We start from the raw sequence: 239,266 nt of genomic DNA on the forward strand, positions 1-239,266 counted from the left end.
GTACCAATTTAGGCATGAAAGCCAGCTGGGTGACTTTGGACCAGACACAAAGATACTGTGAGTTCTAGTCCTGCCTTAGGCATGGGAAGCCAACTTTGGGTCTATCCCCAGGAGATTGAGAGTTCAAATCCTGCCTTAGGCATAAAAGCTAGCTGGGTGATTTTGGGCCAATCACCAGGAGACAGTGAGTTCTAATCCCACCCTAGCCATGAAAACTAACTGGGTGATCTTGGGTCAGACACTTTCAACCCAACCCACCTCACAGGGTTGTTGTTGTGGGGAAAATAGGAAAAGAAAGGCATATTAGGTATGTTCACCACCTTGAGTTATTTATAAAAATAATAATAGTGGATACAAAAAATATCTAATAAGTAAATAAATAAAATCGTAACTGGGGATACTGTAGATTCATCCCTGAAGCTTTTGGGTGCAAAGTATATATTTTAGCCCTTAGATAGATTTCTTCTTTGGGCAAAGCTATCCATTATATCCTTTCAGGATCACTTCCGTCAAAGCTCCTCACTGAATTATTGCTTCAGATACTCAGCGAAAAAATATCAATTCCAATCAGCAGAAGAGTATTCTTTGTTGTCAGTGTGGAATAACCTAATCATGATGGATTTACTCTGTATTTTTCAAGGCGAATGCTTACTGCAATCTGGCCTAGCTGATGATGTGATAAGAGGTTCCTTTTAACACATTTACCTAATTATTTGTTTTGCAAAACAGGTTTCCACATTATCCAGAGTAGGAGACATTGTTAACATCAGGAAGTTGGGAAAAATCAAATATACCTATGTCTGGCTCATAGGGGTGTACGTAAGTGGGGGGAACCCTGAAGATATATTCTGCATGTTTTGTAACAGTCTGCATCCGTAAATCTGTATTAACATGACTAGCTGGGGAATTCTGGGAGCTGAAGTCCTCACATCTTAATGTTGCTGTGGTTGAGAAGCGCTGAATTTGAGGATTGGTTTGTTCAAGGGATAAACCCAACTCTGCATTACAGATAGTTCAGTTTCAACCATAACATCATAATATAACATAACATAATACTTCAGCTTCAACTATAACAATACAAGAACACACAAGAGAGACAAACCCATGATTCACCGCACCAAACTTGATTGCAGGAAATACGACTTCAGCAACAGAGTGGTCAATGTGTGGAATACTCTATCTGATTCTGTGGTTTCTTCCCCAAACCCCAAAAACTTTAACCTTAGATTGTCTACCATTGACCTCACCCCTTTCTTAAGAGGTCTGTAGGGGTTGTGCATAAGCGCACCAACGTGCCTACCGTCCCTGTCCTATTGTTTCTTTTATTTTCTTATATGTATCCATGTATTAATAACTATGTTTATACTTATACCTATTATCTTGTAAGCGATTGACAAATCAAATGAATAAATAAATAAAAAATAGGGAAGAAATGTTCCAGATATGGAACATTCAGGGTTCTACTAGCACATTCTGTGTCTGGAATACAGAGTTTTGCCTAAACCATTACTTTGGGGAAAAGATTTAAGCTACTTCTCTTGTTCCACTATCAAGAATATACAACATATACAATACCAGTGAGACTGGAAACAGAGATGAAAAAGTTCTGAGCACTGGAAGTTTAAGCCTCTTATAGTCTCTGCTTGAATTCTAAGTTAGCTTACCTTAGTTGAGTTAGAATTTTAGCAAATGCTGGGAACCACACCCTGCTGGGTGAATTCGCGGGCGGGCCATAGTTAGGGGGCGTGGGTTAAAAAAATTTCAGTCGCGATGGCCTCCTGCAATCCTCTGCCAGCGAAAACAGCTCAGGGAGCCTGTGTGCGTGCAGCCTCCCTGGGCTCCATTTTTGCTGGCAGAAGCACTGTGGATTGGTCCTTCGCTGTTTCCAGGGTGGGCCTGTGGACCAGATGGAAGCACCCAGTGGTGGGATTCAATATTTTTTTACTACTGGTTCTGTGGGCGTGGCTTGGTGGGCGTGGCAGGGGAAGGATACTGTAAAATCTCCAGTCAAAGATGGTATTTGCTGGTTCTCCAAACTACTCAATATTTCTGCTACTGGTTCTCCTGCTGAATGCCACCTCTGGAAGCCCCCTGCAGGCCAGATGTAAGACCCCTGCAGGTGAGGTGTAAGCCCCCTGCAAACCAGATGTAAGCCCTCTGTGGACCAGACGTAAGCCCTCTGTGGACCAGATGTAAGCCCCCTGCAGACCAGATCTAAGTCTTCTGCGGGCCAGATATAAGCCCCCGGCAGGCCAGTTGTAAGCTGCCTGCAAACCAGATGTAAGCCCCCTGCAAACCAGATGTAAGCCCCCTGTGGACCAGATGTAAGCCCCCATGGGCCAGATGTAAGCCCCTTGCAGACCAGATATAAGCCGCCTGCAAGCCAGATGTAGGCCCCCTGCGGGCCTTGAGTTTGACACCCCTGGGCTGGACAAGCAGCCTGAGCTAAGATCATTTCCTTCCTTCCTTCCTTCTTCTGGAATGGTCTTCTTGGCTCCTTTCAGTGTGGTTGGGCTTGGCTCTGTTCTGCCCAGCTGCTGCCCTCACCCCACCCCACTTTCGACATCTTATCAGGCATTTTGGCTGCTGCAAACCGTAAAACATTCCCAAGTGGAAACTGGACTCTGTTACAGCCTGTTCTCAGCGGTTACCAAAGAGGTAATTGAGTACCGTTCTGTCCTTTCAAAAATCCAGCTCAGGCTGGAGAGGACTTGAGCGAGGGCTGCCTGAAATTATTTTAAAAGGAAGGAAGAAGGCCGTTGCAATCTCTACCAGCACAAGGCAGTTTGGATGTTTCGCTATGCAGGATGAAAATGTAGCTTCCAATGAGAGTACAATTCACTGTCTATAAATGGATGTTTCCTAATGCAATTATCTTGAAGAACCACGAAAAGACAAACAAGGCTGTGGTATCCATTGGTGCAAGTAGTCGCACCAGGGCTGCGATTACACAACCCATTAAACCTTGTTTTTCTCGGTCGCCGCCAAAGTTGGTGTCTTGTGCAAACCCAGCCAATTCTGGTTTTATTTAACAAACCACTCCTGATCTTAGAGATGACTGGATATGGTTTGCAAACATTCTGGAGGAAATGGCCAGTGCAGAACTCCAGCTCAGGTGACAATGTGTTCTTGGAGCCCTAATTTTGCCCAGGTGAGTTTCAGCTGCCATAAAACAGAGGCGATGAAGAGAAGGCAGCAGATAACCCAAACTTGTTAGAAGTCACTTGAAAGGGCAGGCAGCAGGGGTGAAATTCATCCACTTTGGCTCACCTCGGGAGAGGTGGTAGGGACCATTTGAATCCGTTAAAAATCGCCCCTGGTTGCTCCTGGTTGCTATTACTATTATACCAAGCCACACCCACAGAACCAATAGGGGAAAAAATTGAATTTCACTCCTAGCGGGCAAGTCAATTTTCCAACACAATTAAGCGCACAATAGATTCTTGCAAGGTCAAATAGATTTATGCAGGTCCAAAAAATTCAGTGTTTGTGTTTCCATAATATGCTGTGCCTCCAAAACAGAAACCATAGCTGGCCTAGTTCAGACAACACACCAAGATAATGGTTGGACTCTCACAAAACACAAAACTACTAAGTTCCTGTACTAATTTTCTTCTTTCTTTCAGCCAGGGGGGAGTGGTACCTTAAAAGCTAGAGGGTTTCCCCTTTTTTCCATAAGCTTTCAGGAAATAAAAACATTTTCATGTTATGTATGAAAATCTCATTGTGCATAGATTATCTTGAATTTTTCAAAAGGGTAAGAGAATGATAATAGCATTAAAAAATTGTTATAATTTCAGTAAAAAATACTAAATGCATATTAATTTCAGTTCAGCCTTGGTGGAAAACTTATGCCAGAGTGAATTCTAGTTTTGCCATTTTTATTCCTACTGGAAAAAAAAAATAACAGCACGAATGCTGCAATTAAAGATTTAGGCACAGATTTAGGAAGGCACCAGTCTGGGAAAGTTCAAAATACAGCTTAATTGCGCCCATTAGAAATGCAATGACCATTTACAACCCAAGTAATAGATAACACAGTAACTATGATGGAATGTAGTCTGGATTCCCACGGGGGAGGGGCTGCATTCCAGGAGGGCAAGGAGACAGGGAAACTTAAGATAGTTTGGTCTGGAATAGGTTGGTAAAATGAGGACCCAGATAGTTGGGGGCAATAGGCTGACTCTGTAAACGGCTTAGAGACGGCTGTAAAGCACTGTGAAGCGGTATAGAAGTCTAAGCGCTATGGCTATTGCTCCTCCCTGGCAATTCTTAGTATATAGAACAACTTGTCTCCAGAAGTTGTGAATGCTCCAACATTAGAAGTTTTTAAGAAGAGATTGGATAACCGTTTGTCTGAAGTGGTGTAGGGTTTCCTGCCTAAGCAGGGGGTTGGACTAGAAGACCTCCAAGGACCCTTCAAACTCTGTTATTCTGTTCTGTTCTGTTCTGTTCTATTCTATTCTATTCTATTCTATTTTATTCTAGTTCTAGTTCTAGTTCCTGTTTCATTTCTATTCTATTCTATTCTATTCTATTCTATTCTATTCTATTCTATTCCACTCCATTCCATTCCTGTTCTGTTCTATTTTATTCCACCCCATTCCTATTTCTATTCTATTATATTCCATTCCATTCCTATTTCTGTTCTGTTCTGTTCCATTCCATTCCATTCCTATTTCTATTCCATTCCATTCTACTCTATTCTATTCTACAGTGCTGAAAACATTATAATACTTAACTATAGAGTTGAAAGGGACCTTGGAGGTCCCTTGTGATGTAGAACAGAATACTAGGGTCACTTTCTGTCAGTCCTAGGAAGGAAGCAATGGGCAACCCCTTCTGGCTAACCTTGCCAATAAAGCTGCAAGGACTTGCCCAGGGAGCCATCGGGCATCCACACCGACTCGAAGGCATCCACTCTGCCCAAAGAAGATAACCAGCTATTTGTCTTTTTCTTGCAAGCATCTGTCCATAAGCATCCAGAGCTCTTGTAAATAAGGAACTGTGAAAGATGAATAAATGGACCAGAACCCATCAACTGGATGCAAGCCACATTCCTCAGGGGCAGATTAGATGCATGGTCTCTTTTTTGAAAAGCAAACACTGCAGAAATATATCCGTCCCCATTTTGTTTTGTTTTTTTACAAGGAATGTGGCGTGGTTTTGTCTTTCTTTCTTTCTTTCTTTCTTTCTTTCTTTCTTTCTTTCTTTCTTTCTTTCTTTCTTTCTTTCTTTCTTTCTTTCGCAGCACCTTCTGATGATTCTCTATTGCGCTTATAAGTCAGCATTTTTAGGAGCAAAGATGGAGAAAGCCCCGATTATGCTGCATTGATATGCATACAAATGAAATCCCAGGGCTGCGTGGGTGGAGAAAATATGTGCTTAGAGGCAGCAGTTTTCAGATATCTGGGGATCTGCAGGAAAGGATCTGTGATGTTTGTTGGTTGCATGGCCCCAGAAGCAAGCCGGATCTTTCCATAGTCCTCAGGGCTGGGGAAGCCCTGGTTATCTAATGCATGCCCTCTGGGTACACTGACTTAAAAGGCTCCAATTTCTCCCAATAGTAGCAGAGGAACGGAACTTCCTGCTACTACTCAGAATCCTCTGGAGAGCTTACCAATGCTGCATCGTCCTCAAAGCTGATAATTTTTCAGGCCTAAACAAATGTCACCTAACTACTAAAAGTCCTCCTTTGAAGAAGATGCCTTTCAGATCGGCTGCAATAGGTCACCGTAGGGGTGGAGACAAGAAGAGGGAACTGGTAAGATGCCCTCCAAGTCCTTGCCTCCAGGAGACGCCAAGTCATGAAGCAAGAGGACAAGGATGATGGGAATGCTCCTTTGTTGTTATGCGGGTATGATAACAGAATTCTGAAAGGCTGCCGGAGTTTGTCCCTACTCTATGATCCTTTACATTCTAACCACTGCGGTGGCACAGTGGTTAGAATGAGGTACTACAGCCCTATTTCTGCTGACTGCTGGCTGACTGCAATTTGGCAGTTCGAATCTCACCGGCTCAAGGTTGACTCGGCCTTCCATCCTTCCGAGGTGGGCAAAATGAGGACCCAGATTGTTGGGGGCCATAGGCTGACTCTGTAAACTGCTTTGCGAGGGCTGTAAAGCAGTATAAAGCAGTATATAAGTCTAAGTGCTATTGCTAAGTGCTATTACAGTAATCCTTATGACTGGTCACAGTGACTTTCAAAATTACAACAGGGCACCCTGGCAATACAACTGAATTGAATTTATTGTCATTATATGTATATACACAGTATACACACATAGCGAAATTCAGATAACACCCAGAGACCAGACCCAACAGGCACACACACATATGACAATCCCAAAACACACACCCACCCACCAAAATTCCCCGCCCCCTAAATTACAGACCAAGTAATACTGTCCAACTGCTCTCTGATGGTGGTCCTTAAGTTCATTGTTAAGTGCAATTATAGCTCTGGGATAGAAACTGTTCAGAAAACTTGTGGTCCGAGTTTTAATTGTTCTGTATCTTCTGCCAGAAGGCAACAGCTTCACAAAGATTGTAAGCAGGATGGGAAGAGTCTCTGAGAATGTTGTGCAACTTCCTCAAACAGTAAGGTGCGAAGATGTCGTCCAGGGCTGGTAGCTGACAACCTAGTTCCAAAATTACGATGGCCATTGTCCCTCCCTTCCACCCACATCCACCCTCCCGTGTTCACACACAACTGTGTTTTGGACACTCAACCGCCGGCCTGCATTTCTGGCTGTTCGCAGGTCCTACCATTAAATGGCATTTTAAGCTGTTTTTAACTGAAAACTGTCCTTCACTTCTGCTTTTCAACCCACAAAGAGCCATTGGTTTACTTAATGACTGTGCGTTCGAATCTATGCTCACTGAATTTGCTCCAGAACTGCCACAAAAAAAAAAAAAAAATGGGGGGAGGTGTCACATGGATGATCCACTTTATGACTGTCACAACTTTTCACCATGATGGCCAGGCTCCACTATAATCATATGCCGAGGGCTACCAGTATCTGAGAAGCATGCGCAGATATGAATAGGAGCACATAAATTACACACGTGGCCTCCGTGGCAGCGACTAGCGTGTCCCTTGAGAGCAGGCAGATTGTCCAGCTGGGGCTTGGGTATAATATCAACCCTGGACAAGAGCTGGAATTATAGGCTGGAAGAGCATGAATACGCTAAGAAGGGAGAGCGATTTCCAACAATGTTTTCCAACAGGCTGGGCCCAGGGGCAAAGCATCAGGCTGGGATATGGGGGAGTGGGGTGTCTCCTTAATTACCCCCAGAAACTTCCCTTTCCTCGGTCATTTCCGCTGCCTTGAAATCCACCCGTGACCTCTCCACTTTCGAAAACACCCAGGGCTCTTGCTAAGCTGCCCTGGGACAGACGGGATATTGTTTGGGAAGCTGGAGGACAAACAAAGAATCCTTTGAGCGATGTGAGAACAGCGGCATCACAAGGCGGGGCGGGAGGCTCGGCCTTTTGTTCCTCCAGCTCCCGAAGAGGCACCAGGAGCCAATGACAAAATCCAGAAACAACACTGAGGGTGGGGGGAGGAGGAGGAGGAGGAGGTGGCACGACGGCTTCACTAGGGCATTTCTTCCCACCTCTGTCCTTCCTCACTTGGGTGTGTTTTGGCTTGGAGATGCCATCTGAGAGCCGTTTTGTGTAGGTGGCACTGAAGTGAGAAAGAGAGAGAGAGAGAGAGAAGAGGGAGGGAGGGGTGGAGGAGAGAGAAAGAGAGAGGGAGAAGGAGAAGGAGGGGGAAAGAAAGAAAGAGAGAGAGGGGAAGGAGAGAGAGAGAGAGAAAAGAGAGAGAGAGAGAGAGAGAAAGAGGGAGGGGTGGGGAAGAGAGAAAGAGAGGGGGAGAGAAAGAGAGAAGAGAGAGAAAGAAAGAGGGAGAAGGAGGGGGAAAGAAAGAAAGAGAGAAAAGGAGGGAGGGGTGGGGGAGAGAGAGAAAGAGGGGAGAGAAAGAGAGAAGAGAGAAAGAAAGAGGGAGAAGGAGAAGGAGGGGAAAGAAAGAAAGAAAGAGAGAAAGGGAGGGAGAGAGAGAGAGAGAGAGAGAGAAAGAGGGGGTGGAGAAGGGAGAGGGGAGAGAAAGAGAGAGAGAGAGAAAGAAAGAGGGAGAAGGAGAAGGAGGGGAAAGAAAGAAAGAGAGAGAGAAAGAGAGGGGGTGAGGGAGAGAGAGAAAGAAAGAGAGAGAGAGAGAAACAGAGCTAGGAGCGATGGTAGCTTGGCAGCCCTGCAGAACTGGGAGCTTAAGAGAGCATTTCATTTCATGAGTTTGCGAAGGCCAGTCCTGGAGAATGGGATGATTCAGTCCACATTTTCTCAAGCGGTCGCAGCTGTAGCCGGGTGAGCCAGAGCAGAAGGGGCTCCGAGGGCACCCCTGGCAACCAGCCAAGCCAAGTGGCGCCTTAGCAGGGATGTCGGGGAGAGGTCAACAGGGTGACACGCTCCAGGAAGCAAACTCTAATTTCCTCGGGCTCAGAACTGAGGAAAGAGAGAAGAAGATGGTAGAAAAGGGAGAGGAAGGGATGAGAGAGAGGGAGAGGGAGGGAGAATTTACCAACGCTTTTTTTTGCTTGCTCAGTAGGATGAGCTAAGGAGGGAAGGAACAAAGCACTCAGTTTGGTCTTTGAAAGAACTCAAAGGTCATGTTGCCTTTGTGCCAAGAATTGCCACTTTGGAGGTAGTTGATTCTTGGGTGGGAGACCACCAGAAGACTCTAAACTGTAAGGTGGACTGCAGGAGGGAGGGAGGGAGGGAGGGAAGGAAGGAAGGAAGGGAAGGAAGGAAGAAAGGAAGGAAGGGAGGGATTTCATGACTTTAGCAACTTTAAAACATTGACTGGGGAATTCTGGGAGTTGCCCACACATCTTAAAGTTGTCAAAGTTAAGAAACATTGGCCTAAAACCAACAGCCAATCCTTCTGTACTATGGCTTAAAAATACTGCAGGGACCCATCCGGGTAGGTCGTCTAATGTCCCCCTGGCTGCCAATTTGTTTCCCATCAAATACCAAGTGCTGTTTATCATCCTATACAGCTGCCTATGACTTACAGAGAACTTTCCCCTCCACGTGAACCACCCGGCCCCAATTTCTTGAGTTCGTTTGTGGTGATTCACCTATGTTTGTTCCTGATTTATCTGGTGGCAATGGGAGGCCAATTCTTTCCAAGCTGAGAGGCCTCTTATCATGGTTGCTCCGAATTCTGCAACAAACCTGAATCTAATTTTGATCTGCTATCGTCATGGCTAAAAAATGTCAACAGTTGGCCACATGTGAAGTATAACAAATAAATTATTGTGGTGTTGTTCTTTTCATCCCAATTTCTCTTTTCGGTTGCCTCTATTTTACACTGCCTACTGCAGCATGGGGGGGGAATTAATGTCTTCCTCTTTTTGGGGGTGCAGGGAGAGGCCACACCAGATCTCATGAAAGGAGTGACTGGCGGCACGACAATGGGAGGTGTGCTCAGTCCCTTTTTCAGAGATCACCAACCAGCAGGTAATCTCCATCCAGAGGTAGCATTCAGCAGGTTCTGACCAGTTCTGGAGAACCGGTAGCAGAAATTTTGAGTAGTTCAGAGAACCAGCAAACACCACCTCTGACTGGAGATTTTACAGTATCCTTCCCCTGCCACGCCCACCAAGCCACGCCCACAGAACCGGTAGTAAAAAAAAAAAATGGAATCCCACCACTGGTGCAGTTTGATCTACTGTGTGTATTTTTGCTCCGACACACTAGTAATTTCATTACATTAAAAGCCGTGAAAAGCATGGAACGGTATTGAAAGGACAGAGGAAAGGACATTTTGTGTACTTTACAACTTTAATTATACATGCATTCAGATATTGAATAATCAAGACTGGGTCTAAATATGACTCCCTTGTCCTGGCATCACCCAGAACGTTTCCACCCCCTGAGTTATAACGTTCTCTATCCTTGAGTCAATCAAGACTATGCTCTCTGAACGGTGGGCCTCATATCTGTCATCTTCATCCATCCAGCCGTGTCCCCAGGAAAAGAAGCTAGCAGGGAATCCAGCAAGACGCTAAAGTGCTGGGGAATAGAAATAGAAAGACGATGGGCTACGGTTTTTATTGGCCAACTTGAAGTCCTGTAGAAAAAGATGTGGAAGCATCAGATACCCCATGTCTGCCCGAAGAACAGGGGTGTCAAACTCAAAGGCCTGGGGGCTGGATCCAGCCTGAGGGGTGCATAGATCGGGCCTGCAGGGTCGCCCTGGAAACAGCGAAGGACCAGTCCGCGGTGTCTCTGCCGGCAAAAACAGAGCTCGGGAGGGCCACGGGTGCCCTATGCGAGCTCCATTTTCGCTGGCAGAAGGTTGCAGGAGGCCGTCACAGCTGAAAATGGAGTTCGGGAGGCCGTTTTCGCTGGCCGAGCGCTCAGGCCATCACAGGCACCCCTGACACAAGTGACATCATGCTGGCCGTGTCCCCTAGCCACGCCCCCAGGTCAAAAAACAAAGCTTTGGTATGGCCCTCAATGAAATTCAGTTTGCACCCCTGCTGTAGATGGTTGGATTGTCTACTATTGACCTCACCCCTTTCCTAAGGGGGCCTGCATAAGGTCACCAATGTGCCTACCGCCCCTGTCCTACTGTTTTTTTCTCTTATAGGTATCCATTTGATGTATTGATAACTATGTTTATTACTTATACCTGTTACCTTATAATCGCTTGACAAAATAAATAAAATAAAAATAAACGAATAAATAAATAGTTTGAAATGATCCTCCCCCAGAGATGGGCTGCTGCCAGTTCGCACCGGTTCTGGTGGACCAGTAGCTAAGATTAGGCGCAGTTCGGCAAACCGGCAAATCCCATCACTGGCTGGCCCTGCCCCCGCCCATTTTTGGACTATTTTCAGGCTGTTTTCCAGGCCAAAAATGGCCTGAAAATGGCCTGAAAATGTCCCAAAGAACAGTCCAAAAACTGCCCCAAACCAGACTGGTTTTTAATCCATTTTCAGGCCAAAAACAGCCTTAAAATGGCCCCCAAAACAGCCTGAAAACAGCTGAAAAATGGGTGGGGCTAGCCAGTGGTGGGATTAGCCCCAACTGGCTGAATCGTTGAGGTGAGTGGCCAGCAGGTGGGGCTGGATCTGATGACTGACATCACCCAGCCAATCACATGACCAACCAGCCATGCCTACCCAGCCAGAGAACTGGTTGTTTTGAAGTCAAAATGCACTCAGGCAGGAAGTAACCTACCGTGATCTATCAGGTTGCTACTGTATTTCAAGAAAGGGCCAGCCGAGATGATGGCTGATGGAGGCTTCCTTCCTACAATCACAGAGCCCGGTGAATGGCAGTTCTGAAACAGGGAAAATAAAAATACCGTTATCTTGTTCAAGAGAACTGCGTACCAATGCCATACAAGTAGTCCTTGATTTACAGCAGTTCATTTGGTGACCGTTCAAATGGCCCTGGAAGGAGCGACCTATGACCATTTTTCACTCTTATGACCATTGTAAAATCCCCATGGTCATGTGATTTATTCAGATGAATGACAACTGGTTCATATTTATGATGGTTTCAGTGTCCCAGCTTCATGGGATTCCCTTGGGCGACCTTCTGACAAGCAAAGTCAACGGGAATTGCCAGATTCACTTAACAACTGTGTTCCTAGTTCAACAGCTTCAGTGATTTGTTTAACAAATGTGGCAAGAAAAGTCATAAAATGGGCCAAGACTCACATAGCAAATTTCTCACTTAGCAACATAAATGTTGGGCTCCATTGTGGTCGTAAATCGAGGACAACCTGTATAGGTTAGGTCTGCTGCCTCACTTTATGTTCCATGTGAACTAAGAAGGAGCTTGGCTAAGCTGTTTTCACAAATTATTTCCTTGGTCCAGGCTCGAGTTCCTCTAATATCTCACCACGGCCTTGGTGGCAGCCCTTCCTCCTGTGCTTCAGAGCCAGGGCATGGGGCAACTTGCTACAGCCAACTTGCTGTGGCCAACTCACCATGGCCAACTCACTATGGCCAACTCACCATGGTCAACTCACCATGGTCAACTCGCCATGGCCAACTCACCATGGCCAATTCACCATGGCCAACTCACCACAGCCAACTCACCATGGCCAACTCATCATGGTCAACTCACCATGGCCAATTCATTGCAGCCAACAAATTATGGTCAACATGTTGTGGCAAGTTGGTCATGGTGAGTTGGCCGTGTCATAGACCCAGCCAGGAAATGGAACAACTTGGACCATGCTCTATGCACTCTAGAAGAACTCTGGCTTGGCCCTACAACCTCATGTTTTGGGGTCAAATCAAGCTAAGAGCGATGGAGTGCATAGACTCTTTTGAGCCCACATTTCTTCATCACATCCCATAGCTCAGGGGGTGTGCAACCTTAAACACAAAGAGCCATTTGAACCCGTTTCCCACAGAAAAGAAAACACCAGAAGCCAATAATTTAGCAACCGGTGTGACTGGGTAGGCATGGCCAACTCAACGTCACTCACTTCCACCCAGTCACCTGTCAATATGGAGCAAGTCTCCATCCCCTCACCATCAGCCTTACCTTCTCAGGCCAGGCAAGGAGTGACAGGGAGGGGCCAGCCAGTGGTGGGATCAGCCAACAGGGAGCTGCAGCAGAAGGCTGAAAGAGCTGCATGTGGCTCCAGAGCCACAGCTTGCATACCCTGCCATAGCTGAAACCCCACTAGGAAAGCATTCACCCTAAATCACTGCACTTCTTAAATAAATCATGCGGCTGTTAAGGAACAGGCATAAGAAAGAATTAGATTCTTTCTCATTTTTCCCATTGCAAACCAACCAGGCTTTTCTCCTACAATGTCAAAGAGAAGACCTCATCTACCCATTTCTCCTCCCTCTCTCACCACGGTGCATTTGGCCATCCAGAAGTTGCAGAGGCGGATGCGACAGTGTAGGAAAACTTCTTCAGAATCCGCGATGAAGGTGAAAACATTGAAGGAGAAGCGGCCCAACAGAGATACTCCATCCTCTTCAACTCGGACAGTGTCATCTTGAGGGTTGGGACACCTGCAGAGGGAAAGGTTAGATCAGACAAGAGGTGGTATTCAGCAGGTTCTGACCAGTTCTGGAGAACCGGTAGCAGAAATTTTGAGTAGTTCAGAGAACCGGTAAATCCCACCTCTGACTGGCCCCGCCCCCATCTATTCTCTGCCTCCCAAGTCCCAACTGTTCGGCTGGGTCTCCTTTGGTTGCCCTGCAAAGGAGAACGGAGCTACAAAGCAGGTTAGTGGGGTGGGGAGGGAATGGGGATTTTGCAGTAATCTTCCCCTGCCACACCCACCAAGGCACGCCCACCAAGCCATGCCATGCCCATCACACCCACCATGGTGCAAAACTTTACTTAATAACGGTTTCACTCAGCAACTGAAATTTTGGGCTCAATTGTGGTCATAAGTCGAGGACTATATGCATAAATCAAGCCAAAAGCAGATTATTCTTAGTACTGCAACTTTGTTTGTCAGTTAGCTTCTGATGCCAGTAATTAGGAATCTTGTTATTACTATCTCAAAGGCAACCAATGCTGTATCTCCTCAATTTTCTGTATTTCTTCTCCCCCCTCCCCAAATCTTTGGGGTGACTTTGAATGGTTGACCCCATTAAGCAGAAGGATGAGAAACACCTGCTCTTTCAGATGTCACTAAATGACCTCCCATCCTTCACTACTGGGGATGCTAGTGGGGGAGACAAGAAGTCTTCTCCCTTCCAAACTCTGTTTCCTTTCAATTCCCATGAACAGCTTACTGGTTGGTGATGAGATCCCACTGAATGCTGGAGGAAGGATCTCTGTCCGGCGTGGCCCAACATGAGGACAAGGTGACCACAAATCGCGTAGGGTCAGCTCCCAAAATCTTGATGCCCACATAGGCCCTGTGGTTGACCATGAGCACAATAGGGCTTTGGGTAAACGGTTTGCTGTACTGGGGATCTTGGTACAAGGTCATGATGGCCTGGTAGTTGCCTTGGCCAGAGGAGACGGTCATGTTAATGATGCTACCAAAGGAATAAAACAGAAGAGAATTATAATGGTTTTTGACAAAGGTTTGGAGGAAGCATTAAGGGAACATCACAGGTTCTCAGAAATAGTTGTGTTGTAGGACAAGTGGACAACATCACTTGTGTTGTAGGACAATGCAAGTGATGGGAGAGAGGCAAGAAGAAAACGGTTAAGAAATAGCAGAATGGAGGTCTCGGTGGGACAGGGGTGGGCAACTATGGCCCTTTTATGAATTATGGACTTCAACTCCCAGAATTCCTGAGCAAGCCATGCTAGCTCAGGAATTTTGGGAGTTGAAGTCCACAAGTCATAAAGGGGCCATAGTTGCCCACCTCTGTGGTGGGACCTTTGGTTAGATCCTGTAGGGTTGGCTGAACATTCATATAACAATTCTAAAGCAATATTTCCATATATAAATTGTACAGGAATAAGGAGATCCTGGATCAAATTCTGAGTCTTGTTTTATGGATGCTTAAGGCTAAGCTAAATGTCTGGGCAAGAACTCAAAACACTAACTTTGCTTAAACTAAACTTCTCTGGTGAAGCACCAATGCTTCTCTCTAGCATGAAAGCACGACTTGAATTTGTTATGGACCAGGAGTATGCTGAAAATGTGGTTATTGATCTTAGGATACACGGAACAATTTATGGTCCTTGAGAAATAGACACTTCATACCACACTTAACCAGGTCAGTTATAAACCTAGTAATTACATTTGTATAACATACTAAGGCTTCACTGTGATTAGATCAGTATTTCTGGGCGACTTTAAGATGTGTGGATCTCAGCTCCCAGAATTCCTCAACTTGTCAAATCTTAAAGTTGTCAAAGTTGAGAAAACCTGGGTTTGACTTTTTGTTATTCATCTGTATCTCAGGCTGTTTGATTAGATTATGATTCAATTTCTTGAGTAACCTCCAAGTTAGCCAACCAAGTAATCAAGGAAGCAGGATCTGTGAATGCCACCAATGTATTTTTACATCAGTTGTAATGCATTTACAACCCATTGCATTACAGTACATGGGTTTTTAATCCTATGTACCGCCTAGAGATGCCATGCCTCACTGGTGGTTATATCCATATCATAAATAATTCTAAGCAATGAACGAGTGCTCTATTTTTTTCCCAGATTCCTAAAGAAAGGAATGGGTTATTTTTGAGGAAGATCTGCCACCCAGTGGTAGAGAAGGAAATACTAACCACAATATGGAACGATTTGGAGGTGTTATCTACTCAACGTGGACATGTTGACTTTTCACCTTACTGGTCTCATTGCTATCAAAAAAAAAAAAAAAATTCAATGCTGTGATCTGAAGAAGGGTGCATGGCTGGAGGCCACAGGATAGAAACTAGACAGGGTCATACAGACCACGTACCACTCAGGGTTCTCGAATGTGGGGTGTGGTAGGATGGGGGAAGGGGAGAGAAAAAAGATGTGGTAGGAAACAGCAAATAAAAAGATTCTTTTTTTGCAAATGGAAGACACCAGGAAAGTTGAATCAAAGGACACAAAAGTAAACGGTGTGGTAAGGTGTGGGGGGGCTTTAATAAGGGGAAGAATGCACGTATAACTGCTGCCCTGGGAAACTTGTCCAGCGTGAACTCACTCGTGGATGGGATAAATCACAGAGGCCATGGAGAGGTTGATGTTTAGGGGGAAAGCACAGGAGAAACGCAGGAAAAGAAACCGGTCTCGGCTGATCATCCCGCCATAGGTGTTCTCCAGATGACCCTGCACTACGTTGGTGTAGATAGCATGGGTAGAATTTACCTGGAAAGAGCAGGAGAAAAAAAAAATGGGAGGGGAAAAAAAACAGAGGACAAGGTCTTCTTATTGCAACCTTGTTGTCTAGGAATATGTTAATCAAGGAATAGGAAATTCATTTACAGGTAGACTTCAAGTGACCACCAATTAGGACTGGCATTGTTTATTGTTAAGTGATGTTGTTGTTGCACCTGATTTTACCGCCTTTTTTTTGGTCATGGTTGTTAAGCAAATGATGAACTCGTTAAGGAAATTTGACTTCTCCGTTGATTTTGGTTGTCAGAAGTCCCCTTAAAAGATAAAGGTTCCCCTCACACATTCGTGCTAGTGGTTTCCGGCTCTAAGGGGTGGTACTCATCTCCGTTTCAAAGCCGAAGAGCCAGCGCTGTCCAAAGACATCTCCGTGGTCATGTGGCCGGCATGACTAAACACCAAAAGCGCATGGAACGCTGTTACCTTCCCACCAAAGGGATCCCTATTTTTCTACTTGCATTTTTTTACATGTTTTCAAACTGCTAGGTTGGCAGAAGCTGGGACAAGTAACGGGAGCTCACTCCATGACGCAGCGCTAGGGATTCGAACCACTGAACTGCTGACCTTTCTGATCGACAAGCTCAGCATCTTAGCCACTGAGCCATCGCATCCCTTTGAAGTCCCTTAGAAGATCATTAATGGTGATCCCAGGACAGTACAAATGTCAAAAATTCATGCTGGTTGCCAAGCACCCAAATTCTAATCCCAGGACTGTGGGAATGCTGCCATGCTTGTGAATGCAAGGTTAAGACATAAGTCACTTTCTTTAGAACCCTTTTAACTTTGAACAGTCCATAATCAAATGGTCATAAATTGAGGACTACCTGTATTCTATTCATCTGGTTTGAATTTTGCAAAAGCCTTGTCTAGAAGTCTCCTTAACTGCCCTTCATCTTATCCTTTCGACAGCAGGCTCTTCCAACTAAAGACGCAACTATTTTGGTGCAAGCTCTCTGTTTCAGGTGCTTCCTGGGCTTCCTACCTCCATTTGGGTCCCACAGGTTTTCTGCACCGTGTCAAAGTAGAAGACAAGTCGGTCTCCAACTAAGGATCCCGTGCAACTGAGGTCAGCCAAGTGGAGTCTTTCAGCAGGGAATCCGTCGGTGAAAAGAAGGCAGCGGGAGAGAGCAACCATACTTCTGCTGTTCGTGCAGGTCAGCTGGTAATCTGTAGGAAGGAAGAATATAAAGTGATATTTGGCTTAACAGAATGGTAGAGTTGGAAGAGACCTTGGAGGTCCTCTGGTCCCAATTCTGAGGCACACCGTGAAGGACATAGAGAAGCAGAGGAAGGAAGGAAGGAAGGAAGGAAGGAAGGAAGGAAGGAAGGAAGGAAGGAAGGAAGGAAGGAAGGAAGGAAGGAAGGAAGGAAGGAAGGAAGGAAGGGAAGGAAGGAAGGAAGGAAGGAAGGAAAGGAAAGGAAAGGAAAGGAAAGGAAAGGAAAGGAAAGGAAAGGAGGAAAGGAAGGAAAGGAAAGGAAAGGAAGGGAAAGGAGGAAGGGGAGGGAGGGGAGGGAGGGAAGGAAGGAAGGAAGGAAGGAAGGAAGGAAGGAAGGAAGGAAGGAAGGAAGGAAGGAAGGAAGGAAGGAAGGAAGGAAGGAAGGAAGGAAGGGAGGGAGGGGACTTTAAAGGAAACCGTGGGTCAAAGTTGTGACTGTGAATGATTAAGCTTTTGAAAAGCTCAGCTGGAGCCACTGAGCCCAGACAGAAAGAGATGAGAGTACAGAGGCTGAAAATGAAAAGCTGAGCATTGGTTCATGCATAAATACATGTTTCCTCACTTGATGCCAGTTTAAAGGGAGATCAACTCGAGGGTTATCATGTGGATGCCAAAAACAGAAGTCTGGAAGAAAGGCCACTGCAACCAGAAGATCAAACTCCTGCCACTTTTTCACATGTGAAGCCTGTAAAAACGGAATGGCACTCCCATCCCATGATCCCAGTACCAATAAAAGAGAATATTTTAGCTCAGAGTTGACACGAGGGGTTCTTGGTGCTCTCTGAGCTTGGTTGTTTTCTTGTAGACCTTTTACTACCCAACTAGGTTACGTCATCAGTGTTGTCTTGACTTTTTGTGTGTGTGGGGGGAACACACTGCCCCCTGCAGGCTTCTCTGCTGCAGCAGCATTGAACAGGAAACAAATTCGTATTCGAAGACAAATGGCACAAAGGAGGAAAAAAAACCAGAAATCAGCTCAGGCATTTGCTTACCATAGTCGGCCCTCTCAGTGGGGCTGTAAGATTTGTGGCAGAAGCAGCCCCATTTCCCTCTCCTTTCCCCACACCATTCATCGTCTCCACAAGCCAAGTCAAGGCAGGGGTCAGTGGCAGCTGCAGAAGGAACAAGAGGTTTACTAGCAACAGGTTTGGTCCTCGGTCCTCGTGATTTTCCTCTCCCCTTCCTTGGATGAAGCAATGATGGCAGAGCATTTCAATAATCCCGGGGTTATTTGTTATAGGTCTCCAGAAGTTTCGTTAGGAATCAGATTTGTCAGTCTAAAGCAGCAGCCAGTGAAGACATGCGTCAGAGCGTTTGGCAGCATAACTACCCAGGAGCAACACACAGCACACAGAGCCTTAGACGCTAACAGTGGTTTAATATACAATAGGTCTATACAAATAATATACATGTGGTAGGCAAAATACATTTACAAGCGAGCTTTTCTTCTTCCTATAACACACAGAGAACTTCTGCACTGAACACTGGTCACAAGGAAAGAGAACCACACCCTCGAATGGCTGCCTTTACATACACACCTCTTAAGGGGAACTTTACACTCCAGCCTTAAAGGGAAATACCCATACTCTGTGGAACCACTCTCTTTACTTCAGCCAGACTTACATCAGCTTCACAGAATCCTGCAGGTACTCACATACTGGCCAGTTTCTAAACCTTAATACTTTAACAACATGGCCTATTGCTTTGAATATATCTGTGGGGGGGAGGGACTGGAAGTGGATTTATGGCATGGACACTGAATCATTTCCCTGCCCTAAACATTTCTCCTTGTGCTTAGTTTTCTTTCCTTTTTCCTTTTTTAAGCTTTCTTTTCCATTTCTTTTTCTTCCTTACTCTTTAATAAGATTATCTGAGGGACCGTCTTTTGCCGGTCACATCTACCCGATCCATCAGAAAGGGGAGGCAGGGGATGTTGCGGGTCCCACCCCTGAGGGAGATACACCTGGTGGGACCCAGAAAAAGGGCCTTCTCCGTGGTGGCTCCCTCTCTCTGGAATATCATTCCCCCAGAGATTAGAATGGCCCCCACTCTGGCATTCTTCCGGAAGGCACTGAAGGAGACCTGGTTCTGCCAGCGGGCCTGGGGAACCCACAGCAGAATGGAGCCCATCTAATGGTTCATGCGATCTGCTGTCGTCGGGGCAGGGGAGTGGGTGGGAATTGGGGGTGATTTTTTTCCCAGATTTTGTTCTATTGTACTTTATTAATTTATTTGATTCTTTCTGTTAGTTTTTATTTTTTTATTTTGTTTTAAATATGGTTTTACATTCTGTAAGCCATCTCGAGTCGCTGTGGGCAAATAGGCGGCAAAATAAATAAAACAAATAGATTAAATTAAATAAATAAATAAATAGTTTAGATGACCTTTTACCTCTTTTCACAACTTTGAATAAAATTATTCAAAAGAGATCTTCCCAAATTTGTTGGACAATAGAGAGAGATGGACACTCACGGCACTGGATGGAAGCCCTCCAGCTTGGCGTCTGAATTCCTTCAAGGAAGCACATTTCCTCATAAGCCGCAAGGCTGATGCACAGCATGTTGTTATGGCTCCCGTAGTGGCATAAATCATACAGGCAGGCCAAGTAAAACGGGGAAGGGTCCAAGTGCCAGGAGCACTTGGCAAAAGGCCCCGTTTGGCTGACCAAAATCCCGCAGAGCTTTCCGTATTCCTGCAGATTTTCATCACAGGGCTCCAGGGTGGAATTGTCATCCAAACACCTTCATAAAGTAGCAACAACAGCCAAGCAAGAGGCCTTGGTTTTGTTAAAAGCTCCACAGCAAAATTTAAACAAATACAAGAGGATACAACAAATAACAACTCTAGCAAATGCAGGAAACGAAGCAACAATGTTTTATCAAACATGTTGTTGATTCAGATGCCTTCCTTGGTGTTGCGTTATTAGCAGTGGCATAAAATGTATTCCTAGCTCTATAAACACATGAAAAAGTCGACATCACAATCTAATAATACACCTGTAATACCATCAAGCTCTGGCAGCCTTTCTTTTATACAGTACTAGCCATGCTTCACTACAAAACCATGTGATCAGGGGAGGAAAATAAGGGGAAAAATTGTACCTCTGCCTATCAGCATCCATCGGTATTCATCTGGCTAATGTCCTGTCAGTATGTGAGAGGGCTGAGACTTGAGGGCTGTTTGGAAACTGAAACATGGAAACTGAAACAGTATTTGCTGTGTGAGCAAGAAGGAGACAGCAAGGAGCCTGGGTCTGGCTTAGCTCAACTGTTCTGTACTGAAGTTGTTTGGTGCTGTGAAACTAAAATGGAAACCTCACTCCTCTGCTTGTGTTTTGTATTTGGAACAGATTTCTGTTCAGGTGGGGAGTGGGAGTAGAACTCCTTAGCATCAGAGTGTATTAATAATAATACATACGAAATACTAATGCTCTGATGGTCATTTCGAAAAATCCTTTCTTAGTGAGCACCTAAAAGCCAAGAGGAACATACGTGCCAAATTTCAGGTTTGTAGGCTTTACAGTTGTGGAGATGTTGTGATGAGACGTGAGTGCTTTTTCACTTTTATATATATATAGACTTGCATCTATTTTGGAATGCACAATGACTTTGATTTCATTGGACTCACAAGGGAGCAGTGAGGCTTAACATATCATCTTTGAAGCTTTTCTTACCCTGCTGGGCTGGTCTCTGTTTTCCAGGCATTGCCAAAATGCAAATCATTCTGGGCTCTGCTTCCATCGGGCAGCACCTTATCATCCTCTGAAACACCATTAAAATTCCCACACATTCCGCACAGCTTCCCCTGGTATTCTGGTCCCACTCTGATGAACAGAGTATGTTGGCCATTATAATGGATTTCTACATTTGCTGCTAATTTTACAATCACCATATTTTTTATCTTGGAAATGAAGCCCGTGAGTTCCAAGGTATGGGGCAGTTCCACCATTTCCTGGTTGACCTGAAAAAAGGAAAGTAGAATTAGGGAAGTGAGCTGAATAAGTTACATCTAAATCACGAATGCGGTCAACTGAATTTTTTTTATCCCTTTCCTATAATGGTGAAATTTGGGAGTCATTCCTTAAAGGTGATGTCAGCTTTGGAAGCCATATTGAGATCCGATGCTCCCACGCTGCCACAATAGAGCCTGAGAAAGTGGGAGGGAGGAATTCGTTGGAGTATATCTAGTTAGACAAAATAAAATTCTTTTGCTGGTTCAAGGTCACTGAGTGTGGCGCATAATGAAATGGGAATCTTACTTTAGGACGGATGGTGATTAGACCATGTGATGTGATGATGGCTAAGTGGGGGATGGATTTGTAGTTTTAAATTTTGCAAGGGAGCCCGAAACTTTCAGATTCAGGATTCCACAGATGTTCTAGTTACTATCCAAATAAAAGAACCTTTGAGAGAAGTCTGTCTTGGAGTTATTGGTTGGAATGGAGGGTTGCTGGAACGCTGACAGGTGAATGGTGGGAATTTTAGGAGATTGAAGGATTCATTCACAAAGCAGTGATAGCTGTATTTGGCTAACCGGAAGCAGTGATGATGATCAAGTCTGATTGTTTTAAAGGGGAATTAAATGAATTAGTGAAGAAAAAGGCCATTCACGGTCACAGGCCAGGCCCAGAATCAAAGACAACTTGGGAATCAATGTCACTTGCTACATACTACATAAGAAGGACAGCAACAGACTTCCAACAGACATCTAGTGGACATCAGAGAAGAATGCTGGACTAGATGGACCACTGACCTATTCTAGCAAGAACCGGAAGATATGGTGATCTAGGACTAGGATTCTAACATTAATTTGTGTAAACTCTGACTACTAACTGGATAAGTTACTCACCTACCTTATGAGTAGAACTTTCTTCATGAAAAGATAAATGTTAATAACTTGCAGAATTCCATCTCTTCAATGTTCTAAAATATCCCTGGAATGAGTCTTTGGCAGAACAGAAAGGCACAAAAGCAACTGTGATGTAGCAATCACATATGGCAATATTCCACATACCTCTACAATCAGACCAGTCTTTAGGACGATAAGGAAGCTGAGCATGCTGCTCTTCAACCAAATTTCCACTCGAGTTACAAAAGACACCAGAGAGTTTCCCCGATGTTGATTCTGGGCCACAACCCGGAAGAAGAACGGAGAGGAGGCATTGCAGAGCTTTGAGATCTCGTAGGCACAGGTGCCTTGGAAATGTGCCACCGACCCATCAAAAGTGAAGTAATGAGGGTCCCCAGTCACTGTGCAGGTTCCCCACGGAGAGTGACAGCCTAGTTTCCCATCCTTCAGGGTACATGTCTGTCCAGGATTACAACTGGCAGCAACGCAGCGGAAGTCAGAGGGGCCATAACAACTGCACTGCTCATGGCAACCAGGCAGCCAGACCCGGTCCCCAATCTGCGAAGAAATGTTAACAATGAAGTTCATAGAATCAAGATGAAGGGAGGTACTAGTACCACTCTACAAAGCCTTAGTAAGACCTCACCACAGTGTTCAGAGTGCTAGAGATGGTGTTTTCTTTAGGGACCCTGATAAATGGTTGTTTCTCCTTTGTTTTTCTTTCAAACTGACCAATTTGCCTGCTTTCCCCCCAACAATCAAGATCAAGGGAGGTACTAATACCATTCTATAAAGCCTTAGTAAGACCACACAACTACATCCAGTTTTGGTCACTACACTATAAAAAAGATGTTGAGATTCTAGAAAAAGTGCAGAGAAGAGCAACCAGGATGATTAGGGGACTGGAGGCTAAAACATGAAGAATGGTTGCAGGAACTGGGCATGGCTAGTCTAGTGAAGAGAAGGAGCAGGGGAGACATGATAGCAGTCTTCCAATATTTGAGGGGCTGCCACAGAGAAGAGGGGGTCAAACTATTTTCTAAAGCACCCAAAGGCCAGACAAGGAATAAAGGATGGAAACTGAACAAGGAGAGATTCAACCTGGAAATAAAAAGAAATTTTCTGACAATGAGAGCAATCAACCAATGGAACAGAAGTTGCCTTCAGAAATTGTGGGAGCTTTATCACTGGAGGCTTTCAAGAAGTCACTGGGCTACCGTCTATCAGAAATGGTGTAGGATCTCCTGCTTGGGTTGGGTTGGACAAGACAATCTACAAGGTCCCTTCCAACTCTGTTAATTTGTTAATGGATTATGACGTTCAAGCAACACCTATCAACACAACTCCTTGGTATCATGCAACATGCTCAGACCTGAGCTAAACTACACATTTTATTACCCCTCCAAAAATGTTCTCTAAAGAAATTCTAAAGATGATTTCACCCTTAACTATGAATAGTGGTTGCTCTTTGCCCTTGTTGAGTTAAAATGTGAAAGGTGGCTTTGATCTCCTTCACTCTAAATATTTGTTGGGGTTTCTGCCCTTGCTTACTGTATTACATTTGGCAAGGATAAAGTCTCCTTTCTTTAAAAAAAAATGCCTTTAGAAGAACATTTCTGCTCTCAGCAAGATGCATCTGGTTTAGCTATTTCCTCTGCCGGAAACATTTGACCAAATAAAATGAATGGTCTTTTGCCCTTGAAGCAGAAGTCTGATTTTTCCCAGAAGGGTTGGAAGCAAGCCTGATCCTTGATAAAGTATTCATGATACTTTAAGCACTATTTTTAATTCTGTTTATTATTATTGCTTTGATCTGAATTGCTCTGTTATTCTTCTGTACTTGCAGGTGCATGCTTGCTCGTAATTTATAATCCGAATAATACCCTGGCCTGATTTATAACATTTACTGCCTGTTCTAGAGTTCAAAATCCGTCTGCTAAAAACAGATATTATCACCCTTAAAACAGGATCACAAAAAGCTTCTAGTTCCCCTTGTGGACAGACCACTTAGTTTTCCTCTCCTCCATCAGCAAAGAGTAGAAAGAAGAGATGAACCAGAATTCAAGGAACTTGACAGGACAGTGTCCTAACCAAGTCAATAAGCCCAGCTCAGTGCCTGCCTTCAGCACCATGAATTTCTTGGACCTCCTTTCATACTTGTGGTTCTAGATACTGATAGAACATCAATGGGCAGGATAGCTATCGTGGCAATGGTGGGATTCAAAAATTTTTACTACCAGTTCTTTGGGCATGGCTTGGTGGGAGTGGTATGGCATGGTTTGGTGGGCGTGGTGTGGTTTGGTGAGCATGGCGGGGGAAGGTTACTGCAAAATCCCCATTCCCTCCCCATCCCACTAACCTGCTTTCCAGCTCCGTTCTCCTGTGCAGGGCAACCAAAGAAGACCCAGCCGATCAGCTGGGACTCAATGGGAGGCAGAGAAGAGATGGGGGTGGGGCCAGTCAGAGGCGGTATTTGCCAGTTCTCCGAACTACTCAAAATTTCTGCTACTGGTTCCCCAGAACTGGTCAGAACCTGCTGAATCCCACCTCTGTATCATGGTAGGTTATTTGAAGACCATCACTGGATGTTTAGATGGAGGTTATTAGCATTCTAGGCCAAAACTAAGGGAAGTTCAGGAGAGACATTATACCATGGTAGTCACTCAATATTATATGGTGTCACCTGGTTAGGAACTAGGATTTTACCTTATAATTCAGCCCATTGTATATGCAGCCACACTGTTGTTCTGGAATGCAACTCTCCCCGCTGCGCAAATACCCGTGGTCACAGAAGCATCCCTCAGAGCATGTGGGAAGGCAGTGAAGCTGGACCCAAACATGCGAGCAAACATCCTGGCAGGGAGGCCCACAGAGTTCATAGTGACTGTTGCTCTGGCAATCAAGGCCTGTTCAAGAAATGAGACACAGGATATCATTAAAAAATAGGAATTCCTCAAGGTTCCAGAAGGAGTAAGCACGATTTGGCAAAAAGTAATGGAGACCTTTGAGCTTATGGTATGCGGGCAAAATGTGTCTGTTTGATTGCAACCTTATTCCTGTTTCGAAAGCACCTTGAACTGTAGGCTTGAGTCTGCTAACAGATGGAGCATTTTGCACAACGTGTCCTAATGTGCCTGACACATGAATGTGTGTTTCCTGAGAAAACTCCTTTTAAAATAGAGTATAAACATCCTGTAACGTCTCATGTTTACCCAAGGCTTAGAAATTGATAGTGTTTTTGCAAACTTATCTTTCACAAAGAAATAGGAGAGTTTGAGCAAAGGAAAACAGATGCTTCTCTTCGGTGTCACCTTCCAGTAATTGTCTATTGAGGTTCTCAGTCATCCAGGTCCTGGTTGTCCCAAAGGTGCTTTTCCAAAAGGCAACTGGAATTTTTTTGTTTTTCCTTGAAGACATTTCACTTCTCATCTAGGAGGCTTTTTCCATTCTGATTGAATGGTCAGTCACCGTTCAGTCAGAACTGAAGAAGCTTCTTGGATGGGAAGCGAAACATCTTCATTTGGCACCACAGGTGGGATTCATTTTTTTTACTACCAGTTCTGTGGGCGTGGCTTGGTGGGCGTGGCAGGGGAAGGATACTGTAAAAACTCCTGTCAGAAGTGGGATTTGCCGGTTCTCTGAACTACTCAAAATTTCCACTACCGGTTCTCCAGAACTGGTCAGAACCTGCTGAACACCACCTCTGTATGGGACTCTTCCTGAAACAGTCCCTTGCTGAAAGTCACCCAAAGACTGCTGGCTGATCGTGATTTGAACCTTAATCCCCTCCATCTCAGCCTGAATCAGAGGTGGCATTCAGCAGGTTCTGACCAATTCTGGAGAACCTGTAGTGGAAATTTTGAGTAGTTCGGAGAACCGGCAAATACCACCCCTGACTGGAGATTTTCACAGTATCCTTCCCCTGCCATGCCTACCAAGCCACGCCCACAGAACCGGTAGTTAAAAAAATTGAATCCCACCACTGGCCTGAACAATGTACTGCAATGGCCTTTATGGGCAGTGAACTCTAAGCCTAGATTAATAAACACAATTATAGGGGGGCATAACATGTCATATTGAAGTAAATCAATCATATTATGGCATAATATGCTGTTCTGATTTACCCAAGGTAAGAGATTCTACAGCGTGCTGAATCCCAAGCACCCTAATTCTATTTTTAGTCTAATCTACCATGTTGTGTGAACTCAATGTAATACTTTTGAAAGACTTAGGATTTTGTGGTGCCATTGGACAACAATGCACGAACCCTTATAATTACATGGAATTACCGCTTAAGACAGGTAACAAACCTGACAACCTAATTACATGGCAAAGCACAGTAACTATGTAGGTAATTCAACAACCCTTTTATCAATCACAGGTTTGAAGCATTTAAAACTTTAGGTTGCTTTAACTTAAGAACTGCTGACCTTAAGTGGAGAAGGTCACAGGATGTTCAGAACAGACATATCGAAGTTCAAAGTAGAAATGCATATTCTCCACCTACCACAGAAGTCTCCCCTCCTCCAAGGTGAGATGGTGACATTGGCTCTCTGACAAGTTGCAACATATATCTGAATGGAGTGGCATAGGATGCCATGGTCTCCAGAAGAGGCATAAAGGTCAAAAATGCAGTCTGTGAAGAAGGACAGGGGGTCAACTTGGAGATGGCAAGAACCAAATGGCCCATCTGGATCCTGGATGATCCAGCACAGCGATTCAAACTGAGTGAGATGTTCTCCTTGTTCCAACACTGGGATAAAGGCAACTGATTCACCAGTATCAGCAAGATTAGTTTCTGATGTCCAGTTCAGGACAAAGTCCAGTATGTCCTCTGTAGACGAGCCATTTCTCATCATAAAGTCATCCTCCATGAGTTCATTGAAGTTCCCACATAGACCACAAGTCAGGCCCCGGTATTCAGGGGAAAGCTTAACAAAGAGATTGTGACCCGGGTCGTAATTTACTATTAAACCAAACTCTGTTTTTAAAACGGTATACAAGCCATGTTGATAAATGGTGATTCCTAAAGCCTGGATTTGAACGGGAAGGTTTACTATCCCTCCATCAATCTGTGTGAAAGACAAGAACAAAGACCATTGATTGCTACCCATAGAAAACTCAAGTAGTGCCACACACAAAAACAACAACATAAAATTAACTGGGGCTTCAGAATCTAATTAATCGGTGTCAGTCCTCCAAAGCATCTAAGAAAGAAGAGATTGTTGAAGAGAACCAACAGATGTGTTGTGTCAGAAGCCTGATGTTCAACTACACTGGAATTGCAATTCCTAGCATCTCCAAACTGAAGAATTTCCACTGGTTCAATTGACAGAGAACAAAACAATCACCTAGAATAGATGTTCATCTTACTTTATTTACCTTGAGTGTTCCTTGATGTTCTCTCTGCAGGTATACCTGAGTATTGTTCACTGATACAATAACCTCTGATAGTCCAGATAAAGGGCTGCTAAGCAGCTTCTCATGCTTCACCTCAACCCTGAAAGAAGGTAAAGACTTGGATGTTGGACACAGTTCCACCAAGACATGTTTGGAGATACTTTGGAAGTTATACTGCTGCCCATCGAAGGTGGTATAGTGGAGAAATTTAGAAACTCGACAGATGCCATCTGGCAATGCATGGCAGCCAAATACTCCCTTCCGAGTGCCACAGAATTGTTCAGGTCCGCAGAAGGACCCATTAGCTTCAAGGGCAGAGATGGAGCCATCACAGTAATACTTTCTTTGACAGTTTTCTCCTTCCAGGAAGAATGTTTCCCCTTTCAAGTAATACCGTCCGTTGTAGCTGCAGCCACACTGCTCCCACGGAACACAGTCCGTGCCACTCAGCACAAACCCCGCTTCACACTGGCATCCCTCTACACACATGCTCTGGAAGCAACTTGGAGGTCCAGCAGGTTGGGTGCAAGAAACAGGGCAGGGGGAGCCGCAAAGCTCGTAATAACTATTTGGTGGGCAGGTCAACTCTGAAAGACACATGCATGCCATTTAATCCAATCCCAAAGAAATTGTGCAAGAGAAAATAAGATAGATTTAATGCCTATGTAGAGATCCTGTGGTCTTCCAAAGATTGAATTCCCAATCCCGACAGTGTTAGTTTACATGGCTTATGATGAAAGGCGATAGGAATTGTCATTTAACAATGTCTGAAAGAACACACTGAAAAAGGAAAGAAAAATGTGCCAATTAAAAATGGAAGATTTTCTTCTTCTGTGTCTGGATCAAACTTTAGATTGCCACAATGAAGCCACCTTCTGGACTTTGTCATTGGCCAAAAATACCTCATTATCAGTACATGATGAAGAGCAACTGCCAGCCTAAGTATGGAGAGGGCCTAACACAAAAATGAGAATAGTTGAAATTATACTCAGTAAATTCAGTTATATTTAACTTAATTATATTCACTTACCGCACTCCGTAATTCCCCTCCAAGGCTGAATGCTGATGCCACGAACCTGACATTGCCAAGCATAGCTTTGGAGAGCTTTACACAGGGTCTTATGAGCCCCCTGATTTATGCAAAGGTCCGTTACACAGTTTTCAGTGTGGTTTTGAAAACTCACAAGGTTGCCACATTCTTTAAACGGCCCATCTCTGTCACTGATCATCCCACAGTAATTCTGAGACCTGAAGAGGGCTAGTTGAATTTCACTGCAGGTGGCTGAAACTTCCACCACTGCACAGAAAGAAGGGGAATCCGTTTTTTTCCAGCTGTTACCAAAAATGTTTCTATCGTGAACTACAGAGCCATTGGGAGTCCTGAAGTCCTGCTGATGGTTCTCACTGAAATCTCCACCCAGACCACAGAGGAAGCCAGAATAAGTCTCAGGAACAGAAATGGACACATAGTAAGACCAGTCGTAGGAGATGGAGAGACCAAACTCAGTTTGAATGATGAGGGACGATCCGCTGTAATGAGCATGGAGCTTCCCGGAAGCCAGGATGACAGGCAGATTCATCCAGAAACCATTGACCTAAGACAAAAAGGTGACACTAGGAATCCTCAAGAAGGAATGGATCGGTAGTCCCAGTGATGGTATGCTACTGATTCGGACCGGTTTGGACAAACGGGTAGTTTTTTTAAAAAGCCTCCAATCAGCTGAGAGGAGGAAAAAAGCCTCTGGTGATCAGCTGAGAGGATAAAACCCCAAAAAGCATATAGGAGGGTGGGAGGCTCACTCCTAGATTTTCATTTCTTCATCCTCTCGGCTGATTGGTTTGTTAGGGAAGCGCACATTACACGTGATCACCCACCAAACCAGTAGCAACTAAGGTAGGATCCCACGACTGGGCAATCCCCAATTTTTAATCTGAGAATGATTAATTTAAAGTAAAAAGGTAAAGATTCCCTTGAGTCAAGCTCTACTCAAAATGACCACACGGAAACATCTGTGTGGTTTTCATAGGAGAACAGGGTGGACGTGGTTTGGCATTGCCTCATTCTGGGAATTATACCAACGAATCAAGGTGGGACAATCTTGAGTTTCTTTCTCACCATTTCTTATTTTTCGGGGCTAAACTCAGAATTTACTTATAGAGGTAGTCCACGATGTATGGCCACAATTGCACCCAAAATTTATGTTGCTAAGTGAGACATTGGTTGAGAGAGGCTTGCCCATTTTACAATCTTTCTTGTCACAGTTGTTAAGTTACTAACGTGGCTCTTAAGTGTATCTGGCTACCCGATTGACTTTGTTTGCCAGAAGGTCACAAAAGAGATTCACATGACCCTGGGAGACGCCAACCGTCATAAATAAGAGTCAGTTGCCAAGCACCTGAATGTTGATCATGTGATCATCCATAGGGATGCTACAATGGTCATAGGTGTGAAAAACTGTCATAAGTCACTTTTGTCACTGCCGTTGTAACTTTGAACGGTCACTAAATGAACTATTGTAAGTTCAGGACTACCTATATAGCATATTTTCCTCTCAGTGCTCTGTTCAACAGTCTGCTTAGTCTGCCATCTGCTGCCACCTTCTGAGTCTTTCTTGAATTGCATGCCTTGGACATTGGTTTTCACACCAGAAATGCCCAATGATAAAATTCTTCACATATTGCTACTGAACTGTGGTGGTGCAGTGGTTAGAGTGCAGTACTGCAGGCTACTTCTGCTGACTGCTGACTGCCAGCAGTTCAATTCTCAGTGGCTCAAGGTTGACTCAGCCTTTCATCCTTCCGAGCTCAATAAAATGAAGATCCAGATTATTGGGGACAATACGCTGACTCTGTAAACCACTTAGAGAGGGCTGTAAAGCACTGTGAAGCGGTATATAAGTCAAAGTGCTATTGCTACTGCTACTGGGAATTTGTAGAAAGCCCTTCTTACCTGAACTTTGCCTTCCTGTCCTTCGTTTACAATGATGTGTTCCCCGTAGACATCCAGCGTAAGTTGCCTAGTCCAAGAGGCTGCAATGGAGTATCTGTGCCCATTTACTATGCGAATGGTGAAGGCAGGTAGCTTGCTGGGAGGGCCACAATATTGAGTGAGGATGTACGTGCATGCTCCTTGATAACTAAAGGCCGCCCCACTGAACATGATAACATGAAAGTAGCCAAATACCCACATAGTGCTGTATGACACAGGATAACAGTCCCAAATGCCATCCACGGTTTTGCATATCTCCTGAGGCCCACAGGTAAGCTCCTGGCACTCCAGAGGATGGCCAGGTTGTCTGCAAGAACACTTTTTGCTGCAAGCATCTGGCAGGACCATCTCTTCTCCCAGCTGATAGTCACGGCCGTTGTGCTGACAGCCACACTGTCCCAGGGGAATGCATGCACCATCATTCAGGACATGCCCCTCCCGACAGGTGCATCCAGGAATGCATGGATTGGGGCATTTGATGAGAGCTGTGTGGTTGGCACAAGTGAGCGGGCAAGCTGTGCCACAGAAATCGTAGTAAGCATTGGGTGGGCAGGTAATAGCTAAGAGACAAAGAGAACAAACGGTTAAAATGAGACGCAGACCTCATCCAGGTTTGGGAAGGCAGGAACTACCATCTGTCAGAAATGGTGTAGGGTCTCCTGCTTGGGTAGTGGGGTTGGACTAGATGACCTACAAGGTCTCTTCCAACTCTGTTTATCTGTAATCTGTAAGGTTAAAACAGCTCTGTAAATCTTTGCTGTGGAAAACCAACCCATGAATTGGGGATATGTCCATCCATCTCTGTTCATTCTGCAGATAGATAGATAGATAGATAGATAGATAGATAGATAGATAGATAGATAGATAGATAGATAGATAGATAGATGATAGATAGATAGATAGATAGATATACAGAGATAAAGGGGTGGGATTCTACCAGTTCGCACCTATTCGCTAGAAGCGGTTGTTAACATTCTAAGCAGTTCGAGAACTGGTTGTTAGAAGAAATTACTGGCCTAATCCTGTAAAAAAGGCAGGAAGGAAACATTCTGGTGTTGTTGCTAACAGAAACTGCCTCTCCGTTATTACATTCTTGGCAGGACTAGACTTCCTGTCTCAGGAACTCTGGAGGTTTTTTTTCCCCTCCTTTCCTGGTAATTTGCTTGTGTGGAATGACCATTCAAAGTTACAATTGCACTGAAACAAGTGACTTATGACCATTTTTCACACTTACGACTGTTGCAGCATCCCCACAGTCATGAGAGGCCAGGCAAGGAGATGCGTGCCTCGATGTGAGTGATATTGAGTTGGCCACGCCCAGCAAATAACATGACCACCAAGCCACGTCCACCTAGTCACATGACCACCAAACCACATCCACCAACTAAGCCATGCCCACACAACCAGTTGTTATAAAATTTGAATCCCACCCCTGGATAGATAGAAGATAGATAGATAGATAGATAGATAGATAGATAGATAGATAGATAGATAGATAGATAGATAGATAGATAGATAGATAGATAGATACCACTCACACATCATCACAAAATCTCCAGAACCGTAAAGGCTACAAACTTGAAATGTGGCACATATGTTCCTCTTGTCTTCTAGGTGCTCACTAAGAAAGGATTTTTCTAAATGACCATCAGAGCATTAGTATTTCATATATATTATTATTAACACACTCGGATGCTAAAGAGTTCTACTCTCCCTCCCCACCTGAAAAGAAATCTGTTCCAAATGCAAAACACAAGCAGAGGAGTTTCAGTTTTACTTTCACAACAGCAACCAGCTTTAGTACAGAACTGTTGAGCTAAGCCACACCCAGGCTCCTTGCTGTCTCCTTCTTGCTCACACAGCAAATGCTATTTCAGTTTGCAAACAGCCCTCAACTCTCTCACACACCGACAGGACGCCAGCCAGATGAATGGGATGGGATGCTGCAACGGTCATAAGTGTGAAAAAAAATGCTCCTAAGTCACTTTTTTCCGTGCTTTTGTAACTTAAAACAGTCATTAAATGAATGGTTTTAAGTTGAAGATTACCTATGATTCCTAGTAACCTCCAAAGGAAACACCAAATAGCCCGGCATTGCATCTCTGAAACTTTTCATACTTCAAAACTAAAAAAAAAAAAAAAGCAACAACATATTTTTCACACCAGGACATTTTGATGAGAGATCAAAAGGAAAAGGCCTCCTTGCTCACCACATCCAAGCTCTTCCTTCCAGCTAGGCACCTGCACCCCGAGAGTCTGGCACATCTCCTCATAGGTTTCTATAGCCGCGCACAGCATGTCATGTCCTTGTCCATACTGGCAAAGATCAAAAATGCAGGAATTGTAATATGGAGCAGGTTCCTCGTGCCAGTGGCACTCTGAGAAAGGCCCAGACTGATCTGTGAGGATTCCACACTTCGGCTCCCATTCTAGGTGATTTGTGCAGGGTGCAAAAGCACCTGTGTCATTAGTGCACCTGAAAGGCAAGAAAAATCCCTTTGCGTTATATGCAGACATTATATTATTGTGTGTTAATCGTAGGGCATCTTCTCTTTCATAGATAATATCTTTTTTTAATGCATTTTTCTTAAATGAGGTTTTTTTTTTTCAAACTTGGCAACTTGTAGTTTAGTTTAGTTTAGCGTCATTGTCATTAATCTCATACCACAAAATTAAATGCCATCTTCAGTGTACATTATAACTATAAAAAATAAAACACAAACACACATCCTTCCCATTCTATACAATTGAATTGAAAACCCCTGGTGTTGCCTTCGTATTGTACTATACAGAAGAATTCAATATTGTTACTGCTCTGGGATAGAAGCTGTTTTTCAGTGTATTTGTCCTTGTTTTTATTATCCTGTACCATCTGCCAGATGGTAATAGTTCAAAAAAAGGGGTGCCCAGGATGAGATGGATCTTTAAGAATGTTTTGAACTTTCTTAAGGCAGTAGAAGCTATAACGCTCTTCCAAAGAGATGCAGGAACTAAATTTGTATGCCTCATATTATTTTTGCCAAATAAAACATACAATTATTTTTAAAAAATAAACATAAAGAATAAAGAAATCAATTATAAATCAACTTACTTTGGGGGACTGATGTCGGACATCCAAGCATTTCCAAATTCAGCATCGTTTTTAGCTTTTTTCCCATCAGGCAAGACTTTGTCATCGTCACGATAGCCATTGAAATTCCCACACATCCCAGTCAGCTTCCCCCAATACTCAGGACCCACACGAACAAACAAAGCATGGCGGCCATTGTACTGGACCTCCAAACTGGGATGGGTTCTTATGGTTACCATCTGGCTTCTTTTTGTGATGTTAGCTAAGTGCTCTAGTTTTGCTGGCAAAGCAATTGGTATCCCATCCACCTAAAAATATAGTGGAAATCCAAATTAGGCATAAGTAATCAATTGTGTGAGGAGGAGGAGGAGAAGTGGCTGATGGCTTCAGCACAACATGAAGCCCACATGATCTCCATGATGCTGAGACTCCATTGTTTTAATTGTCCTTGTTTATATTTCCTAATCCCTCAGATCAGGATGTTCTTGGGAAAAACAAGGGAGCAGCACAGGTTCCTATTCTATACTGTAATAGCTATGATCATTTGCAAGCCAATTCATTTGAATTTGAAGACACTGGGTGAGAATAGACCCAGGGGATGGTCTGGAGTGGTGGGACCAGGGGTGGGCTGCTGAGGGGGTCTCTCAGGCTCAGGGGAGCCCCTAGCTAAGACTCTGTGGGGCTCGGAGAGGCCCCACCCCCAATAACCTCAAAAAGACAAGCAGCCTAGAATAATAAATGGACACCTTTTGGGCTTTTTTCCTTTCTAGGTGTTCAGCCAAGAGCATTTCACACCTCGTAAAAGTGTCAAGCTAGATAAAGCGCTTGTCGAGGGCTAATTCCCAAATAAGAAGAATCATGTAACTCACCAGAAACTCCACTAAGACTCCAAGATCCCTCTCACAGTCACTGCTATTAAGCCTGGTTTCACCCAGTCTTTTATTTAAGTATTAAATGGACGAAATAATAAACAACTTTTTGGTATGTTATCTTTTTTTAGGTAATTAGGGCAAAGAAGCAATGTTGAGTTGGCCACGCCCACCCAGTTACATGACCACCCAGCCATTCATTAGGGCAGAGAGCCCCTTGCTAAAAAAATTGAAGCCCACCCCTGAGAGACACATTGAATTCTTCTGATGACCTGGGAAAGAAACCCCCTGAAGTTGCTTTGAGCTCTCTTGAAGAAAAGATGAGATATATAAGGATAATAATAGATTAATTAGGCATAATAATTAGAGGTCAAATTAGAGTTAAAAATGGAATATATAGAACTGAATCTCATGTTTCCTGTATCTCAATATTATGAGAACATGCTTTGAAAAGCTCAGATTCAATCCCTAGTTAAGAACATCTGGTTCTTGGGAAAACTATCTATTCTAACATCAGAGTGATGTTCTTCCATCACAGTGGACAAAATCACTAGTTGGTTAACTAACTTATTTGGTTTCTCCACTCCCCCCCACAAGCATTGAAATTCTTGACAGATGCAGAATCATAGCAGCTAAGAATTGGAGGGACCTATACGTGCTGTTCCCACTCAGTTTGATGTAGAAAAGTACCACATCCCAACAAATGGGATTTCAGTGTTGTGATTCGCCGGTGCAGACAGCAGAGGTGAGGATGAAAGGGGACCCGTCAGGGAGTCTGGAGAGGACTTAGATGAGGATCCTGCTTCTGATGCAGGGATGTGGCCAGGACCATCTGGGAGTGGGGTGCTATCTTCGGAGCCTTCGGAGTCTGGCAGCAGCAAGGCAGAGGACCCAGGGGAGCCTGTTCCCAGTGCGCATGTGCACAGAGCTGCTAGAAGGCAAGAGCAGCTGAAGCAGAAGGGGAGACTCTGGAGTAAGGCTGGGAGGTGGTTGCCCCTCCCATAAGGGATAAAAGTCAGTCCTCAATGAGGAAAAGCTTTGCAGGAAGCAAAGCAGTTCAGTAATTTCTGAGTCCTTCTTGAAGCCCTGTACTCTGGTCGTTTTTTTCTGGGTTTTTGGATTGTCTTATGTTAGCCTTAATTGGACTTCTGTTTCTTGGCAGCATTCTACAGCACTGAAAAGCATGCTTTTATCTGGAGGAACTGTGTCTGATGAGTTTTGGCTGGGAATTCAAGTCATTCCCAGCATTACATTAAAATAGGTTTTACTTTTAAGTTTGACGAAGCCTGGGTTAGAACATTCAGCTTCTTCAAGAAGAAGACTTTCAATAAAGAGATAATTTCATTGTCAACCTTCTTTTATCACTAAAAATATCTGGATAAGGTTCAGTTAAAATCTAGTATTCTATCATCTCAAGAAATAACATATCTTTGCTCATATGTATGTACAACCTGCCAGATCTTATCTTACATTTCCAAACTAAACATTATCTCTTAAAAACCTTTGCTTTCTCAATGATGATTCTCAACATCATCACCCCATATTTTTCAAATGGCCATTGATTAGGTTGGTTTATTGTACACTTTTTTCCCCTCCTCCTTTTTTTTTGGGGGGGGTGCTTGGATCAAGAAATTGCCCTCACCTTCACATCTTTTCCTTTTTCCAAAACAATGTGAGAACTGAACTGTTTGAAGCTAAGCCAAATATCCACTCGGAAAATAAAAGATACTCGGGGATTCCGGAAATTCTTATTAGTAGCCACAACCCGGAAGGAGAAATCCAAGGAGGAGTTGGGTGTCTTTGAGATCTCATAAGCGCAACTGCCTTGGAAATGGGCTATAGCCCCATCAAATGTGAAGTAGTGAGGGTCTCCAGAAATGGTGCAAGTGGTCAGCTGATTTTTACAGCCCAGCTTTCCATCCTGAATTGCGCATTGCTGGCCAGGATTGCAACTGGCTGGGACGCAGTGAAAGGTCGACGAATTCTCACAGCTGCACCTTTTTGTGCAGTCAGAAAGCCAGAGGTGGTCTCCAACCTGAAAAGTAAACCAGTAATTAATTAATCAAGACAAGATTTGAACACTATGCCCCAATCTGTCCATCTTATTCAGATCAATTTCCTACCTCTGCAAAATAGGCTTTGTTTATCTACCTTACTAGACTTATTTCTACTATTCTTCTTGATATGTTTGACCTTAGAATGCTGCCCCTGCTACATCTTATTTTAGTCTATATGGTACCTCTTTTCATCACTGTTGGTAGCTGCTCATATTTCCAATTGTGAAAAAGATCTATGAGAAGAGAACTCTTTATTGGGAACCATTTCATGACATTTCAGGAGATTTAAGTACTTCAGATCTGCTCTTAAGTGATTTTAGTGTGTGTGTGTGTGTGTGTGTGTGTGTGTGTGTGTGTGTGTGAGTGTGTTCAAGATCTCCCTTCATTTTATCTCTATACCTCTATAATTTTATCTCTATAACTCTCCCTTCATTTTATCTCTATGAGCTCTGGTGGCGCAGTGGTTAGAGTGCAGTACTGCAGGCTATTTCTGCTGACTGCCAGCTGCCTGCAATTTGGCAGTTTGAATCTCACCAGGCTCAAGGTTGACTCAGCCTTCCATCCTTCTGAGGTGGGTAACATGAGGATCCAGATTGTTCGGGGCAACATGCTGACTCTGTAAACCGCTCAGAGAGGGCTGTAAAGTTGTATATAAGTCTAAGTGCTATTGTTATAACAGCCATCCTGTGAGGCAGGCTGGGCTGAAAGAGAGAGCATTGGTTTAAATCACTCACTAAACTTCTAAGGCTGATGAGGGATAAGAACTTGGGTCTCCCACTTTTACTCCAGCGCCTTCCGCACTACACCACATTGGCTTTGGGTTGAGAGAGAACGACTGGTCCAAAGTCATGAGTGAGCTCCAACTGTTGAAGCGAACTACAGGTAGTTCTCCACTTACAACCATTCGTTTATTGACCATTCAAAGATACGGTTAAAAAGTTACAATAGGAATGCGGTGGCTCAGTGGCTAAGACGCTGAGCTTGTCAATCAGAAAGATCAGCAGTTCAGTGGTTCGAATCCCTAGCGCTGCGTAACGGAGTGAGCTGCCATTACTTGTCCCAGCTTCTGCCAACCTAGCAGTTCGAAAGCATGTAAAAATACAAGTAGAAAAATAGGGACCACTTTGGAGGGAAGGGAACAGCATTCCATGCGCCTCCGGCGTACAGTCATGCCGGCCACATGACCATGGAGATGTCTTCTTTCACCGCACTGACCTTTGGCTTGACTTACATTATAATAATGGCCATTGTATTCACAGCCACAGCGTTCGTGCTGAATGCACTTGTTCCCGCTCCATAAGTATCCTGCATCACAGACACATCCTTCAGAGCACAGGGGGTTGCAGAGATGTGCAAATGTGGCACCAGCACAAAAACCCTCGCAGGGTGGCTGGCAGAGTTCATAATGACTGTTGTCTGGGCAATCTGGATCTTTAAAGAGAGACGGGGGTGGGGAGGAAACAGTAATTTTGCTGGTGATCCTATCCTATTTTGAAGTCTTGCAATACCAGGCATGATGATATTTGATGCATTTTTGTGGGTTTTATTTTAAACAACAATAATGTGGCCTTTATTTAGCTTTTCCTTCACACACACACAAAAAAAAACATATTCCCACCACTGCCCATAAGTCTCATAATGCTCTTTTCTAGAAAACATTCCAAATAACTCAGGTTAAATATATAAAAATGACCAAGTGAAATATTATATTTCCAAGTTTGTTGAGGAAGAAGTTTTTTCCTCAATATTCCCTTCATCCAATCAACCAGCCATTTTCATCCCTGGGATATCATAAAAGAAAGCTTCAAACTGGAACTTTTAAAAATGGCAGCACCCCACACCAAAGCTATGGATTCGATTTCCAAAGCTCCTGGGTAAATTGCTAATTAACTGTATTGTTTTTAATATATTTTACTTTAATTAATCCATTTTCTGGGTTCGCATGTTATCTTGAACCATAAGCCAACCAAACAGACTGGCTTCACATAACACACTAACAGACTAGCCAACATTTGCAGTAGCCAAACTTAGCATGTTATGGGAATGCCAAATTGCAGGCAGCCGGCAGTCAGCAGAAGTAGCCTGCAGTACTGCACTCTAACCACTGCACCACCGTGGCTCAATATTAAATATTAGATTATGCCCTAGAAGTGTTCATAAAAAAATATTGGACTTTGCTAATTGACTCACCACAAAAAGATCCAATTCTCCAAGGCTTGAGGGTGACATTGGCTCTCTGGCAGGCTGCTACGTAAGTCTGAATGGAAAGGCACAAGATCTCCGGATCCCAGGCAGATGCATAAACGTCCAAAATGCAGTTTGTTAAATAGGGTTTGGGACTGACCAGAGAATGGCAAGAAGAAAATGGCCCATCAGCATTCTGGATGATCCAGCACATGGATTTAGATCGGATGAGATGTTCCTTAACAAATAGAGGAGGCCCAAAGCTACCTGTGATCGCTGACGAACTCCAGAAGCTAGCAAGGTCCAAGGGGTGTTTTGATATGGATCTGATTTGCATGCTAGAATCGGCGTCATTGGCCCTCTTGAAATTCCCACACATCCCACATACTTGCTCTTGGTATCCAGAAGAAAGGGTTACGAAGAGGCTGTGTGCCAGGTCATAACTCACGGTTAAACCAAAGTCAGTTGTTACAACAACATAAAATCCATGTTGATAAACGGCAATCCTCTGGCTTTTCAAATGGGCAGGAAGTTGCTGAGCTATACCATTGATCTATGCAAAGGGGAAAAAAACAGGTGGCACAGTGATTAGAATGCAAGATAACTCTGTCCACTGTTAGGAGTTAGTTCCTCACCGGCTCAGGGTTGACTCAGCCTTCCATCCTTCTGAGGTTGATAAAATGAGGACCCAGATCATTGGGGGCAATACGCTGACTCTGTAAACCACTTAGAGAGGGCCGTAAAGAACTATGAAGCGGTATAGAAGTCTAAGTGTCATTGCTATTAGAAGTCATCTTTTTCTCACTTGCCATTTACCAATTATGATGCCTTCATCTGCTTCATGGTGAACACTCTCTAAATATTATTAACTTGCAGGAAATATGACCAGTGGTAAGATTCAAATTTTTTTACTACTGGTTCTGCGGGCGTGGCTTGGTGGCGTGGCTGGGGAAAGACACTGTAAAATCTCCAGTCAGAGGACATACTCAAAATTTCTGCTACCGATTCTCCAGAACTGGTCAGAACCTGCTGAATACCACCTCTGCTGGGTTGCTATCTCAGAGGCTACAAGAGGATGGCTTTAACATTCATCTTTTGTAAACATTTGTTCAGTTGGAATATAACAACAAATAGAAAACCTGCTTGAAATCACCCCACACTTTCAGATCGCAGATAAGTAAAATTGTCCTTACCAAGGCCCTCCCGTGGTGCCCTCTCTGCAGATATATCTGGGTGTTGTTCACTAGAACCAGTACCATCGATATCTCAGGAAAAAGTCTGTTAGGCATCTTCTCATTCTTCACCTCAACTCTGAAAGAAGGTAAAAGCTTGGACATTGGGCACAGTTCCACCAAGACGTACATAGAGGTGCCTTGGAAGCTGTACGGTTGCCCGTCAAAGGTGGTGTAGTGAAGAAATCCAGAAATTTGACAGGTGCCATCTGGCAACGCATGGCAGCCAAATACTCCCTTCTGAGTGCCACAGAATTGGCCAGGACCACAAAAGGAACCCTCCGTTTCAAGGGCAGAGATGGAGCCATCACAGTAATACTTTCTTTTGCAGTTTTCTCCTTCCAAGAAGAATGTTTCCCCTTTCAAGTAATACCGTCCGTTGTAGCTGCAGCCACACTGCTCCCACGGCACACAGTCCGTGCCACTCAGCACAAACCCTGCTTCACATTGGCATCCTTCTACACACCTACTCTGGAAGCAACTTGGAGGTCCAGCCGGTTGGGCGCAAGAGGCAGGGCAGGAAGAGCCACAAAATATGTAACGGCTGTTATCTGGGCAAGTCAACTCTAAACGCAAAAGATTGAATGATTTGTTTTAATACCAAAGACAGATTTTTGGAATTAATATAGTTGGGACAAAGGAGTAGGAACAGTAAAGAAAATTACTTTTGCAAGATCCAGTATGGGCCAATCACTGGGACCAGAACTGTGGTCTTCTGAGCTTTTGAACTTGTGCTGGAACTTCACTCTACTGGAATATGTGCTTTGGGCTATTCTATACATCATATGTATGTGGTGCCTTCCTATTTGTTGATTGGTGTATTTTCAGGCTTGAGCACAAGCCCAAAAGTTTGAAAGACTAAACCACTGATCCTGGCGACTGTCCCAATGTCAGCATGCTGAGTATTGCGTCCGTCAAAAGCAGAACGAGGCAGGTAGATTCCTCAAAGAACATGTTTATTGAATACATCATATCGGCACAGTTGGTGAAAACCAACTCATAAGTTCCTGCGGTTTTTCCCTAATTCAAAGAGTAAAAGTTCCCCCTCCCAGATGTCACCAGTCACATTGTCCAATGAAAGTAGCTGGCCGGCTGCTTGGTCACTCCTCTCCTCCTTCAACTGCCTCCTGTTGAGATGACCTTGGTTCCCACAGGAAAACTTTTTGTTTCGACTGTTAGCCAGTCTATCTACTTTCCCCCCTCCCTTCCCCCTCTCAGGGTTTGTGGCAACTATGAGGCAGCAAAAGATGGCTTCATCTAGGTTCGCTTCAAAGTTGACACCCAGATTGGATCTTGCAACATTATCCTGGGACATATATATTTGCTTTCATTCACGAAAAATATTTTTAATTTAAAACACACAGTTGTTATGTGACATTGTTACACATTTCCTTCCAAGTGTTTTGCTTGTTCATTAATTGTTACTAGTGCAGATTGACAGGAGTAAATATCTGACTCAAACACAAACAGATATAATCATTCAATCTTTCTTTCATTCATTCATTTAAAAACTATTTTACAGAAAGAGAAGCAAGATTTTCAGACAGTGGAATGCCATGTCCAACAGACACTATATTTTATCTGCACACCTGCAAAAAAATGTTCACTTCTGTTTTTAAAACCAGTCTTTCTACTGAATATCACTTACCACATCCAGTGATCTTTCTCCACGACTGAATCTTGATGTGCTTTGCTTGACATCTCTGAACATATGTAGATAGTACTTCACACAGAACCTTGTGGCTGCCCTGTGTTGTGCATAGGATCTTCACACAATGCTCTGCATAATGCTGAGCCTCCGTTTGGTCTTGGCAGTCTTGAAATGCCCCATTCATGTCACGAATGAGTCCACAATAAGCCAGAGATCTGTATTGGGCCAATTCAGTTTCACTGCAATTTGGTAAGGGCCCGACAGCTGCACAGTGGAATGGGGAGCCAGAATCTTTCCAGCTGTTGCCAAAAGTCTCTGGATCCTGAATCACCGAACCGCTGGGAGACCTGAAGTCATTGTGGTGATTCTGGTTGAAATCTCCACCAAGGCCACAGAGAGACCCTGAGTAAATTTCAGGAACTGAAACGGACATGTGGTGAGACCAATCATAGGAAACAGAGAGGCCCATTTCAGTCTCAATAGTGAGGAAGGTGGTAGTAGAATAAGCATAGAGTTTTCCCGTTGCAAGGGTGATGGGCAGATTCATTAGAAGGCCATTCACCTAAGACAAAGCCAGGGGAACAATGTCCTTGACAAATTCATAAATAGATTCATTTAATTAATCTATATACCAAGGGTGTCAAACTCGATTTCATTGAGGGCCGCATCGGGATTGTGTTTGACCTCTGGGGGGCGGGGGAGGCATGGCTGGGGTGGGTGTGGCCAATGCGATGTCACTTATGTGGAGGGCACCTGTGGTGGCCCAAGTGCTCTGCCAATGAAAACAGGCTCCCAAGCTCTGTTTTCGGCTGTGATGGTCTCCTGCAACCCTCTGCCAGTGAAAACAGAGTTTGGCTGCGTGCAGCCCTCCTGAGCTCTGTTTTTGCTGGCAGAGACAACGCAGGCCAGTCCTTCACTGTTTCCAGGGTGGTGCTGCAGCCCACATCTAAGCACCCCATGGGCTGGATCTGGCTCCCAGATCTTGAGTTTGACACCCCTGATCTATACACTCTCCATCTTCCAGTGACTAGATCAGGAGTCTTCAAACTTGACAGCTTTAAGACTTGTGGACTTCAACTCCCAGAATTCCTTCTCCAGTCATGTTAGCTCAGGAATTCTGGGAGTTGAAGTCCACAAGTCTTAAACTTGCCAAGTTTGAAGACCCTTGGACTAGATAGAACCGTGATGGTGAACCTATGGCACACATGCCGGAAGCGGCGCTCAGAGCCATTTCTGCCAGCACGCGAGCCATCGCCTGGAACTGATCCACTGCACATGTACAGTGGGGCTGGGAGGAGGGGTCGCATGTGCATTGTATTAAGGGTGCAGGCACACATGCAGGCACACACATGCACTTTTGGCCTGCGATGACGAAAAAAATTAGCCATCACTGAGATAGATGGATCTCTGGATAGAAAATTAGATAGACAAATGGACACTTCTTCTCCAGTAGATGTAACCTTAGGCTGAAAAGATTTTCAATTTCCAGCCAATTTCCTAATGTTGAATGCTATTCTCTTAAAGATCTGGGTGGATATTGAACAACAGGTAGATGTTATTCAACACATGACATTCTCATTCATGTTCAACTACTCTAGTCTGGGAAATAGCATCAACACTAGTAACTATCCTCTTGGGTTCAAGTCAAACTCTCCTCCCTGAACAAAAATATAAGTTAAATCATGTCTTGGGATCAGGGATGCCTATAATCAATTTCCCAATCTCCCATGGAACTCATTGTGTGACTAAGGGGCAGTCACACTCTCTTGACCCAATTTATTTCTCAGATTCTTAGGGCTGTTGTAGGGATGAATGGGAGAAAGATTCTTTTAACCTCAGAGATCTTTCTGCAAATGTAATTCTAATTTTAATCTTTCTTTCTACATTACCACTGTTGAAGGTAGATTCCCAGCCTCACTGAAAGAGAATCTTCTTGATTAACTTGTCAACAGGATTCACATTATATGTTTATCTTGATCAATGAATTAAGCCACTGTAGGGTTGAACCAAGGTTAGTATGCTGTTGAATGCACATCTCCTTAAGCTTTTTGTACAGAGTATAATGAGCTACAAGAATAACCTTGAGGAACAGGAGGAAGATCTGTAACCAAGACAATGGTTAGATAAAGGAACTTTGAGTCCAAGGCAGAAATGTAATTTGAGAAAATGTCTTAGATTTGACCCTCCCTGGTTTTCTTAAAGGGAGGGAGAAGGAAAAACTCATTCAGACTTTCAAGATTATGTTACTATAACCCTATAATAAAAGCAATATTACACTTCATAACTTTGGTTCCTAGTCTGATCTACCTCAAAAGGCTAACGTAGACTCACTATAAAGCAGTTTTTAGATCCTACAGACATTCCAATGGAAACTGGTTAGAATTTACAATACTCTTACCTTTATTAAACCATACTGCCCTTTTGCCATAATTATTTTCTCCCCATAGATTTCAAGTTCCAACTGCTTTATCCAGGATACCAAGATAGAGTCCTTATGCATATTTAATACTTGAATGTTGAAGCTCGGAAGCTTTCCTGGAGGACCACAGTATGAAACAAGGGTGTATTTGCAGGCCCCTTGAAAACTGAAAGGAACACCATCAAAAGTGATATAGTTTGAAGGGCCATATAGATGCATCAGGCCAAATCTCATTGGGTAACAACCTCGTACATCATCCACAATTTTGCACATTTCCTGAGCTTTGCAGGCATGTCCTTGACATTCCATTGGGTGAGCAGCTTGCATGCAGATGCATCTTTGGTTACAAGTGTCCCCCAGGATCACTTGTTCTCCCAGCTGGTAATAGCGGCCATTTAGGGCACAGCCACAGAGCTGTAGAGGTATGCAGACCCCAGCTTTCAGAACATAGCCTTCCCTGCAGACGCAGCCTGAGATGCAAGCTTTTTTGCAAAGGGCAGGGGCCTGGGGGTTGGCACACGTGGCAGGACAAGCTGGGCCACAAAAGTCATAATACTGGTTAACTGGACAGGTGATGCCTGAAAAGAAAAAGATCAAACAGGTTTGGGAATGCAAAACAATGTGCCCAAAATATTTCTCTAACGTACATATGGTAGAATCTCCAGCTAGACCGGAAGGTGGTGTTAAGAGGAGGTTGAGTTTAGAATCTTTTCACTGGAGAAAGTGTCACAATGACTTTCCCCCAGAATCCCTGAAGCCTTATCTGACTTTATTCCAGGGGAATATAGTCAGTCTGGTGAGATTCTTGTAACATAGGTGACTAACAATATAGTTTCTTGCTGAGACTAGTTCAACAATAAAGTATATTCAAACTTTATGCATATAAATTTACTGGTTGTGACTAATTCAGGTTGCTTGTGCCTGACAATAAATAAGCTATTGGGTAGTACAAACTTTATCATTATTTGTATGATAATTCGATATCGTACACCATATTGAATGATCAAATATGGTTATTTGCCTTCATTCATGATGATTATCATTTCCAAGGGCAGATGTTATATACTGATGTCACACCTTGACTTTCAAATACATCTACAGACATTTTCCTAATGGGAGCCACCCTTCTTATTTTGCTTACTGCATCCTGTTGCCTGCCGCCAGTCCATCACCTTCACCCCAGTAATGGTGCACATTTCATCGTAAGCTTCAATGGCCATACAGAACATGCGATTGCCCAATCCGTACTGGCATAAATCATAGACACAGGATTCATAATACAAGTCTGGGTTGTTGAGCCAGTGACATTCAGAGAAAGGCCCTGAGACGTTAATTAAGATTGCACACATTTGTTTGTACTTGTGTTGATTTGGGCAAGGAACAAGGTCTTTGGTGTTGTTTTTACAGCTGAAAAAGATAGACAAAGAACAGAGTCACAGGTCTGGGTTCCAAGTGCATAGCAAGCAAAACTCCAAGGCAGGTAAGATTCCTCAAAGAATACTTTTATTGGAATGAACATATTGGCACATATCTGGTGAAAACCGACTCTGAAGTCTCCTGTGGTTTTCACCTAATTAAAAGTAAACGTTTGGCACTTTCTCAAAACGATCAGTCACATGGTCCAATCATGGCATTCTCTGGTTGCCGGGTGACATCATTTCGCCTTCCTCTGACCAGGTGTGAGAATGTCCTTGGTTCCCAAGAGAAAATATTTTGTTTTGGCTACAGAATCCCAACTAAATCCTCCCTCCCTATCCCTTGGCTCCAGTGTGGCAACACTGAAGTGGTCAAAATGGCTTCAGTCAGGTCAGCTTCATGGTTGACAGCATCAATACTCATCACCCAAGAGACTAAGCTGTCCAGAAGAGGATTAGCTGATCTATTTGATTAAAATGTTTTAATGACTCTCTTTCTGAAACACTGTTTTTCTCAAATTCCATTGTCCTGATATCTTGGAATCAGTGGTGGGCTGAAAATTTTTTAACAACTGGCTCTCTGGCTGGGTAGGCATTCACACCCAGCCCCACTTCTCTGACATTTGCCTCAAAGGCAGAGGTAGGATTCAGCCAGTTGGAGCTAATTCCACCACTGGCTGGCCCTATCCCTGCGCATTTGGGGCCTGTTTTTGGCCATTTTCAGCCCGAAAAATGGCCTGAAAATGGCCCCAAAACATCCTGAAAACGGCCCCCAAAACAGGCCAAAAAACGAGCAGGGGCGGAGCCAGCCAGTGGTGGGATTTGCCGGTTTACTGAACTGCGCAGAATCTAAACTACTGGTTCAGTTGAACCGGTGCAAACCGGCAGCAGCCCAACTCTGCCTGGAACTCATTGGGACCATCAGAATTTCTGGGTCTCCCGATTCCAGGGTGCTCTAGCTTTTCAGATGGGGAGAGGAAGAGGCTCATCCTACCGTGCAGAGCTGGTGTTTGATATCCAAGCATTTCCAAACTGTGCATCATTCAGAGCTTTGTCTCCAGACGGTAAAAGTTTATCATCAGAAGCATCACCGTTGAAGTTGCCACACATGCCACACAGCTGATTCTGATACTCTGGACCCACCCGTAGGAACACACTACTTGCCCCGTTGAACTGGATTTCCACATTAGCTTTGGTTCTCACAGTCAACATATTCCTCACTCTCAAGATCCGAGCAATGGATCCTACATTGGCCGGTAGTTGGGTTCTTCTGCCATTAACCTTTCATAAAAGAAATACTATAAAAGTTTCTGCAGCACTAACTTAGACTAACTTTGTCACTTTGAATGAACACTAATCGGCATGCATTAAAATGAAATTTCGTTGAATGTAGCTCTCAAAGGGTCACCACCTCCAATATACACTAGATCAACATGACAAAATAAATACAAAATTATGCATATGCCCACATATATTATATGAAACAGAGAAACAACACAGTCTAGATCAGATGTATACATGTACATGGCAAAAAGAAAGAGTCCTGCAAGTTTACCAGATGGATGGCATGAGGTGCCTTGGGTGCCTTGGGAAGTAGCTTGACTCCTTCCTCTCTGTGGCAGCCCCTCAAATATTGGAACACTACTATCCTGTCTCCCCTGGTCCTTCTCTTCACTAGACAAGCCAGGCCCAGTTCCTGCAATTGTTCTTCATATGTTTTAGCCTCCAGTCCTCTAATCATCTTGGTTGCTCCTCTCTGTACTTTTTGTAGAATCTCAACCTCTTTTTTATAGTGTGGTGACTAAAACTCTATGCAGACCTCCAAGGTCCCCTTCCCTATGATTCTAGGGATCATTAGAAGACCTCCAAAATTCCTATGATTCCATGAGTCCATAGGTCAATGAGTCTATGTCACATAACCACTATACTCACATGGACAGCTTTGCCTCGCTCAAGGAACACATGGAAACTAGATTGGTGCATCTGAAACCAGATTTCCACCCGGTAAGCAAAGGAAACTCTGGGATTCTGGAAATGTCGGTTTTCAATGACAACTCGGAAGGAGAAATCCAGCGTGGAGTTGCAAGTGTGAGAGACCTCATAGTCACAGATACCCTGGAAGTGCACCAGTGCACCATCAAACGTGAAATAATGAGGATCGCCTGTGATGACGCAGGTGGTCAAGAGACTGTGGCAGCCATACAGTCCCCCCTTCAGTGTGCATTGTTGATCCGCCTTACATCTAGCTGGGAAACAACGGAAATTGCCATGGGGGTCACAACGGCATTTTTTTGCACAACCGGGCAGCCAGATATGCTCTCCAACCTGCATGGAGAACGTAGAGGTCAATATGGAAGATTCAATGAGAACAGAGTGGGTGTTTTTCAGTATTTTTTGTGTTGTTTAAAGACAGCAATAGCAATAGCACTTAGACTTATATACCACTTTAGAGTGTTTTACAGCCCTCTCTAAATGGTTTACAGAGTCAGCCTATTGCCCCCAACAATCCGGGTCCTCATTTTACCCACCTCAGAAGGATGGAAGGCTGAGTCAACCTTGAGCCTGGTGAGATTTGATCTGCAAAATTGCAGGCAGCCAGCAGGCAGCAGAAGTAGCTTGCAATACTGCACTCTAACCACTGCGCCACCGAGGCTCAGATCAGAACGATTCTCAATTAAACTATTGAGAAAATTAGAAGTTTGACAAGGCTATAAGTCATAATTTTAGCCAAAGGAATTGTGATGGCATTCTATCTTGTAAGATCTAACAGATAATTTCTTTGTTAATAACAGCCCAGGGAGCTATTACTCCTTACTCAGAAAAAGACGTATCTTGCTAATTGATAAATGACACATTTAGCTGTGGTGCGCATGATCGAATTAGCAAATGGTGAGAACAAAGGCAAGAAAATGATTGTTACAGAACCAGTTAATCTTATTGGACAAGCTGAAATAAACCTGTATTAGAATGGAATTCAATTCTTAAGAAGTGTTGACTATTAGGATAAAAAATAATCTTGACTTTTAGCTCAAATTAATGTTTTTTTAATGTTTATTTTTTTGTACAATGAATATAACTCATAATGCTAAAAGAAAAAAAAAAGAGATAAGAAAAGCAACATCACAAATTGTCATGGCTACCTTCCATTCATGTTGCTCTTTGCTAATGTTTATTGGATCTCCTCTGTTCAACTTTCCAGATCGTTCTTCAGGGTTTACTGAGAAGATGGCACCTGATTTATGGCATCTTCTCCTCAACTCCTTCACTCTCCTAATTTTCCCCAAAAGCTTTCTGCAAGCAAAGTATATGTTCCACCACATTACAAAGTGTTGGCTTTGATGGGGAATCCTACTTACTTTATAATAGCGTCCATTGTAGTTGCAACCACACTGTTCTAGCTGGACACACTTGCCGACACTCTGATAGTACCCATCATCGCAGAAACATCCTTCAGAGCAAAAAGTGCCTTGGACACCCTGAAGCCAACTGGCAGAACACTCTTTATCCACGGGGTTCCTGCAGAGCTCATAGTGACTATGTTCTGAGCACTGAAAATCTGTGGAGGGAAAGAATGGGATAATCTGAGAAACAGCCATTTCCAGCTATTGGTTGGGGGACCTATGAGTAGAAGTCCAGATCTGGTTAAAAAGGACAAGGAGACGGAGGGAGGGAAGAAGTAAGTGTACTCTAGAAAGAGTAGGAGAAAGGCCCATCCAATACTGGCTTTGGCTCTTCCTACAGTAACTTAGGATAAAGGAAGTTGTTATCTGAAGTCTCCAGGGCAATAAAATGTACAGGATCCTGAAATGGTGTTTATTTCTCTCGATTATTGGCCAAGAGGGGCAATGTCACTAGTTGCAATGCAACAACACCTGGAAAGCTGTAAACTGTCCACCCAAGCTCTAGATGACAACAGGAAGTGAACATTCCCAGAACACTGTGAGATGGGTCTGCTGCTGGATTCAGAAAACATGCTTATCTAATATGCTCCCCGCAGGGGAGCATAAATCTATATCTAGTCTTCCTATATCACAGGAGTCAGCAACCTGCGGCTCTGGAGCCGCATATGGCTCTTTCATTCCTCTGCTGCAGCTCCCTGTCACTGGAGTCACCGCCACAATTTTGAGAGGAGCTTCCGGTTGTGGGGGAGGAGGGAAACACAGCACGCTAGGAGGAGACTCTATGGTAAGGGGCGGGTTTTCCAGTAGGCTCCACAATTGATAGGGCTTTCTGTTAGGACAGGTAGAGGAAAAAGGATGCAGCACTAGGAGGAGACTCTATGGTAGGGGGAACCAGACTTCCGGTTGGCTCTAGAATCAAACAGGGGACTTCCGGTTAGGACCTTTGTGGCTCCCGGTGTTTTCAAATGGCTTTTTGAGTGTTGCTGACCCTTGCTATATCACATAGAGTAGTAAAAAAACAAGACGGAACGTAGGATAGAGGGATGAGATACATACAGCAGAAACTCTCGTTCCTCCAGGCAGAAATGTTTACATTTTCTCGTTGGCAGGCTGCTGCGTAGTTCTGAATGGAGTGGCAAAGGACACTGTGGTCTAATGCAGAGATGCAAAGGTCCAATATGCAATCATTCATGTAGGGCTCAGGAGTAACTTGAGAATGACAAGAAGCAAAGGGCCCCTGGGGATTTTGAATGATCCAGCATTTGTATTTTGCCTGGATGAGCTGTTGCTTCTCCAAACATTCTGGGTAAGAACCAGGAGGGAGATCCTTACAGTGATTCTCCGACTTCCAGCTGGCAGCAAAATGGAAGACATCCATTCCCAAAGAGCCATTTGGCATCGCAACGTCATCGTGGGTCACCCTGTTGAAATTCCCACAGAGCCCACAGGTTTGTCCCATGTATCGGGAAGGAAGGACAACAAAGAGGTTTTGCATCCGGTCGTAGCTCACAATCAGGTTGAATTTTGTTTTCAGAATGATAGACGCTCCCTGCTGGAAAATGACAGTCTCTCCTTGATTGAGGTTCACTGGGAGATTGACAGTTGCTCTGTCGATCTGATTTGAAGAAGCAAAGAAGGCTGGTTAATTTGGAGGTCCACCAAGAACAAACTACCCATCTATTTTTTAGTCATTCGAAGAAGCTTTAAAGCAGGGGTCTCCAACAGGGGTTGGATTCAAATTTTTAACAACCGGTTCTATGGGCGTGGCTTAGGTGGAGAGCGTGGCTTGGTGGTTATGTTATTGGCTGGGTGTGGCCAACTCAATATCACTCACATCGCATCTCCTCGCCTGGCCTCTCATGACTGTGGGGATGCTGCAACAGTCGTAAGTGTGAAACATGGTCATAAGTCATTTTTTCAGTGCCATTGTAGCTTTGAATGGAGGGAGGGAGGGAAGGAAGGAAGGAGGGAGGGGGGAGGAAGGAAGGAAGGAAGGAAGGAAGGAAGGAAGGAAGGAAGGAAGGAAGGAAGGAAGGAAGGAAGGAAGGAAGGAAGGAAGGAAGGAGGGAGGGAGGGAGGGAGGGAGGGAAGAAAGGAAGGAAGGAAGGAGATTATAATGAGAGTGAGTGAAGTCTCGGGGAAGTCCTGCCTTAGCAGTTGGTCACCATAGGTGCCCCTGACATGATTCCCATGTCACACCCACCATGGCCACACTTCCCTCCGCCACGCCTGCCAGCCCTCTGAGGTCAAGAGAGAGTGTAAAATTTAAGGTACAGGTGCCGGCTATCAGGAAAGAAAAAAGAGAGCATTTTTCCTTTTTTTTGCTGAAGGGAACGATCTTGTGGAATTTGTCATGGTGCCAGCTAGTGTTTTAGGTGGCTTTTTACAAAGTTTAAGTAAAGTCAACAGATCAGGTTGATCAAGAGCTTTCAGCTTATGGTGCTTAGATAGATCAACTTTATTCGGAGTGTGTGTTTCTCTGACTCATCAAACAACTACAGTACAAAGAAAGTTGCTTCTTAGATGTCCTACTTGTATGTTTCTTATATCAAAAACAAACACTGAACTAAAAAGACAAGATTGGGATAACCTCTCAAAAGCGAAAGAGGTTTTTCTCTCTAAACACATTTTCAATTTATTTTCTTATTTCTCTGAATTAGGGGACTAAAGAACTGAAAAAGCTTCCTGGATGAGAAGCAAAATGTTTTCAAGGAAAAAAAAACCAAAGGAAGTCCAGTTGCCTTTTAGAAGAAACACCTTTGGGACAACCATGACCTGGATGATTTGAGAATATCCGTAGACGTATCCAAAAGAGTTCTCTTCAACTTGGTGCTTTCTTGGCGCCCAACTTGGTGATATGTAGGGACTACAACTTGGACCACAGGGATTGGACCGGACCACAGGGATTGGGACCTAGCTGGATAAGGCTGTTCTTGCTCAAGAGCTTTACCTTGATGGTTCCCCAGAAATCTCTCTGCAGATGTATCTGATGGGCGTTCACTTGAACAAACACTTCTGAGGTCATGGGTAATGGCTGGTTGCTTAGCTTCTCATTCTTCACCTCGACTCTAAAGAAGGGCAGGTCTGCAGTGCCTCCACAAAGTTCCGCAAAGACATATTTGCACGTCCCCTGGAATTCAAACTGCTGCCCATCAAATGTGGTGTAGTGAAGATACCCTGACACCTGACAGAGACCATCTGAGAACTTGTGGCACCCATGAATGCCTCTCTGGGTGCCACAGAACTCTCCAGGGCCACAGGTGGAGTTGACACACTCCACAGCATGGCTGGTGCTGTTACAGTTGCAGAAGCTCCTGCAATCCTCTCCCTGCCAGAAACTTTCCCCAGCCAGGTAATATCGCCCATGGTAAGTGCAGCCACATCGAAGTTGGGCCACACATTCCACGCCGCTCCGCACAAACCCAGGGTTGCAGTGGCATCCTTCAACACAACCAGTCTGGCAGCTGGAAGGTGTGGCTAAGGAGGCACAAGAAGACGAGCAAGGAGGTCCGCAGAGGTCGTAAAAGCTATTAGCGGGACACAACAACTCTGGGGAGGGGGAAAAAATGCACACATATCAACATTTGAGAATGCCGAAGAATGCCTTTCGTATTGCTTTATCTAAGACAGTGGTGGCAAACCTTTTTGTTATGGTGTGCCGAAAGCACGTGCATGCTGGCACCCACAATGCAATGCGCCCAGGGGTGGGATTCAAATTTTTTAACAACAGGTTCTGTGGGCGTGGCTTAGTTGGTGGGCGTGGCTTGGTGGTCATGTTATTGTATGGGTGTGGCCAACTCAATATCACTCACATCGAGGCACGCATCTCCTCGCCTCTCATCACTGTGGGGATGCTGCAACAGTCGTAAGTGTGAAAAAGGGTCATAAGTTACTTTTTTCAGTGCCATTGTAACTTTGAATGGTCACTCCACACAAGCAAAGTACCAGCAAAAGAGGGAAAGAAAACTCCAGAGAAGTTCCAAAGACAGGAAGTCTAGTCCTGCCAAGAATGTAGCTAACAGAGAGGCAGTTTCTGTAAGCAACACCAGAATGTTTCCTTCCTGCCTTCCTTACAGGATTAGGCCAGTAATTTCTTCTAACAAGCGGTTCTCCGAACTGCTTAGAATATTAACAACTGGTTCTAGCGAATAGGTGCAAACTGGTAGAATCTGACTCCTGAATGCGCCCCAGCCCCCCACGCATGCGCATACAACATCCCCACCCCCTTACCTGCCCTGCGCATGTGCATGCCACCCAGCTAATTTCTGACCCATTTGAAGCCGTTTTCACAGTCCCCCGCACCCCATTTTTGCTCCCAGGAGGCTTTCCTGAGGCCCACTAGGCCAAAAATGGGGCACAGGATGGGGGTTTGCTGCGAAAGAAAAAAAAGACTTTTCAGCCCCAGTCACATGACTACCTGCCGCACTCATCTAGTCATGTCCACTTAGCCATGCCCACAGAACCAGTAGTAAAAAAAGTTGAATCCCACCACGGACTTAGAGAGGGCTGTAAAGCACGATAAAGCAGTATATAATTCTAAGTATTAGTGTTATCCTGGTTTTATTTGGATTATCAAGGTGGAAGTTGACAATTACTGTAGCACCAGGATTGTAAATATGCACCAGCTTACCACACCCAGTCATCTCCCTCCAGGGCTGAATGGCAATTCCACGGCTTTGGCATTGGTGAGCATATGCTCCCAGGGTTTTGCACAGGCTGCTGCCAGAGGTGACACACATGTCCTTCACACAGTTCTCAAAGTGGATTTGAACAGTAGCAGGGTCTCTGCATAGCTGAAATGGCCCACTTGGATCACGGATGATGCCACAGGAACGGAGAGGCCAATACTGAGATTCATCACATGAGGGTGGAAGCCCGACAACTGTACAGTGTAAAGGCGAAGTAGTTTCTCTCCAGCTGTTGCTGAAAGCGGTGGGACTGAAAAGAAGGCTGCCATTGGGGTTTTGGAAATCGTCCTTCTGATTCCCATTGAAGTTTCCACTCAGGCCACAAAGCAACCCAGAATAGTTCTTGGGGACAGACATTGATACGGAGTAGGACCAGTCGTAAGAGACGGAGAGACCAAAATCGGTCTGAACGTGGACGGAAAAACCGCGGTAGTAAACAGAGAGTTTTTCTGCTGGAAGAACATATGGCAGGTTGACCAGGAGGCCATTCACCTGAGATGGAAAGGAAGAGAAGGCAGCATGGTTTATCATTCACAATAAATCATAACTTTTCTGGTTCAAGGTTGACTCAGCCTTCCATCCTTACAAGGTCAGTAAAATAAGGACCCAGATTGTTGGGGACCATATGCAAATAATACTGGCATTTTAAACTTGCCGGAGAGTGCTGTAAAGCACCATCTATAAATCTACGTATTATTGCTATTGCTAATATGGCACTCTTTAAAATGGATTTGATTGAGACTTTCGTAATCACCAGAAATAATTGCAATTATAGTGAGAAAAGCTAAAAGTCATCAAACAGATGATGAGTGAATATACAATATGTATTTCATGGCTTTAGATTAAATTTAAATGAAGATAAACACAGGCTTTTGTCCTGGCCCTACAAACTTCGGGCATGTGGCCTCTATATGATGCAAGATTGGTTAAGCTGTTTTTGTTATTCCAGCTTCTATAGCTATTCTTGGATTTGGTCAAAGCTATTTTAGGAGTTTTTATAACTTCAATAAATATTTACTGATGTGGCTTCCCTTTTTGACGGTCTGCAGTTTTTTCAAGGAGACTTGGTTGTACATTTGTGGAGAAACCACAAAGAGTGAGAAGAAGATATTGAATAATAACCACAGCAAAAAAAAATACTCAGCCAAGGAATTGTGTTCTGCAGGCGCCTGTCAAAAGCAATACGCACTTTTGCTGTGTATGGTAAACACTTTTCAATTACTGTGATGCTGAACTAACCAAACGGTCGCTAGATGAGTGGTGTTTAAAGCAAGACCTTACTGTTGTGATTCGCCGGCAGCCTGTGCAGATGGCAGCAGAATTGGACAGTGGGGAAGAACGGGGACCAGTCCAGGAGTCTGGGGAGGATTGGGATGAAGGTCCTGCATCCGATGCAGAGGTAGGGCCAGGACCATCTGGGAGGGGGGTACTGACTCCAGAGCCTCCGGAGCCTGGCAGCAGTGAGGCAGAGGAACAAAGGGAGCCTGTTCCCAGTGCACATGTGTGCGCAGAGCTGCTAGAAGGCAAGAGCAGCTGAGACAAAAGGGGCGACTCGGGAGTAAGGCTGGGAGGTAATTGCCCCTCCCATAAGGGATAAAGGACAGGCAAAGATGACAAAACCTTTGCAGGAAACAAAGTCATTCGTTCTGTTCAGATTAATCCTTGAAGTTCTGTGTGGACTTTGTACTTTGGTTGGTTTTTTATAGTTCATCTGGCACTTCTGTTGTTGGCAGCACTTCACAGGAAAGAAAGGTGGGTGCTTATCTCGAGGGATTGTTTGAGACTCATTACCAGCTCGGAATGAACATAATTCCCAGCGTTGAAATAAAGCAGGAATTGTTTTAACTAAGCGTGTGCTTAATTATGGTCTCGGAAGCCTTGGTCAGAACACTTACCTGTATTTTGTCATATTGATCCGCCATCATAACAATCTTCTGCCCATAGGCCTCTACCTCTACCTGGTAGATCCATGATGCTGCCAAAGAGGTCCGATGTTCATTCTGCACTTTGACAGTAAAACTCGGTAACTTGTTCAAAGGGCCGCAGTATCTGCTCAAGGTGTACGTGCATGTCCCTTCATAATCAAATGCCACCCCGTCAAAGGTGACATAGTGGGGATCACCAAACACCCAGGAACTGCCAACTTCCTCAGCATGGCATCCCAAGACACCACCCACCACTCTGCAGGTTTCCTGAGCGCTGCACGCATGTTCTTGGCACTCCATGGGGTGGGAAGGCTGCCTGCAGAAGCATTTCTTGCTGCAAGAGTCTGTCAGGATCTCCTCATGGCTCACTTCGTAATACTGGTTGTTCAGTGTGCAGCCACAACCGCTCAGGGGCACACATGCACCTCCACTGAGAATGTAGCCTTTGTTGCAAGAGCAGCCCTCTCGGCAAGGCTTGGAGCAGAAAAGTGGAGCGGTGGAATCCAGACAGCTGGCCGGGCAAGCTGTAGAGCAGGCTTCATAGTGGCTGTTCTCTGGACAAGTGACTTCTGAGAGAGAAAGGAGACGTGAAAGAGGAGAAAAATCAAGTGAATGTTATTGTAGCAAACCAAATCCCAATACCTCCTCTATGAATCATGAACTATATCTTGCTGTTCATTCAGACACATGTTCAACCTCCATCTGTTCTCAGCCTCTTCCAACCTTATAGCAATACCACTTAGACTTATATACTGCTTTATAGTGTTTTACAGCTCTCTCTAAGCAGTTTACAGGGTCAACCTCTTACCCCAAACAATCTGGGACCTCATTTTACCCACCTCGGAAGGATGGAAGGCTGAGTCAAAACCTTGAGCCTAGTGAGAATCGAACTGCCAAATTTCAGGCATCCGGCAGTCAGCAGAATTAGCCTGCAGTACTGCACTCTAATCACTGCGCCACCGAGGCTCTGTGAGATGCATAGAAATGAGATGCCCATTGAATGTGTTGCATCTCATTTCCAAGATGCTATCACCCATCAGTGATAACAACAAATAGAATGGGGACCTCTAGAAGCTGAAGCCCATCATGTGTGGAGGACACCAAGTTGGAAAAGGTGGATTTAGCTCATGTCATTCACTCCAATGATGCTCTCTGCAGAGTTAGATGGGAAGATTGAAAGAACATGTTGTAATAAGAATTTGTGATAATTGATGGTTCACAGGCACAAATATTGGCACATACACACAGAAACGAATGTATTGTTTTTCTCACCCACCAAAAATCTACCAATCCCTTTTTTTGATGTGTCCTACACTAAAGTTATTAGGATAATACAAATCACCAGCTTCATTACTGAGAATATCAGTCATCAGAACATAGCAGCCAGGATGCATGTTTCTGCCATTTTATAGGTTAGAACAGAGTCTCCAAACTAGGGAACTTTAAGACTTGTGGACTTCAACTCCCAGAATTCCTCAGCCAGGAGATAAAGTCCATACATCTTAAATTTGCCAAGTTTGGAGACTCCTGGGTTAGAAGACAGCATTCTGTGCCCTAAAGCCCATTAGTTATATTTCTGATGGACCAGAGTGTACAAATTGCATTTCTCTCTACTGATTAGTCACTGCACCGTGACATTCATTATGATTCTCTTCAGGGATTGAGAGGTTGTTGGTTCATTTTACTCACCGCATTGCGTCTCTTCTCTCCATTGCCCAACTGTGATGTTGGCTGCTTGACAACGTTCAGCGTGAATATGGAGGAGATTACATAGCACAGTCCGGTTCCCTCCAGATGTACAGACATCATTAAGACAGACTTCCATAAAGCTGGATACAGGCACCATCTGTGCACAGTTAGCAAAAGGACCTGGGGATTTTTCTAAAATGCCACAGTATACTGAGCTGGAATAATTGGCCAATTTAGTCAGGGGGCAAGTTGGTGGCTGTTGGATGTCCCCACAATCGTCCTCAAAATTTTTGATCTGCCACCTTCTAGCAAATAGTGTCACTGATTCCACCAAGGATCCATTGTGGGTTGAGAAGTCATCTGATTGATTATTATTCAAAGATCCACAGAGACCACAAGTCGCATTTTGATATCTGTCAGGAACCCCAATCTCCACATGTTGATTCCCAGTGTAAGAAACGGATACTCCGAAGTCAGTATCTATCTTTATGGAGAAGCCACTCTTACGCATTTGGATCTTGCCGCCAAGAAGGATCACAGGAAGAAGTGTCTTTATCCCACCAATCTATGAAGGGGTTCCATACAAGAAAGTGGAATCAGAATTACTGCTTTCATCTTAGCTAAATTGGATTGATCTATATATCTGGTCACTAGGAGTCAAAACCAATTTGTTGGCATCTATTCAATCAATCAAACATATTGGATTTAAGGAAGTGCTGTGGCATTTGATGCCATCCAAGACCCAAATCTGCAGTGCAAAGCAACCTAAGCTACTATGTCCAAATATATTATTAAACAGACAAAACCACAACTAACCAGAGAGCCAGGGTTTTATAACCTAGAACTACATCGCCTACGATCTGATCTAACCTTAGTACACAAAATTGTCTGCTACAACATTCTACCTGTCAACGACTACTTCAACTTCAACCGCAATAACACACGGGCAAACAATAGATACAAACTCAAAGTAAACAGCTCCAAACTTGATTGCAGAAAATACAACTTCAGCAACAGAGTGGTCAATGCCTTGAACTCACTACCTGACTCTGTTGTTATATCCTCAAACCCCCAAAACTTTAACCTTAAACTGTCTACCGTGGACCTCATTCCATTCCTAAGAGGTCTGTAAGGGGGTGTGCATAAGCGCACCAGCATGTCTACCGTCCCTCTTCTAATGTTCCCATTTATTCGTACTCAATTATTATGTATATACTTATGTCAGTCTATACTTATATGTTTATATGTTATGTTCATACTTACACTTGTTTTTTTTCTCATACATGCTTGACAAATAAAATAAATAAAATATACGCAAAAGATCTCCAGCTGAAACCCTACTAACTCTATTTACAAGGGAGCTGCCTGCATCCCATCCATGCGACCCTGGGATCCTATCCAAGGGATGCAGGCAGTACTTGAAACCATGATCCCTCTGGTCCTCAAAAAAATATCTCTCCTAACAAGGAAATATTAGGCATAATACTAGAAAGTTATGATAAAGGGACTATATATTTAATGGTACATGTTTTGACAGCAGCAAGAATTGTATTTGCACAACATTGGAAAAACGAGAACACCCCATCAGATGAAAAGATAATTTAGAAAATATTGGATTGTGCAGAATGGATAGATTAACATTGAAAATAAAAAGTTTCAGAATATTATTTAAGGTGGAATAGGTTTTATGATTGGTTAGAGACAAGAGGTAGAAATTAGATGAAGAAAGACCATTGCTATATGTAAGGAAAATATGAATGTTGTTTATAACTATATGCTAATATAATTAATATGATTATAAACAAGTGAATATAGGGTAAATATGGTAGTAGTAGTAGTAGTAGTAGTAGTAATAATAATAATAATAATAATAATAATAATAATAATAATAATAATAATAATAATAATAAATTATTGTTATTGTGAAAATATTTACAGATCCCTCACATCCCGGACATAGTTTCAACTCCTTCCCTCAAAACGACGCTATAGAGCACTGCACACCAGAACAACTAGACACAAGGACAGTTTTTTCCCGAATGCCATCACTCCACTAAACAAATAATTCCCTCAACACTGTCCAACTATTACAAAGCCTGTACTACTATTACTGTTAATCTTCTCATCACTCCTTATCACTCATCCCCTCCCACTTGTGACTGTATGACTGTAACTTTGTCACATGAATCCTTACGGTTTATATTGACTGTTTCCTAGTATGATTTGATTGTTTATTGTACTCTATGATTATTATTTAGTGTTGTACCTGATCATTCTTGACTCTTGATGAATATATCTTTTCTTTTATGTGCACTGAGAGCATATGCATCAAAGACAAATTCCTTGTGTGTCTAATCACACTTGGCCAATAAAATAATTCTATCTATCCATCTATCTACAACTACTATCAGTATATTTGTTACTTTATTTATTTTTTATTTTGTAAAATGAATTGCCCGGACAACACACTTTATTCAAAATACTTATATATAAATTTTAAAAACTTGACAACAAACAAATAAAGTTTTCTCCACACAACTGATCCCTAGTGCCCAAAAGATTGGGGGCTGCTGATCTAGGGTTGAAAATTAAAATTTGTAGACTCTGAAAGTTGGGAAGGTCCAAATAAAATCATCCCTAAACAATGACTACCCATGTTCTGGACTGCCATCTGTCAGAAACAGTGTAGGGTCTCTTGCTTGGGCGGGGATGTTGGACTAGATGACCTACAAGGTCCCTTCCAACTCTGTTAATCTGCAAATCTCCTTAAAGGACACAACAGTGAAGGAAAATGACTTGAATCTGAAGAAGAAAGTAAGAGGAAATAGCAAACGAAGGGCAAAGAAGGTGGGGAAGAATTAAGCCATGTGCTGAATTGGGAACATTCAGATGACTTACCATGACATGCCCAGTTGAGTTGGTCATTAAAACAATGTCCTGCCCATAGACTATCATGCGCAAATATTCTATGTGCGGTGCATCTAAGGCTGATCCTTGTACCTTGGCTTCCAACTGGTAGTACGTCAGACTTTTGTTGTGCGAGGGTGCACATACCTGAGACAACACATAAGTGCAATCACCTTGAAAATGGTACAGTTGGCCATCAAAGGTGGTATAATGTTGTCCACCTAAGACCTGGCAGGATGCACTTTGGATAGGCTGGCACAAGTGGTACCAGGAAACTGGCTGGCAGGACTCATCTGCAGAGCAGCCCCCAGCCTGGCATAGCACTGTATGAGTGTCCAACATGCACTGGCACTTCTCTTCACAGGTTGATTCACTCCAGAAGATGGCATTGAGCGGTAAGAAGTTAGCTGTGAAGACAAAAGACGCATCACAAATATTTGGAAAGCCTTGGAAATTCATGCCTCTGATAGCTTATTATTTTGTGATGATGCCTGAGCAGTCTTTCGCTTTTATATATATAGATAGAGAGTAAAGATGGCAGTTTATCCATGGATCACAGTTTGAATTGGGAGGGCTGTAAACATGCTTATTCTAAGCATTCTGGTAATGTGCTTAGAGCTGTCCCAATGGCAGTTTAGGAAGACATGTGGTTCATATTTCAAAAGCCATGTCTTAATGTAATAAAGATTACTCCTCTTGGAGGAATTATATCATAAGGAGGTAGTCATGGCATATATACAGGGGGAGGTTAATACAATTGTGGTTACAATGAACTTAGATTAATATGCAAAGATATTCAGGGACCACAAGGGCCTATGTTTGAACATGTAGGAGATACACAGAACATAAATATTCATTCCATATTAAGTACTATGTAGTACTACTTGTACTACCTCAATATTAATTTTATTTGTATTTATGGTGATATGCCACTTTTATGCCTAAAGACTTGCTGAACATCTTACTAAATAAAAAATACATAAACAGATGTATATTCTACATCTAGTTCTTGGGCACTTTAATTTGATGGAAGGATTATGTACAGATAGTCATTAAAAGCAACCACCTGGCGCAAACAAGGGGACATTGTTGTTGACATCTGGTTAAATTTCTGAGAAGAACATGACTATCTATCATTGGAATAATGGATTTCTGGCTGAATCCTTTATGGGTTTTTTTTTTCTGATGATCTCACTGGGTAGCATTCAATGTACCTTTGTACACACAGCCATTGGGCACTGCAAAAACATCCACTTCAAATGCCCAGCGCCCGGGGTCCACGACATTGCTTGTTGAGCTGATGTTTATTATGCTTGGAGTCCAAGAACCAGGAATATTGAAGTAATTGTCGGCATCACCAGTATTAAATCCAGCCTGTAAGTAAGAAATAGGGAAAAGCATTACCAGAAAAAAGATGGGAGGTTATTTAGGCCAAGGAGGCGTCTGCTGGATTATAGATCTTGGCCTTCAATTCCCAAGATCCAAACTTTACGCTACTGGCCATAAAATAGGCATGCAAATAAACTGGGTGGGTGGAAAACTTTTCTATCATACTTGCCTCCAGGTGTTTATATGTAGAACAGAATAGAATACCTTTATTGTCATTGCATTCCACGAATACAAAGAAATTTGAAAGCTACTCCAGCACAGTGCCCCAAACACCACATCCCAATCACACTACAGAGTATTTAAAAATTAAAATAACAACAACAACAACAATAATAATAATAAATTAATGTATTTTGTTTGAAAGAAAATTGCATCCATGTAATTTCCTTGAGAACAATACGCCATGGCTTCCTGTTGCCTTCTTCCCAGGGTGATTTTTGGGTCCTCAGTCTAGTCCCCAGTCCCAATATTTTCTCATAATATCTATTGCATTTTCAACAAAGACCTTGGGTAAGGTCTTTGGGAAATCCTGGGGGTCCAGGCTGGGAAAAGCTGGGAAACATGTGTCTTTAGGAGAGACTTACCTGGGCAGGTGTGCCCTCTAAACCTGTGTGAGCATCTCCACCACTTGCTTGCCCTGATATCCACTGTATATCCTGGTAATTCAGCATCACAAAAGACATTTTACCATCAGACGTTAAAACAGCCTGAAATGTGTTCACCTGTAGAGAAATGATTACATTATATCAGAGGTCTCCAAACTTGGCAACTTTAAGACTTGTGGACTTCAACTCCCAGAATTCCTCCTCCAGTCATGTTAGCTCAGGAATTCTGGGAGTTGAAGTCCACAAGTCTTAAAGTTGCCAAGTTTGGGGAGCCCCTGCATTATATCATTTATTAATTGGTGCTTTCAAGTCAATCTCTTGGCCTGTGTTCATTGTTTCTGCAGTTCTCTTGAAAGCACTTCTTTTAAAAAAATGGTTTGCCATTGCTGCCTTCTTAGGGCTGAGAGGTGACCGGCTCAAAGTAAGCCAGCTGGCTTCATGCCTAACACAGAACTAGCACTCAAAATTTCCCACCTTCTTTTTGGGTGCCTTTAACCACTACACCCTACTCGCCCTTTCACATTAGAAATATATGCAATTAATTGTACATGCATGTTATGATTTGATGTTAATGCCTTGTTTTACTGCAACAGAGAGAGCCGGAAGTCAATGCTTCTTTTTTTTTCTTTCTTTCTTTTCTTATCCTTCCTCACTTCTCTTCTCCCTCTTCCTCCACACTGTTATCCCATTTACTTTTGTACTTTGCATCATATAATATTTTATCACTCAATTAAAAATGTTAAACCAGAAAAATGGCGTGCTCACTGCATTGTATTGAAATAGATGTTCTTGTGGCAGGAGGTGTCCAGCAAAACTTTTTTGGGGGTAGTGAAAGGGCCCTCATTCAAGGTCAGTTGAACCAGCCTACCTTGGTGGACAAGGATCCATAGAAAGCCACTTGGTCCCAGGTAGCCACAAAGGCCCAGGTAGCTGTGAAATTTTCATGTGGAAAGTAAGCGTTTATATCAGCGGTGACTCTCTGCAGCAGCCCCTGGTCTTGGCTCTGCCTGTAGTATACATCTCCTGTGATACGATTGTCCACATCCGCCCAAAAAGGAGCCACAAAGGTTCGGCCATCCATCAGAGGAAAAGGATCTGGGGTGAACTGACTGACAGGGTTGCCAAAGGACACTACCCCATTGTTGTTCACCTGGAGGGATGAAAGTAGAAGCCTGTGGTAGGCAGGGGTGGGCTTCAAAAATTTTTAGCAACAGGTTCTCTGCCTGGTTGCTGGGTGGGCGAGGCCATGGTGGGCGTGGCCTAGTCAGCCTCCTGCACCACAGCTGGGGGTGCTTTCTTGGAGCCTCCGGGAGGGAGAAAGCAGCCTCCCCAGGCTCCAGAGGCTCTCCGGCAGCCGGAAACGGGCCCATTTCCAGCCTTCCCAAACTTCCAGGAGGCCCATTTTTCGCCCTCCCTGAGCCTCCGCACGCACCCTGCATTTATCTGCACCCAAAACAGGCCAGGTGGGGACTCCTGGGGGGGGAGGGGCGGGGCCAGCCAGGAGTGGGATTTGGGTCTTCTCCAAACTGCACAGAAGCTTAGCTAGGGACTCTCCCGAATCCCTGTGAACCCCCAGAAGCCCGACCCCTGGTGATTGAAAAATCACCAGGGTTTTTTATTTTTTAATGCTTGGGTTAGTTTGTCCATTTCAGCGCATTGTAAAATTTTCTGAATAACCATAAAAATAAAGAATCCTCAACCTATTATAGCAATTGGAATCCTTTGTATATTTGGCTAAACCAAAGATAGATCACCTCTAAGAAAATTAAGGCCGAGGGCCTCCGAAGCAGAGATAAAGAAAAGCACCACCGACGATAGTATTGAAGAAGAAAGGACCTTACAGACAGTCACAAAAATATGGTTTTATTATAATTGTTTTCCCTACTCTTTCCCCCTTCCCTTACCTTTCCCTCTTTCCTCTCTCAAGCCTTCCTCTCTTTCCCTCTTGGCCTATGCCAAGACCTGTTTGTCTTTTTGTTGTATATAATTTGTAGCTGTGTTGTTGTTGTTTTTTAAAGTAAAATTAATAAAGTTTTTTCTAAAAAAAAAAAAAATCACCAGGGTTGAAAATTAGAGAAGAGTGGCTTTGTAGGAGAAATCTGGAGAATACTCACGTAAAGGGAATGATATTTCCGCCCATAAAAGAAGAAGAATTCAGAGATGGAGATCTCAGGAGATGCCCCGTCATCTGCCTTGGGGGTGCTTCTGTCCTGATACTGGGGACCATAAGGATAGAGCAGGGGGTCTGGAAAGGTCCCCAGAAAAGAGAAGAGGTTAAGGTAGTAAATAGAAGATCTAATAGGAAACGTTTACAATATCAGTACGAGTTGGTTCTCAGATTGATTTTTGAGCAACCATAACCTAAAAGACCAAGTGGGTTTGCCTATATGAGCCGTGGTGGCACAGTGATTAGAGTGCAGAACTGCAGGCTACTTCTGCTGACTGCCGGTTGACGGCAATTTGGCAGTTTGACTCTCACCAGGCTCAAGGTTGACTCAGCCTTCTATCCTTCCAAAGTGGGTAACATGAGAACCCCGATTGTTGGGGGTAATAAAGCTGATTCTGTAAACTGCTTAGAGCACTGTGAAGCAGTATATAAGTCTAAGTGCTATTGCTATATGAGGGGAGAAAAGCCAGCTTCCCTCCATTGGGAGCTGCCCGGAGTTGGCTATAACATGAGTGGCTATATAAATGTTTTTCCAATAAAAAATTTACTTTAAGGCTGGGGAAAAAAAAGTCAAAATGTTTCTGCTTTCATATACACTGAAATACCTAGGTTCTTAGTTCAAAATGAGTGTGCTTGCTGGAATTCTTATATGTTCAACTCTTTTTATTTTAACAAATCTTGTTAAAGAGAACTCTGTAAAAATCCTGCTTAGGAAGGAATCACATTCAGTTTGGGCGGCTGCCAAAAAGTTTGCTATCATCCCAATATCATGCCTATGGTTCTTTCTGGATTAATTTGGAAGAAGAATTTGTGCTATTGGGGATAACAGCCTTACTCAGCCAGATCCTTTTCCAGATGCTTTGCTGAGACTTTTAAGATTAATCCACATATCTGAGGAAAATAACTTCTTCAGGTTGTTTGCTTTTTGAAACACTCAATCAAACTGGCCCCGGCGGCTTTTTCCTTGGTGCATTCTGATCAAATTGTTTGTGATTGTGTCTTCTATTGGCTGGAATATTCTACAGTTTTTACCATATTATTCACGTACCTGTGTCAGGCACACTTCCCAAAGACAACACTTGAGATGCTTAAAGAGAGAAAAAAAGGCAAGTGAACAGAAGGAATTAAGGAAAGTTCAGCTGCACCAAAGTATAACTAGGAAATCTGTTACAGGGCAGAAGATATAGAAGATATCATTTGAAATTCTCACATTTCCCCTGACATCATTCTGGAAAACGGCAGGAAGTTTAAATCGTAGTTTTCTCATTGGATACTATATGTTGCTGCTCAGCAGTGAAGAAAAACCCATTCAGTCAGCAATTCCCCCTCTCTCTGTTGGGAAATCACTCCTGCCTTCTTATAAATTGCTGCTGGTCAGCTCTAATCCAAAAATGTCCCATCTCATCCATAATCAAATAGAATTAAATGTAATTAGTTGCAAATTTGCAGCACGAGGAGGGATACACAAGGAGTCTAGATGTTGTGTAAATGCTTCCAGCACAATCACAAAATGAGTTGCAGTTTTGGAGGCGAGGAAATAATAGGGACAATAAACTAAATCATGCTGTGAAATTTATTGTGCATATTAATGAATAAATGCATCTCAGAAGAACTTTAGGACAAACTCACCCAGGGCTAGGAACTTCATCAACCAGGGAAGGTATGATCTCATATTCCCAACTGTTGTTTTATTTCTTATATCAGAAATTATGCAGGAAACCTAAGAATGTATAAATTTATTTCTGGCTTAATGTTGTTCTTAATACATTTATTGTTCACTGTGGGGTTTATATCTGAATACCTAATCATAGAATGAGGAGGCATATAATTACTTCTAGCTAAGAGTCTATTTAATTAAAGCAAATATTTCTCCAACAGCTACCATTTTATATGTATATCTGTTCACCCCTTCCGCATCTTGCACAAGAAAAAAAGAACTCACATAATACACTATTCAGAAATATTCTTTTGCCTTTAAAATGCTACTATTTTACCTTTTTCGTATGAGTTATAGTTCATCTTCTCCTTCTGATAATCCTATTTTCATCAGAGTTTCTACAGCCTCTTCCCACCTTTTATTTCATATTTAAACAACAAAGTGTTAAAAACTCCTATAAACTAAACAGGGCGAGCTGGGGCTCCCATGGATTAGTTTATTCAACTTTTTCACCAACTCTTTCATTTTAACATTCTGCCGATTTACAATTGGGAAAGGCCACTTTCAGTCAGTGTCATTCTTGGTTTTATCCATCTAATAGTTAATTTCGCTTTGATTTGGTCCATCTAATAATTGCTTTCAAAGGAGACCTGGGGGGGGAAAAAATGATCCAGCAAACCTTACCTGGTGAACCTGGTGACAAAATGAGAATTTCAATCTGGATCTTTCTTCTTTTAGCTTGCATGCTAAACCATGATTCAAAGATCAGTGAAGTACTGCAGGGGAATAGAAATACTTGCAGAAAGGAAAACCAGAATGGGAGAAATTTTCCACCCATTTCATTCTGGGCCCAGCATAAAATTCTTACCCATCCGTCGTCTGCAGTGTAAGGGCTTGAATGGGCTCAGATCCCTGTTCTTCGTTGCACTCATTTTTCTCTACATCAGGAGGGGTTATATATGATTTCCCAGAAAGGGCAATTGAAAACTAATTCTGAACGCGTACATAGGAAAGAATAGGTTCATTTGTCAACCCAGCCATCATTAGAAACATTTTGACAAGGGTATAACGATTCTGTGTGGTTTTCACATTGTGGCTAAGCCTAACATCACAAACGGCAAATGAAAATAATGGATTTCATTAGCATCAGCAGTGCTGAGAGGTAGGCAGTAAATACAGGTATATATGATAGTTGCACTATCCTGGGATCGTGTGATCACCACCGTGTGATTTTCTCAGCCAGCTCACGACAAAGAAAGACAATGGGGGAATCTAGACTCGCTTAATGACCGTGTGATTCACTTAACAAGTACAGTGATTTGTGTAACAACTGTGGCCAAAAAAGGCTGTCAAATTGGGTACAACTAATAACTGCATCCTTGCTGTTAGCAATCTATGTTCTGATCCCAATTGCGGTCGTAAACTGAGGACTATCTCCATGAGACTTTCTATTCTCTAATAAGGGAAAATATTTGTAGCTCACTGAACGCGGTGGCTCAGTGGCTAAGACAGTCAGCTTGTCGATCAGAAAGGTTGGCAGTTTGGTGGTTCGAATCCCTAGCGCTGCGTAACAGAGAGAGCTCCCCAGCTTCTGCCAACCTAGCAGTTCGAAAGCATGTAAAAAAATGCAAGTAGAAAAATAGGGACCCCTTTGTGGGGAAGGTAACAGCATTCCATACACCTTCGGGTGTTTAGTCATGCCGGCCACATGACCACGGAAGATGTCTTTGGACAGCGCTGGCTCTTTGGCTTTGCAATGGAGATGAGCACCGCCCCCTAGAGCTGGAAATGACTAGCACGTATGTGTGAGGGGAACCTTTACCTTTACCTATTTGTAGCTCAGGGTTGAAATGGCAATGTTTATCTGCAGCTCAAGGTGAAAGGTTCTCCTGATCCAAATGGCCATTTGAATTACTAAAATCTAAGATCGCCCCCACTCACACAGACAGGCAAGACACCAGAATATAATAAACTGACAGTAAACAGCTTACTACCGGTATCACTGATGATGTGACCTAGTTAGGGTTATGAAACGTCTGCAAGAAAACAAGCAAGCTCAGAGAGCACCAAGGACCCCTCATTTCTATTCTCTTTCTATTCTGAAGATTGGTCAGATTAGGAGGCTTGCAAAATCTCTTCCATGGAACTAGCTGGAATCTAAGCCTGTTCTCCAACATGAAAGAACAAAGGATGGAATAGTCTTGTGAAGAACATAGCAGTGGCCAGAGATGATAATAGTACTACATGCAACAAGAGGGCCTGTTAACCTAACATAGGTTAGGATAGGAATTAACCAGGCTGAAATGTAACAAACTGATAACATGCTAATCCAGGGGCGGGCTGATGTGGGTTTGCAGGGGTTCGGGAGAGCCCCTAGCTAAGATTCTGTGCAGTTCAGGGAACCCCCAAATCCCACTCCTGACCGGCCCCACCCACCCCGCCCCTCCCCTCCCAGGAGTCCCCACCTGGCCAGTTTTGGATGCAGGTAAGTGCAAGGCCTGCGTGGAGGCTCAGGGAGGGAGAAGAACGGGCCTCCTGAAAGGTCGGGAAGGCCGGAAAAGTGGCTTCCAGAGAGCTTCCGGAGGGAGGCCATTTTCCCTCTCCCCAAGACTCAAGGAAAGCCTCCGGAGCCTGGGGAGGGGAAAAACACCTCCCCGGCTGTGGTGCAGGAGGCCAACTAGGCCACGCCCACCCAGCAACCGGGCAGAGAACCTGTTGATAAAAAAAATGTGAAGCCCACCCCCTGTGCTAATTTGAAAAATGTGATCTGGGTTAGGTAGTGACAGTATCAACATATTAACTGAATTCACGTTAATAATGAAGGAGAATATTTGTAGCTCACGGCTGAAATGAGGGACCCTTGGCGTTCTTTGTGCTTGCTTATTTTCTTGCAGATGTTTCATGACCCAAACTACCGTAGGGAACACCATCAGAGCTGGTAAGGAATGGGGTTTGCTGTCAGTTTATATTCTGGTGGCTTGTCTCTCTGTGTCGGCAGGCGGCCATCTTAGGGATTCTTTGGTTGGGCTGTTTACCAATGGCTCTTTGGCAGTTTCTTGATTGAGGGTATTGCTTACTTGATTGTTGGCCTGCTAGTTAAGTCATGTTGGGAGGCAAAAAAAGAGTCCAGTTAACCATTAACCAGTTATTAACTGTTCTGTGCTCCCTTAAGCGGATGTCCAATCTCTCTCCTGTAACATTGCCATTGTTTCCCCATGCTCTGGGGGCTGCAGAGCAGGCTAATCCTTATTATCCTGCCACTCTGAGAAAAGAAAGAAAAAGGATATTGTTTCCCCAGAGCTACCTCCTTGAGCAGACACAGTGACCTCTCCAGCTGTTCTGAAATTAGTGAAGGGTGCTAACTATGGAGAGCTAAACACAAGGGACCAAAGACTGACGAGACAGGTCAGATTTATGTAGATCCTGTTAGAGGCTGCAACCATGATTGTCCTGGACCATTTCAATGTGTTGAGCATTCCAGAATGGAAGCCTCTAAAATAAACAGAAATTATTCTCCAAAGGCAAGAAAGCTCCAAGAATAAAAGACTGTTTGTGTAAAATACCCAGATATGTTTTAAAAAAAAATTAAAAATACCCAGGAAATTTGAAGCACATTTTACAGTTTGCTGTCCTCTGCAGTTCAAACCATGAAATGTTTGTCTTTCCTTGCAAGGATATTGGTGAGCTACTACTGGGGGAAAATACACCTCTTATGAGACATAAGTGTTAGTTAAATTGATTTGGAGAACCCCATTTTCAATGGGGATTGTTAGGGAAATCTACATGAACACTCAAGAACTGTTCACAATCAAAACCAGTTTATTTTATTGATTACAAGTATGGAAATGTATACAATCTGAGTGTCTATGAAGATTCTCAGTCCTGCAGGTCATGGTTGTCCCAAGGGCGCTTTTTCAGGAGGCAACGGCCTTTCTTGTTTTTTTCTTTGAAGATGTTTCTCTTCCCCTCCAACTTCTTCATCTGTGGTTGGATGGTGGGGAATGGAAGGAAGGAATATAAATGCTGCCAATCCCCAACAACCAGTCAGAACTGAAGAAGCTTCTTGGATGAGAAGCAAAACATCTTCAAAGAAAAATAAAAACAAGAAAGTCCAGTTGCCTCCTGAAAAAGCACCTTTGGGATATGCAATCTGAGTGAACAAGATTAGGTAAGACTGAAGAGAGGCAATATATCCAAGAAAGTCCACTAATTAGGTCTTTATATGCAATGTATAAAGACCTAATAAGTGGACTTTCTTGGATGCTTCCTGGTATTGGAAGATACTGGCCTCAGCCAAAGATAAAAAGCGAAAGTTTCTTCATGAAAACAAAAGGTCAGTTGTACCCAGATGATCATATATAAACCATTGTGAATAATTAGTACAAGAAGATACAATTGTACATCACTGTGCCTTCTTTTAAGAAATCTACCCATGGATGCAAGCAAATCAGACTCCATTGTCAGTGAGCCTCTAAACTGGAGACCACATAGGGCAGGAGATAGTCTTCTAGGGAGTTTTCCCCAAGTGATGTTTCTACATGTAATGGACTGCAAATTCCAAGAATTCTAGCCAGCCAAGACACCAGGTTGGGTGAGATTTTTGAGAGTGATATATAAACCAAAATACATCAATTGAGGAAGTCTGCCTCACATATTAATATAAAAGAGCCATCAAGGGGTCTGTCAGTCCAACAGCATACATAGAAGATATTACTTTATATAAACAGGTAGAAAACCCCTTAGCGGATAGCCCTGAAGATGTTACCTAGTAGGGTAATGAAATATCTGCAGGCAAAAAAACATGCTCAGAAAGCACCATGGATTCCAGCATTCAAGCCTGAGCTACACATATTTTCATTCAGCTGGGGCAGGAGTTCTCTTTCTTGTCGTTCTCTCTTTGTTCATAAACTTTCTTTTGTCTCTAATCCAAAGTGGGACTCAAATGCGATCCATTTACTGTAATTGTATGTTTACCAAACCCCTTTTATGTTCTCATGGTCTTCCCAGAAGTTTGCCATTGGAAAATAAAGCATAAAGACTTCCTGTTTTCTTTTCCATCTGCCAATCCCTGTAGATTCTGAGTTTGTTCAGTTAATTTCATTATATATGCAGAATGAAACTCTTCTACTCTTCCATTGTTAAAATTCTCAGGAAAGGGAGGAGCAGAGAGAAAGTTGCGTGAAATCATTTGTACGATATGGACACAATGGACTATAAGCCAATGACCTAAAGCAAGTTTTCCCAGCCATCTTTCTACTCCCACACATCTGAAGGAGATAACTACCATCTGTGGGTAAGGAATGATGAAAACAATAATCCACACAATCAAGGAAGATCAGGTTGAGAAGTTTGGACAAAGAAGAAGAAGAAGAAGAAGAAGAAGAAGAAGAAGAAGAAGAAGAAGAAGAAGAAGAAGAAGAAGAAGAAGAAGAAGAAGAAGAAGAAGAAGAAGAAGAAGAAGAAGAAGAAGAAGAAGAAGAAGAAGAAGAAGAAGAAGAAGAAGAAGAGGAAGAAGAAGAAGAAGTAGTAGTAGTAGTAGTAGTAGTAGTAGTTTGGACAACAAAGCTCAAAAAATTAAAGAATGATAAAATAGTCTGGTGGGATACATTGTTATGAAAATGAATAGATGTGAAATCTACGCCAACCACAAGGCTAACCAAATTTCAAATTTGGGGTTCGGTGTTCAACTTTTGATAGGATTTTTATTATAACCCTTTAATCCAAGTGCATCCATTAAACTTGAAAGTCTTTAAAGCTGTGCATGTGATTTTATGTAGCAGGAGCTCTTCATTAATTATAAACGCCTTGGAAAGCTGGTCACAGGAGATGGATGGAAACTAATCAAGGAGAGAACCAACCTAGAACTAAGGAGACATTTCCTGACAGTTAGAACAATTAGTTCTCCAGAAGTTGTGGGTGTTCCAACACTGGAGGTTTTAAGAAGAGATCAAACAACCATTTGTTTGAAATGGTATAGGGTTTCTTGCTTAAGCCAGGGGTTGCTTAAGCAGGACTAGAAGACCTTCAAGATCCCTTCCAACTCTGCATTCTGTTCAATTCATCCACAGATGAGCAGTTGAAGGACCAGAAGGTCCCTGAAGAACTGAACAAAAGCAGCTTATCAAAAGCCTGAAAGAGCCACAATAGCTTCAGCAATTGGCAAGGAGCTTTCTGTCCCATTCGGCTCATTTGGCCAGGCCGAAGATATCAGTACGTTCGTTCCTTTTTTTTTTTCCCTCCACATTTTCCTTGATTCTTCTCCTTCTATTTAAAGCAGCAATTCACTGGAAAGGGAGGAGGCCAGCTCCATGCATTTCACTGCTGAATCACCAACCCACTAAGGTGGGAGTTTGTCTGCAAAAAAAGAAACAGAGACAAAGTAAAGGAAGCGTCTCCAGCCTTCCTCAACCTGATAGGCTTCAGATATTGTGACTTCTGATTTCCATCACTTCCAACCAACATGGGGATGTTATTCTAACACATTAAAAGAGCACAAGTTGATCTGGGTTTTTCATCTCATGGAATCCTGCTGATGAAAATAAACTAAAAGAAGAACTGGTCCGTGTGTCCATGTTCTACTTCTTTCCCCAATTATTCAGATCAGTGATGGAGAATCACTGTTGAAGCAATGGAGGTCAAATACTGGTTCATAAGGGAAGGTGTGAGTAATAATTCGATTGACCTACCATCTACCCTTGATTAGACTAGGGCTGTGGTAAACATAGTGTCAAACCCCAGATAGCTGTGTAAGCTGAAAATTATTTATCCAGCCTCAATCTTGTCTTTCACAAAATTTATTAAAGCAAAAGCAGTAATGATATTCAAGCAAGCGAATTAGTTTAAATTTGTAAATATATCTGTAAATGTCTATGGAGATTTTCAGTCATCCAGATCATGGTTGTCCCAAAGGTGTTTTTTTTTTTTTTGCAAAAGGCAACCAAATTTTGTTGTTCAAGATGTTTTGCTTCTCATCCAAGAAGCTTTTTCAGTTCAACTGAACTTATGAAGCTTCTTGGATGAGAAGGTAAAACTTCTTCAAGGAAAAACAAAGAAAGCCCAGTTGCCCTTTCAATAAAAGCATATTTGGGATATCTGTTTGTATTTAAGAAACTTTCTGACCGTTGTTCTCTCCACCTTATTGAAGAAGTGTCTTCTCTAATAAAGTGGTTTGGGGATTGGGTACATTAAATGTTCATTATATTATTACTATTTTAGGGCTTACAAGGTAGGTTTTGTGACTTCCTAGCTCAAACTAGAAGTTTTGTGTTTTGTGTTACTGATTTTCAACAATTGTTCCCCTAAAGTTTCATTGTTAGGACATAGAGAGGCTTCGAAAAGCCAAAAGGAAGGTTAGATTACCTTGGAATCCCACTTTGGGGGAGATGAAACAACCTCATTTAATGATTGCGGTGTGACAAAATACTTCATCTTGCAATTGAATTAATCCATTTTGCATGCACAGAAACAAATCCATCAAAATAGGCTGATTTTACACAATATTGAATGTGCCCCTGCCAATTAAACAAAACTTAGCATGTCGATTAAACATTTTGTGTGAACACAACCATGATTCCCACAGCAGCTTCTCTGGCGTATTCCCCCATTCAATTTACCTTCATGGTGTGGTGGATCCACCCATGGAAAGCATTCACCTTGGTGTAGACTCCAGGCTTATTGGCCAGGGCACAGCCTGTACCCCAGCTTACAATGCCGCACAGCCGCCAACGTAACACTTGTGAAATGCTGTCTTCACACATAAAAGGCCCACCGCTGTCTCCCTGTCATGAGAAAGAAACCTAGGTTAAAAGGAAAACCTGCAATTTATGTTATCATCCTTACTTCCTGTTCTGACCCAGCCAAATTCCCCGAGAGCAAAAACAAAGCTAAACTCAAAAACTGAAACATTCACGGCTTTATTCTACAAACAGCTCTTTGTAGTTACCAGATGGCTTGCAGCCAAGTAATCCAAGTGGCAAAACCTTCAAAGAAATCAAAGTCTGTTATCATGACCCTTTGAATGCTTTTTGCCTTCTGCAAAGACAAAAATTGCTTGCAACCAGGCTTATATTCCCTAGAGGGAGGGGCCATTACATTTGCCTCCTTACTTCTGAGTCATCTATGCAGCTTCAGCTGTTCCCTCCTAGGAAGCATCCTGCGTTCACATGCACTGAGCACAGGCTCCTCAGGAACCTCCTCATCACTGCTGCCAGCCCCCACCATCTCTGAAGGCAGCAGTCCATTCCCTGATGGTCCCAGCCCCTCCTCCAAGTCCTTGCCTTCCTCCACCATCTGCACCTGCTGCTGGCTAACCACAACACTTCCCTATTCACTGCGCTGCTATTCCAGAATTCAAAGCCCACAAGGGCTTGCTGTCTGGGGATAATGGGAGTTTTTAATTCAGCACACCTGAATGACATCAAGGAAAGCTATTACGGTGGACAGAAACAGGCTTCTAGATGCTCACTAAGAAAGGATTTTTCGAAATGACCATCAGAGCATTAGTATTTCGTTTATTATTATTAACAGGCTCTGATGCTAAGGAGTTCTACTTCCCTTCCCCACCTGAAAAAAAATCTGTTCCAAATGTAAAACATAAGCAGGGAAGAGGAGTTTCAGTTTCAGTTTCATAGCAGCAACCAGCTTTAGTACAGAACAGTTGAGCTAAGCCACACCCAGGCTCCTTGCTGTCTCCTTGCTCACACAGCAAATACTGTTTCAGTTTCCAAACAGTCCTCAACTCTTACACACACTGACAGGACTCTAGTCGGATGAATACCAATGGGTGCTGGTAGGAAGAGGCGCAATTTTTCCCCCTTATTTTCCTCCCCCAAAACTAAGCCCGGCCACAGGTAGCTCTGTAGCGAAGCATGGGTATTGAGCTAGTTGCTTTATATTTAAGAAGAAAAAGCTACATCCAGCTAAATAGTCCAATGATGAATCTAATGTCTACCTTTGCGTTCTCCATCTTGAAGTCTTTCAGATATATTTGGCTATATTTCCAATTGATACTGCCAATGTCTAGTGGGCACCAAGCTGAAGACGCTAACTTCTAGAGCAGTGTTCCTTAACCATGACAATTTTAAAATGGGAGGACTTTCATTCCCAGAATTCCCCAGCCAGCATGTCAAACTGACCCTACCTGGCAAGCATCTATACCTCCACCTGGAAAACCAGCGCAAAACATCCTGGGCTTTATCTGACTGCTGTAGTAATCAGGGCCATTGCAGATACTGGTGCTGACGATGGGTACACTGGCCTCTTGAAGATCTTCAGACTGGTGGCCTACAAAGAAGGAGGAATCAGAAGCTGCCTTTGTACAAGAGAGCCGGGCACTTCCCTCAGCTCAATACCGTTTTGCAGTGGTTGGCAAGTTCTCCCTCGATGCTATGCTTCCCCCAGGCCCCAACGTAAACATGGGTTCTTCGGCTACTTATCACCTTCTCCAGGAACTGTCTGAATACAACTCAGCAAGATGAGGCTCTTTATTGCAGAAAAGAATAAAGTCAGAGGTGGTATTCAGCCAGTTCTGACCGGTTCTGGAGAACTGGTAGCAGAAATTTTGAGTAGTTCGGAGAACCGGCAAATACCACCTCTGACTGGTCCCGCCCCCATCTATTCTCCGCCTCCCAAGTCCCAGCTGATTGGCTGGGTCTCCTTTAGTTGCCCTGCACAGGAGAATGGAGCTGGAAAGAAGGATAGTAGGGTGGGGAGGGAATGGGGATTATTGCAGTAAGCTTCCCCCAGGAGTGGGGAGGGAATGGAGATTTTACGGTATCCTTCCCCTGCCACACCCATCAAGACACGCCCACTGAAAATTGAATCCCACCACTGAATAAAGCCATATATAGACAGAAAAGACAGATCACTGCAGTACATAGAAATCGAACCCTTACATAGATCTACAGTTCTGGGTGTAAATTTGAGTCTTTTTTCCTTCGTTCAGGATCAGTAGATTGTTGCTCATTGCCTTAATAGCCTTGGGAAGGGCCTAATCTATAGCGCATAGTTGTTCTTTTTATTGTGGGAATGTGCTGGCATCTGCCTTACTCAGCTTACTGGGAACAGCTCAGGGATTGGGAGTCCTTTGCCCTGCCTGAATTATGAATTATGATGACAAGGGATGCCGACAATTTATGCAGTTCATCAACATCATTCTAGAGAGTCAGAGGTTCTCTAAGATAGGATTCTCGGATCGTTTAAACTTTGGACTTTGGATCCGAGATGTTCTATTAGCAACCCAAAATCTTTTCAAACTTTTTTTTTTTAATTAGATCTTACCAGGGGTGGGCTGCTGGGGGTTCGGAGGGATTCAGGAGAGCCCCTAGCTAAGGTTCTGCACAATTCAGAGAACCCCCAAATCCCACCCCTGGCTGGGCCCCGCCCACCCTGCCACTCCCCTCCCAGGAGTCCCCACATGGCCCATTTTGTATGCAGGTAAGTGCAAGGCCTGCGTGGAGGCTCAGGGTGGGTGAGAAACGGGCCTCCCAGAAGTTCAGGGAGACCGGAAATGCACCCGTTTCCTACTTCCAGAGAACCTCCGGAGCCTGGGGAGGCCGTTTTTGCCCTCCTGGAGGCTCAAGGAAAGCCTCTGGAGCCAGGGAGGGCAAAAGCGTCCCCCCACCTTGGTGCAGGAGGCTGACTAGGCCACGCCCACCATGGCCACACCCACCCAGCAACCGGGCAGAGAACCCTTTGCTAACGTTTTTGAAGCCCGCCCTTGGATCTTCCTGGAGCAAGGAAGAGGGACCTCTGGACTGAAAGCCAAACATTTGGAGAACAGAGTTATATGTCTTCATCTCCACAGAGAACCAGCACCCGTAACCCCTCAGCTTTGGTGAAGCCCCAATTAAAGTACGGATCTTCGGTCTTGCTTTTTCCTGAGCTACTTTGGCTGCAGCTTCAGAACAGAGACCGGCCCATTTCTTTTCCAATCCATTGAGGCCAATTTATGTGAGTTTAAATGTGCCCCACTGTTATTAAACCAAGCCTCTGCCGAATCCAGTACCCTCAAAGAGAAGCAAGATGCAAAAACTGGCATCCTATTGTGTGTTTTCCCTACAGAGGCATCAGTGCTTAAGTGTCAGCAGGAATGTAATGATCTATTGTAAAGGAACAGACATATAAATTCTGCAGCCTTTAGAAAGTGGTAGGGAAAACAGTAAAAGAAAACATTTATCTGCTAGCTTAATGGTAGTTGTTGTGAGGCTTACAATCATGAGAGAGATATAGGTATATGCAGGGCAATTAAGGTCAGCCTCTTGGCTTCTTACAAATAATCCCCTTATTTTGTGTGTCTTTTTCTTCCCTTTGGCCAGGCCTTCCTTCCTTCCTTCCTCCCTTCCTCCCTTCCTTCTTCCTCCCTTCCTTCCCTTCCTCCCTCCTCCCTCCCTTCCCTTCCTTCCTCCCTCCCTCCCTTCTTCCTTCCTTCCTTCCTCCCTTCCTCAAAAAGCAGAACTTTTCAATTGAGTGAGAACTCCAACCGTACAAACGCTACTGCCATCTCGTAGCAGCAAGAGGACCTTACCATAATATTGTGTGTTGCCCCATCCTGTCACCGTACAGATCTTGCCATCCACCAAAGTTTGCCCCAATGCTGGGAGACAGATGGGCTGAATAAATTCTGGAAGAAGAAAAAAGAACCTTAAAAAAACATTGCTATTATCTTGAGTAAGAGAGTCTTTCTTTCCCTGCCTCACGGCCATGAGTGGCAAGTTGCTTTCTGTGACTTTTCCGTGCCGAAAATTTCTCCTGATGTTTTTTTATTTTTTTAACCAGTTGGAAGAGAGAATTTATGAATCAAAGGAAAAGTGACTTTCAATGGAATTTTCACTAGAGGGCGCTGGCCTTCCACAACTGTAGGGAGAAGAATCTAAGCGGATTTTAAAGGTTGTTTTTTAAATCCCGCCTTTATTACTTTATAAACAAGGCGGCAAACATACCTAATACTACTTCCTCCTCTTTTCTTTCATACCAGTGTGAAGATGTTGTACACAAATAAAGGATGGGTGGATATCTTGAGCCACCCAACTCCTGCCCAGCAATATTCTCCACTGTCAGCCTTCCAAGTAATGCATCTTCCAAAAGCAGAAGGCAGGTAGATTCCTCAAAGAACAGGTAGATCCGGAGCAGGTAGATTCCTCAAAGAACATGTTTATTGGATACATCATATCAGGACAGCTAGTGAAAACCAACTCTGAAAGTTTTCCTGGGTTTATGACATAATTACAAGAGCAATTGTCCCATCTCTCCCCAAGTATCACAGGCCACATTGTCCAGTAAAGGTGAAAGGACATATTGACACAAATCAATCTAACCTTTGCTCTTGGCTTCTGTTAAAGAAGTTGCTTGTACTGTTTTGCTAAGGTTGGGAATCATTTGTTAGGAATTCATTCTGTGAAATAATTGTATCCTTTTCTATCTGGTTTCTCGCTTCTGCCATTTGCTTCAGAGCTAAGCACATCCTTGGAGACAGTTCTCAGGAATGTCCTGCTCCATAGATAAGTGGGTGGAGCTGCCTAGGAGCATGAACACACAAGGACAAGGGATACCCTGTAAGATAGCAGAGCATGGACAGAGCATGGACAAAGAATGCTCCACGGATTAGTGGGGGGAGGGCGGGTGGGCAAGACATTGCCCACATTGAAGAACAAACTTTTGTCTCTGATTGGCTAAACAAGTGTATAAGATCCTAGACAAACTTTGCCTAGGTGTGGCTATTCCTTACATGCATTTTGTCTGTATTTTTTGGATATAGTTTTGTCACCTTTACTCTGGCCATTAAAAAAAGCTGTTTCTTTTTGCAAGCCTTGTCTCGAGACTCACTCTCTTTGGCATCTCAGTGGCTCGGGGAAACTTCTGGGACTTTACAAAGGCCTTTGATCAAGGGTTCCTTGGTTACTCCTCTCCTCCAACTGTCATGTGTTGACTTTGGTTCCCACAAGATGACCTTGGTTCCCACAAGAAAGCTTTTTGTTTTGACTGCTAGCCAGTCTTATCTACTTCCTCCTCTCCACACACACACCCCAAAGTTTGTGGCAACTATGAGGCAGCAAAAGATGGCTTCAGACAGGTTCGTTTCAGAGTTGACACTCACCATTGAAGGAGAGTGGTGTGGCCAAGCGCAACAAGGCAATGTCATTGCTGTTCTCTTCACTATTGGGATCCACAAAGGGCATGTACCCACCATGGTAGACAATGCCGGCTATGTCCATCTGCAGCCCCCTTATGGATAGCTGAGATACGGCACCCATGAAGACCTGCCAGCGGTACAAGACACGATTCCTCCTGCAAGGCAGACCCAAAAGGAGAAGGTTGGACAGCAGGTGGGATCGGTGGGACTTTGGATTTATCACCTTTGGACTTTTGATCAAGTTAATTAAGGATCTAGCAGCTGCATTCACATCACAAGCTAAACTTGATTCATTGGAACCTTGGTTAGGGTTGTTCCAAAAGTACTTTTTCAGTAGGTAACTGGACTTTCTTGTTTTTTCTTTTGAAGACATTTAACTTCTTATCCAAGAAGCTTCTTCAGCTCTGATAGGATAGTGGGGAATGGTTCACAGCCAAATAAGCTTCTTGGATGAGAAGCAAAACATCTTCAAAAGAAAAAACAAAGTCCAGTTGCCTCCTGAAAAAGCACCTTTGGGACAACCATGACCTGGAGGACTGAGAATCTCTACAGACTTGGTCAAGGTTGATATTTTTTGATATGGCTTGTTAAATCCAGAAAATGACTTTAATGACCAAGCGCTCATCAACAGTTGACATACTTCTCTAGTGAGCACTCATAAACATCTGGTCAACTGTTAAGAACAATCAATATTACAAATGTGGATGTTATTCTATACACATATCTAGTCCGGGACTTACTCTGGAAAGCAGTGAGCTGCTGTAACTATCCATTCATTTGAGATGATGGAGCCGCCACAGAGATGTGTCCCATCGTAACGTAGGCTGACTTGCCAGGGCCATTTACCCACACTGGCATCTTGGCCACCTACAATCCGGTCTACGGATAACTTCCTACGTCCACAGTCTGCAAAGCATACAATAGTTTAATACCTGTTCTGATGCAACTTTGCATCCCACATACCTTCATGGTTAAGTTTACAATTTTTATTAGCTTATAATATAAAATACAAAAGCAAATACTAGGAAAGAAAAGGGAGGGAAAGGGGAAGAGAGAAGTATAGAAAAGAAGAGAAAAAAAGAAAAAAAAGGCATTAACTTCCAACTCCCACTGATATAGTAAGAATAAGACAGTAATATCAAATCTCAACTTTTTACTTTTCCATAATAATATAAAGTAGCCACTTCCGTAATGACAATCTATCCAATCAGTAAAACCCAAAATCAAAGGTTCATTTTTTTTCTATCCCAAGCATAAAGTCCAGAAGCGGTTTCCAAGTAAAAACAGAAATACTTATGTTGTTTTCTTTGATCAAAACAGTCGATTTAGCCATCTCAGCTAATTCTATCAACTTTTGTGCATCCCACATAACTTCATGAATGAAATCTTATTCATGAAGAACAAGGATATCACAATAACCGAGCTGAGTGCTTGTGATGAAACCAACGAGCATCGGAGGAGAATTTAGATTTGAGCAAATCAGAAGACAGGAAAACTGGACGTAGCATGTGAATAAGAGAAAGACCTGAGAAAGATTTGGAGAAAGGTTAAGGTGAGAAAGAAAGATCTGAATTGGAAGAGGATAGAGAAAGATGACTGAAGATACCCTTGAAATAGTTTGTGAGTTTCATACCTTGGCAAAGAGTTGCTAGGATCCGGCCTGTCAGACATTCACTGTGAGAAAGAGAAGAAAACTCAAGTATACAGAAGGTGAAGTAAAGAGGCATTATCAAGAAAAGTGTGAACTCCCAATTTTTGCAGCTTGAACTTTCGGTGGCATACAGAATAGCTCTAGTTTCTATTTCCTTGAATGATGACGGCACTGATTACATTCAGCTCTCAGGGATCTTTCATTATAGGCTTCACCAATTGGTCTCATGTGCAAAGATGAGACAATTTAGGAAAAGTAGCTAATGTACATCATGTTACTTCTAAGCAAATCCTGGACCTCTTTTCCCTCCTTATCTTTCCATTATTTTTTATTTTTCATTATATGTTTGTATTTCATGAGCCACGGTGGTGCAGTGGTTAGAGTGCAGTACTGCAGGCTATTTGTGCTGACTGCCAGCTGTCTGTAATTTGGCAGTTCAAATTTTACCGGGCTCAAGATTGATTCAGCCTTCCATCCTTCCAAGGTGGGTAAAATGAGGACCCAGATTGTTGGGGGCGATAGGTTGACTCTGTCAACTGCTTAGAGAGGGCTGTAAAGCACTGTGAAATGGTATATAAGCCTAAGTGCTATTGCTATTCCTTCCTTCCCTCCTTCCTTCCTTCCTTCCTTCCTTCCTCCTTCCTTCTTCCCTTCTTCCTTCCTTCCTTCCTTCCTCCTTCCTTCCTTCTCATCCATCCATCCATCCGTCCATCCATAGCAGCCCAAGGTTGACTCAGCCTTCCATCCTTTCAAGGTGGGTAAAATGAGGACCCAGATTGTTGGGGACAATAGGCTGACCACTAAGAGCGGGCTGTAAAGCACTGTGAAATGATATATAAGTCTAAGTGCTAGTGCTATATTTATATTTTGATAAATCAATACAATTTGTTACCTGGCAGGAGTTGCTATATTCAGACTGCTGACTTCCCGTCATTCTTACCCATTGGCCAGGATGGCTGGAAATAATAGATGTTACCAATAGATGCTACCATTCAAGGCTGGGAAGGCCTGTGGATTTAAGCGAAGGAAAAGTGGGAAGAAGGAAATGGTCCTTACCAGACAACAATGGCCTCTCTCAGCTTTTGCGCAAAAGGCAGGCGGGACTCATCCACGCAGAAGTAGCCTGACGTTCCATTGGCACCTGCACTGCCTGCATTCAAGACCGAATGGGAGAGAGATCTGGAACAGAGACAAATCCAGAGGTGGGATTCAGCAGGTGCTGACCAGTTCTGGAGAACTGGTAGCGGAAATTTTGAGTAGTTCAGAGAACCGGCAAGTATGGCCTCTGACTGGCCCCGCCCCCATCTATTCTCCGCCTCCCATTGAGACTCAGCTGATAGGCTGGGTCTTCTTTGGGTGCCCTGCACAGGAGAACAGAGCTGGAAAGCAGGTCAGTGGGGTGGGGAGGGAATGGGGATATTACAGTATTTTTCCCCTGCCATGCCCACCAAGCCACACCACACCTACCAAGCCACGCCCACAGAACTGATTGTAAAAAAAAATTGAATCCCGCCACTGCTATAGACCTTGTCATCACAGCCACGTTTTGGATGTACCTGACAAATCCCATCTCCTCACAACTAAGAGCTGCCACCTGGGCATCAGAGGAAGAAGAACACAGTAGCCTCCACTTCCCTTCAGTCTCATCATACACAGTTAGGCGCAAATCCTCGGAATTCACCTGAACTGAACAGAACAAAGGTAGTGATAAGACAGGACTATCCCAGCTCCTTTGTGCCCCCCCCCTCCCCAGGTACACTGGCTGATCCAGCAGTGGGATCCTATCTGTTCCACTACTGGTTTGGTGATCACACATGTGCGCACCTAACGTGCACGCAGCTTTCCACACATCAGCTGAGGCCTGCAGGACCAATCAGCTGCGAGGAGAAGAAGAGAAAAAACACAGGGGTGGGTAGGAGGGCCTGCACTTTTCTCTTCTTTCTCCTCAGGTGGTTTTTGTTTTTTTAACTACCAGTTCAGGTGAACCGGTACGAACCGGTAGCATACCACCACTGGGCTGATCTCATCTGTTGCTGAGCTACAGCTGCTTTTTAATCAGACTGTCTGGGAATTGGAGAAGCTGTAGTCCCAAAGTTCCTGAAGACATCAGGATGGAAAAGGTGAGGCCATGTCACAAACGGCGGAAGAGTTCCACAGCCCTTTGTCGCACACTCACCCGCATATAAGCTTTCCTTTTCACTCCCAAGCACAGACACCACTGCAGTGGGAGATAAGAAGGCTGATTAGAACATCGCTCAGCAGGAAGACAATGACAACAGAAGCAAAATCCATGTTCTACAGAAGTTAATGCTTGCTCTTCACAGCAGGGAAACCTTTCGAAATAGGGTGGGTGGACTGAGAGAGAGTGGCTGACTCAAAGTCACCCAGCTGGCTTTCATGCCTAAGGAGGGATTAGAACTCACAGTTTCCTAGTTGTTGAGCCAAAGTCAGCCAGCCAGCTTTTATGCCTAAGGCAGGACTAGAACTCAATGTCTCCTGGTGATTGGCCCAAAGCCACCCAGCTGGCTTTCATGCCTAAGGCAGGACTAGAACTCACAGTCTCCTGGTAATTGGCCCAAAGTCACCCAGCTAGCTTTCATGCCTAAGGCAGGACTAGAACTCACAGTCTCCTGGTAATTGGCCCAAAGCCACCCAGCTAGCTTTCATGCCTAAGGCTAGAACTCACAGTCTCCTAGTGATTGATCCAAAGTCACCCAACCAGCTTTCATGCCTAAGGCAGAACTAGAACTCTCAATCTCCTAGTGATTGACCCAAAGTCATCCAGCCAACCTTTGTGCCTACGGTAGGATTTGAACTCACAGTCTCCTAGTGACTGAGGCAAAGTCATCCAGCCAGCTTTCATGCCTAAGGTAGGACTAGAACTCACAATATGCTAGTGGTTGCTCCAAAGTCATCCAGTCAGCTTTCATGCTTAACTATCATTGTATGCAAGTTTTTTTCATTCGCTTGCATATCCTCATTCCTGCCAACCTGCAGCTGAAAATCACTGGTTTTCTTTTACATCACAACCGACCCCAATTTCTTGACTGGGACCCATCCAGAATTGGGTCTCAGATGGTGGGGAGGATATATAAGTGTTTTAAATAAGGAAACAAACCTCTCTCTGACCCACAAGGGATCTTACCTATTGCCCAAATCCCAACTCCGACTCCAGCCAAAAGCAGGAAGGTGCTGGCTCCCACTGCCATGACTTTAGGCAGAGTCCAACTGCATGTTTTAAGTTCTCCTGAAAGGTAGAAAGATCATCAGACAGCAAAGGTCAGAGCTGTCCCCATCAGGAAGAAGCAGGTGTGGAAAAACACCTCCCCAGATACCATTAATAACAGAGAGAGGGTTTCCTTCAAGTTAGGAAGAGAAAATGGAGAAACATGGCAATATTTCAGAATGACTTGGACTTGCCATTGTACATAACAGCAGCCTAGGATGTTTGTCACCAGAGGTGGTATTCAGCCAGTTCTGACAGGTTCTGGAGAACCGGTAGCGGAAATTTTGAGTAGTTCGGAGAACTAGTAAATACCACCACTGACTGGCCCTGCCACCATCTATTCTCTGCCTCCCGAGTCCCAGCTGATCGGCTGGGTCTTCTTTGGTTGCCCTGCATAGGAGAATGGAGCTGGAAAGCAGGCTAGTGGGATGGGGAGGGAATGAGATTTTGTAGTAACCTTCCCCTGGAGTGGGGTGGAAATGAAAATGTTACGGTATCCTTCCCCTGCCATGCCCACCAAGCCACACCTGCCAAGCCAAGCCAAGCCCGCCAAGCCATACCACACCCACCAAGCCACACCCACAGAACCGGTAGTAAAAAAATTGAATACCACCACTGTTTGTCAACATCCTAATACAAAGGCCATGAGGATGGATATATTGCAGTACCTTGATACTCATCGTTAATTGGTTCCAGCAGACACAATGAGTACCAGAACGATGAATACCTAACACATTTTTCTCATAAGGAATAATGTACTGAGTCACAAGGCAGCTGACACTGACATGCCGACTACCAAACAAACAATGAGTAAGGGACAACGTTTTCTAATCAAAATGCATTGAGTACCAAATTCGATGAGTTTCAAAGCAGTTGAGTACCGAGGTATCACTGCAGGGGTGGATTCTACCAGTTTGCACCTATTCGCTAGAACCGGTTGTTAACATTCTAAGCAGTTCAGAGAACTGGTTGTTAGAAGAAATTACTGGCCTAATCCTGTAAGGAAGGCAGGAAGGAAACATTCTGGTGTTGCTTACAGAAACTGCCTCTCCGTTAACCCTTATTACATTCTTGGCAGGACTAGACTTCCTGTCTCAGGAACTTCTCTGGAGTTTTCTTTCCCTCTTTTGCTGGTACTTTGCTTATGTGGAGTGACCATTCAAAGTTAAAATGGCACTGAAAAAAGTGACTTATGACTGTTTTTCACACTTTTGACTGTTGCAGCGTCCCCACAGTCATGAGAGGCCAGATGAGGAGATACATGCCTCGATGTGAGTGATATTGAGTTGGCCACACCCAGCCAATAACATGACCACCAAGCCATGTCCACCCAGTCACATGACCACCAAGCCACGCCCACCAACTAAGCCATGCCCACAGAACTGGTTGTTCCAAAATTTGAATCCCACCCCTGTACCACTATATATACCAAAGCAAACAAGCCGTAAGACAGGTGGATTTGTACATGTGAACCAGGTCTATGCTATACTATCACAATATTTAGTTTTCTGGATGGTCTTCAGAAACTCCACTTTTGAACCTAAAACTAAACCGAGAGGAAAGAAACCCTTATTATTATGATTAGATAAAAGAGAAGGTGCCAGAGGTCTCCCTTGGGAGCAAATAGCTTTGCACTTCTCCTAAATGCCTGAAGATGTTCGCCTTAAAGTCCTGCTCGAACATGAAAGAGCGATGGGAAGGTTGAGGATTCAGAGGAGGAAAGAAAGTCGTTGGGTTTTTCCTTCCCTTCTCTTTTTCTAGGGTTCAACTCACCATCTTTTTCAGCCATCTCAAAAAGAATTAACCATCAAAGCTGCTGTTTGGAAGTCCAGTTCTTCAGGCCCAGGAGCCTTTGGGTCCAGTCCCCAAGTCCTAAAACCAGAAAGGAAGAATGATACCCATCTCTTTTTCTACAGTAGAGCCAGGGGTGGCCTTCAAACATTTTAGCAATGGGTTCTCTGCCCGGCTGCTGGATCAGCATCGCAATGGTGGGCATGGCCTAGTCCAGAGGTCTCCAACCTTGGCAACTTTAAGACTTGTGGACTTCAACTCCCAGAATTCCTCCTCCAGTCATGTTAGTCAGGAATTCTGGGAGTTGAAGTCCACAAGTCTAAAAGTTGTCAAGGTTGGAGACCCCTAGCCTAGTCAGCCTCCTGCACCACGGTGGGGGGAACATTTTTGCCCTCTCCGGGCTCCGGAGGCTCTCTGAAAGCCAGAAACAGGCCCATTTCCGGCCTTCCTGAACTTCCGGGAGGCCCGTTTTTCACCCTCCCTCAGCACACACGCCCTGCACGTACCTGCATCCAAAACAGGCCACATGGTGACTCCTGAGAGGGGAGGGGAGGGCCAGCCAGGAGTGGGATTTGAGGGGGTTTCTGAACTGCCTAGAATCTTAGCTAGGGGTTCTCCCGAACCACTGCAAACCCCTGGCAGCCCCACCCCTGAATCAAGCTACAAGTCTCTTTTTCTTCAGCTAGAGTTGACCCGTATTCCTCTTAGAGCTTGCAAAATTCTACCTGGAATTTCCTACTAGCATTGAAGCATCGACGGTTATTTAGCTTCCCCTATTTAGTTACGTCATTATTGCTCAGTCACGAAGACATGTCTGACTCTTCATGACTCCATGGGACACAGCATGCTGGGTTCTCCTGTCCTCCACAGCCTCCCAGAGTTTGCCCAAATTCATGTTCATATTTAGTTATTTCATTGGGTGAATTTCTGAGGAAGAGAAATGTATAACTATTCCTCAAATCTGAAGTCTGGGCTGCTTTGAGATTCACTCACTCATTCACTCACAGATGATACATAGATAGAGAGAGAGAGAAAAAGAGAGAGAGAGAGAGAGAGAGAGAGAATAGAATAGAATAGAATATAATTCAATATTGGCCAAATGTGATTGGACACACAAGGAATTTGTCTTGGTGTAAATACTCTCAGTGCACATAGAATAAAAGATACATTTGTCAAGAGTCAAGAATCATAGGGTACAACACTGAATGATAGTCATAGGGTACAATAAGCAATCAAATCATAGTAGGAAACAGTATAAATCATAAGGATACAAGTGACAACATTACAATCATACAATCACAAGTCAGAGGAGATGGGTGATAAGGAGTGTGAGAAGATTAACAGTAATAGTAGTGCAGAATTTGTAAATAGTTGAACAGTGTTGAGGGAATTATTTGTTTAGCAGAGTGATGGCTTTTGGGAGAAAAAACTGTCCTTGTGTCTAGTTGTTCTGGTGTGCAGTGTTCATTCATTCATTCATTCATTCATTCATTCATTCCACAGAATAGTTTGGCCTTCCAGGTTTCCACTGAAGCCTAAACAACATCTGGCTGCTTCAGTGACTGTCAGAAGGCTGATCTGCTTGCGCAAGCATCAAAACCTTCTTCCATATCATTTTTGAAACATGTGCAGTCCTGATGCCTGGGTCTTGGACGCTAAAACTGACTTGCCTTGAGCATCCTAGATTAACCTAGCAAAACACATTATCGCTCTGTGGCTGAAGTAGCACCATTCAGGCACCAGAAGAAGCTGTCAGCAAGCCTGAAGGAATCTCCAGATTCGCAGACAAATTGACAGTGCTTAGTCTCATTCTCCCTCACACACGCACACACTATACATAACACCCCAAAGCAGCGGTTGAGGAAAGAACATGCTCAACTGTTAAGGGTGGGGGAGGACGGTGGAATTTGCCGGAAGATAGCTTGCCTCTCTGCAGCTCTGGATTAACCATTAAGCAAAATAAGCACAGACACCAAATAAAGGGGAAGGAGAGTTTATTTATTCTCTTTGCTACCAGGCCCTTAACTCTTCCACTGCCGTAATTGAGTTGAAACAAACTTTTTGATTAGTTGCACTTATCTGCGGGGTTTGACTTTAATCTGCATTGTTTAATGAGTGACTGAAGTTTCAAAGTGTGGTTTGCAAGCCTCAACAGATCCCATCTTTGTTTCCATGTCAAGGGGAACCGTTGTTGAGTTGTGTTAGGGCTTCAATCCAATTATGGGACTTTATGAATACTCCATATTGAAGCATGGCTACAAATCCCACTCTCAGGATGCACGTTTTCTCCCAACGTGTACAGGTAGTCTTCAAGTTACAACCGTACCCGAGTCTGCAATTTCCGTCGTAAGTCGTGACAATTGTTAAGCAGGCCATCACATGGCCATGCCTGCCGTGGTGGTGCAGTGGTTAGAGGGCAGTACTGCAGGGTACTTCTGCTGACTGCCGGCTGCCGTTCAGCAATTCAATTCTCATTGTTTCAAGGTTGACTCAGCCTTCCATCCTTCCAAGATCAGTAAAATGAGGACCCAGATTGTTGGGGGCAATAGGCTGATTCTATAAACTGCTTAAAGAGGGATGTAAAGCATTGTGAAGTGGTATATAAGTCTAAGTGCTAGTGCTAGTGCTAATGCTCAATGGTGGGATTCAATTTTTTTTACTACCGGTTCTGTGGGTGTGGCTTGATGGGCTGGCAGGGGAGGGTAACTGCAAGATCCCCATTCCCTCCCAAACCCACTAACCTGCTTTCCAGCTCCATTCTCCTGTGCAGGGCAACCAAAGAAGACTCAGCCAATCAGCTGGGACTCAACGGGAGGTGGAGAATAGATGGGGGTGGGGCCAGTCAGAAGTGATGTTTGCTGGTTCTCCGAACTGCTCAAACTTTCCATTACCGGTTCTCCAGAACTGGTCAGAACCTGCTGAATACCACCTCTGCTAGTGCTGCTTAACAACCATCATGACTTATGACTGAAATTACAGACTTGTTGTAAGTTGTAAGTTGAGGATTATCTGTACCTTACTGGAAGAAAATGTGCATCATGCAGATGGGATTTGTAGTCATGCTGCAATATGGAATGTTTGTAAATAATTGTTTTGTGGCACTTAAGAAATGCAGCGACCATAAAGCAAATACCCCAATCATTAAATGAACACATTCTAAATATAAGACATTACCGGTATGTATTTATTTGGATCCCACCTTTATTTTATTTTATAAATAACTCAAGGTGGTGAACGTATCCAACAAAGCTTCCTCCTCCTATTTTCGTCACAACAACCCTGTGAGGTGGGTTGGGCTGAGAGAGTGTAACTGACCCATGGTTATCCAGCTGGTCAAGGTGCGACTAGAACTCAACATAAATTCTTCCTCCATACAATTTAAGATGGCTCAATAAATAGTTAATTTATAAAAATTGTGTTATCGATCGCTTAGTTTGTCTAGTCATGCATTCCAATAGGGCAGAGTGTGGCTCTGCTAGCTTTTGATTAAAATAAGCAAATCAGGCTTCACAGTTTAGACAGCAAAGTTTGTGGTTGTTTATCATGTTGTGGATAATTCAATAAATCATAGCTCAACAACTTGGAGCTTCATCCGTGCGCAGATTCAGGAGGGAGCCTCTATTGCTACAGCATGTATCCTGTTGCACCTTATGTACCATTGTGAAAAACAAACTGCAGTATTGCCTCTGGCTCAATCCCACTCAGTTCCTCTTACCTGCTTTAACTTATTAAAGAAATATGCCAAAATTTTGGCACCTTTAGCTCAATCAAATGAGACACTTTACAAACAGAGATGCTACATTTTAAAGGCCACTTCAATTGCTCAGCCAGCAACAACTGGAAAAGTTAATTTTCCTCTCTACACTTTTATCCTAAAATATGTTCGTGGTTCTGTTTCAGGCAACACTTGCATAAAATCCTAAGACTGCTGAGTTTGCATTGGAGTTAACGGTGCAGTTTGTGTTGATGACTTAGCATTTTGTGGGATCTCACCCAGAGTTGGTATCCAGCAGGTTCTGACCAGTTCTGGAGAACCAGTAGCAGAAATTTTGAGCAGTTCAGAGAACTGGAAAATCCCACCTGTGACTGGCTCCATCCCCATTTATTCTCTGCCTCTCAAATCCCAGCTGATCAGCTGGGTCTTCTTTGGTTGCCAAGTACAGGAGAACAGAACTGGAAAGCAGGTTAGTGGGCTGGGGAGGGAAATGGGGATTTTGCAGTATCCTTCCCCTGCCATGCCCAACAAGCTATGGCACGTCCACCAAGCCATGCCCACAGAACCAGTAGTAAAAAAAAATTGAATCCTACCACTGATCCCAACCCCTTGGGTTTCTTTGTTCAGTGAATCTAGATTCCCCAAATCGAGCAACTGTTGTGAATCCACCCAGAATGCCAGGCACAGTCTAGTACTGTTTTACTGGGAAGAACATATCCAAAATGCAGACACATTATATGTGACAATCTCTTTCACAAAAGTATTCACAAGGAAAGAAGACATTAACCTTGGAAATGGAAAAATTCCACCCTCCACCACTACCTTAGCTATATTCGTAGAATACTCTGAGAGGAGTGTTTGCAGGGGTCAACGCATACACATTTGACGAAAAGGTGAAATTTAAAATACAATGAATCTTTTGTTGCTGTGGACTCAGATCATCTTTCTAAAAATGTTTGAGAATCCGCCTTGCCCTCGGGTATTTAAATTGCAAAATTATTGGGTTCAATGTCTGCAGAGTTTAAAGTACCACACAAATACACAAACCAATGGCACTAGTCCGATACGATATGGGGTCTCCTGTTTGAGCAGGGGTTGGACTAGAAGACCTCCAAGGTCCCTTCCAACTGAGCATTATTACGCTCAGAGAACCCAGCCAGTGTTTAAGCAAGTTGCATGAACCAAGTTATCCTATTAAACCACCGCATGGCTTATTTGTTTGGATATGGCATGATAAATGAATGCAACATTTATATTTTGGTCACCTGGGTTTCAGATTTAGGGTGCAATCAGAGGTGACCCAACCTCAGATAATCCTGCCAGGAACCATCTGCAGAATACGGGACACAGCAGAACCCATTCCTTCTGCGGTCAAATTTTGGCCATCACCAAGATAGGGCTACTAAATACATAGGGTCACTAGATGGTAGCAACCAGCTAGGGTTTTCTGTGGCTCTTTATGGCCACTTAGTGGCCCCATGAAGTATTACAACTCAGGGTGTCTGACTAAAGCAGGGGTTCCCAACCTGGGGTGCGAGACGATATTCCAGGGAGTGCGAGAAAAGTCCAGGTAAATAATAGGATATTGGCTATATGTTGGCATTTTTATTTATTATGCAATGGATTAACTTTGTTTTCATTTTAGAGTTAAGTATCATTATTTAGTGGCTGTCACATACATAGCTGAAAAGATTCAATCCTACCATATATTTTACATGTTCAGTAGTTCCTAAAGTCTAAATTTCAGGGGGTGTGAGGTTCGAGTGAAATTTCTTTAGGGGTGCGGGGTGAAAAAAAGGTTGGGAACCACTGGACTAAAGAATAGATAGGAATGGCTTATTATAGAATCCAAGGCAAAAGGTTTATTGAACTAATTAAACATGAATTAATTTAGAAAGAGCAATATTACATTTAATTATATATATTAAATATTACATACACTGGCAGAAGAATAATTTATTCCAGTGAGATTGCAGTGATATGGATAAATCGATGCCATGGAGTCTAACAGTTGCTTTATCTTCATGAAATAACTATGGATGCTAAGCAGGAGGTCAACTTTCTCTAAATTCTCCCCCTATTCAAACACCACAAAAAGAGACATTTTAACATTTAGATCAGGGTGTCAAACTCAAGGCCGGGGGTTGCTTAGATCTGGCCCGCGGAAACAGTGAGGGAGTGGCCCGCGGTGCCTCTGCCAGCGAAAATGGAGCTCGGGAGAGCTGCAGGTGGCTGTCCTGGCTACTTTATCCATGGTTCAATAATGCCAATTCGGGAAAAGGGTTAATTCAGAAACTTAATTCAGAAACTAAACAACTTTTCAAAGTGTTAGGAGCATCCTTGGTATGACTTTATTTCTGATCCTAAGGCAGGAGCGTAGAAAAAAGTCTTTGGCAACCTGCTCCCACAAATTAACTAATGAACTTTCTGGCTCTCTCTCTCTTTCTCTCTCTCACACACACACACACTAATTCAGAGAGAGAGAGAGGAGCCACTTTGGTTATCCCAGCAGGGCAACCAATTCTGCTCTCCAAAGAACCGGGAGAAGCGAGACTGGGCGACCTTGTACCCTCCTCACCTGCCTCTTCCACCGCCTCAACCTCCGCGGGGGACTCGCCTTCTTCCAGCCCAGGGAGGCGCGCTCTTCATCGCCGGGAAGGGAGGCGCTGCCGGCGGAGAGAGGCGCTTCTGCCCCGAGCCCACTGATCCTCCTGGGCAGACCGGCGACGAGGAGGAAGACCGGGAGATCGCAGCGGCCGCAACCGGGCAGGAACGGAGGAACGGAGAAGGGATCTCCGACGAAGGGGAGAAAGATAGAGGGCGGGGCTAGAGGAAGGTGGGCGGGGCTCCGTCTGTTTCCATATTCCGCCTCGAAAGGGAAGAAGAGTTGAGTGGAGGAAAGGCGACGTCGAGGTTGCGATTCCAAAGGGAGGCAGACAGACAGATAGAAGAAAGTTGGGCGGGGAGGGATAGAGAGAAGAAAAAAGAAACAGACAGACAGACAGAAGAAAAAGAGAGCGAGAGAAGAAATATAGAGAGGAAAGAAGAGAGAGAGAGAAGAAAGAGGAAAGAAGAGAGAGAGAGAGAGAGAAGAAAGAGGAAAGAAGAGAGAGGGAGAGAAGAAAGAGAGAGGAAAGAAGAGAGAGAGAAGAAAGAGAGGGAAGAAGAGAGAGAAGAGAGAGGAGAGAGGAAAGAAGAGAGAGAGAGGAAAGAAGAGAGAGAAAAGAAAGAGAGAAGAAAGAAGAGAGGGGGGGAAAGAGGGGGGAGAAGGAGAGGGAGGGAGAGAGAGATCCTGATTTTTCCTTGTCGGAGATGCGTTTTTGGTTTAAGGGTTCCTAAATTAGGGAGCCCGGGCGCATCTCAGCGGAGCAGCACCGAGCACCCCTTGTTGAGGATGCAAGCAAAGCCAAGGTCGGGTCTCCAAAGGCGTTGAGGCTTGACACCTTCCAGGTCCTTCGGTCTCCTGGCAGTGTGGGGAGAAGCCTGTCCGGTGGGCGAACCTTGGAGACCCAGGGAGTCCCGTTCTTTAGAGAGAGAGGGTGTCAGCGGGGCCGGGAAGGGTGGCTGTGGGATGCCAATGCTTTCGCGGTGGGGCCCCTTCCCCAGCCCAGCAGGCTCCTGCCGGGGATCTCCTCTTTCGAAGGCGGCCGCCCAGAAAGAGGGAAGGGCGCCTTTTTAGAAGGGCGTCGCTTGGCCAGGAAAGTGCCCGAGCAGCACCTTTCTTCCGCCACTTCTCCCCCACCCCCAGCCCCGCTGCTTTCTGAAAGAGACCATTGTCCGGGCCACCTGAGGACGCACCTGGGAGTTAAAAAAAACTACACCAGTGAAAGAGGAGGAGCTGACCGCAGCGCAAGGTCCCCCCCTATACACAGACAGGCAGGCAGGCAGACAGACAGAAGAAAGAGGGGGAGAAAAAAAGAGACAGATAGACAAGAAAAAGAGAGAGAAGAAAGAGAGGGGGAGAGAAAAAAGAGACAGACAGATAGAAAAAAAAGAAAGAGAGGAAAGAGAGGAAAGGAGAAAGAGAGATGGGAAGAAAAGAAAGGGACAAATAGACAGACAGAAGAAAAAGAGAGAAAAGAGAGAGAGGAAAGAAAAAGAGGGAGAGAGAGGAAAGAGAGAGGGAGGAAAGAGAGGAAAGAAAAAGAGGGAGAGATGGGAAGAAAAAAAGGGACAAATAGAAGAAAAAGAAAGAGAGAGAGGAAAGAGAGAGGAAAGAAAAAGAGGGAGAGATGGGAAGAAAAGAAAGGGACAAATAGACAGAAGAAAAAGAGAGAGAGAGGAAAGAGAGAGGAAAGAAAAAGAGAGAGAGAGGAAAGAGAGAGAGAGAGGAAAGAAAAAAGAAAGGGAGAAGAAAGAGGGGGAGGGGAAGAAAAAAAAAGAGAGAGAGACTTCCACTTATTTTTAAAGCCCCCTGAACAAGCTGCAGCCCCCTCCAAGCAGGTCATAATAAATTCAGGTTTCTCCCCAGCAGGCAAGGATCTGCTTTGAGTCTTCAGCTCCTGGAGACTTTAGGAATAAGCTCATGTACAGAAGTAGTTGGGTTGCCTTTCCCCAAGATAATGGGGTTTCTTGGAGGGGAGGGGGGGGCATTTTTGGTCTAGCCCACCCTCCTGGGATCTCTTGGTGGTGTGCCGTGCTGCTTAGCTCTGCCAGGATCTTCCCCAAACAGCAGCAGAACTACTTGACCACAAAACCAAATTGGATCTGGTTAAATAATAAAAGAGCCATTCATTCTCATGCAGATTGGAATCTAATAAATACAATGATTAATTATTCAGCTGCAGTTTGTGTTGAACTAAAAAAAGCACGCAGCTTTTCTGGAAATGATGCAAAAGTAAGAGTCAGAGTTTGCTTAATTAAAAAAAAACTCTCTGGAAGGGGGAAGGGAAGGAAAGGGAAGGAAGGAAAAGGGAAAGAGAAGGGGAAGGAAAAGAAAGAAGGGAAGGGAAGAGAAGGGGAAGGAAAAAGAGGAAGGGGAAGGAAAAGAAAGGAAAGGAAAGAGGGAAAGGGGAAGGGAAGGGAAGAGGGAAGGAAAAGAAAGGAAAGAGGGGAAGGGGAAGGGAAGGGAAGAGGGAAAGGGAAAGGGAAAGGAAAGGGAAGGAAAGGGAAGGAAAGGGAAGGAAAGGGAAGGAAAGGAAAGGAAAATTAGCTTGGACAGGACTGCAAACTATCCAAACTGTATTTTAGGGGGCCTCAGGAAGTAGGCTGACTCTCTCAAGTTAAGCTGTTTTGTAAATGATGTCATGGCACCGTAGCCGTGCCAGTTCACTTTCCACCGTGCCCTAAGCTCCCCAACCCATAGTAAGTTAAACACTAACCTAGCTTTGTCCTGCTTAAACCTGTCATGTGAACACCATCGAATGGTCATCCACATCCAGAAAATTGGATTAACCGAGTGGAACAGAGTTAAGGTACTCGGGGCGGGGGTGAGAACGTCGGGGGGCGGGGGGCGGGGGAAGCCCACCGATTTCTCTTGGGTCTGTGAGATTTTCCACACAGGAGAACCCAGAAGTGGGGGGATCTGGAAGAGGCAGGAGGCACCTAGCCAAAGTAAATAAACCATTTGTCACAGGGAAGCGGAAGGGTGTCCGTGGATCATTCACTCCTCGAAAAACAGGTGCAAGTTCAGGAAATGTGCTTCAGACGTAAAAGGGAAGAGACCTCTGAGGTCTGAATGCTCAGTTACTGATTACCTGGGCAACCAGCCTGGGTAGCTGTTGGAAGCTGACCTGGAGAGGGGGAGGGAATGGGGGAAAGCAAGCTCAAGCAGGGGTGGCCGAGAAAACAGCCGTTCTTAACCCCCTGAACTTGTCCCTTGCACAGAGTAAGGAAAACTGAGCCAAACGTAGAGTATCTCCCACCAGTTCTCAACCTACGCCCTGGAACAGGATCTTCACCAGGGAAAATAGGCCAGGAAATTGCTGGCTTTTGAGGGTTTGGGGTCCATTTAGCACTAGTTATTTGTTATTAATTGGGATATTCTTTTCTGTGCAAAGAAACAGAGAACTAGGGCAAAATAAAGCCTATTTTCTGGATTCAAAAAATTTCAGTTCCCAAATTAAGAATCAGAACAGAGCTGGAAGGGACTTTGGAGGTCTTCTAGTCCAGCCCCCTGCTCAAGGAGGAGAACCTAAACAATCTCAGACAAGTGACTGTCCAGTCTCTTTTTAAAAGCCTCCAGGGATGGAGCACCCACAATTTCTGGTGGCAAGCTGTTCCACTGGTTAATTGTCCTCACTGTTAGGAAGTTTCTCCTTAATTCTAGGTTGCTTCTCTCCTTGATTAATTTCCCTTGTTTCTTGTCCTGCCTTCTGGTGCTTTGGAGAATAATTTGACCCCCTCTTCTTTGGGGCAGCCCCTCAAATAATGGAACACTGCTCTCATGTCACCCCTAGTCCTTCTTTTCTCTAGACGAGCCAAGCCCAAATCCTGCAACCATTCTTCATATGTTTTAGTCTCCAGGCCTTTAATCGTCTTAGTTGCTCTTCTTTGCACCTTTTCCAAAGTCTCAACATCTTTTTTGTAACGTAGTGACCAAAACTCAATGCAATATTCCAGGTGTGATCTTACCAAGGCTTTATAAAATGATACTAATACTTCAAGTGGTTTTGATGCCTCTGTTTATTCAGCCAAGGATTGTATTAGCTTTTCTGGCTGTTATCAGTTCACGGGGCAAAACCAATCATACTGTACTCCGTGTTGGAGGCACGAACTGTTTTTGTGGTATTTGAACAGCATCCTTATTTTAATAATTTTGTGTGCCATCCAGAGTCACCTGTGTGACGTGAGTATCTATATGAGTGTAATAAACAAATAATCCCCACTGTTTTCTTGACGTTTGGAAGTTTCTTTTTAGCCGAGCCATTCTTCTGAGTCAGAAGGTTTAAAAATCCAGCATACTATTCATGGAATGAAACCAGAGTATTTGCCATCAGTTGAAAAGGCAAAGCTGAGTAGAACCTGGAATTGTACCTATGGGGAAGGCAGCTGAGAAGAGGGGATGCAAGCCAAAAGCAGCGTAAACACGGCATCCATTCTCAAGGTAAGTAAGTGGTTGGGTAACATTAGGACACAGTGACTCAGTGGCTAAGATGCTGAGCTTGTCGATCAGAAAGGACGGCAGTTCGGCGGTTCGAATCCCCAGCGCCGCGTAACGGGGTGAGCTCCCATTATTTGTCCAGCTTCTGCCAACCTAGCAGTTCGAAAGCAGGTTAAAAAATGCAAGTCAAGAAATAGGGACCCCTTTGGTGGGAAGATAACAGCGTTCTGTGCCCTTTCGGGTGTTTAGTCATGCCGGCCACGTGACCACAGAGACGTTTTCGGACAGCCAGCACTGGCTCTTCGGCTTTGTAACGGAGATGAGCACTGCCCCCTAGAGCCAGAAACGACTAGCACGTATGTGCGAGGGGAACCTTTAGATTTACTAACACTAGTGCACATCTGTAAAGTAACATGTGATTCACTGGGCCAAAGTAAAAAGAGGTTAATAATTGTTGAATCCTGGATGAACCGCCTATTGTCTTTTATATCTTACTAAATTGCTTCTTTTATTGGCTGTGACTGTAAGAAGCAGAGTTCACAAACCTCTGAAGGAATATGGATCCCCCCACCCTGGTTTTCCTATGATTGTGCCACACCAACTCTTCAGATGCACAGATCTCTTCTCCACCCTGGAGCATCCTGGTAGAAAATGCACCTCCTGGGGGCACAGCAGTGTGTATTATACGAAGAGTGTGAGTGCTTTATTTCCAATGGAGTGTGTGTGACGGCATGTTTTTTTCTTTCCTCCTCTGTGTACATAAAAAAAGAAAGGCTCCAGGTCTTAGACTTTGGAGGACACACCTGTCCTTTATGGGCACACCTGGTCATAATAGGAGAGGGCATCACTGTGGCATAATGAGAGATAAGCAAATAGTGGCCTTTCTGGGCCAGGTATCCAGAGCCACAGCCTCTCAAGGTGATGCTGTTTCTGTTAGTACTGAAGCCTCTGGCGGGGGTAAGTCTACTCCACCTTTTTGACTTGAGAAGAAGAGGAGATGTTTGGAAAAGCAAGGTTGGAGTTCCGACGAGCCCTTTTTATCAGGGCAGGGGAGATAGAGAGAACGGTTTTGGATTCCAGTAGTGTTGCTGGTGTGAATATATAGTAGACTTACAAATCTCCCTCCTTCCTCTTCTCCTTCTTCCTCCTCCTCTTCCCCTTCTTCCTTTCCTCTTCCTCCTCCTCTTCCTCTTCTTCGTCCTTTTCCATGGAGTGGGAACATGTTGGGTCATGAAACATCTACAAGAAAACAGCCAAAGCTCAGAGATCACCAAGAGCCCCATAGGCGTCCTCCTCCTCCATCCCATTTCCATTCTTCCTTTCCTCTTCATCTTCCTCCTCCTCCTCCTCCTCCTCCTCCTCCTCCTCCTCCTCCTCCTCCTCCTCCTCCTCCTCCTCCTCCTCCTCCTCCTCTTCCTCGTCCTTTTCCATGGAGTGGGAACATGTTGGGTATGAAACGTTTGCAAGAAAACCACCAAGCTCAGAGATCACCAAGGAAATCCACAGTCCTCTCCTTCTCTTCACAAACCCCACTCCCTTCTAGCACTAATGACATTCCCTAGTTGGGTCAGGAAACATCTGCAAGAAAACAGCCAAAGCTCAGAAATCACCAAGGACCCCATAGGCAGCCACCTTCTCATCCTCCTCCTCCTCCTCCTTTTCCATGGAGATGGAACATGTGTGCTGTGGCATAATAACATGCCATGATTTAATACCGAAGTGAGTTTTGGGTACACAATGATGTAAGAATGGTACTAACATGATAACACGTGTGTATGGGTATGGGTCACGTGTGGTTTTGGAAGTGGCATCATTTGCTACCAATCGCCCTGAGTGTGAACTGAATGTACATCCTAAAATTAAATTCTGTGGACTCGGACATTAATACATTTAAAGTTTGAAAAGTATCTAACTTAGCAGTCTTACCATTGTAATGATCTGAAGCGTTCACATTGTCTCGTTCCAGTGACCAGCTGCAACCTCAAAAGTCCAAACACATTCAGAGCTAATCATCATATCAACATAACTTGCAATAAAGAACTTTTATCAGATATTTTCTTTCTTACAGACCTACCCCTCTAGAAAATGGTAAGTGATGAATTGCTAAGTCAGGGAGGAAAAAAAAGAGAGAATTATATTTTATTTACAATTATAATTACACCCTACCTGGTGTATAATTAGGCAAGACTCCTCTTATTTTAATTCCACAACATCCCTGTGAGGTAGATTAGCCTAATTGCAAATGGCTGACTCCAAATCAACTATGGAATCCTAAGGTCAAATGGGGCCCTCAGTCTGGATCTTCACAGACCCACTTCAGTGCCTTCACCACCTCACCACACTCGCTCGCCTAGAAATCTCACTGGATCATAAGGTGGCTTTCTAATGTAGACTTAAGTCGTGCTGTTGGCTCAGCATATTTGGATCAAATCTCAATTTTTAATTTGGTCATAACTATTTTGGATGTTGTGCCGTTGCTTCTTCCCTTAAGTGTGACCCTGAAGGGGGACAGAAAGTCAAGCTGAGGTTCTTAGCTTGGGGGAAAGCTTGTGTGGAGAAGAAGGAAAGAAAGATTGAGAGAGAGAGAAAGAGAAAGAAAGAAAGAAAGAAAGAAAGAAAGAAAGAAAGAAAGAAAGAAAGAAAGAAAGAAAGAAAGAAAGAAAGAAAGAAAGAAAGATTGAGAGAAAGAAAGATTGAGAAAGAAAGAATGAGAGAGAGAGAGAGAAAAGAGGGAGGGAGAGTGGGAGGAAAGAAGAAAAGAAAGAAAGAAAGAAAGATTGAGAGAAAGAAAGATTAAGAGAAAGAAAGAAAGAAAGAAAAGAGGGAGGGAGGGTGGAAAGAAAGAAGGAAGGAAAGAAAGATTGAGAGGAAAGAAAGATTGAGAGAGAGAAAGATTAGAAAGAAAGATTGAGAGAAAGAAAGATTGAGAGAAAGAAAAATTGAGAGAGAGAAAGAAAGAAAAGAGGGAGGGAGAATGGAAGAAAACGAAGAAAGGAAGGAAGGAAGTTCAAAATAATTAAAATAACAGCTGTGACCCTGAAATCAAAGTATTAGACATGTCCAAAAAAAATGTGGTGGATCTGCCATCTTGCCTTTTTTGTTCCCCCTGCAGATGCTTCAGAAGAAGTAGGAGAAGAAGTTAGCTCTGCTTCTTGGTGGGGAAATGTTTCTTCTTCTTTTTCTTCTTCTTCCGTTCAGTTTCAGCTCTACAGAAACCACTCGATGCTCACCAGCGACAGCAGCGACACCTCCAGCTATGGCCTGAGCAACACCATGGAGAACTCCAAGAACATCCTCTACTCCACCGGCAGTCTGCCTCACACCTTGGATGACCTCCTGGCTGGCATGAAGGTCCCGCAGAAAGAAGCCCGCCAGCCTCTTCCCGCTCGCTCGAAGCGCAGCATCCAGAACGAAGGCGTCCTCATCAATTTGGATGTGAGCGACGGCGAGACCAGCATCTCCGACAGCGGGTCCGAGTCCCCCGTGTATGTGCAGTTGCCGCCAGAGCCCGTCATCCAGGAGCACACGGTCAGCACCATCAATGCCAAAGTGAGCCTCCTGCACAGGGACAGAACAAACTGCACCACTCGCATGTGGTGAAACCAGATTTCTCCTCATGGGCTTACTTCTCCTTGGTAGAAATCCCTCCTCCTCTGTTTGTTGAGCAAGCCACCCCCAGCTGGTTTCTCGGATACCCTCAAGCCAGTGGTGGGATTCAAATTGTTTTTACCAGCGGTTCTGTGGGTGTGGCTTGGTGGGTGTGGTAGGGTTGGTGGGCATGGCAGGGGAAGAATACTGCAAAATCCCCGTTCCCTCCCCACTCCACTAACCTGTTTTCCAGCTCCGTTCTCCTGTGCAGGGCAACCAAAGAAGACCCAACCGATCAGCTGTGGGCATGGCTTGGTGGGTGTGGCTTGGCTTGGTGGGCATGGTGTGGCTTGGTGGGCGTGGCAGGGGAAGGTTACTGCAAAGCCCCCGTTCCCTCCCCACCCCACTGACCTGCTTTGCAGCTCCATTCTCCTGTGCAGGGCAACCAAAGAAGCCCCAGCCAATCAGCTGGGACTCGGGAGGCAGAGAATAGATGGGGGCAGGGCCAGTCAGAGACGGTATTTGCTGGTTCTCCAAACTACTCAGAATTTCCGCTAGCGGTTCTCCAGAACTGGTCAGAACCTGCTGAATACCACCTCTGCATCAAACCCTAAGCCCAGGGGTGGGCTTCAAAAAGTTTAGCAACGGGTTCTCTGCCTGGTTCCTGGGTGGGCGTGGCCATGGTGGACATGGCCTAGTCAGCCTCCTGCACCACAGCCGGGTGGGGGTGTTTTTGCCCCCCCAGGCTCCGGAGGCTCTCTGGAAGCGGGCCCATTTCTGGCCTTCCTGAACTTCCAGGAGGCCAGTTTTTCGCCCTCCCCGAGTCTCTACATGGGCCCTGCACTTACCTGCATCCAAAACGGGCAGCATGGGGACTCTTGGGAGGGGAGGGACGGGTTGGGCGGGGCCAGCCAGGAGTGGGATTTGGGAGGTTTCCCAAACCCCTGCGAACCCCCAGCAGCCCCGCCCCTGCCTAAGCCCTAGTTTTAAAAGATGAGATATGGGATGAAGAAATTTTTAGTTGAACTGTTAGAAAAAGTGATAAGTTACCCAACTTGTTTGTACTTATTTTGATGAAGGGAGAAATCATTTCTTTCGTTCCCTTTGGTTGGTACATAATATCTCAGCAAGATGAAAATCATTTTCTATTCAAATTGTCTATGGAGATTCTTAGTCCTTCCGGTCATGGTTGTTCCAAAGATGGTTTTTCAGGAGGCAACTGGACTTTCTTGGGGTTTTTTTTTTCCTTTGAAGACATTTCACTTCTCATCCAAAAAGCTTCTTCAGCTCTGACTGAATGCAAATGTCTAGCTGTCTGCTAGAAATATAAATCCTTCTATTCTGAACCATCCAGTCAGACCTGAAGAAGCTTCTTGGATGAGAAGCGAAACGTCTTCAAAGAAAAAACAAAGTGATATGTTATTCAAATGGTTTGTACTTACTTTGATGAAGGGGGAAATCATTTTCTTTATGTTTCTTTTTTTCTTTATATTTTCTTTCCCTTCCCCCACCCACGTTTCTTCTTTCTGCACTTTTTATATTTGTATACATATATTTAGTTTTTTATTTTTGTGTTTTTAAGCTTCAATAAACTTTTTTTTAAAAAAGGCCTAAGCCATAGTTGTCAGATTGGGTGGATGGAGTGCTACAGTGCACTTAGCCATGGTGCCTTTTAACTGTGATTTGCTTCAAATAATAATTTAAGCCATAAATCATGATTGACAGTTAACAGTGTGCAGCAGGAACCAACGAATTGAACCCCGGGATAGCTTAGGATGAAGAGAAAATTCAGTTAGTCAAATTTATAATGAGGAAAGTCATGGGAACTTGCTTGTCCAGTTCTTGATTTTTGTTCTTCCATTTCTTTCACCCTTACTGAGGAGAAATAAGTGTATTTTCATTAGCAGTGTTCCAGTTTATTCCCCACCAGCAGAGGTGGTATTCAGCGGGTTCTGACCAGTTCTGGAGAACCGGTAACAGAAATTTTGAGTACTTCGGAGAACCTGCAAATACCATCTTTGACTGGCCCCGCCAAATCCATCTATTCTCTGCCTCCCGTGTCCCAGCTGATTGGCTGACTCTTCTTTGGTTGCCCTGCACAGGAGAACAGAGCTGGAAAGCAGGTTAGTGGGGTGGAGAGGGAATGGAGATTTTGCAGTATCCTTCCCCTGCCACACCCACCAAGTCACACTACGCCCACCAAGCCACGCCCACAGAAATGACAGTAAAAAAATTTGAATCCTACCACTGCCCACCAGCATAAAAGGAATGTGAACCCAACTTTTCAGGAAGCAATTAGATCCCTGCTTGTTGAGTTCCAGTACAAATTGTCAAGTTGTCTCTCCCATGCAGGTCTCTTGGGCCGGCCCACAAAACGGGGAGTTGATTTCCTTCTATGAGCTGCAGCTGCAGGAGGCTAAGCTAGAAGACCAAGGGAAAGATATCCATTGGTTTTGCTCACAGACAGAAGAGAACTTGGAAAACCTGACTCCTGGCACCGTGTACGTCATCCGTGTCAGAGCTCTCAACGTGGCAGGCACAGGGAAGTGGAGTCCACCTTACAGGGTACATACTGCTCTGGGGCTCGGTGTTCTGGTCCAGATCCCCAAAGACAACAAACCCTCTGATGTGAACTCAAAAGATTCCTTTATTAGGAATGCCAGCAGGCCCAGCAAAAAGTTTCCCTTGCAGGCTAAGACGTCAGTCCGGCAGGTAGACGAATAGTTGCCTGCCACATCTACTCAACTCCGCCCCCTGCCTTTTATCCCCAGAGCTAGGGTGGGGCTTCGCTAGCAGCAGTGGCTCTTTCTTCCCAGGGATCAGCCCTTGGATTTCCATTGCTCTCCTCTCCTCTGCCTTCTGTGCATCTGCGTGTCAGGCCCTGGTCTCAATTGTTCCTCCACTTCTTCATCAACCACTTCCAACTTGGGTGCTGTTGACTCTCCATCTGAGGGCTGATGGATGGCCCAGGCTCCGCCTCCCCCCCTCCGCTCCATTCCCTCTTCCCCCCTCAGAGCTCCGGGATTGCCCTGATGCTGAGCCTGACTCCCACGCTTCCTCCTCCACTTCTGATTTGGTTGCTGGAAGGGTTGGCTGGCGGCCGACAGGCCACAACGACTCGGTGAATATACTTGGCATAATGTTGGGTCTCCAAAAAGTCAGAAAAACACTCCTGAAAGCAAATCTGGTAGATAAACCTAACACTGTCTACTACTCAAATATGTTCCTCAAATACTTGGGACCCCAAAAATGTATTGATCGTATTTCTAACTTGCCCTCCTTATTAGAATGTCAAGACAGGGTATCCAATTATACTGTGAGATACATTAGGCTAAGGCATGAGTGATCCAAAGTCATCCAAATGGTTCAGGGCTTAACACGATATTTTGAATTATATTCAGTAATGGGGCTCACATAATACATTAAACCCGTGTATTTCAAGCCTGGGCACTTTTAAGAGGCGTGAACTTCAAGACTAGGGAATCCTGGGAGTTGAAGTCCGTACATCTTAAAGTGGCCAACGTTGAGAAGAAGTGTACTAAACCATGTGTGATTAACAATACCTTGCTGAATAACCCACTGATTTGATCCATGTGCTAGGCTAGGCCATGGGATTCAACCCCTAGTTATTGGAGTCAACCCACACCTGAAACATATTCAGTCAATGTGCAATGGGTTAAGGGGAAAATAGGCTGGGATGGATGCATGCACGCATGGGATTAGAGTTGCATGCTGCTGAATCCTCCAGATATACTCCGGATATCTTATAGAAATGGAAAATAGGCAACTTCCCAAGCATTCCCATTGCAATATATGAGCTCTTATACGTTTGACTTCTGTTCTTCCTAATTTAGTGAGAATACCACTTAAGCAAAATGGGCAGAATATTACAGTGAACCTTTAATGTTGATTCTTGCAGTTTTGCACAATGCAACCGATTGCAGGCATGCCCCTGGATCCTTCTCCTGTTACCATCACTGTGCGAAGGCATCGGAAATCCCAAAAGAAAACTATCTTTATTCCATCTCCCTAAGATTATCTGCACCAGGCAATAAAGGATGATACCTCCGACCTGCTCCAGGATCACCGTCCTTCTCCATCTCTCTGTATGTTACTTGGAGTCTTGGCAAATTTGCACACACAAATTACTGCCTAGATATTTTGAGCAAATTAGCTTTCCCCCTCTCCCCTTCACTGTACTTCTAGAAAGCAGAGAGTTCCACCAACTCTGCTGGTATCTTTTTTGTTGTTGATATTAATTACTTTTTACCATTAACATTATTAAGGTTAATGTCATTGCCCAGTGGATCACGGGTTACCCTCTTCCCTCTTTGGAAGAGCTTTATAGCTGCCGCTGCCTTAAGAAAGTTCAAAACATTCTCAAAGATCCATCTCATCCTGGGCACCCTTTGTTTGAACTATTACCACCTGACAGGTGGTACAGGACAATAAAAACAAGGACACATAGGCTGAAAAACAGCTTCTAGCCCAGGGAGGTAGCTCTGTTGAATTCTACTGTATAGTGCAATATGAATGCAATATCGGGGGTTTCAATTCAATGTATAGAATGTGAAGGATGTGTGTTTGTGTTTATTTTCACAGTCATAATATACACTGAAGATGGTATTTAATTTCATTGTACAAGGTACAATGACAATAAAGTAAACTAAAGTAAACTAAACCAAACCATGCAGGTGACCAGTTCATATCAATAGGAGAACTGAAGTGTGAAAGAGCAGACATGATAAACCAATTAGTATTTTTAGGCTTGCAATAAGTGTCTCTATTTCTTTAAAATTGTGGGGGAGGGATGGTTTTATATGGTGTGGCCAAATCCTCCTGGGACATGATTGAAAAAGCAGCATCAAATGACTTCAAACAACCACACGGGGATTAAGAAAATATGGTCAAAACATTAGGTCTCCAGCAAGGAGAATCAACAAATTATATTTTGACAAACAACAACGATGGAGAAAAGTACAAGAATTTTAAGGTTAGTTTCTGTTATGGGATGAAGGCTGACAGAGCATTTGCAGTGGGCTTCAAAAAAAATGTTAAAATGGTGCCAGTAGTTATGTGAACAAAGCCCTGCCCTGTCACATGAGTAAAAAAAGAGGCAGAGTTTCGAACATTTTTAACTATATTGTTTAATAAAATATATTTATTGTTATAGTATTGCCCTGTACTTTGAATTTAACCCAGCCTTTTATTTCAGGAGCCAAAGTGTTACTTGTTTCTGCCAATTACCTAATATTTATTTTTGATTTTCAAAAGGAAATATTTTGGAGCACAAAGTTAAGCTTTTGTAGACTACAGTCCTTTTTACGATGACAATTTCAACCTTCTCCACATTAAAATATCTGCAATTGTATTTTTCCAAATCTGTGAACAATGATTTTGAAGCGAATTTTTATTATTTCTTGTCAAATAGATCCCTATAGTAGATATTTGATCTTTTTAACAGCAATACTGAACCTCAATTTTGGTCCACGTATTTTTTTTTTTTTTCAATCACCAACTCCATTTTGATTTTTTAAATTCCTCATGGACTCTCCTGAACTCTGAACAGTGAACTCAAGTTTCCATTGGAAGATGTAGATGTACATTATAGATTGTAGAGAGATAAAGATTCATGTAAAGTCAGAAACAGAGAATGCATTTTGAGTCAAAGAAGCAAAAAAAAAATTAAAGTCTTTTAATTGGTGGAAGTTGTCTTTATTTTATTTTTTTAAATGCACAGTAACTATGCAATTCCCTCAGTTGTACCGCTAGTATGGCTGTCGCTCCAGTTTAGTCTGTGTTGTGCAAGTCTACTTAAGAGTTTGGAATGTGATCCAAAGAATAATAAGCTGGTTTTAATGGCTATGGACTGGAGGGCCTCATGAATGGGCAATTCACCTGCCCACAGGTGGGAGGCACTTAAGAAAAATGCCAAGGATGAGAGAAAACAATATGGCAGCTTGGAAACTTGGAGACGCAGGAAGGGGGAGAAAAGAAACAGAGGTTTCTTACACTTCAGAGCTACTTAGCACCCGGGAGGCATTTCCACAATTAGTAGGCCATGTAATTAAAACAGGTTACATAGAGTGCTTACTATTAACCAGCAGTGCCCTTCCTGTGGCCCGTCTCTTTCGGTCTAACATTATGTATTTGTCTAGCTGCTGAGAAATAGGTCCAATTAGCATTTGGCTAGGGAAATGCTAACCGACATCCCCAGGGGCTGGCTGGGATAGGTCACAAACTAACGCAAGGCTGAAAGTATGGAGAACAGGTTGTAAAGAATAAGGGTCTGCTACAAAGTGTGGTGACCAAATAATGGCCAAATAGGATAAGAGGAAGCCTTTCCTGACCAATAACGATAGACAAGGTTTTGGATCTGCAGTAACATATCTTGATTGTGGTTGGCTACCTTATATACCTGATTATCTGAAATGCTATTCTTATTTTATTTTATTTTTCTGCTCAGTACATCTGTGGAGATTCTCAAATCATCTAGATCATGGTTGTCCCAAACATGCATTTTCCAAAAGGCTTTTTTTCCTTTTGAAAATGTTTCTCTTCTCATCCAAGAAGCTTCTTCAGTTAAAGGAAATAAATTCTGCTAAAGAGGCTTCTTGGATGAGAAGAGAAATGTTTTCAAAGGAGGAAAAAAAAACAAGAAAGTCCAGTTGCTTTTTGGAAAAGGCATCTTTGGTTATACTTGGTATGGAAGCTTGATTTATTTTGAGAAGTTTTATGTACTGTATTTACAAACTTAATCTTGCCTATTCGCACATGGTGATTCAACCTGGCTTACAATATAAAGCCTCATATAAAAACAATAACACTAATAAAAGAGAGAATCATATAAAATTAATAAAATAATATAAAATAACTCCCCCATGCCAGCAACAACCCATCACATGACCCATTTATTGGGCTCTGTGGCTAAGACGCTGAGCTTGTCGATCAGAAAGGATGGCACTTCGGCGATTCGAATCCCTAGCACCACATGACAGAGTGAGCTCCCATTACTTGTCCCAGCTTCTGTCGACCTAGCAGTTCAAAAGCATGCAAAAATGCAAGTAGAAAAATAGGGACCCCTTTGGTGGGAAGATAACAGTGTTCTGTGCGCCTTTGGGTGTTTAGTCATGCCGGCCACATGACCACAGAGACGTTTTCGGACATCACTGGCTCTTCAGCTTTGTAACGGAGATGAACACTGCCCCCTAGAGCCGGGAGTGACTAGTACATATGTGCGAGGGGAACCTTTACCTTTACCTTTATATTAATGAAGCTGCCAAAAAAAAAAAAAAAAGGATCATCAACCACTACGGAGGATCTCCCTAGACCCAGGGATCCCGCCTTCTCCAAGCAAAGATTTATGAATAGGAGGTTGCAATCAGCGGAAGATTGACTTGACCTTGTTTGTTATATGCAAATGAGATCAGGTGCTCTGCTGTCTTGTTTTGTATATACTTTTTATAGCATTGAGCTGTATAAACAATTATCTTTCCACTCGGAAAAAATTTGCATGCTATGTTTAGCATGAATGATTATTTCTACATATTAAACTTTTCAGTTCTGTGTACTTGTTTTCTATGAGAATTACATCTGCTGCTACAGTGATATCTACCTTATTAGCTGTACATTTAAACGGTAATAATATGTGGATCACTGCATTCTATTGCTAAGGCACCTACAAATAGCAAAGATCTTCTGAAATAACAATGAACAATTCATCCCATTTTCTGCTTTTCTTGATCAGTTTGACTATGGGTAGGATTAGTGCTGATTTAGCCTGTAATTACCTCTAGTTCCTCAATAAGAACTAAAATTACATAAAAACATAACAATAAATATTTTTACTTTCATTCCCTTTGGTTGGTACATGTACCTCAGCATGATGAAAACCATTTTCTATGCACAATGTCTATGAAGATTCTCAGTCATCCAGGTCATGGCTGTCCCAAAGCTGCTTTTTCAGAAGGCAACTGGACTTTCCTTGTTTTTTCTTGGAAGACATTTCACTTCTCCTCCAAGAAGCTTCTTTAGCTCTGACTGGATGTTGGGGAATGGATGGATTTATATTCCTTGCAGACAGCTGGTCATTTGCATTCTTTTAGAGCAGGGATGTCCAACCTTGGCAACTTTAAGACTTGTGGACTTCAACTCCCAGAATTCCTCAGCCAGCAAAGCTGGCTGAGGAATTCTGGGAGTTGAAGTCCACAAGTCTTAAAGTTGCCAAGCTTGGACACCCCTGTTTTAGGTCATTGAGGCGACTTGGAGGTTTATCTGTGTTCTCACGGTCACCCAAGTAGCGCCAATGGGTGTAAGAGCTTTCTTGGCTGCAGGATGTTTTCTTCCCTGTGTCCCTTCCCTGTTGAAGACAGGCGCAGGCTGTTGAGGATGAGTCTGTGTTGTCTGCATCTCAAACTGAAGCGCACATGGTTCTTGTAGTATGCAATTTTTTTCTGGAAATCCGTTCATACTCCTGCACCATCCGAAGGGTGTTCATCAAAAAAGCGCAGCTAAAAGTCTATGGAGATTCTCAGTCATTCAGGTCATGGTCGTCCCAAAGGTGCTTTTTCAGGAGGCAACTACACAAGTGGCCTCAACAACCCGCTAAAAGAATGCAAATGACCAGCTGTCTGCAAGGAATATAAATCCTTCCATTCCTCACCATCCAGTCAGAGCTGAAGAAGCTTCTTGGATGAGAAATGAAACATTGTCAAAGAAAATACCAGAAAGTGTAGTTGCCTCCTGAAAAAGCACCTTTGGGATGTTTTCTAGGCAGTACAACCAATTTCTCCCTGGCTGAAGAATCACTTCAGCAGCCAAATAATTTTCAAAGAAAATTCCCGTCAGGTGGGTAATGCAGGCTGAAGCTAAAACAAAATTGATGGGAGTTGAATAAAGGAAATCAATGGCATTTCATATTGGCTGGTGAATTGCAATATAATCTGATTTATCTAGCATCAACATAGGGATTAAATTTAAGAGGGACCACTGGGATTTTTAAAAAAATCCAATGCAACCCTATCTTATACAAAAGTTCACCGATTATTGAATTACTATAGTTGATAATTGCTTTAGGATTTTCTTGCTATTTTAAAATTTCCTTTTATAGTTATATTCTATGCTGGTCTTTTATTGTGTTACTTGGATTGTACAATATCCAAAACCATTTTGTAACCAAATCATCCTCCAAAGAACAAAATCCAAAATAAACCCAGCTTAGTAAAGGGTGCACAAATGTAGCTAGAGTGTTATGCGAAGTTATTGATTGGGTTTATGAAATCATTTTATGGATTTTGAGGATAGAAATTTATGCTGTTTTTTTAAAAAAAGATATTGTTTTATAGCTTCATTTATGCTTTGAACATATATGCCACCAGATGGTGTCAGAAAACATTCTTCAAGATCTAAGATTTCTCTAATACTGTACATAACATTAGAGAAAAAATAGTACTATGTACATCAGTATTAAGTTAAGAGTAGACAAATAATTAATATGGCTGTAAATTTTAATTGTTTTTGCACAAGACATTTGTACCCAGATAACATTGTTTAGTGGAAGATGGATTGTTTATACTAAAATAAAATAAAGAATTTATAATAATAATTTTTAAAAAGATCTAAGATTTATTCTGTGTTTGTGCACTCTGGCTTTCTCTCTCTCTCTCTCTCTCTCTCTGAGAGGGATGGGGAGAGAAAGGGAGAGGGAGAAAAGGAGGGAGGAGAATTTGTGACTCCAGGAAACTGCCTGAAAAAATCCCTGCAGTTCTCTCTTTTTTCTATTGGTATGTGCCAAAGTTAAATGGGTGGTACGGTGGCCTAGAGGAGGCACCATCGCCTCACAATCAGGAGCCTGTGGTTCGATCCTAGGTAGAGGCAGATATTTCTCTCTCTGAACACACTGAGAAAATATCTGCTGAACAAAACTCTGCATTTGCAACAGGAAGGGCATCCGGCCAGTGAACACTCAGCTCAATTCAGTTGCCCAGACGCCACCCCGCAAGGGATTGTGGGGTTGTTAAAAGAGGATAATGGTGATGAAGTGGCAGAGTTAAATGATTTAAATAAAGGAGCAATTTTTCACTGTCAATTACGGTCGGGTGAATTTGCTTCTTTGTCAGGAAAGGCCCATCATCTCCACTCCTTCCAATGAAAATCTGCATCACCTTATCCCCTGCTTAGACCCATCCAGACGTTCTATAGTCACCCATCACACTTACGATAGGAATTACACCAGTGAGCCAGAGCGGGTGAAATTCAATCATCTTTATTTATGAACAAACCCTATTCTATTGTGATGGCAGCTGGTTCCTAGGACCAGCTCCAGAGGGAGGGGGGGGGTCTGAGCAGAGGGGAGGTCAGAATATTCTCCAAACAGCCAAAATGGCCTGGCAAGGTAATATAATGGATCCAGGAAGGGGAAATGTGGAGGAGGGCAACGGAGGTGATGGCATTGCTGTGACGGTTGGTCTGCACCAATTCCAAGGCCAAGCTCAGCCACCAAGGCCCAACGCAGGGCACCGTGACAACCCACCTCTCTAGGACAGAGGGAGAGAAGCAAAAGTCTCCTCCTCCATCTGATTTTTATTCCAAGGTGTCTCTCCTTTGCAAAGACCTTCCCCATCTTCCAGACAGCCAGCTTAGAAGGAAACCTTGGTAGAAAATTAGGTGAAGGGTGCCTTGGCTAGGAACGGGCCTTCGGGGTGGCGCAATTCACACATCCGTCCCCACCCTAGAGAGTTCACTCCGTAACAAGAGTTTAGGACAGTGTTTGCATCCGAGCATTCCCTCCACGGCTTAGGAACCATTAGGCAATTGTCTTCTACCCAGTCTCCACTCAACCCATGGCTGGCTGTGGCCACTGAGAAGTCCAGATCCATCTTGACACGCAGGAGAGATAGGTGGGATCCTCTCCTCAGACCCATCGAAAGTGCTGGTTGCGAAGTAACCGAAAGAATTCGAAGCGCGAGAAATGTGCAAAAACATCAGAAAGCGCAAGTGCTCCTAAAGGAAAGAGGCCTCTGGCCGGCCCCGGAGGGGAAGGGGGGGACAGAAGAGGCCACTGTGGGGAAGGACCTCAAGCTTTTTTGCATTACGTGAACAAGCCGCCATGCTGTGTTCTCCTCATGCTACTGGCGGGGGCGGGGGGGCAATGCCCACTCCAGAAAGGTGATAACCTGGGACTAAAAGAGCGAAACTCCTTTGCTAGGAGAAGCCCACCTTCCCCCCCACCCCCCCAAAGATAGGCATGACTGTCAATCTTGAGTGGCTGGCTTGGATAGAGAGTTCTGGTATTAAAAATAGCATGCTTTCATTAAGGAAAGGGGCCGTGCAGTTGAGGGGGAGGGGCTGCTTGGCTCCAGCTCACTTTTTCTTTGGGCTGCTGATCGCTCTTGCTGAGTCATTTTGCCTCTTCTCCACTCGTCGTCAAAGCCTCGTCCCTGGAAAATTGTGGATAACGCAGCGTTAGATCACCTTGACGGCAAAAGACAACCTGGTTGGAGGCCTGGCAGTCGGGAGTTTTACCACACTGGTGCCAGGGTTCACTACTTGAGACTTACAAGAAGAGATTGGACTGCCACTTGTCAGAAGTGGTGTAGGGTCTCCCGCTTGGGGAGGGGGGGGCGGATTGGACTAGATGACCTACAAGGTCCCTTCCAACTCTGATAATCTGTTATCTGTTATTATTAGTGGATTGCTTGCTAAAGGGGGGGGAGGGCAGCTGTTAAAATCTTCTATCCCCGGGGGGGTCAAACTCAGTTTCATTAAGGGCTGCATCAGGATTTGTGTTTGACTTCGAGGGAGCCAGGGGAGGCATGGCCAGCTGGACATCACTTGCCCAGGCTCCGTTTTCGGCCGCAACAGCCTCCCCGAGCTCAGTTTTCACTGGCAGAGGGCTGCAGGAGCCTGTCATGGCTGAAAATGGAGCCTGGGTGGGCTGCAAGCGGCCTCCCCAAGCTCAGTTTTCGCTGGCAGAGGGCTGCAGGAGGCCGTTGCAGCTGAAAACGGAGCCTGGGAGGACTGGTTCTTCACTGTGTCCAGGGCAGCTCTGCAGGCCGGATCCAGGCCTTGAGTTTGACACCCCTGTTCTATCGACTTCCCATCTGAAGGGGAGGGATATCACAAGCGTCAAATCCTCATAGAAATGACATGGAAAGGGTGGTTGATATAACGTCATTGACACTATGACATCATGGCACAAATGAATATCTCTGCTGCCTGTCCTAGCCTGGTGCATCTTCTCTGACCTGTTGCAATTTCATCTTCTGGAGAAGGAAGAGAGGAAAGTCAAACTTCACCTTCCTGCTGTTCAACCAGTGAGCCCTAAAAGCCCTTAAGGGTGATCCTCAACACGTCTGAAATGTCACCTCCACATGGTTATGGGACAGAAGGGGAAACTTACTAGGAATCGTTGATGTTGTAAGACAACCGTGTTAGTTGATGCCTTCCCAAAGAATCTGCTAGTTGGAGAAGGTGCTACCAGACTGTTGTTGTTTTTTTCCAGAATGATAAAAGTCTGTGTATTCGAATGAAATTTAACTGTACATCAAATCAGATTTAGTTGGGAGTTTTCTCCTGCTGTTTAATTTTGATGGGGGAAAACAGTAAGACAATTTGGGTCCATTCTCTCTTTCAGAAGTCAGCCAAACTCCTCTCCAACAATATCAACTGGTAGAAGGATGAGAAGTAAATGCAAAGATGGGAGTTGTATTTCCCTACTGCCTCACTGCTCCCATATCTAATTTGAGACAGAGATATCTTTGGCTCTTATTAGAGTCTGCAAAGCACCAGGCACCCTTGATACTATTATTAATAATATTAATAGGCACTACATCCTTGTTACAATATTAGGCTTTTGAGAAAAGCTTGAATGAATCCTAAATCACTAGCATTTCCCAAGTATTCTTCAGAAGAGAATACAAAGTACATAATAATATCATTATAAATCAATATTGTTGCAGCTCTTGATGCAATACCAGGGAAATTTACCAAATTTTAGAAATGTCAACGTTCCTGGATTTGAAATCTCCTATTTTGCAAGAGAACAGAGTACAATTTATGGCAATACCTTCATGATTCTTAAGATTCAATCCCCAGAATCAACACTCAGTTAGATTACAGGTAGTCCTTGACTTATGACCGTAATGGAGCCCAGAATTTCAGTCATAAGTTATTGTAGTTGTAAGTCAAGATAACACATGACCGGACTCTATCTTATGACCATTTTTAAGACAGCAGTCTTAACTTTGAGGGTGGATTGTAAATGGCTTTTTTAAAGTCCGTTGTAACTTTGAACAGTTGTACAGATGAGAACTGTCTGTATGATATTCATTTAGGCAATGGTGACGATAACGATCATACCTTATAAAAACCAGGAATCCCAGTGCCCATCAACGGCCTGGCCTGGGCTATTCAGCTACCTGCACCCCTGTGCAGTTTTCTTTACTTTCCGATGTGATGGCCAAGTATTCCGAGCTGTTAGGGGACAGAAAGACATGGTGAGTATACTTCAGAAAGGAGGTTGAGCTCGCCTTTCCCCACTCCTCCCTTACACAAGACAAACTCCAGTAACTGCTGGAGGTTCATCACAACCAAATGCTAAGCCAGCCTTCAGTATCTTTAAAAATATCTATCTATCTATCTATCTATCTATCTATCTATCCTTGATGTGCTTTGGTACCCCAATAAGATCAAGTGACTCATTTAGGAGGTCCAGAACACTCCCTCCTCACTGTGAGGGAGACAAACAAAGGTGGGATTCAGCAGGTTCTGTCCAGTTCTGGAGAACCAGTAGCGGACATTTTGAGTAGTTTGGAGAACTGCCAAATCCCACCTCTGACTGGCCCCTCCCCCATCTATTATCTGCCTCCTGAGTCCCAGCTGAAAAGCAGGTTAGTGGGTTGGGGAGGGAATGGAGATTTTGCAGAATCCTTCCCATGCCACGCCCACCAAGCCACACCACGCCCACCAAGCCACACCACGCCCACCAAGCCATGTCCACAGAACCTGTAGTAAAAATTTTGGAATCCCATCACAGGAGACAAAGCTAGTGACAAGCCAGTTCGTTGCATGATGTGATGGGAGAAGGATGAAACGAGGCGGAATCAGGGTTATAAAGCAGCAGTATAATTATAGAAGGATGAGTAATGGCTGCAAGGACACCTTGATTTACGGGAAGCTGAAGAGCCCAACCGAGAGGGAGAGGATGAAAAATGAGTGGGGCTTATGGTCAAAGCCAGGATTCATGGTCCATCAAGTCTTCCTCTGGAAGCCTGTAAGGCGCTTTGGCTCCCTTAATTTCCTTGTGAACATGCAGAAGCTGCTTGGTGACTCAGTGGTTTTAAGAAGTGTGAACTCCACACTTTTTCAAATGCTTGTGTGCGCAATCACAAGCCATGAAGGAAAGGTTCTGTCCTTGAAAAGGGCAAATCAATGAAATAAGCATGACGTAAAAAAAAGTATACACTTTGGCTTTGCCAACAATTTAGGAAAAAAAGCAAGTATACTCTCTCTCCCACTGGACACACATGGTCCAGAGATTTTCCTTTCTTGGGCATCATCATCTTTTAATGACCCCATAATCTCTTGCAGGGGGTAGAGCCTGGGCAACTGAATGGAGCTAGCTGAGTGTTTTAATGGCCAGATGCCCTTCCTGTCACCGATGCAGAGTATTGTTCAGCAGACGTATTCTCATTGGCCCAGAAAGAGAAATATCCGCCTCTACCTAGGATTGAACTCACGGCCTCCTGACTGTGAGGCGAGAGCTCCACCTCTGAGCTACCACACCACTCCATTTTCCTTTCTTATGTATATACCTACTTAATTATCCACTGTCCCATCTCAGCCCTACTCAGCGTAGTTTGATAAACAACTCAGAAAGCCTCTCTCTACTTAACTCAAAGATACAGTGAGGTGGAAAGCATATTCAACATTGCAAGATCCTGTGACGATATTCGTCATGATAACAACTACAATGACCTATATGGCATCAGTTTCTTGTTGGGCTGACGCAGAGTGCCGTAGAAGCTGACAGGAGTAATGTCTAATGTCAACATCAGCTTGGATATTTCTTTTAGTGCCACGTCTGGCATGTTCTGTTATGAGCTACTCATCAGTACCCAAAATATCCAATCGGTAGCATCTTCCCAGAGCCTTATGGGTTATTACAGGGCGCTTGGTAGCTAATAGCCACTCAACACAGTTAGATGTTACAACGTGGAAGGTCCATATTGTTCCCCCTTGCTTCTTTTCCTGCCCTAACCCATTCTCCTTACGCATTTTCTTGAGCAGCTGCCTCTGTCGCTGCAGCGATCTTCTTGTAGCAATAGATCATCTCCGCTACCAGCCAGATGGTCAGGACAACAATGAGGACGTACATCATGATTTCGGAGACAATAGATGCCATATCCCGATTGGCTATGGATGAAAGGGAAGACAGGGATAGGGCTGTGTGAAGTGCAGACAGACATCCAGGTTAACTAAACTCGATTACTTTTTGCTAGAATGGAAATGGAATACTGAGGAAACTGTGGTTCATGGACCACCCATGCAAAGGATGACCTGGTTTCATCTGGAAGTGAACCCACTTACAGTTGGGCTCTCCGGCAAACACCGAAAACTCAATGGGATTCTTTCCGGTCACCTTTCTCAGAGTTCTCTAGCCTGATTTAATTAGATGAACAGAATGGAGCTACAAGAATTCCAGCATCTCAATGATTTCCTCTACAGCAATAGCCCTCAACCTTTGGGGCACCAAGGGCCGGTTCTATGGAGAAAAGTTTTTCCGCTGACCAGAGGGGTGGTGGTTTTGCATTCCTGTTGTGGCCTACTGGCCTCCAGCCCCTCCAGCACCCAAATCAGAGAAGGAGGCGTGGGAGGGTCAGCATCAGGGCAACCCGGGAGGGAGCTTTGAGGGGAAAGAGGGAATGGAGCTTGCAGAGAGAGAGAGAGAGATACAGAGGCCATTCGTCAGCCCTCAGGTGGAGAGTCAACATCTCCCAGGTCTGGAGGTGGCTGATGAAGAAGAGGAGGAACATCCGGTGCCTGATGTACGGCTGCGCAGAAGGCAGAGGAGAGGAGAGCAGTGGAAATCTATGGGCCGATCCTGGGGAAGGAAGAGCCACCGTTGCCAACGAGGCTCCACTCTAGCTCTGGGGAATAAAAGCCAGGCGTGCAGAGATGAATAGGTGTGGCAGATAACTATTTATCATCTGGCGGGATGGACTTGTTAACCCGTGAGAGAAACTTTTTGCTGGGGCTGCTGGGATTCCTAATAAAGGAATATTTTGACTTCACATCAGAGGGTCTGTCGTGTTTGGGGCGCTGGGTCAGAACAGCTTCCTGCATCCCGTGGGTGGGGCTTCACTTGTTTGTGCGGTCTGGTTGCTGTCATGCTATGGCCCAGTGGCAGTCCACAGACTAGGGTTAAGTACCCCTGCTCTGAAGTGTGGGTTTTCTTTTCTTTTCTTTTTTTTAACAGCTTTCTATGGTCCACCCAGGAACTGGATCTTCTCAAGGACAATTGAGAAGTTTGCAATGGGCTGCCAAAATAACATTTATTTTCCCCAAACTGTTATACCTAGTCTATCTGTGGCTCTATTTCTTTTGATTCTGGCTATATCCATCCTTACTTCTGGTTATGCTCCTTGGTGGAACTTAGGCAAGAACCTACCCCTTCCTTCTGACGTCGCTCACATTGGATTTATTTTTGCCTGGAATTGTTGGATAAGTTGCTTGATAAACTGCCAGATTGGACACTGTAGAAAATAAGGTGGTTAAAAAAAAGATGCTCTGATTCCTAAGAAATCTGATGTTTGAACTCTCCAATGGTCTACAAAAGGGGTGTCAAACACAATGCCATTGTATGATCGGATACGGCTCGCGGGGCTGTCCTGGAAAATGTAAGAGGCCGGGATATGTGGCTTTGGCCCAGTCTACCCAATGTGAAGAGGAAACTGTTCTGACCTAGGCTTCCTTAGAAAGCATAAAACACAATTTTAGTCTCGGCAAAACCTCTTTTATTTCCACAGCTGTGAATTATGTACATTCACAGCCTGCAAGCCTTCACAAACAATCTTTCAGGGGAATGTTTGTAAACACCCACATTATCGCACTTGGAATGCTGCCAGACGCAGGGCAAGGCCAAACTTGCCAAACGCAGGGCAAGGCCAAACTTGACACAGAGTCAAACAGAACTTGAATTGACAGACGAACTAATTGCTTCCTGCAAAAGCTCACGTCCCGTTCGCTCCTCTTTCATGTCCTATGGGAGGGGCCAATCATCTTGGAGGTGTGGCCTTACTCCTGAGTCAACCCTGCTTTCTCAATTGTCCTCGTCTTCAGGTAGCCCTGTTCACGCGCAGGCTGGGAACCGGTTCCAGAAACTCTCCCGCCTCACTGCTGTCTGAGACTGAAGGCAGCTGATGACTACCATCCTGCCCTGACCCCATCTCTGCCTCTGATGCAGAGCCCTCATCCGAGCTCTCCCCAGCCTCCAAGACTAGCCCAGGTTCCTCCCCAACCTCCTCACTACTGTCCAACTCTGCTGCCAGCTCCTTCAGCCGCCGGCAGGCCACAACAGAAACATCGGGCCAAACATAAGTTGGCCACACCCACCCAGTTGGCCACACCACCCAGCCTCCCAAGGTCAACAACAGTCCTGACGCAGCCCTCAATGAAATTGAGTTTGACACCTCTGGTCTACAACATGCCAAGATACCTTTGCCTGCTCCACAATCTTTGAGCTCCAGCTTTGTGCTTACCTTTTTCGACCACATCAAGGTGGATGGTTTTGTTGACCATGATGTTGTAGGAGAAATCATTGGCATAATGGAGTGTGCGATTGACACTGCACATGTACTCCCCTTTGTGTTCAAAAGTCACGTTCAGGATGAAAATGGAGACATCCTGCAAATCTGCAATGATCTTGGTACCATTCCACTCCACTAGATCTTCAAAGCGAGGATCATATATAACGAGCTTATCATAGACATCATAGCGAAGAATCTGGAGAGAAGATGGGAGAGGACCCAGTCAGAACCAGAAGAAAAGAGTACTGCACACAGAAAAACTACAGCCCTTCGGTAATAATATGATGGTGATGAGCAGAAGTAACATATTGGTGAAATAGTTGTCAGGGTTCCAGAAAAACCCAACTCTAATTTTCAATAGCCATCTCTGGCAGTAGATTGAAGATTGGAGATTCTTCTAAGAGAACCACTTTGTGTCCTATATTAACTGGAAGAAAAAGACAGGGCTAGGGCTGTTATTAGGCAAACCAAAATAATGGACTCAGGTAGAAATGTTAAAATATTTACAGACCCCTCACATTCTTGACATAAACTGTTTCAACTCCTACCCTCAAAATGACCCTATAGAGCACTGCACCCCAGAACAACTAGACACAAGGACAGCTTTTCCTTGAACGCCATCACTCTGCTAAACAAATAATTCTCTCAACACTGTCCAACTATTTACTAAATCTGCATTACTATTACTACTAATCTTCCCATCCTTCCTTTCCCCCATCTCCTCCCACTTATGACTGTATGACTGTAACCTTGTTACTTGTATCCTAATGCAGGGGTAGGGAAACTTGGCTCTTTTATCACTTATGGACTTCAACTCCCAGAATTCCTGAGTGAGCCATAAACGGTTCCCCATCCCTGGACTACTGGTTTTTCAGTTGTGAGGGAAATCAATTTTTGACTTGAATGGGACTGTTTAGTATATTAAACCATATATTAAATATACTATTAAATATTATTAAATATAATATTAAATATATTAATATATTTAGTATATTAAACAGTCCCATTCAGGTCAAATTGATTTCCCAAGCTGAAAAAACAGGGCCAGGATAACTTTATGTCTCAGGAATTCTGGGAGTTGAAGTCCATAAGTGATAAAAGAGCCAAGTTTCCCTACCCCTGTGACCTAACGATTTATATTGGCTGTTTCCTAGTATGATTTGATTGCTTATTGTACCCTATAACTATTATTAAGTGTTGAACCTTATGACTCTTGACAAGTGTATCTTTTCTTTTATGTACACTGAGAGCATTTGCACCGACAAATTCCTTGTGTGTCCAATCACACTCAGCCAATAAAGAATATTCTATTCTATTCTATTCTATTCTATTCTATTCTATTCTATTCTATTCTATTCTATTCTATTCTATTCTATTCTATTCTATTCTATTCCTATTCCTATTCCTATTCCTATTCTATTTTCCCAGACAACTCTCCAACTGCTTCTTCTGAGTCCCAGAACGCTCCGCTCTTCTGGAAGACAACTTGCCTTAAATCTTCTGGACTACTTTGCTCCCTTCACAAGCAGTAAAGCAGGGGTTAAGACCTGTGGACTTCAACTCCTAGAATTCCTCAGCCAGCTAAGCTATAGGCTGGCTGAGGAATTCTGGGAATTGAAGTCCCCAAGTCTTAACTTTGCCAAGGCTGGAGACTTCTGCTGTAGAAGACTGTATCCAAGAGCTACTTTTAGTGGTCATTGTACTTAGTTCTGGATGTGAAACAGAAAAGGCTATTCTTTTGTTCTTGCATCATAAAACATCAATTTCTCTAGCAAGCCCATGGAGGAGGACAGATCCGTTCTAGGAGCCTCCAAATAGCAATTCCCCCATATCTGATATATAGGGTCTTATGGTGGCTTTTATCTTAGGCAGGCTGCGCTGCACCAATGGTATACCATTTACTATAAAGCTGAAGACTCCAGATGACTACATGATTGTACCCATGGAGTTTTCTGGCAACAACAGAAAAGTGACATGTCATTCCCTTCTCCTAGAATGCTTTTTTTAATCTTTCCAATCTGCTTTACATCCTAGAGGTCTCCCGTCCAAGAATAACCAGATCAAACCAGACATGCCTTTTAGGTGGCGAATGTCATGCAAACGGGGATCAGAGCAACTGGACTTCTAATACAGATTAAATCTATACAAATCATTTTTCCTATTTCTACATGGTAAGCAATAGCAATAGCACTTAGACTTATATACCGCTTCACAGTGCTTTTGCAGTCCTCTCTAAGAGGTTTATAAAGTCAGCCTTTTGCCCCCAACAATCTGGGTCCTCAGAAAGACAGAAGGCCAAGTCAACCTTGAGCCAGTCAGAATCGAACTGCCAAATTGCAGGCAGCCAGCAGTCAGCAGAAGTAGTCTGCAGTACTGCACTCTAACCACTGCACAGCAGTAAGGGTGACTCTCTACTTTGGGCCATAGTTAAAATGGTTCCATCTTGTCCTCGCTTGACAAAAGCAGAAAAAATATTCCTGGAAGAATATTATTCCAGGTAGTCCTTGATTTATAACCATTCGTTTAATGACCATTCAAACTTACAATGGCACTTATCACCTTTGCAGCATGATCCATATTTTGGCAGCAGGCAACTGATGTGTATTTACGATAGTTGAGGTGTGCTGGGATCATGTGATCGCCGTTTGTTACCTTTCCAGCCACCTCCCAACAAGCAAAAGTCAATGGGGAAAGCCAGACCCACTTAATGAGCTCATGGTTCATTTAACAACAGCGGTGATTCCCTCAAGAATGTGCCCGCCCCCCCCCCCTCAAAAAAGTTGTAAAACTGGATGCGACTCACTTAAAGCCAGCTTGCTTAGCAATGGAAATTCTGGCTTCCAATTGCAGTTCATGCATCGAGGTTCATGACTATCGGCAACGTTGCAAACCATGTGTAAAGTCATAATAAAGTCCCACAAAAGGTTAGCAGGGTTTGCCTTCAGGGAAGTGCCGACCGAATTGCAGATTTACCAAGGGTGAGATTAAAGAGCTGCAGGTTGGATTCAAGATTTCTGCTGTAGAACAGCAGAGAAAGGGATGGGTGAGAAATCTGTTTTCTTTCCGGGGATGGGCAGAGATGGAACTAGAGCTGTAGGAAATCAAGTCACCCTTTGCAAATAAGAAAGGCCAAACTGAGGACACAGCTGGAAAGCTATTTATCCAGTGCATTTGCAAGCTGCCAATCAAGAAATGCTGACTCAAGGGCAAATGGGTCATTTCCATGCAACTGTTCTGTCCCCACTGGACTCCTAGCCGAAATAAGGGATGTCTGGTTTGCCTTCTCATCAGAAGACCTGCACGTACAGGTGCTGCTGGAGTGATTAATCCTAAATCCTGGTTGCAAAAATATGCCCTGGAACAAAGTCGCACAAACACAGAGTACCTAAAAATCACATCCATTTCGCTACTCGGAAAAAATAAAATCCATACCATTAATAACTGGGCACTGGAAGAGGAAACGCGTGCTGCCACTATGTAGGAAATTAGAATATCTGTGTTCCCTATGTGAGCTCTTAAAAAGGGGACAGCTTTGGTCTGCAAAAGCTTCAGTGAATAATCAATTTATTGACTAAATCAGGGACTAACAACCTGCAACTCTATGGCGGAAGGCAGGTTTCGGCCTGATTTCAATATCCCTCTGCAAGTGAATCAATTCAGATCTCTGATCTTGTCCCAAAGCCTCCTAAATACAGAGGGAGAAAGAAAGCAGGAAGGAAGAAGGCATGGCAGAGGAAAGACCAAGGAACTCGGGGCTAATGTTTTCATTGTGATTTGGCTCCGCACCTTCTGCTGAAAAATACAACGGAACAGGCCACCCACAATTCATGGATTGTGATGCCCATTTGCATACGGATGACACAGAAGGGTGGGTATTGTTTGTCTTGCTCTCTTTTCCCCACCTCAGATTTGTTGTTAAATAACCCACATGTAAATTTACACACATGTAGAAATGCTGCGTTTACTACAGGTAATCCTCAGCTTACGACCACAGTTGGGACCAGAATTCCCACTGCTAAGCAAAGCAGTCATTAAATGAATTGTGCCCGGTTTATGATTTGTATTGCCATGTTTTTTTTAGCTGAATCCTGTGGTCATTAAGCAAGTCTGGCTTCCCCCCCATTGATTTTGCTCATCAGAAGCCAGCTGGGAAAATACTGGTTGCATTTATCTGTTGATTTAATAGGCCACACATCACACTGTTGAAGCAACTCTGGGCATCTTACAAAACAAAAAGATAATACAAAATGATTAAAATTAAGGGAGATTAAATAACCAAGAGCAGGGGGTTCTCCAACTTTGGCTACTTTAAGACCTGAGAACTTCCATTCTCAGAATTCTGCAGCCAACCATGCTGGCTGGGGGAATTCTGGGCACTGAAGTCCACGAATCTTAAAGTTGCCAAGTTGGAGACCCCTGACAAAGAGGACTCGGGACACGTGGTTGGGAATCTCCTCTGTATCCTATCACCAGCTCCAGCACAGAGCACATCTATCAGGGCTCCAGCCATCCATTAGAGCCAGGTTTTAAGACTCTTCTGGAAGGCTAGGAATGTGTGAGGGCCAACCTCATCTCTAGTGGGAGAATATTCCAGAAGGTGGGGGCCACAGCAAAAAAGGCTCACACCTTGACCATCTCGTTGGTGCCCTCTTCTTTGAAGAACCATTCAGTAAATGCTTCCGCATCTGTTTCACTGCGCTTCTTGCACGAAATGCAACGGATCTTGAAAGACTGGCCAACTACAGCCTCCGTTTCTGAATCCACCTCCACGCAGCCAGCTTGACACAAGGTCACTGAAAGAGGAGAAATCAGGAAAATTAGAATCCAGCGGTATCAAAATTCCCGTCTCCAGTTTTTATATCCTTTTTTTTTTATATTTTAAAATATTTAAGGGAACAAAACAAATGATTACAGTTGTCATAACATGTCACATTTATTACTTCATTGTTTAAATAATTAATGGAATATACAAAATTAGATTCCTTATATCATCTTAGGAAGTAACGTATAGTAAATCACCACAACACTCTCTAAACCTTAATACTTATATGCATATCTCACCCTTATTTGTCGTCGTTCCTAAAATAAATGTCCATGTTCTTGTAAACAAAAATAGAGAAAAAGAAAAAAAAAAGAATGAAAAGTGAGGAATAAATACTTTAAAAAAACCCAGAGTTGTTTTTAAATTCTTTCCCATTGCAATTTACTGATTACATCCAATATACTGATTACATCCAATTATATATATTTATAATGATAAATGTGCTAGTTTCCCCTTCAGACAGTGTAAATCTTTCGCCAAAACTTTTATTTTAGTTTATATGGGTGTCAATTTTTAATTCCAATCAAGGATCCTTTCTGCACAGGGAAGGATGCAGAATCTCAGATATTCTCCTGCATTTTGTCAATAAGAATAAGAATATATAGCAAAACAAAATTCAATGTAGAGAAATGTAAAGTCCCACACTTAGGTAAGAAAAACCCAAAGTATACCTATAGACTGGGTGAAACCAGGCTTAATAGCAGTAACTGTGAGAGGGATCTTGGAGACTTAAGTGAACAACCGATTAAATATGAGCTAAGGGTCTACGGCGGCAGCCAAAAAAGCCAATGCAATCCTAAATAGTATTAACAGAGGGATACAATCAAGATCAAGGGAGGTATTAATATCACTTTATAAAGCCTTAGTATGACCACACCTAGAGTACTGCATCCAGTTTTGGTCACCAGACTATAAAAAAGATGTTGAGACTCTAGAAAGAGTGCAGAGAAGAGCAATCAGGATGATTAGGGGACTAGAGGCTAAAACATACAATGAATTGGGCATGGCTAGTCTAGTGAAGAGAAGGACTAGGGGAGACATGATAGCAGTTTTCCAATATTTGAGGGGCTGCCACAGAGAGGAGGGTCAAGCTAGTTTCCAAAGTACCTGAAAGCCAGACAAGGAAAAATGGATGGAAACTGAACAAGGAGAGATTCAATCTGGACATAAGAAGTTTTCTGACAGTGGAAACAATCAACCAATGGAAAGCTTTCCTTCAGAAGTTGTAGGAACTTCATCACTGGAAACTTTCAAGAAGAGACTGGACTGCCACCTGTCAGAAATGGTATAGGGTGTCTTAGTTGGGGGGGTGGACTAGATGACCTACAAGTTCCTTTCCAACTCTGTACCTAATCTGTATTGCTCAATGTCAGCCCTTTCAGGGAGACCAGTCTCTCAACCTTAGCAACTAGAAGATGGATGGATTTCACCTCCCAGAATTCCCCAGCCATCCTGAAAGTCCTATAGGCCAATTTATTGTAAAGTTATAGTTAACAGAATCTTGCAAAATCTCGTGCTGGGGTTCCCTACAGGAGTCAAACTGAGGGAGCGGCCTGGGGCACCTGTGGATGGCTGAGTGGGAAGCAAAGACAATGCCTAGAGAGACCCCGGGGTGGGGGGAAGCAGGCCCAAGGCCTGCAGGGACCCTAGAGACAAGAAGTGGAGCAAGGAGTGCCTCAAGGGTATGAGGAAGGCCTTGGGAGGCTCAGGGCAGGTAAGGTTGCTTAACAACTGTATCAGGGAGAGCACAGGTAGGAGGAGGTCATTAAGCAAGGTGATGATCACGCAGGCACCTTGCTTAATTAACATTGTAACTCGTAACCATAATGGGCAGTTCCATTCCAGTCGCAAACTGAGGACTACCCATACTCACATTACATTCTTGGCCCCTTTTATCTGACTTTTCCCGCTGTCCCTCAAGGCCATTCGCTCTTTTCTCTACACGCCCAACCACTCTTTCTGCTTTCCCCCAAATCTTCTTCACCACTTCTTCACGATGTGTCTGGGTGTGTGTGTTTTTTTTTTACTTTGCTCACAGGTGACAATGGCCGTGGAGAACCCTAGCAAAGCTGGCACGGCCGGACAATTTGCAGACCTTGGCAGATGCCCTCTGATATTCGTCCTGATTCCTTACCCCCTGTACAGTTCACATCTTTCAAAGGCATTCCAAATTCACAAGGTGGATCGAACAAAATGGAGAAATCCATCCCTGTGGAATTTCTGCCTCGCTCATCTGCTGGAGCTATATAAGAACCTCCGCTGTATGAATTCTGGAAAGCGAAAACATCTTGACCTACTTTTTCCCATTATTCTTTTACCTGGCTGTGAACACCATAGCAGCATATGCAGAAAAAGTGCCATATGCTTTTTTATCACAAAGGATGGCTGTTTCTTCCCACTGAAGGGTGGCTAACCAAGTTTTGGGGATATGCTGCAATGTCCTCTCATTTAAAAAGTGAATCTGATGTAAGTTCAACTCTAACCATCCTTAGACTACAATTTGACACGATTTTGTTCCAAACCACTTTAAAAAAAAAACATTTAGAGTTTGCCCTTCGATTTTTTTTACCAAATTAGATGTCTAGATTTTGAGAGGCTGCCCTAAAGAGGAGGGGGTCAACTCATTCTCCAAAGCACCAGAGGGCAGGACAAGAAACAATGGATGGAGATTAATCAATGAAAGAAGCAATCTGGAGTTAAGGAGAAACTTCCTAACAATGAGGACAAATTAACCAGCAGAATAGCTTGCCTTCAGAAGTTGTGGGTACTTCATCACTAGAGGTTTTTAAGAAAAGACTGGGCAGTCCCTTGTCTGGAATGATATGGGGTCTCTCCTGCTTGAGCAGGGGTTGGACTAGAAGACCTCCAAGGTCCCTTCGAGCTGTATTCCGACTGACTAGAGTTTATTAACTTCCCAATAATTGTCATCTCTAGCTACTGATTTATATTTTGTTAACCAGACATTCTGAGTTTAAACCCTAATAGGGAGAGTTTGTTTTTCCCTCAAAAAGTGACAGAACATACAAAGCTCCAAAAATGCTTCTAACTATGTCAGTATTTCTACAGCCCTCCCTGGGTACCCAGACAAACAGGTAGCAGAACCACATGTTGAGGTATCTCCTTGCAAATCCCTTGCTTCAAATATTCATCATATCACAGGCTTCTGTGAGGGAGATCTTACTCAACTCTATCTCCCACCTAGAGAAAGGTGAACATGCTGATGACGGTGAACCTTTTAGAAATTTGGGATCTCCGCAAATATTTCAACCTGCCCATGTTGATCACAGAAATGGATCTGGAAGCAGAGAGGTGGAGAAATAATGTTTTGGCACACACTTTGTTTTGCTTTTTGAAAAAAAAAAAATCAAATGAATTTAAAAAAAGAAGAGAGTGTTGAATGCCTAAGGAAGAACTATCTCAAGAGGAAGCAAGAGCAGATAATGTAATCTGATGCATGTTTATTCTGAAGTAAACCTCCCAGAGTTCAGCGAGGCTCATTCCCATAGGTGCCAAAATTGTAATCAGATAAATTACTCCAGCTTCTGGAGAAGGACAGATTATCCATTGAAACAGGAAGAAGAAAGGGTGTTATCTAATGCTACAGTGATGTATATATAGTCCTGGGCTTACAGCAATTTGTTTGGAGACTGAAGTCACAACACCACTGAAAAAAACTGACTTGGCCGTCCTTGCACTTATGACTATTACAGTATCCCCACAGTCGTGTGATTAAAAATCTGAGTGCTTAGTACCCAACATGTATTTTACAAGAGTCGAAGTGTCCTGAGGACACATGATCATTATTTGTGATCTTCCCAGCCAGCTTCCGACCAGCAAAGTCAATGGAGGAAGCCGGATTTGCTTAACAACCATGTGATTAACCTAACAACTGCAATAACTGTACAACCATGTCAAAAGAGAAAGTAATATCAATAATACTGGATGAGCTGCAGTTGGCGCAGTGGTTAGAATGCAGTACAGCAGGCTACTTCTGATGACAGCCGACTGCCTGCAATTTGGCAGTTCAAATCTCACCGGGCTCAAGGTAGACTCAGCCTTCCATCCTTCTGAGGTCAGTAAAATGAGGACCCAGATTGTTGGGGCTGACTCTGTAAACCGCTTAGACAGGCTGTAAAGCACTGTGAAGCAGTGTATAAGTTTAAGTGCGATTGCTATTGCCCTTCCTTCCTTCCCTCCCTCCCAGTGGTTAGAATGTAGTATGCAGGCCAATTCAGCCGAATGTCAGTGGTTCGATTCTGAGTGGCTCAAGGTTGACTCAGCCTTCCATCCTTCCAAGGTGGGTAAAATGAGGACCCAGATTGTTGGGGGAAGGAGGCTGATTCTGTAAACCGCTTATAAAGGGCTGTAAAGCACTGTGAAGCAGTATATAAGTCTATTGCTATCAGGCATAACCCCTTTATCAACTGCTTTGCCTAACCATAGAAATTTGGGTCTCAAATTGTGCTTGCAAATTGAGGACCTACCTATAACTCATTGCTTAATTTGACAACAGACACCCACCAAACCGAGAACTTTGAACAGATAAATCTAAGCTCCTCCCCATTTCTGGTTCACGGAAGTTGCAAAGGTGACAGAGAAATATGACATTCGGGAGCCAGGGGAACATTTACCGCTATGGGAATTGCACAGGATTGTCAACTTGGGAGATTTTGAGATGCAATGTACCTTCCTAAGCACCATTTGGCCTCAACCCCACAAGCTGGCAAACAGTACTTGAGTGAGAGCTCTGCAAATTTAATGATTGGAAATGGGCTGAGCATTCATTTTAAGCAGCATCCAAAAACCAAACATTTCCACAAATGTGCAACTTACCTAATGATAATAACGCACTTTACAAGGATTTTTAAATGATTACGTTCCTTTCCCCCATCTCTAATAAGATACTAAATTCCTTATTAAGATGTTACTTCCTCTGTAATTTCAATATTTAACCAGTTAGAAGTTATTATTAGATTCTAGATCTTTAAAGCTGGAATTCCTGGGCATCTAGCAATAAGCCCCAACTGAACATTTATTTCTACACAAAGTTGTCCAATGACCAGAGTAGACAAGCTTTCGTAAATAAACTCACGTTATACATTCCTAGGATAAGAGATCCATTTGCTCTAAGCTGCTGGAAACATTCATAACAGATTAATTATTGTTAAAACCCATTACAGTATAGTCACACAGTACTGCCATCTAAGTAAAAGAGGTGGCCTCCAGCCACATTGGTTTGCACAACAGAAAACTGCATTTTCATCCAATGCACCCAAGAGCCATTACACCTGATGTAAATACGCACCTACAAATTTGGTTACTGTTTGGTTTTTTTTAGAGGATATCATTTGTATGTCATTTGCAAAGAGCCTCACACAACATAAAGCAAGGCCATTGATTTGTTCGGTAATGGAATTGCTTTGGAACTTCTAATTCCAAATGCTTTCAAGAAAATCAGCTGGAAGCAGGCCCAGAGCCAAACAGCTGCAGTGGAAACCTGGTTTTAGAATGGGAGCAGAAAGCAGTGTGTTGCATATTTGAACATATGCAAAGCATATTTATGAATCGCTAAGGAATTTTAGGTTGCCCCAATATTCTTGGAGTTAGAATAACTGGCTTTATATTAGGAGAGAAAACATTCTAGATCATGGGTGTCCAACCTTGGCAACTTGAAGTGTGGACTTCAACTCACAGAATTCCCTAAGCAGCCATAACTGGCTAGGGAATTCTGGGAGTTGAAATCCACAAGTCTTAAAGGCGCCAAGGTTCTAGAAAGAATTGATAGGGATTTCAGTCTTCAAAAAATACTTTGTTATGTCAATGAAAACAGAACACACAATATTCCAAGGTCAGGAAATACTGTCAGACAAGCAACCACAATTCTGTGCCTTCCGAGGAGACAACTTTGCATGGAGGCCAACACTAAAGAACATAAGAGCCTTACTAGGATTACTGTACATCTAATCTAGTAGCTTTTTTCTAAGAAATACCAGCAAGATATTCCAGGAAATCTCTACAAGCCCACCTTTATTGTCTCTCCATGGCACCCTGCATTTAAAGATAAATTGCCACCAGATGTGGAGGCTCCATTTATAGCAAAAACACTGCCTTTCAGAAAGAAAAGTTAACACCCAGGATTGCATGATTAGAGAGTCATTTTAGAGAAATGTTTAAAGCACTGGCCTAGAAACCAGGCGATCGTGAATTCTAGTTCCACCTTTGGCATGAAAGCCAGTTGGCTGGCCTTGGGTCAGTCCCGCTCTCTCAGCCCAACTCTCCTCACAGGTTTGTTGTTGTGGGGAAAATAAGAGGCTGAAGGAGTATTAAGTATGTTTTCTACCTTGAGTTGTTTATACAAAGTAAAAAAGCCAGGAAAAGAATCAAAGAAATAATTCATTATAAAGGTAAAGGTTTACCCTATCCAGTCATATCTGACTCTAGGAGGTGTGTTCATCTCAGTTTCTTAGCCAAGGCAGCCAGCATTGTCCAAAAACATTTCCATGGTCATGTGGATAGCATGTCTGTATGCTGAGGCGCACAGAATGCTGTTACCTTCCCACCTAAGTGATACCTCTACTGCATCTACTTGCATTTGCTTTCAAACTGTTAGGTGAGCAGGAGCTGCGGCAGGTAACTGGAGCTTACAGCGATTGATTATACAATCTTTAATTCTTGCTACATAAAATACAGCATATTTTGAAGACACAACACACTGTGCAAGGGGTGGAAGTTTTTATATCTGGTGCAGAGGTAAGCAAATTGCTTCATGTTGCCTTTCTGGCTTCATGCCATTTCCTCCTTTCCTCCCACTTCCCAACTCAGCTTCTAATTTAAAATGACATGTACTCAAGTTGAAGGACAGGCTCTCCCAAGTTACATCTACCCATCCCATTGGGGGTCCTGCAGGAGTGGCATGTTATGGGTCCCTTCTGTTAAGGAGTTCTATCGGGGGAGATTCAAGAGCATGGCCTTTTCTATTGTGGCCCCCCATCCTTTGGAACATCACCCCCCTCCCCAGTTAATTAGTCCTGATCCTATTGCCATTTAGGAAATCCCTCAAACCCAGTTTAAGAGACTTGGGGATCCCATGGCAACAGGGAACCTGTAAGATGGTTAGTGTGTGTAAGTCGCTGGTTCATTCTTACACAGTCTTATTTATATCTGTGTGTAAATAGGTGTTAATTATTGCTGTTTATTTGTTTTAGCTGGTCGTTTTATTGTACATGGTCGAGCATCGTATCTGTGAGTTGGGCAGCTATAAAAATATGATAGATGGATGATAAAAGGATAGATAATGGAGGATAGATGGAAGAGAGAGGATAAAGGATAGACAGATAGACGCATGTAATGAATTAGCTTAATGATATGGTATAATTCTGAAAGCTTAATTACTGTGAACTTGTCCACTTTCTTTGCTGCCAAGTTTCGCAGCCCAGGTTTTCAACAACCAAGTGTAAGGAATCTCACTTTTAATGAAACACATTCTGAATTTCTGTCAAAAACTCAACCACGCTTACAGAGGTCTTACAGCAGCCATTCACTCCACTTTGGAGATCTTGGTGGCCTGACGGAATATGCCAACACTGATTTATTCATTGATTAAACCCACCTGCAGACAACGAAAACCAGATTACTCTAGAACTTTCCAGAAAAGAGTTCAATATAATTTTTCTTCCACCAAACACCCAGGTCCTTCTGCTGAAGCTGTTTCTTATAGGGTGACTCCTCTACCAGGAAGAAAAACCAATTGCAGGTAACTAGGTAGGGAAGACTGAAATTGGAAAAACGGTTGCCAAAATGCTGTATATTCTAGGGAGTTAGAACATTTGGGAGGCAAAGAGAATACTGGCATGGACTAGGACTGAAAAAAGCAGAGTGTCGAATTCAAATTTAGCCATGATGAAATAGAAATGAAGGAAATGATCTGTCAGATAAACTTACTTTTCAGGAGTTGTTATGCATTAAGAAGCAGACAGTTAAACTTCTCAGAAAGGGGCAGCATAAAACAAAATACATAGCCCTCACTTGTAACCAGACTTTTCAAAGGCCTTTTAAAACAGTGTCTTTCAAACTTAGCAACTTTGAAATGTGTGGACTTTCACTCCCAGAATTCTGCAACCAGCATGGAATTCTGGAAGTGGAAGTCCACACGTTTTTAAAGTTGCCAAGTTTGAAAAATAGTTATATAAGGACCTTCAACCAAATTACTTTAATACCTTCTGATGATGACATGCTTTATTTTATTTTAATTCAGTTCTTTATTAGTTGGTTTTGTTTTTGTCTTAAACTGAAGAGTCTACGATTGTAATTAATATCCTCCTTCTGTTTCTTTTGATGGTTTTAAAAATGTTACCACCAACCATCAGCTTTGTCTACAATGGGTTTACTTTGTAGGTTGTAAAATAGGAACAGCTGGAAATAAATAAAAATTGATGCTAAAAATTGTTTCTACCTAGCAGGTTGGGAATTGACGGTACTATACACATTTTCCATTCTATTCCTGGATAAGAGAAAGAAGAGGTTGTTGTTCAAGTGTTTAATTATTTTTCAACTCTTGCAGGATGATGACATTGCAGGAGGACAGCTGTGTTTATCTACGGTCACACAAAAAAATCAAGAGTCTAGTAGCATCTGATCAGATCTGGTAGGATCAGATGCATCTGACGAAGGGAGCCTTAGGTCATGGGATGTATGCCTTTTAATAAAAATTGTTAAGTTGGAAAACCAGACATTTTTTCCCCAGATGAAGGAAACTCTCACACCCCTCTACAGAGAGCCTCAAATCTCCTGTGATTGTGGGCTGCAGGGCTTGGACATCTGAAGGGCAAATTTCACTGTAAGGCATATGTTTCTCTGGACCAGAAAATAACTTTGCTCTCTCCTAGGGACTGATGAAGAGAAGGTTCCAAGCAGCCTTTGAAATCGATAAGGAAATCCAAGATTGGAAACTGTAGAAAATAAGGGAAGAAATGGGAAGCACACCCTCCTGTCTCACCATACACACTCAATAAAAAAAGCAAGGAAAGGAAGGCTACCTTTAAATGCATTAAGAGTTTGCTAGTAAGGCAGCTTCAACTGATGTAAGAGATGGCCTTAGTGTGCATTATTTGTGGGGGGGTGGAGAGAACTGACATTGCAGGCTACAGGCCCAGGCTACAGGACTGAGGCAGATTATTTATCATTTTCTTTAAACAGTTAAAAGAAACTTAGGTGCGAGTCAGTGAAAATTATATTTTCCAATTATATATTCCAATTATATTTTGCCTCCAGAATTAAAAACAAGCATTTCTTCTATTGCTTTGCCAATCTGACTGCAGCATGGTTGCCATCCTTGCACATCTCTGTCCCTGCAGAGCTAGGGACATCCACCATCTCTGGAAATCCCAGGTTTCAAAAGACAATTTCCCTTTCTTGAGTCAGAAAGAAACCTGTGTTTGGCGGTCTTTGCTCTGAATTGCCCTTGATCCTACCAGCATGGCATAAGCCTCCTGTCTTCAGTAGGGCTCCTCTGACCACCCTGAAGTCCCCTTCAAATCTCAAGCATCTTTTAAGTTTCCCATTTTCTTCCTCCACCCAGCCGCTGTGATTTCATTGCTTTGCAAGAAATTCTAGGTTTTCTGCAGTGAAGAAGAGGGCCTGATCTGGATTTAAGGCACCAAGAGTTTTAGGGGACAAAACCCCCTCATCCCAAAAAAGGTGCAAAAGTGTTTTGGGGGGAAGCGATTGCATGAGTTCCATCCAAGCCTACACATCACACAGATCCAGAAGTCCAGGCCCAACCTTTGGTACAGAAGCAGGGGGTTGGACTAGATGACCTACAAGGACCCCTCCAACTCTCTTAATCTGTTAAAACCGGCAGCAAACGGAGGGCATCCCAGATTGAACACTTCCTTTCGCTTGGCACGAAAAAGGCCCAGAGAAGAAAAGCGCAAGAGTCCTTCCCGGAGACTTTACCTGCTTACGCCGTTCAGAAAGCCTCCAAATTAGAGGCCTTCTGAGGAGAAAAGGCGGCCTGGGTCGAGGCTGGGGGGCCGCCCATCATCCTCTCCCACAAGGCCTGAGCCCGCCAGCGTCCACGCACAGCCCGAAGGGAGGGATTTCAAGGGGGGGGGGGGGAAGACTCGCCATTATGCCGGGCCTCTCAATACACCCTCCGGGGGTCCCGCGCCGTCTCCTCGGACCTTCTCCAACCGAGCCCCCATCCCACGCCACGCGTGTCCTTCTCTCTCTCAATCCCCCCCCCCCCGCCCTTACCCCGGCATGTCCAACTCACCCAAGGCCAGGCAGAGCAGCAGCGAGACAGGTCGCAGGGCGGCCATGCTGAGGGATCCGGCTCCAGGGTGCGCTCCCTTCTCGGCCGGGGGGAGGTGGGCCCCGCTTCGGTGGGCTCGTCCCGCCCTTTCCAAGCAATCTCTTGCGGTCAACAGTCAGACGATCCTGGTCAAAGAATTTTCCCCGCGAGGGTATTTATAGCTCGCTGAAGGAAACCCAGCCGCGGCTGCTCGGAATGTCCCGGCCGGATCCACCTGCCCTTGCTTCGGACACCCGATCCTGCCCGGGATCGTCACGGACGTCGGCCGCACGAGGCGCTCCGCCACTCCTTGCCTCGACGACGGCTGCTGCTGCTGCTGCTGCTTTTGCTGCCCCCGTCGCCCCGGGTCTGCGAGGGACCCAAGCCGGGGAGCGAGATGGCACCAAGAAGCAGAGGAGGCGGCCGGCTGCTGGGGGAGCCATAAAAGTTGGGATGGGCCCGAGGAAAGGCGAGCGGCAGCGCGGCAACCGGGTCCCCCTTCTTCAGCCAGCCATGGGCAAGGAGGCGGCGGCTCTTCCCGGTCGCGCCGGCCCGGCCTCGGCCACCCGCGCTCCCGCGTCCTTTCGGCTTCAAGGTGCGCCCGGAGTGACAAGGTGCCGCCTTTGCGGCCCTCTCTTGCACGGCCGGAAGGTCGCGGCTCCTCCGCGGCCGCGATGAAGCCCCCGCCCCACCCCGCGCGGTCTTCCCGGGGCCTTTTCTCAATGGGGAAGAGGGTCGCTCCTCTCCAAATTAGACGCCCCCCTCCCTTAAAAAGAGAGAGAGAGAGAGAAGCGGGGGGCCACTTCTCCAAGCAAGCCCTTGGCAAAAGGCAGCTTCTCCGCTGCCGCCCAGGAGGAGCCCGAGATCAGCCGCTCCCTCCTCGGGCAGGTGCTTCCTCCGCGGGACTCGAGAGGGCCGGATCCATGTAGCCTCTTCGCTGGCTGGCTGGCCGGCTGGCCGAAACCTTGGCGGGCTGCACGGGAAGGGGTCGGAGCGACTGCGGCCCCCGCCTTCCGATATGCTGGCGAAGCCTGAGCTCGGCGAAAGGAAGGCTGGATGGGGGGAGCTGCCTGCCTGCGCTGGATGCGGAAGGGGATCGGGCCCGCCCGGGAGCGAGCGGCGGGGATGATGACTCGCCCGCTGGCTGGGCGACTCCTCGCTTCTCTCCGCCCCCCCCCTCCACCCCACCTGCTCTCCTCCGGCCTCGAGGCAACCTACTCCCCACCCCCGCCCCGCTTCTCCTCTTGCCTTAGCCTTGCCCGGCGGCGCGCACCGCTGCGGCAGAGGCTGAGCCGCCCGGGAACTGCTCTGGCTCGCTGCTGGACAGGGCGAGGAGGGATGAATCAAAAGCGTGCGCCAGGCGGAGGAGGAGGCGGGCGCCGCCAAACTTGATGCATTGCAGCAGCAGCGGCGGCGGCGGCGGCGGCGTAACCAAGCGGGGGAAAAAAAGCCACGCGGGCCTAAAGATCGAAGGGTTGGGGGGGGGGGATTTTTTTTTTTTAAAGGTACCGGTAGGGCGAGCCAGGCTGGGCCCCCGGCCAGTGGCTTCAACCCGCCCGCGTCTCGGAAATGGGGCGATCGGAACGTGAGCGGGGAAGGGGAAGGAGCAGCCGGAACGGCGGGGGGGACGGGGGGGGGGAATGGAAACACGACCATAGGCGGAGGAGGGATGCGTCACTCTCTGCAGTGGCTGCAGAGCCCGTCCCGAGGCACACACACACACCCCACCCCCACCCCCGGCGTTGAATGCCAGCTCTGGTCCTGTTCAGTCACTGAATCAGAATAGAGAATGGAAGGGACCTTGGAGGTTGTCTAGTCCAGCCCTCTGCTCAAGAAGGAGACTCTAGAGTCTAGTGGGTGGGGGGGGGGCGCCTCTCCAACCTTGGCAACTGTAAGCCTAGGGGACTAACTCCCACAATTTCCCAGCCAGCTTTGCTGGGAGTTGAAGTCCGCCAGGCTTAAAAGTTGACTAGGTTGGAGACCCCTGGACTAGGCCAGTGGTCACCAACCAGTGGACCGGGGACCAGTGGTGGTCCTTGAGAAAATTTTGGTGGTCCGCAGAGAAATGTCACCCCCAAAGCAATTAATCCAGGCTGCACGGGAACACAAGGCTATGCTGCCCATATGGCCCGTTGGAACACAAGGTTTGCGTTGTTTGCATTGAGAACAACATGAGATAGTGAGGGGAGGGGGGAAAGGGCAGAGGGGGGGAACTTGCCCCACGCACCCCATGCACCTTGCCTGGCCACTGGGATGCTTTTTTCCCCGCTTCTTTCTTCTGCTTTTGGCTACATGCAAGGAAAGCAGCAAAAGTCTTTCTTTCTCTCCCCCAAACTCCACCAGAAATGAGTCTTTGGGACCCTGCAAGGCCTCCTGGTCCAAAAGACTGTGCCAGCAAAGACTTATTTCTGGTGGAGTTTGGGGGAGGGAAAGAAAGACTTTTGCTGCTTCTGCTGCTTTCCTTGCATGAAGCCAAAAGTCTTTCTCTCTCTTTCTCCCCCTGAGAACAGAACTGGAGACGGTATCCTGCGATCCCAAATAAAGAATGATAGATCGGTAGGAAAATGGGGTGGGGAATTTTCCTGCAGAGTTTTTTTGGGACTTTCCCAGGGTCTCTGGTCCGCGGGATTTAACATTATGAGTTTGGTGATCCCTGAGGTCCAAAAAGTTGGCGGCCCCTCATCTAGACCATTTCAGGCCAATCCTCGGTTGGAACTGCCGATCAGCCCAGATAACACACACACACGCCCCCCGTAAAATAGCAAGGTGGAGGTCCAGTTGACCCGAAGGAAAGGTTTTGTTTCCCCAAACTGCTGGTTGTGAAGAGTATGAAAAAAACATCGCGAAGAGTGTCCCTGGTTATTGCGATGGTCCAGGAGACTGGAATGAATCCTGGTAGTTTCACTTGGGAGAGTGGGGGTGTTGGAAGTTAAAAGCCACCCCTCTCCTAGGAAAATGAAATGTCTTAGAATATACTAAAAAGACAGAATATTTTCCCTAAAAAGAAAAGTAGAAACTCAAAAAGGCAGAAACTCAGCCCCCACTCTCCCCACCTTTGCTAATGGACCATTACTCTGGCCTAGGGCAGTCTATTTTACATAACGAAGTTCTACTCCAGGTAAAGCTATAATAGGAATTGCCCAAAGCCCTTTTGTTATATCATCATCCAGCAAGGCTCAACCAAGCCTGGGACTCAGTACATCCTACAGAGTTGCCCCTGCATGGCCCCATGGGAGTCTGACAACCAATCAGAATACAAGCTCAAATTCAAACCCCAACAGAGGCTATAAAACAATTGCACTCTCAGCATATTAGCCCTTTCTTTCTTTCTCTTTCTTTCTTTCTTTCTTTCTTTCTTTCTTTCTTTCTTTCTTTCTTTCTTTCTTTCTTTCTTTCTTCACCCAAGGCATGTGATCCTGTCCACCATTAAACCATCTTTCCAAGCAGTCACCATGTTTCCAGTGTCTTTCTTCCCCACTTGGAACTGAACCCAGAAGGCTATTTCTTCCAGCAAGGGGATAGATTAAATTTCGGATCTCTTCCTTTATACCCTCTCCAGCCCAATATTGTCCTTTTGTTTTGCTGCCGAAGGACTGGGGTGGCAGAATAGCAGTCTTCCAGTATTTGAGGGGCTGCCACAAAGAAGAGGGGGTCAACTTATTTTCCAAAGCACCAGAAGGCAGGACAAGAAACAATGGATGGAAACGAATCGAGGAAAAAAGCAACCTGGAATTGAGAAATTGTGAGAACAATTAGCCAGTGGAACAGCTTGCCTTTGGACTCGAAGACATCTGAGATCCTTTCCAGCACTATTCTAATTGATTGATTGATTGACTGAGTGAAAGTTGACAAAGTCTTTGTCCAAGCCTAGTTGGTTAGGCAGAGAATGACACTCTGCACATGGGCAAAGGTAATTTCCTGACTAGATTAATTCAATCAATCAGAATAGAGCTGGAAGGGACCTTGGAGGTCTTCTAGTCCAGCCCTCTGCTCAAGTAGGAGACCTATACCATTTCAAACAAGTGACTGTTCAGTCTTTTCTTAAAAACCTCAAGTGATGAAGCATCTACGACTTTTGAAAGAAAGCTGTTCCACTGGTTAATTGTCCTCACTGTTAGGAAGTTTCTCCGTAATTCTGTGTTGCTTCTCTCCTTGATTAGTTTCCAACCATTATTTCTAGTCCTGCCTTCAGGTGCTTTGGAAAATAAGTTGATTCCACGCCCTCTTCTTTGTGGCAGCCCCTCAAATACTGGAATATTGCTATCATGTCACCCCTACTCCTTTTGTCTAGATTAGCCGAACCCAAATCATACAACTGTTTTGGGGGCTCATTCTAGTATGCTATGTCTCTTTAACCCATTGCAGTTAATAGTTTAATTTTATTTTGGTATGAATGCTGGTCTTGGGGCTTGACCACAAATATTTGACTTGATCACATTTGCTGGACAATAATAACGTGCAAGGAGAACCAAGTGTCATCATGGGATTATGTGTTTAGACAGCACAAATTCTAACAGCTATGCTTTTTAAAAAAAAGTCCGAAATGTCAAAAGTTTTTCAGTCTGTTGGTTAGGAACTCCTGGAGAATCACAAGGCTTTGCTTGTCTTTGCCTGCACAAGCCCCAAGATGCTAATCCTGAAAATCTTGATGATTTTGTGTGTGTGTGTGTGTGTGTCTGGTGTATGTGTGTGTGGTGACCAGTATATTGCCTGTCTTCCAAGATTATTCTTACACTCCTTGTGAGCTCCATCCCTTTTTTATGTCCTTATGATATCATGACACATGTGCAAAAGGGGTGGGACATGCATTTCAATCCTGTTTTGTCCATCTCACACACAAACTGGAATGCAAAAACAGTTAAAACAAACTTCTGCTAAGTTTTGGGAAAGAACAGGGGATGAGAAAGAAACTCAAGATAACCCCAGCTCGACTTTCGTTATAAGAAGGTAGAAGGGTTTTCAAGATTCTGTCACAACGCACACTGCGACAATAAAGTGAAATTCCAGTCATTCTTGTGGTGTCTGGTTCACAAACTGGCCTACTTTAAAAGGCTGACTTCGGTCTTGCAAGCACGCCCGGGGGGAAAAAAGCAAGGCAGGCATATTTCGATGAAACATTTTTAAAAAACGCATCCCTCATCAAAAAGGACACACACGAGGACACGGCAAACTCCAATCCACGATCTTTATTTCACTCCCTAATAAATAAGCCCCGGCATTTTTCTGGAACTGCAAACACACTGGATTATTAATACTGAACAGATCTACAAAATTGAAGGAAAGAGACTGCCCCTCCCTCCCTCCCTTCCCAAGCCAAGTTTTAATGGGGGAAGGGTGAAAAAAAAGGGAGAGGGCCTAAAACCTGGCTCTTCCAGGGGGGTTTTTTGTGGGGGGAAGGGAACACAAAATTGACAGACACACAACCCCCTCTCCAGGAGGGGGCAGAATTAATGCCCCCTCCCTGCCGCCGGCAGTATATTTGAAGGGCTTAAGAGGCCGAGATTGGCAGTGAAACTTTACTTTATAGAGGCAATACAGCTTCTTGGTGAGAAGGCAAAGGCCCAGCTGTTGTCCAGGAGACTGATGAGAGTGTCTCTGGTGTGGCACATGTGGCATCTGCACAGGGTTTAAAAAAATAAAACCCAGATGGAACCACCATTCTTGACCGCACCCAGATACAACGTTCCCTAAAAAGCACCATTTGGAGAATTATGAACTAAATTGTCTTGGTTTGCATGGCACACCAAACCAAATGCCCAGTGAATGAGAACATTAGCACTTTGCCCATCCTCTCAATAACTGTGTGCGTGTGTGTGTGTGTGTGTGTGTGTGTGTAGTTCATTAACACCGTTTTTCTTCCAAATTCAAAAAAAGTGTGCCATTTGAGGTTACGGAATGCTTAAACCTGTAACACACCTTGGCTGCAAAATCCATTTTCAATCCGTCTCAAATGTTGACTGTTTCTGGTTCAGATTGCACACCGTGAAGTCATGTTTATTTTTCAATCTTAGCAATATTAAGATGTCTGGACTTCAGCCCCCAGAGTTCCCCCATGCTGATTGGGGGAATTGTGGGAGTTGGAAGTCCAGATATCTTAATGCTGTCAAGGTTAGAAACCCTGCATTACGTTTATGACTGGCTATGCACAGGTGGGGAAAACAGGTGTGCTCTTTTCACCAGGCATTTGGGTTTAGTGTTGCGTAAATAGAAGTCCAAGAGCAGAACTCAGCGCATACCTTTCATAAGTCAAATACTACTCTGAAAAGAAGGGCTGGCCTGGACTCCAGCGTGTAGGTATGTATAGAGAACTGCTGGTGTGATGTATCTTTCAAAGCTCCAGGGATATTTCAAAGGTGAACCCCCTGTTCAGAAAGTTTTCTGGGTTAATAGATGCCATCAGCAAGAAGATGCTGTAGTCCAGCCTCCTGCTTTTTTCTGTGTCTGAAAATGTGGGCCTGACATGCCTCTACCCTATCGGAGGCAACTGGTTGGGAAAATCCCTTTTAACAACGTTGACAAATCAACCCACTGAATGGTAGGAAAAACAAGGTACAGAAGCAGCAGCGAAGAGAGCTGAAGAAGGAATGACAACACACACATACACACCCCGGCGCCTCTGATTTGCTTTTGCCTCGCCGTCAGTTCATGATCGCTTGTGCGTTAGAGAGGCAGACTAAGAGAATGGCAGGACTGGGTTCTTTGCTGTCCTCCATCAGGGTGTCTTAGCTGCTGAGTGAAGTTTCAGGGCAAAAGAAGAGATCCCAGCTCCAGAGTCCATCCCCGTCCCCAAAACTGATCCCTTCCTCCCCAAACAATAGCTGGGGGAAAGGAAAACAAAAGGACCAGTGCCAGGAGACAGGAAAATCAAGGATTCTCGGAAGGTCCTGGGTGCAATAAAAATAGCACTGAAGTGGGGAGAGGGATAAAGAGAAGTCCCTACAGGAACTATCCCGGGGAGAATGGTCCAAGAAAGATGTTCCCGGCAAAAACCAAGAGACCCATCGCTACCAGTGGCAACTCTTGAGGATAATGTCCAAGGTGATGGGATCTGGCGAGGAGCCCGGCGCTGTCTCCTCCCACAGGATGTCCACGCCACTGGTTCAACAGTTTCTGAGATAGATCTCAGGAGCCTTCTTTGTGGTAACTCAGCAACCTTCTCAAAAGAGAGAGAGAGAGAGGAAGGTACTGTGCCTTCACTCCGGTTCCAACGGGGGTTCTGCCACCATGATGCCTTGCTGCAACTTCTCAAGGGAGAGCTTCATCTGGTGGAAAGAGAAGAATAAGTTATTCCCCAGAGAGGAAAGCCAGGCCCCAACCAACAAGAAGGAAGCTGGGGTTGTTGTGTTCACGTTGTGGGAAACGGAGCCGGTTGTTTTTGCAGAACGGTAAGAAGACATGCTAGCCTGGGAAGAAAATATACATCGTGTATGTTTCTAATCTCATGAGCTAGGCTGAAGCTGGAGAACTGTATGTAGCAAGGCCTCTGCTATGCTAAAAACCGGCCTTAACTAGAATTTCCTGATGGTTAGTTACTTTAGAGCAGTGGTGGCTAACCTTTTTGGGCTTGTGTGCCAACACCCAGAAGGCAATGCGCATGCCCACCACGCCCCCTTACCTGCACTGTGCCCCACACCTGATTTTTGGCTGGTTTGAGGCCTTTTTGGCCTCCCAGAGGCTTGAAAAAGCCTCTGCAGGCTTTGCAAACCAAATAATAGGCCTGTTTGTCACTTCCGGTGTTACAGGAAATGATGAAATGGGCCTATTCGTCCTGCAAAGCCTACAGAGGCTTTTTTCAAGCCTCTAGGGAAGCCGAAAAAGGCCTCAAACCAGCCGAAAATCAGCTGTGAGGCATGCACATGTGTAGTGAGGTAAGTTTGCCTGCGGCTCTGCGTGCCACCTGTGGTACGCGTGCCATAGGTTTGCCATCACACCTCTAGAGCAAGAGTCTTCAAACTTGGCAAGGTTAAGACTTGGGACTTCAACTCCCAGAATTCCTGAGCTAACATGGCTGGAGGAGGAATTCTGGGAATTGAAGTCTACAAGTCTTAAAGTTGCCAGGGTTGGAGATGCCTGCTCTAGAGACAACCTCCAGAGGTCTTCTAGTCTAACCCCCTACTTATGTAGGAAACCCTACACCACTTCAGACAAATGGTTATCCAACATCTTCTTAAAAGCCTCCAGTGTTGGAGCAGTCACAACTTCTGGAGGTAAGCTGTTCCACTGATTGTTCTCATTCAGGAAATTTTTCCCTAGTTCTAAGTTGTTTCTTCCTTGATTAGTTTCCACCCTTTGCTTCTTGTCCTGCCCTCAGGTGCTTTAGAAAATAGCTTGACTCCCTCTTCCTTGTGGCAGCCCCTCAGATATTGGAAGACTGCTATCATGTCAGCCCTAGTCCTTCTTTTCATTAGACTAGACATACCCAGTTCCTGTAACCGTTCTTCATACGTTTTACCCTCCAGTCCCCTAATATTAAAGTACTGGTTGAACCCAACCTATGGGCAAAGATCCCATCAGCATTTCAGTGCATGTTTGTACTCCACACGTAAATGAGCCTTAAGCCAGACCTATGCAATCTTGTGACTTCCAGAGGTGATAAGTCTATACTGCCCATACAATTGTTTCAACACATTGAGAGAGAATTGGGGTATTAAAGGTTTGCTTAAATGGTCACCGTAGCAGTTCATAGTCAAGTGTGAATGTTGGGTATCCAATTCCATATCCTAAGATTTTAGATTTTCTGTCTTTTTGTTAAGTATGGATGGGGAATCTGCACTCCTCCCATCACTGGATTTGGTGCCTCCAAGAATCCCTCAGAAAGAGAATCCTTGCTTTGAAGTTTAAAAAGCTGGTTTCAAAATTTTTGGTATAGAGGTAAACACTCTGGTGCCTTCCTCCCCATCTGAACTTCAACATCCATTAGGCCTAACAATGATGAAGGAATGAAGTCTGATATATCTTAATATCCTCTGTATGGTCAACATCTGATGGAAATCTCTGGCTCTAAAAAGGGGCTTCTGGAAACCAAGGGTTGGAGCATCCTTTCTCACATTTTCTATGAGCTTAGCTGGACTGGAGGAACATTCAGACTGGAGAACAAACCTCATCCAGAAGTTCCACTGATGCCTTCAGGATCTGTTTCCACTTTTGCACCTCCACGCTATGGAACTGTTTCTGCAACTCCAAAATCTCTGCCCATTCCGAGGCCGTCTGTGGAAGCTTCCTACCAAGCAAGAAGGAGACAGAAATCTCTTAACTGCAATGGATCAGCAGTGGTACCCGCTCCCTGAGTTCACTTCCTATGAATGATCACACCCATCACTAATGTAGAAGCCAGTTGGCCTTCCAGAATCTAATTCCCCTGATTCTAAGGCTGGGGAGCAACCTTTTGCCAGAAGCTATATTCTCTTCTCAGTAACCTTTTTAAAATAGTGATTTGTTTTATGGCTAAAAACATACCAGAGGGGGTGAGATTTTATAGCACTAGCACTTAGACTTATATACCGCTTCAGTCTTTACAGCTCTCTCTAAGTGGTTTATATCGTCAGCCTATTGCTTCCAACAATCTGGGTCCTCATTCCATCCTCAAAAGGATGGAAGGCTGAGTCAACCTTGAGCTGGTGAGAATCAAACTGCTGGCAGTCGGCAGAATTAGCCTGAAATATTGCATTCTAACCACTGTACCACGACAGCTCTTGGGCTTTAGAGGTATGGAGGGAAGGTTATAATTCTATTTTAGAAGCCAGTTAGGCCTAACAGAAAATCAGCTTGCATCTACCTGGGGTTTCTGGTTGGTCAATCTTGATGGATGGACTTCATCTGAAAACTTTTCTCAAGCATCCTTCCAAACATGGCAGGATCCAAGTTTTAGGAATGCTTCCTCAAAAGACTCTGGTACCTATCTTACAACTTCACTATGCCAAACAAAAAACATTTCATTGGCTCAAGCGTTTTAGAAACTGTGGGAAGTTCACAGCACTTTATTGCCAATGATTTTCTCTCGGTTACTGTACTGTGGGATTTTTTCATTGGGTTTTATATTGTTTTATTGTATTCTATTTTATTCCACTCAGAGGACTACATTTATTAGAGAGCAATTAATTAATTCTATTGGCTATGGAAAGGCAAAGGATATCAGCTTCCTAAATCCTGTCGCATAGTATTTCAAATAATTTACTGACCCTCGGTATTCAACCACCTGCTTAACATACATTTATATCTCACTTTTTCTCCAGAAAAGTGGTATCCTTTCTTTGTTTTATCCTAGCTACTTTATAAGATAAATTCACTTAAAAGAATTGATTATCTGTCCTCCTTAGGGAAAGACTAAAAGCCTGACATGTTTATTTGAATTATGTTATGCTTTTCCAGGCAATAGCCCAGAACATTCAATGTTAGACAGTATGTTTTCCAAAGTTGTGCTCAAAACAAATTTTAAGTCTTAAGTTAATCACTGTTTAGCACTGGAAAAACTTTACAGTTACAATAATTATTTTAAAATATGCTGCATAATTCATCATCGTTTCACATAGTGTCAAATCTCGGTTTACCACTGAAGATATAACTCAGCCAGGAATGTAAATAATTTTGGCTTTCTTTTGAGGGTTCCTGACCTGCTTTAAAATATTCTGATAATAGATACGTTTATCATTCCACTTGTATCCGTTTTGGTTTCTGTTATGTCTTTATTGATTTATACCCAGCCTTTCAACAATAAGATACAATTTGGTTATGACTACTTTCTTTTTACATTTTAAGCATCAAGATTTTGCAAAGCAAAATGGTCAAAACGATTAGTGGCTTTGATTTAGAGTTCAAAAGCATCACAGGTATAAATATACCTGATTTAATGTTGTCTAATTTAAAAACATTTTCATAGCAGAGCTACGCTCTTTCTCAACCTCTGCAACTTTAAGATATGTGGACTTTAACTCCTAGAATTCCCCAGCCAGCATAAATGCTATTGATGGACTGGTGGGATTATGTACCATCAAGTCAGCGTCTACTCTAAGCAGTCACACAGACAGACCTTCTCTGGAATGATCTTTCCTACCCTTCTCCTTCAGTTCTTCCAGAAGTGTAGCCATTGCAATTGAATCCATCTACCTTACTGGTGGTCATCCTCTTGTCTCTCTCCTTCCAGTTTTTTCACCATTATTAACTTCTTAAGGGGCTTACGTCTTTACAGAAGGTGTCCAAAATACGAAAAATTGAATCTGGCTAGTTGTATGTTTTAGTGAGAAGGATTTGTTCTGTGATCTATCTATAGCTGATTTTCTTGGCCCTCCGTGATATTCTCAAGGAGTGTTGTCCAACAACTAAGATCCAAAGCTGCTGCTTCAAAGTCCAACTTTCACTTCTTATAGAAGTCCCAAGGAAACCCACTGCTTGCATAGTCTGATGTCTGCACATATTGGCTCATCCAGACATCAGAATATCTTTTTCAATGCCTTCATTGCTATTCTTCCAGGGGCTAATTATTTCTTGACATAAATGCTAAATTATATTAAACCAGCAATAAGCTACCTCGAGAAGATTGTTCTCCCTTTCCCTCAATTCAAACTGCATCTTGTCAAGATTTTTGAGAAAATCCATGAGCTGTGATGGTGCAGTGGTTTGAATGCAATATTTCAAGCTGACTCTGCCTTCCACTGTCAGGAGTTCGATTCTCAGGTTGACTCAAACTTCTGTCCTTCCGAGGTCAGTAAGATGAGGACCCAAATTGTTGGGGACCACATACTGACTCTGTAAACCTCTTACAGAGCGCTGTAAACCACTATGAAATGGTACCTAAGTCTAAGTGCTATTGCTACATTAGGTAAGGTAAAGGTTCCCCTCGCACACACATGCTAGTCGTTTCTGGCTCTAGGGGGTGGTGCTCATCTCCGTTACAAAGCCAAAGAGCCAGCACTGTCCGAAGACGTCTCTGTGGTCATGTGGCCGGCAGGACTAAACGCTGAAGGTGCACGGAACACTGTTACCTTCCCCCTAAAGGGGTCCCTATTTTTCTACTTGCATTTTTACATGCTTTTGAACTGCCAGGTTGGCAGAAGCTGGGACATGAAACGGGAACTCACTCCATTATGTGGCGCTAGGGATTCAAACTGAACTGCTGACCTTTCTGATCGACAAGCTCAACGTCTTAGCCACTGAGCCACAGTATCCCTATATTGCTACATTAGCTTGCATTAAATTCTCAGAATCTCTAAGAGTAGGAAAGTCAGTCTCCCATTTTCTCTTTCCCAGAGAGTCTTTCTCACCCACTGGAGAGCGCATACGTCTGCCATGACTCCACGGTTCGGGCTGTGTGCTCCAGAGACCACAGCCGGTAGAACAGCATCATGTTGAGGATAACCAGAACTAAAAGACTAGAGAAACACAAACACGTTGGTAACATAAAGGACCCCTTTAGACCAAGGTGACACTCAATTCCAGCTAGAATGTGGTAGGATTCCTCCATATGTCACAGGAAGCACATCCCCTATATAATACACACACACACACACAGAAAGACAGAAAGGGGATGTGCTTGTGAAATATGGAGGAATTTTTACTCATTTAAATTCTACCACACACACACACACACACAAAGCATTATTCCCACCTTGGGGGATTTGGTATAGAGTCAGAATGAGAATGTATACTCACTGGGAATCATCTCCTATTAATGACCCCATAATCCCTTGCGGGATGGAGTCAGGGCAACTGAATGGAGCTGAGTGTTTGCTGGACGGATGCCCTTCCTGTCGCCAATGCGGATTTTTATTCAGCAGATATATTCTCACTGTGCCCAGAGAGAGAAATGTCTGCCTCTACCTAGGATTGAACTCACAGCCTCCTGATTGTGAGGCGAGAGCTCCACCTCTAGGCCACTAATGGATATTCACTGGGAATAATCCCTTCAAGATCATGATTAAAAGGATGCCATGTAACAAAAACACCTAGGGATTAAAATAGCCTGATATCCCTGTTATGGTTACCTAAGAATAACGACATAGTAAAATAGCATCCCTAAAGTCTGTCCTTCACGGTTTGCCTTAATCCTGCAGCGATCTATTTGGTTTGGCTTCAAATGTGGTTAAACGAGCCTTTATACCACTGAATAACCGCCTGGCTTAATGCAATGTGTGAAGGGAGTCTTTCAATCACCGTAAATGGTCATCGAGGAAACACATCAATGCATCTGGATCGATAAGAGGAAGGAGAGAAGCCACATCATGCATGCCATGCTGTCATCGCGCAGCGGATATGAATTTCATAATTTGCGCAACCTCATCGGGGCCGGTATCAGACATCTATGCATTGATAGTGCTCCTGGTGCAGAAGATAATCTCAGCTTGAGCTGATGAAGGGGTTTGGAGCAGGCAGAGTTAACTCCCAGAGATAGTCTTACTATTTTTGCATAGGCAATCACATTAACCTTGGACACAAAATCCATCTTCCTTTCAGTGGCTGGCCCTCTAAAGCTTTAAAAATGTATAGGCTGAAATATCAGAAGCCCAAGGAATGAAGATAGGCAGGGAGAAAGTTAGCCCCCACCCCCCCGCCCATCAGTGGCAGGACAGAACAGGGATGCTTATGCTGTAAGAGCAATTGGTAAGTTTAACGAGGTGAACAAGAAGGAAACTGTAGTTGGAAGGCAGACTCTAGCTAAGGATTTGGGCCGCCTGTTGTTTCCTGGTCTCCCGTTTTAATCTGGCTGGGGATCACAGTTTAGAATTGGGGCGAGGGATAAGAGACGCGGCAAGCAGAGTGCAATGGGGGCGAGGGGTGAGTGGAAGACATCATGAAAGCGACTGCCAGAGACAAGAAGAGGATTGAAATGGCAGGAGTCATGAAGGCCAATCAGGAAACCAGAACTAAGCCAGGATGAAGAAGCCGCTTGGGCCTTGGGATCGTAAGAAAGGAAGAAGGAAGGCGGGTTGGAAGCTGCAGGTTTTCAAAGCAGGAAGGCATGGCAGGATGGTGGGGGGTCAAGGGAGGGGACAGGGATGTCCAAGGCAACAGCAACATGGCCAGTGCTGTAGGGCAGTAGGCATACAATACCTCACACAGATCCTATGCGGAGGCAAGAACGAAAAAGAAAGAAAGAAAGAAAGAAAGAAAGAAAGAAAGAAAGAAAGAAAGAAAGAAAGAAAGAAAGAAAGAAAGAAAGAGAGAGAGAAGGATGGGAGGAAGAGAGAGAGAGGAGAAAGAAAGAAAGAAAGAAAGAAAGAAAGAAAGAAAGAAAGAAAGAAAGAAAGAAAGAAAGAAAGAAAGAAAGAATTGAAGCTTTGTTCCTGCATTCTCTCATCAATAAAAGAAAGACAAGGGAAAAAATTATCCAGCATAGATGCTGCCACACCAAACTTTCCTAAACTCGATTGTACTTTTCAAACAAATAAGGTTGCTAATTTAGTAGGAAATTAAGTTAGTTAACCTAGAAACCTTTAATTCAATTACTTTTTATGGCATTTTAACTGTTGGGAACTGCTCAGAGTCATGAATTTGAATATTTTTTTTTGGAGGGGGGAGACAGATAAATTGAAATAATAAATAAACCAATCCACCTGGAGAAAAGAAGCAGGGTGAGCAGGGATCTTAGGAAGGCAGTGGTACACCTTAAATCACAAGCCAGCACACCTTTTACGGTGTTAGTAACTAAGGAAAGTAAACATGAGATTGCAAAGCGAAAAGTACCCAAAGCTTTCCAACCAATCTTGACAGTTCTGGGACCCTGACATTTTTTTCCCTTTTACTACAGCCCACCAAGCAATGGGACAACAAGGTCATCTCGGTTTGGGGAGCAGAGAGGAGAGCCTTGTTCTGATAGTCATGCATGTTACTTTCAGCCAGCCTTGCTGCCTTTGAGGCCACCCTACCAGTGGGGGTACGCTACCGGTTTGGCCCGGTTGTAAAAATGACTATGGTTCCCAAACAGGTAGTAAAAAAAACCCTCCAGTCAGCTGAGAGGAGGGGAAAAAGCCCCCAACAACCAGCTAAGAGGATAAAAGACTGAAAAGCACATGGGAGGGTCGCTCCTAGCTTTTCGTTTCTTCATCCTCTCAGCTGATTGGCTTGTTAGGTGCATGCGCGTTGGGGGGGGGGAGTGCGCGCACACACACTTGATCGCCCATCGAACTGGTAGTGACTAAGCTAGGATCCCACTACTGCACTCTACCCATTAAGCGGAATTCCAGGCTCCACTAAACTCCCATTCCAATGGCATCGTGGGTATTCCTGGATCAATCCAGCCCTGTTCCTGGCTTCAGTGGACTGGACTCTTTCTTGGCTTCCTAGAGAGTAACTGGCTGTAACCCTGGGTAAGGTGCGACCTTGTGTAGACTCTGGAGAGTATACTTCTACGTTTGCAAATGGAAAACTCACAGAGAACATTGGAAAAGCCTTCTCTGAGACGGTGCTTCCAGGTGTGTGTTGGACTTTTGTCCCCAGTTCTGCTATGGCCTGGCTGGGGACGTTGGAAGTTGTAGTCTACCTCTACAAAGCACCAGGACTGAAAAGGTTGGTCTAGATCAGCCTTTTGAGAACCTTGAGGCCTTCTAGACGCGTGGCGTTCAGTTCCCCAACCAGTTCAACCACCACTGAGAATTTTGGGAAGGGGGACAATCTCCAGTTACAGCCCAACCTCCCCAAAAAGCAGCTGCCTTACACCAGGCTGATGACGAGGATCACGGTGGAGACGGTTTGTCCCTGTCCTGGCTCCAACAGTTGTTCTGAAAGATGTGAGGTCAGGCTGCCTAAAGGACAGAAAGCCAACAGATCAGGACAGAGAACAAACGGAACTTGAGGTGCTCCAGGCATTATTGAACCGCAGAAGGAGTAGTGCAGTAATGTCTGGGGAATCATAGATTAGCAATAGCACTTAAGACTTATATACTGCTTTATAGTGTGGTACAGCCCTCTCTAAAAGATTTCCAGAGTCGGCCTATCACCCCCAACAATCTGGGCCCTCATTTTACCCACCTCGGAAGGATGGAAGGCTGAGTCAACCTTGAGCCTGGTGACATTCGAACTGCCAAATTGCAATTAGCTGGCAGTCAGCAGAAATAGCCTGCAGTACCGCACTCTAACCACTGCGCCACCACAGCTCGATTTCTTATATATCCGCGAAGAGGAAGGAAGTAGGCTGTTCCCGACAAGAAGGCATACCTGAAGGACGAAGAGCACGCGACGCCCCTTCGCTATCGGGTAGCGTGGGCATGGGGGCTTCAACATGAGGAGCTCTCCAGCTCAGAGTCCGTTTCCTGCGACGCAATCCGGACAAGAGACCCCGGGTTTCTTTGCCATGGCAGCTCTCCTCTAGCAGAGCCTTTTCTGCTTGCACCAGCGCCAGCTCTGAAACAGCGTTTAAGACCATAGAGATGATGGGGTTGCAAGGCTGAATTCGTACCCTAAAATGATGATCCTGATACCATCAGCCTCTCTCCTTTTCCAAAACGTCTACCCTTTTTGTCTCATTCTGCACAAGGCTGCTACAGGTGGATATCTCAGACAACTTCAGAACTACCTGTTCTCTAATGACCTCTACTGGAAGAAGTTGATGAAATTTCGAGAAGGCTCGACATTTTGGGCCTGGAGAATCTGGAACTGCGCCACCTGCGGTGCAATCTAAGCATAGTTCATAAAATTGGCTGCTGTAACATCTTGCCGGTCAATGACTTCTTCAGCCTCAATCACAATACTACACGGGCAAACAACCAATACAAACTCAAGGTAAATCGCTCCAAACTCAGTTGCAGAAAATATGACTGCAGCAACAGAGTGGCCAATGCCTGGAATGCTCTACCTGACTCTGTGGTTACAGCCCCAAGTCCTCACAGCTCCAACCTCAAACTGTCTACAGTAGGCCTCACCCTTCTTAAGAGGTCCTTAAAGGGGACGTGCATAAGCACACCAAAGGGCCCTACCGTCCTGTCTTACTGTCCCTGTTTACCTGTATTTACTCCCTTTGTTCTTTTTTGGTTCATATTATGCTTGTTATCTTGTACATTTTTGACAAATATATAAATAAATAAAATAAAACTTCACGAATGGGAAGATAAGAGGGAACCCAACCCCAGACTGTGTTGTAATTGTTCCAGAGCACAGGTTCTGCACTGAATCACTCCTTGATTCACTCACCCAAGTGCTGGAAGAATTCTTCAACACCACTCCACGCATTCTTCTCAATCAAAGTCTTCACAAGGGACCATGGCTGCTTCCGATATCGGATTTCAGAGGAGACTCTGTAATGGAGAACGACTGTTATGGGTGGGCCAAAGAACCTTCCCGTTTCCCCCAGGGAATGCTGGGAAACTTGAAGAAGAACGAACCCCTTTGGCAAAGAATGGACTACTCCGTTTGGCTTGCAACCCGAAGGATCTCTGGCGTTATTTAATCTTCCCTATATCTATCTCATCTTCTGCAGTTACAAGATCAAGTGTTCCCCCCAAGGAGATGGGGAGAGCCTCAGTAACCTTTGTGTTTTCAAAACCGGGAAGGTGGGGATATCGGTCGTTCTTTGTTGCTGAATGCTGCAGGTAAGATGACCTGAAGTCATGCATTTAGATTGCAGCCTCTATCTCAATATGAACTCTGCTGCAAACTGGCTGGCTTAATATGTTTTGTGTTGCTTCTTCCCCGTTCTGATTGAATAACAGAATAATAGTGTCGGAAGGGACCTTGGAAGTTTTCTAGTCCAGCCCCCGCTCAGGCAGGAAACCTTATCCAGTAGTCCAGTCCTGTGGGCGTGGCTTGGTGGGCATGGCAGGGGAAAGAGAATGCAAAATCTCCATTCCCACCCCACTCCGGGCGAAGGAGACATTAAAATCCCCATTCTCTTCCCACAGCACTAACCTACTTTCCAGCTCCATTCTCCTGGGCAGGGCAACCAAAGAAGACCCAGCCAATCAGCTGGGACTCAATGGGAGGTAGAGAAGAGATGGGGGTGGGGCCAGTCAGAGGTGATATTTGCCGGTTCTCTGAACAACTCAAAATTTCCGCTACCGGTTCTCCAGAAGTGGTCAGAACCTGCTGAATACCACCTCTGCTTATATCATATCAGATAAATAGTTGCTCAATCTCTTCTTTAAATTCTCCAGTGTTGGAGCATCCACAACTTCTGGAGGCAAGTTGTTCCATTAGTTTATTGTGCTCACTGTCAGAAAAATTCTCTTTAATTCTAGCTTGGTTTTCTTCTTAATTAGTTTCCATCCATTGCTTCTTGCCCTTGGAGAATAGCAACAGCACTTAGACTTATATAGAGCTTTGTAGTGCTTTACAGCCCTCTCTAAGTGGTTTACAGAGTCAGCCTATTGCCCCCAACAATCTGGCTCCTCATTTTACTGACCTCAGAAGGATGGAAGGCTGAGTCAACCTTCGGCCGCTCAGAATCGAACTCTTGCAGTGAGCAATGAGTTAGCCCGCAGTACTGCATTCTAACCACTATGCCACCACGGCTCTGTCTTCTTCGTGGCAGCCCCTTAGACACTGGGACACTGTTATCATGTCACCCAACAGTCCTTCGTTTCATGTAGCATTGATGGATGGAGCATTGCACCCAATCAAGACTTTTTGGAGAATCTGAACCATTGTACATCTTTGACTGATTTGTGCCGCGTCCTTCTACTGATTTAGTTTAGACTACATGGCATCAAGAGGGCTCTCTAATGTTTTTGCTCCCCTTTTAAAGCAACTGAACTATGCATCAAGAGAAAAGGGATTTGCAGTCTGAGGTCCTCTTTGGCCTGGGATGGTTTTGACATATTAATCAGATTTAAAACAAAAGCAAGCAACCCAGATGCAACCAGGAGCCTCTTCTGGAGATAGGCAAATTAATTGATTGATTCATTGAACGGAAGAAAGAATGAACTCTTAAACGAAGAGGAATGAGCCCATGAGCCGTATTTTATGTAATGAAGCCATGACACGACTCGCTCATTTGTTGTCAGGTGTGTCTTTCACTCTATAACGCGATACATGCAGGCCTGGGATTCAGCCGGTTCTGGCCGGTTCGGGCGAACTGGAGGTTAAATTTACATCTGGTTCGCTGAACCGGTAGTTGGCCCTTCCGGAAGTTCCAGAAGTGGGCCTGTTTCTGGCTTCCGGGCGGCCTCCGGAGCCCAGGGGAAGCAGTTTCGCTCTCCCGGATTCCTGAGAAGGCAAAAAAATGGCCCTCTTGGAAGTTCCAGTAGGCCACGCCCACCATGGCCACGCCCAACCAGCAACTGGGCAGAGAACCGGTTGTTGGGATTTTTGAATCCCACCCCCGGATACATGTCAACATTTAGTTGAACATGAAGCTTATTGTGGCTGCCACGGACAACCACGCCCCTCACCCCATTTCTTCCTCAGGAATTTCCACTTATGTTTTAGACTCTCCTAACAGAATTCATTGAAAAATTTGGGGGAAACCCCCTTTTTTGACAACCGTACAGACGCAGCCGAGAAGAGAGTGATCCAAGAATGAATACCTGAGCCTGGCTTTGCTTTTGGCTACTTTGGTGATGCAGTACCGATGCACAGTATAGAAGTAATCCTCGTAAGGGATGCCATGAGTGATCACTTCTGTGTCCACCACACAGCCTCCATTCTTGGAACTGGCACGGAAAAGAGTCTAAGCACCCAGCAGGCAAAGAGGAAGAGAAAGGCAGGATAAGTAGAGACATTCAGTTTCTGGAACCCGTGCTTGGAAAATGCTACGCTTTACCCATGCTCATCCGTTTGTTCAGATAACAGTCTCAAGGAAACAGTGGCTTAAAAGTTACAAGTAAGTCCTCGACTTATGACCACAGTAATCCTCCTTTTTTTAACGACTCCATAATCCCTTGCAGAGTGGAGTCTGGGCAACTGAATGGAGCTGAGTGTTTTAATGGCTGGATGCCCTTCCTGTCACCAATGTGGAGTTTTGTTCAGCAGACATATTCTCAGTGTGCCCAGAGAGAGAAAGATCTGCCTCTACCTAGGATCGAACTCACAGCCTCCTGATTGTGAGGAGAGATCTCCACCTCTAGGCCACCGCACCACTCGACTTATAACCACAATGGAGCCCCACATTTCTGTGGTTAAGTGAAACATTTGTTAAGTGAATTTTGGCCCAGTTGTTAAGTGAATCGCCATAGCCGTTAATATAGCGACAAGGTGATTAAATATATTCTGATCACGAGACCTCAAGGATGTTGCAACTTTTTTCAGTGCCGGTGTAACTTTAAACGGTCACTAAACGAACTGTTGGAAGGCGAGGACTATCTGTACTGGGACAGCCAACAGATCAACACACCATGACCTTGCTTTGTCCGTCCCTCTTAATACAGGTAGCCCTCGAGTTACAACGGTTTGTTCAGTGACTTATTGTTCTGACTCAGGCTTCGTCAAACTTAATGAAACACAAACTTCTTGTAAAAACAAAACCTATTTTATTGCAACGCTGGGAATTACTTCCATTCCCAGCCAGAAGAAATTATAAATAGTTCCCCCGGATAAGAGCATGCCTTTCAGTGCTATAGAATGCTGCCAAAAAAAACAGAAGACCAATTAATTATAACATAAACCAAACAAAGTCCCAGAAAAAAAAACAACCACAGTTCACGGAGCTTACAGAAGGACTCAGACACTATTGAACTACTTTGCTTCCTGCAAAGCATGCGTCATTGAGGTCTGACTTTTATCCCTTATGGGAGGGGCAATCACCTCCCAGCCTTACTCCCGAGTTGCCCCTTTTGTCTCAGTTGCTCTCGCCTTCTAGTAGCTCTGAGCACACGCGCACTGGGAACAGGCTCCCCTGGGTCCTCTGCCTCGCTGCTGCCAGACTCCAAAGGCTGCAAAGGCAGCACCCCACTCCCAGGTGGTCCTGGCCCATCCCTGCATTGGATGCAGGACCATCATCCAAGTCCTCGCCAGACTCCCTGCCTGGTCCCCTTTCTTCCTCACTCTCCAACTCCACTGCCGTCTGCACTGGCTGCCGACGAACCACAACACTTATGACCGTTTTTCACACTTACAACTGTTGCAGTCACATGATCACAATTCAGATAACGGGTTCATATTTATGACGGTTGCAGTGATCCCCTTTTGCAACCTCCTGATGAGCAAAGCCAGGTTCACTTAACAACTGGGTTATTCACTGATCAACTGCAGTGATTCACTTAACAACTGCGGCAAGAAAGGTCGTAAAATGGGGCAAGGCTCACTTAACAAATGTCTCACTTAGCCACAGAAATTTCGGGCTCTACTTGTGGTTGTAACTCGAGGACTACCCGTATTTTTAGGTACCCCATGGCCCTACCTGATTCTCCACCACAGGGGCAGCCTTGGGGCCCAATGGGTTGCTGATGGGAATGGTGTAAGTCATGATCCGGCTTTGATGACACTTGCTGTCTCCGCTCCATGAACTCAGTGTGACATCTAGGAAAGGGAGGGGGGGGGGAGGAAGAAAAGTTGGGGACAAAATAGGAAAACCGAGTGGTCATTAAAATATTACCATATCAGGATTTTTTTTTTAAAAAAAAACAGTAACAGTAAAGTCTTAGTTTGATGAAATAGCAGATGATCGTTTAGTGCAGGGGTCGCCAACCTTCTGGACCTCAGGGACCACCAAACTCATAATTTTAAATCCCACAGACCACTAATATGAATTTTGACTGACGGTGGCTTGCTGACGTTGGTGGGAGAAAAAGAGATCAAGAGGTAGATCTAATATCTCTCTCTCTCACTCACACACACACAAAAACACACACGTGCGCACCCACTCACCCACACAAACACACACAAAGATGTGTTTCAAACTTCTTAACAACCTGTTCTGTGAGCGTGGCCTTATTTGTGGGTGTGGCTTGGTGGCCATGTGACTGGCTGGGCATGGCTTATATGTAAATATAAATATTTATGAAAATATTTAATTTTTTATAAAAAAGAGCAACTTTTACCCAAAATCAGGCAAAGCCAGGCAGATTGAGTTGCTCAAAAAATCACAGATTCATTCAGAGATCTATCTATCTGCCATTGGCTAGCTCAGTCTGTCACATAAAATTTGCTTACAAGCAAACTCATAAAATTTGCTAGCAAGCAAACTCACAACACGCCATGCATGTAAATATTGAATTTTTTATTTAAAAAAGAGCAACTTTTACCCAAAATCAGGCAAAGCAGGCAGGCAGATTGAGTTGCTCACAGAATCACAGGTTCATTCAGAGATCTATCTTTCTGCCATCGGCTAGCTCAGTCTGTCACATAAAATTTGCTAGCAAGCAAACTCACAAAATTAACTCACAACACACCATGTATATAAATATTGAATTTTCTCTGTGGACCATCAAAATTTTCTTGCGGCCCACCAGTTGGCGACCACTGATTTAGTGAACTCTGGGTTCAGCAAACACATGTTGTGTTCAGAGTCCACCCACTTTGGAAGGGGCGTTAGTTCGTCGAGTCAAGGTTTAACTGCAACCCACACAATTGACATCAAGCATGTAATTATGCCTAAAAGAGTTTCACCAGCTTTGAAATTAATGTTTGAAATCAATTTTCCTCCATGGACATTCAGATGAAGAGCATCTGTGGAGATTCTCGGTCATCCAGGTCATGGTTATCCCAAAGGTGGTTTTTTTCCCAAAGGGCAACTGGACTTTCTTTCCTTGAAGGCGTTTCACTTCTCACCCAAGAAGCTTCTTCAGTTCAGTTCAGAACTGAGAAAGCTTCTCAGAAGAGAAGCAAAACGTCTTCCATCAAAACAAAGAAAGTCCAGTTGCCTTTGAGACATTCAGTTGAAAACTTTGAGATTTTCTTTCCAACAGACTATGGATTAGGCTTTTTACTACAATCTGCCAAGGAGGAAGGTCATGTCTCTAGCAATCAGGGAAGTTTATGCAACAGCCTCCCAAATATTTATCCAATACACCAGCTGGAAACCAGGTTATGGAAGTCTAAGGTTAATCCATCAAACAAGACAGAAAACAGCAGCATCCTTTGTTTTTGCAATGTAAAAATTCTTGCCTGAAGTTCGCTCCCGAATATTTTTGCAATGTAAACTCTTGCCTGAAGTTCGCTCCCGAATATTGACCGAGGATGTGATTTGAACCAGTTTCTCCTTACCTGTGAATTTGCGTTGGTCGAAAAAGCTGTGCATGAACTGGGAGTCGCTGAAGAGCATTTGCTGCAGCCTCTCAGCTCCAACGTGATACACGGCATTGATCAGGAGCCGCCCTGGTAAGTCTGTGAAGAAGGCTTCCACCTCAGCTGGAGAAGGAAGAACGAGAGATGGTCGGATTAGATCTCCTAATCTAAAAACCGGGAGATGTCAGCCTGGAAGCCATTTTTCTTTGAGGCTTCTGGGCTGCCACATTCAGTGCCTGGGAATTTGGGAGGGGGACTTCAAGGAGCGGTAAAAAATTAGCCACAACAACATTCCTTTCTCAGAAAGTCAAGGACATGTTACCCTGCACCTGGAGTGGATGACTGGGGATAAACTCCAGTTGGAACGAAGAAACAATTGGACCATGTGATGAACTATTGGGTGAAGGGATTTTGGATTCTCTTTTGGGCTAAGAAAAACCTGGAAATCTCAGATTCGGGTTTTCCTCAGATGTGCCAACATGACATCTCTAATAAAATGGATCTTTTGAGGAGATGACAATCTTGGGGTCTTTTAATTTGGAGGTTGTTACTTGGAATGCTGATAGGAGAATTCAGCCAGGATGGAGGTTGCCCTCACCTTCATCTTGCGTGGATGAGGAGGAATTGCTCATGTCGGTGGGGAGCTCTTCACTGGGGTCCCCCTCCAGGGGGGACCCAGCAGACCCATGCACCAAGTCATCCAGAAGGGGGTCTGTGGCTGAGGTCACTGTGTGGCTGGATGAAGCATCCATTTGGCTGTCAGTGTTGTCCTCTGCATCCTCAGCCAGCTACAAGGGAAGCATGTCGGCATTAGATTCAACCCAGGTGAGCTTTGGCTCCATTTGAAATACACATTTGGTTATGAAAGAATGTTCTTCCTGTGCCAACTCAGAAAGCTCAAACTGCCCAAGGAGCTGCTGATCCAGTTCTACAGAGGAATGATTGAGTCTGTCATCGGCACCTCTAGAACTGTCTGGTTTGGTTCTGCAACACAACAGGACAGACACAGACGTCAGAGAGTAATTAGGACTGCAGAAAAACCTATTACTACCAACCTGCCTTCCATTGAGGACCTGTATACTGCATGAGTTAAAAAGACAGCTGTGAAAATATTTACAGACCCCTCACATCCCGGACATAAACTGTTTCAACTCCTACCCTCAAAACAACGCTATAGAGCATTGCATACCAGAACACAAGGACAGTTTTTTCCCAAATGCCATCATTCTGCTAAACAAGTAATTTCCTCAACACTGTTCAACTATTTACAAAGTCTGCACTACTATTACTACTAATCTTCTCATCACTCCTTAACACCCAACCCCTCCCACTTGTGACTCTATGACTGTAACGTTGTTGCTTGTATCCTTACGATTTATATTGACTATTTCCTAGTATGATTTGATTGCTTATTGTACCCTGTGACTATCATTAAGTGTTGTACCTTATGATTCTTGACTCTTGATGAATGTACCGTTTCTTTTATGTACAATGAGAGCATTTGCACCAAGACAAATTCCTTGTATGTCCAATCACACTTGGCCAATAAAGAATTCTATTCTATTCTATTCTATTCTATTCTATTCTATTCTATTCTATTCTATTCTATTCTATTCTATTCTATTCTATTCTGTTCTATTCTATTCTATTCTATTCTACATTCAGCATCGGGACAGCCAATGAGGTATCAGCCAAAAAATTTGCTATTTTGAGCCCTGATGGCACCCAGTGGTAAGAAGGCAGTTGTCAGGATTCTGGCAGTTACCCCAATTAAATCATGAGTCTTGAGCCAAAACTTCCAAAACTTCAAAAGGATTTATTGGGAATTAATATGTCCGGCACTGCCTGGGTGTAGCCAACTCTGTGACAGATAATTCATTGTCACCCTTTATCCTGGTTTTCCCCACCCCTGGGTGTAACATAATTCATATTTTCTAATGAGACACATCCATAGCCAAGAGTCATCAATCATGCTCTCCAGTTAGATATTTGCACAGCAGAAACTTCAGTCACCTAGTTACTATCTCTGAAAAACTATTTATGGAATGCACTTTCAATTTCCAAGCTGCCACACTGCTCTTTCAAACCCCTTTCCCCCCTCCCTTTCTGTTGGCAACTCTAAAAAGACCATAGAAATATTTTATGAGTTGACAGTAGTACTGCAGGCTACTTCTGCTGACTGCCAGCTGCCAGCAGTTCAGCAGTTCGAGTCTCACTGGCTCAAGATTAACTCAACCTTCCCTCCTTCCGAGGTGGGTAAATATGAGGACACAGATTATTGTTGTGAGCAAGAGGCTGACTCTGTAAACTGCTTAGAGAGGGCTGTAAAGCACTGTGAAGTGATATATAAGTCTAAGGGCTATTGCTATTGCTATTTGATATGTTCTTGTCACCGAGCATGCAGCAGAAGGTAATACAGGTAGTCCCTGACTTGCAACCATTTGTTTAATGACTGTTTGAAATTACAGTGACACCAAAAAAGTCCTTTTACAATATTCAGTGGGACTCATTTCTAAGTAGACATGTACTGGGCTATAAATAATTTCCAGAGCTAAAATCTCTCTCTTTTGTAGGTTGCAGTTGAATTAGAATCATAACACCATTTTAGCTAGATGTATTTCAATAGATTGGCTTCATTTTTAAGGATTCTGAAATATCCTTGGACATTTCCCAAATCTGTGAGAAACAACCACAGAGTGTGTTGGGTTTTTCTATTATTTTCTTTAGCTGCTTAAAAAAGCGAGTATTATTAGACTACATATCTAAAAATATTCTTGGTAGTCAACGCTGAACTGAAAATTTCAACTGTTTGGGCAGCCGGAGAAAAAAGGCTTTTATTAGGAGGCATCAAATCAAACATAATTACTTTCCACTCAAAAATTATTTAATCAATGGGAGAGCTTCCCATTTTCCTTCATGTCCTTTGTGTTGTCTTTACTTAAAGTTGACAGTTGGATGGCTTTACAAGGTTCAGTCTTTCATATTATTTTAAAATAGTTTTATGCTGTTGTTTGCAACATTCAAGTTATTGACAGGTGTATGGCGCATATCTATCTATATATATATGAAAGCAAAATACCACTCACGCATCATCACAAAATCTCCAGAACCATAAAGCCTAAGAAATTTGGCACGTATGTTTCTCTTAGCTTCTAGGTGCTCACTAAGAAAGGATTTTTCCAAATGACCATCAGAGCATTAGTATTTCATATATTATTATTAACATGTTCTGATGCTAAAAAGTTCTATTCCCCTTCCCCACCTGAAAAGAAATCTGTTTCAAATGCAAAACACAAGCAGAGGAGAGGAGTTTCAGTTTCACAGCAGCAAGCAGCTTTAGTACAGAATAGTTGAGCTAAGCCACGCCCAGGCTCCTTGCTGTCTCCTTCTTGCTCACACAGCAAATACTACATCAGTTTCCAAACAGCCCTCAATTCTCTCACACACTGACAGGGCGCTAGCCAGATGAATACTAATGGCTTCTGGTAGGCAGAGGCAGAATTTTATTTTCCTTATTTTCCTTCCCAAAAACTAAGCCCGACCACATAGTTTCGTAGCAAACCACGGGTATCGAGCTAGTATACTCATAAAGCAAAGGTATAAAAAATAGTATGGCGCATTGAGACAATTGTAGTATTTTCACCTGGGTCTCTTAATAGTTCAAAAGCATTCATTTGACTGCACTGAAGACTGTTAGTTAGACTGTTAACTAACACTAAATGTTCCAGAATTAATTTCTAGCACTTCGAGGTGGAACTAGAAAAGACAGACTTTTCTTCAGAGATACATCATATCTCTGGGGAATATTGATCAATAGTCAGAATTTACGACACCTTCCTGTATTTCAAAGATTGAGACAAAGCCCTTCACAAGCTTGGTGGAGGTTAATTTGGGCTCTGTTTAAGATGTTCCATAGGTTCTTCTGGTTGGAAGTGGCTGCTGGGCATTGGCACCACAGTGGAAATCCATGTTACAACATCCCTGATAAATCAGTCTAGCTGCCTTTTGAATTACATCCAAGGAAAGGAAGTTTATTTCCAGCTAACTGTTCTCTCTCTCTATATATATATATATATTAACATTCAGTTGGAATCTGGCTTGCTGTAACTCAGAGCCTTCATATTTCATGTCCTGTTCTTGGGAACTATGGAGAGTAAGACCTATGTGGCAGACTTCCAGATATTTAAAGAGTGTTATCCTATTCTCAGTCTTCTATTCTCAAGCTTACAACATTCCCAAACAAACAAAAAACCTACCACTGATGATGTTACACACTAACATCATAATAGTTTGGCTAATAAAACATCTACAAGAAAGCAACCAAGCTCAGAGAGTCCAACAACCCCTCTACTAAACGATCTTAAACAGTTTCTTCTTCCTCAAATGACTCTGTGTCTATCCTTCTCTCCAATCCTCATCTCTGAACTTATTTTAGTTTATTTGATTCTTTCTTCAGTGATCCAATTCTGGTACATACATTTTTCCCGTGAATGTTGTCTTTTAGATCCTTTATTTTAACCCCCAGAGAGCAGGATTTTGAAGACAGGTAACCTATAAACATCATGCAACCTTCCAAAAACTCTCCAAGATTACACTGCTGAAATTTGGTGGCGTGATTTTGTTTTTCCTCTTTCCACCTACAAATAACTGTAGGTGGTAAAATAAATGCATTAAAATGCACAAAACAAATGAGATTTCTCGGGAGGGGAAATTATGCAGAGCAGGTAATGTTCAAGAGGAGAATGGAAAAGTTTGCAATCCGCTCATCATGCATTATTGTAGGGCAAGTAGTTCTAATGGGGGGACACAAAATCTAGGAAAGGACCTTTATAACATTCCAGCTGTCTTCTGAATCCCCCGTCCTCACCGATGTGGTTCCATCGCTGCTACTGGCCAGTGAGTTGATGCAATGGCTGGTGTCCCTTTTGTCCAGCAAGGGACTGGTGTCCAGCTTGAGGTCAGTGCTGCAGCGGGAGGTCAGCTCTGTCAGGTCAATATCATCTCCAATTTCTTTCTGGCTTCTGTTGTGATTCAGGGAAAGACAGATAAAAGAGAGGGAGATTTTAAAGGAATCTTCTAGACCAACAAGACTAATTTATGGAAGGATCAACTTGTTGTGGTCCGCCAGGCAGCTTGTGGAGCTGGCAGCAGTCAGACAGTGGGGAGGAACATGGGCCGGTCCTAGAGTCTGGGGAGGGCTCGGATGAGGGGTCTGCGTCCCACACAGAGATGGCTTTTCAGAACAGTGTGTGATTGTTACTGTCTCAGGAAGCCTTGGTCAGAACACAACCTTGAGAAAGGCTGCTCATTATCTCCTGCAGATGGCAAAGAGACAGCTAAGAGGTATGGCTGCAGGCTACATTCCCTGATCCAGAAGAAAACTGTCTTGTCCACAGTAGATACTCACCCCAAGCCATTGAGGTCATCAATGGGAGAAACATAGTCATCATCTTCACTGGTCAAGCCAAGTTCAGAACCGTAGCATTGATGGACAATGTGCCAGAGTTCTCGTGGGGGCAAAGTCTGATGGCAATGGAAGATCACGGCATTAAGAGAGGAAACGAAGAAGCAGATACATAGCACAGCTATTGAAGAGCTCATGACAATAAGTCAACATTTGTTTCCAACTTTGGATTGCTGAGCAAGCTGTAATCGATTGGGTTCAATGGCACAAACTATGGTTTTTTTGAGACCATAATGGCTGCATTCGTGCAACGAATTAAGTGCAGGGAGTCATGGAGATGACTTTGGAGAAGGAACCTAGAAGCTATTAGGGCAACAGGAAGTGCAGAAGCGGAAGTATGTATTCAATCTTGGAAGGTGGGAAAGTATGGGTGGTCCTCGATTTATGACCGCAATTGAGCCCAACATTTCTGTTGCTAAGTCAAACACTTGTTAAGTGAATTCTGCCCCATATTACCACCTTTCTCGCCACAGCTGAATCACTGCGGTTGTTAAACGAATAACATGGTTGTTAAGTGAACTTGGCTTTCCCATTGACTTTGCCCGTCAGAAGGTCACAAAGGGGGATCACATGACCCCAGGACAATGCAACCGTCGTAACTATGAGCCAGTGGCCAAGCGCCTGAATTTTGACCATGGGGATGCTGCAACGGTCATAAGCATGAAAAGCGGCCATCGGTCACTTTCTTTCAGTCTCGTTGTAACTTTGAATGGTCACTAAACGAACAGAGGTAAGTTGAGGACTACCTGTATTGGAAAGACACTGGTCTTCCTTAATTCCGCAGGGTAGGAGTGAAAGGAAAATGCTTTTAAAAACTGGTTTCGGTTACTATAGCCCAGTGGTGGCTAACCGTTTTGGGCTCCTGTGCCAAAAATGGTGCACACATTAGCGCATATGTACTTGCAGGCCAGCACCCAGAACGCAATGCACATACCCCTACACCCCCTGCGCATGCCCGCTCAATCCTACCCCCCCCCGCCACCCCCTTACCTGCACTGCACCTCACAGCTAATTTTTCAGCTGGTTTGAGATCTTTTTCAGCCTCCCAGAGGCTTGGAAAAAGCAAGGCTTTTTAGGCCGAATAATATGCCCGTTTCGTCACTTCCAGTATTACAAGTAGTGACGAAACGGGCCTATTCGACCTGAAAAGCCTTGCAGAGGCTTTTCCCAAGCCTCTGGGAGGCCAAAAAGGCCTGAAACAAGCAGAAAAATCAGCTGTGAGGCGTGCGCATGTTGCAGTGAGGTAAGTTTGCCTGCGGTTCACGCGCCAGCACAAACGGCTCTGCATGCCATTTGTGGCATGCGTGCCATAGGTTCACCATCACGGCTATAGCCTATCTCAAAAAAGTTTAATTCCAGTCTTCCTATGGTGTAAGTTTCCCGATCTGGTTGGCATTGAGCCAGAACCAAGAAAGAAAATGATGGTTTGGAACAGGTGACCTGTGGAACCCCAAGTTACAACTCCTGGCATCCTTCACCATTGGCCACACCTTCTAGGAAAGCCGGAAATCGCATTTTGACCATATCTAAGGGGTGAGAAAGTTTACCCCTCCTTGGCTAAGCATCATGTTTGAATCTCATTTGTGGGTGTACCTGTTTCTATGGGTGCATCAAAGGCAGCGGTGGATCCGACAGGGTTAACTACTGGTTAGGTGATTTACGAGGTTCGGTGATTTATGATGTGCTTCCCTGCAAGCTGCGACTGGGCCTGTAAATCGTCATCAGCTTGCTGCCTGGACAGCTGAGCAGCACTGCGTGCAGAGAAGCAGCATTTGAAAAAGCACTTTTTTCCTGCTTTTTCAACCGCAGCTGTGCCTTGCAGGAAATAAAGGTCGGGTAAGAGCCCAGACGGGCGGGTGGGCCAAAACATCAGCAGACATAGAACCAGTTCTATGTCTTTTGCTCTTCAGAGCTACCAGTTCTACAGAGCCAGGCAGAACCGGTAGAATCCCACCCCTGATCAAAGGTAAACAAATCAGTATACTGTATAGGAGTCCCAGTGAAAAACCTTGAAACGTGTCCCAAAGGTGCTTTTTCAAGAGGCAAGGGGACTGACTCTCTTTGGTTTTCCTTGAAGACATTTTGCTTCTCATCCAAGAAGCTTCTTCAGTTCTGAGTGGTCACCATCCAGTCAGAACTGAAGAAGCTTCTTGGATGAGAAGTGAAACGTCTTCAAGAAAATAAAAAATAAAAAAAGAAAGTCCAGTTATCTCTTGAAAAAGTTCATTTGGAACAACTGTGACCTGGATGACTGAGAATCTCCATAGATCAAATATAATCTACCACTCTCAAAAAAAAAAATCCTAGGTAGGTTCTCCCCTAGTTTGTTCCTACCTTATCCAGAAGTGCGTTCTGCCAAAGGCGAAAGATTAGCATGAAGCATCGGTCACGGGCACCAAAGGATGTGAAGAAATGCTGGGAACCACAAAGAACATTAATAGGTAGGTAAATAGGTAGGTAGACAGAGTGACAAAGGAACTGGAATTTATTCATGTGAACATGCACATTTGATTACAGAGCTGCAACAACATTTCCTCTTCACAAAAGATCTCCGGGAGATAATCTATATTCTTGCTCCTGCTGTTCACACAGGTGGGTGGATGTCAACAATGGGAAGATAACCTTTTAACTATGTAGACCAACCCTGCTCTTCCAGACATAACAGAACTACAACTCCCAGCATCCCTCGGCAGAAGTCATCTTATTGCCACATGGTTGCTGGGAAATAATTGTTCAGCAGTGTTCCTCAGCCTTGTCAACTTTATGAAATGGGGAATTCTGTCATTTGAAGTCCACATGTCTTAGAAGATGCCCAGGTTGAGACATCCTGTTCTACGGGATCACCATATTCTCGATTCACAGAAAATTGCTTCCTGCCTCAGATTGCGCAATGCATGCTTGCATGAATAACATACCGAAAGAGTACACTGATCTCAGGCAGAAATAATGATAGGTTTCTGTGAAATGGGCACTGCTGTTTCAAACTGCAAACCTCAACATCAGAAGAAAACATCAGAGGGACCTGAGCAATCTTAAAAAATTACAAGCCCTCCCCCTGGCTGTCTAAACCACAATTGTTGGTGGAAGATTGTAATCTCAAGACTTCCTGGATGTGCATAACTTGCAGGGCGCTTGTGAAGACTGTGCATTGTTTTCTCTGAAGTGCGCGGCCACAGGTCATTAAACCGTTCAAAGGAAGGATGGCTTCACATGAAAATGATTTTCTACAGACACACCCGTCTTTCTTTGAAGTTCTTTGTACCTGATGTGCTTTCTCTTTTCAAGGATGTTGCCTTGTTGGTTAGGGCCATAAGTCAGGACGAGATGCCTCTGAGATAAAGGCCTCGCCCTGGCTCAGCAAAGATGCCAGAAGAAGATCTTAGGAAATCTAGGACGGGAAGAAACCAAAGGTGCTTCTTCAAAAGGCAACTGGAGTTCTCTTTGTTTTTTGTTTTTCCTTGAAGAAGGAGTTTCGTTTCTTCAGTTCTGAAGAAGCTTCTTGGATGAGAAGCGAAATACCTTCTTCAAGGAAAAAGAAAAGTCCAGCTGCCTTTTGAAAAAGCATCTTTGGGACAACCATGACCTGGATGACTGAGAATATCTATATACAGAGAAAGGGGGAGAGAAGAAGAGGAACAAGTCAACAACAGTGAGTTATCAGTGAGTTAGCCTCTCCTCTTGCCCAGGATTGCCACACTTCCTAGAAGAAAGATAACCTAGATGGGTGGGAAAATCTATTCAAATATTTACACTGTGCAGAAGGTCCATTATGTGCCCCCTGCACTTTGAAAAGTGGGGAAAAGAGAAAAGGAAGCTGGGACAGAGAAAGGCCGATTATTCTTTGGTCAGGCCACAGACACCATATTTTTTCCCAGTGGCACTGAGCATTCATGTGCAGCTTCAGAATGGCCATTCTGGGGAATTCTGGGAGATGAAGTCCCTGCATCTTCAAATTGCCAAGGTTGAGAAACCCTGGTCTAGAACAAGGACGGGAAATCTTCACAACTCAATGCCCAACTGAAGATCCAGATTAAATCCTGGATATTGCAAATTTCAGCCAAATCCGTAATTGCAGATTTCTACCAACACCCCAGGGAGAAGCCATCTTGTAAAATTAGCTGGGGCATCTTGCAGCCATCCAGTTCTGAGATTCACAGTCCTCCTGAGCCACCTCTGATCACAATACAGGAAGCAAATTCTCGCAGTATGAGTCAGGAAACATACACATAATTAAACTAATGCGAGAACAGAAGTAATACAGGTTTAAATGAAATTGAACCCCACCGTGGAAAATCTTGCCCCTGTCTGTTCTCATGTATGAAGTATCCTCACCTGTTTAACATCATTTCCTCCCTGAGGGGAAAAAGAAAAGCTAAATAAGGTCCCCAGCTCAAACAATAAGGAGGAGGGGGGAATCACTACTCATTTATTTTTATTTATTGGAGACATTTATATGACTGCCAATTCACACATAGGTAACTCCAGTCATTCAATCCAACTATAAGCCTTTCATGTCTAAGTTATTTTCTGCTTTTATTCTATTCTACTCTTTTTTATTTCACTTTTAAAGTTTATTTTAATTTTATTCTGCATATTACTATTTTAATTTATTTTTATTCCACTTTGGCAAGGGTTTTTTTTCCACAAAAAAGGCAAGCAGATTTGTGCAGCAGCTTCCAATTGCTTCAGTGGTAGAGATGCCTATAGATAACGTCCAAACCAAATCAGATTAAAAGAGTTGGAAGGGACCTTGTAGGTCATCTAGTTCAACCCCTCTCCGCCCGAGCAGGAGACCCTACACCATTTCTTACAGATGGCAGTCCAGTCTCTTCTTGAAAGCTTCCATTGATGAAGCTCCCACAACTTCTGAAGGCAAGCATGGGTTGATTGTTCTCACTGTCAGAAAATGTCTCCTTATTTCCAAGTTGAATCTCTCCTTGTTCAGCTTCCATCCATTATTCCTTGTCTGGCCTTCGGGTGTTTTGGAAAACAGCTTGACCCCTTCCTCTCTGTGGCAGCCCCTCAAAGATTGGAAGACTGCTATCAAGTCTCCCCTGTCCTTTTCACTAGCGTAGCCATTCCCAGTTTCTGCAACCATTTGTCGTAAACAGTAAGAACAGATTACAAATAAAGCCCAGTTTTGCAACACAAAGACTGGGGCCCTTTGATGTCAAATTATAAAATGCAGCATCTTGGAAAGGATAATTAACTATCCCTAGGGTTGGATTTTTAGGGGATACGCAACGATCTCACCTTGTCATTCTCTGTGCAAATCTGAATTGCATTGGGAATCAGCTTAGCGGTTTTTTCCTTCTTGATGCATATCACCTCCTTGAGCTGGATGGAGATCTATCATGGAAGATGACACAGAGGTCAGTGGCCAGGAGGTCAGTGCTAAAAGCAACCAAGAGTCCTGGATGGAGCATTTACCGTGGTCTCCCATCGAAAGATGTTGCTGTAGAAACAGATCCAATTCTCCGATAGATAAAGCCGTCCTTGAAGGAGGATGTCACGCTGCAATGCACAGGAGTAATCTAAGGAGAGAGGAGATATGAGGGGGGGCATGGAAAGGAGGACATAGAAACTATAAGGTTTTTTTAAAAATTGATTTTCTATTAAATATATTTCTTAGTGCTTTATAAACATCATGTTGTCTGGGTATTCAATTTGCTTAACAATACAAATTACAATCTCCACCATTTTTTCCACCACTGGTAAAATAAATTCCGTGTTTGATAATATTCTACGTCTTCTTTCTGCTTAATTTTCAATGTCAATCTATCCATTTCTGCCCAATCTAGTATCTTCTTAACTATTTCTTCATCTCGCGGTATATCTTCATTTTTCCAGTATTGTGCAAAAATAATCCTCGCTGCTATTAAGCCATTAAATACATACTTTTCAAGTTTTTCTGATATTATACCTAATAAAAACAATTCAGGTTTATAATCTATACATTTCCCAATCATCTTTTCTAATCACATTTATCTTTGTCCAAAATTATTTTGCTTTGACACACATCCACCACATATGATGAAACATGCCTATTTTTTATTACATTTCCAACATTTGCTGGACATATTTTTAAACATTTTAGCTAATCTAGCAGGTGGTAGATGCCACCTATGAAATATTTTATATAGGTTTTCTTTATAAGAAATCAACATTGTTAATCTATCATTCCTTTCCCATAAGTTTTGCCATTTCTCTAGTTCTATATTATAGCTAAAAAATTTCCATTGTACCATTGTGTCTTTTATTTGTTCATTTTCCATTTTCAAATTCAGTAAGAAGTTATATACCTTCTTAATTAGTTTTTCATCATTTTGTCACATGAAAAAAACAACAAAAAACTACAAGATAAAATGGGAAGTTATCCTTGCAGCCTGGGGGCTGGATGCCTAGAGATAGAATAGAATAGAATAGAATAGAATAGAATAGAATAGAATAGAATAGAATAGAATAGAATAGAATAGAACAGAATACCTTTATTGTCATTGCATTCTACCAAATACAATGAAATTTGAAAGCTATTCCAGCACAGTGCCCCAAACACCACATCACAATCACACTACAGAGTATTTAAAAATTAAACATAGATAAATTAGATACTCGTCTAAGTTCCGATACTTTTATTTCAGATACAGGTCATCCTCAATTTATGACCGCAGCTGAGCCCAAAATTAGGGTTGTACGTCCTGCCCAGTCATTAAGAGGATCATAGCACGACTATGCCCAACTTTTACGACCTCTTTTGCATGGTCATAAAGAGGATAGGGCAGTCGTTAAGCAATTGGTGCAATTCTTAAGTGAACACATTGTCCACCGTGGACAATGTGGGGAAACATTGTAAATTGTAGTCACATGATGGCAAGACCTTGCAATTGGTCGTAAATGTGAACTGTTTTTGGCCAAAATGCTTACGTGACCCGGGGGGTTAGGGTGGGGACTAGCCATTGGAACTTCAGATCTAGATCATTAAGTATCTTTCTGTCATGTCTGAATGGTTGCTAAGCGACTGCTTGCAAGTTGAGGCCTACTCATACATTGGCTATGCTCACACCTTAATCTAGCTGAGACCAATTTTTATGTCCCACCCTCTGAACTACAAACTAAACCAACACACAGCATACTATGCCACCAAAACACTATCCTAGGCAAAGCTAAAACCAACTATGTTTTTTGGAACTGCAGCGGTGGACTTTGTAACTGAGAGCCAGAGATAGACAGCAATCCAAAAGAGAGAGAGAGAGAGAGAAAGGGGGGGGGGTTTGAACATGGCTGTGACAACAACAATTACAAACCACCAGCACTTTTTTTAAAAAAAACAGAGGCATGCAAAACATGTCTAAACGTGATAACTCCAGTTCTCCCCCTCATAATTCCGCCCCCGGAATGTTATTTGAAGACTATCATAAACCTCTGAAGTGGCAAGCATTCCAGGGTTGAAAATTATCCACAGGACTTGCTGCTGATATCCAGCCCCCAAACTGAAAGAAAGAAGAAGAAAAACACTTTCCGCCCCCCTTGCAGTTTCATTATTTCTCACACATTCTGAAGTTGTTCTCGATTGTTCTCCCAATGATTTCTTCCACCATCTTTATGCAGTCACCAATGGGTGATGATGACCAATTGTGTCTTCAAGTCGGTGTTAACTCTTAGCGACCGCAGAGGTAGATTTTCTCCTGGATGATCTCCTCCTCACCAGGTCTTTCAGGTCTTCCAAGGATGCAGCCATCGCTACTCGAACTGAGTCCTTACACCTTGCTAATAACTGTCCTCTTTCCAAGCATTAGAGTCTTCTCCAGGTCTTCACACAATGTGTCCAAAGTAGAATAATTTAAGCCTGATCATTTCAAGTAAGAACACTGGATTTGCTTTGTTCGAAGGTCCATTTGTGTTCTTGGCTATCTGTGGTATTCTCAGGAATCTTATCCAAGTCCAAAGTTGGAGTCTCCAACCCCAAAGTGTCCATCTCTTTCTCCCCTGCTTCTTCAAAGTCCAACTTAGCCTTCCACTGAAGTCACACAGAATACCATAGCCTATTCTGACTATTATAAAGTCTCTAATAAATAAGTGGTTCTATTTGCCCAGTTCACCCACTCTTTTAAAAAAAAAAATATTGGATTTTTCTTTTTTACATATCTCAATCACATACTAAACAGTACTATGACATTTTTATAGTTACATTTCCTGTCCTATACAATCTATACATTCTATTCCTATACCTTCTACATCTATTGTATATACTTTCATTTCTTATTTCTATTGTCTATTCAATCATACCATTTCTGCCATATTGCATAATATTCAGAATTTTCTTTTCCTTTCAATTCTATAGTCAATTTAGCCATTTCTGTGCACTCAATTTTTTTTTTATTACTAAGTCTTCGGATGGTATGCAATCTTTCTTCCAACACTGTGCATAGGCAATCCTTGCTGCTGTTAATACACGTAACACCAAATACTTTATCCTTCTATTGTATTTCCTTTTAATTATCCCCTAGAAGAAATAATTCCGGAGCAAAATCTATTTGACTTCCAGTTAATTCCTGTAACCATTTTTGTATTTTCTTCCAATATTTTTTCGCTTCAGGGCATAACCACCATGTATGATAGATATGATTTTGTCTGCATTTCCAGCAATCACCCACTCTGTTACTTAGATCCAAGCACAGCATTCCCAACCCCCATCTCCTCCAGTGGCCTCACCTACAAGAAGACGCTCAGCTTCAGGCAGCCCTTTGAAGATCCTGCGGAAGTCTTCGTTGCGTTGCTTGTAGGTGGGACTCAGCATCTGCCAATGCATAAACAGAGGCCTTTAGGATGATCTGGTCTTCTTACCTTCAGCTCAACCAGCCTTTCCAGCCTGGCTCACACTCCAGATGATTTTGGCAATGAACGACACAATCACATCTGCTGGGCTAGATCCTTTCTGCACAAAACGCCCGATGCAGAGGAGAAGATCTGTAGTCACTTCTACCACTTTATAAGGAAGTAGGTTCTAGGAATGGAATTTGCTAGCCAGGTCTGACAGCAATGTTTTCACCAAGAAGATAAGGAGTTGCAAAAGAATGAGATTGTGTCTGTTATTTTTTTTTAAAAAACTTTGGTTTTGGGTTTTACAGATTAGATAGATCTGTTGTTATAAAAACGGCTAATTTATACTATTATGTAAAAGTAAAAAAGTTGAGGTTAGATGTTAATGTCTTATTCTACTGTACCAAAGGAGTCAATGCCTTTTTTTTCTTTTTCCTCTTGCTTTTCCCCTACTATCCATCTCCCTTTTTCTTCTCAAATTTCCCTACTATTTACTTTTGTATTCTTTTTGTATTTTATATTACAGAATAGTAAAAATTGTATAATAAAAGAAAAGACTGCCCACAGCGCTTGCTAATGGAAATCTGAAAATAGCTTTCTTGCACTGTATTATTTTTTTCTAGATTCACACAACACTCTGGTTACTGAACTAACCTACTTTCTGGATTCTGTACACTATGCTGAACCTGAAATGAGCCAAGCAGGTCGAATTCATAACATAGGCCAAACCACAAAACCAAAACAAAACCCTTGTGCTAATGTTATCTCTTTAGTTGGGTCTTTTTATATGGTGGTGTGAACTCAACAGCTGATTATCTGTTGCTAAGTGGAACAGGGGCTGATTATCTCAAGGAGAGAGAGAAAAAAAGAGGTACTGAACAAAATCAAGGGCGTGAATTGTGAACTGGGTAGCTGCCTTAATCCCTTATTACTTGATAAATTTATAACTTGCGTTTAGAAGCATAAAGGTGCGTACATAGCATTCTGCTATTTTTCCCCCCACAACAAACCAGTAAAGAAGATAGGGTTGACAAGGAGAGACTGTCCCAAAGTTCTCCAGGGAGATTCTGTGGCTGAGAACTAGAATATGTTTCTCTCCATTCCTAGTCCAGCACCTTCTCTATTACTCCTCGGTGGCTCTTGAGTTGAGGCAGGGGGACTCACCCCACCAGGAGCTTCCATGGCTCAAGAACCTGGATTTGAATCTGGATCTTCTCACTCCTCACCCAGCATCCTCACCACTCTCCCACACTGGTTCTTGGTTAGCCCAAAGTCATCCAGGGCTGAGGGATGGGCTAGGACCTGGATCTCCCTGGTCACCATTCAACACTTTCACCTCTGCACTGCACCATTTCCAGTTCTATTTGCATAGAGTGTTTTTCATTTGTAACCAAATAAAATTATTTCCTTCCTCCTTCCTTTCCCCAAGCATATAAAAGTGCACCTAAAAAGAAGAGGACAGACAGATTCTCCGTGCCTCCCCAATTACCAGCCCCGTAATCATACCATGGAGCCCCATTCTAAGGCAGGAAAACTACATATTACCCATTTGTAGAATTGATGGGAAAGTGAAGGAGGAACACCAGAAGATTTATGAAGAAGAGGGGTGGAGAGAGAGGAAGGAAGGAAGGAAGGAAGGAAGGAAGGAAGGAAGGAAGGAAGGAAGGAAGGAAGGAAGGAAGGAAGGAAGGAAGGAAGGAAGGAGGGAGGGAGGGAGGGAGGGAGGGAGGGAGGGAGGAAGGAAGGAAGGAAGGAAGGAAGGATCTGTACCTCTTACTTTGTCTGGATGAAACAGCCACCAGCAGCCCGTGAGTCAAACCTAGTTTTGTCATAACGAGCAAGACCAGCCATGATCCAGAAGGCAAAGGGTTGCAGAGCACATCCTGATAGTTTTGGACAAAGAGGAGGGAACTGCTGCAGCTGGCGGGGAGGGGAAGGGAAGGATGGATGAGCCAACTATGGGAAAAGTCTGAGCGCCAGTTGCACAAGAAAGGTAGGGAACAGGATGGCTGCAGGCTCAGCCCAGGAAAGGGTTTTAAGGGTGGGAGGGAAAAAAAAAACAAAGGTGGGACAGGCCAACAGAGTGTGCAAAGTCCAAAGGACAAGAATCCAAAGAAGGGTTAAAAGTTTGGAAAAAGAAAACACCGGGGTAGAAAATTTTGGCTCCCGAAAGGACCTTTGAAGATACCTTTGCAGGTAGAAGAAGATTCGGGGCTTTTTTTTTTTTTGCAGAGGCAGGGAATCCTGTTGGCAGAGAGGGGTGGGAAGGAAAACTGGGCAGAAACTGGCGATCATCAGAAAAGAGAAAGGGGGCTGGAAAGTTTTTTTTTCCTGCAGCCCTGAAAGGAACAACTGGAGCCCCCCCCCCTCCAAGGAGAGCTCCAGTTACGCTGCCCGGCCATTGGCTGAGGGCGCCTGGGTGTTACTTACAGGAAACAAAGGAGGGGTGGGGAGATGGGTGTCAGGCTGCACTTAACTATTTCCTGCCCACAGACGGAAGTTTTGCCCGGCCAAAGAAAACAGCAGAAAACATAATCTATAATCTTGACCGAGAGCCCTGTCTTTCAAAAAAAAAAAGATCCAGGGGAATAGAAGGGAGGCTGCCATTAACCGGGGATGTATGGGAAAGGAGTCCTGAACATGCCTGGAATGCCAACGGCTGCATTCACACAACTTAACTGGATTCCTGAATGAAACCACCGTCTCTGTTCAATGCACCGAGCCATAAATTGAGGGGGCAGCCGGCTGTGCCACAAATGCTAAACTACTAAAACTTGGCATGCCGTGTGAACACAGCCGGTGTGGAATTAGATGCCTATAAACTGTAGTCCCAGAAACAGATGTGAGGATTGATCTCTGCTCCAAATCAAACCAGCAATGGTTTGTTTACTCTTCTGCCTGCTTATATGCCATATAAAGAAGAGCTGCTGGAATTAGGTGTGTCTAATTTGATGAAAATTAGAAAATTTCATGATCAGGGGTGACATGATAGCAGTCTTCCAATATCTCAGGGGCTGCCCCAAAGAAGAGGGAGTCAAGCTATTCTCCAAAGCACCTGAAGGCAGGACAAGAACCAATGGGTGGAAGCCAATCAAGGAGAGAAGCAACTTAGAACTAAGGAGAAATTTCCTGACAGTTAGAACAATTAATCAGTGGAACAACTTGCCTCCAGAGATTGTGAATGCTCCAACACTGGAAATTTTTAAGAAGAGACAGGACAACCATTTATCTGAAGTGGTGTAGGGTTTCCTGCCTATGCCAGGGGTTGGGCTAGAAGACCTCTAAGGTCCCTTTCAACTCTGTTATTCTATTCTATAATCTGCGTTTTTCACCTGCCATTCAAGAACCTTCCTAGGACATCTAAAGCCAAGTAGAGTACTGTATTGTGAAGAACCAAACCAGGGTCACAAAAAATAAAAATAAAAAATAGAATCATAGAATTTTGAAGTCGGCAGGGACCACAGGGATTATCCAATCCAACTCAACCTTTTGCAATGTGCTGGAAAACCAATTCAACTTTCTCTCTCTTCCTCTCTCTCTCTCTAGTTGCTGGGTGGACGTCACCATGGTGGGCATGGCCTTGTCAGCCTCCTGCACCATGGCGGTGGAGGAGGTATTTTCACCCTCCCCAGGCTCCTGAGGCTTTCCTCGAGCCTCCAGGAGGGGTGCAAAATGGCCTCCCCGGGCTCCGGAGGCTGTGTGGAGGAAGCCCTTTTTTTGCCCTCCCCAGGCTCCAGAGGCTCTCTGAAGGCCAGAAACAGGCCCATTTCCGGCCTTCCGGGAGGCCCATTTTTCACCCTCCACAAGCCTTTGTGCAGGCCCTGCACTTACCTGGGATCCAAAATAGGCCATGGGGAGACTCCTGGGAAGGGCGGGATGGGGTGGGCATGGCCAACCAGTTGTTGCAACTACCAGTTCAGCGAACCAGATATAAAATTAACATCCGGTTCACGCAAACCGGTGCAAACCGGTACCAGCCCACCCCCTGATCCTCTCCCACTGTGCCCTTCTCACACATTTGTTATACAGATAACACAAGCAACGGGGAGAAAGTCATATGTGTTTTCTTACTGTGCTTGAAAAGGAGACTATAAAGGATATAGCCAGCCGACATAAATATTACAGACAGTTCTCAAAGTGCAGTCACAACAAGCCTGTAATTCTAGTTATTGCAGTGTTAAGTTGAGGCACCACACACCTGGTCTTGATTTTACAACCATGTTTACAATGGCCATAAGGTGAGTCACGACAGTTGTGAAGTGAATCAAAAGGTCATTAAGTGAACAAGCTAATCCAGAATATCCAATGGCTATTTTATATGTACAAGGAGTCCTTAGTGACCACGATTGGGACTGGCAAACAAGTCCTTAAGCAAAGCCGTCAGTAAATGAAACCACAACTGTGCTTATATAGGTAGTCCTCAACTTACAATCATAATTGAGCCCAAAATTTCCAATGCTGAGCGAGGCCTTTGTAAAGTGAGTTTTGCCCCAATTCACGACCTTTCCTGCCACCGTTGTTAAGTGAATCACTGCAGTTGTTAAATTAGTCATGCAGTTGTTAAGTGAATCTGGCTTCCCCATTGACTTTGGTCGTCAGAAGATCACAAAAGGGGATCACATGACACCCAGGACACTACAACCATCAAATTTTTCAACTTTCAAATTCCAAACATTAAGGGGTACTGACATGCCTTGGGGATTGTAAAGATATTTTGAATATTTTAATATAATTTAGACGTGCTTGGTAAGTAAACTACATGAACATCGTAACTTTAACATTTTGTTTGTTTCATTTTGGGGATGCTACAACAGTCCTAAGTGTGAAAAAAAGGTCATAAGTCACTATTTTCAATGCCATTGTAACTTTGAACAGTCACTAAATGAACTGCTGTAAATTGAGGACTACCTATAATCTTTTTTCAGTGTTCCTTGGTTTTACAGACCTACGAAGATTTATCAGTGCAACGATCATTCACAAAATTGCTGTCTTGTCACCATTGTGACTACAAACAGTCACCAGACAGACAAAACCAATCTCTTCTTCTCCCCTTCAACTCAATCAGATTGGTGTCAACTCATAAAATATTTCTATGGTCTTTTTGGAGTTGCCAACAGAAAGGGAGGGGGGAGCAGTGCAGCCACTTGCAAACCGAAAGTGCATTCCATAAATGTTTTCAAAGATAGTAACTAGTTTCTGCCCCCGCAAAATTCAAACTAGAAAGCATGATTGATGAATCTTGGCTATGGATTTGTCCCATTGGAGAATATGAATTATGATACACCCAGGGGTTGGAGGGAAAACCAGGGTCAAGGGTGATGATGAATTATGTGTCTCAGGGCTGACTACACCCAGGCAGTGTCAGTATGTTAATTCCCAATAAATCCTTTTTAAGTTTTGGAAGTTTGGCTCGAGAATCATGATTTAAATGGGGGTAACTGCTGGAATCCTGACAATTGGTTTATTTAAATGTTCTTTGACTGTTTTCGTTTTCCACAAAACAAAACTCTATCAGGCAACACCTTCTTGTCATTTAAAATAAATAATCTGAAAGTTGCCTTTGGGGATCCTTTGATCAGATGCCAGGATGAATTTCCAAAATAAATATCTAAGTACTGACTTCACAAACAAACCCAAGCTACAAATGGCAGGGCAGCCTTTCAGTAGCACACAGCAACAGTTCTTCAAAGCTAGTCTTCCAATCCCAAATGCAATTAAATATGGTCTGTTTCCGTTCTAAACTGAACACAAAGATAACTTTATATAGTCATCACTGCCAACAGCAGGAGAAGAATTTCTAAATCTCCTTTTGCACTTTGGGTTTCAGCAAATGTCAAAAGTACTGAAGTTAAAGTTGGGGAATTGGCGGTGTTGCCAAACAATTCACCTAGGATTTCCACTAAATCTTAGTGGGAATCTAGTAAGGAAACAAATTCCTTTTTTTCCTGTTTTATCTTGCAAAGGGAAGAAAATGTCCCTTGAAATGCAAAGTTGTATTTCTTTCAGACAGCTGTGTGTGATAAGCAGCAACGAATTCAGTTTCTGGGTAAACATGCAAAGAAAATATATCCAGTGATTCAAGTAAAACGAATTCTATTAAAATCTACAGATAAAGCAACTATATTTTCTTAGGAAAAAAATTAAAGGTCAAACCTGAAAGTGAGGCAAATCTGATTTTTAGAAAACTTCATAATTTTGCTTTATCCAAAAAATAATCAAGAGCAAAACCGAGAAAATGAATAATTAAATTAAAGAAATCTAAAGGTCAGCTTCCTGAAATAAAGGACTGCCCTTTATAATAAAGGCCATATGGTCACAGTTATCTATAGGGCTCCCGTGGAAAGATCTTTAAGTTAAAAACTCACATGGCTTTGGGGATATTGCAAAGCAATATATCTCTTCAGTGAATTCTCATCCTTCTGCTTGTAAGGAAATATTTTATGCTTCTAACAGCTTTTATACTTAACCCTCTGACAGAAAAACAATATTAAACAGCCAACTTGATGAAGTGCTGAAGGTATATAGAAACTATATAGAAACTAGGAGACAATAAACGTGAAGCTGGGTGATTTTGGGCCACACCATCACATTCAGCAAAGCCCACCTCACAGGGTTGTTGTGGGGAAAATAGGAAGAGGAAGGAGTATTACATATAGACTGCTTTGAGTTATACATAAAAATGGCAGGATTAAAAAAAATCACCGTCATCATCTACTTACACTGTACCAGCTCTGCATTTTCTGGAAAAAAAAGAGAAAAGAAAAGAAAAGTTAGAATTAAAAGTCTGTAGAGATTCTCAGTCATCCATGGTTGTCCCAAAGTTGTTTTTTCAGGAGGCACCTGGACTTTCTTGTTTTTTTTTCCCTTTGAAGACGTTTCACTTCTCATCCAAGAAGCTTCTTCAGCTCTGACTGGATGGTGGGGAATATTCCTTGCAGACATTGGACATTTGCATCCTTGAATTGTTGAAGCACTTGGAAGTTTAACTCGGTCTCACGGTCACCTTTTAGCTATATACCTTTTAGCTTTCTTTGAGTTATACAATTTGGGATGAACACCCTTCGAATGGTGTAGGAGTAGGAATGGATTTCCAGAGGAAAAACTGCAGACTACAGAAACCAGGAGCACTACTCAGATGACCCTGAGGACACTGATAAACCTCCAAGTGCTTCAACGACCCTCTAAGGATGCATATGACCAGCTGTCTTCAAGGACTATAAATCCTCCCATTCCCCACCATCCAGTCAGAGCTGAAGAAGCTTCTTGGATGAGAAGTGAAACATCTTCAAAAGAAAAAACAAGGAAGTCCAATTGCCTCCTAAAAAAGCACCTTTGGGATGAAAGCTGGAATTCTTCACAGGAAGGACACATGTCCAGAGTTGTTTTGAAACCTGACTGATTGGCGCAAAATGGCTTAAACAAAGTAGTGAATTTATTAATTTGGGCATTTCAGACAATATCTTGAAGGGGACAATAATTGACCAGAATGGGTACATCACCTGCCCTAACTCAGTCTCTAAACAGTGCCTCAACTCTTCAGGCTCTCGGCCTGTGTGTGTGTAAGTGACAGGGGGAGGGAGGGAGGGGCAGCACCCCATATAAGAGAGAGGGGGAAATGCTCTCAGCCTTTCAGGATTCTTTTTATTATAGCCTATATTACTACAAGAGACCGCCAGTATTTATCTATTTTTGGAAGAAGTGCTGAAAGTACTGGCAGAACCTCTTCTATCACCTGGCTTGTCTCAAAGGGCTGCCAGGGGGTGAGAAATGCATAACTTTTTAAGTTTATAGTTATTTTTTTTTCTATGTTGTTTTATGTATCCGTTATTTTGTACGCCACTCAGAGGCGCTCCCTTCCTCTTTGAAGGAGATGGGGAGTTTAGAAATATGAAATATAAATGAATTAATGAACAAATGAACGAACGAACAAACGAATGAATGAATGAATAAGAACCACATCAGGAATGAATGAATGAATAAGAACCACACCTAAGCAGGTCAATGGTGAGATCTCGAAAAAGGCACTGTTTTACCTGCCGCCGGGTCTTCCCCCAACCGTACCTTGTTGTTGCGGATAAAGCTGCGCCCACTGAGTGTGTAGTTGATGGGGTTGCCTTGAGGGGTGGCTGTCGGAGGCCCCCGCTCGGCAGGGTTATCGGTGCCCTTTTCCACCATGGCCTCCGAAGGTGGCTCTGGAGCCAGTCGGGCAGGCAGCTGCAAGAAGCGCTTTCTCAAGGACGGAGAGCTGCTGGGAGTCGTGCGGGGAGAGATGGTGCCACTGTCGGGAGAAACGCCGAGAAGGAACATGATGAGCGGAGACCCACTTGAAAAGGCTAGATCCTGCCAAATGCTGTGCGTTTTGCCCCAACTCAAACTTTGGCTTCTATGTCAAGCTGTGTCTGTAATGGGGTGGTGTGAGTGACCTTGGAGAGAGGAGGAAGAGCTGCAGATTTGATCATAGTCATGCAAAAGATGAGTCAGTTCGCAGAAGAAGGAAAGTTGCGGGAAGTATTTCAGAAAGGATCTTTTCCTAGAAGGAAAGGAAGGGAGAAAAACTTCCAGTCTTGCAAGATTCTGTTAAGGTAACCTTGCAGGAGCGAGCGAGCTAGGATTCATTGTTCTGATTCTTGTCTGGACCAGCTGAAAGAGCCGACATCGATCAAGATATGCCTTGCAAACTGACGGGTCGTCCAGTTTGAGGCGCTTCTTCCATCCAGCAGCCTTTTCTGCATCAGATGAGCTGCATTCAGCCTACACCTATTTCCTGCATTAGTAGTTTGGCTTTGTTTGGTTCACCATGCTGACCCCGCCCCTCCCAAAGCCCTAGCCAACATAATATTTTGTGGGAATGCAATCATAGGGATACAGGATCTTGTACAGTCCCAGCATTTCAATAGCTACATCCAAGCCTCTTCACAGATTTTTCTTCTTCTTCTTCTGATGCTAATATCCTGCCTTCTACCTAAGATGCTCAGGGCTGCTTCTGTGAGGTGTTTCTCAATCTTGGTAGCATGAACATGACTTCAACTCCCAGAGATCCCCAGCCAGCATCCTGTTTGTCTCCACTATCCCACCCATAACAACCCAGCGAGGTAGGCTGAGTGGCGAAAAGAAACCTGGATCACAAACATCAGTGAATCTTCTGAACTTAAGACCCCCTACAGCATAACTGAAGGCAGGGAAGCAAATTAGAGAGAAATGCTCACTGCTGGTAGAGCAGGAGCAGTATTAATCTAACTAAATTAGAAGTAATATTACTTTCATTCCTGGACTGATAGCTGATTGTTAAGTATTAAAAATAATAATAACTTAACCTTTGCCCAGAAAATTCCAGGAAAGGATGCCTGTATATTTATCCCACAGTAGTCACAAGGGGACATATTAAAAAAAAAAAGATACAGGAAGTTCTCAACTTATGACTGGTCACTTAACAATCTTTCAGAGTTACAACAGACTTCCCTTACAACCCAGTTCTGAAGTTCTTATGGCCACCATCCTGGTTACATGAGTCCCTTTCAGGCACTCAGCAAGTGGCCTCTATTTACAGTCATTTGCAACATCCCACAGTTACCTGACCAGGATATTAGGACCTGTTTTTTTGTTTGTTGGTTATTAAGCGATCGTTATGGCCCAGTTTGGCCAAAAACTGGAATTTACTTTCTTGTTTTGTTTTTGGGCCCATGATGAACTATTGATTTGCTTAACAACCACTGCAAAAAAAAGGTCGTGAAATCGGTTATGTGGATGACCCACTGTATGTCTATCGTAACTTATGACCGCAATGGGCAGGCTCCGTTGATCAAAACTCAAGGACTACCTGTATTCCGCAAACTGTAAACTTGAGTTCATTTGAGGATCTAAACCAGGGGTGTCAAATTCGATTTCATTGAGGGCCATATCTGAGTTGTGTTTGACCTCAGGTGGGTGTGGCCAGATCAACATCACTCATATAGGGAGCACCTGTGGTGGCCTGGGGGGATCCACTGTCATCCTGGGATCCATTTTCGGCTGCAACGGCCTCCTCCAGCACTTTGCCAGCAAAAACAGAGCCCATGTGCCCCTCCCGAGCTCTGTTTTCGCTGGCAGAAGCACCGTGGACCGGTGCTTCGCTGTTTCCAGGGCAGCCACGTGGGCCAGATCTAAGCACCTCACAGGCTGGATCCGGCCTGAGGGACCTTGAGTTTGACACCCCCGATATAAACACTTTTGGGTGCAAATCTCCACAGCTTGATCCGTGTGTCATCCTCGCTGTTCAACAAGGTATGGAACCTGGCCACTGCTAACCAGGTTCTCCCAGTAATGCCTGGCTGAAGCCAAATCGGTTTTGTTTCAGCCTGACAGTTGCATTGCCAGTTCTGGAAAAACTGCGATTGGACAAACCTGGAAACGTCACTGGTTTCTTCCCCTCATATTCTCCCTTCTGTGGGACTCTTTAAATACACAGAAATTCCCTTGGGGGCCTGAGTAAAGCTAAGCCAAATAATGACATCAGTAGGATGATCCGCTTCCCATCCAAGGAATTATTCTGGGTACAGAGGAATGCAAACAGGAAAGTGCTTTCTCAAGGGGTGAAATGGGATCCAAATCCCAAGCCTGGGTCATCTTAGGAGACAGCCAAGATTCACAGAGACTAAGATGGGAAGCGAGCAGCTGGTGAAAGTGATCCTTGTTTGTTTGTTTATATCCCACCTTATTTTTTTTATAAGTAACTCAAGTTAGCAAACATACCTAATACTCCTTCCGCCTACTATTTTTCCCCACAACCACCACCACATGCGATGGGAGTGGACTGAGAGAGGTTGGCGCTGTCACCCAGGCAGCTTTCATACCTAAAGCGGGACTAGAATTCACAGACTCCCGGTTTCTAGCCAAAATCCTTAACCACTGCTCCAAACTGGATGTGTCTTTTGTGGTGTCTCCTGCACACTCTAAAAAAAACCCCTGGCCTATATCAAAATACTAGCTCAGTACCTGTGCTTTGCTACGAAACTATGTGGTCGGGCTTAGTGTTTGAGGAGGAAAATAAGGGGGGTGGGATTCTGCCTCTGCCTACCAGCATCCATCGGTATTCATCTGGCCAGCATCCTGTCAGTGTATGTGAGAGTTGAGGTCTGTTTCAAAACTGAAACAGTATTTGCTGTGTGAATGAGGAGACAACAAAGAGCCTGGGAGTGGCTTAGCTCAACTGTTCTGTACTAAAGCTGGTTGCTGCTGTGAAACTAAAACTGGAACTGAAAGTCCTCTCCTCTGCTTGTGTTTTGCACTTGGAAGAGATTTTTTTTTTCAGGTGGGGAGGGGGAGTAGAACTCCTTAGCATCAGAGCGTGTTAATAATAATATATACGAAATATTAATGCTCTGATGGTCATTTTGAAAAATCCTTTCTTAGTGAGCACCTAGAAGCCAAGAGTACAAATTTCAAGTACGTGCCAAATTTCAAGTTTGTAGGCTTGGCAGTTCTGGAGATTTTGTGATGATGCGTGAGTGGTCTTTCGCTTTTTTATATATATATATAAAACCTGTAACATCTCCAGTCTAGGGTTTTTCTAGACGCAAGTGACGTTGACTTTCCCAAGGGGCGCCTCCAGAACATGGAAGGTTCTTGGCTGAGGGCTACCAGGATGTGAAAACTTTAACGAACAAAGGGCTACCCTTCGGGAATTGAGGCACTGCATTCCCTCCCTTCTGCTTACTGTTTACTGCTTTAATGTTAAGTTTGAATTTTTATGGTCTGGCCTGAAATTGCCTTTTTGTTTGCTTACGCTAAGCTGCCCGAAGAAGTTTTATGTTCTGGGATGGTGCATAAAAATCATAAGAAAGGAAGAGCCTGCTTTCTTGCGCCATTCAAATCTAAGTCTTTTGGCAATTTAAAAAAAAAATCCTATTTTCATGACTATAAAGCTGTTTGAACGGTTAAAAACTATGGACGTTTGTCCTACCGTCCAAATGTTGAATGCATTATGACCCTCAACACTTTTGATTCATTCTCGGAATCATAAGGAGAGTGAGCTAGAAGGTAAAAACTAATCCAAAATAATAGATATCATGTACAGGCAGTCCTTGACTTACAACCATTTGTTTTGTAATGGTGGGAAGTTGCAACAGAACGGACAAAAGTTACTTCACAACCGGTCCCCCGTCCCCCCCCAATTACAATTAATGCAACATCCTCCCGGTCACATGTTCAGAATTGTGATGCTTGCCAATCAGCCTCTATTTATGAGGGTTGCAGAGTCCTGGGTTCATGTGATCGCAACCTACCCAGCTGGCTTCCAACAAAGTCAATCACAGAAAACTGGATTCACATAACAACTGCAGTAATTTGCTTAACAACTGTGGGGGAAAAAAAGGTCATAAAATTGTTAAGTGCGACTCACTTAGCAACTGCCTTGTTTTAGCAAGGGAAATTCTGGTTCCAATTGTGATCATAAATCAAGGACTACCTGTAACTGAGCCTTGTCACAAAAGGATAACCTATTAGCTGCCAATGCCCAATATCTGTTTAGTTCTTTCCAGCTGCCGTAAGCTTAATCTAAAGAGAACAGTGATGGGATTCAAATTTTACTACCGGTTCTTTGGGGGTAGCTTGGTGGGCATGGCAGGGGAAGGATGTAAAATCCCCATTCCCTCCCCAGTCCTGGGGGATGGATACTATAAAATACCATTCCCTCCCCACCCCACTGACCTGCTTTCCAGCTCCGTTCTCCTGTGCAGGGCAACCAAGGAAGACCCAGCCAATCAGCTGGGACTTAGGAGGCAGAGAATAGATGGGGGCAGGGCCAGTCAGAGGTGGCATTTGCCGATTCTCCAAACTGCTCAAAATTTCTGCTACTGGTTCTCCAGAACCGGTCAGAACCTGCTGAATACCACCTCTGGAAGAGAAGCATTGTAAATCTGGCTAATTGGTAGACAGCTGTTTGCTTGCTAATGTATAAAAATAACCCTTTGATGAAACAAGCAAGAAAACTTCTGGAAGGAAGCCTCCTCTCTCTTTTATTTCTTTCTTCCCCAGCCATCAATGTGCCGAAAGGATTTTAACCTACAGTGGCCCGGCTTGATAATCATTGTTCTGGAATTCCAACACAGGTACAAGGGCAGGATTATCAATGTCTGCTAGCTTGGTATCTCATCCTTCCTCAAAACAGCCCTGCTATCTTCCCTTCTGACATGCCTGCTCTCCAAAAGAGAACTAATCTGGATTTTTTTTTTTAAATCCAAGCTTGACACCTAGGCTCAGGGGTGGGATTCTACCAGTTCGCATCTATTCGCTAGAACCGGTTGTTAACATTCTAAGCAGTTCGGAGAACCAGTTGTTAGAAGAAATTACTGGCCTAATCCTGTAAGGAAGGCAGGAAGGAAACATTCTGGTGTTGCTTATAGAAACTGCCTCTCCATTAACCCTTATTACATTCTTAGCAGGACTAGACTTCCTGTCTCAGGAACTTCTCTGGAGTTTTTTTCCCTCCTTTGCTGGTACTTTGCTTGTGTGGAGTGACCATTCAAAGTTACAATGGCACTGAAAAAAGTGACTTATGACCCTTTTTCACACTTACGACTGTTGCAGCATCCCCACAGTCATGAGAGGCCAGGCGAGGAGATGCGTGCCTCGATGTGAGTGATGTTGAGTTGGCTACACCCAACCAATAGCATGACCACCAAGCCATGTCCACCCAGTCACATGACCACCAAGACAAGCCCACCACCTAAGCCCACAGAACCGGTTGTTAAAAATTTTGAATTCCACCCCTGCCTAGGCTGGATTTCAGCTTCCATGAATCCAGGCTTGAGGTCAGGTCAGTTCAGACAACCGAGTGAGTTTAGGACTTCAAGTTTAGTACCAGGCATGATGGAAAGGGGTAGATGAAGATGGCAGCCCACTCTTTTCGGAGCCGTGCGAGGCCAGCCTTTCTCTAGGTTTTGCGAGTGTGGGAAGCGAGGACATCCCCACGTTCTCCATCATGCTCATGCACACTCCCCTCCCTTTCCCGAAACCCAATCTGGCAGGCAACTTACCGGCCACCTGAGGATCTGCCTTGCGCCCTGGTACAAACGAGAGCGAGGAAAAAAGAGAGCGGAGGAAAATGCATGAAAGCCAGATACTGGTGGAGCGAATAGCGCAAGAAAGAGAGAAAGACAGAGACGGAGCAAATGGTTGCTGCGGGCTGTCTGAGACCACCTGCTCTTCTCTTTGGCTGGGTGTACATCAGCCCCTTAGTTTAGCTCTGGCTTCCCTCCTTCCTGTCCTTCCCAGACAAATGCTTACAGCAGGTGGTTATTCTACACTGAACAGCTGCTTTAGAATATGGCGGGGTGGGGGGGAGAGAATGGCACACAAACGAGTGTTTTGAAGGATCATCGCTCCTCCTATGGCACTTCTGCTTTTTCAAGGGACATCAGTTTGGCCAAGCCCATCTCTATGGGCTGCTCCCCAAGAATCTGCTGGGGTCTTAGGGTCCCAATGCCTGGATCAGAAAAACCAGCAAGTTTCTATTGCAGGGAAGGGCAGAGAAGGGAAGGGAAGAGAGAGGAAGGAAGAGGAATCCAAGCTTTGGTTCCTGAAAGGCGTATCCTGCAAGCCTCTTTCACTGCATCACTCGATTCCATGAATGGCATTTCTTCTGCTCCTGGTGCCTCCAATCCAAGCCGTAACAGCTACCACTAAACCCAACGAGACTGGGCCAGCTGAATGAAGATGGCACTGCCCACTGCTCCTAATTTCCTCAGGCCGCCCTGGCAAGCCTCTCCACCACCCATTCCACAGATGGCCTTCAACAACTTTGGACTGGAGATGGAAACAATAAACCTCTTCCCAAGCAGCCTTATTATGGTTTTGGTTATTGGGATGACTATTAAATACACAAATGCACAACTATTAAATACACAAATGCACAACGAGGGGAAATCACAGCTACCAGTTCTTTGGCTGGTACAATCAGGATCGGAAGAGCTTTTAAGAACTGGGAAATAGCTTTCAAAGCCTTGGAGGATGAATATAAAAGACTCGAAAAAGAACTGCAGAAAACGCCACAGAAAAAAGACGTTAAATTGAAACTGGATATAACTAAACATAAAATGGATTTAATAGAGAAGAACTGGGAAATAATAATATTGAGAAAATCTGTGTGTTGACAAAATTTCCATCCGTCCATCACAAAAAACCATACCGCTTGGATCTACACATAATGCATACTGCGTCAATGTATCATGACATCATAAGTTCTTGGGAAAACCTCAATGTATTATGACTTAGGGTGTCATAATGTACTGACGTAATATGCATTACGTGCAGATCCAAGCAGTGTGTGGCCTTTTGTAATTGAGGGATGGAAATTTTCTCAACGCACAGACTTTCTCATATCATCATCATTATTTCCTTCTTCCAGTTCTTAGAACCTCTTGTGATCCTGATTGCTAAAAACCACAGGCATGGTTTCCCACCAAAAAATAAAGACTAAAATATATACTATGTAAACACTAAAAACAAATAAAGCTAAATGCTGCTATTAAAAGACAAAGATCTCCCAAAACTTTCCACTGAGAGGCGAGATTTTTCTTCCTTTATAGAGTTGTATCCCATATACTAACTGTGTTCCCCACTTTAGCTGGCTTAATTCCTTATTAAAAGAAATGGCATCATCCATTACATTGTCTTCATAATAACAAGTTAACCTGGTTGAAAAAAAATTGGAATTTGCTCAATATTTTTATAGAAACCTGAATCTGCTAGTCAGAGAGCAATCTTCTGCCAAGCTACCAAACTGGCGTGCAGAAAGCTTTTTTAAAAAAAATTGTATCATTTTACATATTTCTTCCCCAGCCATTAATGTAGTTTTGCCCTTTAAACATGATACTTCTAAATATCTGGAGCCTGCTAGATGGCTAGCAGAGAGTTAAATGAATGTATTCTTTTGTATGCTTTTTCTGACATTTGTTCTTTTCTTTTCTTTTTTTAAATTATTAATCATTTTAATTTGGTTGTTTTCAATAATTTTTACATATCTCATTTTATTATGTACAGCATCCAGCCACTACATGAGATGGCAGCTATACAAATGTGACAAATAAATAAACAAATAAGCTCCTCCCAGAGTAATTACTTAAATAAACATTTTTCACCTGTTTTTATTTTGCTTTCATCTAGTACTGGTGCATATCTTATTTCACTATGCTGTTTTTATTTCTTGTTTAGATGCGCTTATGCTGTTTGCTTCTGGAACAATGTTTTGGCTACCATAAACGGCTTTGTGTTTTGCTATAGCGAGAAACGGCATAGAAGTTATTCATATGTTTTCTGCTTATCTGTAGAGATTATTGCGATTCCAATGTATAATATAAAAGTAAACATGATTTATGTTTACCTTATGCTTCTATATTGGCTTAGATAAGTGAGCAGTAATTGTTATTCAGTTACACACCCTTCCTGCTTGCCTATGCCTTCTGCAGCTCCCAAGTCTGGCATAATTATTGCATGTCCTGGTCAGCCCACCATCCAAGTGGGTGTTGAAATCTGAAAAATGCTTGGAAATCACAAGGGTTATAATCACTAGATATGTCTCAGGTGAATCAGACCAAGGAACTTTTGTTGTTAGTTGCAAAGTCATGTCCAACTCATCGCGACCCCAAGGACAACGTTCCTCCAGGCCTTCCTGCTCTGGAGTCCATTTAAGGTCATATCGACTGCTCCGGTGACTCCGTCCAGCCACCTCCTTCTCTGTCGTCCCCTTCTTCTTTTGCCCTCAATCATTCCCAGCGCAAGGCTCTTCTCCAGGGAGTCCTTCCTGCTCATGAGGTGGCCAAAGTCTTTGAGTTTCCTCTTCAGGATCTGGCCTTCTAAAGAGCAGTCAGGGTTGGTCTCCTCTAGGACTGACCCATTGGATCACCTTGCAGTCCAAGGGACTCGCTGGAGTCTTATCCAGCACCAGAATTCAAAGGCTTCAATTCTTTGCCGCCAAAATAGTAGTGGGATTCAGCCAGTTCACACCAGTTCTGGAGAACTGGCTATTAACTTTCTGAGCAATTTGGTGAACTGGTTGTTGGAAGAAATCATTAGGGCAGAGAACCGGTTGTTAAATTATTTGAATCCCACTACTGCGCCAAAACATTTCAGCTTCCTCAGCGATCAACCAATCCCAGTGCTTTTAAAGTAGCTTCATGGATTAGAGTCACATCTATGGAAGGAGATCCTGAAGATAGTGATGACCACACATTATTAAGGATGTGGTTTTTTTTTTTTAAAGAAGGCATTATAAGAAACTCTGTAGGGTCTCTGCAAGTTGGAGAACTATGTAGTAAGATGTGAAATGTCTTTCAATCTAAGTGTAATCTCTGGGAGAGACATTACTTTACACTTAGGTTGAAAGGCATTTCACATCTTACTACACTTAGCTTCACATTTTATATTGATAGGGAATGAGCTACCAATGACAGGTGTATTTGTTACTTAAATTTATATGCTGCTAATCTCAGTATCCAAGTGATTCTGGGAGATGGTGAATCAGAATTCAGATTTCTTACTTTCTCTTTCTTCCTTCTTTCTCTTTCATTTCTTTCTTCTCCTTCCTTCCTTCCCAGTTTGGAGCCTCAAACTAACCACATGGCCAAAGTTGGAATAACTTGCAAATAAGTTGTTCAACCCTCTAAATAAATAAAATTCAAGCTCCTTGAATTTGGTATGGGCGCAAATGGAACGGCTAGGTCTGGGGAAGGGTGCTGTGTAAACAATGCCACCAAATACCAAATTCTGGGATCCATTACGTAGGTGCCAGTCAATCAATCACACCAGTTAACCCAACAGCTGGTCTTCCTGGTCCTCTAAAGCTATTCTGGGAGAGAAGGCGGGCATTCTGCCCAATTATTTCCACCCCACAGACATTTGAGGTAACCTTATGCTTGATCATCTTGTGGCTGTGAAACCTTTGCTGGAACATCTCCACCCTTCTACTTACTAAGGTAGCTGCTAATTGCAACCACCCCAACCTCAGCCCAAATATGGAAAAGGAGGAACATGCAACCAATTTTTTTTTTTAAAAATACAGACCGTCCTCAGCTTACAACAATTCAAAGTTACAACGGCACCAAAAAAAAGTGACTTACGACCATTTTCCACACTTAAGACCACTGCAGCATCCCCACAGTCACGTGATCAAAAATCAGATGCTTGGCAACGGACTCATATCTATGACGGTCGCAATGTCATCTTTTGTGACCTTCCATCCAGCAGAGTCAATGGGGGAAGCCAGTCTCACTTAAGAACCGTTTTGCTAACTTAACTGCAATTATTCACTTCACAACTGTGGTGAGACAGGTCGTAAAAGGGAGCAAAATTCACTTAATAACTGTCTCGCTTGGCAGCATACCTTTTGGGCTCAACTGCGGTCGTTTAAGAGGACTCCCTGTCGCTGGGTCTTATTGCACATAAAAGATACCAGGCCACGATAGTTGCATTTTTTTTTTAAAGCCCTACCAACTCCTGACAATTTCTCCTCCCACATCACCTGTTATGCCAAAGACAGCCTCTAAGATTTGTAATTGAGCAAGATTTGCTAGATCGCAGGTACCTGAGAAGGTGAGCTTGTTTCATGCCGGATGCTGATGCAACATCTGAATGTGGAAAAACATAAAGAGCTTCTGAATTCTTTCCAAGATCTTTTCCAGCCCTGGCTCCTGAAGGCATTTGTATTTTCGTTGTGACAAAACACACCAAGAGTGGGCAGGGGTATGTGCATATACACATGCACCTGCCCTCCAGGAGGTATCAAGGAATATGGATATAAGATTGGGGGTAATACAGGTGTGGCCTCTATTAGCATGTGCTTTTGTGGGAGGATCTGGTAAATGCAAGTCCACAACCATTGTCCTCAAGGCGACTTCTGTTCTCCACTGTTGTGCCTGAGCCTGTGTGTACACTGAGAGCCCAGGATGAGTTGCCTCTGAGCCACGTGGCCAGGGAGGAGGAAGATGAAGACCTTATGAAAGAAGTCACGAGCAACATTCAGAGCTGCCTGCCTCCTTGCATAGGGATAGCAATAGCACTTATATACCGCTTTACAGTGCTTTGCAGCCCTCTCTAAGCGATTTACAGAGTCAGCCTATTGCCCCCAACAACCTGGCTCCTCATTTTACCCACCTCGGAAGGAAGGCTGAAGTCAACCTTGACATGGTCAGAATCTAACTAACTAACTAACTAACTAACTTACTTACTTAACTTACCTCCCTCCCTCCCTCCCTCCTCAATAGCACTTAGACTTATATACCACTTTACACTCCCTCTCGAATTGGTTTACAGAGTCAGCCTCTTGCCCCCAACAATTTTGGGTCCTCATTTTACCCACCTCGGAAGGATGGAAGGCTGAGTCAACCATGAGCCCGGTGAGATTCGAACTGCCAAATTGCAGGCAGCCGGGAGTCAGCAGAAGGAGCCTGCAGTACTGCACTCTAACCACTGCGCCACCACGGCTCTTCTGCAGTGGGAATCTCTTTTTTTCTGTAGCCTCTAGTCAGATCTGGATCGTTGATAATTGCTGGGAATGGGATGCCATGCCAGTTTAATTAAACCATTATTATTATTCCCACACTTCCCCTTTCTCTTGCCATACTAAACTTGACCCTGTCTGTTCTGGTTGTTGAAGCATTACCCTTCTGACCATTGACCTGCAGACAGACAGACTGACAAAGAGTCCCGTGCCTTCAAGACTTCCTTTTTAAGCTTCTATAAGACTGCAGAGAAAATTCCTCGGCCAATAGAAAAGATTGCAAAATTTGTCACAGAAACAGACTACCACTGGAACTGGGAGGGGAAGGAAGAAGGAACTGACCTAGTCTCCTTCTTCCCATAATCCCTGAAGTCATAATTGTCTGTGATGGCAGCATGATAAAAGGCTGCTGTCCTTCACTTCCTGAGGCTGACCTTTGTGCAACATTGCCCTGACCGCGGAGTTATTGAAACATTCCCCCCACCCCACCCCAAGTCCACAGAAGTGACTCAGAGATAAGGGGGCTACATCTACAGGTAGTTCTCTGCGTCCATGAGGATCAGGAATTCCGTCGCTAACCAGAGTGGTTACTAAGTGAGATGATCTTTTTTTTTGCTCAGGCGCCATAGGGGTCAGGTGAATCAGGGGGTCACTGAGTGAATTCCACTTTCCCCATTGACTTCGTTGGAAGCTCTCTGGGAAGGTCGCAAATGTCAGCGTTCCAATGAAACTCCCCGTTCTCGTTCAACTCTCAGAAACAAAGTTCATCCAAGCTAAGAATATATTAAGGAATTCATATTGGCACATCCGGGAAAACCCAAATCTGAGAATTCGGAGTTTTCCCTTCCCAAATGAAATTCGAAATCCAGCCCCCGCACCCACTAGTCCATCACACGATCCAATCAAACATCATCCCAACTGGAGACCTTCCTCCAGACACTCCTCTCCAGGTGCAGGGTAACTTTTCCTTGTGAGAAGAATGTTGTTGGGTCTAATCTCCCACCTCTCTAAGAAATCCCCCCCTCCCAAATTCCCAGGCACTGAATGTGGCAGCCTCGAAGCTTCTAAGTAAAATATAGCTTCCAAGGCTGACAGCAAATGGCACTTATATGACCCAAGGACTCTGCAACCATCGTAAATACACACAGGTTGCTATGCGTCTGAATTCTGATCACGTGACCATGGGAACACTGCAAGGGTTGGAAGTCTGAGGACCAGTTGTAAATCACTTTTTTGCAATTGCTAAATGAATGGTTGAGAACTAGCTGCACCTCAAACACATTTATCAACATCTAGCTGCATCACCAAGACAAAATTCATACTTATTCAAGTTACTGAAGCTATTTTAGGGGTTTCAGCTTGGAACTCCAGGAATTAGCACTCCAGCAAAATCTTCTTTTAAGTTTTAGTAAAGGCTGGTTTGTCCAATGGACCAACAATGATATTTTTTTGTAAAAGGATTGTCTTCGTAGCTTGCATCTAGTGGGTGTTTAAGCCTACAAATAGGCCTTTAGAGATCCCAAAATTACCCAGAATGCAATTGAAGGGAATTATCTTTTTCAGTAATATGAGAAGGGAACCTCAGGGATGAATTCCATATTGATCCTTAATTCATTTTTGTGGGGAGAAGAAAATAATGGCCCCACATAATAGTTTCTTTTTCTTAACACAACATTTCTAAAGGGTTGTTACCTGGATTTCAATAACCTTGTTTTCTGAGGACTTTGAAAATTTGAATTGATTTATACCTAGATTAACTGAAGACAAACTTGCCATAAGGCCAAAGATACCAACGCAACTTTGTGTATTCACACAACATGCATTGCCTAGTTGTTAATAAATCCACGTGGGGAATTTCAGAATACAATGACCAAAATAAGCTAAAATTAATTAAAAAATTAAAAATTAATCCATTAACCAAATAGCCTGGGCTTTCACAACATAAGGTAAAGGTTCCCCTTGTACCTATGTGCTAGTTGTTTACAGCTCTAGGGGGCAGTGCTCATCTCCGTTACAAAGCCGAAGAGCCAGCGCTGTCCGAAGACGTCTCCACGCTGTTACCTTCCCACCAAAGTAGTTCCTATTTTTCTACATGCTTTCAAATTGCTAGGTTGGCAGAAGCTGGGACAAGTAATGGGAGCTCACCCCATTATGCGGCGCTAGGGATTCCAACTGCCGATGACCTTTCCGATTGACAAGCTCAGCCTCTTAGCCACTGCATCCCTTTACACAACATGCCAAACCACAAAATAATTAAGCAAGATCGAAACAAAAAGAAGAAAAAACCCTAGCATTTTTATACCTACTCTATGCAGCTACAGCTGCTAAGTTTCTAACTGACATCCTTAAATGGCTGTGTGAATCTAATTAGTCACTTTCTGGCATCCCCATGGTCCTATGACCTATATATGTTCCAGATCACGACTGGCCTGCAAAGTTTTGAATAAGGATCTCAAAACTACACTGTTTTTAAAAAATGAAGATATTTGTGGCACCTTAAAGATTCCCCAAAAGTACATCACAATGTTTTGTTTATCCTCCCATACTGCCTTTTAGGGCTTTGGAAGTCATCTTCCTCTCCCACATATATAACAGAAGGACATTAGAAGCCCGGGAAAGTAAACTCAAACGCTTCTGGAAAGTCTCTCTACTGTGCAATGTTATGTTCAACTTCTTCAGCTGCTAAAAATATGTTTCAAGGTTCCTGCAAACTAGCTGCTTTGCCAAAGACACTTAACCATGCTACTTCAGACTAGAAAAGGATTCTTGGGTGTCCTGATTCAAGGGTACCCCAACTTTGGCGGAAGAAAAAAAATAAATCACACACTGTACTGGACATCTGCTCAAAAGCACATGGTATGTCTGTTTGTTCATATGCTAGCTGACACAGTAGTCAACAAAGATAATCTAAGAACTGGCTGGCATTCTTGCTGTTGCAACCTCTATCTAGGTGGGCGTTGGGGATGAGGAGTGTGCCACAGGGAACATCAATATTGGGACAGAAGGGGGAAAAAAACAGTTCAAAAGCTGGAAAGAGAGAGGGAGAGAGAAAGAGAAAGTGAGAAAGGGACGGAGGGGGAGGGGGGGAGTATGGAAAGCTGCATTTACCAAGTGCACCCAAGCTATAATTCACTTAAACAAACCAAACAGCCTGGCCTCAGGCAAGATATGAAACCACCAAAAGCCAACCAGGTTTTTAAAAAGCCAAATACTAGCAAGTTGAAGCTAGCCATTTTGGCTCTCTCCAGACCTTGAGGTCCGTCACCCCTTCAGCTGGTTGGTCCTGCAGGCTAGAGAAGATGGGCAGCGTGGCTGAGTCCGATCACATCACGTCTGCAAAAACGGGGGTCCTTCAGCCGCCAGAGGGGAAAAGGAACCCGCGTGGCGGTGGGGGGGAGAGATGGGAAGGAAGGAGGAAAAGGGGCAGGGCCAACTGCATCTGAACCCTTCAAGGAAAAGCTTGCGAATATACACTCGGGAGCGCGCACACGCGCGCAGACTGGCCCTTGCCAGTGCTTTCCGGGAATTCAGAGACCACACTTGGGGGGCAGGAGAGAAGGGGGGGCGTGTGGATATTGTACACCTCGCTGTGTTTCCCGGCTCCTTCCTTTTTGCCACCCGCCAACCAGACCCAGCGCTCCCTCCGCCCTCCAAAACAACCGCCGCCTTTCAGGATGCCACATACTCCCTTCCACCAGCTCTCACTCCCTCCTTTTCTCTCTCCCTCTCTCCCTTCCTCTCTCTCTCTCCCCCTCTCCCCCCTTCCTCCCTCCCTCTCTCTCTCACCCCTCTCACTCCCTCCCTTTCTCCCCCTCCTTCTCTCCCTCCCTCCCCTCCCTCCCCCTCCCCCTCCCTCCCTTTCTCTCTCCCTTCCTCTCCCCCTCCTCCCTTTCTCTCTCTCTCCCTCTCCCTTTCTCTCCCTCCCCCTCCTTCTCTCTCTCACCCTTCCTCCCTCCCTTTCTCTCTCTCCCTTCCTCCTCCCCTCTCCCCCTCTCTCTCCCTCCTCCCTTCTCTCTCTCACCCTTTCTCCCTCCCTTTCTCTCCCTCCCTCTCCCTCTTCCTCTCTCCCCCCTCCCTTTCTCTCTCCCCCTCCCTCCCTCCCTTTCTCTCTCCCTCTCTTCCTCCCTCTCCCCCCCCCTCCCTCTCCCTCCCTTCCTCCATCCCTTTCTCTCTTTCCCTGTCTTCCTCCCTCTCTCCCCCTTCCTCCCTTTCTCTCCCCCTCTCCCTCCCTTTCTCCCCTCTCCCTCTCTCCCTTTCTCTCTCCCTTCTCCTCTCCCCTCCTCCCTCTCTCCCTCCTTCCTCTCTCTCCCTCCTTCTCTCTCTCCCTTCCTCTCTCTCCCCTCCCTCCCTTCCTCTCTCCCTCCCCCCCCCCCTCCCTCCCTCCATCTCTCCCCCTCCCTTTCTCTCTCTCCCGGCAGCTCCTTTGTCCCTCCATCCCTTCCTCCCTCCATCTGCCAGCTGACAAGCGACCAACCCCACTCGCGAAAGGCTAAAGCCGGGCTATCGCCGAGGACCGCGGGGCCCTCCGATGCCCTCTTCCCGCCGGGATCTCACCCCCCCCTCCTTCTGCCAGCTCCCTCCAGCCGCAGCGGAGCCCACCCACCCGCTTTGCCCCGCGTCCGGACCACCGCAGCCTCCGCCTCCACCTCCTCCTCCCTGACCGCGCGGTAGCTCCCCGCCATCCCTTCCCTCCGCCAGCCCGGCATCCTCCCTCCCTCTCCCGCTTTCCCTGCAGCGCGGCTCCTTACTCGAACATAGCCCGGCGCGGGCAAATGCAGGGCGGGGGGCGGGCGGACGGCCCCCCCCCTCCCCCGCCCGGCCGGGATGGAGAGGCGAGCGAGGGTCCCGGCCGGCGGCCCCCGTTGCGCCGCGCGGAGGAAGAGGCAGGCCGTTCTCTGCCGCCCGCCCGCCCTCCCTCCCTGCCTCCTCCGACGGCGGCGGCGGCGGCGGCCGGCCGCCCCTTTTTGTCGCACTCACCCCCCCCCCTCGAGCCGCGCGGCCGCGAAGCCCAGGCGAAAGGGAGGGGCCAAAAGCAGGCGGCGAGGCTGGGAGGAGCGGCGAGGCGAGCTCCGCGGGTGCGTGGAGACCTCTCCGCCCTCGTGGAAAGCGGGGGCGTGGGGGGGGGGGAAACACGAGTGGGGTGAGGGGGATACCCAGGGAAGGCAGGCCTGGTTGGTCGCGACGCCCCCGGCTCGGCTTCCCATAAGCTGCTTTTCCCCGGGGAAGGAGCCGAAACCTCCCCGGGCGGATTCCTGGGTTAAACGGGGACCGAGGGAAAGGGCTGCGGCTGAGCCCCGCCAGCCGACCGGGGCCTCCTCAGGCGGTTGACCTTGGCGAATCAGAAGGACGCCTCGCCTGTCTAGGCCCGTACCCCGCACGAGGCGCCTCGCCTCTTTCTCCTACCCACCCACGGGCGCACGTGTGTAGGGGAGGACGGCTGAGGCGCAGTTTCCAACCGGCGCCCCAAAAACGTGTGGACGCGGCTCCTGTTGTTCCCAGCAGGAGCAACGCTCCTTTGGGGTGGGGGACCCCTGGGGTTGGGGAAAGAAGCGGTGCTTTGAAGCGGTGTATACACTAAGAAGCAGAGACGTTCCCCTCCTGACAACACAAGCGTGTGTAGTCAAGGCTGTGGTTTTCTCAGTTGCAAAGTAGGGCTGGGAAAGTTGCACCATAAGGAAGGCTGGGCGCCAAAGAGTAGAGGCCTTTGAACTCTGGTGCTGGAGGAGAAGACGCCTGCTGAGTCCCTTGGACTAGTGGTTGCCGAGAATTTTGGTGGTCCACAGAGAAATGTCACACCCAAAGCGATTAATCCAGGCTGCACCCACATGGCCTGCAGGAACACAGGGCTTGCATCACTTGCATTGTGAACAACGGGAGGTAGTGAGGGGAGGGGGGAAAGGGCAGGGAGGGGGAACTTGGCCCACGCACCCCACTACACGCCTTGCCTGGCCACTGGGCTGCTTCTATCTGCTTCTTTCTTCTGCTTTTGACTGCATACAAGGAAAGCAGCAAAACACCCTTTCTTTCTCTCCCCCAAACTCCACCAGAAATGAGTCTTTGGGACCCTGCAAGGCCTCCTGCTCCAAGGGGCTTTGCCAGCGTGACAAGCCTCACAAAGACTCATTTCTGGCCGAGTTTGGGAGAGAGAAAGACTTCTGCTTTTCTTGCATGAAGCCAAAAGTCTCTCTTTCTCCCCCGAGAACAGAACTGGGGACAGTATCCTGCAATCCCAAATAATGATTGATTGATCAGTAGGAATTTTCCTGCAGACTTTTTTGGGGGGATTTTCCCAGGGTCTCTGGTCCACGGGATTTAAAATTATGAATTTGGTGGTCCCTGAGGTCCAAAAGGTTGGCGACCCCTGTCTTGGACAGCAAGGCCATCCAACCGGTCAGTCCTAGAGGAGATCAACCCTGACTGCTCTTTAGAAGGCCTGATCCTGAAGATGAAAGTCAAATACTTTAGCCACCTCATGAGAAGGAAGGACTCCCTGGAGAAGAGCCCAATGCTGGGAAAGACTGAGGGACAATAGAAGAAGGGGACGGCAGAGAATGAGGTGGCTGGATGGAGTCACTGCTCAGAGACCCTTGTTTGCGAGATGGGCAGTCCTATCAATTTGACAAATAAATAATGAATCCTATTTGTCATTTACTTCCATTTCTCTCCTGGTCATCCATTGTGCCGATTAGTGTACATTCAAGATGATAATAAAGTTATTATTCTATTCTTTCTCCTAAATTGGAGACAGCAATCAGACATTCTCTGTAAAATCTACAGATCGTCCTTGACTTACGACCATTTGTTTAGTAACTGTTTGAATTTATAATGGCATGGACTTAACTGTCACAGCATCTCCATGGCCACGGGGTCAAAATTTGGACACTGGCATCTAGCATGTGTTTGCAATGGTTGAAGCATCCTGCAGTGACATGACCGTCACTTGCAACCTTCCTTACAAGATTCCAACAAAGTCAATGGCGGAAACTGGATTCACTTAACAACTGTGGCAAAAAAATGTAAAATTGACCACAGCTCACTTAATGGCGGCTTTGCTTAGTGGCAGAAATTCCCAACTGTGGTCATAAATCAAGGACTACCTACCTGTATGCCAATTCAAAGCACTTTATAAATACATAAGGATAATTTGAGGCATTTGATCAGCTCTTCTGCACTGAACTTTTCAAATCAGCTTTTATTTTTTTCTGTCCATAGAAATTAGAATGAATCTCTCTGCACCTTATTTCCTTAAAATGATTTTTTAATGACTGCTGGTGTTCACATCTTAATTCAGAATTGCAATTGGTTATATGTCATTAAGTCTTATGTTGACTCTTAGCAAGCACATGGATATTCTCTGTGTGATTTATGACCATTCAGAACTGCTTTTCTAAATTCGAAAGAATGGACGGAAGGGAAGGGAAAGGAAGATTTCCAATACTCCCTGCCAGATTTCAGAAGAAAATTCAATAGGGAAACCAGAGGAAACCCTGAGGTCGCTCCCACCCATTGCTTTTTTGCCCACCCATGTTCGTTTTGTTTCTGTTTAAAGAAATATCACTGAAACAAAGACTCAGAGGGACACGGGCTGTCTAGTGGTGAAACAGATTATCAAAGTAACTCATTTTGGAGATCTGCTACAGCAAATAGAACCATAAATAAACCAATGGGTAGAGCTCAAGCAAGCACTAAATTGCCCCAAACGGAACATCTTTATTGTGGTCAATGACTAGGCCATAAAAGTTACACAAATAAACGTTTTCCTGATTCAATGAGTTGTATGAAATCAGCCCTTCAAAGATGTTCCAGTTTCAAAAAAAGTAACCCATCATCTCGGAAAGGATCGCATTCGAGAATTTTAAGTAGGGGATTCAGAATCAGAAATGCAAAATTAGCTCATTTCAAATATTGACAGAAATCCAGTTTGGAAGATGGTCAATCCGATTATACTTAACTAGTCGTTGAACCGACAAAAAGTGAACTGGAAATCTGAAAGGATAGGATGGGATTTTCATCCTTTTGGGGAAGGGGGTTGATTTTTAACAAGTTACCAGAATTAGCAATTTTCTCAATCTATAACCCCCCACCCCCCAAAAAAATCTAAGGCATTTAAAAAAGATTCATCCACCCAGGCAAATGCAGCTTGTAAAAAAATCTGGATATGATTTTATCTAGGATTCCTTTGTAGAATTGAATGAAGACCTTGATTTGTGTCTGACAGGCTCATCCGTTTTTAAAGAGTTAATGCAAGCAGGTACCAAAACGTGTTCTTGGATATTGTGGTTCTTTTTGAATCTCCACAATGCAAATGCAATTTTGGTGCTTGTACCTGGATAAGAATTTAGCAAAGTGTCTGATTTTGCAAATTGGGTGGAACAGGGATTAAAAAACATGAGAAAGCACAGTTGACAATTTCGTCTACCCCTAGTTGAGGGCAACAGCAGACTCAAAGACATCCCAATCTGCTTTCAGAGAAAAACATTTGACCCAATTCTTACTCCACCCAGAACATATGATCTCTCCAATACCTGTAATTACTGTTCGATTTCATAATCATTGTCACATGAATGGTGCGCTATGGACGCTCTGTAGCAATTATCATAGTGGTTGCATTATTGAAGGTAATGTTCCATTATTTTTCTATGCAAAGAATTAAAGACAAAAAAATCATGGAACCTGCCATGCATACAAAAAGAATGGCCAGAAAATTAAGGACTTTTATGTTTCAATTATGTCTTTTTAAAAATAAAACAGTGAGGTCTGTTGATGGGGAGGAAGACTAAGAGAGGATAACTAACTCCCAGCTTTAAATGCAGCCATTGTTTTATGCCAACTGAAGTTTACTGAGGTTAACATTCCGATTCTCGTGTCATCCAAAACTGTTTTAATGGCAGATGTTCGTCCCAAAGCTACTATGCCAACTGACAGCCAGGCAGCAGAGAACTTCCAGTTTAAACAGAACAACTACTTTTGACCTACTGACACTTCCTCCCCACATACTGCAATTTTTAACTACAGCCACATCATTCAAATTTTGGAGTGGGGGGAGGAAGAGTTGAACCAGTAAAGCAAAAGGCAGCATGTTCTGCTTCCGTTTGGCTTGGCACGTGCTTCCAGGCCCCGAAGAATGTGAAGTAGGAGTCTTTGTTTGCTTTGCAAGACAATAAAACTGAAAGCAAACAAGGGTCGAGATTTGTCAGACATTCATACTGTACAGCCATGAATCCGGTATTCTTCTAGCAAGAGCCAACAACACATGGTATGTGTGTGTGTGAGACTAAGCCAATCGCTGAAGGAGAAATACTTGTTTCTTTTACTCTCCTCCTGCTACTTCTACTAAAATTACCACTTGTTGCTATTTGTGTCTAATCAAAAGAAAATGTATAGGCACCCACGTGGCTTCCTCTGTAAGGCAAGATAGCAAAAAAGAATTAGAAAAATAGCACAGTTCTAAGAGAAATCAGCTCAATTACACCCAGGAATTTAAAAAAAATATGCACACAAAGTCTGGGTCACATATATCAATAAGACAGTCTAAATCCTGGTTTGCTGGCTACATCAGAGTGGGTTAGACTAGCAAAGCATGCCAAGTCGAAAGCAAACGAACCACACCATTTAGTCTGTAGTATGGACAAAGGCAGACAAACTTGTTAAAGGTACAATGAAGTTAACAGCTTGTGGTTTGCATGCACTAACTCATTCATTCTCTTAGCATGGTATGTGAACCTCTAGGATTAAAATATGATCGGTTTCAGCATAGCATCATTTGGGAATACAACAGTTTATGCTTGCTGTTATTACATAGGCCAGCTTTTGTGCAAGATGACCTCCTGGAAATATGAGGGTACTTCTATAGCAGGGGTGTCAAACTGGCTGCCCACGGGATAGTTGCATCATGCGCAGACCACGTCCACCCTAGCTCCACAAATGGGAAAAAAGTTGGGAAATGGCACGTAACAGCCATGTAACGCAGCGAGTTTGACACACCCATGTTCTATAGGATAATTCCATTGCTTCTAATAAAGGTTCTCGTTGCTTTTAACACTTAATTAACATATATTCTTTAGTGGGTCAGACATTGTTGCAAAGAATGTGAACAATTCTGGTACAGCAAATTTCTCAAGATGTAGAAGGAATGGCATAATCTGGGGGGAGGAGTCAAAAATGGGCTCAGCCTAGAATCTCTACATAGCCTCAAATGGACTAAGTCCAACTCCCCCTCCCCCTGAATTCTGTCAACCCTTCTCTAGCATCAAAACAGTGCTGTTATTTGAGTAGATTCCTGGCATAAGCAAAAGAATGGCAACAGAACTTCACATGTGGTCCTGGTCTTTCACGCCCAACACAACATCAGCTTAAGAGCTTTCCAAGACACCTGGTTCTTCCACAGCAACACCAACACTTGCGAAAATGTATCCCAAAAGACTTTTATTTTCTGGACCGTAAGAATAAATGTTATGTATTGCATTTGCTAACAAATCAAACAACGCTTTGATAATCAGGGTCATACAATGTATTTTTAACTCATAATGTGGCTTGGTGGGGATACGAGTCTAAGCTGAGATTTCTTCAAATCATGTTTCATAAAACTTAGCTTAGTGTAACGTAGAGTCCAGCTTAGGAAAGCTGTGAAAACTTCAGGTGGGATTACACAATGCTAGAAAAAGGGTTTGACTGATTTTGATTTACTGTTTTAACATGTGAACCAAGCATGCAATATGAACCCATGCACTTTACAAGCCAACCATTGCTTTCCACTACTGATGACAAGCCCCAGCCTTGTGACCAAATTTCAGATATGATGGAACTGTGCTGTAATAATAACTGGCAGGTCTATTCCCACCCACGCTCCCCTTCCCCCAAAGGAGCAAATGTTAATCCAATTCAAATCTTACTCCCTATAGAGCCTGAGAATAAAAACAATACAGGGAGATCAAGAGCATAAGGGGAATGGAGGGGATGAGATAAACACACACTCATCTCTTATTTCCATCGATGAAGGGAACAGTGGCATTTCTGGATAGCTTTTCTTTAAAAAAAAAAAAGTATCACAGGATCAATGTTGCCTATCAGAAACACATAAAAAACACAGTCCCTCTCCTTCCACCCCAAGGACTGAGACAACCAAACCAAGCCTTGGTCCTGCTGTTCCCATCTTTATTTGTAGAACTCATGTTCCTGTTCGTCTTTCTTGATGACTGTTTTGTAGGCTTTTTCAAAGTCCTTGGCGAGGACAATGTAACGGTTCTCCCGTACGGCCAGCATCCCAGCCTAAAAGGGAAGAATGAGAAGATAAGGAGCTGGGAAGAAGGGAAAATGTTTCAAACACCAACTATGAAAAAAAGGGAGCGCTCACAACAAAAGAAGAGAGGTGGAAAGACATCCTGTAGCAAGGGTCAAAGGCATGTTCTTGTTCTTGATTTATAATTCACACCATCTGGGCAAGATGTTCTGGTAACTGCAGTCCAATGTAATTGCCCAAGGAAGCAGTAGCCTCCCTTCAATGGATGTCAACGAACTGTTGATTATGTTAACATTTGGATTCCTGCACTGAAAACTAAAGTATGTTTGCACTTCCCAGCCCACTACAGCCACTGCAAATATAGACACATACAGATACCATACAAATCCATTTATGCAGAGGGTCCCTACTTTAATTCCCAATTCCCAACTGGTTAGAAACCAAAACTAATATTGCTGTTTGCTGGATCTCATTCAGCAATTTTCCCCTTTACTTCCATATATAATGCTTTGTTTCATCTTCTCTTTTATCCCACATAAGTGGAAATGCCACCGATGGGGGGTGGGGGGAGATGTCTGCTAAAAGCTACCACTAGAAGAATAAACCCAGTGCGACGGGTAAGATATCAGGTGTAACGCTGGCAAGGAACCTTAGTCCTCCTACAGAGTTTGTTATAGAGGCAAGATCCAAACTCGTGACTCCCAGCTCATAGCTTAAGTTCCTGGCTACCAGCCTACACACGTTCTCTCACAGCAGTTGACCCAAGAGGAGCATGATTCACAGCCTAACATTTCATGCCCGTTTTTTTTTTTTCTCCTCCTCTGAAGATGTTTCTCATTTCCCCAATCGTTAAGATTGCTAGACAAGAATAAAGAGGAAGTGGAGCTGAAAACTGATGGCCATCTGCTTCTTTGGAGCACCTAACAAGAGCATACAAACCTCCTGGCAAATGGAGTTGATGTCAGCTCCCGAGATCTTATCAGGTCGTGCCACATCTAGGAGGAGTGAAGGAAAGAGATAGGAGAGAAAAGGCCCAACCTGACCATCCCACAATTTTAGCTAGCTGACCTTCTGCAATTGGGATTATTCTCTTCTAAGTGGTCACCTTTCTATTTGACCCAGTGAAAATGTTACAGGAAAAATCAACAGATGGGGACCAATTATTGAAATAAAAGTTAAGTAATCACTTCATTGGAAAGGGTACAGATTCTCCCAATCAAGCTTCACCAGGATTGGAGCCTCCTTTCCTTCTGAAGTATTATAGTGCCTGATGGGCCTGATGAGAATTGGGAGGAATCCCGGCAGTAACACAAAATGGAACTGGTTGATATCCCATTTCATAACAAAGAGCCCTGGCAGATTAGGCAAGAACACAACGAACGCCCAACCCCCTTGCTTTGTTTTCAAAGCCAAACAGAAAACAGCTCTAACCACTCAGGAGAAACTATTATAGCATGAATGCTCCCTCCCACGGTAGCCGCCTCTAATTTGTTCCTGGAGGAGGAATCCTTTGGACAAGCAGCAGCAACTCCTGCAACGCAACAATTGGTGGAGTGAGCGGGAAGAATGGCCCCAGGAAAGCAGCTGAAATTTATGCATCTTAAGCAATGACTGAAACATTGAAGTTTTTTTTTGTTTACTAAATGTTTATCCTGCCCTTGATTCAGAAGCTCAAGGTACTCCACACAGCACTGTTCCTTTTATTTTTCTCCCAATAATGACCCATGGACCTACATTGGACTAAGAATGAATGAATGACTGGCCCAAAGTAACATTGTGAATTTCTATGGATAAGGGTAGACTAGAATTTGGGTCTCTTTTCTCCAACACCTTAACCAGCATTCCAGTCCTGGATCAGGGAGGCTCAGGTGCAAGTCCTCACTTGAATTTATAGGTCACAGGGTGACTCTGAGTCTGGTATCCACTCTCAGAATAGCCTACTTCATAGACTTAGAAGGGAAAAATAGAGAGAGGGGTCTATATACACAACTTTGAATTAACAGAAAAAAGGGAGGATAAAATGAAATCATACAATTATGAGATGCTGGAAGTTGAATACTTTGCCCCAATAAGATGTGCTAGACCCCAGTCCTTGGTCCCTTGCAACCTGCTGCCTGAAGTGGAAGCTATAATCTATCTCAAAGGGGGAGTCCTGAGCAACTTTACATAATTTCTTTACAAGAATATTGGGTTGGAAAGAATTTCCAAAAAAAAAACCCAGAACACTGAAACAGATTCCAACCATTCTGCTCTATAGATCAGGGGACTTCAAATTTAACAACAGCAGCCAGAGCTGAGGAATTCTGGGAGTTGAAGTCCGTAAGTCTTAAAAATAGTTAAGTTTGGAGACCCCTGCTATAGATGAATGTAGTAATGTCCCTCCAATAAGGCACACACAAAAAAGGGTCTCTTCTTTTGACCAAGTTCTTGTCAAGGATACAATCTTCCAGGTCCACCTCCTCAGATAGATTCATCTTGCTGGTGATAGTAGAGAAGATTAAGCGCTTTTGGCGTCTATCTGGCAGAGGAAACTCGATTTTACGATCTAGACGGCCCGGTCGGAGCAAAGCAGGATCAAGGGTGTCTGCTCGGTTTGTGGCCATTATTACCTGTGGTCAAAAGAACAAGAAGAAACCACACCAATCCTGAATTTTGAGGTGCCAATTCAGCCCAAAGCTATATTCATGGCTTGTGTACCCTTCAACACAGCTGATTAAGGCAGATAGTGAACTGAAGTTTAATAAGTAAACTGTGAGAATCTTTCCCCAGTCTGAAATTTTCCTCACTTTAGCAACGCCAAAAAGCTTGGAATTGTTATGGTAGGTTCCCTGACTGACAAGGATTCAGAAAACCATCAACTGCCTGTAACTTCTTGCCTCTTCGTTGGATTGTAGGAATGCTACTAAAAAGAAAAAAAAATCCATCTGTAAGGTGATGAATTGATTCTAAATGGGCAAGAGTTCCATTAATGGAATTTCTTGTAATCCCAGCCCAGACTTCAAAGATGCTTGGAAAAAACTTATTATTTTAGGTATGTGCCAAAAAAAAAACTGACGTAGATGGGCAAGGAAGCTGCACAATTTTGTTTTTGACATGGCAAGTGCCTCAGTAGATTATCAGCCATTATGAACGGTGGGCTAAAATTTTATCAATTGCAATATATTAATTTTGGATACTTTCCAGGGATTTGGGAGGTGTTTTCTCCTCCTCCCTTTCATACACATGCACATCATATTGAGCACTGTATTTTTGCAGCGCAAAATGAAGAAAAGTGGAAGGAGATAATTGTCTTCCTAGATCATTCAAGTCACCTTTAAGCCCCAACGCACCTTGACATTAACATTCTGGTCAAAGCCATCCATCTGGTTGAGAAGCTCCAAGAGAATCCGCTGAACCTCCCTGTCCGCTGTGGAGAGACCAACAAACTATCAGAAGACGGCAGGTAAGAGAAGCAGTCCATGCTTTCCTCTATATTCCACACCTTACACATTCATTCCACAGACTTTCAAGGACATCACACCAGCCTGTGCACCCCTCTGGGAAGCAACTCAAAATCAAAAGAACTCTATTTTTTATTCACACTCCCAAGTTTCAACTTGTTATAAATATGGACAAAATACTGAAGAGGAACCAGAATCTCGTGAAACTTTCAAAAATAGATAAACGAAGCAAGAAGTTTTGCAACCTATCCTCTTAGGGTTTTCCCTAATTTAGATATGTTTTAATGTTGCAATTCTTCTCTTCCAAACCAATTCTACAGAATGGCTGAGTTTGGTTAAGGAGTTTACTATTTCCTATAATTAAGAGCTGCCAGTATTTCTAACCTCCCATTTCTTAAATCTTCACTTGTTATCCTATACCTCCCCAAACCTAATTAAACTCTCACACCATTGAACAAATCTGCACAAAGGTAATAAAGAGGGCTTAATTTACCAAATGTTGAGAAATGAGGGAATTTAACAAATCCAGGCCTAACCCTGGGAAAATGGCCTTGCAGATATTATTTAAATATAAAACCCACATCTTTCACCACTAGCCACTCTTCATGTAGCTATTAGAAGCTGCAATTCACAAACACAGAAACACAAACCCACCTAGAGAGAAATTCTCTTCTGGCTTTCATAGGCCAACCCAACACAGAAGATACTGAGGTCAACAGATAAAGAACTTTTGCAAACTCAGAGTTCCAACACACTGTGACAAGGGAGGGAAAAAGTAATGCACATATATTGTAACCTGGACCACGCGATTCTCAGCAGCCAAGAACTGGATAGCTACTAGAGATTTATACCACTAAAGAAATAATGTCAAACCTATTTAGTCCCTAATGCAAATCAGGAAGAGAGGGAAAATAACTGAGGCACACATAAATACTTAGCATGAATCAGGAGGAAACTGTTCAGATTTCGTTACCAAATAACTCAAGTTTCAGGATTCACAACACATCGAATCATCAGCATCAAAAAGCTAGGTTTTCACAACAAACAAACAAACACACACACACACACATACACACACACACAACAAAAGCAAGTAATGTTAAACAGGAGCATGAGGCCAGATCAAACTCAGCCAGATATATAAATTCAGCCATACAGTCTTTCACTAACATGATTAAGTGTATTGTATAAACACGGCAATGTTTTCCCTTCTTTTATTTTGGCTTAACTTCAGCATTGCTTTTAAGATAAAAAGCCTTTTCAGAGTGGCTTACCTAATACAGATAGATAAAATAATCACAAAGTTCTAGTTAATGACAGCAGAAGCATAATTCAGCTGCTAAATCAGTGGGGGCATTGCTAGGGCACAGTAAGCAAAAAGGCAGGTTAATTTCCATGGCACACTATTTCCACCTCCCCAGAGCCCTGCGGTGTGGACATCTCTGTAACAGCCAGAAAGTATCCAGGCAGCACGGCATTCCCATTCTTCGAACACCCTCCAGCTTCTACCCAAATAATCCAGAGCTGCCTTTCAAAATTCAGCTGTTTCTGCTTGCCAACTCACCTCCAGTCTGGGCATCAAAACGCTTGGTGGCAATGGCATCGATTTCATCGATGAAGATGATGGCCGGTGCGTTCTCTTTGGCCAGTCGGAAAACATCCCGGACCATGCGTGGCCCCTCACCCAGGTACTTCTGCACAAATTCAGACCCCACTACCCGAATGAAAGCAGCTGGGAGGGAAGATATCATGACTCTGGGTTATTGTCACAGCAGGCTGAATTATGCATAGGATTGTGCAGGAGTCAGTGTATATTTATGAAGCGATATACATTTGAGGTCAAGCTTGCACTGTAGATGGTTTCCAGAGTAACCACATGTTAATTTCCACCAGTTGAACTAAAAAGGTTCAGAGAGGTAGCCTATTCTTCTCTAAAGAGGAAGATGGTAATACACATTCTAAGACGCCTCCAACTCCAACGTCCACTTGCCCTTGGTTAGCAACTGTTTTCGCATCCATGTTGGCATCTTAAAAGTACAACATTTAAACCTTGCCCATTTTCAGCTTCAGAAAGTGTCAAAAAGGTTGGCAATAAAACATTAAAATAGCTCAGATAGGGGAGGAATCTATCCACGACACATGGTAATATAACCAAAACCATACTTACCTGTGGTGTGATGGGCCACAGCTTTGGCCAGCATAGTCTTTCCACAGCCTGGGGGCCCATACATTAACACGCCCCGTGGAGGATCTATGCCAATCTATAAAAGAGGCACAGAAGGAAGCAACAAGCAATGAAAGAATTAATTTGTGAGGCCATCGTGGTTTACTTTTTCCCAGATTTAATGAAGATGCCCTCAGTCTCAAATGGCTGCAGTATGGACATCAATACTTCAATATTATATAGCTCTCGCTGTCGATGCTAAGATTAAGCCTCTGAATCCAGTCAATTATTAATCCTACTGTGCTGCTTTGTCTGGTGACAAATAGCCAAAACTACATTGGTAGTTATACATTAAACGAAGCGTAACTTAGCATTACGTGCCTAGCATTGTTTTCATTGTTGGTGCATCCAATGAGCTTTCTGGTTTTATTGCAACGAGCTCTAAATAATGACTCTGCTTGTATCCTAAGCCATTAACTTATAATAGCTAGGTACACAACACTGTGCAAAAACAAGAGAATTTCACAGCCTAGGACAATAGGCAAAACTTAGCTAGCTACTGGGTAACTACTATATCATCAAGACTGCGTGCTTCTTTTGACCTATATTTCTTCCTGTCACATAACTGCTAATACCTCAGCTTAAGCAGCACTTGACACTTCAGAATGTTATGTTCTTGTTTGTTTATCTACTTGTTTATTTGCCTGCCGTTGGGCCATATCAAAATGCAAAGTTCCAGAAACAAATTATTACAAAAATTTGGTAAAAGCAATTTAAAATGGAATTGGAATAAAATAAGATTTAAAATGAAATTGGAATAAAACAGTCTAAAATGAAATTGGAATAAAATAATTTAAGGTGTCAAATATGATCAAATGACATTTTGGTATCACCCCTACAATCTACCCCAAATTATGTTAGAAGAGATAGGTAATGCATAAAATGTGCTTGTCCATCTTCTCATAACCTGAGCAAAACAGCTTAGGAGAAGTTATTATGCTTGAGCTGAGTGGGAGGAGATCAAATGCCTTATATAGCAATAGCACTTAGACTTATATACCGCTTCACAGTGCTTTGCAGTCCTCTCTAAGCGGTTTACAAAGTCAGCATATCGCCCCCAACAATTTGGGTCCTCATTTTACCCACCTCGGAAGGATGGAAGGCTGAGTCAACCTTGAGCCTGGTGGGATTTGAACTGCCAAATTGTAGGCAGCTGGCTGCAGAAGTAGCTTGCAGTATTGCACTCTAAACACTGCGCCACAGAGGCTCCTTATATGGGTTTGGAAGAAGTTTTGAAAAACAGAAATGAGATATAATGATAATAAAAGGACAATTTGTTTTCACTTCTGTTTGCGGACTTTCAGCTCTGAAATTTAGAATACCTGTTTGTAAAGTTCAAAGTGAGTGAGGGGCAGCTCCACGGCCTCTCGGACTTCCTGCTTCTGAATATCCATCCCACCAATGTCAGCATACATCACATCTGGTTTTTGATCTATTTGGAACAAATGGACACTGATAAGCTTTCATCCCAATAGCTACCCATCCTTGCAAGCAACCCTTGAGTCTATGTTTTACTTGCTCTCAATTCAAGAAATGACACACAGGTAGTCTTCGACTTACAACCGTTCGCTTAGCGGCTTTTCAAAGTTACGACAGACCTCCCCAGGAATCCTTATAAATACTATCCCAAAGGTCCAATAGCTGCCACCACCCCATGGTCACGTGACTGCACTTCGTGTGCTCAGCAACTACATGATGAGCAGATGCAGAAAAGAGTTAATTAGCCCATTCAGTCTCATATTTATCTGGAATTTTTGCAGATAAAATGACTATCTGGCAAACAAACACATATGCTCCATGCAGGCACACAGCAGAGTTGTTCACTAAGACTCCAGGATATTTATTTTCTGTGTCCCATAAAAAGTTCAAAAGAGGTGTTTAATTGGTAATAAAGTTAAGATAGATAGACGAACATCACCTGAAGTCAGCATCATAATACTGCTATCAGCCTCAGGAGGCAACACATCCACCAGCGCATTACTGTGCTTGTGTAGGGCCACAGAAGCATTGGGCTTCAGCAGTTCACGGTCAATGGTGCTCAAGATTCGGACGTAGTAGTTAGAGCCTGCATTGGAAACGTTCACAAGATTAGACCAGGCCCTAATTCTACTTCCAAGGAATGGCGAGTATGGAAGATCACTGAGGACTATCGCTGATACAGGGCTGTGTCCATCCCTTCTTTCTGAACAGCAGGGACCATCATGTCTAGCTGCAACTTCTATGCCTTAGAGCGCTGCTTTGAGATATTTGGGGGTGTTGATATGGCAGCCCTTAGACCAGGGGTGTCAAATACACAGCCCACAGGCCAGATCAGGAAACGGTGAGGGACAGGCCCATGCCACCCCATCTCCAGCCCACCTGAGCCACTCCCACCCCAGGCCCCCAAGGGCAAATAAAATCCTGATACAGCTGACGATGAGATCGAGTTTGACTCCCTACTTTACACCATCTAACAGAAATCAACATGGGCCTGTGAGCTACCAGGGAGGCAATTCAAGAAAAGAGAAGGTCTGCCATGAAGTTCCTTTCCTCAACTTTCCACAGATCAAGAGCCAGCAAAAAGGACAAGCACTACACCTGTGGTAGAACCAACAATGGCTGTGTTTTGATCCACTGCCTCCAGGAACTGGCCAATGACCAGTGGGATGCTCTGGATACGTTTCACCTCCTCCTGAGCATGCAGGAATTCTTTTTTAAGATTTTTCTGCTCATCCTTGATGTATTCTTCCTGGACCTCCAGGAATTCCAGCTCTTGCTGGAGTTTCTACAAAAAAGACAAAGAAAAGTGCAGCTTTTGTTGCGCCTGAATAATTCCCGCTTATAAAACGAAGCAAGGACAAGAGATAAGCAACCACATCATGACTTCCTGCTGAATATGTGTACCAGGTAGTATATTCTCCCTACTTGAATACCAGAAAAGTATGGGAAATGTACATTTTGAAATAACTTAATTGTATTCATTATTTTTGAAACAGTGGTTATATTTGTTTTTAAAATTCAAGGGGCATTCACAACTAAGAGTAGAGCTTTATGTTTGTAATCCAAAAAAAACAGAGCGAGACAAAAAAAAATGGAAGAAGGGAGCAGGAAAAACAAACGAAATGCTAGTTAAGGCGCACTTTGAAGCAGTACACTTTTACGGGGGGTGAGGGGGAGGACTGCAGTTATTTTCCCTGGTTTTTCCTGCCATAATGCTTTTCTTGGAGGAAAAGAGAGCAACAAACTTAGTAGTTCATTGTTCCGGAAGGCTAATAGCAAGAGCTAGAGCAAAAGTTATCAGACATAATACAAAAGATACAGAAGATATCAGACATAAAGAAGGAACTAAAGTGAGACCCTTGAATAAAATTCTACAGAGATCTATTTTTTTATATATTTACGGTATCCAGTTTGCTACACTTTATCAATCATACTGTACTTGAAACCAGGAGGCTACAAGTTCTAATTCTTAGGCATACAAGTCAATTGGGTGATGTCGGGCTAGTCATTCTCTCTCAGTCCAACCCACTTTACTGGGATGCTGTTAAGATAGACAGAAAAAGCATGATGTAGACTGCTTTGAGAGTTGCACAACATAAATGTAGGATATAAAATTAATAAATAATTTACTTCTTTTCTGTTTTATTTTTCCAATGTCTTTTGAACACAGACATAGTTGTAGACTAGGGGTTTCAAACTGGCTACCCACAGGCCCGATGTGTCATGCACAGGCCATGCCCACCCCAGCTCCGCGAAGGGGAAAAACATCGTGATACGTCACATGACGTCGCAAGTTTGACACCCGTGTTGTAGTCTGACAAATATAAAATGCAAATTAGAAACAATAACACTCTTCAGCACTGCTAAACCATAGTAGTATGAAGATCAGCTCACTTTATATCGGCTATATAGATCCTCGACATCCTCAGCTTCAGGAACTAGGAAGGAGAGGCCAGTCTGAGGTCTGGAAATAGAGAGAGCAGGAAGCTCATCCTATAAATTAAAACACAGATTAGATATAAATAACTTGGATATAGAATATCCCCCATTTTCTACATTTCATATAGTATGAATGATAAAGACCTGGAATTGCACAATATTCTGAGGCCAAAAAAATCCCAAAAAAGGAAACCAAAATAGGAGCAAAAAAACAAGTTTAACTTATACAATTGAATGTATTTGATCTTTATCTGACTTATTGAGGTGAATTGTATGCATCTAAAAAGAATGTGTACTTCATTTAAATTGCTTAAGGCTGATAAGGTTAACATTTCAAAATCAATACGTAGCACATGGTTTACTAAATTTGTGCAAATTTTTTATTTAGGATAGGGATAGCCGAAAGAAAGTTTCAACCATCTGTTTTGAGCAACACTTTTAACATCCAATATCAGCATCTATTAAACCACAGGGAGTTGTGGCTTCGTTACTTATCAGTTTTAGCAATCATAGTTGTTGCCAAAAAAAAGCAAACATTTCAGATGATTGAAGTTACTTACATGCCCATTCATTTGTGCAAAATCAGTAAAATTAATATAGGCCTAAGGCTTATGTAGTTTATGGCTTATGTAAGGAGAGAAATAAAGGATGCCGTGTATTTCTATAAAACATGACCTGTATATAAACAAAGTATGCCACATATAAAGTATGCCATGTATTTCTAACATTTAATCAGCTGACATTTACTGTTATCTTGAAGGACACATTCCATGTTAGAAATACATGGCACACTTTATTTCTCTCCTTACATTAAGCACAAACTCCAAAGCCTCAGGCTTATGTTCATTTTACTGATTAAGCCTTATTTCAAAATTTTGCACGTATGAATAGACATGTAATGAATTCCAACCTTTGTCAAACATTAGGATACATGCCAAAAGAACTGAGTGGGAAACAGGCAACACTAACAAACTAGATGTACCCAAAGGACCGTCCTTGGAATTCCTTTAAACCCCGAAGCCTAATTGGATAAAAGCTCCAACAGATAAAGTATTTAGCACTCTTTATTAAGTTTGCTCTTATCCCTACTTGTAGTGCAACCCTTATTTATCATCCAATAGATGGCTTTCTGAAGTCTCAATAGAATATTGGCGTAAGCTTCAGTGAAAAAGAGAATAATTTCCCAGAAAATGGTGAAAACTGAGATAAAGTAGTTGGTATAGGCCTGGAAACCAGTAGATCAGGGGTGTCAAACTTGATTTCATCGAGGGTCAGGGTTGTGTTTGACCTTGGGGGCTGGATGGGTGTGGCCAGGGTGGGCATGGCCAGTTCAATGTCACTTGTGTCAGAGGTGGTGGGGGGTGCCTTGTGGTGGCCGAGCACTCTGCCAGTGAAAATAGAGTTCGGGAGGGGCGGTTGCAGGAGGCCTTTGCAGCCACCTGATCTCAGTTTTCGCTGGTAGAAGAATCACAGGCCAGTCCTTCGCTGTTTCCAGGGTGGCACCACAGGCCAGATCTAAGCACCTCATGGGCCGGATCTGGCCCCTGGGCCTTGAGTTTGATACCACTGCAGTAGACTTTAGTTCTAATCCTTCCATAGGCACAAAAGCTAGTTGGGGTGGGGGTGGGGATTTGATCCAGTCCACCCCCCCTCAGTAAACCCCAACTCAATGTTGTTGTGGCAAAAAAATAGAAGGCTGGAATACAGATAGATAGTCCTCTATTTACGACCACAATGTCACTGAGAAATCTGTTAAGTGAGTTTTGCCCCCATTTTACAACTTTTCTAGATGAATTTGTTAAGTGAATCACTGCAGTTGTTAGTTGAATCTGATTGTTGAATAAGATTGTTAAGCAAATCTGGCTTCCCTGTTACTTTGCTTGCCAGAAAGTTGCAAAAGGGGATAACGTGTTCCCAGGATGCTACGATTTTCATAAATATGAAACCAGCTGTCAACCATCCAAATGTAAATCATGTGACCAGGGGGACGCTGCAATGGTCATAAGTGTGAAAAACAGTCATAATTCCCCCTTTCCCCCCACTGGCAGTGTCACTAAATGAACTGTTGTAAGTCAAAGGCTACCTGTATCAGGTATCTTCAATGTCTGGAGTCATACACAAATTCAAATTCAAACATTTATTGTCAGAGAACATGTGTACAATGAGATTGGCTGAGCCTCCTTTTGTGCACCCCCCCAACACAATTCACAGTGAAAGACAGAAAATCCCTAACCCAGTGAATCCTACTAACACATACACAATCCTATTGCACCAATGTGAATTTATTGCACGTCGGGCAGCCCGCAAGTCACTCGTACTATGTTGTTGTTGTACGATTATTTTGCGTTCAGGAGTCTGATAAAAACTACTCTTCAGTCTGTTTGTGCCTACATAGGCAATCTCCGGCTGCCTATGTAGCAGAAATAAAAGTAGGATGACATAGTAACAAGATCTAGACTGATATGAAAACCCCTCAAAGCGTTCATAAGAGAATTACCGCAGGCAATCAAAATACAAATTAAGTACAATCCGCTCTCAGTTGCATAAATCAAAACACGCCTCAAAAACACGGCCCGAGAAGGAGGGAACCTGCCGGCGGCCGCGGCCTGCTCTCACCCCCGCTGCCAGGCCTACCCACAAGCGGTGACTCGGCATCTCTGCCTCCCTCGTCTTCGTCCTTCGGGCTCCCGGCGCGCTCCGCCGCCTCCTTCCCATGCCTCGCAAGCGGAAGGAAGAGGGCCAAATCGTCTCCCCCCGCGACTTCGCTTCTGCTCCCTCACGGCTCGCTCTTTTCCCCCCTTTCCCACCGCCCCCCGTACCTGAGTTTTCTCCACCAAGATGCCGATCTCCTCCATCTTTAATCCCCTCGACCGGAAACCAGGCTGGATTATACCGCTTCCGGTCACCCTCCCAGGCCGGAGCGGGGAGAGGCTCACGGGAGTTGTAGTCCTTTGGGGAGTGGGGGGGGCGTTGAAAAACCCGGCTTTGATGGACACCTCTCCCGCCGTTGCTCCCGCCCCCGATCAGAATAGGTAGCCTGGAGGGGAGAAGAACGCCAGAGTACTTCCTTCTAGGATGATTGACAGGTGGAAAAAGCAATCCTCTTCTCCCGGTCGGGATCTCCCGGCTTTCCTATTGGTTCCCTCGGGCGAGTTCTTAGCCGAAGCGCCGCCTTCTCTTTTCTTGGTTCTTTAAGCGCAGGTAGGCGGTTTGGGGTGCCCCAAAGCAGGTAAGGAAGAGCAGGCCCCCCTCCATCCTCATCCTCATCCTCCTCATGAGAGGCCAAGAAGGCGATGGAAGTGGCGGGTCTTCGTGCTAAAACCGCTTGGCCTTAACCGGGTCGGTGTGCGGCTTTGCCCTTCTTCCAAGAGCATCTCGGCTGCCTTCGCGGGGGGCCGCGTATAACGCCCGGAGACCCCCGTAAGAGGGGAGGGGGCTGAGGGAGCCAAGGGAAAGGAGGCGGGCAAGGTGGGGCCGATGGAAAACCCACCTGCAGGGATCGGAGCTCCCCCCGGGAGGGATCTAAACCCAGAGCGCCTCGGTCCTGCCTGCAGCTTAGCTCCTGAAGCGGGTTCTTGGTTTATTTTGTAGCATTGATGTATAGTGTATATGTTCCAGGGTATATACAATAATATATGGTTTGCGTGATCTATCTATCTATCTATCTATCTACCTACCTACCTACCTACCTACCTACCTACCTACCTACCTATCTATCTATCTATCATCTATCTCACTCTATCCTTCTCCATCCATCCATCTATCCATCCCTCTCTCTATCCTTATCCATTCATCCGTCCGTCCATCTATCTATCCAGTATGTATAAATATCTTTATATGTATATGCGCACTCATATGCGCACACACTGCAAATCACTTCAGGCTAAACATAAAATGATAACTGTCAACTGTTGGTTTTGCATGTACATTAACTTAAAATAACTAAATCAGAAGCTAGCTATACATACCATATATGCATGTACATATTCCTGTCTGTGTGTACACAAGCTATACAAAATCCAAATTGTTGAAATGGCCACTAAGTAGAAATTTGGCTCTTTCGGTACTTATGTCTTTGTGTGTGAATACATGTAATCACAGCCTGTTAAAATAAGTCAAAAATTTGCTATACATATGTTACCTCTATGTGTGTATGTGTGTGCACACACATAGATATAATCACTGTAAGCAATTGCAACAATAACTAAATCAAATCCTCTTGAAAGGATACAGTAGCCAACCTATATATTGCATAGTCATTTAAACTGTTAAAATGGTAACTATGTCAAAAATTGGCTGGATATACACTACAGATACATATAAACAATCACTAAGGGTCAAACTATAAAAAGGATATCTATAAGGCAAACACGTGTGCAAGTAGAGAATAGATACCATCTGCTGGAGATCATTTGGATTCTTGCTCTGCAGCTTAAAAGGTTTCTTCCATGTGTTTACATGTGTGAATTTAAAAATATTTATATGCTACTTTCTTCCTGAAAGCTTATTTTATTTACTATCTTAATGTTATGTTAATTTTATTCCAGGGAGATCAATCATGTATTGGGTATATTCATATATGTTAAAGATACGTCTTTAAAATGAATGTAATATGCTTAACCTGATTAATTATACACTTGGTAGTTCATTTCCACAACAGGTAATTCTTAGAAAGTTTTAATCATCATTCTTTGCACATCAGTGAACCCTAGTTAAGTCAGCTTATGCTTTAAAGCAGGGGTGTCCAACCTTGGTAACTTTAAGACTTGTGGACTTCAACTCCCAGAATTCCTCAGCCAGCAAAGCTGGCTGAGGAATTCTGGGAGTTGAAGTCCACAAGTCTTAAAGTTACCAAGGTTGGACACCCCTGCTTTAATGCATTGGGCAAATCCTCTGCCCTACCTTGTAAGCAATGGCCTCAAGTCTAGCTGGATTTCTAATGCATTATGTGAGCATATCCATGCAATGTGCTTTGCAACTGAAGTAGCTTGCATTTCTTTTAATCTTCTCCAGACTATATTCCTGGAAATCATTTAGTTTTTGATTCCAGACAACAACATCCAGGTGCTGCCACCTGGTGATTTGGAAAAAGCTTACTGTAATACAATTTGCAGACTGAGGGGGAAAAAAGTAAAATGACAAATCACTTCTGCATTGCTGCAGACAATATATCCAGTAAGTGTTGTGCATGAGGGACCCTTTGCCTTTAGTACTCAACAAAATCAACAAAAGAGTTATAATTAAACCGCGTTGTATACACAAGCCAGTATTCATTTCACAATACTACTCTTAGGTTGGCTAGGATGCGAAATAACAGTTAGCCCAACATCCCTTGGTGAACAGTGTATTTCACTTTCTTTTCCTGATTGTGATAAAACAGTAGTGCTGCTATCTGAGAATATATTTGGTGGAACAAATCTGAATTTTTTTTCATAAAAATATGTAAGAGGACTGAAGTTGCTTAAGGTTGGAAATTCCTTAAGGTTGAGGATTAATGTGCATTTTAACAGCCCAGTTCCAAACTTATACTACATCTTCTCTTCTATTACAGTTGAGCAAACATGCAGTAGGGTCATACTGCCATTCTATGCAGATGTAACATGGAGATAAAGCTGATTAGAAGCAAGATCTATTTATATTAGGCTATGAGGCAATATTTTAGAAGATAAAATTGTTCATTTTTAAATGTAATGAATAATCTAGTGCCTACTGACTTTTATTACTCATAACACTGATGCCCTGGATTGTGTGTTTCTAATCTGTTCCCCTGTTCCCATGATGTTTTAGAATGTGGGGCAGTGAATGAAAGCAAGTAATCTCCTGATATGGAAGCAGCTTTAGTTCTGTTATGTTGGGGGGGGCTTGTATACAAAGGATTATTTATTTTTCTAACCAAATACAAATCTTTGTGCATCACGCAAGCTGAAAATGGAAGTAGACATGCCTGGAAAAAACATTACTTATTCTTGGAATAGTCATCTCAGATCTCTGCAAGAAATATAAATTGATTGTATTACCAATTAATTTTGCACAGTAATTTTATTTTGGAGGTTCTCTGGGGTTAGTGTTCAAAGGCTACAATATTGTGTGACAAGCTGAGACAGATTGCTCTGTAGTTCTTCTCTGTTGAGCTTGCTTGTACCTTGAGCCAGGCACTTTTCTTTTGATCTGGCTTGCTTCACAGAATTGATGTGAAGCAAAATGGAGAAAACATTAAACTTGCACTGGGGTCCTTGGGAGAAATGTGTGATATAAATATTTAGTCTGGTGTTTTTTGTTTTTGCACGAACTTCCAGGATTTTTCCAGATTTGACCAAACCGTCTCCTTCAATAAACAGAGGAGATAACAAAATTAGTTCAAAGGAGAGAGAGGTTTTGTACGGTATAGACGATCAAAGGCTTTCTGACTTTATAAACATTGGCTTTTGAAACCTGATCTTTCTTCCACAGGAGATGCAGTATTCTGCCTTCTTTCATGAGCTGTGACTTACCCTGTCTAAATATCTCTGCACCCGATACAAGTGGAAAGATGTAGCTATTGTGGCTGTTCAGAGTTTAGATCCCTAGATTTGGAAGTTTCATAATCTACACTCTCTGCATAAATGACATATGAAGGAGAATCAAAGATCATCTACCAGGCAGTTCCAGCACAGAAATTGGGAATTTTAAAATTCAGACTTTTTACATGTCCTTCCTTGTATCTGCATTGCTTGCCTTTGGACTTCTGCTGGCCTGAGCTCTGCTGTATAACCTGCCAGTGAGACATTTCAGGTTTTCCTTGGTAGAAATGAGGCGGGATAGACCACAAGAACGGGCAGCTAGCTGGCCAGCAGAGCATATCAAGGTGCTCCTTGCCCTCTGGACTGAGGCAGCGGTCACTCATGACCTTAGCTCCCACGGGAGGAACCGTGCAGTCTATGATGGCATTTCTCAGCGTCTTGCAGAAATGGGCATTTATCGGACTGGGGACCAGTGCCGTGAAAAAATGAAAGGCTTGAAAGTGGCTTACCGCAAGGCTAAGGAAAATAACTCTGTGGGGCGGCCGCCAATCAAGTGTCCCTTCTATGACGAAATTGACCAGATAATGACACAGTACATAAACTGCAGGCCTGGTTTTCCCTCTGAGGTTGGTGAAGGGTCCAGTGTTGCAGTGGACAGACAGGAAGGCCTCTCCATCTCTGAGCCCTGGGGGACCCAATCCAGCATCTCTGAGCGTTGGGGGTCCCAGGCCTCTGGGCATTGGCTGTCCCAGACTGCTGCCTCCGAAAGCCAAGGGACCGATGAATTCAGCTACACCCACGCAGAGGCTCATGAGGCTTTTGGCGAGATCCAAATCATCCCAGTTCAGGTGAAGGAAGAGGAATCGGAAGATGAAATCTCACCGGAGCTGGGTAAACTGTTCATTTCTCCTGGGGAATGTGTCAGTGCAAATCCTCTAGTCTAGAACCATGATGGCGAACCTATGGCACAGGTGCCAGGAGTGGCATGCAGAGCCATTTCTGCTGGCACACAAGAGGTCACCCAGAAGAGCCCCACTGTGCTTGCACCCTCTGCCAGCCAGCTGATTGTCTGGTATCTGCCATGCATGCATGGAGGGAGACATGCTTAGGGGAGATGCATGTGCAGGGAGTGGGGCGTGTGGGAGCGTCACGTGTGTATACGCAAAGGTGCACACATGGTCATGCACGCATGCGCAGAGGAGCAGCACGGGGGGTTGTGTGCACATGCAGACAGGTGCACGGTACGTGCGCATGCAGGGGGCGGGGGAGTCATGCGTGCATTGCATCATGGGTGTGGGCACGTGTGTGTGTGTGTGCACGCACAACTTTTCGGCACGCGACGTGGAAAAGGTTAGCCATCACTGATCTAGAACGATACCTAAGGAGGGGCAGGGAGGAATATGCTGTTAATCATTTTATGAAATATTTGGGTCTTTAGTTTCATAGTTTTATTGGACTTTTGGTCTAAATGTTTTACCTGAACTCCCCTAGAACCACAACTTTCTGTTTCTGGAAATGCATATAATTCTCTATAGCAGGCCAACTTCCACTAGTTGTTGTTGCTTTTACTTGTTTATATCAAGGGTCTTCAAACTTGGCAGGTTTAAGACTTGTAGACTTCAACTCCCTGAATTCCTCCTCTGGCCATGTTAGCTCAGGAATTCTGGGAGTTGAAGTCCACAAGTCTCAAACCAGCCAAGTTTGAAGACCCTTGCTATTGATGATGTTGCACTGCTTGGAGACTATATATATATTTATATACGTATATGGCTCTTCCCTGTTCCTTACTTTATAGATGTGGCCTCTCCTATGCTAATGGAGATCCAACCTCCACCCAGGCAGCTCATCTCCATGCTTGACCAACGTCCCCATCTTCGAACTCGGAAACAAAAGGTTCAGGGGGATGGGCAGTCAAGGGGCGCTGGCCAGAAGTGCAGTCGTTCACATCAGCCGGAGCTGCAGAGAATGCAGAAGCAGGTGGCCCTCCAAGCTGAGGAAAAACAGAGTTTAGCCGAATTCATCCAGCACGACAAGGAGATGCGACGTGAGGATAGGGAGTTCCAAGCCCAGCTCTTTGAGAAACTCTTTCAGAAACAAACTGAGCTGGTCCAGGTGCTAACTCAGCGATCTCCTGCCAGTCCTAGCTCGGCTGCCTGCGCTAATCCCATGCAGACCTTGCAGATGTCCACAAAGAACGGAGCAGGAACAGCCGCTGGGCCTGGCTCGCCCCTACAGGCTTTGTTAGAACAGATAATGCAGTCTGACCTACCGGGCAAGAGTCTAAATAGACTTGCCGTGAAAGAAGCACTGGGAGGAAGAGTTAAGGTGCCTCCGGAAGTGCAGTATTGGACTGCCGAAGAGATCCTGAGGTGGCTCTTGTCTCAGCAGCCTCCTGCAGATCACTGTCAGGAGGTGCTGTCAGGCCCGAGGCTCCCTTGCGTTGCGGGACACCTGGGGGCCCCAGGGAAAGGGGATAACTCAGAGGCACCCCTCTCCGGTGTGAATCCGTTATGTGATTCATACCAGAGTCCTCAGCAGCTCTGCCACAAGGCCCAACAGCTGTGCGCCAGCAATTGTGCTCAAGCACTTGAAACGGACGTCGACTTGGAGAGCCGCCGTCATTCTTTCAGGCAGTTCCAGTACCAGGAGGCCCAGGAACCCCAGGAAGCATACCAGTGCCTGTGGCGGCTTTCCCACCAGTGGCTAAGGCCAGAAGCACGTAGCAAAGAGCAAATCATGGAGCTGCTAGTGGTTGAGCAGTTCCTGAACATACTCCCTAAAGAGATCCAGACCTTGGTACGCGAATGCCAGCCAGAAAACGGCAAGGAAGCTGTGGCCCTGGCAGAGAGATTCCAGCTCCATTTCGAGTCCAAGAGGCAACGGGACCAAGTAAGAGCATGCCGAGAGTGATTTCTGCTTTGGGGTTTGGAGATAGCATTAAAGGAGGAGCGAGGAAATGAAAAAGTCTTATTTCCCCCCCCCACACACACATCTTTCTCCTTGACCGAGAGACTTTTATACATGGAATCTAGGAATTACTGTAGTTATTAGCAAAAGTTTTTAGTTTTTCAGTTGAAAGTGAGATTTAAAGACAAGGGAACAACAAGAAGCACTGCAGGTGGAGGTAGGCTCTTTCCCCAAAAGACGCATTTCCAATTTGCTTGAGCCTTCCTGCTTTGGTAGAAGCTGAAAGGCTACTCAGAGTTTTCTAGACAGTAGAAAATGAATTTTCTTTTTTAAAAAATAAAATAAAATTCTTATGGGTATAAATTGTCCGATTCTGACCAATATTTTCATGTGACTGCAGCAGGATTTGGTTTTGAAGGATATTTAGGATGAGGCAACTGGCAGCAAGTTCAAAATGCTTGTATATTTATCTTCAGCTCACAAAGATAGGGGAAGACTTCTTGACATCTTTGGTGTGGAACTGAGGGCCCTTTTTATTTTAGAAGTGATAAACACAAGAGTGGCGTTCTTATTTTTCAGGTACGTGTTACCTCAGATAACATGGTTGTAGATTCCCCTCAAGAAGACTTGAATGAGGATCAGAGACAACCCTGCATAAAAGACAGTCAAGAAAATCCTAGGAAGGTTGGCTTACTAGGTAAGAATTTGCTTATCAGGTGCAACTGAATCTTCGTTGTGACAAATTTGTTTCTTTGTCTTTTGAGGATTGCTTTCTATTGTTTTCATTTGTTTTACTGCATATCCAGTTAGATTTATTTTCCATTTCTGCTTATATTTGTATGCCATAAACAGCTTTATCCACTTGTGCTCCCTGTATCCTCTCTGGACAATTTCTGTGATTCCTTAGTCAATACAGTCAAATGAAAAAGAATTTTTGGCAATATGCTTCTTAGCATAAAGACTAGCAAATTAGCAAAATCTCTTGGAAGGAAAAACTGGCCAAGAAGGTGATTGGGATCATCAGATGGCAAGGAAGTGAAGTGTTTGCTGAAGAGAGATGGTACAGGCCTCCCAAGTTCAGCTTATGGTCCTCATTCACACATCAGGGCCTGTTGACTTCACTTGACAGTATATTTATAAAGACACTCTGAATAATAATTCTCAGATCGATGCCAGAATTAAAAAGGCATTTAATTGAAGTCTCAAATGTTAAGGCTTCCTAAAATCTAAGCCACTTCTGGAGGGTAACAGAGAGAAGACAACAAACAGAACTCTAGATGATTTCAAATTAATTCAGATTACTTTACAAGTATGTGCATAAGCTCTATTAATGAATTCCATATTGGGTTAACCTTCAGCAAGTCAACCTATCTTGATTTCTTAAGGATGTCTTCAGTTTATCTGTAAAAGAGGAATAATTGTGATCCCTCTCAAAGTTTTTATGAAAGGAAAGCTATCAAGTACCTTTCATATTCTAATATTCATATTTGCAGCTAAAACAAAAACTTACTCTGTAAGACGTGAGTGGAATCCCACCATCTATGGGCCTGGAACCCAAATCTTATGATTCCCAGCCTAGGGCCTTAACCACGAGCCCATCTGTTATTTTTGTATCTTGGCAGGTCTCTCAAGGTAAACTTATTCTCCATCTTCAGGTACAGAAACACATCTCCAGCTGAGGAAGAGAGCCAGATCAGATCCAAGGAAGCAGATTGTGCCCAAACAGGATGGAGAACACGGTGTGGCAGCAGCCAAGCAGGTGAAGTTGAACAACAGCATAGAAGAGCAAGAAGTGGCTGAAACTAGAAAGAAAGCAAAAGAAATGCCCACCTCTGTGCCTGGAAAGCAAGCTGGGAAAGCCAAAGGGCGGGGAAGATCTGCTCCCGGTTATAACGTGGCTGGGGAACACCAGGCAGAAGGGGAAGCTAAGACGAAAAGCAGTAGCCGAGTTTCAGAAGCTGTGAATGGGACTCTGCATGAGCAGAAAGCATCGACTAGTCTTGGGTCATCTCAGCTGGCTTTTGACAAGGATGCAACCGAGGCCAGCCCCCAACCAGGCCACGACGGTCATGGGTCTCCTGACATAGACAGACCTTCATTTAGTGACAGCATTGACATTTTACTGGATTCTCCGTGGAGTGGAAATGGTAGTGGTGACACAGCCCTTCAAGACGGGGGCCCCGGTTCCAGGATGCTACCCCCTTGTGTAGGCTGTACCGTGTTGAAGGCTGAGTTGGATACCGTCCGTGAGGAGCTCCGATTAACCCAAGGTAACTCTAGAAGCAGAAACGAGGAGGTCTCTTCACATAGTGACATCAATTTCCTTGTTGTCCTTCATGTGTTGCGAGAATTTGTATCTTGCCAGTATACTTGTACAACTGCCTTGCCGTTGGTTCCGCTTAATATTTATTTATTGCTGAACACAGTGCTGACCACAACACAGTACATAAATCACTTCGATCCTTCCCAGAATAATTTCTTGGCTGTTGATTAAGTCTACTTGTCATTGAAAACAGCATCCCCCGTAGCCAATCTCACTTTTCAATTTGTCATAATATAAGAGCGCTCACCAGGAAAATGTAGTGTTGATATTCGGTGGGGAATGCTTTTAACTGGCATCTGAGCTAAAAGCAGCCTTAAATAAGTATTTCATTTGGAAAGATAGGATATCAATGAATTAAATAAGAATTAAAATGAACACAGCTTAAAGGCACCAGTAAAGAACTTGATGAAGGGACTAAAGATGGAATTAGAATTGGCAGCAAATACTTGCTTTGAAACAATTATCCATAATACCGGGGTTGATTTCTAAAGTAAACTAAGGTGAAAAGACGTATCTCAAGGTATTTTATTTCATGGTACTTTATTAAGAAGGCAAGAATGAAGGTGCCAACTGCTAAGAAGTTCCCCTCCTGAAGCATTTTGTGATACTTATTTTCGATTTGTTGTTGTTCGTTTCTATGCAGCTTCGACACTGTATGGGTTGAGTGGCACCCCTTTGCAGGACTTATCAGAGGCTCTTGGGACTGTGGTACGGGTCCTGAACAACACAAAATCTTTGCCAGGAACAAACATACCACAGAACATTGCTGAAATCCCTAGTAGGCCAGCATGGCGAGAAAGAAATGTAAGTCTCCCCTTTTACTACTGTTCGTTTGTATTAAGGCATGTTTTCTTTCATATTATCTGGGTTTTATTTTTCTTTCTTTTAAAACGGAGATCCTGCCATGAGCCTCATATTGAGTACTGTTAAAACAGAGAAAGTATCAAGGATTTTTAAAAAGGCAAACAGTCATCCTAAAATATTTGACCTTGCTGTTTGGAATATATGGTGGAATTTACAGTTTTCCCATTAATCCAAAGCAGTTGCCTGTTTTCCAAAGTGATAGCATGGAAAGTTCTCTTCTTCAATTAGGGAAGGTCTACAACGCAGTGTCATTGCAAATTTGGATTGCTGTAGATGGCTTCTATCCTGGTGACTGGTTGAGAAGACAGTCTTGGAACGGAGAATTAAAGTTCCATTCTCAACAAAATTCACTAGGTCAGACTGTAAAACTTAACCAGATGGAAGATATTTTGAACATCACACAGGGTATGGAGAAGCTAGTAAAGAATTATTTCTACTGGTGTGGGAAGATTTCCCATCGGAATTTTTTTTTTTTAAATGGATGGGTAGTTTGATGGTTAGTTATTGTACCTTCCATGATGTAATCCATCTAAATATGTGGTCTTTCCACTTTTTGATGCACATTTGTGCCCCATTATATGTAAACAAAAGTGAGCAACATCTGCTTATCTGGCATTTTTCTTCCAATCTATCATCTTAACTTATGAAACTTTTTATGAATGAATCTCTTTTTTTTCTTAATGAGATATCTGGCCTTGATTAGAAATCAAGCCAGTTTTAATGTTAAATTGTTTGCCATGTGTTCATTCTCTGAATATAAAATGCTCAATATGTTTTGATCCAATACTAACAGTGTTTTATCTTTCCTGTAGCATCTTTGAATCCTTGCATGGACTGAATGTACATCCCCCACCCCCAGTCAAGAAATTCAGCAGCAATATTAGAAGCGCCTGATTTAAAAGGAGAGTGAAAAGCACCCTTTGCTTGATTGCCTGAGACTTTCAACAATCCCTGCCCGTGATTCCCTATTCCTTCCTCATCCTGTTGGATTGCTTAGACTACCGCAGGCTCTGATCCAGATGCTCTTTCCCTGCTATGGTGCAAATGTTGTCATTCCTTTACCTTTTTACTGTTACCCTTGTTTTTATTTTATTTTTTATACTGTAGTAATCTCTTTCTTCCCTTTCCTGCTTGAGTTTAAATAAAGCAACTGGGAATGATTTATTGTACTCTTTATGGGCAATAAATAGCATGTGCATTGACCCAATTAGAATAGAAGTCTGCAAAGAGAAAGCCTCCTTTTAATCCACAAGAAATCAAAGCTCCTGTTTTGGAAAGCAAGCCATGGTTTTGGAAGGAATTGTTAGCCCAGATGCAAGCCTTGAGGTATTCTAGATCCAGCCTGATTTCATGATGAACATTATATTCTCTCTTAATATATTCACAAGTACAATAATTACAGATCTTGACAGATTCCCAACATCGGCTGCATAAGTGAATATAGTGTTGATCAGCGTAAGAAAAACATTACCACCATAAACACAACAGGAATTTTTTTGTAAGAAATGTAAGTTTCTTTTCTAAAGAATTTCAAATACTTGACACTGGAGAGAATGGAAAAGATAAGCTAAGGGAAAATTAATAACGTGACACATACACATGTACACACGTATGTATATAGAGGTAGCCCTCAATTTATAATCATTTGTTTAGTGACTGAAGTTGCAACTGCATTGAAAAAAGTGACTTAAGATGAATCCTCACACTTAATAACTGTTTCCACCTTCCTGTGGTTACATGATCCAAAGTTGGGTAACCTTGGCAACTGGCAAGTATTTAAGGCTGTCGGAATGTCCTGGGATCGTGTGATCATAATTTGTGACCTTCCTAGCCAGTTTCCAACAAGCAAAGTGAATACATTACAATGATTCATTAAATAAGTCATAAAATTTGGCACAACTCACCGAACCACCGTCTCGCTTAGCAGCAAATGTTCGGCTCCCAATTGTGGTTCTACATCAAGGACTACCTATATACATATAACATATCACTCTGATCGAAGAAGTTAATCACTGTTAGTCTGCTCAGAACAAATGCTACTTACTTTATGTACTTCATTCCAGATTAGATCATTTGGTTGTTGTCCCCAAAGAATCTCCCTCATATTCAGTTATTGGGAGTATTGAATGTGGGTTTTTTTCCCCTTACCCTATAATTTAACATCCTCAAGTTGAGGCAGGAGGTAGGATGAGAAAAAGCAGGGGTTGAAGTTGGAATTAATTCATGTTCCCTCATTCAAAACTGTCCAAAAGATAAATGAAGATGTGTTAACCAGACTAGTTCTGAAGAGGTTTGTGCAATTAAAGCAACATCAGTTAATCTAATTAAAACAAATCACAATTCACACAGCTCCAGAGATCTACTTGAAACTTAAGCACCATGGTCAAATTCAGATGCTTGACAACTGCTTCATATTTATGACCGTTGCTGTGTCCCAGAGTCACGTGATTCCCCTTTTGCGACCTACTGACCAGCAGAGTCAACGGGGGAAGCCAAATTCATTTAACAACCAGATTACTAACTAATCAACTGCAGGGATTCCCTTAACAACCAACGCGACAAAGGTCGTAAAATGGGTCAAAACTCACTTAACAAATGTCTCACTTAGCAACCGACAATTGTCTCAGTTACCTGTATAGCAAGGCGGGGCTCATCCTTGGCATTTTTGCATCCCTTTGAGTCCTTTGTTTACCCACGTGAATTTATTAATCCTTGTGGGGGACTATTTATCAACATTTAAACAAGAAGGGATTTCACACAACAACACCAGGAGTGTTCAAGAGTTTCCAGTGACATATGTAGGCATTGGATACATCAGAGACAGGAGACCAACCCAGATCCCAGAGGAGAAGTGAGGAGAGACTAGACTAGACTAGACTAGACTAGACTAGAATAGAACAGAACAGAACAGAACAACAGAATAGAATAGAACAGAAAATATGGAATGGAATAGAATAGAATAAGAAAGGAATAGAAATAGAAAAATAGAACAGAATGGAATAAAATAGAAATAGAAGAGAAGAGAATAAGAGAAGAGAGAAAAGAACAGAACAGAAGAATAGAATAGAAAAGAAGAATAGAATAGAATAGAATAGAATAGAATAGAATAGAATAGAGAAGAGGAGAAGAGAAGAGAGAAGAATAGAATAGAATACAATAGGAATAGAATAGCAGAGTTGGAAGGATCCCTGGAGGTCTTCTAGTCCAACCTTGGTTTAAAAAAAAAAAAAACTTGTCGCCTAACGCGGCTGCCTATGAAAATACGTGATCCTTTCTGCCTACGGTTGACCATCCTCGGAAGCGGTTTCTCAACGACGCGCCAACGACTCCCGGGGGTGGGTGGGGGAACTTTTCTACACTTTATAGCTCTACTTTCTCCCCCTTTTAAACCGCCAACGTCCCTCGGGCCGGAAGCCAATCGGGGAACTTCCGGAGGCGGGTTCCAGCGGCTAAAAGCGGGCCTGGCCTGGGTGCAGGTTGGTGGCGGTGTTGTCCGCTCTTTTCTCCTCGGTACTTGGCGGGACAACCGCGCCCGGCCCAGGGCCGGTCGAGGGAGGCGGTGAATCTGAACGAAGGCGGCGCTCCCGGAGAGAAGGCCCTTCGCTCGGTTCCCGCGCGAGAAGCCGGGGGGGGGGGCGCGCTATAAAGCCCCCGCGGCTTTGCGTGGCGCTTCTCCCGGCCGCCTCGGGAGTGGCGGGGGGGAGAAAGAGACCAGCCGCTCCGGCCGAAGGTTCAGGCCAAAGCATCGCTTGCTTTGCTCTCCCGCCACCGCTCTTGCAAATTTCGCTGCCTTTTTCTCTTCCCGAGAGGGGAAAGGCTGGCTTGCGCCCCATCCTGTGGCGGAAAGCAAAGGGTTTCCTGCGAGCTCGGCGTTTAGCATGGCCGGGAACGGGGGAGAGACAGAAATCCTTTCGGATCTCGCCTGCGAAGTGTTTCTCATGAAAACGTGGGGCCTTGCGGGGGAAATAGTTGCCTCCAAGAACGGGTGGGCCGTGCACTGGCTTTCTTTTTTTCCCCCTCTCTTTCAAACTTAATTGTTACTTATTTCAGTACAGGTGGTCCTTGACTTACAACCGTTCGCCTAGTGACCAAAGCTACAACAGCACTGGAAAAAAAAGGACTTGGGGCTGTTCCCCGCCCCCAGTTAACAACCATTGCATCAACTCCAAGATCGTTGTGTGGTCAAAATTCAGATGCTTGGCCCCTGGTTCATACTTACGACCATCGCAATGTCTCCTAGGGCCGTGTGATCCCCTTTTGCAGCCTTCTGAGCAGCAGAGTCAATGGGGGAGCCAGATTCACTTAACAACCAGGTCTCTGGTCTAAGACTAATAAACGGATTGACTTAATCACAGTGTTACTAACTTGCCAGCTGAAGGAATTCACGGAGCAACTGCACTGAAAAATATCGTAAAATGGAACGAAATTCACTTTAAAAATGTCTCACTTAACCACAGAAATGTTAGGCTCAATTGTGGTTGTAACTCGAGGACTACCTGTACTGTATCTTGGAGCCATAAGGATATGCTCCTTTGGGGAGTTTTTGAACTCCTGGGAGAAATTCACCAAAATGTTATTGGGATTTTTAAAAAACATATTTAAAAATAATGCATAACAAAAAGGCAGCCTTTCTGCAAAGTGTATTCCCACTATCTAATGAAAGGCCTGTTAACAAAATTATATGTTAACAGGCCTTTCATTAGATAGTGGAATACACTTAGTTCCACATAACATGCTCTTTGCATACCTGTCATTTCCCTCCTTTGGTACCTAGTTGCCCCCTGGGGAATCAGATGTTTTGTGAAGTGACAAGGAAAGAAGTTGCATTGGTTGGCATTTGTTCCCAAGTGTGTGTTTACATGTTGGTTTGCTTTTTAAAATACAGATTAAAGGGAGGCGGATATAGTGAAGCAGCAGTAATCCACAGCAGTAGAAAAATGTAAGTAGCTGCAAAGAAGGCTAACCTGTTTTCAGCATAGTTTTACAGTGTCTAGACTCTAATTGTACACCTAACACACCTACTTCACAGAATATTTGTCATCTTTAGCAACAGTTAAAACCTCTCTTCATTATTTCCTCTTCTTTTTCTCATTAACATTTTAACTAGTAGTGCTAGGGGTTCCCTGGGATCCACATTTTGGGGGGGGGTACCTGTTGTCCACACTTCTGAGCCCGATTCTGCTCAATTTTTTAATGAATGTCTACACAGAAGTCTTTAGAGTTAATCTTGAATGTTTACCACGTTTTTTCTCTCTCTTTTTGACATCTCTTGTTATAGAACTTTCCCAGGGGGGAAAAAAAGCTGCAACGCCTGTGGGCAGCCAGTGAAGAATGGCCAATAAGATTCAAGCACCATTCCTGGATGGCTCCTGTTCTGACCCTGCGGAAGATAGGGACTCGGAGGGTGGCATTGTGACTAAACATCAGGACTCTGGTAGCGATCAGAGCGAGCCTAAGATGGTTGCCAAATGTTTGGGTGAGGATGCTGAACCTTTGGAAATGCCAGCAGAGCCTGCTGTTCCATGCCAAGTCACAAAAATGAAAGTGAAACATGAAGAGGAGCCAAAAACGGAGGCAGCCTTGGTGCCACCTCCAGTGGAGGTAGCTGCTGCTGTTCCAGTGCCACCCTTGAACGAAGGGAAGGGAGCAAAACGGATGATGGAAGATGATGCCGAAGCTTTTAAAGAAATGCCTGATGTTTGCCAGGAAGCCAGAGAGCCAAGAAGGGCTATGCTGCTGCCTGACCTCTTTGGAGAAGCCCAGGAAGCACACAGCAGTTTGGATGTCAGCCGGGCAGGGGGCTGCACAAAGGTGGAACAGGCTATTCCGTGCTTGTCCAACACAGTCTCAGAAAATCAGCGCAAACGCTTTCGGGGTTTCGCCTATAAAGAGACTGAAGGTCCCCAAGTGGCTTATGAGCGGCTCCAGGAATTGTTGTTCCAGTGGTTGAAACCAGAGGCCCGCAGCAAAGAAGAAATAGTTGAGCAGCTAGTCCTCGAGCAGTTCCTGAACCTCCTCCCTGATGATGTCCAGAAATGGGTCCGGGAGCGTCATCCAGAAAATGGGGATGAAGCTGTCGCCTTGGCAGAAGACTACCAGTTTCTGCATCCTGAGCCTGGACGGCAGCCCTATCCGGAGAGAGCAAGGCAGCGGGCTTCAGCAAGAAGTTGGCTACGCTGAAGTCTCAGGAATAGGCAGGCAGGCAGGGCTATTTGTAAGGGAAGGGACCCTTAGGGGTAGGAAGTCTGGTCAGCTGATGGCTGCCCTGCTCAGACGTTTGCTACTACTCAAAGCTAAAGAGACATGATTTCTGGCAGCTATTGTATTTCTTGTATACCAAGTTCTATAGGTGATGCTTTGCATGACAATAAAAGGCTGATCTATTTGAAAATGTACTTCCTCATATTCAGCTTTTGCTTATAGGTTGCCTTTTTTCACCATGTATTATTGAAACATAAAGGCCACCGATAATGTCACAGATCTCTGTTAATTATGGTTTTCGAAGCCTGAGAGTCTCGGAAGCATTGGTAGACGTCTGTAATAGGTCTTAGACTGTGGTTTCAACCATCATTTAGCCTATATTGTGAAAACAGTGTAGGAGAACCAGGCTAGAAGGTTGCCTTATCTTATGGGCAGGGATTGCTTCTTAAGTTGATGGGATTGGCTTGATCACTAGTCTGTCTCTGGTGGCAGATTTGGAGAGGGGAAATGCACCACCTTTTTGAAGTAAAGGACAGCATTTGAGTGCAGGGACCAGGATTAAAAATTGTTCCAACTTAAATGTCATTAAAATTAAATTAGTAAGTTAATATGGTTCTTCCCCATGTCAGCAAATAACTAGCAACCAGTAATGGCTTATAGCAATAGCACTTATATGCTACTTCATGGTACTTTACAGCACTCTTTAAGCAATTTATGCAATCAACCTATTGCCCCCAACAATCTGGATCCTCATTTTACCGACCTCAGAAGGATGGAAAGCTGGGTCCACCTTGAGCTGCTCAGGATGGAACTCCTGGCAATTAGCAGAATTAGCCTGTAATACTGCATTCTGACCATTGTGCCACCACGGTCTCACATACAGCCTTGAAATCTCAGGTTGTACACCATTGCATTAAAGGGTAGCCCATGGTTAAATATTCTGCTATTTCCTTTGGGTTTACCGCTCAAGTTGTTTACTTCCCGCTGCCCTTCTAAAAACCCCACATGAGACCAGAAATGAAAACTTTACAGGCGTGTTCAGATTTGTGTTTTTTATTTTTCCTTACAGCTGAGGAGATTCAAAAGACCTAGTAGTCTACTGAGCTGAAGAATTTTGGAGTCCCAAAACAACCTCATCTTTGCCAAGTTTGAAAATGTCTTTTTAAGCCTTTCCCTTCCTCCCAGGGAAAGCCTCGCCTGATGGGTACCTAGGGCTTGCGTCTGTGCATTGTGCAGCACAGGGATCAATTGGGGTGGGGACAAAAGGAGTAGTGTGTGTGAAAGGGGAAAGACTAAGGTAGGTACTTGAGAGCCCTCTGAAGCAACTCAGAAGAAAGGCATCCCCCCCACCCCCCCAAAATACACTCCTTGGCTAGGGTTGATCTGATGTGTCCGAGCCAGCTTTTGCATTGTTCTGCTGGGCCTTTTCACGTGTGCTTTGACTAGATCTTGTGGGGAGCCCCCCAAAGAGACTTGCCGTGAAACACGAAACCAGCACAAGGATTTTTAGCAGCAGCCCATACAATAAAATACCAATCTAGGAATCTCTTCTTGGAGATTCCCAAAAAAGGCTGATTATTTGCTAGGAAAACACAATAGTCTAATTGGAAGAGCAACCTTTTGTGAGGTTTGTGTAATGTTCTTGTCAATGGCTTCTTAGACGAAATGTAAAGCATACCATTCTGATGTACAAGTTGGATAAATCGTCTGGTGGGCAGGCTGTGGATTGCATGTTATAACCCTTTAAACGCATCAGACTTTTCTCAGTGGATTGGAGGGTGTTGGTTAGAAAAATTTGTAGCTGGCTTTCCCCCTGCCCCCCTTCTGATCTCATCAGAACTATACAACATTTGGGAGTCCTAACACAATGTAGTCTACATTCTTCTCTTGTAAAAAAAAGACTAGATTTTTAGCCATGCTTTTATTTGATATAAATGAATTTGGGGGGTGGGTGGGTGTATTTTTGGATGGATGCAAGAAAGACTTTCTTACACATTGACTGAAGATACCATCTATTCATATTCCTCAGAGGTTCTATTTTTTTCGTATGAGTCTTGCTAAAAAATTTTAAAAACGGGAAGAATGCATTGTTCTTAACCCGCTGAATTCAATAGTATGTGACATACTGATAGTCATCTTGGATAGATTTTTGACTCAGTGAGGACAGGAGCAATGAGAGCTATTAATCCTGGGCACTTCCAAGCTGGGGGAGGTGTAGTCCAAGTACCAGGTGCAGTCATTTCTTGCTTGGGAATACTCCAGCAGTATCTAATGGGCATTGTGAGAAGCAAACTCTTAGATCAAGATAGGTTCTGGCCAATATAGCAGAATGTATTTATACATTCTTATCTAAGGCAAGGATGAGGAGACATCAAATACATGACTGGGAAATAATTGTATTTATATTTTTAATTAACATTTCATGCGAATAAAATTATGTCAAACTGAGTGTCTGGCCTAGCTCCAAGAAAGCTGCATTCCAGTAGGCCATACAAAAACCAAGCAAATCTGTTGAGCCAGAAAAAGCAAAGTTAATCTCTTGGATCATTGTGTTGTGCAAACCCAGCCAAAGATGCTTATGGCCCTAGGATTCAACCACAGGTTGTATATTTAGGAATGTTAAAGGAAATCAAAACATGGGTAGACCAAGAAACCAGTAGCTTATAAGGGCCTTGCAAGAAGTTCCTTTTTCTTTGGTTTGTAGATGAAAGGAAGCTCAGAGTTAGACTTACCAGAGAATGAGTCCTATTAAAGGACTGCTAGGGAGGACCACCTAAGATGGAAGCCCAGTTCTCCATCACAGCAAAACCAAACCTAGCTCAGTGAGGTTATGTAAAATCGGATCTCTGCCATTGCATCCATCCATAAATGGTAGGAGCAAGTCTCAATTGGCATTACGATACACATTGCATCAGGCCATTAAGCAGGTTGGTTTGGTGATGGCTTCCTGACTGACATGATCCCAAGCAATTTGTGAGCTTCACCACCATTTTTCAGAATTATTTTTATTCCAGTTGCTCGCTCTGATAATATCCTGTCCACATCCTACCCAGGTCAGCATTTTCAGCTTTTAAGCCTAGTTGTCCAGATGTTGCCAGTTGCCAGGCTGTTTCTTTGCTAAGAGTGTCAAAACTGAAGGATCAGAAAACAAGTGAAAGATGATTTACAAGATTTTATTACTGTGGAAAAGATTTGTGGTTGAAAAGTGGGGGGGTTAATCTGGGATGCTTTTTAGGCAACAATGGGACTCAGGTATATATGGTTAAGTTCATGACTCCATATGAGCATATTATAAATGTCACATAAGTACCAATAGAAGAGAATATTTTAGCACTGATTATATTACCTAGCTGGGTAATAAAATGTCTGCAAAAAAATTAGCAGCAAGGGACCCCACTGTCCCAGAAGTGGATAAAAATTGAAGGATATTCAGAGGTTAAAATATTTGGAATGGCCCATTTTAGAGTCAACATTTTGCACCTCACCTTAAAACAGACCTCCATCTTAACTGAGTTTATTGTATATTGAGATTGAACTGGGACATGATCCCCGCAGCACTATTTTGACTATTTCTTACCCCAAAGGCAGTCTCATTGAGTCTAAAAAATACTTACTGCCTGGGAATTTATTCCAAAGTAGTTGGATAAGATTGGAGAATACAGAAGAGATGTACTATACATTGCATTTTCTCCTTTTTATCTTTTTCAAAAATCGTCACTAGGGGCAGATGACGTTTGAATTTCCTGCAATAATACCCTCAATCCAGTCATTATAATCGAAGACCTTGGTGTAGACGCCAGGTTCAAGGAGTTGGGCACAAGGAAAGCGCCCCCAAGATACAATGCCCTGGATTTGTCCATTACAGATGAGGGGTCCCCCAGAATCGCCCTGTTGAGAAAAATCAAACATGGAACATCACATTACTATCTATGAATGGGAAGTGGAGCAAATGGTTCCCTTCATCATCCGTTCCCCTTGTAGCCCCAAGCATTCCCCAATCCAGGATCCTTATACAATTGAACTCCTGGAGTTTCCCCTGCTAGCATCAACAGTATTGAGTATATAACGGTAAATATTCCCAGGCAGTACGCTTTTTTTAGACTCTGGAAATCCAGACACCTAGAAGGCACTGGAGTTAGAAAAAGCTGTGACTTGGTATGTATCTTTCTACAAGATGCCTTCAAGGCTCAATCTCTTATCATAGCTTTGAAAACTGGCACTGTTTCTTTAGGAGTCTGTCTTAGAAGGGATCAACTTACCTTACATGAATCTTTGCCTCCTTCCAGGACACCTGCACACAATATGTTCTTCCCTGACATTGCTGGGTAAGCTGCTTGACACACCGGAATATGGAGTATGTTAATGTCAACACAATGAGGGACTTCGGGATAAGTCACTGAAAAAATTAAAAATAGGTGAAGTTACACGGTTCCACCTTTCACAATTTACCTCCTAGATACATAGAACTATAACTTCTATTGTTTCCAACCAATAGAGCTTATCTCACTGCTTTGGAGTAGAAAGTATTGTCTTTCAAGATATCCAAAGGGACACCTGGAAAAAATAGATTTAGTTAAATGTTTGCAAAGGGTGGTTTTTGTCAAGATATTACTAGATGAGGTCATTTGAAGGCTTCTCAACTTCCTCCAGAACTCTGTGCAAAGATTGCCTTGTGGGCAAAGTAGGACTTTTGTTAGTTCGAGGGTCATAGAATTGATCTTTCATCTTCTGGAGAAGATCTAGAACAGAGGTCTCCATACTTGGGAGCTTTAAGACTTGTGGACTTCATCTCTCAAAATTCCTCAGGAAGCATACTGAAACTTCCATATCTGAAGATGAAGCAGCCCATAAGCTTGTATTGTGAACAAGAACAAAAATGCAGGAATCGTGTCTAAAAAATTATCTACCCTCCTTGGGGAGGGTAGATATGATGGATATAAGTCTTAAGGAAACAAAGGAAAAATGTCATCTGAACCAGACAAAGCTAAGTCTGAGAACATGGAATAAACCCAATCCTAGCTAATCAACAAATAGCAATAGCAATGGCACTTAGAGTTATACACTGCTTTACAGTGCTTTGCTGCCCTCTCTAAGCTATTTACAGAGTCATCCTATTGCCCCCAACAATCTGGGTCCTCATTTTACCCACCGGAATGACGGAAGGCTGAGTCAACCTTGAGCCTGGGGAGATTCGAACTGCCAAATTGCAGGCAGCTGGCAATCAGCAGAAGTAGCCTGCAGTACTGCATTCTAACCACTGCGCCATTGCAGCTCTTACTGCTTTTGAAGTTTGACGTTACATCAATAGCTTTGTCCGAGAGTATAGTCGGAGATCCTTACCTACAGGAGATGTGATTGTGCCCCAGCCCATAACACGGCAAACTGAGCCCATACTGGGAGGGTTGGAAGGCAAGCTAAGAGGTGCGATGTGTTCACTATAGTTAACAGAACTGTTCAGCCTGATCAACATGATATCTTGGCCCCATTGGGTACAGTTATTGGTACTGAGACAACACAACTTCTCCTTCGGGACTCTTATCTGCTCATCCTCATAGTGTACATGTACATTATGCACACCAAGCTTTATCTGGATATCTTCCCTACAAGAAAAACAATGAAAAGTTAAGGAGTCCATGTGGTTCTGACATTAACGTTATGATTTTGTATGGTGTACATCCTCTCTCAAACCAACCTATCGAAGGATCGTAGGATAGATAAAGACGAACACAAGATCTGGATTTTGACCACTCTGCTCTTGTTTTGAAGAGCTATGAAGATTTTATTATTATTATTTTATTTGTTGAGTATGTATTAGGTAACAGATATAAGTATAAACATGATTATTAATACATGAAATGGATATGAATAAAAGGGAACATTTGGACAGGGACAGTAGGCATGCTGGTCCACTTACGCACGCAACACGCCCCTTACAGACTCCTTAGGAATGGGGTAACCCTAGACAGTCTAAGGTTAAAGTTTTGGAGGTTTGGGGAAGAAACCACAGAGTCAAGTGTGGTGCCTCGCCAGGTCTTTGACAAGGGAGAGAGAAGCCCCTCACATGTTTTTATCTTTTATGCTATTTTAATCTTTTTTTAAAAAAATATTTTCTTATTGCAAACCCCCAGAGTCAGGCAGCATACGGTTAATCTATTCTGGTCGGTTGCACAGGCAGTCAGATATTTAGACTGGATTTGCCATTATTTTCCACCTATCGAGCCCTTTCCGAGGACCTGGTGTAGGTAGATGTTGTGGTTCCGTGGTATTAAAGGGATTGTCACAGGATGTAAGCTGTTCCAAGCAAAGCTGCCTTTTGCAATTGACTGTGGTGATTTTGTCAATGCTGACGGTGTTCAGGTAATGTTCCAGATATTGTTGTGTTTGCTGTTATTGTATCCCAGTAAAAAAGGGAAAGATAAATATTGTGGTGAAGAAGAAGGAAATTCTACCATAAATATAAACAGCACTGTTCAAGATATGATTGTGAGGAGCAGTAGCAGCAGAACACTCATTCAAAATGCACAGAGAAGTTACTACAAACTAGCAGATTAATTACAAAAAAATCTGGATATTTAAGCACGATCTCCCACAACCCTTCCACTTTCTGTAATCCCCTCACCTGTTGCAGTGTGCAGCGGTCAGCACCCATTCGTGGTTGAGCAAGGTCCCTGAGCAGAAAAACCCTGCAGAGTTATACAAGTATACAAGGAAAGGATGTTCATTTTGGTTACATTCAAAACCTCCAATGATCCGATCAAGAGGAGTTACTGCTGCAAAGAAACAAAGAAAGGTCACTGTTTGGCTGTGAAATAGAACAGAATTGCTTTTATTAGTAGTGTTTCTATTAGTACAGTAATTTTGGAGTAATTTTATGAGACACACAACATCAAACCAGTTGAATAAAATTGCTTTATTTATTATGGATTATTTGCAAATTGTATACATGACTATGCCCATGTAGGTAAATTAAAGCACCACCACGAGTCTTCCTATATGCATGTATATCAGTCAATCAGAATAGAGCTTGAAGGGAACTTGGAGGTCCTCTAGTCCAACCCAGGGGGCTGTCTTCTTCAAAACCCCCAGTGATAAAGCACCTATGATTTCTGAAGGGAAGCTGTCCCGCTGGTTAATTGTTCTCACTGTTCGGAAGTTTCTCCTTCATTCCAGATTGCTTCTCTCCTGGATTAGTTTCCATCCATTGTTTCTTGTTTTGCCTTCTGGTGCTTTGTAAAGTAAATTGACCCCCTCTTCTTTGTGGTTGCCCTTCAAATACTTGGGCACTGCTTTCATGTTACACTTAGTCCTTCGTTTCTCTAGATTGGCCATACCCGATTCCTGCAACCGTTCTTCATATGTTTTAGCCTTCAGACCTTTGATCGTTTTAGATGCTCTTCTTTGTATTTTTTCGAAAGTCTCAACATCTTCTTTTGTAATGTGGTGACCAAACTTGATGCAGTATTCCAGATGTGATCTTACTAAGGATTTGTAAAGTGGTACATGTGTGTGCATGTGTGTGTGTGTGTGTGTGCATATACATCGCAGAAAAAATTATTTCCCATACTTCCCGATATGGTTTTATGAAAGCAAAAATTCATTAAATATTAAACAGAGATGCTAGCTCATCACACTCTAAAATAAATATGTCCAGGACCTTATCACTTAATACTGTAGTGAAACAGATTCTGCTTTGTTAGTGATGTTAAGATTTAGGGGTAGACAGACTTCCAAGACAGGGGAGTTGACTTATTCAATATGGAAGTGAAAAAGACATTTTTATCATTCCCACAATTCTCATCCCAGGATCATATAGTTATTTAAAATAGTGTCTTGCTGCTCGAATTATAGAAGCTTCTTAGACTTAGAGCACCTTATAAACAGCAATATCGATGAGCTTATTATAGTTTCAACCAATTAAACCAGTGTTTCTCAACATTGGCAAGTTGAAGATGTATGGATTTTAATTCCTACAATTCCCCTGACAGCATGGTGAATTTTGGGAATTGAACTCCACACATCTTCAAGACAAAAGGCCATAATCTGTAAATTTGCACAAGAAAAGCTGGGGATAGATGCTTAGTTCCTCTCATTGAGTTCCCTGCACATTGGGGAACTAGTTATTAATACGTGGCTAAATCTGAGTGCCCTTTTGCAGGTCTGTACAGCACTACTTTCCAGGATATTTTGCATACCAGTTAGGGTGCTTATACTGGAGCCAAAAACTGGGACCATCTTGGCCAAATCAGAACATATGGTAAACATAATCAGTCCTGGCTTTCAAGTTTACCATTCAAGGGAAATGAAGTACAAAAAAAAAGGGACATTTAACTTTGAAGCCTCAGATATACAAAAATACTATACTTTACATCTCCAGCAATGCTGGAAACAGGTTAAATCGCATGATTCTGCCATTCTGATGGCTGAGATCTAAGGCATCTGGTCTTCTCAAAAGTTATAGCATATTTTGCTCTGCTTCTTTGCTGCTCAATAACTTAACTGTATCATTGCCAGTCAGATTATGCTAATCAGTTGAACTAAGAATAGTTCAGATTAGCTTCTAAAAAAGATGGGCTTTTAGAAACATTTGGTCCAGAGTCTGATCTTGCTGTACTGGATTGCTAAGAAAACAAAACAAAAAAAGTTTTAGGTGGCCTCATGGGGTAGCAGAATAGGGGATAGTAGCAGAGAAAGTGAGGAAGAATTTGATGAAAAATGGAATTTAATCTATGAATTTGGATAGGAAGTAGATAACATTTGGATTTAGTTCACTAAAAACAGTTTGAGCCAACCCTGATGGCAGTAAAATCCCTACATGAAAGTTTTGATATTTGTTTAAGAAGCAATGACCTAGATGTTGCATGCTGTATAATGCAGCAAATCTAACAGAATGGGAATTAGGTTAAATACAACAGATTTGTTTTACCAGTTGGAACAAAAATCAATGGCCATTTCAAATACCATTTGTGTATACACTATTACAGTATCCTAAGACTAAAAATCTTTCCCCAACATTTTCCTCAAAATATGTTATCTTCCTTTATTGAAGTCACTTGCCAAATAAATGGAAACACGAAAGGAAGCTGATTATACTTGTGATTATATATTTTTAATTGGCTAGTTTCGCTGATATGAATCAAATGTATCCATTCGTATTATCATTACACATACAGCAATGGTCTTCTCCATTTGCACCAGGTAGGCCTTCTTCCCCCACTCTCTACCTGTAACCTGTTGTCCATTTTGAGTTAATTTATTACATGAAATTTTACTCATGTAATTCGAGGTTTAAATGAAAAAGATACCTAAAGTCCTGTTTACCTTTTGCTCCATGGTCCAGGCTCTTACTGTAAGAAAGCTGTAGTATCAGAAGGCTTGCTAGCACTCTGATTAGTGCCATAGCTTCCACTCTGTGTGGCAAACTGTTTGCTTGGAGTTTAGAAATAGGAAACAATTTTGGCAAGAATGTTTAAAATATTTGATTAAGCACATTGTTCTCTTCCACTCCAAGGCCGAGGCACAGATGTGAAACAAATGCCAGGTTCTCACCCTTACGTAACTTGGTTCTATATCAGCGGTTATTCAATTTGCCTTGTGGTGAAACCGGAAAAATCTGAAACTGAACACACTCAAAACTGTAGAAATGGTGGTAGACTTTAGAAGAAACCCTTCCATACTACCACTTCTTACAATACTAGACAACGCAGTATCAACAGTAGAGACCTTCAAATTTCTAGGTTCTACTATATCACATGACCTAAAATGGACACCTAACATCAAAAACATCATCAAAAAAGCACAACAAAGAATGTTCTGTCTGTGCCAACTCAGAAAGTTCAAACTGCCCACGGAGCTGCTGATCCATTTCTACAGAGGAATGATTGAGTCTGTCATCTGCACCTCTAGAACTGTCTGGTTTGGTTCTGCAACCCAACAGGACAGACACAGACTTTGGAGAATAATTAGGACTGCAGAAAAAACAATTACTACCCACCTGCCTTCCATTGAGGACCTGTATACTGAACGAGTCAATAGGAGGGCTGTGAAAATATTTACAGACCCCTCACATCCCGGACATAAACTGTTTCAACTTCTTCCCTCAAAACGACGCTATAGAACACTGCACACCA

The 239,266-nt window shown here is 43.8% G+C and overlaps 12 protein-coding genes across 38 annotated transcripts; 3 read left to right on the forward strand and 9 right to left on the reverse strand.

Annotated features, from left to right (window-relative positions):
- Positions 1-9,894: 9,894 nt before the first annotated feature.
- Positions 9,895-23,759, reverse strand: LOC148124924 (alpha-tectorin-like). The gene is made up of 11 exons (XM_087939430.1): positions 23,748-23,759; positions 22,073-22,465; positions 20,733-21,019; positions 19,532-19,800; positions 18,052-18,171; positions 16,825-17,009; positions 15,652-15,815; positions 13,792-14,040; positions 12,894-13,056; positions 11,252-11,354; positions 9,895-10,078 (listed from the first exon to the last, which is right to left on the reverse strand). The coding sequence occupies exons 1-11, from the start codon at positions 23,757-23,759 to the stop codon at positions 10,071-10,073; spliced, it is 1,953 nt and encodes a 650-aa protein (XP_087795556.1). The 3' UTR covers positions 9,895-10,070.
- Positions 23,760-23,822: 63 nt separating this feature from the next.
- Positions 23,823-27,796, reverse strand: LOC148124925 (alpha-tectorin-like). Its single transcript, XM_087939431.1, has 4 exons — positions 27,290-27,796; positions 26,415-26,979; positions 24,614-24,813; positions 23,823-23,843 (listed from the first exon to the last, which is right to left on the reverse strand). The coding sequence occupies exons 1-4, from the start codon at positions 27,794-27,796 to the stop codon at positions 23,823-23,825; spliced, it is 1,293 nt and encodes a 430-aa protein (XP_087795557.1).
- Positions 27,797-28,216: 420 nt separating this feature from the next.
- On the reverse strand, positions 28,217-60,262 carry LOC113448180 (IgGFc-binding protein-like). Its single transcript, XM_087939432.1, has 21 exons — positions 59,795-60,262; positions 56,897-57,461; positions 55,178-55,776; positions 53,225-53,774; positions 51,488-52,071; positions 49,651-50,209; positions 48,550-48,749; positions 47,126-47,308; positions 46,188-46,366; positions 44,920-45,185; positions 44,031-44,356; positions 41,357-41,921; positions 39,670-40,274; positions 38,483-39,029; positions 37,524-37,597; positions 35,878-36,270; positions 33,388-33,674; positions 32,507-32,772; positions 30,258-30,856; positions 28,338-28,902; positions 28,217-28,245 (listed from the first exon to the last, which is right to left on the reverse strand). Exons 1-21 carry the CDS (start codon positions 60,260-60,262, stop codon positions 28,217-28,219), a joined length of 8,409 nt encoding a protein of 2,802 aa, XP_087795558.1.
- Positions 60,263-60,994: 732 nt separating this feature from the next.
- On the reverse strand, positions 60,995-66,493 carry LOC148124926 (alpha-tectorin-like). Its single transcript, XM_087939433.1, has 6 exons — positions 66,490-66,493; positions 65,013-65,051; positions 63,912-64,042; positions 62,666-62,947; positions 61,777-61,914; positions 60,995-61,177 (listed from the first exon to the last, which is right to left on the reverse strand). Exons 1-6 carry the CDS (start codon positions 66,491-66,493, stop codon positions 60,995-60,997), a joined length of 777 nt encoding a protein of 258 aa, XP_087795559.1.
- Positions 66,494-71,303: 4,810 nt separating this feature from the next.
- HPN (hepsin) lies at positions 71,304-92,917 on the reverse strand. Of its 3 annotated transcripts, none has more exons than XM_026718836.2 (13): positions 91,712-92,917; positions 85,401-85,499; positions 83,547-83,648; positions 82,578-82,619; positions 81,958-82,087; positions 81,458-81,580; positions 80,384-80,424; positions 79,491-79,656; positions 78,715-78,905; positions 77,146-77,241; positions 74,761-74,903; positions 73,235-73,399; positions 71,304-71,975 (listed from the first exon to the last, which is right to left on the reverse strand). In XM_026718836.2, the coding sequence occupies exons 2-13, from the start codon at positions 85,414-85,416 to the stop codon at positions 71,937-71,939; spliced, it is 1,254 nt and encodes a 417-aa protein (XP_026574621.2). In that variant the 5' UTR covers positions 85,417-85,499; positions 91,712-92,917; the 3' UTR covers positions 71,304-71,936. The 3 variants fall into 3 exon arrangements, with proteins under 3 accessions (XP_026574621.2, XP_087796051.1, XP_087796050.1); XM_087939925.1 differs by having other exon boundaries at positions 81,958-82,082; positions 91,712-92,742; XM_087939924.1 differs by having other exon boundaries at positions 91,716-91,850.
- Positions 92,918-94,237: 1,320 nt separating this feature from the next.
- Positions 94,238-105,462, forward strand: FNDC8 (fibronectin type III domain containing 8). Of its 7 annotated transcripts, XM_087939930.1 has the most exons (6): positions 94,238-94,547; positions 95,993-96,178; positions 98,142-98,263; positions 99,374-99,724; positions 102,116-102,328; positions 103,683-105,462. In XM_087939930.1, the coding sequence occupies exons 3-6, from the start codon at positions 98,261-98,263 to the stop codon at positions 103,794-103,796; spliced, it is 681 nt and encodes a 226-aa protein (XP_087796056.1). In that variant the 5' UTR covers positions 94,238-94,547; positions 95,993-96,178; positions 98,142-98,260; the 3' UTR covers positions 103,797-105,462. The 7 variants fall into 7 exon arrangements, with proteins under 7 accessions (XP_087796056.1, XP_087796054.1, XP_087796055.1 ...); XM_087939928.1 differs by lacking the exon at positions 98,142-98,263; XM_026718855.2 differs by lacking the exons at positions 94,238-94,547; positions 95,993-96,178 and adding an exon at positions 96,187-96,869.
- A 4,549-nt stretch (positions 105,463-110,011) lies between these two features.
- SCN1B (sodium voltage-gated channel beta subunit 1) lies at positions 110,012-133,782 on the reverse strand. Its single transcript, XM_026718851.2, has 6 exons — positions 132,666-133,782; positions 122,197-122,363; positions 117,523-117,766; positions 115,036-115,177; positions 113,123-113,236; positions 110,012-111,201 (listed from the first exon to the last, which is right to left on the reverse strand). Exons 1-5 carry the CDS (start codon positions 132,709-132,711, stop codon positions 113,170-113,172), a joined length of 666 nt encoding a protein of 221 aa, XP_026574636.1. The 5' UTR covers positions 132,712-133,782; the 3' UTR covers positions 110,012-111,201; positions 113,123-113,169.
- A 4,067-nt stretch (positions 133,783-137,849) lies between these two features.
- GRAMD1A (GRAM domain containing 1A) lies at positions 137,850-194,454 on the reverse strand. Of its 9 annotated transcripts, XM_087939937.1 has the most exons (20): positions 194,272-194,454; positions 184,065-184,091; positions 178,114-178,330; positions 176,772-176,792; positions 169,945-170,029; positions 166,663-166,766; positions 166,486-166,581; positions 163,567-163,647; positions 161,176-161,291; positions 160,594-160,789; positions 156,367-156,556; positions 155,748-155,891; positions 153,943-154,061; positions 152,132-152,274; positions 149,802-149,905; positions 148,830-149,015; positions 148,330-148,417; positions 144,941-145,048; positions 141,783-141,903; positions 137,850-139,945 (listed from the first exon to the last, which is right to left on the reverse strand). In XM_087939937.1, the coding sequence occupies exons 1-20, from the start codon at positions 194,277-194,279 to the stop codon at positions 139,877-139,879; spliced, it is 2,223 nt and encodes a 740-aa protein (XP_087796063.1). In that variant the 5' UTR covers positions 194,280-194,454; the 3' UTR covers positions 137,850-139,876. The 9 variants fall into 9 exon arrangements, with proteins under 9 accessions (XP_087796063.1, XP_026574642.1, XP_026574641.1 ...); XM_026718857.2 differs by lacking the exon at positions 184,065-184,091 and having other exon boundaries at positions 160,636-160,789; positions 194,272-194,453; XM_026718856.2 differs by lacking the exon at positions 184,065-184,091 and having other exon boundaries at positions 194,272-194,453.
- A 5,477-nt stretch (positions 194,455-199,931) lies between these two features.
- PSMC4 (proteasome 26S subunit, ATPase 4) lies at positions 199,932-213,416 on the reverse strand. Its single transcript, XM_026718776.2, has 11 exons — positions 213,164-213,416; positions 210,300-210,398; positions 209,004-209,190; positions 208,345-208,491; positions 207,749-207,858; positions 206,370-206,463; positions 205,767-205,934; positions 204,092-204,168; positions 203,203-203,371; positions 201,702-201,757; positions 199,932-200,791 (listed from the first exon to the last, which is right to left on the reverse strand). The coding sequence occupies exons 1-11, from the start codon at positions 213,197-213,199 to the stop codon at positions 200,678-200,680; spliced, it is 1,257 nt and encodes a 418-aa protein (XP_026574561.1). The 5' UTR covers positions 213,200-213,416; the 3' UTR covers positions 199,932-200,677.
- An 87-nt stretch (positions 213,417-213,503) lies between these two features.
- On the forward strand, positions 213,504-224,098 carry LOC113448243 (uncharacterized). Of its 3 annotated transcripts, none has more exons than XM_087939940.1 (7): positions 213,504-213,573; positions 216,641-217,735; positions 218,640-219,733; positions 220,331-220,448; positions 221,407-222,021; positions 222,718-222,878; positions 223,751-224,098. In XM_087939940.1, the coding sequence occupies exons 2-7, from the start codon at positions 217,132-217,134 to the stop codon at positions 223,757-223,759; spliced, it is 2,601 nt and encodes an 866-aa protein (XP_087796066.1). In that variant the 5' UTR covers positions 213,504-213,573; positions 216,641-217,131; the 3' UTR covers positions 223,760-224,098. The 3 variants fall into 3 exon arrangements, with proteins under 3 accessions (XP_087796066.1, XP_026574639.1, XP_087796067.1); XM_026718854.2 differs by having other exon boundaries at positions 216,795-217,735; XM_087939941.1 differs by having other exon boundaries at positions 213,509-213,545; positions 216,795-217,735.
- A 2,097-nt stretch (positions 224,099-226,195) lies between these two features.
- LOC113448205 (uncharacterized) lies at positions 226,196-229,329 on the forward strand. 9 transcript variants are annotated; one of them, XM_026718808.2, is made up of 3 exons: positions 226,353-226,414; positions 227,824-227,877; positions 228,217-229,329. In XM_026718808.2, the coding sequence occupies exon 3, from the start codon at positions 228,270-228,272 to the stop codon at positions 229,116-229,118; it is 849 nt and encodes a 282-aa protein (XP_026574593.1). In that variant the 5' UTR covers positions 226,353-226,414; positions 227,824-227,877; positions 228,217-228,269; the 3' UTR covers positions 229,119-229,329. The 9 variants fall into 9 exon arrangements, with proteins under 9 accessions (XP_026574597.1, XP_087796094.1, XP_026574593.1 ...); XM_087939963.1 differs by having other exon boundaries at positions 226,381-226,448; XM_087939964.1 differs by having other exon boundaries at positions 226,396-226,923.
- A 2,967-nt stretch (positions 229,330-232,296) lies between these two features.
- Positions 232,297-238,606, reverse strand: LOC113448234 (serine protease harobin). Its single transcript, XM_026718842.2, has 5 exons — positions 238,458-238,606; positions 235,759-235,909; positions 234,480-234,739; positions 233,399-233,535; positions 232,297-233,027 (listed from the first exon to the last, which is right to left on the reverse strand). Exons 1-5 carry the CDS (start codon positions 238,534-238,536, stop codon positions 232,857-232,859), a joined length of 798 nt encoding a protein of 265 aa, XP_026574627.1. The 5' UTR covers positions 238,537-238,606; the 3' UTR covers positions 232,297-232,856.
- Positions 238,607-239,266: the final 660 nt, after the last annotated feature.

This window comes from Pseudonaja textilis, chromosome 10, assembly GCF_049901715.1.
Source record: "Pseudonaja textilis isolate UNSWEBS1 chromosome 10, rPseTex1.2, whole genome shotgun sequence".
NCBI classification, from domain to species: domain Eukaryota; kingdom Metazoa; phylum Chordata; class Lepidosauria; order Squamata; family Elapidae; genus Pseudonaja; species Pseudonaja textilis.

Excerpts from the sequence above, each read along its gene's own strand:
- LOC113448205 (XM_026718812.2), top strand. The coding sequence starts at position 228,270 with ATGGCCAATAAGATTCAAGCACCATTCCTGGATGGCTCCTGTTCTGAC.
- LOC148124926 (XM_087939433.1), bottom strand. Across the intron at positions 64,043-65,012 it reads GGGAAGTGTGCCTGACACAG|ACCCCCTGCTCTATCCTTAT; the intron begins GTACGTGAATAA and ends GGACCTTTCCAG. Across the intron at positions 61,915-62,665 it reads ATGGATCCTTGTCCACCAAG|GTGAACACATTTCAGGCTGT; the intron begins GTAGGCTGGTTC and ends ATTTCTCTACAG.
- HPN (XM_026718836.2), bottom strand. Across the intron at positions 82,620-83,546 it reads AGTTGGGATTTGGGCAATAG|TGGTGTCTGTGCTTGGGAGT; the intron begins GTAAGATCCCTT and ends CTCCCACTGCAG. Across the intron at positions 77,242-78,714 it reads CACACCACTCTCCTTCAATG|AATTTATTCAGCCCATCTGT; the intron begins GTGAGTGTCAAC and ends TTCTTCTTCCAG.
- SCN1B (XM_026718851.2), bottom strand. The coding sequence starts at position 132,711 with ATGGCCGCCCTGCGACCTGTCTCGCTGCTGCTCTGCCTGGCCTTGG. Across the intron at positions 122,364-132,665 it reads GCTGCTCTGCCTGGCCTTGG|TGACCTTGTGTCAAGCTGGC; the intron begins GTGAGTTGGACA and ends CTCCTCTTTCAG. Across the intron at positions 113,237-115,035 it reads GCAGCTGCTCAAGAAAATGC|CTCGGAATACTTGGCCATCA; the intron begins GTAAGGAGAATG and ends GTCCCCTAACAG.
- LOC148124925 (XM_087939431.1), bottom strand. The coding sequence starts at position 27,796 with ATGTGTGTAGAGGGATGCCAGTGTGAAGCGGGGTTTGTGCTGAGTGGC. Across the intron at positions 24,814-26,414 it reads GAGGAGGGGAGACTTCTGTG|GCCTTGATTGCCAGAGCAAC; the intron begins GTAGGTGGAGAA and ends TTTCTTGAACAG. Across the intron at positions 23,844-24,613 it reads ACAATGGGCTGAATTATAAG|CAGACGGATTTTGAACTCTA; the intron begins GTAAAATCCTAG and ends ATCTGTTTTTAG.
- LOC113448243 (XM_087939940.1), top strand. The coding sequence starts at position 217,132 with ATGAGGCGGGATAGACCACAAGAACGGGCAGCTAGCTGGCCAGCAGAG. Across the intron at positions 217,736-218,639 it reads TGAAATCTCACCGGAGCTGG|ATGTGGCCTCTCCTATGCTA; the intron begins GTAAACTGTTCA and ends CTTACTTTATAG. Across the intron at positions 222,022-222,717 it reads GGAGCTCCGATTAACCCAAG|CTTCGACACTGTATGGGTTG; the intron begins GTAACTCTAGAA and ends GTTTCTATGCAG.
- LOC113448180 (XM_087939432.1), bottom strand. The coding sequence starts at position 60,262 with ATGAATTTCCAAGGCTTTCCAAATATTTGTGATGCGTCTTTTGTCTTC. Across the intron at positions 40,275-41,356 it reads GAGAAAGATCACTGGATGTG|AGTTGACTTGCCCAGATAAC; the intron begins GTAAGTGATATT and ends TTTTGCGTTTAG. Across the intron at positions 39,030-39,669 it reads GGCACCACGGGAGGGCCTTG|ATCAATGGTATAGCTCAGCA; the intron begins GTAAGGACAATT and ends CCCTTTGCATAG.
- GRAMD1A (XM_087939932.1), bottom strand. The coding sequence starts at position 184,138 with ATGCATTTTCCTCCGCTCTCTTTTTTCCTCGCTCTCGTTTGTACCAGG. Across the intron at positions 161,292-163,566 it reads AGAACGCACTTCTGGATAAG|ACTTTGCCCCCACGAGAACT; the intron begins GTAGGAACAAAC and ends CATTGCCATCAG. Across the intron at positions 149,016-149,801 it reads AGAATTCTTCCAGCACTTGG|AGCTGGCGCTGGTGCAAGCA; the intron begins GTGAGTGAATCA and ends ACGCTGTTTCAG.
- FNDC8 (XM_087939926.1), top strand. The coding sequence starts at position 99,245 with ATGTGGTGGATCTGCCATCTTGCCTTTTTTGTTCCCCCTGCAGATGCT. Across the intron at positions 99,725-102,115 it reads TCAGCACCATCAATGCCAAA|GTCTCTTGGGCCGGCCCACA; the intron begins GTGAGCCTCCTG and ends TCTCCCATGCAG. Across the intron at positions 102,329-103,682 it reads AGTGGAGTCCACCTTACAGG|TTTTGCACAATGCAACCGAT; the intron begins GTACATACTGCT and ends TGATTCTTGCAG.
- LOC148124924 (XM_087939430.1), bottom strand. Across the intron at positions 19,801-20,732 it reads ACAGAGACCAGCCCAGCAGG|GTGTTTGGATGACAATTCCA; the intron begins GTAAGAAAAGCT and ends TACTTTATGAAG. Across the intron at positions 17,010-18,051 it reads CACTGAGAGGGCCGACTATG|ATTACCAGCTGACCTGCACG; the intron begins GTAAGCAAATGC and ends TCCTTCCTACAG.
- LOC113448234 (XM_026718842.2), bottom strand. The coding sequence starts at position 238,536 with ATGGCACTAATCAGAGTGCTAGCAAGCCTTCTGATACTACAGCTTTCT. Across the intron at positions 235,910-238,457 it reads CCTGGACCATGGAGCAAAAG|CAGTAACTCCTCTTGATCGG; the intron begins GTAAACAGGACT and ends GTTTCTTTGCAG. Across the intron at positions 234,740-235,758 it reads ACCGCTGCACACTGCAACAG|GGAAGATATCCAGATAAAGC; the intron begins GTGAGGGGATTA and ends TTTTTCTTGTAG.
- PSMC4 (XM_026718776.2), bottom strand. The coding sequence starts at position 213,199 with ATGGAGGAGATCGGCATCTTGGTGGAGAAAACTCAG. Across the intron at positions 204,169-205,766 it reads TTTTGATGCCCAGACTGGAG|CGGACAGGGAGGTTCAGCGG; the intron begins GTGAGTTGGCAA and ends GTCTCTCCACAG. Across the intron at positions 201,758-203,202 it reads GGAGGTGGACCTGGAAGATT|ATGTGGCACGACCTGATAAG; the intron begins GTATCCTTGACA and ends CACTCCTCCTAG.